General features: G+C 36.6%; 20 protein-coding genes, 1 long non-coding RNA gene and 4 pseudogenes across 24 annotated transcripts; 6 read left to right on the top strand and 19 right to left on the bottom strand.

The window, feature by feature from the left end:
• Window positions 1-19,535: 19,535 nt before the first annotated feature.
• LOC144293263 (olfactory receptor 4C11-like) lies at window positions 19,536-20,450 on the bottom strand. Its single transcript, XM_077864350.1, has one exon. The coding sequence runs from the start codon at window positions 20,448-20,450 to the stop codon at window positions 19,536-19,538; it is 915 nt and encodes a 304-aa protein (XP_077720476.1).
• An 11,421-nt stretch (window positions 20,451-31,871) lies between these two features.
• Window positions 31,872-32,581, top strand: LOC144293160 (solute carrier family 25 member 43 pseudogene; annotated as a pseudogene).
• A 5,701-nt stretch (window positions 32,582-38,282) lies between these two features.
• On the bottom strand, window positions 38,283-39,197 carry LOC144293262 (olfactory receptor 4C11-like). Its single transcript, XM_077864349.1, has one exon. The coding sequence runs from the start codon at window positions 39,195-39,197 to the stop codon at window positions 38,283-38,285; it is 915 nt and encodes a 304-aa protein (XP_077720475.1).
• An 8,416-nt stretch (window positions 39,198-47,613) lies between these two features.
• LOC144293260 (olfactory receptor 4C15-like) lies at window positions 47,614-48,745 on the bottom strand. Its single transcript, XM_077864348.1, has one exon. It carries the CDS (start codon window positions 48,655-48,657, stop codon window positions 47,614-47,616), a length of 1,044 nt encoding a protein of 347 aa, XP_077720474.1. The 5' UTR covers window positions 48,658-48,745.
• A 9,862-nt stretch (window positions 48,746-58,607) lies between these two features.
• Window positions 58,608-59,552, bottom strand: LOC144293259 (olfactory receptor 4C6-like). The gene has a single exon (XM_077864347.1). The coding sequence runs from the start codon at window positions 59,550-59,552 to the stop codon at window positions 58,608-58,610; it is 945 nt and encodes a 314-aa protein (XP_077720473.1).
• Window positions 59,553-68,424: 8,872 nt separating this feature from the next.
• On the bottom strand, window positions 68,425-69,348 carry LOC144293258 (olfactory receptor 4C3D-like). The gene has a single exon (XM_077864346.1). It carries the CDS (start codon window positions 69,346-69,348, stop codon window positions 68,425-68,427), a length of 924 nt encoding a protein of 307 aa, XP_077720472.1.
• Window positions 69,349-75,413: 6,065 nt separating this feature from the next.
• On the bottom strand, window positions 75,414-76,415 carry LOC144293257 (olfactory receptor 4C46-like). Its single transcript, XM_077864345.1, has one exon. The coding sequence runs from the start codon at window positions 76,413-76,415 to the stop codon at window positions 75,483-75,485; it is 933 nt and encodes a 310-aa protein (XP_077720471.1). The 3' UTR covers window positions 75,414-75,482.
• Window positions 76,416-85,206: 8,791 nt separating this feature from the next.
• On the bottom strand, window positions 85,207-86,683 carry LOC144293256 (olfactory receptor 4A15-like). The gene has a single exon (XM_077864344.1). It carries the CDS (start codon window positions 86,667-86,669, stop codon window positions 85,716-85,718), a length of 954 nt encoding a protein of 317 aa, XP_077720470.1. The 5' UTR covers window positions 86,670-86,683; the 3' UTR covers window positions 85,207-85,715.
• Window positions 86,684-91,456: 4,773 nt separating this feature from the next.
• Window positions 91,457-104,614, bottom strand: LOC144293255 (uncharacterized). Its single transcript, XR_013360647.1, has 5 exons — window positions 104,500-104,614; window positions 93,629-93,703; window positions 92,566-92,638; window positions 91,874-91,995; window positions 91,457-91,514 (listed from the first exon to the last, which is right to left on the bottom strand). It is a non-coding gene; the product is annotated as an uncharacterized LOC144293255 (long non-coding RNA).
• On the bottom strand, window positions 99,927-100,874 carry LOC144293254 (olfactory receptor 4A5-like). Its single transcript, XM_077864343.1, has one exon. The coding sequence runs from the start codon at window positions 100,872-100,874 to the stop codon at window positions 99,927-99,929; it is 948 nt and encodes a 315-aa protein (XP_077720469.1).
• Window positions 104,615-113,941: 9,327 nt separating the features above from the next.
• On the bottom strand, window positions 113,942-114,865 carry LOC144293253 (olfactory receptor 4A15-like). Its single transcript, XM_077864342.1, has one exon. It carries the CDS (start codon window positions 114,857-114,859, stop codon window positions 113,942-113,944), a length of 918 nt encoding a protein of 305 aa, XP_077720468.1. The 5' UTR covers window positions 114,860-114,865.
• Window positions 114,866-126,638: 11,773 nt separating this feature from the next.
• On the bottom strand, window positions 126,639-127,571 carry LOC144293252 (olfactory receptor 4A47-like). Its single transcript, XM_077864340.1, has one exon. The coding sequence runs from the start codon at window positions 127,566-127,568 to the stop codon at window positions 126,639-126,641; it is 930 nt and encodes a 309-aa protein (XP_077720466.1). The 5' UTR covers window positions 127,569-127,571.
• A 25,144-nt stretch (window positions 127,572-152,715) lies between these two features.
• On the bottom strand, window positions 152,716-153,639 carry LOC144293251 (olfactory receptor 4A15-like). The gene has a single exon (XM_077864339.1). It carries the CDS (start codon window positions 153,631-153,633, stop codon window positions 152,716-152,718), a length of 918 nt encoding a protein of 305 aa, XP_077720465.1. The 5' UTR covers window positions 153,634-153,639.
• Window positions 153,640-165,923: 12,284 nt separating this feature from the next.
• LOC144293250 (olfactory receptor 4A47-like) lies at window positions 165,924-166,887 on the bottom strand. The gene has a single exon (XM_077864338.1). The coding sequence runs from the start codon at window positions 166,885-166,887 to the stop codon at window positions 165,970-165,972; it is 918 nt and encodes a 305-aa protein (XP_077720464.1). The 3' UTR covers window positions 165,924-165,969.
• Window positions 166,888-175,896: 9,009 nt separating this feature from the next.
• LOC144293247 (olfactory receptor 4A47-like) lies at window positions 175,897-176,956 on the bottom strand. The gene has a single exon (XM_077864337.1). It carries the CDS (start codon window positions 176,824-176,826, stop codon window positions 175,897-175,899), a length of 930 nt encoding a protein of 309 aa, XP_077720463.1. The 5' UTR covers window positions 176,827-176,956.
• Window positions 176,957-184,946: 7,990 nt separating this feature from the next.
• On the top strand, window positions 184,947-212,898 carry LOC144292629 (patr class I histocompatibility antigen, A-2 alpha chain-like). Of its 4 annotated transcripts, XM_077863284.1 has the most exons (8): window positions 184,947-185,278; window positions 185,486-185,758; window positions 185,965-186,240; window positions 186,833-187,108; window positions 187,209-187,322; window positions 187,953-188,000; window positions 188,125-188,166; window positions 188,325-188,698. In XM_077863284.1, the coding sequence occupies exons 1-8, from the start codon at window positions 185,191-185,193 to the stop codon at window positions 188,351-188,353; spliced, it is 1,146 nt and encodes a 381-aa protein (XP_077719410.1). In that variant the 5' UTR covers window positions 184,947-185,190; the 3' UTR covers window positions 188,354-188,698. The 4 variants fall into 4 exon arrangements, with proteins under 4 accessions (XP_077719410.1, XP_077719407.1, XP_077719409.1 ...); XM_077863282.1 differs by lacking the exon at window positions 187,953-188,000 and having other exon boundaries at window positions 184,953-185,278; XM_077863281.1 differs by lacking the exons at window positions 187,953-188,000; window positions 188,125-188,166; window positions 188,325-188,698 and adding an exon at window positions 212,458-212,898.
• On the bottom strand, window positions 195,391-196,329 carry LOC144293246 (olfactory receptor 4A47-like). Its single transcript, XM_077864336.1, has one exon. The coding sequence runs from the start codon at window positions 196,327-196,329 to the stop codon at window positions 195,391-195,393; it is 939 nt and encodes a 312-aa protein (XP_077720462.1).
• A 2,233-nt stretch (window positions 212,899-215,131) lies between the features above and the next one.
• Window positions 215,132-219,341, bottom strand: LOC144293159 (POU domain, class 5, transcription factor 1-like; annotated as a pseudogene).
• Window positions 219,342-221,373: 2,032 nt separating this feature from the next.
• LOC144293245 (olfactory receptor 4A47-like) lies at window positions 221,374-222,303 on the bottom strand (annotated as a pseudogene).
• A 10,495-nt stretch (window positions 222,304-232,798) lies between these two features.
• Window positions 232,799-233,704, bottom strand: LOC144293244 (olfactory receptor 4C12-like). Its single transcript, XM_077864335.1, has one exon. It carries the CDS (start codon window positions 233,702-233,704, stop codon window positions 232,799-232,801), a length of 906 nt encoding a protein of 301 aa, XP_077720461.1.
• A 3,405-nt stretch (window positions 233,705-237,109) lies between these two features.
• Window positions 237,110-239,963, top strand: LOC144293158 (large ribosomal subunit protein P1 pseudogene; annotated as a pseudogene).
• Window positions 239,964-244,465: 4,502 nt separating this feature from the next.
• LOC144292627 (olfactory receptor 4C46-like) lies at window positions 244,466-248,737 on the top strand. The gene is made up of 2 exons (XM_077863279.1): window positions 244,466-245,384; window positions 247,747-248,737. Exon 2 carries the CDS (start codon window positions 247,776-247,778, stop codon window positions 248,703-248,705), a length of 930 nt encoding a protein of 309 aa, XP_077719405.1. The 5' UTR covers window positions 244,466-245,384; window positions 247,747-247,775; the 3' UTR covers window positions 248,706-248,737.
• Window positions 248,738-252,851: 4,114 nt separating this feature from the next.
• On the bottom strand, window positions 252,852-253,742 carry LOC144292628 (olfactory receptor 4C12-like). The gene has a single exon (XM_077863280.1). It carries the CDS (start codon window positions 253,740-253,742, stop codon window positions 252,852-252,854), a length of 891 nt encoding a protein of 296 aa, XP_077719406.1.
• A 19,582-nt stretch (window positions 253,743-273,324) lies between these two features.
• On the top strand, window positions 273,325-274,322 carry LOC144293243 (olfactory receptor 4C5-like). The gene has a single exon (XM_077864334.1). It carries the CDS (start codon window positions 273,390-273,392, stop codon window positions 274,320-274,322), a length of 933 nt encoding a protein of 310 aa, XP_077720460.1. The 5' UTR covers window positions 273,325-273,389.
• Window positions 274,323-285,414: 11,092 nt separating this feature from the next.
• Window positions 285,415-286,344, top strand: LOC144293242 (olfactory receptor 4C45-like). Its single transcript, XM_077864333.1, has one exon. The coding sequence runs from the start codon at window positions 285,415-285,417 to the stop codon at window positions 286,342-286,344; it is 930 nt and encodes a 309-aa protein (XP_077720459.1).
• The last annotated feature ends 2,014 nt before the right edge of the window (window positions 286,345-288,358 follow it).

Genomic DNA, 288,358 nt, shown 5'->3' with positions numbered 1-288,358 from the left:
CAGTATACATCCTTTACTTTTGCTGGCCTTAAACCTTGCAAGTAAGAAACCCACCTGTGTAGGATACTATACCTCTACACCCTTCAGTGTACCCCTCATTCAATAAGAATTGGTCTTGAGACAGTGCTGCATCAGGAACAGTGAAAGGCAAAAACCCTGACACATCAGAATCTTTTCATCACTGAGAGAAATGCTTCTGGATCTTCATGCTTTTCAAAGGTTGAGAGAATTACATAATGGCAACTGCCAGTAATCCAGTGCTGAATGGTGATCGAGATAAAGAACATAGTATAGTTGGCTCTAAAACTTACCATAATTCTTGCACAGAAATAGATGAGATCCAATAGAGAGCCCATAGTTTTGCTCTTGCAATTCCTATTTATTTTGAAGATGAATAATGTGCAATATGTTTGCAACATGTAAACTGTACTTAAAGTACATCTAGTTCGCTTTCCCTTGCAGGATCCATGGGGAGAGAAGATACGACATAGGTAGCCCTAATCTTTCCTAGAGGGTTGGGTTAGACACTTCAATAAGGTCTGTAATTATGAACAGAAAGTTTCTTATATCTACTGTTAGAATTTTCTAGAATATAAATGTATAATTCCCACTATTCTATGATAGAAACATCTCTAAAGCCAGCTCTAGCACCCCAAAACAAATCCTTGGCAGAGCATGTGGCCTAACATTTCTTCTTCCTACACTAGATATATATAGACAATTCATAGAAGTTCAAAAATACCCAGCCTTTGGAAGGATAAGAGCTCTGCCCTTCCCCCCCAATCCCAAAGGATATGCTCTATAAACTACTAAGCTCAGTTACTCCTGGACCACTGAAAACCATGGTGCCAAGTAATCCCAGACAAGGCTGTCAAGAGGCAGATTCTTCCCACAGAGTCCTTCTCCCCTCCAAGACTCTGTAGGGACCCATCTCATTTCTGTTACCAACTGCTCCACTGGTGCCCTAAGGAGAAAGTATTCCTTCAAGTCACACTGAAGTATAGGCTAAAAATTCCCAAAGGCTTTACTTTTTTACTTAAAAATCTTTTACAGATTTTTACTCTGCATCTTTTCTAACAGCACAGAAAGCTCTGAGCACAGGTGCACATTCCAACACATGTGATATGACTGAATTCTAGCTTCATGATCCATGTCTCTGTGAATTTAATCAAGTTTCTTTACTTCTCCCAATTTTCTATTCTAGAAAATGTTACCGTATATATAATAAATACTATCAATATTAATGATATGGATATGATTTAATACAGTGAAACCAAGTAATTAAAATTTCTATAATTTCTATAATATGTGGAAGTTATTAACTCAGTAACTGAAGCCGAAGAGGAAGTGGAAATGAAAATAAAATATTTTTTTGTTTCAAAAGCAACTTAAGTTATAGATTACATACAATAAAATGCACATTTTTTGTTTGAACAATTCTACACATTGCTTAGTGCTCACCATAACAGGTGTATTCTCAATCCCCTTCACCCTATTCACCCATCTGACCACCTCCCCTTTGGCAACCACCTGTTTATTCTCAATATTTAAGATTATGAGTTTTTTTGGTCTCCTTTTTTCTTTTTCATTTGTTTTCTTTCTTAAATATACACCTGAATGAATTCATATGATATTTGTCTTTCTCTGTCTGAGTTATTCACTTAGTATTAGACTCCCAAATTCCATCCAAGTCATTGCAAAAATTATTTTGGTAAGCATCCTATAGTGGAATTACTGATCATATCATATCTATTTTTCATTTTTGAGGAAACTCCATCATGCTTCCACAGTGACTGCACCAGTTTACATTCTCACCAGCAGTGTATAAGGGTTCATTTTATATCAAGTCTTTGCAACATACCTTATTTCTTTTTTTTTTTAATTGTAGCCAATCTGACAGGTATGAGGTGACATCTCATTGTGGTTTTGATTTCCATTTCCCTGATGGTGAATGATGTTGAACATCTTTTGATGTGTTGACTTGTTATTTTTATGTCTTCTTGGAAATATGTCTATTCAGGTCTCTGTCCATTTCTAAGTCAGATTTTAATCTTTGAGGTAGTGAGTTATATTCTTTATATACAACTAACTTCATGTTTTAGGAGTGGGCTATTCCTCCTCCATGTATTTGTGTTCTTTCTAGATTTTTTCTTGTAAGTACTTATAGTTTCATACTACAGTGATCGAAAAAGAAGTTTGCCAGAGGAGGGGGCAAGATGGTGGAAGTGTAGGGTCCCCAAGTCACCTGTCTCCACCAAATTACCTAGATAACTTTGAAATCATCCTGAAAACCTACGAATTCGGCCTGAGATTTAAAGAGAGAACAGCTGGAATGCTACAGTGAGAAGAGTTCACGCTTCTATCAAGGTCGGAAGACGGGAAAAAAATAAAGAAATAAGAAAGCATCAAAGGGGGAGAGCCCCCGAGGAGCAGGGCTAAGGCCACGGCGAGAGCACCCAGGACAGGAAAGCCCAGGCCTGGAGAAGCAGGAGCTTCACCAACCTTCCTGGATGGAAAGGCACTCGCAGGGAGTTGGAGCAGAATCCCAGGGGGGCGGGGATGCCCTCAGGCTCCCAGGGGCACTAACAGAGTACCTGCGACACGGGGAGAGGGCGCCACACCCCGCGGCGGAGCTCCCTAAAGGGCTGCAACCTGCGCCCGGCGAGTCCGGGAGCAACTCCAGGGGCTGGAGCTCCCGGGGCTGCATGGAGGGGGCTGCGCCGGCCTCGAGCCCAGGGCGCTGGGGGACACAGCCCAAGATCTGGCGCTCCCCCTGGGACAGGCAGAAGCCAGGAGGGCACAGGACAGCAAGGACACTCCTGCCGACCCGAGCTGTGCTGATCAGCGGCCCCAGCCCCGGAGCATCCAGGCCCTGCAGACTGAGAGCTGCAGTAATTCCTGTGGGAGCTGACTCCAGGGCTGGAGAGCTGGTGCCGCCACCGTTGTTGTTCCTCCTCCAGGGGCTTCACAGGATAAACAACCCCCACTGAGCCTCACAGCAACTCACAGGATAAGCAGGATAAACAACTCCCATGGAGCCCTACACCAGGCAGGAGGCTGAGTAGCTCCCCCAGGTGCTCACACCTGAGAATCAGAACAGCAGGCCCCTTCCCCTGAAGACCAGCTGGACGGACAGAGGAAAAGCAAGTTATTGATCAAGCAGCACTGGAAAGTTCCAGGGGAAATTGAGGGATTTACAGTACATAGAAACAGAGGATACTTCCAGTTGTTTTTGGTTTCCTTTTGTTCCCCCCTTTTTTCTTTTTTTTTTTTCTTCCTCCTTTTTTTTCTTTTGTCTCTTCTCTTTTTCTCCTTTTTCCAGTACAACTTGTTTTTGGCCACTCTGCACTGAGCAAAATGACTAGAAGGAAAAACTCACCTCAAAAGAAAAAATCAGAAACAGACCTCTCTCCCACAGAGTTACAAAATTTGGATTACAATTCAATGTCAGAAAGCCAATTCAGGAGCACTATTATAAAGCTACTGGTGGCTCTAGATAAAAGCATAAAGGATTCAAGAGACTTCATGACTGCAGAATTTAGATCTAATCAGGCAGAAATTAAAAATCAATTAAATGAGATGCAATCCAAACTGGAGGTCCTAATGACAAGGGTTAACGAGGTAGAATGAGTGAGTAACATTGAAGACAAAATGGTGGCAAGGAGGGAAACTGAGGAAAAAATAGAAAAACAAAAGATCATGAGGATAGATGAAGGGAAATAAGACACAGCATGAGGAAGAAAAATCTACGTTTAATAGGGGTTCCCGAGGATGCCGAAAGGGACAGAGGTGCAGAATATGTATTTGAACAAATCATAGCTGAGAACTTTCCTAACCTGGGAAGGGAAACAGGCTCTCAGATCCAGGAAATAGAGAGATCCCCCCCAGAAAATCAATAAAAACAGCTCAGCACCTCAAACATTTAATAGTGAAATTTGCAAATTCCAAAGATAAAGAGAAGATTCTTAAAGCAGCAAGAGACAAGAAATCTCTAACTTTTATGGGGAGACATTTTAGATTAACAGAAGACCTCTCAACAGAGACCTGGCAGGCCAGAAAGGGCTGGCAGGGTATATTCAGGGTCCTAAATGAGAAAAACCTGCAGCCACGAATACTTTATCCAGCAAGGCTCTCATTCAGAATAGAAGGAGAGATAAAGAGCTTCCAAGATAGGCAGAAACTGAAAGTATATGTGACCACCAAGCCAGCTCTGCAAGAAATTCTGAGGGGGATTCTATAATAGACAGAGGAAGTCCAAGGGAACAACCCACAAAAACAGGGACTGAATAGGTATCGTGATGACACTAAATGCATATCTTTCAATAGTAACTCTGAACGTGATCCCATCAAAAGGCGCAGGGTTTCAGACTGGCTAACAAAGCAAGACCCATCTATTTGCTGTCTACAAGAGACTTATTTTAGACCTAGGGACACCTCTAGCCTGAAAATCAAAGGTTGGAGAACCATTTACCATTCAAATGGTCCTCAAAAGAAAGCAGGGTAACCATCCTTATATCAGATAAATTAAGTTTATCCCAAAGACTGTAGTAAGAGTTGAAGAGGGACACTATATCATACTTAAATGATCTATCCAACAAGAAGACCTAACAATCATCAATATTTATGCCCTGAATGTGGGAGCTGCCAAGTATATCAATCAATTAATAACCAAAGTTAAGACATACTTAGATAGTAATACATTTATACTTGGTGACTTGAATGTTGCGCTTTCTACAATCGACAGTTCTTCTAAGAACAACATCTCCAAAGACACAAGAGCTTTAAATGATACACTGGACCAGATGGATTTCATAGATATATACAGAACTTTGCATCCAAACTCAACTGAATACACATTCTTCTCAAGTACACATGTAACTTCCTCCAGAATAGACCACATACTAGGTCTGAACTGATACCAAAAGATTGGGATCGTCCCCTGCATATTCTCAGACCATAATGCCTTGAAATTAGAACTAAACCACATTAAGAAGTTTGGATGGACTTCAAACACATGGAGGTTAAGGACCATCTTGCTAAAAGATGAAAGGGTCAACCAGGAAGTTAAGAAAGAATTAAAAAGATTCATGGCAACTAATGAGTATGAAGATACAACTATTCAAAATCTTTGGGATACAGCAAAAGCAGTCCTGAGGGGGAAATACATCGCAATACAAGCATCCATCTAAAAACTGGAAAGGAGCCTCGGAGTCCAACGAAAGATGAATGGATAAAGAAGATGTGGTTTATGTATACAATGGAATATTACTCAGCTATTAGAAATGACAAATACCCACCATTTGCTTCAACGTGGATGGAACTGGAGGGTATTATGCTGAGTGAAGTAAGTCAGTTGGAGATGGACAAACATTATATGTTCTCATTCATTTGGGGAATATAAATAAAAGTGAAAGGAAATATAAGAGAAGGGAGAAGAAATGTGTGGGAAATATCAGAAAGGGAGACAGAACGTAAAGACTGCTAACTCTGGGAAACGAACTAGGGGTGGTAGAAGGGGAGGAGGGCGGGGGGTGGGAGTGAATGGGTGACGGGCACTGGGGGTTATTCTGTATGTTAGTAAATTGAACACCAATAAAAAATTAAAAAAAATAAAAAATAAAAAATAAAAACTGGAAAGAAGTCAAATACAAAAGCTAACCTTGCACCTAAAGGAGCAGGACAATAAACAGCAAATAGATCCGACACCCAGCAGTAGGAGAGAGTTAATAAAAATTTGAGCAGAACTGAATGAAATACAGACCAGACGAACTGTGGAACAGATCAACAAAACCAGGAGTTGGTTCTTTGAAATAATTAATAAGATAGACCAACTATTAGGCAGCCCTATTAAAAAGAAAAGAGAAGACTAAAATTTTTTTTTTAATTTTTTTTATTTATTTATGATAGTCACAGAGAGAGAGAGAGGCGCAGAGACACAGGCAGAGGGAGAAGCAGGCTCCATGCACCGGGAGCCCGACGTGGGATTCGATCCCGGGTCTCCAGGATCGCGCCCTGGGCCAAAGGCAGGCGCCAAACCGCTGCGCTACCCAGGGATCCCGAGAAGACTAAAATTAATGAAATCATGAATGAGAAAGGAGAGATCACAACCAATACCAAGGAAATACAAATGATCTTAAAAACTTATTGTGAGCAGCTTTATGCCAATAAATTAGGGAGTCCAGAAGAAATGGACGCATTTCTGGAAAACCACAAACTACCAACACTGGAACAGAGACAAATAGAAAACCTGACCAGGCCAATAACCAGGGAGGATATGAAGCAGTCATCAAAAACCTCCCAAGACACAAGAGTCCAGGGCCAGATGGCTTCCCAGGGGAATTCTATCAAACGTTTAAAGAAGAAACCATACCTATTCTACTAAGGCTGTTCAGAAAGATAGAAAGAGATGGAATACTTCCAGACTCATTCTATGAGGCCAGCATCATCTTAATTCCAAAACCAGACAAAGACCCCACCAAAGAGGAAAATTATAGACGAATATCCCTGATGAACATGTATGCAAAAATTCTCAACAAGATACCAGCCAATAGGATGCAATAATACATTAAGAAGATTATTCTCTATGACCAAGTGGGATTTATCCCCGGGAAGCAACTCATATAGCAATCAATGTGATAGATCATATCAACGAGAGAAAAAAAGAACCATATGATCATCTCAATATACGCAGAGAAAGCATTTGACAAAATACAGCATCCATTCCTGATCAAAACTCTTCGGAGTGTAGGGATAGAGGGAACATTCCTCAGCATCTTAAAATCCATCTATGAAAAGCCCACAGCAAATATCATTCTCAATGGGGAAACACTGGGAGCCTTTCCCCAAAGATCAGGAACAAGACAGGGATGTCCATGCTCACCACTAGTATTCAACATAGTACTAGAAGTCCTAGCCTCAGCACTCAGACAACAAAAAGAAAAAAAAGGCATTCAAATTGGCAAAGAAGAAGTCAAACTCTCCCTCTTCGCTGATGACATGACACTGTACACAGAAAACCCAAAAGATTCCACCCAAATATTGCTAGAACTCATACAGCAATTTGGCAGTGTGGCAGGATACAAAATCAATGCCCAAAAGTCAGTGACATTACTACACACTAACAATGAGACTGAAGAAAGAGAAATTAAGGAGTCAGTCCCATTTACAATTGCACCCAAATGCATAAGATACCTAAGAATAAACCTAACCAAAGAGGTAAAGGATCTATACCCTAAAAACTATAGAACACTTCTGAAAGAAATTGAGGAAGACACAAAGAGATGGAGAAATATCCCATGCTCGTGGATTGGAAGAATTAATACTGTGAAAATGTCAATGTTATCCAGGGCAATTTACACGTTTAATGCAATCCCTATCAAAATACCATGGACTTTCTTCAGAGAGTTAGAACAAACTATTTTAAGATTTGTGTGGAATCAGAAAAGACCCCGAATAGCCAGGGGAATTTTAAAAAAAGAAAACCGGATCAGGGGGCATCACAATGCCAGATTTCAGGCTGTACTACAAAGCTGTGGTCATCAAGACAGTGTGGTATTGGCAAAAATACAGACACATAGATCAATGCAACAGAACAGAGAATCCAGAAGTGGACCCTCAACTTTATGGTCAACTAATATTCAACAAAGCAGGAAAGACTATCCACTGGAAAAAAAAAAAGACAGTCTCTTCAATAAATTGTGCTGGGACTACTGCACATTCATATGCAGAAGAATGAAGATAGACTATTCTCTTACACCATACACAAAGATAAACTCAAAATGGATGAAAGATCTAACTGTGAGACAAGATTACAGCAAATTCCTAAAGGAGAACACTGGCAACACGCTTTTTGAACTCGGCTACAGTAACTTCTTGCAAGATACATCCATGAAGGCAAGAGAAACAAAGGAAAAATGAATTATTGGGACTTCATCAAGATAAGAAAATTTTGCACGGCAAATGAAACAGTAAATAAAATTAAAAGACAACCTGTAGAATGGGAGAAGATATTTGCAAATGACATATCAGATAAAGGACTAGTATCCAAGATCTATAAAGAACTTATTAAACTCAACAGCAAAGAAACAAACAATCAAATCATGAAATGGGCAAAAGACATGAACAGAAATCTCACAGAGGAAGACATAGACATGGCCAACAAGGACATGAGAAAATGCTCCGCATCATTTGCCATCATGGAAATACAAATCAAAACCACAATGAGATACCACCTCACACCAGTGAGAATGGGGAAAATTAACAAGGCAGGAAACAACAAATGTTGGAGAGGATGTGGAGAAAGGGGAACCCTCTTGCACTCTTGGTAGGAATGTGAACTGGTGCAGCCACTCTGGAAAACTGTATGGAAGTTCCTCAAAGAATTAAAAACAGATCTACCCTAGTCCCCGCAATAGCACTGCTGGGTATTTTCCACAAAGATACAGATGCAATGAAACGCTGGGACACCAGCACCCCGATGTTTCTAGCAGCAAAGTCCACAATAGCCAAACTGTGGAAGGAGCCTCGGTGTCCCTCGAAAGATGAATGGGTAAAGAAGATGTGGTTTATGTATACAATGGAACATTACCTAGCCATTAGAAATGACAAATACCCACCATTTGCTTCGACGTGGATGGAACTGGAGGGTAATATGCTGAGTGAAATAAGTCAATCAGAGAAGGACAAACATTTTATGGTCTCATTCATTTGGGGAATATAAAAAATAGTGAAAGGCAGGCACTGGGGGGGCACTTGATGGGATGAGCACTGGGTGTTATTCTGTATGTTGGCAAATTGAACACCAATAAAAAATAAATTTATTATTAAAAAAATAGTGAAAGAGAATAAAGAGGAAAGCAGAAAAATGAGTGGGAAATATCAGAAAGGGAGACAGAACATGAAAGACTCCTAACTCTGGGAAACGAGCTAGGGGTGGTGGAAGGGGAGGTGGGTGCGTGGTGGGGTTGACTGGATTGCAGGCACTGAGGTGGGCACTTGATGGGATGAGCACTATGTTATTCTCCATGTTGGCAATTTGAACACCAATAAAAAATAAATTTTTAAAAAAAGAAGCAAGATGTTGGAACTAGATCAAAACAATAACTATAAAGATACTTGCTAAGCTTGGAAAAAGCACAGGAGACTCTAGAGAATCCCTTTCTGGCATAATAGGATAACTAAAGTCCAAGTCAAAACCAAAATGGCGATTACTGAGATGCAATAAAATGTGGGGTCTGTAATTGCTAGGATAAATGAGACAGAAGAGAAAAACAGTTAATGATGAAGAATACCAAAACTGAGGGGGGGAAAGAGATAAACAACTGCTAGATCACAAGGGGAGAATTTGAGAGTAAAGGGATACCATAAGGTGAAAGAATACAAACATAATTGGAATCCAATAGAAGAGGAAATGCATGAGAAAGCAGGAAATAGGGTATATATGGGCATATTATAACTGGAAACTTCACTAAGTTTGGGAAGGAAACAGGCATTCAAGTCCAGACAGAACAGAGAATCTCCCTCAAAATCAATGAAAGTAGGCCAACACCTCAACATATAACAATGAAGCTTGCAAATTTCTGAGACAAAGAGAAAATCCTGAAAGCAGCTCGGGACAAGAGGTCCTAAACCTATGAGGGTAAAAACACAAGCCTGGCAGCAGTCCTATACACAGAGACCTATCAGGCTAGAAAGGACTGGCATGATATATTCAAGGTGCTAAATGAAGACAGTATGTATCCAAGGATACTATATCCAGCAAGGCTGTCATTCAGAATTGATGGAGAAATAAAGAGCTCCAGAACAAAGAAAAACTAAAAGGATTTGTGATCACTAAACCAACCCGGCAAGAGTGAAAATAGAGCCCAAAAGTAACATAAACCAGACATGAACAGAGACAATATACAGAAATGTCACTTTACAGGTACTACAATGGCACTAAATTCATATCATTCAATAGTCACTCAGAATGTAAATGAGCTAAATGCTCTGATCAAAAGTCACAGGAATCAGATTGTATTAAAAAGCAAGACCAATTTATATGTCACCTACAGGAGACTCATTGTAGAGCCAACAACACTCCAGATCAAAAGTGAGGAGGAAGAGAACCATCTATCATGCTAACGGATATCAAAAAAAGTTAAAATTGGAGTAGAAATCTGTATATCAGACACATTAGATTTTAAACCAAAGACTGTAATAAGAGATGAGGAAAGACATTATATCATAATTTAGAGGTCTATCCAACAAGAAGAACTAACAATTATGAATATTTCACCTCTAATATGGGAGCGCCCAAATATATGAAACAATTAATAACAAAATTAAAGAAACACATTGATAAAAATACAACAATAGTAGAGATCTCTAACTCCACACTCACAACAATTATAGAACATCTAAGCAGAAGATCACCAAGGAAACAAGAGCTTTGATTGAATCACTGGATCAGATGGACTTCACAGACCTGTTCAGAGCATGCCATTCTAAAGCAAGAAACTACATATTCTTTCTGAGTTCACATGGAACATTTTCCAGAATAGATCACATACTCAGCCAAAAGCCAGGTCTCAACTGGTACCCAAAGATTATTCCCTGAACTACTTCTGACCATAATGATTTGAATTTTGAACTCAATAACAAGAGGAAATTTAGAAGGAACGATATTCATCAGGGTTAAAGAGCACATAGTTTACTAAAGAATGAGTGGGCCAACCAGGAATTTAAAGAATTTAAATCTTCATGGTAGCAAATGAAAATGAAAACACAACAGTTCAGAACCTTTGAGATGCAGCAAAGGCAGTCTTAAGAGGGAAACACATAGCAATACAAGCTTTTCTCAAAATGGAAAAGTTGCAAATACATAATCTAACCTTATACCAAAAGAAGCTGGAGAAAGAACAGCAAATAGAGTATAAATTCAGCAGGAGAACAGATTTAAGAACAATTAGAATAGAAATCCATGAAATACAATCAAAGGAACAGTAGAACGGAGATCTCAAAGGATCTCAAAGGAACAGATCAATAAAACTAGTAGCTGAGCTTTGAAAATTAATAAGATCAATAAACCACTAGACTGACATATCAAAAAGAAAAAAGAAAGGATCTGAATTTTTAAAAAATCATAAATGAAAGAGGTGAGATCACAAACAACACCAAATAAATACAAGCAATTCTAAAAGAATATTATGTGCAATTATATGCCAACCAATTAGGCAATCTAGAAGAAATTGAAGAACTCCTAGAAACATATGACCTACCAAAACTGAAACCAAAAGAAAGAGAAAGCCTGAACGGAAACATAATTGGCAAAGGAATTGAAGAAATAATCAAAAACACCTAACAAACTAGAGTTCAAGACCAGGTGACTTCATAGGGGAAATTCTACCAGAAATTTAAAGAAGAATTTATACTTATTCTTTTGAAGCTATATCAAAAATTAGAAATGGAAGGAACTCATCCAAACTCATTGTATGAGGCCACCATTACCTTGATCACAAAACCAGACAAAGACTCCACCAGAAGGAAAGGTAAAAAAACAATATCTCTGAAAAACATGGATGCAAAAATTTTCATCAAAATAGAGCCAATAGGGTCTAAAAAGGTAATTAAAAGAATTAATCGAGAGGTCTGGGTGGCTCAGAGATTAAGCGTCTGCCTTCAGCTCAGGGCTGATCCTGGAGTCCCAGGATCGAGTCCCACATCGGGCTCCCTACATGGATCCTACTTTTCCCTCTACCTGTGTGTCTGCCTCTCTCTCTCTCTCTCTCTCTCCCTCTCTCTCATAAATAAATTTAAAAAATCTTTGAAAAAAAAAAGAATTAATCACCATGACCAAGTGGGATTCATTTCCTGGGCTTCAAGGATGGTTCAACATCTGCAAATCAATCAATGTGATACACTGCATTAATAAAAGAAAGAATGACAAACATATGATCCTCTCAATTTTTGAAGAAAAAGCATTTGACAAAATACAGCATCCTTTCCTGATTAAAACTCTCCACAGTGTAGGGATACAGGGAACTTATCTCAATATCATAGAATCCATATACAAAAAAAAAACCCACAGAAAATATCATTCTCAATGGTCAAGAACACAGCAGGAATGCCCAACTCACCACTGTTGTTCAAAACAGTACAAGACATTTTAACCTCAGCAAGCAGGCAACAAAAAAGAAATAAAAGGCATCCAAATCAGCAATGAAGTCATTAAACTCTCACTCTTCACAGATGATAGGATACTGTATATGTATATACTGTATATACCAAAAGATCCCACTCAAAAATTGCTAGATCAGTAGCAATGTGGCAAGTGTTCAGCAACGTGGCAAGATATAAAATCAATGCACAGAATTAAGTTGCATTTCTATACACTAACAATGAGACTGAAGAAAGTGACATTAAGGAATTAATCGCATTGACAATTGCACCAAAAATCAAAAATACCTATGAGCAAACCTAACCAAAGTGGTAAAGGATCTGACTTTAAAACTATAGAATATTTTATAGAAATTAAAGATGACAGAATTTATTGGAAAAAAGTCTGTGCTCATGATTGGAAGAACAAATATTGCGAAAATGTCTATGCTACCCAGAGCAATCTACACATTCAATGCAATCTCTATCAAAATATAATCAGCAGTTTTCACTGAGCTGGATGAATAATCCTAAATTTGTATGGAACCAGAAAAGACCCCAAGTAGCTAGAGGAAGTTGAAAAAGAAAACCCCAAAGCTGGTGGCATCACAATTCTGGACTTCAAGCTACATTACAAAGCTATAAGCATCAAGAGAATATGATACTGGCACAAAAACAAACACATTGATCAATAGAATAGAGGATCCAAAAATGAACCCCCATCTCTAAGGTCAACTAATCCTCAACAAAGCAGGAAAGAATATCCAATGGAAAATAGTCTCTTCAACAAATGGTGTGGGAAAATTGGACAGCCAAATACAGAAGAATGGAAATGGACCATTTTCTTACAAGAATACAAAAATAACCCAAAAGTTGTTGATAGACCTGTGAGACAAGAATCCATCAAAGTCCTACAGGAGAACATAGGCAGAAAACTTTCGCCTCGGCCATAGCAACTCCTTGCTAGACACAGCTCTAGAGGCAAGGGAAAGAAAAGCAAAAATGAACTATTGGGACTTCATCAAGATAAAGAACTTTTAAACAGCAAAGGAAATAGTCAACAAAATGAAAAGACAACCTACAGAATGGGGAAGGCATTTGCAAATGATGTATCAGGCTAGTTCAAGATCTCTGAAGAACCTATTAAACTCAACATCCCAAAAACAATCGTGTCAAGAAATGGGCAGAAGACATGAACAGACATTTCCCCAAAGACATACAAATGACCAACAGGCACATGAAAAAATGCTCCACATCTCTTGGCATCAGGGAAATACAACTCAAAACCATAATAAGAAACCATCTCACACCCGTCAGAATGGTTAAAATTAACAAGTCAGGAAACAACAAATGTTGGTGAAGATGCAGAGACAGGAGAACCCTCTCACATGCTCTACTAGTGAGTATGCTAGCTGATGCAGCCACTCCGGAAAACAGTATGGAGGTTCCCCAAGAAGTTGAAAATAGAGCTACCCTATGACCCAGATATTGCACTACTAGATATTTATCCCAAAGATACAAATGTAGTGAACCAAAGGAGCACCTGCACCCCAATCGCCCGAATGTGCACAATAGACAAATTGTGGAAAGAGCCAGATGTCCATCCACAGATAAATGGATAAAGATGTGGTGGATAATACAATGGACTATTACTCAGCCTTCAGAAGATTGAAACCTTTTCATTTACCTTGACATGGATGGAATCGGAGGGTGTAGTTAATGTTCAAGAAAATAATTCAGTTAGAGAAAAGAATTAGCATATGGTTTCACTCATATGTGGAATTTAAGAAACAAAACAGAGGATCATGGAAAAGGGAAGGGAAATTTATATAGGAATAGATTAAAGATGACAAACTATGAGAGACTCTTAACTATGTGAAAGAAACAGGGTTCCTGGAGAGGAGGTTGGTGGGGGAATGAGGTAACTGGACTACTGACTTTAAGGAGTGCACATGAGGTGATAAGTACTGGGTATTATAGCAACTGATGAATTCTAAATTCCTCATCTGAAAATAATGATGTACTATATCAGGGCTAAGTAAATTTAAATGAAGTAAAAAGACAAACAGTGATCATTAGACATAATCATTGGAAATAGAGGGCTCTGGTTATTTTATGGATGGTACTTCTTATTGGGTAGGAGGAGAAAGGTTCTATTATCAGGCAACATTTCAGCTGTGTTTGCACTCCGTTGAGCTTTTCTGAGGGAAACTGCTGAAATATATTGATCCATATCTTTGAAGATGATGAGCACCAATAAATAACAAAAATGACCAGGAGGAAACCTCCATGTGAATATTAGTGGGGTGAATATTCTAGAAAGGGAGACTCTAATGCAGCACTCCTGTGGTATATTCAAGGAGCTGTGAAAGACCAGGAATGTAATAGTAGAGAGAGACAAGAAGCAAGATCAGAAATACACACAAGGTCAGGTTATGTAGTGCCAAGACCACTAACCCTCCCTGAAGCCACAAAAAGCATGAATGTTGTCATTGTATCTTAAAAATGACCCAGATTCAATGGTTTTCAGCTACCTCGAATTTCGCTTTCATGCTGCAGAGAGAGGAGTTATGAAAAGAGGTGTGAGAACTTTTGCTGCTAGCTTCTATTTGTTCTTTAAGCTTTGATTGTGGAAGGAAACTTACAAAAGCATTCGAAAATATTTCATGGCAAAGTACTCCTTTTATATTTTACCTTTTTTTTCTATGTACCAATACAGGAAAAAAAATCCGTAACAGTATAGTCTTTCATAAACCCTTAGGATGATCTTTATTTTAGTCTAATCCCATACTATATACACCAGGAAGACCTCAGAATGAGGTCCATATCTTTATATCTGCGTAATATGTAAAGTTTTAGAAATTTGCAAAGGTCAATCAAAGAAGTAGTGTGATACTAGATTAGGTTATGTTTCCTATTCTATTATTGAGAGCTTTGTGTGACTGTGCCATCCTATAATTAATTCTCAGGTAACAGCATGCCTCCATTTCTCATTAAATACATTTTAGCAGACAGGGCCTAGAAATCCTTTACATGTTCTGTTTTCCAGCACAATCCTTGGTTTGCTGATTTCTGTTGCCATGATTTCCTGATAATCAAATTATATTATTAAAACAAAAAGAACTATTTCTGAGATCCCAACATGCGATTTGCTAACATTTAGTCTGAATTATAATTAAACCACAGCAAACTAAAAGTAAAATGAGTTTCTTTACCTGGATCAAAGAATATGTTCCAGAAGCCTAAAGGAAATGTTACATTTAATTCTAAGAGAATTCCTTTTTTTTTTTAATTTATTTTTTATTGGTGTTCAATTTACTAACATACAGAATAACACCCAGTGCCGGTCACCCATTCACTCCCACCCCCCGCCCTCCTCCCCTTCTACCACCCCTAGTTCGTTTCCCAGAGTTAGCAGTCTTTACGTTCTGTCTCCCTTTCTGAAAATTCCCACTCATTTCTTCTCCCTTCCCTTATATTCCCTTTCACTATTATTTATATTCCCCAAATGAATGAGAACATATAATGTTTGTCCTTCTCCGACTGACTTACTTCACTCAGCATAATACCCTCCAGTTCCATCCACGTTGAAGCAAATGGTGGGTATTTGTCATTTCTAATAGCTGAGTAATATTCCATTTTATACATAAACCACATCTTCTTTATCCATTCATCTTTCGTTGGACACCGAGGCTCCTTCCACAGTTTGGCTATCGTGGCCATTGCTGCTATAAACATCGGGGTGCAGGTGTCCCGGCGTTTCATTGCATTTGTATCTTTGGGGTAAATCCATTAAATTCAGGAATTAGATAAGGCCACCTTTTATAGCTGCCATTATTATGTAATCCACTGACTTTTAATGCCAGGTCCTCAACTCCATATACTCCCAGAGATCAGGAAGTAATTAATGAAGCCAAACTGTGCAAAGACATTTAAGAAGGAATTGAAGAAGACCTTTTCCCCCATTGAAATGGAGCAAATCCTGTCCCCAATAAGAGTCTGTCAAGACTAAGCTCTGGTGTGTTGCTGCCTAATGAGGAGCGTATATCTAAATTTGTCCCGTACTATGCTTTTCAAGAGAAATCAGGCAATCATATTTTTATACATTTTAATGATTTTAATATACTGATGACCAATTATATTTATAAAATCTTAAACTAAACAAAAAATTTTGGATTAAACAAATTTAAAGTTTTCAGGTAAATTTAGCCTAGCAGCTTGTCATTTTGGAAATTCTGTGTCAAACAACAAAATAAGAGGAAAAGGAGATGAAGCAGTCAGAGGCAAACATGAAACAACACAAGTCATTATTGGCTGGTGTGTCCATCTAGTAAACCAAACCAATACAAACAACTTGCAGATTATACTATTTATTAAAAGAGTTAAGTCAAAAATTAGCATAATAATAATATTTCCAAATGTAAGTATAATCAACAATTTAAATGAAATAAATCTCGGCCACAATAACAATGAATCATGAGATAACAGAATGGTGAATAGTCTTCCTGAAGAACACTAAACTTCTTCACAAAACACATGCAACAACTGGATTAGGTGAGTTATACAATTTGAGATGGAAGGAGTTCCCCTTTTAAAGTTGTTAATTTTGGGATCCCTTGGTGGTTTAGTGCCTGCTCAGAGCAATATCCTGGAGTCCCTGGATGGAGTCCTGCATCAGGCTCCCTGCATGGAGCCTGCTTCTCCCTCTGCCTGTGTCTGTGCCTCTCTCTCTGTGTGTGTCTCTCATGAATAAATAAATAAAAATCTTAAAAAAATAAAGTTGTTAATTTTTCCCAATTAATTGAAACACTGGGTGAATTTCTAAAAAAAACTTCCTGGAGGTGATTTGCATGGAAACGGAGAAAATGATTCTAAACTCTATGGTTGAATATATAGAAGAGACAACTGAAAAATTTCTGGGGGTTGTGGAGAGGAACCAAGAGCAATATATCATGAAGCTATAGTAATTTTTCAAATCGAGTATGCCCACAGAATAAACAAATATGTTAAGACGATAGAGTATCATGCAACAAATTCAGCTATATATATTTGATAATACAGGATGAGGCTGAAACTATTAACGTGTAAATAGATCATATTATGATAAATGACAATCAATTTGAAAAAAGTCAGAACCTGTATCACAAGGTTAACAAAAAACATTCCCAACAGAAGTTTATTTGTATGGGGGACACTAAAAACATAGAGGAAAATGATGCAGCATAAGGTAAGAATGCATTTTAAATTTAGTTACAGCAGAAATGGGAATTGGGAAATGGGATGCAAGGAAAGTACACTCGCTTCCATTTTTCATAGCTCATAATTATTTTTAATAATATAAAAACAAACTCGATTCAAAGAAAATGTAGTATTTTAAATTTCTGAACATAATGCAGAAGTCACTGGACTTCCCCTTTGCTGAAAGTAACTAGAAGCTGCACAAAATACAGGAAATATCGTTTTCAGTTTTGGATGACTGGCAACATACTCCTCGGACCCCTTAGGGAAGGGAGACAGATCAGGTGAGTGCTAGGACAGCTTCTGGCTGACCAAGAAGTCTCCAACCCCTTGTAGAGGTGAGGGGAACTGCAAATGGCTCCCCTCACCCTTGACATCACAAAACAGTTTTCTAGTAACTCTCTTGGATCTTTTATGAATTCATTTTGTCTTTTTTCCCCCTGACCAATCAAGGATTGATTTTCAGATCTCCTTTCTTTTCAACCCTTCCAATGCTTGGAGTGATTCCTTGTCCCCTTTCCTCATGACTACTACCTCATGTCAATCCCCACCCAATTCTCTTTGAAATCTTCCCCATTGGCAGATACGGTTTAATAATACCAATTTGTTCATGAAAATGTATCTCTTCTGTGAGTACAAATAAAAATTTCTCTAATGTCCTCATTCGTTCTCTGATAAATGTCCTCATTGGGTCTTAAGTATTTAGTCCACCACCACTTCTTATGTAAGAATACTGGGCATCTTTGGTGGCACAGGATAACATTGTGCTTCCATTGGCAGAAACTTTTCACATACTTATGAAGTTCATTGTATTCCTTTCTCATTAGCCCATATCAATTAAAGTAATACTTCCTGGTGCCAATTTGATTGGAATTATAAACTCAGGTACTGAAAGAGCATCACATGATAGTGCTTGATTATGAGATTTTGATGTGGTAGTGGTGGCGGCAGGTGTGTATCATACATATCAGATGGGTGATCTTCAAAGTGAAAACACAAAATTTAAAATATTCTCATATAAAACAAAATACCAAAATTAAATAGCATTAAAACTGACTTTTCAATCATGAGTTCTCCCAAATAATCTGAATTTTGATTTTTCAGGGCTATTAGGAACCAAAAAAAAATCTTTTTTCTGATACTGAACAAACATGTCAGTCAAGGAAGCTACACTAAGTCAATAATATAGAGATATTGGGAAAATTAATTTTTCCCTGCAAATACTCATACATCCAGAAGTGATTTTCAAAATATAAGAAGGGCAAAGCTTCTGCTCTCCAACTTGGACAAAGTTCCCACTTTCCTTTCCCTTTATCTTGGTCTTTGCCTTACATTGTACTCTAGCCTTCCTTTTCCCCTATATGCTCCCTTCTATGTGTTTCCTCCTGCACATTCCTCCTGCTAAACTCCCTCACTGCCTCTTCTTTCTCTCATGTGAAGAGGAATGGAAAGGATTCTCCAAGAGGCACTGATGGACTGATCCCACCTATCCCTGCCAAGTATGGGACTCTCCTTCTGTCATTACTTACAGAACTTTGAGAGGTTTTCCAGTGACAGACCAGGTTTTCACTGAGATTTCCAGCTTTTCTTAGAGGTTGAGGATCCCTCTATGTATATTCCCCAGTGAAGCAACCTTGGGCACAGATTCCGGAGCAGAATTCTCTTAGAATGACTTCTCCAAATCCCAAGTTGTCAAGATAGTCACCTACACTAATTTCCAGTTCCAAACGGATTAGTTCCATGACAACATTCATAGACTAGAATAAAATCTAGCCAAAGAATTGGTGTATGCATATACCCACACATCATTCTCTCACTAGTCAGTACATTTCTTTCTGAAAGCAAATTGGTCCAGGAAGCTAAATTATCATGTGAAGGTGAACAGATGTCAATACCATTCAACTAAGGGCCATGATAATTTCTTCAAAATGGTTATGGGCTATATGTAATCCTATTCTAATGCAATCCTCTCAGAATAAGGAGTCTATATATTTATTCTATTTATTAATTTTAATGCAATTAAATACACAAAACTATGATTAAATCTATTAATTGCTTTTATTTCCCCAAGGATAATATTATATCTCTCCTGTCCATGAAGGAAAAACAAACTGTTAAGGAAATATACATTAGGATCCCTGATTATCATGTATCAACAGAAGTCATACTTTGCTACACCATAACTTTTTCATGGCAATTTTCACTTCTGTATTTCTCAGTGTATAGATCAGAGGGTTCAGCAAGGGTGTCCCAATGGTATAAAACACAGCCACCACCTTGTCTACTGGAAATGTGGTTGCTGGGCGTGTATATATGAATATACATGGGCCAAAAAATAGGACAACCACAATAAAATGGGAGGTGCAGGTCGAAAGGGCTTTTCGCCTTCCTTCTGCACTGTGGTTTCTCAGAGAGTACAAGATGATAACATAGGAGATAAGCAAGATTGTGAAACTCACCGTGCATATGGCTCCACTGTTAGAAACAACTAGCAAATTTATTACATAAGTGTCCATGCAAGCAAGTTTCAACAAGGGCTGCAAGTCACAGAAATAGTGATCAATCACGTTGGGACCACAGAAAGGCAATCTCAAAGCCAGGACAATTTGTGCTGAAGAGTGGATACAGGATCCCACCCAACCCAGAATCACCAGCACACTGCAGACATGTCTGTTCATGATGGTTGTGTAACGCAAGGGCTTACAAATAGCTACATAGCGATCAAAAGCCATCAGGATCAGCACGAAGATTTCCATGCATCCAAAGAAGTGGACTGCAAAGACCTGAGTCATGCACTCATTGTAGGAAATGGTCTTCTGCTGAGAAAGGGCATCCACAATCAACCTGGGAGCTGTGGTTGTAGAAAAGCAGGCATCAGCAAAGGACAGGTAAAATAGGAAGAAGTACATGGGACTCCCAAGGGTCCTGCTTCTTTTAATAGTCACTACAATGAGAAAGTTTCCCAACAGTGTGGCAAGGTAAAACATCAAGAAGACCCCAAATATTGCTTTCTGTTTTCTTGGATCCTGTGTCAAGCCAAACAGAATGAATTCATTCACACTGCTGTTCATTGCCATAGTAGTGTCTATAGGTAAGGTGAACTTGATAAGACCTTAATCTGCAAAAAAGAAGAAAAGAAATGACATTTCAGAGAAATCATTGAGCTGACCTCTGAATTCCTTCTTTTTGCTCCATGTTACCTCTAACTTCCTTTAATCCCTATGAATCTTTGTAAATCTGCAGAAGTCCCAGCCTCTCCCAGATCTCTCCATTGATTCAGAAACTAACCCAATTTGATCAAAGCCTTTGCATTTGGAGAATAAAAAGTCAATATCCTTTAAAATTTTTTATTCCTACCAAGACTGAAAGTGGCAAAACTTGTTCTTTCCTTGGTCAGGTGCCTTAACTGCCTTGAAATTTGGCCTTCATCTGAAAAATTATATCAAAATCTTGCCCTACCTTATCTTGATTTTCCCTTGAATTAAAAAGAAAATTATTTATGCTCACATATACATATACCAAGTTAATTTATTATGCATTTTATCTATATGCTTTGAAATCTGGAAAACAGTATTCCAATATTATTAACCACTCATATTGTTGGAGAAGCCCATCTGAAGAAAATATCTTCATTGAGTTCTCTCATTTTTGGGTCCCTGACATCTTCATTCCTGAGCCTATCAGTATCTTGTTTGAAATATGGTTTACAAAAATCTAAAAAGTCTTTACTTATGTCTCTTGTGCTCAATATCACCTTCACTGATGGTCAGTAGATAACAACGGTCTGAGGAATTTTGAGATTTGTCATAATTGAGGGAAATTGCTGTTTACCCTCTACTATTCTCTTAAATTGAACTCATTGAGCATCTCTGCATATGAATTCAATTTGGTATAAAATTACTAAAGATGTCTATAAACTAAATAGGGTTTTAACTCATATGTTTCTTTTTACCCTGAATTGCCTTGTTTCTAAAAATATCATTTGAAGAAAATTCCACTATTCAATATACTATGTTATGATTTTTCTGTTTCGAATTCTTGTCTGTAGCATCTATACTTTGTCATTGATATCATTGTATATCATTTTGTGTTCTGATTTTGACTTGGAATTATTATAGCAGTTTCTCCCATGCACTATACTTTCCATGGCTTAATTGTTTAATTACTTACTGACATTGTAAAATTTTTCTAAGTGGCATTTATTTAACCGTTTGTCCATCGAGATATTGATGTTGCTTCCAATTTTCACTCACACAAATAACAATTTAGAGCAATTTCTCAAGTATAGTATTGCTGTCACAAGTGCTAGAGATTGTCATTGCTATTGATACTTATTAAAAGGTTTTTCAATAATTTGTGTTCACTTAACTATATTTTTATTGTCAAATAATTCATAATATCATTAATTCTTCAAAGTACACAGCAGAATGAGAGAAGAAAATTGCAATTTGTCTCAAAATTATTGAATCTATAATTGTATTCTCCAGAAATGACTCCTTCTGTTTTTATGTGTCCTTTTACAATATTCTATTAGTATACTCATATATGTGTCCTCTTTTGTACATACAAGTATGGCCAATATTTCAAGGTTGATGATATTCCAAAAAAACTGATGAACATGCAAACACAAGTTATTTTGTGACATTATCTTATTACCTCACTGGGATAATAGTAAATAATTATATTTTATTATGTGCATATACCTTTTTGTCATAAACCACATTTAATAGTTTTATTGCATTTATTAAAAGATTTTTACTTATTTATTCATGAGAGACACAGAAGTAGAGAAGTAGGCAGAGGGAGAAACAGGCTCCATGCAGGGAACCCGAAGTGGGACTCGATCCAGGGTCTCCAGGATCAGGCCCTGGGCAGAGGGCGACGCCAAACCACAGAGCCACCTGGGCTGCCCAGTTTTACTGCAAAATAGCTGATGAACATGCAGACAAACACAAGTTATTTTCTGACATTATCTTATTATCTCACTTGGATAATAGTAAATAATTATATTTTATTATGTGCATATATTTTTATCATAACCCATTTTACAGTTTTACTACATTTTTTCATGAAAAATTGCTTTTCTGTGAATTTTTAAACCTCTGTCAGTTTACATTTTGCAATCTTGATATTATATCTGGGATGGCTATTACTCTAGGAAAACATTACATTTCCTGGCCAGGAACACAGGTGCTAGATTCAGATGTCTTGAGTTCAAATCCTAGTTCCACTATATACCAGCTAGAGAAAGTCATTTTAAATATACTCATGGTATCTCTGTAGATAAAGTGAGAAAAAAAAAACTGGCTCAAAGTAAGTAAGAACTATGTAAGTGCCAACCTCTGCTTCTTTCACTATTATGATTTAGTTTTTCTCCTTTACTGGAACTTTTCCCCTTTTCCTATAGTCCAACCTGCTAATTTTCCCATTTTAATATAGTCTATTTCCAAAACATTTTAAAATTTTACTATCTTACTATCTACTCACATCTCTCATAACCCTACAATAATCTTTTAAGTATTGACTCACAAATATCTGGAGTTATTGTAAAGAATGGGAAAAATATTCCACTGCTCTTAATAGTTTGAGTTTTAAGATAAATATAGTTGAAATCATTCATTATGTAAGGCACACTATCATTGGTATTAGAAGAATACAAAGAGACAAGACATAAGACTACAAATTTCTAAAGAATAGCTTGGGAGTGAAAAATTCAGAATTATGTTAACAGATGAATCATAACTTTAACTGAAGAAAGACATTCTATATTACGTTTCCTGAGGTGCAGATATTCTAAAGCAGAGCAGGGAGGTAGGTTAGCACAGCGATAGTGCTTAGACACCGAAGTCACACAGCCTAGATTTGTACCCCACCCAACTGCCCACTATGGTGAGATATGTAACAAGTCCCTTGATATCTCTGTGCTTCATTTTCTTCACCAGTAAACATAAAAGCAAAGTAATCTACTTTTTAGGGTTTCTATGAAGGCTAAATAATTCAGGATGTACAAAGCATGGGAGATGGAGATCTGTGCACCTGCAATTGCAATAATTGCTTTCATTAGGATTATTAGTATCAATTTTCCATTATGATGATTAATATCAACTTTCAGAGATATTAATCTACCTTGTTAATTTGCCCATAAAACAAATGCACAACTGTTTCACACACTAATGTTCTGAATGGCAGACCTGTCACAACTGATTAGACATAATCACCATAACACCATCATCATTGAGAGGCCAGAGTTAACCCTAGGGTTCATTCTTCGTGTGGTACATTTTATGGATTTGGATAAATGTTAAGGACATGCATCCATCATTATAATATCATACAAAGCATTTCCACTGCCCTAAAAGCAGAATCATTTTAGATTCCCAAAACATAGAAGATAATTCTTTTCATGTAGTGTCTAATATTCATTAAATTCTGAATAAAATCTCTCATACTATTTTTGTTGAAAGAAAACAGCAGATTGAGTGAGATACACATGACTTTGCATTACGAGCATTATTAGTTCATACATACCACAAAATCAGGTTGGTATTTCACAAACATCAGTACTACAAATGGCCAGTCCTAGAATTCATTAGGTGGACGTTCCATGTTTCTAAGCAGAAAGAAAGGACATAATTTCAGATATTCCCTCTTCTCCTCATCCTCTATCCTCTACCTCTTTTAATCGCCTTACTAGAACTTGAAAAGAAATGGAATCTAAAAATATGATGAATCATGAATATGATAAAATGGTTACTATGGTTTTCTAAAGCAATGGCTGAAATATTCACCATGATATTGAAAGCCCTCGAACACAGTACCATAATCTTGCTTACCACATTTCCTTCCATGCCTCTGGGTATGTATGCTCCAGGCATACCTGACACTTGCTGTCCTTCATAAGTATGCCCCCACACCATCACATTCACTAAACTTTCAGTATGTCTTAGTGACAAATACCTTCCTCTGATACAACCTCCACTCTGCATTGCTAACTGTACACACAGTACCAAGTTCAGATGCCATCTCCTCAGCAAAACATCCAAGTTTTGCTGAACACTCTCTTTGCTAATTGCATTTCAATTGTAAAAAAAAAAATCTGTGTGTGTGTGTGTGTGTGTCAGAGAAAGAGTCTGTGTATAGAGAATCAATCCTTAATTATAGCCTTCTTCATTTTTGTTTTAATATCTTTGTTCATCTGATTTTAAATTTCATAAGGTAGGTTCATATTGTTGTATTTTGGGCAAATCAGCCTAGATTGGTAGGCAGTTTAGCAGAGAGAAGTAACAAAGAAACCAGTACCAGAACTCTAGCTTTTGTGCTCCAAGACAACCTCTCCTTCTTGGACACTCCACCCACTACTGCCATGAGAAGCAAAAGACTCCAGCCACTCCAGTGAAGCCAGCATAAAGCTAGAAACCATAAATAGGTAAGCAACAAAACCATGGACACATCCATTACATGTCCTGACTATCAAATGGATGGAAAATTCAGGATAAGTCAAAAGAAGAGACCAGCATTTATAGTTATATTTAAATACAGTTCAAGGCTGAGCAAAGCACCTTGCTAGAGGCAAAAGGGTGCTTCATCCTAGGATTTCACTAGAGTTTACTTCTCATTCCTCCACTCCATAGAACATCCCTTACTCCAACACCAGAAAGAAAATGTAATTCTTACATGACAGTGGGTTTGGGCAGCCAACATTATAGTCATTAATGTCAGAACAGTAGTATCATAGTGCCATAGAATCATGGTAACAACACTATCTATGCATACTGATTGCATGTGGTCAGTATACAGCCTTTCCTTTTCCTGACCTTAAGCCTTGCAAGTAAGAAATCCGCCTGTGTAGGATAATATACCTCTACACCCTTCAATGTACCCCTCATTCAATAAGAATTGGTCTGGAGACAGTGCTGCATCAAAGACAGTGAAAGACAGAAACCCTGACGCATCAGCATCTTCTCATCACTGAGAGAAATATGTTCCTGACACGTCACGCTTCTCAGAGATTGAAAGAATTACATAATGACAACTGCCAGAAATCCAGTGCTGAATGGAAATCAAAAAAGAACATCGTTTAGTTGGGCTTAAAAACTTACCATTTTTCTTGTACAGAAAGAGATGAGATCCAATAGAGATACCATAGTTTTTGCTCTTGCAAATCAGATTTATTTTGAAGATGAATCAATCATGTGCAGTGTGTTTGCAATATGCAATCTATATTTCGAATACATCTACTAGGCTTTCCATTGCAGGATCTATGGGGAGAGAAGACATACCACAGGTTGCCAATATTTCATAGAAGCTTGGACTAGACTCTTCAATAAGTTTTGCAATATCAGCATAAAATTTCTTACTTCTACTGTTAGAACTTTTAGAATATAAAGGAAATATTCCCAGTATAATGTGATGGAAACATTTCTCTAAAGGCAGCTCTAGTACCCCAAAACAATTCCTTGGCAGAGCATATGGATTAAATATTTCTTCTTCCTCCAATGATATTTATAGAGATTTCATAGAAGTTCACAAATATCCAGGCTTTGGAGGGATAAGGGCTGTGACCTTCCAAACCCAACCCCAAAGGATATGCTCTTTAAACTACTTAGCTCAGTCACTCCTGGACCACTGCAAACCATGGCGCTAAGTAATCCCAGACAAGGCTGTCAAGAGGCAGATTCTGTCCACAGAGTCTTTCTCTCCTCCTAGACTCCGAAGGGATCCATCTCATTTCAGTTACCAACTTGCTCCACTGGTGTCCCTGCTCTAAGGACAAAGTATGCCTTTCAAGTCACACTGAAGTATAGACTAAGAGTTCCCAAAGGCTTTAGTCTTACACTGAATCTTTTCTAACAACACACAAAGCTCTGAGCACAGGTACACACTCCAACACATGTGATATGATTGAATTCTAGTTCATGATTTATGTCTCTGTGACTTTAAGAAAGTTTCTTAACCTCTCCCAGTTTCTTATTATAGAAAATGTTACTGTAGAACAATAATTATTATTCATCTAATGATACTGACAAAATATAAATAATTAAAATGAAAATACTAATTAAAATTTCTCTAATACTTTGAAGATGTTAAGTTGTATGTATAGAAAGAAGAAAGTGGAAATGAAAATACTTTTACAGATTTTTTTGTTTTTAAAGCAACTTAAGTTACAGTTTTTGTACAACAAAATGCACATTTTTTTTTGTTTAAACAATTCTACACATTGCTTAGTGCTCACCATGACAGGTGTACTCTCAATCTCCTCCTCCTTTTCATCCACTTGCCCACCTCCCCTTTGGCAACTACCCTTTTGTTCTCTGTATTTAAGTGTATGAGGTTTTTTTTTATTGTCTCCTATTTCTTGATAATTTGCCTTCTTTCTTAAATATGCATATAAGTGAATTCATATGGTATTTGTCTTAGTATGTCTGACTTATCTCACTTAGCTTTAGACTGTCTCAACCCATCCATATTATTGCAAAAATATCTTTGGGTAAACACTCAGTAGTGGAATTACTGAATCATATGGAAATACTATTTTTCATTCTTGAGGAACCTCCATCATGCTTTCCACAGTGGCTGCACCAGTTTACATTTCCACTAGCAGAGTATGAGGGCTCATTTTATTCCACGTCTTTACCAACACTACTTATTTCTTTTAAAAAAATTTTTAGCCATTCTGACAGGTGTGAGGTGATATCCCATTGTGGTTTTGATTTGCAGTTCCCTGATGATGAGTAATATTGAACATCTTTTCATGTGCTCACTTGTTCTTTCTCTGTCTTCTTGGGAAAATGTCTATTCAGTTCCTCTGTCCATTTTTAAGTCAGATTTTTGGTCTTTGTGGTGGTGTCTTATATACATTTTTTATATCTTTTAGATATTAATCCCTTATCATTTTTATCTATCTCCATGTATACTTTTATTTCTTATTTGATTGTTTGGTTGACCTATTCATTGTTTAGGAGCAGGCTATTTTGCCTCCATGTATTTGTGTTCTTTCTAGGTTTCTTTTTGCGAGTACTCCTAGTTTCATACTTCTGTGGTCAAAAAAGGTGTACAATATGATTTCAGTCTTTTTTAATTTGTTAAGTCTTGTTTGTTTCATAGCCTAATATAGGATCTAGTTAAGAAAATGTCCCCTGTACACCTGAAAAAAATGCATCTTCTGCTGAATTGGGATATATTGTTCTGAATATGTTAGGTCCACTTGGTCAAATCTGTCATTCAAAGCTCCTCATTTCTTGTTGATTTTTTGTCTGGAAGATCTATCTATTGATGTAAGTGAGGTGTTAGAATTCCCTACTATTATTGTATTACTGTCAATTTCTTCCTTTGTGTCTGTTAATAGTTGTTTTATGTATTTAGGTACACCCATGTTTGGCGCATAAAGATTTATAACTGTTTTATCCTCTTGTTGAACTCACTTCAGACCTAAAGACACACAGAAATTAAAAAAGAAAGGGATGGAAAAACATTTACAATGCAAAAAGAAGCAAAAAGAAATCTAAGGCAACAATACTAATATCAGACAAAATAGGTGAGTCATGTCGTGTCTCTCCTCTGATCAAAGCTCTCCAGTGGTGCTCCACTTCACTTGATCAAAAGGGAAGTCATGTAATGCAACCTATAAGGCTTTATGGGATCTGGACCCATCGCTTCCTCTCTGATCTTATCTAGTACTCTCTATTTTACCATCTCACTAGCCTCATACCCTACAAGACATTACTGCAGTGTATATCTACATGGCTGACTCGCATATCCCCTCACTCTCTTCAAGTATTTATTCAAATGTGATCTCCCCCATGAAGACTATTCTGACCACCTATTTAAAGCTGCAGACTGGGAAGAGAGTTAAGATGATGAAGTAGTAGGTGGTTTTCATTTTGTCTGGTCCCTGGAAATCAGCTAGATAGCTATCAAATCATTCTAAACACCTGCAAAATCAACCAAGATGTGAGATAAAAATTACTACAATTCTATAAACTGAAAAGCAACTCCTTTTTGCAAAGTATGAGGTGTCAAGATGTGCATCAGAGGCAAACTATGGAAAGATAAACCATGTGGGGATGGAGCCTCCATAAGCCAAGTACTGGAAAGTAATAAAAGTGGTGGAGTGCAAAATCGAACTTTTAGAAGTTTGCCGGAAAGGCACTCAGGAAGTGAATCAGAGTGGAATCCTAGGTGGAACAGTGTAGTCTTAAGGTCCCCATGGTCAGAGAAAGAACGGAAGTGCCGGAGTGTGGCAGAGTTCCCAGGTACTGTAGCAGGAAGGCCAGTTGCAAACAGCGAGCCCAGGAGCCAGCTTTCTGCTCCATGTTGCCAGAAACCATAATCTGCATCATGGTCAGGTGACTGCTCTCCAAGTAGAGGCTCAGGAAGTAGCAGAACCCAGTTGAGATCCTCTTCCTGTCCCAGGAGGGGCAGGGTTGGTGTACACCACCAGGAGTCTGTAAAGTTTGGAGACTTGAAATGAGGCCCTGTGCCTGAGATAAAAATGCCCAGTCACAGGTGGGGTGAACACAGAGTGCAGACTGAAACCAGGGAGACAAGAATGATTTACTGTTTTTCCCTAAGGGTACACTGAAGAGAAGGGAGCATGAACTTTCAGCTTCAGTCCTGAAGATTGAGGGAAGGGGAGCTACCATTTTTATTTTCATCCTTAAAACTTTGGGTAAAGCCTTCAGGGAACAAAAGCCACATAGAGCAATCTGGAGCCTTTCACTCTCAGCCCGGCCCGCTGGCGAGGGCAGTTCAATTCCACCCATAGCAAAGACCTAAGAATCAAAGTAATAGTCTCCTCCCCCAGAAAACCATCCGGAACATGCAGTTAACTCCAAGTCTATAATCACATAGAACTGCAGAACTCCAGTGCAAGGGGAAAATAGTGTGTAGAATTAGTGCATTTTTTCATGATTCTTTAGTTTTTCAATTATTTTTTTCCTCTTCAGCTAATTTCTTATTTTATCAACTCTTTTTTAAGTCTTTTTTAATTTTAATTTTTACAGTTACATTTTATCCCTTCATTGTATATGTATATGTGTGTGGGGGGGTCTCTTTTCTTTATAATTTTGCAATCTGGTTTCTTCTAACAAACAGACCAAAATACACCCAGGATCTAGTGTATTGTACTGTTCAGCTGTTTCATTGTATTCTCCCTCTCTCTCTCTCTCTCTCTCTCTCTCTCCCTCTCCCTCTCCCTCTCCCTCTCCCTCTCCCTCTTTTTTGTTTTTCTTTTTTTGGGGGGAGGGGTGGTGGGTGTTTTTTGTTTTGTCTTGTTTCTGTCTCTTCTGATTTGGTTAGTGTATATTTCTCTGGGGTTGTTGTTGCTATTTCAGTATTTTGTTCTTTTGTTCTATTCCCTGGACAGAATGACAGTATGGAAGAACTCACTCAAAAAAAGAGAACAAGAGGCAGTATTCACTGCCAGGAACCTAATAGGTATGGATAGAAGGAAGATGTTGGAACTAGATTCAGAATAATGATTATAAAGATACTAGCTAGCTAGGCTTGAAAAAAGTATAGAAGACACCAGAGAATCCCTTTCTAGCATAATAAAATAACTAAAATCTAATGAGGTCAAAACCAAAATGGCTACTACTGAGATACAATAAAAAGTGGAGTCTCTAACTGCTAGCATAAATGAGACAGAAGAGAGGATCAATGACACAGAAGACAAAATGAAGGAGAAAAACAAAACTGAGGAAAAAAGAGATAACTACTGGATCACAAGAGGAGAACTTGAGAGAAAAGTGATACCACAAAATGAAACAATGTTTGAATAATTAGGGTCCAGAAGAAGAGGAAAAAGTAAGAGGGAGAGGGGAAGAAGGTATATATGAGCTTATTATAGCTGAAAACTTCTCTAATCTGGGGAAGGAAAAAGGCATTCAACTCCAGAAGGAACAGAGAATCCCCCTCAAAATCAATAAAAATAAGTCAACATCTCAACATATAACACTGAAGCTTGTAAATTTCATAGACAAAGAGAAAATTCTGAAAGCAGCTCAGGGCAAGAAGTCCTTAACCTATGAGGGTAGAAACATAAGACTGGCAGCAGTCCTATCCACAGAGACCTGGCAGGCCAGAAAGGACTGGCATGATAAATTCAGGGTGCTAAATTAGAACAATATGCAGCCTAGGATACTTTACCAGCAAGGCTGTCATTCAGAATAGGTGAGATGAAGAGCTCCAGACAAAGAGAAACTAAAAGAATTTGTGATCACTAAGTCATTCCTGCAAGAAATATTAAAGGGGATCTGGTAAGTGAAGACAGAGCCCAAGACTAACACAGACATAGCGATGATATACAGAAACAACTCGGAGCATGGAGCCTGCTTGTGATTCTCTCCCTCTGCCCCTCTCCACTACCTCTCTAGAAAAAAAATAAAAAAAAATAAAAAAGAAATAAAAAATAAAGAAAAAAGAAAAAAGAAAAAGAAAAAGAAAAAAAGAAAAAAAATTAAAAAAGGAAAGTCAAGTAAGAAAAAGAGATCAGGCATGTTAATAGGAATTTGGGAATTTGGTATTAAATAGGCATATCAGAAAGGGAGACAGAACATGAGAGACTCCTAACTCTGGGAAACGAACCAGGGGTGGTGGAAGGGGAGGTGGGTGAGGGGTGCGGGTGACTGGGTGACAGGCACTGAGGGGGGCACTTGATGGGATGAGCACTGGGTGTTATTCTATATACTGGCAAATTGAACACCAATAAAAAATAAATTTATGAAAAAAATTTAAAAAATAAATAGGCATATGGGAAGCCTCATTGAAGAGAGATTAGAATAATGCCATAAGTAGATGCATACATATTTTAAGCAGAAAAAGCCTGCCAGATATCATCAAGAAATTACACAGAAGCCAGTATGGGTGGAGCCAAGGCAGGAAGTGTGGAAATACCAGAAGAGGCCAAAGGGGCAACAGAAGATCAAATCTTTGTAAGAATTTGATCTTTTCTATGAGCAAAATGGAATCATTGCAGGGTTTTAAGCAGATAAGTGTGCTATGCTGAAAATAGACTTAGCAGAGCAAAAGTGGAATTAGGGACAATTCTGAGTTCATGACTATGGTTTAAGTGAAAGATAATAGTAGTTCAGACTGGGATTGAAGGAGATTTGGTGGGAAAATAGATCACATCCTGCAATATATTTTGAAGGCAAACAATGTTTTTCTAGCAGATTAGTTCAGACAAAGATAGAAGGAGATTTGGTGGGAAAATTGATCACATTCTGCTTATATTTTGATGACAAACAATGTTTTCCCAGCAGGTTAGGTTACCAATTATTTTTTTTTACTTCCATGTTTTGGGCCTGGGAAACTGGAAGGATGGAATTTTCTGGGGAAGGCCACAGGTGTAGTATATTTGATTGCAAGGTCAGTCATTATTGGTCTCCCTGGCCAGGATGGGACCAGCAAGGGTGCTCAGCCTAGTGGTTCTCAGGGAGAGGATCCCAGTGGTTCTGGGGATCTAGAGAGTTCAGGACATAGAAGGGAAGCATGGTGGCATGCCTGCATCTCTTCTCCTGCAGCACCTCCCCTACCACAAATTTGTAGTGCTATTCACAGATGACCTGGGCCATATTTCCCAGTGGAGCTCCATTATGGCTGGGAATCTGGCAGACATGATATTTACCATTGTGATATATCCTATAGACCTCATCAAAAACAGGTTAATTGTGTAGAACATGATGGAATCAACTTACAGAGGGATCCTCTGTGCTTTTTCTACTGTTATCAATAGGAAGGGTTCCTGTCCCATTATCAAGGGGTTTTCTTTACTATTGTAGGTGCTCTTTCTTTCTCTGCTGATTCCCTTCTAGTTTTTTATGAACTTAAATTCTAGACTGGACCGTGAGATTGGCTCTCTCCTCTAGAATTTTGCCAGTGCCTTCTTGGCTACTTAGGTGGCCCAGACCCTCTCCTTTGCCTTCAACATAGTGAAAAGAAAGTTGAAAGCTCAGAACCTGTACCATCCTCACTGTGGAGGAGTAGATGTCCACTTCTCAAGAGCAGACACTGCTTCCCACAGTGAAAGCCCCAGGGGTACTGGACTCTGGAATGGACTGTCAATTTACTGAAGATCCTTCCTTATTTTGGCCTTATGTTTGGCAACTTTGAGTTTTGCAAGAGAATCTGTCTTTACCAAAATTGTTACATTGTGTCTCTTCTGAGCTATAAATTAACTCCAGGGCTGGATCAGAGCTTGAAGCCCCAGGAATTATGGAAATTTATTTTTTTAATTTATTTATTCACAAGAAACACACACAGAGAGAGGCAGAGACACAGGCAGAGGGAGAAGCAGGCTCCATGCAGGGAGCCCGAAGTGGGACTTGATCCCAGATCTCCAGGATCAGGCCTTGGGCTGAAGGTGGCGCTTAACTGCTGAGCCACCCGGGCTGCCTGAATTATAGAAATTTAAAAAGTTCTTTAGGGCTGCCTGGGTATTTCAGTTGGTTAAGTGGCTGACTTTTTATCTCAGTTCAGGTCTTGATCGAAGGGTTGTGAGTTCAAGCTCCTTATTGGGCTCCATGCTGGGGTATGGAGCCAACTGAAAAAAAAAAAAAAAAAGTTTGGGATACCTGGGTGGCTCAGCAGGTTGAGCATCTGCCTTTGGCACAGGGCGTGACTCCAGAATCCTGGGATCGAGTTCCACATTGGGCTCCCTGCATGGAGCCTGCTTCTCCCTCTGCCTGTGTCTCTGCCTCTCTCTCTCTCTCTCTCTGTGTCTCTCATGAATAAATAAATAAAATATTTTTTAAAAGTTATGCAAAACTGAACAACCAAAGTCTAAAGAACCATTTCTTTAAAATCAAATAAAAATGTACTGACTGAGGGGCACCTGGGTGGTTCGGTTTGTTAAATGTCTGCCTTTAGCTCAGGTCATGATCCCTGAGTCCTGGGAATGAACCTTGCATTGGGCTCCCTACTTAGTGTGGTGTCTATATACACCCCCCTCTATCTGCCTATCCCCCCTGCTTGTGCTCTCTCTTTCTCTGTCAAATAAATACATAAAATATTTTTTTAAAAAGGAACACCTGGGTGGCTCAGTGGATGAGTGTCTGCCTTTGGCTCAGGGCATGATTCTGGAGTCCTGGGACTGAGTTTCACATCAGGCTCTCTCCATGGAACCTGCTTTTCCTCCCTCTGCCTATGTCTCTGCCTCTGTCTCTGTGTCTTTTGTGAATATATAAATAAAATCTTTAAAAATAATAAATAAATAAATAAATAAATAAATAAATAAATAAATAATAAATATAAAGTACTGACCGAAGGCATGCTACAATCACAGGTAGATGTAGCCTCATATTGTGTACACATGGAGTGATGAGAGGATATTGTTGTCTGCTGCTCTTGGAAATGTGAAGATTAAGCCATACTATTCCTCTGAGCTCCAAACTGAACACCTGTGCCATGGGAAAGTTTCCCAACGTAACTGTCTCATGATGGCATTTCACCAGATTTGATAGCAAAACATAGCAGTAATGAAATATGTGATTTACACTCTGAATGTAAATGTGCAATTTATACAATACCAAAGAAAGGACATTCCTGTGGCACCTTGAAGCAACAAGTAGTTGAAGACTGAGCAGATACCATGCCACGAACTCAGCCACAGGGTCACAGCTTGCACTAAACTACATCAGCCTAGTTTTGCTCAACTTGACTCAAGACTTCAGTACAATCATTCTGGATTTCATAATCTTTGCTGACTTCTGAAATAGCTAACATTTAAAAGTTATCACTACCATAGTAGAATTATGCTTCTTTATTTAAATGTGAAGCAGCACAGGCTTAGGTGTTTCAGGAATCTTGCTTTTCTGGAAGGCAGTTTTTACCATGATTGTTTAATTATGCCTTCAATGACCTTCTTCCAGGTGAAGTCATGTACAGTTTAAGTGGTCTGAATTCTCTGCATTTTTAACGTGCTTTGCAAGCCTACCCTGAAAATAAATTATCTAGTCAAGTTATTCTCACAAGATGTCCTTGTTGCCTAGAAAGAATCAAATAGAACATTTGACACATATCAAAAACAAAAAATATAACTGAAAAAAACACTTTAGGCTAATCATCTTTACTAGATTTTTTAAAAATCAGATTTCAAATTGTTTCACCTTGAGAACTCTATGTTAAGTTTATATAACTGTCCTTTCAAATAGTGCCTATCTATTTATTTAAAAATTTCTAATATTATTGTTAATTTATACACACACAGGTTTCCAGTATGTTGAAAGTATTTTTCCTTATTAAATTTCTTTTGTGGGGCCCTGAGTGGAACAGTAGTTGAGCATCTGTCTTTGGCTCAGGGCATGATCTCAGGTCCTGGGATCAAGTCTTGCACTGGGATCCCCACAGAGAACCTGCTTCTTCCTCTGCCTGTGTCTCTGCCTTTCTCTTTGTATCTCTCATGAATAAATGAATAAAATCTTAAATATAAATAAATAAACAAACTTAGTTTTGAAGGGGAAAAATCAGTCATTAAATATAAAGATATCTTTTAGATATATAAAGGAAAGTATCAAGCCAGTAGTTGAGTATACAAGTCTGGCATTCAAGTGGGAGGTCTGGGTTGAAAATATAAATGCAGAAGTCATCAGCATAGAGATGGTATTTAAAGCCACAAGACCCCCTTATTTTATTTTACTTTTAATGTAACTTATGAAATGAAATTTTCCTCTGAGCTTTACTGTTCTAAATACATGCATTTTCAGAGAAATCTCAGCTAATCAGAATTTATAGAAAAAGAGAAAAAAGAGCTTCCTGATCATCAATGACCTTCCATAAACACTCCTTTAGCAGAGGTTCCTAAAACTCAAGGTGAAAAGATTTCTCTCCATAATATCATCTCCATTACCACTTCTTTCTCCTCTTCTCTTTCCTTTCCCTCTCTTTCTATAGCAATACTAAACTACAGCAATTAATAGCCAAGCTAAATATGTGGCAAAGGTAGCAAGGCAAGTAGCTTATTGATGCTTTATGTTACCAATCGAGAAATTCCTCCCTCATCATCTACAGGATTTGTACTTTTAAAAAAAAAATTATTTATTTTTTTACACTTTTCATTTAAATTCAATTTGCCAATATATAGCATAACACCCAGTGGTCATCCCATCAAGTTCCCTCCTCAGTGCCCATCACCCAGTTACCCCATCGCCTCACCCACTTCCCTTTCTGCAACCCTTTGTTTGTTTCCAAGAGTTAGAAGTCTCTCATGGTTTGTCTCCCTCTCTAATTTTTCCCACTCAGTTCCCCTCCTTTCCCTTGTGATCCCTTTCTCTATTTCTTATATTCCATGTATGAGTGAAACCATATTATGATTGTCCTCTGATTGACTTATTTCACTCAGCATAATACGTAGTTCCATCCATGTAGAAGCAAATGGTGGGTATTCGTCATTTCTAATGGCTGAGTAATATTCCGTCATATATATAGACCACATTTTCCGTATCCATTCGTCTGTTGAAGGACACCGTGGCTCCTTTCACAGTTTGGATATTATGAACATTGCTGCTATGAACACTGGGATGCAGATGTCCCAGAATTTCACTACATCAGTATCTTTGGGGTAAATATCCAGTAGTACAACTGCTGAGTCCTAGGGTAGCTCTATTTTTTAACTTCTTGAGAAACCTCCACACTGTTTTCCAGAGTAGCTGCGCCAGTTTGCATTCCCACCAACAGTGCAAGAGGGTTCTCCTTTCTCCACATACTCTCCAACATTTGTTGTTTCCTATCTTGTTAATTTTAGCCATTCTCACTGGTGTGAAGAGGTATCTCATTGTGGTTTTGATTTGTATTTCCCTGATCGCAAGTGATATGGCACATTTTTCCATGTGCTAGTTGTCCATGTATATGCTTTCTTTGGAGAAATGTCTGTTAATGTCTTCTGCCCATTTCATAATTGGATTGTTTGTTTCTTGGGTGTTGAGTTTGATAAGTTCTTAATAGATCTTGGACGTTAGCCCTTTATCTGATATGTCGCTAGCAAATATCTTCTCCCATTCTGTGGGTTGTCTTTTAGTTTTGTTGATTGTTTCCTTCGCTGTGCAGAAGCTTTATATCTTAATGAAGTCTCAATAGTTCATTTTTGCTTTTGTTTTCCTTGCCTTCATAGATGTATCTTGCAAGAAGTTGCTGTGCCCAAGTTCATAAAAGCTGTTGCCTGTGTCCTCCTCCAGAATTTTGATGGATTCTTGTCTCACATATAGATCTTTCAACCACTTTGAGTTTATCTTTGTATATGAATGGTGTTGGGAAAATTGGACAGCCACACACAAAAGAGTGAAACTGGACCATTTTCTTACATCATGCACAAAGATATTTATTTATTTTAGAGTGTGAGTGGGGGGAAGGGCAGAGGGAGATAATCTTCAAGCGGACTCCCCTCTGAACATGGAGTCTGACATGGTGCTTGATCTCACAACCCATGAGATCATAATCTGAGCAGAAACCAAGAGTCAGACACTTAACCAACTGAGCTACTCAGGCTCCCCTCTAGGATTTGTGCTTTGAGAGATTTTTCCAGTACAGGAGAGGAGCTTTAAATAAATCTTCCAAACTTTTATCCTCAAGGCGGCATATTTATGCAGTCTCTCAGAGTGGCTTTAGATCATCTGCTACACTTCAGGCTTGTCATCGGATCCGTAGGAAAATATTCTTGATTATATTTATTCTCACAGACTCATTGCCCACTTTCACAGGGACTGGCTGCTGTTGTCCATACTCATTAGTTAACAGTACCTGAACTACAATGTAAATCTAATGAAATACATGAAAAATATAAACCAAAACACCAAAGCGTTTATTCCACTCACTGGTCAATACTTTTCTCTCCAAGGAGGAAAATCTCTAAAAGAAGCCAAATTACCATTCAAGTTTGTTTAATAAAGGTAGAATTCAAGAAGCCATAGCCTGAAACTTTTCTCCAAACCCAGAAGCAAATATGCCATGCTAGGCAACCAAGCAATCTTATCCACTAGTCAGTGAAACATTTCCTTGTGTCTTCCCTTTTGGGATGAAATATTATAACATTAGCTCTGTTCTTTGTCAGTCATTGCTTTTTACATATGTATGATTTTATCAATGAGTGTTGATTTTTATAATATAACTCTCAGAATTGTATAAAATTGTCACCAATTCACCAATCAACAGTTAGGAAAATGCCCATGGACACCATTACAAATATATGTGAATCTAAGAATATGAACAAATAATGACAAATAAATACAATGAACAAAGAAAAAAGATGTTAAAGTATGTAGAAATTATGTAGTAATACAATGAATGTATTTGTTATAACTAGATTTATACTATTTGAATAGAGGTTCATGAGTTATCTCCTTGTATATGTTGAAGAGGCAAAAAAAAAAAGGCCATTTTTTAAAGATGCTACAAAGGGAAGACAAGTACCAAAAAGAAGCTTAATTTGTTGATATGTATGCTCCTATGAGATCATCAGTTTCTTATAGTGACATTGAGCTATTCACTGTTGAGCCAGAAAAGATAAGATCCAAATGTATTACTGTCAAAACTGATCTGTCAAAAGTAGGGGCCAGTTTTCCAACCCAGGTCAGAAACATGGGAAAGAGAAGTGAAAACCAGAATAATGTACAAAGAATGAAGATAAAGCTATAGATACAACAGAATCTGGCTCACAAGCTGCTGTACAGACAGCAGAAGGGAGGAGTGGGCTTATCCTCTCACAGATACTACTGTATTTGATGTTTTGGCACTCTGTGAGATTGACTTAAAATAAGATGGTTCTGTCCTCTGTGACCATTCTGCCTATGTCTCCAAATGTCCTACTGGGAAAGGATTCTATTGTCCACATTGGGATGAAAACATTTTCTCTTATTCCAATTTTATTTAAATTATTACAGAATTAAAAATTGCTGTCCTCTGTGTTTTCCAATCTCAAGTCAGAGTTTGTTGCACCATAGCTTCCTCATGGCATTTTTCACTTCTGCATTTCTCAGCGTGTAAATTAGAGGATTGAGCAAGGGTGTCACAATAGTGTAAAACACAGCCACCATCTTGTCCGCTGGAAATGAAGTTACAGGGCGAGTATATGTGAATATACAAGGAACAAAAAATAAGATGACAACAATAATGTGGGATGTGCAGGTAGAGAGGGCTTTCTTTCTTCCTTCTGCACTCTGGTTATTCAAAGAATGTAAGATGAAAATATAAGAGGTAAGCAGGACCATGAAACTTACTGTGCAGATAGCCCCGCTATTAAAAACTATGAGTAAATTGGTTGCATGAGTGTCCATGCATGAAAGCTTCAACAAAGGTGGCATATCACAGAAATAATGATCAATAACATTAGGTCCACAGAATGGTAACTTCAAAGCCAGGAAAATCTGTGCAGAAGAATGGATACAAGACACCACCCAGGCTAGATTCACCAGTGTACCACAGACACGCCGGCTCATGATAGTTGTATACCTCAGAGGCTTACAAATGGCCACATAGCGATCCAAGGACATGAGGACAAGCACCAAGATCTCCATGCACCCAAAGAAGTGAAATGCAAAAATCTGAGTCATGCACTCATTGTAGGAGATAACTTTCTTCTTAGATACAGAATCTACTATCAACCTAGGAGCAGTGGTTGTTGAGAAGCAGGCATCAGCAAAGGATAAGTAGAAAAGGAAGAAGTACATGGGGCTCCCAAGTGTCTGGCTGTATCTTATGGTTATAACAATCAGTAAATTTGCCAACAGAGTTGCAAGGTATAGAAACACAAAGACCACAAGTACGACTTTCTCCTTTAAAACATCCTGTGTTAACCCAAACAGAATGAACTCATTCACACTGCTATTCAACTCCATCGTTACAGTGAATGTAGAAAAACAGAGCCGAGAAATTATTCACCTGCAGAGAAAATTGGGGAAATAGTAACTTGGTAGTAGTGGTAGACTTGGATTCAGAATTGCGCTTTTATACTTCTATCAACACATAAATCAATGGTTCTCAATTTTTCATGTGTTATAATCACTTAGGAAACTTGGTTTTTTTTTAATGCTGATGTTCATGCTTTAACTATAAGTATTAAGTGAAGATCTTCCTACATGGACCAAGATTTTGAGGTGTAAAAAGAGCTCTCAAGTGATCATGAGCTCTGCCAAGTTCTGAGAATTAATGACTTTGCTATATAATCTTGATCAGGTCACTTTAATGTCTTGAAGCTTTTCCTTCATTTGACAATTATACATTCTTTTTTTAAAAAAGATTTTATTCATTTATTCCTGAGACACACACACACACACACACACACACACACACACACACACAGAGGCAGAGACACAGGCAGAGGGAGAAGCAGGCTCCACGCAAGGAGCCCGACGTCGGACTCAATCCCGGGACTCCAGGATCACGCCATGGGCCAAAGGCAGGGGCCAAACTGCTGAGCCACCCAGGGATTCTCACAGTTAGACATTCTAATAGATACTTTACTAAGTATATACCTATATGTATAATATATATATATGTGTGTGTAAAATGTATATGCAGCTCAATTACTGAAAAATAATATCCTTACATAATTTTAAAACATACACTCTTGGAAACTGTCTCAAAAAAAAACACATTTCTTGGGTGCCTGAGTGGCTCAGTGGTTGAGCATGTGCTTTTGGCCCAAGTCCTGCTCCTGGGGTCCTGGAATCGAAACCCACATCGGGCTCCCTGTGGGGAGCCTGCTTCTCCCTCTGACTAGGTCTCTGTGTCTCTCATGAATAAATAAATAAAATCTTAAAAACACACACATTTCTTGATTTGGACACAGTTTCCACCTATTATTCCTGATCTCTTCAGTATCTTGGTTGGATTATGCTTTAAGAAAAAATTATTTACCCAAATTCAGGTTCATGGTGGCCATAATTTTACCTTCTATTGCTTAAATTTAGGAAATTACTACAATTTATCTGTCCTACAACAACTACAATTATTCTGTCCTACAATATTTTTGTACCTTTGAATATTGACATCAAATGATCTAGAACTTATTTTAGTATGAGTTTTGAGAAACTCTTTCTGATAAATCACCAATCCTTCAATGAATTAATAACAATATCAAATCAGTCACCAATATGTACTAAGTACATATTCATATCTATAATCTATGTAATGGGGCATAAAAATAAGTCCTCAACATCTTTACAACCAAGTTGAAGGGATAACACACTTCTATAGAAGATCATTAACTACGTAAGAATTGCATACAACTCTGTATGATAATAGCAAGTGAATTTTGGTTCCAAAAGTCCAAAAAAAGTCCAAAATTCCTTGATCATGAATTGACTGATAAGTGAAGTTTCAAAAATGAAAAAGAAGTGAAGTAAGGGCTTTAAATGTGTTAAACTGGGATTTCTAATACAGTCCTCTGAAACTCAAGTATTCCATAAGTTTATACTGGCTTTCTCTAAGTAAAACATATATTTCAAAAATTACTAATTCAAATAATCCATTTAGCCCTAATACAGTTATACATCTAAATAAAACTAAAAATTTATTTGCCACCCAGGTAAAATAATATTAGTGCAGTATGATAAACTAGAGATGTTATAACTACAAGCTCTGGTTGGCAGTTCCAATGATCTCTGATAGCTATAGAAAATAAAAGAAATTAATGATTACTTTGTTTTGAAACAGATTCTTGGGGTGCCTGGGTGGCTCAGTTGATTAAGCTTCTGAGTAGGTTTTGGTTCAGGTCCTGGATCTCATGGGTCTTGGGATCAAGCCCCTCAAAGGGCTCCAATCTCAGTAGGGGTCTGGTTGGATATTATCACCCTCTGCCCCTTCCCCATTCATTTTCTCTCTTTCAGATAATAATAATAATAATAATAATAATAATAATAATAAAAAATAATAATAATAAATATCTTTTAAAAACCCACTAGATTCCTAAAAAGGGATGAAAACAAAAGGGAGGGAACTCTTGGCTCTGAAGAGAGGAGCATTTAGGTGAGAAGAATCAGTAAAATATCATAAAGGAAGAAGTATGCATTGCTTCAGGTTATTATAGAGATGATCTCCATAGAAACTACAATCTTATTAAATTAAAAGATTGTAATGCCGGGACACCTGCACCCCGATGTTTATAGCAGCAATGTCCACAATAGCCAAACTGTGGAAAGAGCCTCGGTGTCCATCGAAAGATGAATGGATAAAGAAGATGTAGTTTATGCATAGAATGAAATATTACTCAGCCATTAGAAATGACAAATACCCACCATTTGCTTCAACGTGGATGGAACTGGAGGGTATTATACTGAGTGAAATGAGTCAATCAGAGAAGGACAAACATTATATGTTCTCATTCATTTGGGGAATATAAATAATAGTGAAAGGGAAGAGAAGGGAAGGGAGAAGGAATGGGTAGGAAATATCAGAAAGGAAGACAGAACATAAAGACTCCTAACTCTGGGAAACGAACTAGGGGTGGTGGAAGAGGAGGAGGGCGGGGGGTGGGGGTGACTGGGTGATGGGCACTGAGGGGGGCACTTGACGGGATGAGCACTGGGTGTTATTCTGTATGTTGGCAAATTGAACACCAACAAAAAATAAATTTATTATAAAAAAAGATTGTAACAAAGAAATTTGAGGATGGATAATGGACAGCTATGAAAACCAGGTGATATAGTTCTATTTTTTTTTTTGTTTTTATTTAACTTCAACTAGCCAACTTATAGTACATCATTAGTTTCATCAGTTGCATATAACACCCAGTGGTCCTCACATCACATGCCCTCCTTAATGCCCATCACCCAATTATCCCATCTCCCTGCCTACATCCCTCCAGCAACCCTGTTTGTTTCCTATAGTTAAAAGTCTCTCATGGTTTGTCTTCCTCTCTGATGATTTCCCATTCCCTTCCCCATGATCCTCTATGCTGTTTCATATATTCCACATATGAGTGAAACCATATGGTAATTGTCTTTCTCTGATTGACTTATTTTACTCAGCATAATACCCTCCAGTATTATCTTAAATAAGCAAAAAGATTTGGGAACATTAAGACAAGAAAGTAGCATTTACAAGATGTATGCATTGTGTGAGATCAACACTACCACTCAGAGTTCTATCACTGAATTCAGTCCTCATTTCCTCACACTCCCAGGCTGTCTTATCTCTCTGATTTTGTGGGCCATCATGGTAATAGAGCATGCTTTTCCTCTTCCTTAATCCTTAATTTTTACTTTTACCTGTTGAAATTTTACAGTTCAAAAATTATATTAGTACCTATAGTCTTCCCTTGGTTTTCCCAGGTCAAAAGACTCCTGCCTCTACATTCTATATGAATATGTACTTTATTATATATGTATATATATAATAGGTTATATATATATATATATACACACATTTGAATAAGTCAGTCCTAGATTATATATTATTCTTATTCTATAATCTTATAATTCAAACAATATTCCACTTTTTTGTTATTTCATTTTACCAGCACATTTTCTTGCAAGGTAGGTATGGCCCTTTGTTTTATGTGCAGAGAAATCTATGTGCAGAGTTTCAGCTGTGATACAGAAAGTTTCCACGAGTACCATACAGTCAGGCTAGAACTAAAGTGAGATACTACCAAGACAAATCCTGAGCCATCAGAGAAGGATGCCAACTGATACCTTAATTCCCTGTCCTGACTCCAAAAATCAGGTTCTGCAAACTGCATGGTGAGGTAAAAGGAAAACTAGATACCCAAATGAATAATAGCGAAGAGGAAGACAGGGCAAAGACAGAATATGGTCAAAGCAGGGGAGAGGAGAGAGTGAGCAGACACCAGGGAAAGAACAGTCAGAGGAGAGTGAGCACGGAAAGAACAGTCAGAGGATAAGACACAAAAGACATATAGAGGGAAGTAAGTAAAAAACATTGGAGAGCGTCATTTGATCCAAGTTTTCATCAGAGTTCAGCTTCTTTTTTCCTGACCCACCAAAACCAGACAGAAGTTGCAGTTTTGGGTCATGAGCAAGGAGTTACCAAAGGTCTTAAAAACCCAAGTGTATACAAAGTGCACTCCTATCTTATACCCTATCCTCGAAGCATCACCACTGACCTATAACTTTCAAATTAGGGACCCCCCAAGATAGAAACTTTTGCTAAGTTGGCCTCAATGCCATGGTGCAGTTTATTGCTCCATCCCACCCCTACATTAAGCGGAGATTATTTGAAAGGTAGTAAAGATTGTGCAGAGGGCAGGAAAGGCTTGGGAACCCTAGATCACCTCAATCCTTCATGGGTGGAAATTACTGTCCAATAACTTCATCATATGTTATAAGATACTCTGAGTATAGATTCCATCAGATCAGTCTTGAAGAGGTAAAATGAAGAAATTATTTCAGATAGGCTGAAAAACTTACCTCTTTGTTTAATGAGGAAACAGATGACTTTCAATATAATAAATTTTTTCATATCTTCAACTTCAATTTACTTAGAAGGTGAATCATATGAAGCCTGGATAAAATATGCAAACTATACTTCATTGATATTTATCAATGTTTTTTATCACAAGAGGTTATGTGGTGTAGAAAGTTTATGGAGAAAGCAGACTCTGCATGTGGCCAAACATCACACTTCCTCCCCATAAGCACTAGGTTACACAAAAACAACAAGGTTTAGATTGGAGCAGAGGAGAGGGTCATAAAGAAGAGAAGTTTCTTAATTCAGTTTCTCAGAACTTTATAGATGAAGCTTATTCCTGCATTCTGAGAGAGAAATGCCTCTGAAGCCACCTCTCTTCCCAGAGTTGCTCTTTTGGAAAACATATGAGGTAACTTTTCTTCTAATGGCATTGTATATTTATGGCAATTCCCACACAAGTTTGCATATGCCTAAGGTAGGCTTCTAGCCTCAAGAACTCCAGGAAAACCATTACGCCCAACCCAGTCCCAAAGGATGTCCAATGAGCTACCTCGTTCAGATGGTCCAAGGGCAAACACATGCTTTGGGGCCAATTAGTTAGCTTCAACTCACTGAACTGCAGGTGAAGAAAGTATGTTCACTTCTCTATAGGCTTTGCTTAAGCCCATCTCTTCTAAAAGTTTGGAAATTGTTGACATCAGTTAAAGGATCACATAGATGAAGCGCGTGAGCCCTGGTCCCACCATTATCTGCTATGTGACATTAAGCAAGTTTCACAATTTCCTTAATTTCCAATTTTTCTCTTAGGAAAAGTCAACTGGTAATAATCATTTCTTTCTTTCTCTCTTTGTTTTCTTTATTTCTTTTATATTTTTAGAGAGAAAGAGAGCATATGAGCTGTGGAAAGGAGGGGCACAGGTGGTAGGAGAGAGAGAACTTCAAGCAGGCTTCACACCCAGCATGGAGTCCTACACAGGGCTCAATCTCATGACCCTGAAATCATGACCTGAGCCAAAATCAAGAATCAGAAACTCAACTGACTGAGCCACCCAGGTGCCCCAATTGTTTACTTTTAAGATTAATGTCAGTTCTCCCACTTCGAATATTATCTATGTTTCTAAGTCAATGTAGAGAGAAAGATGGGAAAAAGGACAGGGAAATATTTTTTAATACATATCTTCTGTATTTTATTTTTATTTTTACAGATACATGCCCTTTTGGGGGGACCTGGGTAGCTCTATCAATTAAGCCTCTGACTCTTGATTTTGGCTCAGGTCAGGGTCATAAGATCCAGCCCTGCATCAGGTTCTGCACTCCATAGTATCTCCTTGGGCATCAGCCTCTGCTCCTCCTTCTGCTTGTTCTCTCTTGTCTCTGTCTCAAATAAATAAATATTTTTTAAAAAAGATACATGCCCTTCCACTTGCCAGAGAGAAAGTTGCTTGAGAATGATTATAAGCTATTAAAGATGGTATAGATTGCATTAAAAGTTACTTTTCACATGGCAAATCATGTTACTACCCAGCACTCAGAATCACCTACCAGTTGTGTCACTGTCCACTAGACACTTTCAATGAGGATGAAGTAAACCACATGGGGTACAGGGGAAGGACAGAAAGTGAAAACAGGAATGGAGATAAGATGCTACTACAAAGGATTGCACAATGCTTTGCATTCTTGCTAAAAGGTCTAGTAGTAGCCATCAAGCCCTGAGGTCTGACAGAAATGTCTAAAAGAAAAATCACACCCCCACACATGGCTTTTTACTACAAATGGACTGAAAGAATCCTGAAAAAAAGTTTTCAGTGTGTCACTTAAAGTCTTAGAATCCCAGCTTCCTCATCAATTAAATGGGAATATGAAGACCTACCTTTTAAATTTTCTGTAAACCTTAAAACTTAGGAAAAAGAATGAATCCCTGGCTCAGAAAAAGCACAGAAGAAATATTCATGTGTTTTTATTAATCCTACTTACACATGAGGAATTGAGAACCAGAGAAGTAAAATAACTCACGAAGGTCACACAGCTAATTAGTAACAGAACTGAGCCTAGAATCCACGTCTCTTAAGTATGAGTCTAAATCCCTCTTATGTTCATATGATATGCACAGTAATGTCATAAGATTTCTTGGACTGGGAAACAAGAACAGCCATTGAATGAGCCCCTGTATTAAACTTCCCAGTTAAAAAGCCCTAAATGAATTCCTTATATTTGAAGGAATGATTAAGCTCTCCAGTTCTGGTGGGAAAATTTTGCAGAGGGTAGTTGCCAAGGAGATCCTGAAGTGGCCAAAGGAAGGAAGCTAAGTCAATGATCTCTTGAGCATTCTTCAATATCTAAGTCAACTGACCCTTAGTGCTCATTAACTTTCTTGTAGACCTAAGGACTGGATGATATCTGGGTTCCAGTTCTGTCAAAGCAATGCCAAGATTTCCTGAATGCACTTGACTATGTTCATTCCATCACAAAACTGTGGAAATAGAACAAATACCAACTGAAGTTTGTACTAGTTTGAGCTACCTCTGTTTTCATCTTAGGATGAATCAGGGCCCTGATTTAAACACTGCTCATTTAAATTTGTGTCTTACTAAACTAAGGTAAGTTTTCCAACAAATAATTCAGAAACTCTGGCTAGATAAACCCAACTAACAAAATGCAAATTTGAGGCAATAGGTGATTTTATTGGGATCAGAAATACTTTATAAATAAAAGTCAGATCACTGAGAGAAAGACTTACTCTTGTAGGGAATGGAAGCAGGGATAAAGAGTGAGTAATAAAAAAGTGCATAAAGAACAATGGCTTTATTTTCTATTTGAATACTTATATATTATATTTAGATTTTAGATATGGGGAAATTCACAAGAATGTAGAATTCATTTTAAATATTCTGTGTATGTCAAGAATTATCATTATCATCAAGATCTAATAACAGCAATAACTACATTCTTTTGCTCAACTTGACACTTTAATGTGTTAATGTTAAATATAGATTTAAATGTGAATATGTGATATCTCATTTATTCACTTATTCAACAGATTTATTGAACTCTTATATCAAGCTCTTCTAGACACTAACGTTACATCATGAACCAAAAAGAGAAATAAAAATTTCCTACCTCACCCAGAGCTAGCTTATAGTCCTTGAGAGGACACTGATATAAATAAATAAATACATACATACATACATACATACATACATAAATACATAAATAAATACATAAATAAATACATAAATAACTAAATGTAAATAAATTATATAAGCATGTCAGAAAGTAATAACTTCTTTCCAAGAAAAGTAAATAAAGAATAGATAGGAAAAAAAAAAAGAATAGATGGGAAAGTGGGGTCATGAAATTCAAGGTGTGAGCTGCTGCTTTTCAGAACATGGTGATATGGTACAGGGATACCTATAGCTCAGGTTCTGAGAATGCTCTGAGCTCTTCCACTCCTGAGTCCTGGCTGTTGTCTTCATCAATCATGGAGAACAGTGCCTTATGTATAAGCTTCTTTTCACTTGAAATAGCTTAAGTCTCTGTTTCAAATCTTTAAGATATTTTTGTCATTCCTCTACAAAGGTTTACCAAAGCATGGAATGAGTGGCAAAAGGTCTGATGTGTAATTTCTCTTTTGAAACTTTTTTTATTTTAAAATTTAATTAAGGATAATATCCAACTCTTTTTAATTTACTGTGAAAGTACTGAGTTATGAAATCAGAGTTGATAAAGTGATATAAGTGTGAAAATATTTTTCCTAGCCCCATATTACTGCTTTTTTTTTTTTTGGCATTATATTAGCTCCTATCAAAGAGGCCCGAATACACAAAGGTCTTGTCTAGAAAATTTGGCTTTTTTACTCTTTACAATTTTTTAAACTTTAATGTTTTATTTGTCACTACAAACCATCATTACTCTGCTCCACACTTTCTTTATGGCATTTTTCATTTCCTTATTCCTGAAAGTGTAAATCAAAGGATTGAGTAAAGGAGTTAGAATGGTATAAAATATAGCCACCATTTTGTCAAAGGAGAAAGCAGATGGAGGTCGTGCATACACAAATATGCAAGGGACAAAGAACAAAACCACAATAGCAATGTGAGATCCGCAGGTGGAGAGAGCTTTCCGCTGCCCCTCAGGACTGTGGGTTCTCAGAGAGAGCAAGATGACAACATATGAGACAAGCAACAAAGAGAAGATTATGATGCAGATAGACCCACTGTTGGCGACCACTAAAAGGCCAAAGATGTGAGTGTCAGTGCAGGCAAGCTCCAGTAATGGGTACAAATCACACATGAAGTGATCAATGACATTGGGGCCACAGAAAGGCAGCTGGAAAGTAAAGAGAATTTGTATCATGGAATGCAGAAAACCCCCCATCCAGGCTATGCCCATCAGAATGCTACAGAGCCTCCAGTTCATGATAGTTGTGTAGTGTAAGGGTTTACAGATGGCCACATAGCGGTCATAGGCCATGGCTGTGAGGACAATCACTTCAACCCCAGCAAAGAAGTGCTCAGCAAAGAGTTGAGTCATACAACCTCCAAAAGAGATTGTTTTCCTCTCATAAAGGGAGTCCACAATCATCTTGGGGGCAATGACAGTGGAGAAGCAAGCATCCAGGAAGGACAGAAAAGCCAAGAAGAAGTACATGGGAGACCCCAAGAGTGCTGGGCTGCTGCTGATGGTCACCACAATTAGCAAGTTGCCCCCAACAGTTGCAATGTAGCCAAACAAAAACACAACAAATACTATTTTCTGAACATTAGGATTCTGTGAAAGCCCCAGGAGAACAAACTCAGTTACAAAGCTTTGGTTTTGCATGATTTCCAAGGAAAAGCTCAAAGCTGCCAGAAGGAACATGTAGATTCTACAGTTATAAGAAAGAAAAATTTGTCTCAGACCAGTGTAAAGTGATACAGTAGTAGTCATTAAGAAGTTGGTATGTCCATGTGAAAAATTATCTTCTCTGTTTCTGGCATCACTAACAACACAAAATTCAAAATTTGTTGAAGGTGGTAGTGGGAGGCTAGCAGAATTGATGAGGAGAAAAAGTATTATTAAACACTTGAAAAAATAGCCAGAGCTCCAATAAGGGGGAACGGAGGTATCCACATGTGGAGAAATAGTTTATCTCAATTGCCAACTCTGGTCGCTTAGCAGTGGCTTCCTGGACTGTATTATTGAAAAGGGTTCTGAGGAAAGGAGCCTGACAATGGCATCCTTATGTCCACCTTGAGCACCGAATGGAATCAGGGGGGTCTTGCGTGCCATCCCTGCTAGGAGTCTGACAAATCTGCAAACAGAAGAAGAAATAACATTCAGGTTAATAGGCACTTGCAAATCATGGCTACTCCCCAAATATTTCTTTAAACATCTGAAATGAACTTGGCCTTTAAGATGAGTTCATTCATTCCTTATAAAAGAGAAAGATACGTGGGAAAACTCCTTGTGAACACAGAACAAATATGCATGTATTGAGTTGGGTTTTGTTCTTTTAGTTTTTTTTTTTCCTTTATCATTTTAAAATAAGAACCAAAGTTTAGAAAAAATACCTGTATCAGAATGTTACCATGATGACTAAGTCAAATAAACAAGAAAAACAATTGTTCAGAGCCTAGGGCCCAAGAAACAATCCATGTTAGGTCTTATTCCTATTTTACTGGTAGGAAATTTGTGCATACAAAGATAAGGTTAACAACAGATGCTAGATCTGAGATTTTAATAGAAACTCGGGCTCTAACACCCAAGTCCTTCCCACTGTGTCAACAGAAAGGAACAAGAACTTTCTTTTTCTAGAAAGAATGCAGAGCAGAGTGGCCTTTCAATTCTCTTTCCACCTATAGAGGTTCAAACCTTCTGACCCCCATGTTAGTGTTTAAATGAGGCCCTTTGATGAAGAACACAAACAAATGAGTAAAGAATCAGAGGGTAATGACCCAATTACTTACAGATTCAAATTGGCAACAATCATACAAGTAATGAATTGTAACAGTATGGTGAATATTGCCAGAGTCCTGGGGCGTTATTAATTACGTGTTAATTAATTATATACAGTTGCCCAATCTGATTAAGCACAACTTACCAAGGTATATCTGCTTCTAATGAATATGACTTTATGGTAAATAGGGATACTCATACATAGCCTACCTGCTCATCTCATAGGATTGTGATGTGGGTCAAATTGGAAAATGTGAAAATGTTGCTTAGGATAAGAAGACTTTACCAATTGTAGTTACAATTCTCTCACTTAAAATTCCAGACATCTCACCCACAGAAAGCTTTTCCATGAGTCATCCAGATAATTACTTCAACTTTTGACTTCATTTTCCATAATAAGACACAGCTCCTAAGAATGATTATGTCCCCCCCGGCACATACAGAAGAAATTCATTCATCCAATAACAAATGTGTGTATGTATACATATAACCTATGCTGATTAAACAAGTGAATAAAAGAATAATGGGGATTACTGGGAAAATTAAAAATAAGCTTATTTTTATGAACACCACTTAGAGCTACCCAAAACAGTTTACAGTGCTAAAAAAACTAACAAATATACAACCATGTGTGCTAATATTTATTGTCTCTTACTTTAACCATTTCCATTATGTTTCCAAGGTACTAGACATTACTAAACAGTCCCTGTGAACTTTATATCTGGCTACAAGTTGTCACCAAGAAGACAAGAGTATCAAACAACCCTATAAGGTTGTTTAAAAGTTAAGAATATATGATCCAGCAGTGATCAGTTTATCCTAGGATCAAAGCAGAAAAGAAATGAGGAAGAAAACCAGTTTCAGATTCACACAGACCAGTTCTTTCTACTTAGTTATATTATGTGCTATAAAGAGTCACTTAAAATACTCAAGCTTCTGATTCTACTTCTGCCACTGAGTATAATAAAAATGCCTATTAGTAGGGTTCTTGTGATAATCAGATAAAGCAAGACACATAAAAACAGTTATGCATTTAGAATCACAGGAAAAATTCACAATAAATAGTGAAAACAAGCCCCCAGACCCAATTATTCCTAATACCTTCTTTACCACAACCAAGGCTGATAAGTATCTTTTTATTCACAAAGGTAATTTTTTTAGTTAGTGCAGATATGGCATTAAGTGTACAACACTTTTAAATAACTTTAATAATCCCTAAATAAATTGTTGTGCCCATTTCTTTTTCAGATTGCTTCATTGTATGAAGAAAAAACAAATTTGGGTAAGGAGATAGAAGGGGATGCTTTAAACTTATCTAATAATTACAGAATTCTTAGGCTCTCCACTTCCCTTACCTAGGAGTTTCTAAGAGTAATACCATTTTAAAATTAAAATGCTTCTTATATATAAAATTAAATCAACCTTTTTTCATATAAAAGGAATTTCCACAATTAGTGTTAAAACTTTGACAATGGAGAGTGCACTGTCTTCATAGTTTATGATCACGAGGTTTTTGACTTTAAGTCACTTAAAAGATAGTTGTCCCAACTACAATGTGTCTTAGTGAATTGGATTCTAGAACATTAGAAGGACTATAGTGGAAAAATCAGTGAAATATGAATAAAAACTGATGTTTCATTAAGAGTAATATATTAATGTTCATTTCATAGTTTTGACTTATGATAAAATGTAATGATAATATTTGGAAAACTAAGTGAGGGGATTATAAGAACTCTCTATACTATCTGTTCACATTTTCTGTCAATCTAAAATTACTCCAAAATATGAAGTTAATTAAAAATAATATAATCTTTCATTATATCAGTTTCTGCTGTCAAAAAGTTGGCAATTACAGCTTCATTGCTTACTAGGCTTGTGTCTTTGAAGAAACCACTAAGCCTCAGCATCCTCTCCCATAAAATAGATACAATAACACTTGTTCAAGCTGCTGGTCCACAACAGATAAGACAGTTATTATGAAGGTGTTTTTAATGTATAATTCAAAAGGAAGATGTAAAATATTAATATCAGCATTATTTTTAAGCAGCATCTATACACAAAAAGTAAGCTGGAAATTTTAATCCATCATAAGATAAAATATATGTTTTAACATCATGGTTTTAAAAAATATATTAATTCTAAAATTGCAGTGAAACTGCTTCATTCATGTAATCATTTGAAAAATATTTTTGCAAGTATTTCCAGAATGATAAACATATTTATATTCCTCATAATAGTAACTTCCACCCTAAAAATTATTCTAAAAGTGAAATAGGGTGGTGTAATTTTTCATAATGGAAGATGATGTCATTTATAATAGTGAAAATTTAGAAATATCTAACATAGTCAACAATAGGAGGATACTTCTGTAAATCAGACTACTAAAGATTGATAGCACATGATGCTTTCAGTGAAACACTAATTAATAATGTGAGGACATGAACGGTGAAGCATTTTTACAATATCTGAAATGAGAAAAACAAAAAACTATAATAACTCTGCCCATTTATACATTTTAATATAATTTCAGAATCAAGAAGTGAGCATATAAAAGTAATAGACTTATTTTCAATAAGTATCTAGACATAACTATATGAAATTTGAAATTAAAAACTAAGGTTTTTTTAAGGGTTTATGTATTTATTTGAGAGAGAGCATGAGCAGGAGGGGCAGAGGCAGAGGGAGGGAGAGAGAATCCCAAGCAGACTCAATGCTGAGTGTGGAACCCAAGGCAGGGCTTGATCTCGAACCATTGAGATCACCACCTGAGCCAAAAGCAAGAGTCTGATGCTTAACCCACTGCACCACCCAGACACCCCTAAAAATATGATTTAAAATCCCTAATACCATCATTTTCCATCAATTTAACAGTTCGGAAAAAGATAGGGCTTGAAGACAATTTTATTAACCGTCCAGTAAAATTAATTTGTGTAGGTGGAACTAACATGGTAACATGACATAGATTCTTAAACTAAAAAGGTTAAACTATTATAAACTTTTCATAAATAGGTGTATCATGGGCCCAAACTTTCCCAAAGATTTCCAGGTCTATCCTTTCTTGATAGCCATACTCTTTAACATGCTGGGGGTGCACCAGAGATTGCTCAGGGACCCACATGGCCATAAATTAGACTATGGACCATCTCTTGGGCTGTGATCCTGGGAACTCATCATTCTGAAAATAATAGAAATTCCTGTTTCAACTTTGAAGTATATATTTAAAACTATAAGAGGAATTAATTGTAAGGTCATCATTATAAGTAGTATTTTGTAATTATATTTCAAACAGTAAATGTAAGATACAGTTTTAGGTACCTATATGTGCATATCAGTCATATTTTCATGTATTTTTTAAATACATATAGTTATTGTAAATTAAAAGAATAGTTTAAAACTCAATTCTCAATTATTCTCCCCAAACTCCTAAAATCTACTGTATTTTTGATCCAGGATTAATATTTATTTCAGCAATAAAAATATTTATTCTTTGTCTAATTAAGCATATTCCTTTCCCTATAATCTGGGAAATATGTTCTCTTTAGATTTCAGATCCTTTTCTCTCTTTTCAATATTGCTCTGCTGATTCCCCTAAATGTTTTATACTCTTACTATTTTATACTCTTACTCTTTGTGGAATTAGAAAAAACAAAAATAAAAAACTTTCTCTCTTTCCACCTGTATCCTACCTGGTGGATGCCTGAGCTTTCTTTTCTCCTGTTGTCCAGTTATTTAGCTCACTTTAAGAGAGACAAACTACAACAACTAGCACTAAAGCAGTCAGAGCTTCAGCTATTTAAATATTGAAAGATTCTGAGGCAGAAATCTAATGTTATTTTTTCTATCAAAGGCGCTTAGAGAATAAGTAGATGTATTTAAAATCAGAAGCCTCTGCCCCATGACTTGAATAAGACACTTGCTTACCCTGTGAAATGTATTTCTCTGTGCCATTTTTCAGGCATTTGTTGTAGGACTATAGAGCTCTGTATTAGATATAACTCTGCAAATAGTTAACAGCACTTAAATTTGCCTGCACTTATCTCAGTGTTTCTTACAGCCTCAAAAAAAGTCTACCTTTTAAACTAAAATGTCATATTCTGACAGCCTTAGAGGATGAATGATAAATGAGAACATAATTAGAAAGAATAAATAAAATACAATTAGATGTCTAGGACCAAAATAGGTACTTGTTGCATTAAATAGTCATTTGGATTTAACCTGAAGATGAAAAACTAAAGAAAGTTCTAAATTCATTAGATTTTAAGTAATAGATACTCCTAACCCTCCAAAAACGTTTGCATTCTAACAGCTACTATTTATTGAGCACATATTATATGTCAAGTGCTGTCCTGTGAACATGCATTATTTTGTTTCCAAATCCTTTTAGCTTTTTAATATATAATCTACACTAGAAATGAAGATTTGGGGCCAAAAATGTTATGTAGCCAGCCCAAGTCTACAACAGTTAAGTGATAGACCCACGCTTGCATTAAACTTGGTAGTTTGTACCACAACACCCATACCTTTAAGTACTACATCACACTTTAAAATCCTCTCTGAAAATGCAAAAATATAAATCATAAATCTCACCATTTTTCAGTTTCTTGAAAATTCTGGTGATGACAATTTCCTATGCTGTATGGAGGAAAGTCCATTCAATGGCTGCCCAAAACGTGAAACATGTTTCCAAGTCTTAATTCTACCTGTAAGAGAGAGAGAAAGAGCATCTCTAGCAGATGAGGTAGAGAATGTCCTCCACTGATTTTCAAGCACAATCTTCAGCATTGTCTCAGGGAAAAACAAATAAATAAGTAAAAGTTTCTTCCTTGATTTCCAACTGGAATTTAAAGAAGTTTCTCTGAGAGGTCATGAACCTGTAGAATTGCTTCTCAGTTCTCCTCAGTGTTTGGAAATTTCCAGTAAGTATGATTTTTCAAGACACAGTTATCTGTGGTTTGATTTGTTCAAGTATTTGCAAAACTTTTATGTCTCCAACCAATTAGCTTTTTTTTTTTCTTTTTTTCAAATTCTCCTGGGTTTCCATTGAAGATGCTTTCCATTGCCTTCCTTTTCAGGAATAGAAAATTGTGTGCACTGGGATGGAATACAATATCTCTGTGCAAGATTAGAGCACAATGCCTGTGTCCTTACTAAATACCAAAGCTGGGTTCGGAATAAAGCACACCACCAATCCACAAGGACCTGTAGTATGCTAAGATTAGAGTAGCAACAGGTGCTTGTTAAAGATTAACACATTTTATGAATAATGTGCAAAGATGTGTGGACTAATCCAAACTCTTCTTTTTCCTCCCTGATTACTTAAGCTAAATATGCCATGACTTTAAAACTAAAAATACAACTTTTAGAGATTAAAGGAATTTTTCTCTTTCCATTTTTTTAAAGAGAAGGAATGACAAGTCTGCTTCCTCTGAAGGAAGGTAGACCTGGGATTGAAGCTTGGGAGAAAGTTGGACTTAGCCCATGAGGTCCCTTTAGAGAAAGTCCATACCAAGGAATGTTTTGCTCTATACATTCTTGTATCCTACTGATTTTTATGCCTATTCACATTTGACAAATAGAAGCAGAATTGAAGTGATTTGTCAAAAAAAAAAGTAAATATGCAGAAGCACCTTCACCTGTGGTGTTGGGGGAGGTGCTATTCACCCATACTATTAAGGGACAGGTGTTATTTTCTTTTAATTGATATTTTGTAGAGTTTTCCCAACCAGAAGAACCATCTGACCAGGACCACACTCCTGGAGGAGATGGTCTTTTAAACAAATGACTCAACAGCAGGACTCCAGCAATTAATCCTGGAACCCTGGTTCCTACTTTGAACCACACTTGGTATCTTCTACTTTGTTCCATGCCCTGCTTTGCTTAAACCTTTATTATTTGATCCCATTAGAGGAAATGAGTGGGATAATGCTGAAATAATAGTGTGAAGATAGGATGGGACACATAATATAACAAGCACGTTATTTATGCAAATATAAGATGAAGCTTTAAAAAAAACTTTACAAATCAAAAAAGAAAGAAGACAGACAGGCACAAAGATATGTATGAAATGGAGGGATGGTATATTTACTCTTCCAGAATTGATCCAATAAACCATTCTACCCATAGATTTAAAATTATATCTTCATTATTTATTAAATTACAAAATTCATCCCAAATTTCCAAAGATATATGGGTTAATTTCTGGGCCATTTCTTCTGTCCTTTAGAGTTTTTTTTATTAACAAGTCTACAGCAAAATGTTTACAAGGCAGAGTTTTATGGTAGGCTCTGATATGTAGAAAATTCACTCCCCTGTCTCTATGTCCCTCACATTGTTTTTATTGCCACAACTGTTCAAACATAGCTACACGTACATACAAATTTTAGATTTGGTTGATCGATTTCCACACAAATATGCTTTATCATTCTTTTGGACTGTTATTAATTCATCACAGAAGTTGGTGTCTCTAAAATTGGGGCCTCATCTAAGGTGGGAAGAGCCAGCCAAATATTTTTATCGGACCTCTACCTAGGTAAACTCTCAGGATGAGATATAGTGAATTACTGCTGGAGTTCTAGAATTGCAGGTAGAGAAGAGGTACTTGGTTGCTTATTGTCTGATTAGAGCACAGAAAGATTCATCCCCTAAGCCTCTGTCTTCCTGTCCATATCCAGAACCCATATCTTGTGTTCTCTCCAGAAACATGGTATGTTGGAATAATGCCTCCTGCTTGACATACTGCCCTCCTGGAACCAACATCCTGGGCATAGAACCTGGGATACTTTATAGGTGCAGTGTTTCTAAGGCATCTGGTTGAACCCATGAGTAACATAAAGAGTCAAAGAGCTCCCCAAAGGAGGAAGGATGAGACCCATGGAATCAGGTTCAGGCTGGATTACCCCACCAAAAGGCACTGCCCAAGCCCAGACACTGGAGACTCTAGAAAACTTCACAGAAGATATTTCCAAGTGTGAAGTCAAGAACAGAAGCTTTGCTTACCCAAGTCTAAGAACAGTAAGGTGAAAATATAGTTTCTTCTTATCTATGAACATAAAGAGTTGGTCACGCAGATGACTGAAAGAAAGTATTCCGGGCTGACAGAGTAACCTATATAAAGTCCCTACAGCAAGAACATAACTGGCCAGTAAGAGGAACAGAGAGGTGCCAGAGTAACCAGAGGAGTCATTGGGGGTTTAGTCATAAGTGAGGAGATCCAAATAATAACAGGGCAAATAGCTACTTAATTTTTAGTAATTATAAAGCTTTTAGCTTTTAACCTAAGTAAAATGAAGAGACTTTTCAGAGTATTAAGTAGAAGTGTGGCTATCATCTGACTTAATGAGTTTAAAGAATAGGATATTTCTGAGTACAATGTTGACAACAGAATATTAGAGCAGAGGTTGCCAAGATAAAAGTAAAGAGAGTAGGTATAAGGGAATTGCAATAATTCAGGTAAAAGATGACAGTGGCTTGGAACTACAAAAGGTTTAAAAGTTATTAAAAGTGGTTGAATATGAATATGTACTGAAGGTAGAGCCAACAGAATTTCCTGATAAATTGGAATAGGGTATGAGAAAAAGAGACCAAATATGCCATCAGCTGAGACAGAAAATGTTGTGAGTGGAGTTGGTTTAGAGATAGGGGAAGAATCTACTAGTCATTCAAGTGGAAATGCCATGAAGGAGACTGGATTTCCAGGTCTCAGCCTCAGGAAAGGGGCCTGAGCTGGAGGTAGTAATTTGGGAATTGTGGTCATATAAGTGAGAATATGTCATGGTAGACTGGATTCAATGATGGAGTCCATAAGATGAGAAGTGAGGAAAGACTATTTAATTTAGTGACACAGATGTCATGGTTGACCTTGAAAAGAGCATTTTCAATATTGAGTACTGAAGTATGCCTGAATAGAAAGAGAGAAATGGGAAACAACCATTACAGAATCTCTTAAATTTTGCTACAAAGAAAAGGAAATGAGATCGAGGGAAGATTTTATTTTAAAGAAGAAAGAGATAACAGATTGCTTCTTTTTTTAATAATAAATTTTTTTATTGATGTTCAATTTGCCAACATACAGAATAACACCCAGTGCTCATCCCGTCAAGTGCTCCCCTAAGTGCCCGGCACCCAGTCACCCCCACCCCCCGCCCTCCTTCCCTTCTACCACCCCTACTATGTATTTAATGTGAATTAATATGAGGAACCTATAGAACAGATAAGAGAAGAAATTTGTGAAATTGAACTGACAGATAATAATTTCAGCACAAATGGTAAGAATAGCTCTTATATACATAATAAAAGATGTAGCTTTTGGACCTCCTTTTGATAATAGGAAAATTCCCAAATGCAGTAAAAATATTTAAGTCTAGGAATATCATTATGATCCTTCCAGTTCTTTAATTCTATAATTAAAACAGAAAAATTATCATCCTAAATTTTTTACAGAGAACAATTTATTTATGCTGCAATGGGCTTTATCTTCTTTTTTGATATGAGGCAACATGAAGACATGTCAAATGAATCCAGGAATGAAGAGGTAAAAAGTAACTGAGGGGAATGACCAGGGAAAGTCATCAGTAGAAACTTGTTTAAGGAGGTGGGAGTTGATCTGAAAATGGAAAAAAAAAAAATGAGATGGAACCAGACAAGCAAAATCTCAGAGAAAAAGAAGTCCAGCCCCCAGCAGAGTAAGAACAAAAGCCCTGAGTTATTGCACCTGAATTATTGAAAACCAGGCTTGAATTATTCAGAACACAAGCTTAAAAAAAGGAAAAAGAATATCCAGAGTCTTGTAAGTGATGAAGCACAAAATGTACTGGAGAGGTAGTAAGTAACTTGATTGTAGTATCTTAACCGGATTTTCATATTTAAAAGATGCCATTGGCTGTTGTGTACCCAATGGATTCGAATGAATGGGGCGGGAAAGACCTATTGTCCTTGTAAAAAAATTAGTCCTTAGCATGTGAGCTAGTGATGCCCAGGATCCCTTGTTTCACCAGTTTCCTCACGGCATTTTTCACCTCTGAATTCCTCAGGGTGTAGATCAAGGGATTTAACATGGGTGTAACAATGGTAAAAGACACAGCCATTGCCTTGTCAATGGGGTACGTGGCCACAGGCCGCACATATAGGAAAATGCATGGCACAAAGAACAAGACAACCACGGTGAGGTGGGAGCCACAGGTGGAGAAGGCTTTGCGTCGCCCTTCAGAGCTGCAAGACTTCAGAGAGCAGAGGATGACCATGTAGGAGGTGATGAGGATAAGGAAGATGGTCATACACATCACCCCACTGTTGAGGATGACTAGGATACCCAGGGTGTGGGTGTCCATGCAGGCCAGTTTCAACAAGGGAAACAAATCACACATAAAGTGATCAATAACATTGAGGCCACAGAAGGGTAGTTGATACATGAAGAGAAGCTGTATTGCTGCATGGATAAACCCCCCCACCCAGGCCCCTCCCAGCAGCAGGCAGCACATCCGAGGGCTCATGATGGTCATGTAGTGCAGGGGCTTACAGATGGCCACATAGCGGTCATAGGCCATCACGATGAGAAGGATGATCCCCACACCACCAAAGAAATGCTCTGCAAAGAGCTGGGTCATGCAACCTTCTAAGGAGATGGCAGTGCTCTTGGAGAGGGAGTCCACAATCATCTTGGGAGCAATGACAGAAGAGTAGGTAACATCCAAAAGGGATAAGAAAGTAAGGAAAAAATACATAGGTGATCTCAGACTCTGACTTGTGATCACAGTTACCACAATTACTAGGTTTCCCAAAACCGTGGACACATACATGATTAGAAACACAGCAGAGAGCATTTTCCGCAGCTCTGGGTTCTCTGTAATGCCCAAAAGAATGAATTCAGTCACATTTCTTGGATTCTCCATTTACTACGGGCTGATAAATGCACACTGCTCTGAGCTGGAAAATCTACAAAATAACATTAATTTTAATTAATAATCACTGAGTGTGTGGGACAATTTTTGCACTGTGTCTCATAATCTCTTAACCTACTTTTTTCTCTAGCCACTAATACAGCAACCAGCTGTTAACAGTATAGCCTGACAACAGCTTTATCTTAACTGATCCCTCCAAAAACACGTCTGTTCCCCAGTACATCCCTTATCTTCTGTCTCAATATTTTCTGCTTGAGACACTTAGAAAATCCTACTTCATCATTCTGGAGCATACTAACATCTGGAAATATGAAGGGATTAAGATACTTTTAGGAGATACAGATGCAATGAAATGCTGGGACTCCTGCACCCCAATGTTTATAGCAGCAATGTCCACTATAGCCAAACAGTAGAAGGAGCCTTGGTGTTCATCGAAACACCGAGGATAAAGAAGATGTGGTTTATGTACAATGGAATATTACTCAGCCATTAGAAATGACAAATACCCACCATTTGCTTCAACATGGATGGAACTGGAGGGTATTATGCTGAGTGAAATAAGTCAATCGGAGAAGGACAAACATTATATGGTCTCATTCATTTGGGGAATATAAATAATAGTGAAAGGGAATAGAAGGGAAGGGAGAAGAAATGGGTAGGAAATATCAGAAAGGGAGACAGAACATGAAGACTCCTAACTTTGGGAAATGAATTAGGGGTGGAGGAAGGGGAGGAGGGCGGGGGGTGGGGGTGAATAGGTGACGGGCACTGAGGGGGGCACTTGACGGGATGAGCACTGGGTGTTATTCTGTATGTTGGCAAATGAACACCAATAAAAAATAAATTTATTATTAAAAAATTACACTTTCCAAAAAAAAATAATAAAAAAAGAAAAAAAAGATACTTTTAGGAAATCCTAGATCATTAGTAAGCAGGAGCCAGTGAATAAATGATAACCAACTTAACACAATCTTGGATTAACTTTTCTTTCTTTTCCTGTTTCACACTCCCCATTCACTGCCTCCATTCTGTTTTCCAGAATAAACCACCTACATACAATCCCTTCTCTCACCCTCTGACTTTTGGTAACCTCAAGGTAGATAGCTGACATTCATTTATCACTAGACACAGCCAAGAGTCAAGAACTTAGAACATTTCATATAAATTCTTTCATTTACTTCATATATTTATTGAGCACCTAGAATGAGCTAGTTGAACACTCTATAAGCTAGGTCATATCCCAGGGACTCCCCCACTTATTAAGAATGATGCTTGAATTCGTCCACGGGAAGTAGCATTGAACCATCTACTGGCAAGGTGGGTGCCAGTTCTGCCTCCAGAAATGAAAGTGCTATTGTCAGAGCCTGACTGCTATTCCTCTGGCATCCGGGCGCACATATCCCAATTACCATCTTTCAGCTCTCTCATTTCTACTCCTAGACATTCTTTAACCAAACCCAAGAGCATAGCCATACCTTGGACTTAAGTTCAATGTTGAATCACTGCCTTCAGATCCTCTTTGTAATAATGCCTTCTTTTTCCAGTGATCCTGTGAAATACCTTTGCTGAAAGGCTGTTCATATAAAGTGAGGAATTACATTTCTTCATTTGTCTACTTATTACCTAGACAGTACATATTTCCATTCTATAGCACGTCCAACAGTGTGAGGGATACAGGAAGTACCCTATCCATAAAGAGAGAGACAGAATAAACACTCCTGAAACAATGCATGTACAATATAACTTCCAGAAGGGAATTTATCAGTATGATCTATAGATTTCAAAGAAGATTAAATAAGCTAAGCTTTGACATTATAATTTAGAAGATTTGGGCAGCCCCAGTGGCCCAGCAGTTTAGCGCCTGCCTTCAGCCCAGGGTGTGATCCTGGAGACCCAGAATTGAGTCCCGCGTCTGGCTTCCTGCATGGAGTCTGCTTCTCCCTCTGTCTGTATCTCTGCCTCTCTCTCTCTCTGTGTCTCTCATGAATAAATAAAAAAAAAAGAATTTAGAAAATTCTAAATTTATAATGTAGAAAATAAACAAGAAGGACAAGAGCATGAGCAAGGCATGAAGAAAGGAAAAACATAACACATAGTCAAAATATGTGGGCACATCACTCAAACCTACTTTTCATTCTGGACCTTCTATAGGGATCTAATTAACTGAAAGCTATACATTCTCTTTAAAATTTGGTTGCTTTTTTCAGATTTGTTATATTAAACATCATTAGCTCCTAGCACTACAGTTTAGGTTTTGCTATTTACAATAATAAATATTAAAATGTGATATTAAGTTAAATTATATTTTAAATGTGTATTAAATGTTATACTGCTTGTGATATTTTTGATATCTCATAAAACTTAGTCACAAACACCCCTACTAACCCTAGTTATAAGGGTCTTGAGTAAGTACACCTAACTGGACTGGAGTTGTATTGGGAATAGATAGTAAGATCTATGTAAAATTTCTGATTTTCCACACTACTGTCAGTTCTCACTTCACAGAATACAGGGTACACAGAATAGACCATACAACCTCTCTGTGCCTCAGTTTCATTTTCTATAACATGGGAAGGTAATGTAAGGATTAAATAATTTATAAATGTAAAGGGCTTAGGTCAGCTCTCCATTTTTTTCCTAGAATGAGGAGAAGGATACCAACCATAAACTATTTAAAATAGATCTTCTGCCTTGGGATCATGTGTTTACATACACTTCTAGCAAATGCTTTTAGATTCTATTAGAAGTATACACATGCTTCTACTAAATAGTTTAATTTTTATAAATTATAAAAGTAAGACCATAGCCCTTGGAAAATATTTTGTATGGATAAGAGAGTGATAGAAAGTTTAAAATCAAAGGACCACGCCCAACCATAAGCCCTATTGGACTCTCTATTGACAGTTTAGTGCGTGCTCTTCAAATGTGCATTTGTATGTAGGTATATTGAAGGTATACATTGTTTATGTGTTTTAGTCTATATATGAGTATATAAAATATAATACTATTCTTGAAACTTTAATACTTTGTATAGGCATTATTTGTCACAGTTATAAATTTTCCTACATTTTAATTTCTATAGATTATTCCCTTTTATGATCATACCATAATTCATTAAACCAGTACATTTTTGCTTGACATTTATGTTACTTCTAGCATCTGTCTTATACACAATGATGCAATGAACATCACTTTACAGAAATTTTCACTTACTGGTTTGAATATTTCTGTTGGAGAAATTCCTAGGAATGTCAACACCAAATAAAAAATATGTATATGTTGAACTTTGATCGATTCTGTAACTTTGTTTTCTCAAAATCCTGAAGTATCTTTCATTCTCATTTACAGTATATTAAAGAGTAGGTTTCCCCACAGCCTTACTCAAACTAAATATTATCAATACAGATTATATTAACCAAATGATAAGATATAAAATCATATCTCACTTTAATTTGCATTTAATCATTCATTCATACAATTTCATTGATGACCTAAACAATAAATATATTATTGATCTCCAGATGAACCTAAAGTAAATTTACATAGTAAATTTTACATTGAATAAATTTACATAGTAAATGTAAATTTATGCAATGTAATATCTATGTAGAGATAGTCTATACAAAGATAAATCAAAATAATAATCATAAATTATTTAGAATGTGCTATGTTGCAGATATTTTTATAATATTTGATACATTTTCCCATTTAATTATGATATCTGGCTATAGTTAGACATATTTTATGGCTGAGAAAAAGTATAATAATTAACTTGCTTAAGGGTTTACAGTTAAAAAGTGATAGAACCTAGATTTTAATCCAAGAAGTCAACTTTACAGCTGATACATGTTCTAAGGATATGAATTTATTGTAGAGCCAAATAATTCCTTTGATAAAATCCTGGACCACAAGAAGGTGATAGCAATGTGTTTAGGGATGCCTCTGGGATGTCATTTTTAACAAGCAATCAATACCTCTATGTTCCTGAATATCTATATCCAGAGCATATGCATCATCAATGGAATATGTATCTAATTAATGGCTTTAAAATGATTATTTTTGTCAGTAAGTCTTCTTAATTCATCTTGCTTTCCTTGAGAGATGAATGAAGATGGAATTACCTTTAACAGTACATTTCTGGGTTGGAAATTACTGTACTATTGAAGATACAAAATTTCATGTTCTCTTGAAATGTTTTGGCGGGAGTGGGGGGGGGGAGTCTGGATCCCTGAACAACCTTTCTTGATTTCATGACCACAACCCCAAGCATATCATCAGTATCTCCTTCAGCACCAACACCAATAGCCTGCCATGGACAGAGCTACTCATAAATCACTGTGTGTGTTTATATAAAGAAATGTATTTTTTTAAGAAATGTATTTTTAAATCTAATTCATCTTTACATCAAAAATGAAAGCCAAACATTTGATTATAATTAATTAAAATAGAAAGAAAAACATCTTTCTCAAAGGTGATTAATAGAGAAATCATAGTTAAAAGAACTTGGTACAAGAAGAAAACAGAAGCATATAAAGACACATACATGTGTATGCATGCACACATACACACACACAGAGTTGAATGAAAGAATGGAAACATAAAAATCTCTCTAAAGCCACCTTATACATACCAGCTATTCTTGTTCTTCCCCTTCCTAAAAGCACATCCCCAAAATACAAACACACTCTTATAGTTGCTAATCTCATGACCTGGATTAGGCAGACACTTAAATTTTGATAATTTGAAAAAGAGATTAAAATAAATCTAGCTAAAAAAGTGTTGATAGCTTAAGACTTTCCATCCTGAAGTCCAATTTGTGTATATAGACAAAACACGTGAAGTACTAACACATTTTAATTGTAATTGTGTATGTATATATAGTTACTCAGTTATTTCAACAATTTCAAAAATAGTAGTTCAAATTAATAAGAACATGTTTAATACTCAAGTACTTGTTAAAATCACCTCCAGAACGCAATCTGATGTCATCTTTGTGACCTCCAAAAGCCAGTTACCTGATGGTCCCAGTAAGTAGAAGGCAGAGATTATACAAGGAAATTTTCCAAGATAATAAGGTAATCAAAGTACTGGCCATCTACAAAAGAACTACTTACATAAAATTTCATCTACAAATCATGACTTACTAGAGTTTTAACTTAGCAGATCCCAGCATAGAGGCAAGTAAATCAGGACCCATACTGGGAACAAATCATCTAATTGTTTAATGGAGAGTTATTTTGATAACTATAGTTAGGGCTATAGTTTCTAATGATTTTTAAAGAAATTTTTAAAGCAGATGCTCTTTGTGTCCAAGGACTTAAATAGGAAACAATCCTTGTAGATGGCAGAAGAATTCAAATTTCATCTAAATAGGAAAGATTGGAGGGAAAAAAAAAAAGCCAGTTAGCTATTTACAAAATCATTCCTGGAACTGTGCCCACCATTTGGCTGTATTCTGAACTTAATTCGTAAACGGTTTCCAATCCACATCTTAGAAGAAACACCATTAATAAAATGTTCCCCTTTGGGCAATAGACTTGACCTAAAAGAGGGCAGGATGCCATTTTCAAACGGCACAGAATTTCAAAATATGTAAGCTTGCATCATTCCAACTCCATGCCCTTGAGGTTGCATCTCTACTGACTGAGCAGCTAATCACCATACCAGTGAATTCCTATCCATCCCTGCAGTGATCCGTTTTTCCCAAGGGCACAACTTCATTGGAGCCAGGCCAGGTTGATGCTCCACAAACACACTAGATCCTGGTATTAACCATTCAATTCTCTGCTCCACAAGTAAGCTCTCTTCTTCAATAAGAGAATGACCACACGACAATCCATCTGCCTAATGACATAAAGAAAAGTCAATACCCCAAGGAAGTCCTGGGACAAAATTTTTCTCACTTAGTCTAGTGTCCCCTTCATCTTTTAAGACTATTATTAAAACTGTTACATTAAAGATTAAAAAATATATACTTCAGAGAGAAAAAATAAAGATTCCATACATTCTCACTCTGTAACAATTAGAATTCTCAAATAACATGCTTTCAATTTGGAAATATGTCTGTGGAAATGAGATCATCAAGTGGCTTTTCTCTGACACAAAAAGAATCAAAGAACTACAAGTAGCCTGGGAAGCAGAGGTCAGAGGAGAGCTGAAGGGAAGGAAGTGACCCCCAAAATAAAGGACAGAATGCCTCAAGGACAATCTTCCCAATGAGGCCAATAAACAGTTCTGTTTTGGTATTTTTAAGTCATGCTAGCAAGGAGTACTGTGAAGTGGGAAGAGTAGAGAAGGCAGTGTCTAAAAGACTTCATATTGTTATTTAATCCTTATTCAGTCTCATTTTTTTGTATAAATGGTATAAAGATCTATTTATTCAAATTTATTACATTAAGAGCCTTAAAGTATGTAAAGCACTATCAAAATTTATGCATCCCAGTCTTCAATAAAAGTTAGCTCACTCTCTCACTTAATGCCTGATATTTTCACTGAATTAAAAGTCCATATAAACTGCTTCGTGCTGGGCGTGGAGACTGCTTAAGATTCTCTCCCTTTTAAAGAAAAAAATTCTCTCCCTCATCCTCTGCCTGTCCCATTCCTCACATGCGTGCTTACACTCCTTCTCGCTCTCAAATAAATAAATAAATAAATAAATAAATAAAGTCCATATAAACCAAAATATCCTTGTACAACAGATGCAAACATTATTTATCTTATTAATTTTCAGAGTAAATATACTTACTTCCATGTTGTTTTAAATATCTGAAATAATCAGATGGCATTTGACCTTCATGAGAGAATCTTGATGATGAGATTCTTTAAAAAGAAGTAATCTTAACACTCCTCAAAATTATTCACAAACCAGCAAGACTCCATCTCCTGAGAGCATTAGACCATCTTATGTTTCTCCTTTCAATTCCTATGGCTTCCAAGTTTCCTGTTGACAATTTATAATCTGTGCCTCTTTAACCTTCTCACATCAGATACTCCTAAAACACAATTGTTGTCCCTACCTTCCCTCTTCAAATATTCTCTTTTGTTTTAAGGTAGAAACAACATTTACTCAATACTTTTCCTAACTTTATCCCTTGTCTCATTATCTCCTATCTAACTGTCAAAATAAACCACTCATTATTTAGTCTGGATTCTGTTGAAATGTTTAATTCTCCACCAGCATTTGCAAACCTGATCATTTTTAATAGGTTAAGTGCTGCTATAACATCTCCCAGGCCTAGAATTTGTGAGAAAAGTTTCTGTCCCTTACAATTTAAGACAAACATGATAAGCTGGGATATGCAGTCACCCTCAAGAACAGTAAACCATGCTCTGGTATTACTATATGGTTAAATAAGAAATAGTTCCAGATGACCAGTAAGTTTGAGAAAGGGACATTTGTGAGAAGCAACACAGGTTGGAGTGCTATAATCAGAGAAACTTTGTTCCATAAAGCATTATGTAGTAATGAAGAATGACCTGATCTTTTCCGTGTGCACAGAGGAGCATTATTGCTTAAATATGTTTCTATATGTGAGACAAAGCTACATCAAATTTGACACCGTCTTTCTAGAAGAACACAGTGAATCATTAAGACTGCAGAAAAATTTCTCATCGATAGACATTAATATTTCAGAGAAATGTGTTTTATTTGAAAGAAAGTAGGACTAAGATCTGGAAGACCTGAATTTGAATTTTGTAGCCGAAACTCAGACTTGTGACCTGAGACAAGTAAATGAATAAACCTCTCTCCTCACTAATTTTCTTCTCTGTAAATTGAGGGCAGTAATATATAAATTGCCAATTTTGTACATAGATAAATCAGTAAGGTGAATATGCCTGATAAATAATAAAATGTTCATTTAATATAAATGTATGGGGATCCCTGGGTGGCGCAGCGGTTTGGCGCCTGCCTTTGGCCCAGGGCGCGATCCTCGAGACCCGGGATCGAATCCCGCGTCGGGCTCCCGGTGCATGGAGCCTGCTTCTTCCTCTGCCTGTGTCTCTACCTCTGTGTGTGTGTGTGTGTGTGTGTGACTATCATAAATAAATAAAAAAATTTTTTAAAAATTAATATAAATGTATGCATCACACCTCTGGAGCAAAAGCTTTTGAACCTAGTTGTATGCCTTTTTGTTGAGATCAAATAAAACAATATTTACTGTTGCTGATTCAAATGGCTTAAGTCTTGGTAAGGAAAAAGAAAAGAATTTTCTTTGTAGTTAAATAAAAATAAACCTGTGTCATAAGGATTTTTTTAAATAAGACCAAATTAAGAGTAGTTTCAAAATGTCTGGCTTATTTTTTTGTGTGTGTGCCAAAAAAAAAACCCAAACTACAAATAGGTTATGAATTTTTCCCTTCCTTTTGCAGATGTCCCTCCTTTTTCTCTGATACATTCATAGGGCTAAAATACATCAACAGTATTTCTTCTACTCCCTAACTGTCCCCTCCACATATATCTACCTAAAGATGTCTATTCTCTTGTTTGCTTTACCATAGGTGAAGACGAAAAAGTCCTATGGAAAAAAACAATTTCATCCAAGTAACATATGGATTAAAAATTTAGTAAAGTATCAGTAAGACTCTGGAGAAAAACATTCTAGAATAAGCAAACTAGGGAATTATAGTTGGTTTTCCATTCTTTTCCTCAACCTATGAACATTGAGGCTTTGGTAAAGTACATTAAAACTAGCAAAAGCACCTATCAAAGGCCCTAGCCACTGTTAAGTGCTTAATAAATGTCAGTATATGGGACTTTTTTTTTCGGTAGGTGATCTGCAAAATATCCATTTTCTTTCACACTTTATGACATATAATCTTCCCTATTTATACACATCGTCACTTGCTTGATATTATGAACAGCCTAAATTACTCTCTTCAACAGACTCCTCATGGCATTTTTCACCTCCGAGTTCCTCACTGTGTAAATGATAGGATTTAACATAGGAGTGAGGATTGCAAAGAACACAGTCACCAACTTATCCACAGGGTAGGTGACCACAGGACGCATGTAGGTGAAAATGCAAGGCACAAAAAAGAGTACAACTACAGTAAAGTGGGAGCAACAGGTCGAGAGGGCTTTGTGTCGACCTTCGGAGCCATGGGAGCTCAAGGAACTCAGGATGACTGTGTAGGAGATGAGCAGCATGGAAAAAATGAGCAAGCACATGGCCCCACTGTTGGCCGCTACCACCATTCCCAACCTGTAGGTGTCGCTGCAGGCAAGTTTCAGCAGGGGAAAGAGATCACACATAAAGTGGTCGATGACATTGGGGCCACAGAAGGGTAGGTTGACCATGAAAAGGATCTGCACAGTGGCATGCAGGATCCCCCCTATCCAGGCCACTACCACTAGAAGCTGACAGAGTCCGTGTCGCATGATGGTCATGTAGTGAAGGGGCTTGCAGATGGCCACATAGCGATCATAGGCCATGACAATGAGGAGGATGATCTCGGATCCTCCCAGAAAGTGCTCCACGAAGAGCTGAGTCAAGCAGCCACCCAAGGAGATGGTTCTCCTCTGGTACAGCAGGTCGATGATCATTTTGGGGGTGGTCACAGAGGTGTAGGAGGCATCTATAAAGGACAAGTAAGTGAGAAAGAAATACATGGGAGCTGAAAGTGTGGAGCTGAGGGAGATGGTTAGGACAATGAGCAGATTGGCCAGCACAGTAAATAGAAAAATGAACAAGAAGACCACAAAGAATATTTTCTGCAAGTGTGGATTCTGAGTGAGTCCCAAGAGAATAAATTCAGTCACATTGTTGGGAGGTGTGAAGTGATCCATTCAGGAAGTAACACCCTCTTGGGGCCTGAATTCCCTACAAAGGGATAAAGAGAGATACCTATTACCCATGAAAGGATTGTAGTCTGAATTTCAAAGTACAAAAACAGTCACCATAACTGTGGAGCATGTCCTGGGCACTCCTTGCCTCAACATTTGTTTTCATTCTTCCTTACCTTCCTTCACAGTGCTTTCCATCTCCTCGGAAACCTTGTACCTATCACATGTAAACACCCATAGGGCAACCTGTGGTGTGTAAATTTACTGAGAAAACACTGGACTACCAACACAAGATTGGGATTTTCCTGGTTCCTGCTCTATGTGACTTTGCTAAGTCATGTCAGCATACCATGCTTCTAACCCCTCCTTTGTGTCTGGGAGCTTACTTACTGTTAACTCTCATACGTAATTTGTAAAGTAAGAATTATTCCCTCTTCCAGGAGAATTTACATTTAACCCTCAGCTCTAACTGTGGAAAGTAAGACATGGTCAATAAGGATCTATCATAAGCAGGTGGTTTAAAACAGGAAATGTATAAGCCATTGGGGGCACACCCTCCCTGGTACCTACCATAATATATACATGCTGTTCCTGTGTTTCTTCACTGTGTCTACCACAGTGTCTGACACAATGTCTGCCATGTCTAGTGCCTGTTAGGTAATGAACAAATGCTTGGTGAATTGCCATGCTTCCTGCATCTCCACAGGTAAAAAAACACTCATTTCCCAAGCCCGTAAACCTGAGAAGCCAAACACTCTTGTCCTTTCACTCTGTTTTTACTCTCTAGTTTATGGGAAACATAAATAGACTTCTGAAAAAAGAAAGCTGCATTCTAGTTTAATAGTTTCTGACACGGTTTATAGGATGAGTATGAAAATATTAATTCCTTCTAGGAAACACTATGTTACTGATCATTTCACTTTCAAGATTATTATGGTGTTTGCTAATTAATATTTTTTATTCTTCAACATTCTGTTCCGCATACAGTTTAACATAACCACATTCAGTAAATCGACAGCTTCAGTAGAACAGGATAAAAACTCCTGGATGGATGTTCAATACATAAACATATATCAAGCAAAGGACACCCTTATTTTAAAAGTTTTAAAAATAGAAATTTAATGTGGAGAACAGAAAGAAATAGTCTGTTAGTTAAGATAGATAACGTACTATATATATATATATATATATATGTACACATACATATATACACACAAATACATAAAATCTCTACTTATTATAAGTGCCTAATACAAACCCTTAACCCTGAAACCCTGAACATTTCCTATGTATATAAATGTATGTTTGTCTGCATAAAGTCACAAAAAATGTTCCTGTTTAAATGCCTTTAATAATCCTTTCCCTGGGATCCCTGGGTGGCGCAGCGGTTTGGCGCCTGCCTTTGGCCCGGGGCACGATCCTGGAGACGTGGGATCGAATCCCACGTCGGGCTCCCGGTGCATGGAGCCTGCTTCTCCCTCTGCCTGTGTCTCTGCCTCTCTCTCTCTCTCTGTGACTATCATAAATAAATAAAAATTAAAAAAAATTAAAAAAATAATAATAATCCTTTCCCTAACGCTTTATTACCAGCAGCAGTGCATTTATTCATGAGGTCCCGCCACTCCTTTATGTTTTTCCTATATGCATTCTCATGCTTTCTTTTCCCAACCTCCCATCGCATCCATCACCCACCATTCCTGGTTGCAGGGTATTGCATTACTAGCAGAATGAGGAAATTTGAGGACATACATATTTCCCTTTAAAGGAAGCAAAGAAGAAAATATAAATATATGAAATGTATTCTTCAAGAAAATATTTCTTTTCTTTGCAAAGAGTTTTGTCAATTATCCAAAATGAAAATTTTACTCGTGTGAAAACCAAGTGCAGCAGCTTCATTACATTCACTTATTCTGAGGTGCACTTCCCCAACAGATCCAGAAAAGAGTATAGTGTACATAAGGTAAGAATAAGAATAAGATGTAATTAATGAGTGATTTAGAAATAGCTACAAAGAAATAGAAATTATTTTTCTTTTATTTGACTCCACTATATTCTTTCTAGGCATCGAATCCAAAGAAAACTATTTTTAAAAGAGAAAATTCATTGTGTACAAATATCTTCAACACAATTATTAAGAGCTGTGGAAAATTAGAAACTGCATACAATGTCCAACATTAGAGAAATGGATAAGTAAAATATAGTGCACCTCTTTGGATAATGTGTCATTTTTAACAGAGATGTCTTTAAAAATTGCACAATACCAAAGCAAAGAATATCATGTTGTAATAATAGGTGGGGGAAAATTCGGATGCAAATTTGAATACATAATAGGAGTCTAATTTAAATATATATCAATAAGGAAAAATACCCCCAAAATATTTTTACTTCTAAATTGGCAGTATTTTAGTTGCTTCTGTCTTTTGTGATGCTTGACTTGCTAAAGAGATTTAAACCTCAGATTGGTAGAGTGTGAGAGGTGATTACAGTGATTTGTAAGACCCATTTAAACCTGAGATTCTATAATTATATGATTTTCTGGGAGAAAAAAAATGATCTCACCTATGAACTTGTCTAACACAGCTTCATGCCAGGGTCCCAGGCACCTGTTAGTTCACTGAGGAGTAAGTAAGGCTGTAAGATTGAAAATACCAACTGGCCCAGCTCCGTCAAGTGTCTTTGTTGATTTATAAATGGCACCTTTCTCTTCATCCTCACAGGCACGACCACATACCCTATTTGTAGGCACATTCGGGGAAGTTTATTAGCTGTGACTAATGAGGCCTCAGGGATATGTCACCTTCATTACTAGATTTTGCCAACAACCCAATTATTTCACATAACTTAACTGAACATCAGAGGAGTTTTATAGCATCTATCTTAAATTTTAATTCCTTCTTTTAATCTGAATTTGTATACTTGATAAAAATGAGTTTAATACAGAGTCTGGATATTTGGTATTGTATAAGTTAAATATTTAGGGGGATAACTATCTGATTTTTTTTATTTTTCTTTTCTTTCTTTGATGTTTTTTAATTTTTTTTATTTTTCATTATAATATTCTGTTTCTTTGATTGATCTACCATTCATGGTGAAAATTTCTAAATATTACTTAAAGATGTACATTAAGTGATAGTTATTAACCCTATTATAACATTGGCACTGCACACCGCTAAAGCTTACTGTACTTCTTCAAAGTGGTTGTTTCTTGTGTTAATTCTGAAATTAGATTAACGTGATAATAATGAAAATAATTCCATTCTTGAAATACATTCAGAGATAGTAAAATGCATTTATTTCAGTCATTTAAATTTAATCTCATAATATACCTATGAAATAGAAAAGGACTATGCATCCGTATTCACAATTTATAACAAGGAAATATAAGACAGGAATTGAGAATGCCATTTTCCAGGGCAAAAAAATAAGCCAGGCCTCTAAATCCTGGGCCAGAATCCTTATCCCTAAATTATTGTTTTACAACTAAAGTGTCATGACACTTTTATATGCTGCCACCAACTGTGAGGCATATTCCAATTATCTATTAAAAGAAATAAGTATCAATTTTTGAAATGATTTTTAAACAAATTTAATTCAATTCTGAAATATTCCCATATAAAACCACACTCAGTCATATTCAAACATGCTTTCTTTATTAAGAAGGAAAAGAAATTGTACATAACTCTGCATTGACCCAAGAGAATGTGATCACTGTGAGTAACATGTGTCATGAGGGAAAACAGTTTAAGATGACTAAGACTAACTAATCCTGGTTTGATAGACACTGAGTGTCATAGTGCCATGATGATATTTGTGATGGCAGATGCCAAAGAAAATTTGAATGAGGATCTGAAACTAAAGAGCTATATGAAACATGAATTTTCCTGAAGTGTCATCTGTGAAAATGTCCTCAACTTATCTTTCAACTCTTGAATGAAAGCCAGAGTCAGATAAGAGAATTAAAATGTACTTAAAAGCTCATAATGTCCAGCATCATGGAAGATTGCAACCCAATCACTTTGTCCATTAAGTGGTCATCCAGCCTCTACTTAGCTACAGTGGTTGGTAGAGAAATTGTATTAGAATCCCTGTATCTATTTAGTCTAGCTCCCTAAGGCCTAGAGTACCATGAAATAAAATAAGAACCGAGTTAAATCTAAATCACTGAGGATTGTCTATGAAAGTAATTTTTCAAAGAGAAGTTCCTGGAGCTATATACCAGGACATCTGTTTCCAGAATATAAATCCAAAGACAGAGTGGCTGAAAATCCTAGAAAGACAGCAACACAGAATTTCAAACTAGAAAGGTAAACTGGAATGAAAGAAGAAATTAAATATAGATCATATCACGGTTGGTCAAAAACTAGTTGAGGTATGGTTTGTTTGATGGGTTCATGGACTAATTTCACAAAAATCAGATACCTTGCCAATATGTTCTTTTTATGGGCATTTTCATACATTTCAGTAGGGGAAGGAATATGCTCTCAAATTAGCAGAACTCATATTACCTTAGACCAACCCATAGACCTTTTCAGCCCAGAAGGACATCTTCTAAGTTGTTTACTAGAAATGGAAAAATTGGGGGACATGAGCTGTGGTCTCATAACTCTTCCAATCTTACTTCCTCTAATTGAGATAGAAGTGAATATAACAGTATTTATAATAATAAAATACTGGCATGGGCAGAATCACAGAACTTGGAAATACCTTCTTAATTGACTCAGGTAAACTACTGGTAGAAATGGGAGAGTTGTTTTGTGTCATGGAATGGAATGATGGTACAGTAAGAAATAAGACCATGTCTTCTGATCCTGAAGCTGATGTTTCTACTCTACATTTTTATAAGCATAATATGCTTGTTAAATATTGTTACATCATGGAATCAATTGATTTTTTTCAATAAAATATATGGTACTCATGAGGCGGGAGCCTGGATTTTTCTGTCAAAAGAGGAAGCTTTCAGCATATCTATGACATACATATACATTTGTATTTTGGTAACAGACTTCATTTTTTTTAAACAAACTTTACTTTTGAAAAGAGCCAGAATTGATTCACAATAAGGTGATATAAGTTAACTGTATAGCTGAGCAATACTTTCTCTGTCAACTGTAATGATTCCTGTTTTTTTCATATCCCTTATAAATGATCTTCTAAAGCAATTTCCAAAGAGATTCTAGATTCAAGGAGCTAAAAGTAAAGCCACTTTTAAAAAAAAAAAAGCCACCTTTTTAATAGTAAAATTTTTTCACAAATATGTTTTACTGTGTTTTTGAAAAACACTTGCCTTTGATTGTACTAATAATTGTTATTCTAATGAAGTGTCACACCATACGGCATATAATAAAAAGTATTTTTATAGACCAAACTATAATCAAATACCAGTTTCAGCCCCCTTCTTATTCTCCATCCTGAGCCTTTCTTACTCTCCATCCTGTGAAAAGATCACATCCTGGACTCACGGCTGACTTACATGTTCTAGGATTTAGTTATTTAACCCTTCTTATTTTCACTTTTTTTTTCTGTAAAATAAAAACACTAGAATTCAATTTTATAAGTTGTAAACACATGAAGACACTTCAAAAATTTCACATCAGCTTAAATACAATTAATTTTTATAATTCCTGACAACTTTTATTCAACAGAAGAAATCCAATATGATTTTAAATATTAAGTATATCAAATGTGTGCAAAAGGGTATTGACAAGTATCTTCTTTCTAAATTATATTCCACACTGTCCTATATGCCAGTAGGCAATACAGCTTTCTGAGTACCAACTGCTTATACACAAAAGCCATCATACAACTCTATAATTAGAAAAGCACACTTTTAAGTTTGTTACAAAACAGAAAATGTTCTGATGAAATGCTGCCTTTTTTTTTCTAGTACTCTTTAAAATAATTGAAAGAGCATCAGATTTGGTTTTAGAAAAATCTAGATCTGCACACTAGCTTTGGCATTGGGCTAGTTATTTAATGTTTTTGAATTTCATTTTCCTTCATATGTAAAACAGCAATAATCATAATACCTAACTTGCAGAGGTGTTGCACCCCTGGAGAGGTATGGGAAGGGCAATGAAAAGGTAATAAAATTTTTAAAAATGTAAAGATCACGATAGAAATAAAATCTTTGTATTAAGTCATTTATTATCTGAAATTGCATTCCTGGTTAATAACATTCTCATGGCATTTTTTACCTCTGTATTCCTTACTGTGTAGATGACAGGGTTTAACATGGGGGTAACAAGAGTATAGAATACAGCTATGGCTTTATCCATTGGAAAAGTAGCTACTGGTCGCAGATACATAAAAATACAGGGCACAAAGAACAAGACAACAACTGTGATGTGAGAGCTACAGGTAGAGAGGGCCTTTTTCTTCCCCACAGAACTGTGAGTCTTCAAGGAGCACAGGATGACCACATAGGATATCAATAACATCACAAAGGTGATCACAGAAATTGCTCCACCATTGGCAGCAACCAAGAAACCAACAAAGAAAGTGTCAGTGCAGGCAAGTTGTATCAGGGGGAAAATGTCACACATGAAGTGATCCATGATGTTGGGACCACAGAAGGGGAGCCAGAAAGTAATGAGAATCTGTCCAATGGAGTGGAGAAAACCCACTACCCAACACATCCCCACGAAGAGGCAGCATGTGTGATGGTTCATGATGGTCACATAGTGCAGAGGTCTACAGATGGCCACATAGCGGTCATAGGCCATGACTACAAGGAGGACAATCTCTGAAGCTCCTAAGAAATGTTCTACAAAGAGCTGTGTCATGCAGCCACTAAAGGAAACAGATTTTGAATCAAAGAGCAGATCAGCTAGCATTTTAGGAATTATGGAAGAGGAATAACATGCATCTATCAGAGACAAAAAGGCCAGGAAGAAATACATTGGGGAGTCCAAAGTCTGGCTGCGGATTATAGTAACCACAATGAGCAGGTTGCCTGAGACAGTGACAATGTAGGTGACAAGTAACACCAAAAATAGAATTCTCTGCATCTGAGGATTCTGGGTAAGTCCCATTAGAATGAATACAGTTACATTCATCCTTTCTTCTTTCATTTCAATGCTGATGAAGAATACAAGAATGGAGAATTAACCTGTAAAGACAATTTTCAAGAGCAAGGTGATAAGAACTTTATATTTTGGGTTTTTAGATAAGCCCAAAGCTTTTTAATAGTATAAGCTATTTTTTTCATGGTATGCCAAATGGAAGAAACACGCTTTTTCTATTTTATAAAAAGGTGAATTTTTGAAGCTAAATCATTTCTTACAAGGATGCAAAAAAAATTCTCTTTCAACAAATGGTCTTGGACCCTTTGCTAGAGGACATCCAGACACAGGGAGCTCAACATATAATAAGTCTGATTGCTTCTCAGCCAGTAAGAAATGTTAAAAACTCTTCTTTTTTTTTTTAAAGAAACCTATTTGTACAACTGTTGGTTTGGTTTCACACATGGTTGATACACAGATTAAGTCTAGTTCGTGCTCTTTTCCATTTAAAGTCCTTTAAATAAGTAGCCAGAGTCAGACCTGTCTCTGTTCTCCACTTTATCTCCAGCCCTTGGTTCAGTGTCTGACTCATAATGGTGTTCAGTAAGTATTAAATGAATAAATAAGTTAGAAGACTCCTTACTTCTCCTGTGTTTTCCTTTTTCCAGTTAATTCCAAAAATTACAGTGTTTATTCTCTTACTAAGGGGAAAAAATGGAACATGACTAGACATATTCCTTCTACCCCTTTAGATCTACACTCAAAGTGTCTACCCTGGGCGCTGCTTTCCCTTGTCCACTTCAGCCAGATTTCTTGCCTTCTGGCCAATAGGTGGTACCAGCTGAATGTAAGAAGGCAGGTGAGAAGAAATGGATCTTAGGATAGTTATCGTCCTGGTTCCCTCGGTGGTTTGTCAATCACTGGGTGACTAACTAGCAGAGCTCTTGGGGTTGGACCTTCTGGGTTCCTGTGATCACTCTTTCCCCTTGCTCTCTCAGGTCCAACTGTGGTAATGGCCTTATCATCCCTTATTGGGTTCCCTTAACCCAACCTATAAATTGGTAAGTATACATAATTAAACTCTTTTTAATCTCTCATTTTAGGGGTACCTGGGTAGCTCAGGTCATGATCCCAGGGTCCTAGGATCCAGTCTGGCATCAGGCTCCTCGCAGGGAGTCTGCTTCTCCCTCTGCCTATGTCTCTGCCTCTCCCTGTGTATCTCTCATGAATAAATAAATAAAATCTTAAAAAAAAAAAAAAGCTCTCATTTTAAGTATGTTGTCTCAGGACTCCGATGGACACAGAAAATTTATGTTCTTTCTTTTTCAAAAAATAAAAATAAAAATAAATGAGGAAATAGCTTACCCTTTATATAAGTTTATTTTATTTATAAAGCATCTGTAATTAATGAGGAAACTGGTAAGATTATAATCAGCCTAAAGGAAAATCCAAAATGCCACCCTTACATTATTCAATCAGGGATGTATAATTGATTTACAAATTAAATGCAAAACTGACTTTATCTGTAATGGTCAGGGAAATTAATCAACCTTTCACCAAACAACATTTGCATTTTTATGGACCAGAGTTGTAGTGCTATTATCAGTTTTATACATTTAAAGAGTTGTAAAATAGCTGAAGGCAATAAAAGACATAAATCCCATAGAATCATATAATCCCAGAGAGTGCCATAGATAACACATAGACTTCCACTGAAGATGTCTAGTAATCTTTATGTTACATTTCTGTTTTACACAATATTTTTTGTCAAAAATGAACTTTATTTATTTCATTTTTTATTTAAATTCAATTAGCCAACATATAAGTAGATAATTTCAGATGTAATGTTTAATAATTTATCAGTTGTGTATAACACCCAGTGCTCATCAAATTACAAGCCCTTCTTAATGCCCATCACCCAATTACCCCATCCCCCAACCCACCTCCCCTCCAACAACCCACTGTTTTCTATACTTAAGAGTCTCTCATGGTATTTCTCCCTCTCTGATGACTTCCCATTTAGTTTTCCCTCTCTTACCCTATGTATTTCTTTTAGGGGCACCTGGGTGGCCCAGTGGTTGATCGTCTGCCTTTGGCTCAGGTCGTGATTCCGGGGTCCTGGGATTGAGTCCCACACTGGGCTCCCTGCGTGGAGCCTGCTTCTCCCCCTGGCTATGTCTCTGCTTCTCTCTCTGTGTCTCTCATGAGTAAATAAATAAAACCTTTAAAAAAATGAGCAAGTATAGAAGAAGACTAGTTAGAAGGTTATTGAAATAAGCCAACCAAATTGTGATGGTGATTTGGACCTGGATGGTAGTAGTAGAGGTGAATGTATTATAAAGGGATAAAATTAGATACAGTAGAATTTGATGAGGAATTTAACATAGATTTAAAGAGAGAAAAGAGTAAAAATTACTCCAAAGTGTTTTGGACAACATCATCTAAAGATAGTGTTGTCATTTACTGAGACAATGTCATGTCTAGATGTCACCACTAACACAGGTAACATTTGCTTGTGTGTTTATCAAGTGCCAGACATATTTAATCTTTATATCAACAGTGAGGTCAGACGCTGCTATCATCTTTATTTAACAGATGAAATAATGAAGAATTAGAAAGGGTAAGGAAGCTGTTCAATGTAAGTCAGTAGGCTGTGACTCTGGCCTTACACTGAAATAAAGAGCAAAGATAATTGTATAAAATTCTTTTAACCTCTAAAATTCTTCACTGTTTACTATAAAATGAAGATACACAACTTAAAGGATATCTGTGAGAGCAGAGGCACTACTAGGTCAGTAACTGACACAAAGTAGATACAAAAGGTGACATTTGACTATGACTATTAATATAGTGTTCTTTCTATGAGGTTGTATCTATACCTTCCAAAGCAATGAATTATTTAAAAAAAGAATGTGAATATTTGTCTATTATTTGCATAGTTTTTAACTACATAGCATGAATCTTTCTTTACCAAAGTGACTGCTTGTAAGCTATTTCACACACACACACACACACACACACACTCCTTATGCATTAGATTCATTAGTCTCGGCGTTAAAAGCAGTGTTTGTCACACAATTACAGTTTGAAAGTGAATGTCAAATTCCAACAAAAAGAAATAGATTTCTTGCAAGTGTTGTCATTCACAGATACTCTCCCCTTTGAACTCATTCTTTCCTACCTTTTATCTCAGCACTCTCCCTCCCCACCCCAAAAAAAAAAAAAAAGGATCTCTACTGGTCCCCTGCTCCTCATCCCCTTTTCATGCCTCCAGATTTTGTTTTTCTAGACTTATCTTTTAACCTTTAATGGTATATAATCAAAGAGCAAATAATATTTCTCCCCTTATGATCCCAGAAAGTACTGCTTCAGTCCCTTCTGAAAAAGGACTGGTGAGAATAATCCAGTAAAAGAATAGGTACCAAGAGGGCCAGGAAATGTGAAGAGACTTACCTATGCTTATCAATATTGCAAGTGATAATATGGAAACTAGGATGGCTATATTGTAAGACTCTAACCAGCCTCCTTTTCACAGCCCCTAGGCTGAAAAAATAAAGATCTATAACAGATATTATCACCATAGCTGAGTTAAATTAAGGAAGGAATTTTTTTTTTCTGTGTAAATCTGTGTGGGCCAAAGATAGAGAGAATCCAATCTTTTAAAACTCCAATGTTTTATCTCTCACAAACATGGTTGTTTGGGTGCCTGGCTTACTCTTGCAATTAAATCATCTAAACATTAGCACCTAAACATTAGCATCTAAAAATTACTACCCAAATTTTCATTGATTCACGTTAAGTCCCTAATATGTGGCTTGAAGGGGGTCTACAAGGAGAGATACAAAGACATGAGCCTGCTCTGAAAGAGCTCCTCATCTATGATATGGACAACCAACATTCTAATGAAAAAGAGAGAAAACGTTCAAAGGGTCAGAGAACTGCACTTCAATGTAGACAGGCCATATAACCAAATGTGAATACCCAGGAAGATGGAGCATTGGATCGTGTCATTGTGACTAGTACACAGAGTTAGGCACTTCAAGATTTTGCACTAAAGATTAAGTGAATACTTAAAGTAGGGAATAGAATTCTAAATATCTAATCTTGAAAGAACTGTTTATTTTCTATCACTTCATGAAGCAAAGGAGTATTATTTCTTGTGTAGAGATTAAAATTTTGGAAACAATGAGGTTCCAGTTATTTACTATATTTTATCAAATAAAATCATCTCAACTCTTGGGGAGAGAAATCTTTTGCTTTGATTGCTTTCAAATGTGATATCAGAAGCCACATCTTCAACCAGTAACCATGAGGTTTTCACTAGCCTCTCTCATGCAATAAATAACACATATATAACAACCAAAAGTGCCTCTCCCAGCAGTATTCTCCCTTATTAAGAACCAAACTACATAGGAATCAAAACAAGAAAGGTCTACTACACAATCAATGAATAAAAGCTAAAAGTCATTTCAGTGCATTTAAATAAGGTACCCCGTTTTGCCTTCAGGAATTAAAGAAACATTTCTCCAAAATCTTTCAACTCAAAGAAATACGCTCAGTTACCATAGTGTTAAATGTTATACTCTTATTAGAAAGAGTATAGGTATAAATTGTACCTATAAAGGTATAGGTACAATTATTTAAAATTATTCATAAAAAAATGCAGAAAGTAAATAGAACAAAAGCAGTCTTACTTTATAGGTTTATTGTAATGCTGAAACTATTTTTTTCTTTTTTTACCTATTTGTATTTTATATTTTTTTAATCATGATTATGTGTCATTCTAATTTTAGAGAAGATACTTTTAAAAGAAATTTTAATACTATTTTGAACGTCCCAATAGCTTTTCCTCATCTCTATTTTTATTTTTGTGGTCTCAGAAATATTAAAGTTCTGAGATGGTTAAGGACTAAGGAAATTAAGCTTACTTTTAAGACATGTGAATTATTTGGTAATTATAAAGTTCTGTGTGAAGGTTGGCCATTATTATTATAAGTAATAATCAAAAATTGGTATTGATTTCATATGTGCTTTCATATGTGCTAGGCATTATGGAAAAAATGTAAATTATCTCATTTAATATTTTTTTAGAAAGAGTTATATGTGGTGGAAATGCTCCTCCTTTTACAGAAAGGAAAACTGAGACATGGAAAAGGAAAACTTCGTACCCTAGGATATATAGTTAATGAGGAACAGACCTAAAGATATAATTCAAGTTCATCTGGCCTCAAGTCCTGATTTTTACGTTAGCCCCACATTACCTCCCATGTGAAAACTTACTAAGATAGGTAGTATGATCCTTCATTAACAACCATCTTTCAACAAAGGCTTTAAGAAGACTGATTTTCATTCTAAGTTGTGGAGACATTAACAAATAGATTCAAAAAAACACTTGGGAATTTGAAATATATCAACTTCTTCCTTTGAGAATTCTCTTAGGAGAATTTGGAATTACTATTACCTATTTACTTTGTCAAGTCAGTTAATAACATATTACTGTCCCTTTCCATTTCTAATTTGCTCTACATTCACTATCAAAGGAAGGTATCAAGTACATTATTTATAATCTCTCATATTCAATCTCAGAATAACTCTAAAGAATGAATACATTATTCCCAACTCATAGATAGAAAAACTGAGGCTTAGAATGATTTCTTTTATTTTTCCAGGATGGTGTAACTAGTAAGTGGTAGAATCAAAATGAGTTTCTACTATTTCAGTTCCACAATGTTCTCTGCCTAATTTTAGAGCTCTCCACAATCAAAAGTCCCTAGAAAGTGTTTTCTGTGTGTAACTATAAGAAGAATACTAATCTTGGATTTCATATTATATTCTGAGAGTTTTCTGAAAATTCAAGCACAGAGGGGCTAGAATTTGGTCAGTCAGTAATCTTAGGCATTGGGGATTGAATTAATTATTGAAAAGTACTTAATCCATACTTTTTATTTTCCATGTGAAGAAACTGAGATCCAGGGATGGAAAGAAATATTCCCAAATTACACATTCAGATAGTGACAAATTAAGGATAAAAATTTAGTCTTCTTATAACTCAACCTACTTATCTTTTACCTACATGGCATAGCTGATATTCTCATTTGTTGAGAGTAATTCAAACAAGACATTTTTGGCTTGCCTAATTTATTTCTTTTTCAGGAACCCACTGAATGTCTTTGGATTTATATTGGTTTAATCATCTACAGTAAATGGAACAGAGTTCTCAATTTTAAAAAATTTAGTAGGAGTTACAAAGAGGACACTTTGGAGCTCCAAAACCATATCGGAAACCATAGGAGAAAACACTTGGCATATATACAGAACGAAAAGCCTTAAAAGGAGTGAGCCACAAACAACAAAATAAATCTTGGAATGAAGTGTTTTAACAGAGGGAATGTACAATGGCATCACATATTTCCACAAGGTCTAGAGACCCTCCAATGTCTCTTGCTCAGCACTCTCAAGTCTGATCTAATTTATTTAAGCTTCCATTTTCCACACATATTTAGAATTTGCATTTTATTCCCAAGCCAAACAAGTAAATTAAATGGGAATGTAGTTAAGTCTCACTCCCTGTGTCCATCGAATCTCTTTGGTAGTCCAAGGATATGCTTACTGCTTTTTGCTTACTATTTTGAAGAGGAAAATTAGTTCTAAATAGTTCTACTCAGTCCTTCATTCCATAAAACTATACTCCAGGGACTAATGATCCAAAATGGAAATGTACTCCTAGAGAATACATGTAGTCTGTAGTCTAATAATGGATGCAGAACTGGCCCACTATGATAGCTTTGAGTCAATATTCTTTCACTTTCCATCTGCTTTCTGACCACTAGACCACAGTGGCATTCTGTGCATTGGTTTGCAACATATTTCTAGTATCTCCAGAAATATTTGTGTATTTTTCTTTTTCCAGAGCACAGTTACCCTAGCAAATGGTCTCAGATGCCTTAGAGAAAGATACACACCCCTTAATTTTGGTGGCATCATGGAGTATTTATTCAAAGATTTGTGATGATTCACTCATTTAAAAAGTGCTAGTTTTAGAAATTTTTCATATCTGGTGATTGGATGAGAAGCTACAATCTTCCTGAATTGAATTATGGTAATTCAATTCAAGGCTTTATTCACCAAATCTAGATTATTTATCATCATCATCATCATGAATCTATTTCTACTGTCATAACAAAATACTACAGACTGAGAGGCTTAAACAGACATTGATTTTCCCAAGTCTTGGAGGCTGGAGTCCAAGATCTAGGTCGCAACAGGGTTGGTTTCTAGTGAGGTCTCTGTTCTGGGTTTGTAGATGGTCCACCTTCTCCCACTATACTCATATGGCTTCTCTTCTGTGCACACATTTGAGGGAGTGAACTCTACTGTTCCTTCCTCTCCTTACAAGGACACATCCTATCATATGATCTCCTATCATATTAGGGCCACATCCTCCTTACGATCTCAAGGAATACCAGTTGTTCTAGTCCCCACTGTTCAAGACTTGCAGGCTTAGGTACAAGACATGTGACTGGAGAAACTTCTCAGATGACCTCAGGCTCAGCCAATTGCTGCCTGCAATCTCAGGAGAGACCCTGAACAGAAGTACCTCTCTGAACTGCTCCCAAATTCATTACTCACTGAAACTATCTGAAGCAATAAAGTGATTGCTGGTATTTTCAGCCACTAAATTTTGGGGTGATTTTTTTATGTTACAATAGTAAACTGAAACATTGCAGTAATCTAGGTACTGTATTACTGTTCATGGATCAACTAATTGAACAATATATAAAGCTAAGAAATAGAAGAATAGATATATGGATTTTTTATATATGAAGGTGGAGGTGTTGCAGCATGGTGGGAAATTCAAGGGTTATTCAATAAATGTGCTGGGAACATTTATTCTTAGAATAAAAAGGAAACTATATTTCTACCTCACACCATACCTGAAAATGTATATCCTATATGGGTCAAAGATGTAAATGTAAGAAGCAAAACTTTAACACTTATATATATATATATATCATATATATATATCATATATATATATATCATATATATATCATATATATATAATCAGTATATATATGATATATATATATATATCATATATATATAATCAGTACAAGGAAAGAACTTAAGAAGTATATGCACACATCTTTCATCCTGAATCAGGCTTCTTCATCTCTGCATCACAGCTTAGGTGGTGAATCCTTGATCCCAACAGAGTTCACACCAGTATCCAGGTGTCAGTTCCTTTTATACTGGTAATTTTGAAGCATTTCCACTATATTGGATTCCTTTCTGATTAAAATACCTAGATTACATTTTATTTCTTCATTGAAGAACAAATGAAAATTCATGTCTAGCATTTATTCAATACATGTTAAACAAATGGAAGCATTAATATTGCTAAGTACACTAACGGGATCCAATTATAAATTGAAAGAAGGATGAGGGCAAAAAATACCAATTTCATGTCCAATCCATGTTATGGGTTGACCTCTCAACAAGGTAATGTGTAATGCAAGGGCCTTGAAAAACGATCTTCATAATACAGGAATCAACCTCCAAAACTTCTGTAGAGCAATTGTAAACAGAAATGGTACCTTTGACTTCTCACTTAAGTCAAGAACACAAAGTTTACAGAGAATGAGAAAGGCATTCATATGTAAAACAAAGCACATTCCCAAAAGGTTTAACATTTATTGCAATTTTTAAAAAAGTATACCCAGAGAATAGAATTTGATGTAGGCAGACCATGGGTTCCACTCTGACATGAGTGACTTAAATATGTGTTTCAATTACCAGAAGAGACCATTTGATATAGATGTACACAATGGGTTGAATAATTTAATTTTTCTGTCTAAAACTTAACTCAAATATACAAAATCAACTTATGCTACCATCACAGTATAAAGCTAATAAAGTTCACTTCTCATAGATCTATCCTCAACTATGAATATGTGCAGTGAAATTTCAAATTAATTAATTTGACCAAGATATTTATTTTTATTGTTAGTTAAAGCTTTTTTTTAACAATGTGAATTTTTAATTTTAAAATTTCACTCTGTTGAACTAAAAGAGAATAAGTTCTATATTTTTATGTTCCATGGAGGTACCATACCCCACAAACAAAAACTTGAAATAAAACCAAAAATTGATGCCCATTGAAGAATCTTAACACGACATGATTACATATGTCAGGGATTAAACTCACACAATTCTCTTGCTTTGTAAGGGTTATAACATACTCCAATTCAATAAAGATTAATTTATATAGCTGTTTCAGAATAAATAGGTTTAACTAACCCAAGGAGATAATTTTTGAGATATAATCACTGATAGTGAAAATAGTCTTGATTCTGTAAAAGAGTAGTATCATATTTTGCATGAGCAATACAACTCTCTATCAACTAAGGTCACGTTTTTACTCCAAAGTTTCCACATGGCATTTTTTATTTCTGCATTCCTCAGAGTATAGATTAAGGGGTTCAGCATGGGAGTTATGAATGTTAAAAACACAGTCATGAATTTATCGATGGGAAAGGTAGTATTAGGTCTTGCATACAGGAAGATACAGGGAACAAAGAATAAAATAACCACAGTTATATGGGATGCACAGGTGTAGAAGGCTTTGAGTTTCCCATCTAAACTATGAGTCTTAAGGGAGTATAATATGATCCCATAGGAAACTAGAAGAATGAAGAAAATGGCAGTGCAAATGGCTCCTCCATTAGCTATCATAGAAATTCCAATGAGGTAGGTATTGGTGCAAGCAAGTTTCAATAAGGGATACATATCACACACGAAGTTGTCAATGACATTGGGGCCACAGAAAGGGAGCTGATAAATAAAAAGAAATTGAACCAATGAGTGCAGGAAGCCTCCAGTCCAGGCCCCTAGCAGCATAAGAACACATGTCCTCCGATTCATGATGATTAGATAATGAAGTGGTTTACAGATGGCCACATATCGGTCATAGGCCATCACCACCAGAAGAATGACTTCAGCACCAGCAAATAAGTGATCTAGAAAGACTTGAGTCATACAAGCCTGGAAGGAAATAGTCTTCTTCTCATAGAGCAAGTCTGCAATCATCTTGGGAGCAATGACAGTAGAATAAGTAGCATCTATAAATGACAAATAAGCCAGAAAGAAATACATGGGAGAACCCAGAGACTGGCTGGCCATAATGGTCACCATGATAAGCAAATTACCCACTATTGTCACAATGTAGATGAGTAAGAATGGGATAAACAGAAATTTTTGCCCCTCCAGGTCCTGTGTGAGCCCCAGGAGGACAAACTCTGTCACATTGTTTCTATTTCCCATATGTTCTTTGGAAGGCCTTGAATTCTGGTGTCAGAAGCTGCAAACAAAAGAGCCATAATGAATTTGAGAGGATCACAAGCTTTATGTCAAAAATGGCTACCTGACTCAACAATGTTTGCCCCACAGAGCCTCACACAGGGTGACTTTCTAGAATATGAGAGTTTAGAATCACCAGTCACAGTTTTTGCTTTCATTTCCACAAATTTCTTGCATCAACTACAATGAGGAGACCAATTTTCTATGTGGGAGGTACATTCAAGTGGGCATATCTGTGACATGACCTACCAAACAACAAAGAAGGTCTTTCTCCAGAATCCTGTTCACAATTACTGCAATCTGCATGTTATATGTCATTTATTTTTATCTTGAATGCTTTCTTGGCCTTCTGAGATCCACCATGGAAATAATCTCATCTCTAATAACCTTATTTACATAATAATACCTAGTTCATGGAGCATAAAGTGATAATTTGAATTTAGATAACTGCCTTTCTGAGTTGCTTCACTATGAGCTCCAAATATTGAAAAATAAGTCACCTGCAGAAGTGAGAGAACCAGACATACCATGAATGCCCCTTAAAGGCTTATTAACTTTATTTAATTCAGCTGAATTTTAAGCATGTAAGAAACCAAATGAGATCAGTATATTAAATTCTTCCCACTCAAGAAAGTACAACATAAGCAACATTTTGTTTGAAAATACACACACATAAGCATACAAACTGAACTGAAATTTATTACAAGCTAGATTATTGGGTAGAAAAATGAATAGTGCAAATCTAAGTAAATAGGTACTACATAGACATTTTCCCTACTTTCCAAAACTGTTTAGAATTGATTATTGTTAACCATAGCTCAATTTAGAATGCAATCATAAAGATTTTAGGCAGAATCATGATATCATAGCAAACATTCTATACTAAAAATCTCAAAACATCAATTGATTTTGCTCAATCATCTTGGGAAAATGCATGTTCTTAATTGGAAAGGTTATAATCTTCTCAGATGTTTAAGTTTCTGAATTCTGGTCATTAAAAACTGTATCTTAAAGAATATGCTAGTACTTCGTGGTAGACCAGCTTTACAATACTCAGGGTGAATTAGCATGTGTTAAAGGTTATTTGATTATTAAAGTGATGAATCGACTAGACCAGATATTTTGTTCATACTGTTAGTTCTTGATTATCTGAGTCTATGTGGAATACAAGACATTCCTTCTTACCTAAGGAAAATAAATTATTCATGAAGACTATCAGATGCCATCCAATGCCAACTGTACATGTAATGGGTGCAATTTTGTTTTGGCAGGATTATTTTAAATGTGCTCCATTATAACATCTATATTTGTAGACTATCATTTGTGAAGGAAATGAGATTATTTTATTCTTTATGCTTCTAGACAAGCTAATTTGTACTCAAAATCAGAGGGAGAATATAAACATAGAAGAGAGAAAATAAGAGAAAACAGAAAAGGCAGATAGGAACCGGCGAAAACCATAAATGAACTGAATGACATAAGCTTTGTAATTGATCAAGTTTGGTTTGGGGGAACTAAATTGGAAGTAGAGGAGTTTCAGATTTCCTGAACTTTCAATCCAGAGTTAGACTGGAGAGTGATCCAGCATCAATACAGGACTCACCCTTCAGAAGTTTTATACTTCCAGAAAACCAAATTCTGAACTTTAAGATATCAGAAGAGACTAGCTACTTAAAGGAGTTCCATCTTTGGAGCTTCCAGCAGTTCATTGCATACATAAATATCTTCACTCACAGTTATAAAGCTGTGTCTGCATTTATAATGGCAAATACTCACAATTCATAGGGATTGTGTGAGCATTCAAGAGGTAACTTCCATTAGGAGAATCCAACCCCTTGTCCTGTAGCACTCATTTGTTAATAGCTGTGTTTTCCCTAGCTGTGTTTTCCCATCATCTATTAGATCTGCCCAGAGAGTAAACACATCTTTTTAATAAAGGTACACATATCACCAGAATCGATATGTGTACCTTATGCATTTTAAGGGTTGATAAATATTTGACTATTAAAATGTGCTTATGAACATAATTATTACTTTAGGCTATTGAAAACTAGTGATTTGACTCAAAATGATACAAAACTCTATACTTTACCAATGCAGTATTTTATTAAAAATAAATATATCTGCTTCCAACATTCATGAGATACTTCAAATTTCTTAACACAATCAATGAGAACAAATAAATCATTGAGTAATGATCCAAAAACTTAAATCTATGATAACTATCCCACAATGAGAAGTAACATAAATTAAGATCTACACTATGTGAAGCTCAACATAAAGCAGAAAAACAGCCCATGTCTATTGTATGCAAAGTGTAAGATACTGGGAAAGACTTTCAAATCAGCAAAATACTGGAAATTATGGACTCTGAAATTTTGAGTCTAGTCCAGATCTTTTTGAAAAATATGATCACAATACATATCTGAATATGTTTCTATTTAGCAGTCTATAGTAAAATCTGTTCCCCACATAAGCAAGCATTTCTTTTAATGATCGAGTAGTGACCATAAAAATGATGCAGCAAAAATTTTGAGGTCTTAATAAACACCTAATCTGATCATCCAATTATAAACAAAGATACATATATGGGTACCTGGATGGCTCAGTCAGTGAAACATCCACCTCTGGCTCAGCTTACCATCCAGGGTCCTAGAATCAAGCCTTCTGCCTGACTTCCTGCTAAATGAGCAGATTGCTTCCCCCTCTCCTTCTACCTCTTCTCCTCCTTCTCCCCCTCCATCTTGCTTACCCCCACCCCCGTGCCTACTCACTCCTGCACAGGTGCTTACAGGCACCTGCACTTGCTCTCTTTCTCTCCCTCAAATAAACACATAAAACCTTTTTAAAAATTTTTTAAATGTAAAAAGATACATTTTAAAGAACTATCACGTTTTCCCAAGTCAGTTACTTCATAGTAAAGGAAAAATGCTACCTCTAAAATCTGAATGTGGTTGAATAGACTTTGGGAACAAACACAGAATAATAACAATCAGAGAGAGTTGATTAGCTATCCCATATATAGTCTTTGTGAGTTTTGTTTTGTTTTGTTTCATAATTTTTCTGGGGTGTCCCTTGATGTCCACAGTGTACTTTATCAGAACTCAGGTTCTCCATTCTGGTTTGGCATCTAAGCCTCAGAATCTATACTTACCAACTGTGTGACCTTGGGCAAATTACTCACATCATCTGCATAATGAAACATAATGGCATCTAGCACATAGAGTAGTTTTAAAGATTAAATATGATAATGCAAATAAAACTCTCCAAAAACTGTCTAACAAGTAATAAGCGCTAAATAAATTCAAGATGTTATTTACCATTATTTGTTTTCCCATGTCACTTTAGTGCCACATCTCTATAATTAGTTTTACATGAGCTTCCCCAAAGTCCACTGTCTTCTCTCATAATGCAAAGGAACATTCTCTGAGGGATGGATGGATTGACTGGGTCATTATCATATACAATTACAGAACCCCCCTTTCTTTACCATTTGCATCACTGTGTACAAGTGCTCTGTCTGTGTTTCTCTATATCTCATTCTCCTCTTTGCAATGTATCATTAAATCTAAATTTAATCAAAGGCGTTCTCATTTTATAAATAAGAAGTCAACTGGACGCATAACACAATGCGTCCATGTTAATCACAATATTTTTAAGACCCTAAAAATGAGAAAATATCCATATAATTAACCCATAGACAGAAATAGATACTGGCATTTTATAGATCTCATATCTAATAAAATTCATGATTTTCATTTCCACAAACACTAAAATTCACTTTCTAATAAAGTATAAATACAGGTCAATGAATCTAACAAGTAGCTAAATTTCTCTCACCTCAACTTTCCACATTCGTTTTGAGTTTTCCTTTGTAATAAAGAGTTATTAATTTAAATATCAAACAGTTTTGAGAGGTAAATACACACAATAGGAAGCAGAGATTCAAACTGTCATTTCTACACCAGCATTCATAGGAGCATTATTCACAATAGCCAAAACGTAGAAATAATGGAATATTATTTAGCCTTAGAAAGGACCGCTGAGCCACCCAGGGATCCCCAGAAAGGAAAGAAATTCTGATGCATGCTACAACATGGATAAAGCCTGAAGACACTATGCTAGGTGAATTAGCCAGACATAAAAGGGAAAATATCTTATAGTCTCCCTTTTATAAGGTAAATATAGTCATAAGTAAATAGGCATATTCACAGAGACAGAAAGTACAACAGTGTTTACAAGGGGCCAAGGAAATGAGGAGTTATTGTTTAATGGATGCAGAGTTTCAGTTTGGGATGATGATAAAAGCTCTGGAGATGGACAGTGGTAATGAATACACAATAATGTACTATGTATATATTACGTTAATGAAAAGTAACAACAAAATAAAATGTCTACACAGAGTCAGAACATTTAAAGATACTAGTATAAGGTAACAATTTATAAAGAGCTATAGTAATCCTTACTATTATCTCCAATATATTGATATAAAATAAATAATTGTTGGATTCTTTAAATTTTTTTTTATTGGAAATTCTAATCTAATTATGAGATTCTTTAAATTATATAAAGCAATCTTAAAAAGTTATTTTGATGACCATATATATATCAGGTTGTATTGTAATGTTATGTTGTGTTTTCTTTTTCTCAGTATATAATTAAGTAAATCTAAAATAAAGTGTTGGAGAAATTACTGCCACTGTAATTATTCTAATAATATTTTATACAATAAGGAAAATGCATGTACTTACTATCTTATTTCTGGACCATCTGGCATAAGATATTTTAGATCAAATGGTAAACCTGTTCCTTAAGAAAGATGGATTATTATAAGTTTATTTTGTCCTATTCCTATGACAGGGAAGAGTTTTTTTTAATAATAAATTTATTTTTTATTGGTGTTCAACTTACCAACATACAGAATAACACCCAGTGCTCATCCCGTCAAGTGCCCCCCTCAATGCCTGTCACCCATTCACCCCCACCCCCCGCCCTCCTCCCCTTCCACCACCCCTAGTTTTTTTCCCAGAGTTAGGAGTCTTTATGTTCTGTCTCCCTTTCTGATATTTCCCACACATTTCTTCTCCTTTCCCTTATATTCCCTTTCACTATTATGTATATTCCTCAAATGAATGAGAACATATGAAGAGTTTTTCTGAGTATGTTACCTGGGTTTTCTGTTTCCTCTATGGTCATTTGTTCCAAATCCACACTTCTGCAATTCTATCTCTGGTTCTGGAAGATGACGGCTTAATTGGATGAAGATAACTCAGCATCAACCCCAGTGTGACTGCAGAAAAAATATCAGGACACACTTTGTTACTGCAGCCAGAAATGCTTTGTCACATAACAATTTTTCCCCCTTTGCCTTCACAAAGCATGACCATCTTCAACTTTCATAAACATTTAACAGTTTGGATTATGGAATTATCCAGAGCTCACTTCAAGAATACACAGCTGATATGACTGATGAATTATTGAATTTGAAAGCCATCATTGAATTATGTACCAAAAATCAAATGTAAAATTTCATTATTATATTTAACTAAACAAATTAATTGAATAAACCTTTAATAGCATTTTTAGTTCATAATGCAGAGATCTGGATAATCAAAGAAATGGATATTTTGGATTGTTTGGGATATTTCTGAAAGCATTTACACAACTGTTTTAATCTGATCCATGACCAATAATGTAATGGCTTTCTTTTTAATATATTGACAACAACATTAATCCCCAAGGAGAAATCTCCCAGGTAAGGAAATATATGATGGAGCACTAAATCAAGAATGAACAAATTACTTCACTGAGTTGTTAAAATAGTGTGTCTCCAAGGCTGTTTGTTCAAAATTAAACTCACTGAGGATTCATACTCTCGAGAATGGAGGCCTTCCACATGATCCACGTTTTCAGAGGCTTCTCCTGGCCAATCACTTCAAGAGAATTAAATGGAAAAAAACAGCAATCTAACAGCAGGGAGCATGTCATTTATTAATAGCAAAAATATAATGTTGCAAGAACCAGAATTATTTATTTTCAATTAATCAGCATATATCTGAAATTCTCAAGTTGAAGAGGGCACTGTAGTGAAGTAAAAAGCCTAAGTCTCTGCATATAAAAGACATGCACAATGGCACAATATTATTGGTAATCAAGACACTAAAAGCTTTCATTTAATTTGGAGGAGATAACACCCACATACAAAATTCAAACCCAGAAGTTTTGCCCAAAAGAGGAGAATCTGTCTTAAAAAGAAATACAGAAACAGGTGATCAGGACATCTGATTTGAAAGAGACTATTGTGAAGTAATATAAGAAAAAAAAAAAAAAACTAAATCCAGAACTATTTGACACTTGATATTCAGATGTCTTTTACATAACAATGTCAGGTCTTTAAATCTGAATTTCTGTGTACATCATCTGAAAAATATATTATTTCCTTATTGAGGTTTATTGATATGGAAGTTTTCTATCTCTTTATTGATATTTCCATTTTATTCATGACCTTGACCTTTCCTTTATCTTCCTTTTCTTGGCCTTTGTCATACGTCCTTTACTTCTTTGAGCATCTCTAAAACAGTGTGTTCAAGTCCCGTCCAGTCCTCAGAGATTTTAGAGACAATTTCTATTGGTTTATTTTTTTCCTTTGAATGAGCCGTATTTTCCGGTTTTTTTCCTATGTTTCCAGATTTTATGCTGAAAACTAGACATTTGAATCTAATAATGTAGTAATTCTGGAGATCAGATTCTCCTCCCTTTCCCAGGTTTGCTGTTTTGGGGGTTTCTTTTTGGTTTGGTTTGGTTTTGTTATTATATTGGTTTCTTTTTTTTTACTGTTATAGATTATCTCTGTGCTAAGAAGCAGCCTAAGGTGCAAACTTAAGGGTTTTGGGGTCTTTTCTGAGCCTGTTCCTTCCCCTGACCGTGCATGGTGAAGTCTCCAACTTCCTTAGGATAAGTGATTCCTTTTGAATGTTCTATTCTTCAATATCTGGCTCCTAAAAGAAAAAGAGAGAGAAAGAGAGAAATGAAGAGGGCATGGAGTCACCACCTCTCTTTAATGAAGATATTTTTATTTTGTTTTAATATTTTATTTATTTATTTAAGAGATAGACAAAGAGCACAAGCAGGAGGAGAGGCAGAAAGAGAGAAGAAGACTCCACTGAGTGGGGAGCAGGGAGCCCTAAAATGGGGCTCAATTCCAGGATCCTGAGATCATGACTCAAACTGAAGGCAGATACTAAACCATCTGAGCCACCCAGATGCCTCTAATGAAGAAATTTTTAACTAGAAAATACCACAGGCATTCCTATTGAACCTAAGAATGAGTCTAGATTTCCTTTATTCAGTTATCCCATTTTTCCTATGTTATTACAATAATATAATATGATACAAAATATTAGAAAGAAAAATCATTAAAATATTAGCATCATGTATGTAGCAAATCCAGAATTAACTGAAATCTATCATTTTAAATGAGATAAATCAGTAAAGTGGCTGAATTCAAGATTACACTGATAAATACTTTTAGTAAATAGTAGTCATAATTATTTAGAAAATATAATGTAGAAAGGGTATCTCTCATTAATGCAACCCAAATCACAAAATATATGGAAATCAACTAGAAAAAAAAAGGAAGATCCATATGAGAAAAATATAGATATACTTAAGACCTAAATAAAAACAGAGATTTTTTTCATGTTCCCAGATAGAATGATTCAATGTGATCAAGATAGCAGGGCTTGGGGATCCCTGGATGGCTCAACGGTTTAGTACCTGCCTTCCACTCAGGGTGTGGTCCTGGAGACTCAAGATCAAGTCCCATGTCAAGTCCCACTCAGGCTCCCTGCATGGAGCCTGCTTCTCCCTCTGCCTGTGTCTCTGCCTCTCTCTGTGTGTCTCATGAATAAATAAATAAAATCTTTCAAAAAAAAAAGAAGCTAGTAGAGCTTTTCCAAATTAGTTGGACATTGAATATATTGTCAAACAAAACCTAAATAGGTTTCTTTCTAAGACCTCTGAACTGGATCTAATACTTATGTGGGTAATAATTGTTCAAAACAGAAAATGTTGTTTTTAATAAGAGTATTGGGTGATAGGCTTCTTATCAGACATCAAAATCTACTCACATGACCTAAAATAAAAGATATTGGCTTACAAATAACCAGCCAACCAAAGGAGATACATAGATATTTGGATATATAATAAGCCTGACATATCAGATTAGGGAAATACACTGGACTTTTTTAACATGTTGAAATACTGGATTTAAGGCAACAAAAATCCATTTGAAAAGTATATTTAAATTCTTAAGATATATGTGCATACACACACACACACATATTCTTTTTTTCTCTAAAACTCCCACACATGCAAGCTTATTTATACTCAAAGCTGTAAATATAAATAAACTAGAAGAAAATATTTATGGATTGTTATATGAGCTTGAAATAAAAATGCAGCAATTCTGACAACACTGAAAGAAAAAGTACAACCACTCACACTACCAAAACACTAGGAAAAACTTTTAAGTTTTGCATTATGAAAAAATCGCTTTTAAGTCAATAAAACATTGTGAATATGCCAAATAAATTAAAGTACGTGAAGAGGCACTTCAAAAGAGAAGTGCCAATGGTAAAATACAGTGCTGCTAACAAAATGAATGTAAATTGTTGACTTGCAGTGAGATATAATTTGGCTTATATTATAAAAATTACAAATATTTATAAAATCTAATTTCAGTAGGTATGTGGGAAAAAGCAATAAAAACATAAATAAATTTATCAAAAGAGATATTAAAATTTTATAAAATTTTACCAAATTTTAAGAGCGTTAAAACCTAGATGAGTACAGAGTTGTTATATTCAGAACATGAAGATTCAGTTGTCAGTGACATCAATGCAATTTCAACACAAAAATACCAAAAGCTTTTTAAAAATTCCAATAAAATTAATATACCATATTCTACAGGTTTCTGGTGTACAATATAGCGATTCAACAATTCTATACATTACTCAGCTCACCATGGTAAGTGTATTCTTAATCCCCTTCACCTACTTCACTCATCCACACATGCACCTCCGTGCTGGTAACTATCAGTTTGGTCTCTACTTCTGAGAGTCTGTCTTTTTGTTTGTCTCCTTTTGTTGATTTCTCCATAAATTCCACATATGAATGAAATCATATGGTATTTGTCTTTTCAGGACTCACATCTAGGTCTTTAATCTACTTTGATGAGTTTATTTTGTGTATGGTGTAAAAAAGTGGTCCAGTGTCATTCTTTTGCATGTAGCTATCTAGTTTTCCCAACACAATTTGTTGAAGAGACTGTTTTTTTCTTATTGTATATTCTTCCCTCCTTTGTCAAAGATTAATTGACCATATAATCATGGGTTTATTTCTAGGCTCTCTATTCTACTGATGTGTGTCTATTTTTGTGCCAATACTATACTGTTTCCATTGCAACAGCTTTGTAGTATATCTTAAATTCAAGGATCATGATACCTCCAGTTTTGTTTTTGTTTTTCAACATTGCTTTGGCTATTTGAGGTCTTTTGTGGTTCTCTACAAATTTGGGATTCTTTGCTCCATTGCTATGAAAAAATGTTGGTATTTTGATAGGGATTGCATTAAATCTGTAGATTGCTTTGGGTAGTATTGGCATTTTAACAATATTTGTTCTCACAATGTATAAGCATAGAATGTCTTTCCATTTTTTTGTGTCATCTTGAATTTCTTTTATCAATGTTTTATAGTTTTCAGAATACAGGTCTTTCATCTTTTTGGTTAAGTTTTTTCCTAGGTACTTTATTATTATTGGTGTGATTGTATATGTAATTGTTTTCTTAATTTCTCTCTCTGCTATTTCATTATTAGTATATAAAATACGACATATTTATGTAAAATGATTTTGTGTCCTGTGACCTTACTGAATTCATTTTTCAGTTCTAGAAGCTTTTGGTGGAAATTCTTGAGAATTTCCTATATATAATACCATGTCATCTACAAATAGTGAAAGTTTTACTTCTTCCTTTCCAAATTAGATGCCTTTTATTTCTTTACCTTGTCCAGTTGCTGTGGCTAGGATTTCCGGTATATGTTGAATAAAAGTGGTGAGTGTGGACATCCTTATTTTGTTTCTGATTTTAGGGAAAAAGCTCTCAGTTTGAGTATGATGTTAACTATGGGTTTTCCATATATGGCCTTCATTATGTTAAAGGTATGTTCCCTCTAAACCTCCTTCTTGAGGGCTTTTACCATGGATGGATATTATACTTTATCAAATGTTCTTTCCGTTTCTACTGAAATGATTATATGGTTATCTTTTCTTCTGTTGATGTAATATATCACATTAATTGATTTGTAAATATTGAACCACTCTTGTAATGCAGAAATAAATCCCAATGATCATGGTGAATTATTTTTTTAATGTATTGTTTGATTCAGTTTGCTAATATTTTGTTAAGAATTTTGGCATTTATGTTCATCAGCCAAGTTTGCCTGTAGTTCTCTTTTTTGTGTGTGGTGTCTTTATCTGGTTTTAGTATGAGGGTAATGCTAGCCTCAGAGAATGAATTTGGAAGTTTTCCTTCTTCTTCTATCATTTGGAATAGTTTGAGAAGAATAGGTATTAATTCTTTTAATATTTGGTAAAAAAAATAATAATAAATGTTTGGTAGAACTCACCTATGAAATTATCTGGTTCTGGAATTTGTTGGGATTTTTTTAATTACAGATTCAATTTCATGGCTGGTAATTTGCCTGTTCAAATTTTCTATTTCTTCCTGATTCAATTATGGAAGGTTATTTGTTTCTAGGAATGTAACTATTTCTTCTAGATTGTCCAATTTGTTGGCATATAAATTTTCATAATATTCTCTTATAATCCTGTGTTTTTCTATCATGTTGGTTGCTATTTATGCTCTTTCTTTTCTTTTCTTTTTTTTTTTTTTTTTTTTTTTTTGGTCTTTCATTTCTGATTGTATTTGAATCCTCTCTTCCTCTTTTCTGTTTGATGAGGCTGGCTAGAGGCTTATCAATTTTGTTGATCTTTTCAAAGAATGAGCTCAGGATATATATAGATATATTATTGTTTTTTATTTTTATAGTTAACATATAGTGTTATATTAGTGTCACTGTATTATATACTGATTCAACAATTCTAAATGTTATTACTCAGTGCTCATCATGATAAATGTACTCTTAATCCCCTTCACCCATTCTCTCCAAACACCTTTTCTCTGACAATCTTTATTTTAAATGAGTACCCTCAGTTAAGTTCTTTTTTCAACAATAACATTTTTGCTTGAAGCATATTTCAGAATACATGGTTCTAAAAGATATATATTATCTTTTAGATATATACATATAGATATCACATTCCATCCAGGAAAAATAGAATACACATTTTCTTCAAGTACGTACTGAAGAACGCCCTGGTTAAATCTCATAAATAGAGACATAATATATATTACAAATCTAAAAAAGACTGAATCATACTATATTTCTACTCTAATCTTTATTATTCTACTCTAATCTTTATTATTTCTTCCCTTCTACTGGTCTTGGGTTTTGTTTTTGTCTTTTTTTCTAGCTCTTCTAAGAGACTACAATATTTAAAAGTTAATTGCATATATTACTGCTAACTCTGGGAAACGAACTAGGGGTGGTGGAAGGGGAGAAGGGCGGGGGGGTGGGAGTTAATGGGTGACGGGCACTGGGGGTTATTCTGTATGTTAGTAAATTGAACACCAATAAAAAATAAATTAAAAAAATATGCATGAAAAAAATGCTTAATAAAATTTTAAAATAAAAGTTCTAGAGTTTTTTTAGTTAGAAAATTCTTATAAATCATAGATGATACTCCATGTTACAATGAAAGCAGTTTGATTTTCTTCCTAGTTTTTTTTTTTTTAAGATTTTATTTATTTATTCATGAGAGACACACAGAGAGAGGTAAAAACACAGGCAGAGGGAGAACCGGGCTCCACGCAGGGAGCCGGATGTGGGACTCAATCCGGGGCTCCAGGACCACACCCTGGGCTGAAGGCAGTGGTAAACCACTGAGCCACCCCAGCTGCCCCTTCTTCCTAGTTTACAGTGTTCCAGGATGGACTGCAGACAGAAAAACCTGTTATCGGTATTTTTTGCATGACTGTGAAAAACAAATTTTGTTTAGACCAAAGAAAACATTGCTAAGTCTATAAGTACAAAGTATTTAAATTGAATACAACTTTTGGGAAACATATTGCTATGCAAAATAATGCATTTCTTTTTTTTAATAATGTTTTATTGGTGTTCAATTTGCCAACATATAGAATAACACCCTGTGCTCATCCTCTTTCTTTACCCATATCTTCAGTATCATGAAAACAAAATAAACAGTTCTATCTCTTCTTTGAAGAATTGCAAAAATGTACCTAATAACTAATGGAGGAAAGGATAAAAATATGTTTATAATTTGGATGAGTATGGTTTTCTGCGCTCAGATCGAGAACTAGAATCTGTTTTTATCATTAACTATCCCACACAGTTTCATCCCAACATGTGAAAACATCCAACATCCCATTTAACAAAATTGCTCACTGATAGTGTCTAACCAAACACTATATCATCCTCCATATAAATGTCTTGAACTGCAGAAGCATAAGCACTGACCTGAGGAATTTTAAAGGCAGGATGCACAATGCAGGTACAGAAGGTTGCCACACTGATAGAATAATGAACATTAAAATCTAGAAACCACTCTTTTGGCCCCAGTAACTTATTCTAAGTATTAGCCAAATTGTTTTCTCATTAATTTAGGTGAGAGTAAATTTTCAAAGGTAATTGCTTTTCACATTTTAAACTTAAAAATTCATTTCTAAATACCCATTTTGATATGAGCCAAGAAAAATAAGGCTACAAAGTGAAATTAATTTTATTTTTACTTATAATTGGAAAAATACCTGTGCCTTTTTTTTTAATTTATTTTTTATTGGTGTTCAATTTACTAACATACAGAATAACACCCAGTGCCCGTCACCCATTCACTCCCAACCTGTGCCTTTTATCCACCCTTTTACCTATCAGATTGATTCTTACTTCAAAAGATAATTTATTCTATTTTTTGATGACTTTGTATAAAATAAAAAGAAATATCTCTAGAGAATCCATTGAATTGGCTAAATCCATTGTTAGAATTTTACCTTTTTTCTTGCTTTAGAATTAAAATAAGCGTATTCAGTTTAGGTGACACATTCTTATTCTACCTTTTGTTAAATTTTTACACCAGAATTTTTCCATAGCATTTTTCATCTCTGAATTTCTCAAGGTATATATTAAAGGATTTAACATGGGAGTGATAACTGTATAAACCAGAGTTACAGACTTATCAATGGGCAAGTTAGAAACAGGTCTAACATACATGAAAATGCAGGGAACAAAAAAAAGGACAACCACTGTGGTGTGGGAACTGCAGGTAGACAGGGCTTTGCGCCTCCCTTCTGGACTGTGACTTTTAAGAGAATTTAGAATGACTCCATAGGAGATGAGTAGAAGGATAAAGATGACCATACAGATTGCTCCACCGTTGGCAATCACAGTGAGGCCTATTAAGTAGGTGTCAGTGCAGGCAAGTTCTAATAATGGGTACATGTCACAGATAAAGTGATCAATGACATTGGGGCCACAAAATGGGAGGCTGTACACAAAGAGAAGCTGAACCATAGAGTGCACAAGACCTCCAATCCAGGCCACCACTATCAGCAGGATGCAAACCTGTCGATTCATAACAGTCAGGTAATGCAGTGGCCTACAGATGGCCACATAGCGATCATAGGCCATCATGACCAGAAGGAAGACCTCAGAACCCCCAAAGAAGTGTTCTAGAAAGAGCTGACCCATGCAAGCTGGGAAAGAAATTGTCTTTTTGTCACAGAGTAAGTCTATAATCAATTTGGGTGAAATGACAGTGGAATAAACAGCATCCATTAGTGACAGATAGGCAAGGAAAAAGTACATGGGGGAGCCCAGAGAGGGGCTGCCAAAAACAGTCACTACAATGAGTAGGTTGCCCACCATTGTCACAATGTAGATGAGTAAAATCATGACAAATAATGCTTTCTGCCCCTCAGGATCCTGAGTGAGGCCAAGGAGGACAAATTCTGTCACATTATTATTATTTCCCATGTACGCTTTCTATAAGGCCTGTTTCAAGGTTGAGAGCTGAGAACAGGACCTGTAATGAAATCATGAACATGACCTTAAATATGTCCATTGTTAAGAATACGTCTTCATCATTATATCTTTTTCTACAGCAGTTTACATGCAATAAACATTTAGTGATACCTATTGAGTTCTTCTTCCAAAAAGCCCATTACACTTTCCCTTGACAATTCTATTTCTCTTCAGATGATTTTGTTGGCCTACAAGTAAGAATTTCTTTCTCTAAGTCTTAGTGGATCATTTATAGAAAAGAGCAATCAAAAGCCTAAATCTCATCATATATTTATTATAGCCTTATTTAAAATATGTCAGCCCTTGGCACAGAAGTCAGCAGCCACAAAAAAGGAAAGGATTCCTGCTCTCCAGAAACTTACTTTCTGGTGGTGGCAATAAACTCTACACAAATCAGCATAGAGTCAGTCCTTTGAAGTGGTAATATTTGCAGTGAGTAAGTACCTTTACACTGTGATTTATCTAGCACCAAAAATAGCAGCTTTTCTGGAATAATTCACTTAATACTATGATATTTCACTGTTAGTTGTTCAGACTAGACTTTGACATAATGACTAGACTGAGCTGTACCAAACAACTACAAAATTATTTAGCATATCACTCTCTATCACGGGAGTCTGATTCTCTATTAGCTTTTTAAGAGTTGAGATTTATCACCCTTTAATCTTTGCCTACTGCACAACTCTTAACACATATACACTATTAAAAAAAAAAAACCCACACACACTATCTAGATTTTCAGCAAATATATTTGAATGGAACTGAACTGACTTGCAATTTTTACAAATTGTTACATTAACTTGGTTTTTTTTTTTTTTTTTTTTTCAAAACCCTTGGGGTAAACGACATAGTGAGACAAGAAAAACAGTCCCTGAAAAAAAAGGTAGGGGAAAATAGGGCATGGTTTTATTTATAGTGCTTCTTGGATACCGAGAGTGCTCAAAAATAGAACTTTCGGGTGCCTGGGTGGCTCCGGGAAGCATCTAACTTTAGCTCAGGTCATAATCTCAGGGTCCTTAGATCCAGCCTGGCCACAGAGCTCAGTGCTCAGCAGGGAGTCTGTTTCTCCCTCTCCCTTTGCCCATCACCCTGCTTGTGTTCTATCTCTTTCAAATAAATAAATAAAATCTTAAGAAAAAAAAATAGAACTTCAGTGCCCAGGTTGTAAAAAGCAGCACACTCAGGGGAAAACTCTAAGCCAGGGTGAGAAGGCATGAGCTTGAGTCATCTTCTAACTATAATTACATCCTGTCTCAGTCTGTTTGCTGGAAAATAAAATGATTGAACTAGGTGATCGCAGAATCCTTTCCAGTCGAACTCTCTGCAATACTTTTCATGCAGTCTCGTCTCTTCTATTCTGCTGACATTTTTCTCTTTTTTTTTTCATATTTTTATAATTAAATAAAAATTTCCAAGCTTAACCACTATTCCCTGAAAAATGCTAGCCAGTGGTAAATGGGATTTGATCATTGTAAAGACCAAATAATGACTACAAGTTTCTCATTCAGTGTACCCATTTAAGACCCAAAACATCCTTGGAGAGAGCATAACATGGTAGTGAATAAAAGTGGACTCTGGAGCTGGACTGTCTGTGTTGGAATCCCAGCTCCAACACTTACCATTTAGATGACCTTGGGCAACTTAAACTCTCTGGGACTCAGTTTCATGAATTTTGGAATGAGGATAATAATAGTTTCTACCTCCTAAGCCTGTTGTTTTATTAATAAATAAAGCACCTAGAATATGCCTGGCACTAGGTAAAAGCTCAACAAATTACAGTATTATTAATGTTCTTGAATGTTTCACTGTTAAATTGCATCAGAACAAATCATCTGGATCTTTGTCATTTTGACAAGAATTATAGATAAAGTTCTGGATAAAAGAATATTGCACCTATAACTCATGAACCCCTTTTTGTGCATAGAATAAGGTTGTATGCCTATTTTATTACATATGAGTAGTAATATTTACCTATGAGGAAATGTATCTTGTCGAGATGCAAGCAGAAAGCTGGGGGGGGACAGGTAGAAAATGAAAGAAGTATCAAATCAGGAAGGAGAAATTATGTTTAAGAAATGAATATTCACAGGTAAAAAAAACATTAATGTGATAATTAAGTGATGTTAGTTTTCTTTGAAAAATCATATTCAGAAAGGTCTCCTTTAGTGAGAGAGAGCTAGAAGCCAAATCCTGTGAGCCTTCCAGTGGTCACTGAGGAGGCATTTGAGGAAATCATAACAAGTAAACACAGAGCACATCTCAGTAAAAAAGAAAATTCAAAAAAAAAAAAAAAGAAAATTCAAAAAGAATAAAAGCCCTGATTCCTCAGAAACCCTACATCTAACAGTAAGGACAAAATTAAATGAGAAAAGACTTGTACAGCTACAGATACAAACCCAAACTTTTGGGTTATTCAGTGTTCAGGAGAATTACAGAATTACTAAGTCCCAAATATAGACAAGTTGATTCCATTCCCATAGTTTTTGCAGGGGGTGAGGATAAGTGCAGAAGAAGACTGAGGTTTCCTTAGAAGCCAGGTATGATGAATAGTCCACATGCCTCATTCACATGACTACTCCATTTGGTTCAGGAGTTCTATCACTGTTGAAGCTCTAGATTGACAAAGCCATACCAGTTGAAGAACATAAGGATATAAGGCAGTCTATATCCAGTTATTATTTTTTAATCCTTACTTTCTGAAGGAAAGAGTATCTTATCAATCCTAGTGTTGGATTTTACTAGGATAAATCTATTAGTTAAATTATTCACATGTAGAAATTAAGTATACAAACTATTCTCCACAGTTTAAGTCATCAAAGATTTTATAACTATAAAAACTGACAGCATGTTACAAGGCTTTAATAACTGAAACCACTAAGTTAACATGGCTCTACTTTATTAAAAAATAAATTAAGATCCTACAGTAACAAAAATACTACAGTACTATACAATTACAGTTTTATATCTTAGTGGCCAAAATTTACCCCCCTTAGCATGAGTTTTTTCAGAAATATGCACAAACACGGTTTCTATGATAATTTTAAGATTCACACATAACAGCCTACATCAAGCTTCCAAAACAAAATAGGCTTTTATTCTTTTATATTCTAACACACTTGATATGATATGTGATTTTAAATTTTCTAATTTAATGTCTAACAGTAATTATAAAATTGGCATAATATAAATACTATGTAACTGTAGTAATAGCCCATGAGCCAAGGTTGCTTATCAATCCATTAGTTCATTTTAAACTAAAATAACGTCTGCTTGAGGTTCTCTGCCTCTACTCTTCCCCCTGCTTACACACTCTCCTGTTTTCTCTCTCTCTCAATAAATAAACAAAACTTTTTAAAAAGCATTTAATATTCCACTTTGTTATTTGCAAAATGGACAATAAACATGTCAGGCTATAATACTAAAACCAAACATATTTTATATACACTGGCTAGATTCATTTTTGCCAGCTTAATTCAGACCTCTTCCAATGAAAATATATCATATTTAAGCATTAGCTATACTTAAATAAATAACATGAATTTTTACTGAATATGCCTTGGTTGTTTTAAAGACTTACTTCTTGGGTCTTTTCTCTGGACCTTAAAAATAGTGCTTCTACCACTGTGGATAGCAATAGATACTTCACATATCTATGTGTTACCACAGAACATATAATAATGTGTGGCTGATCAGTCCACCTAGAAATAGTTCCAAATGGTCACACTTTCCACATTTCCATGCAGGCTCCCCATCATCTCAGTCTTTCAGATGAGTGTAGAACTATCCATGTGGATGCCTAAAATACAAAGACACTTAAAACAACACAAATATTAACTGTACAAAGATAGTTGAACATTCTCACTCACTGGGAAAATGTCTTCAGAGAAAGACAAAGCTGCTAATGTTGGGAAAACTATGCAAAAATTGGCCTTACTAGTAGAAATTAGCTTGATCAAGCCCTTATTTACCAATATAAAAACACTCAAATTTTAAAAAATAACCTTAAATTAGTTACTTGAATGAATCTCTTATTAGGCAGTTATGGTGAGGCAACCAAAAAGTATTTTATTCATATATCTGAACATTAACATGTCTCTGTGCCTAACAAAACAAATTGTGAAATTTGCTTCCTGGAAGACCAATGACTAAACTCTTTATCTATTCAGTTATTCATAATGTATCTCTAAGGCTGCTTCCATAATGGAAAGCATTTTTCTACCTTTCCCCAGTTTCATACCAAAGAACTAGGGCCTTCCACATACTTATAAGGGATATATATGAACAGGAAAGCACACCAGAGAAACATCTAGGTGATGAAGAGAAACTCCAGCCTGGGCAGATATTTGAATCCTCAGAAATCTCTTGGGCCATTGTTATCAGGAAAATAATCTTTCCATTTATATATGCAGACACAGCCTATGGCTTTCCACATCATTACTGTATTCAATGAAAGAGAATGTAAGGACATTACACATTAGTTTATGAGAATATTTGGAATAAATTCAAATAAAGTTACCCCTTCTGGACAGTTTTCTTCTCAGAAAAATCCTTAGAGGAAAAAAACTAGGTTCTTGCCAAGAAAGACTAGCAGACAGTCAAACGTGTGAAAAGCCTCTAATTTGAACAGAAAAAATATATATATCAAAAAAATAATAAATTGTGAATTTCATTTAGGAGAACATTTAAGTAAGGCAAGTCTTATCTATACCAAAGTGAAAGGAGAACCAGTCTCAGATTTACTTATGCAATCATGTCTGCAACAAAGGAGGTCCTATCTCTACCTGTTAGCATCTCTAATCAAGAGGCCCTGGGGCTCAGAGGGAGAAGGCCTTAGGATGAGGGAAATTACAGAGGTCAAAGTTGCAATTCATAAAAAGAGAACGAGTCACAGTTATTTAATTCTGTGTTGGAATGGATGCCGTTGACCAAGGCCTGAATCTATGTCAACTGACATCATAATGATTTTCAGTGCATTAATTCAATCCCTTAATTTCAGTCCAGTGTCAACTGAGTAACTGTTTCTACAAGAAACAAATTATTTTCCAACAAAAGCCTGCTTCTATATCAAGTCTCTAAGGGCTTCAACTCACTCATTTTCCAATAGCTTATGATGGGCTCCATTGAGCAACTTGATCTTTACATATGTTTAGCTGTAAATTGTGTCTTCTAGATGATAAGGATCATACATAAAGAGCCATTAAAATACATATTTATGTTAAAAATAAAGCTTTAAAGGCAGCTAAGCTTTTAACTTAAGAAGTTACAAAAAGAGGACTAAATTAAAGACAAAGTAAAGAAAAAAAGAGGAGGTAATGAAGGAAAGATCAAAAATCAATATAATAGAAAACATAAAATAAACTAAAAGGACCAGAAGTTGGCACTTTTATACTACAACTGATAAATTTCTAGCAAAAGTAATCAAGAGAAAATTACCAATATCAGAAATTTAAAAGCAGATAAAATCACAGATATGCTTCAGATTTTAAAAGGACAATAAATGGTTCTTTTTTTTTTTTTACAATAAATGGTTCTTAAGAAAAACATCATTGCAATAAATTTGTTACCTTAAAGTGGGCAAAATAAAGGAAAAAACACAACTGTCTGAAAAAGACTCAAAGATATATAGAAAAGTTAAATACTCATATCTTTCTGAGAAATGAACTGCCTCTTTTTTGTAAACAACATGATTGTATCATAGAAAACTCTAAGGAATCCCACAGGTTACTAGAAATAATAAGTGAATTTAGTGAGTTTTTAGGACACAAGTTCCAAATAAAATATTCAATTACATTTCTACATATCCATAACAATTGAAAAATTACAAAATGTTAATCACCCTTTACATTAGTATCTGAAAAACAAAAACACTTCGGGAAACACAACATTCCTCCACTAAAAATTACAAATATTGCGATGCCTGGGTGAATTAGCGGTTGAACATCTATCTGCCTTTGACTCAGGGCATGATCCTGGGATCTGGGAATCAAGTCCTGCATCAAGCTTGCAAGGAGCCTGCTTCTCCCTCTGTCTATGTCTCTGCCTCTCTCTGTGTATCTGTCAGAATAATTAAATAAAATATTTTTTAAAAAGTAGAGATACTTTCTAAAAAAATGAAATAAAATAAAAATTATAAATATTAACAAAACACAATTTTTAATCACCCCAATAAAGTGATACCTTGTGCTCCAGAACCAGAAAATAAAATATTGTTAATATGCTATGCACTCCAAAATGATCTACAGATTCAATTCAATATACACGAAACTCTCAGCATACCCTTTAAGAGATGTGGACAGTTATATTTCCCAAAAAGAGATACAATATCTTCCATCCCACATGCTGCTCTGCAATATAACTTTGCCATCAAGTGTTCACTTCCCACTAAATGTCATCACCTAGTTCTCCACCACCTCAAACCTGGGCATGCTATATGCCTGTTTTGAGCAATAGAAGATGGTAAAAGTGATACTGTGCTGGTTTTGGAGATAACCTGTAATCATCCTGATTCCTTCCACTTTCTACAACTGAGATCCATGAGCATAATGTAAAAAGTCTGACTATCCTGCTTGTGGTCCTCCATCTAGTGGGAGAGGGACAGGGACCCCTTGGGTTCCTTTCAGTCACCATTTCCAAGATACTTTGAACATGAATGGAGCTGCCCTGGATCCTGCAGTCCCTCAGTTACCAGTTGAATACCACAGAGTGACTTCAGTTCTCGCCACATGAAGCAGGAAAAAATACCCAGCCAACCTCTGCCTGAATCGCTAATTGACAAAATTTTGAGGTAAATTAAAATAGCTGCTGTTTTAAGTCACAAAATTTTGGAGTCATATGCCATGTAGAAAAAGGTAACCAGGCCAAAAAGTGGAACCTGAAAGTGTGGTGTTCCCATAACAAAAAATGTAAAGCATGTGGTGTTGGCTTTACATTTTTGTAAGAGGATGGGAGCTGGTAGGGTGTCAAGGAATCTGTAATTAAAACTTTAAAAGACAGGAGAAATTGTCCTTGGAGGCTGAAGAAAAAGTGATTCATGTTACCAAGCCCATGAAAAGTTTGGCTATCTCTCACCTATAGGAGTGTGGAAAATGGAAGCTATCCCACCCTGAATGTATTCAACTGAGATTTCCAAATAGAGTACTGAAATGCCAGCTGTGTCCTCAGCAGGGCATGATATGTTAAAAGATGGATAAAGAGAAATGAGTTAAAAGAGTAACAAGTTCTCAAGCAGAATTCTGGAGAAACATGAAGGGAGCCAAGACCTGCTGGGTTTAATTATAAAACTGGTTCTCATCCCACACTCTCCAAAGAGCAAAAAGCTCTCAAAGAAAGAAATGACACCAAAATAAATATCATCTCAAAGTAGTAGAAGACTCCAGGGAAATTTAAGGTGTGTCTCATAAAGTCTCTTAACTAGAAAAAAAAATATGTCTAAGACTTAAGGGTGTTATCCCACTGCACAACAACTTCCAGCCCAACCTGAGAGGAACCTGTCTCAAAATATTTGTGGGTGTGGCCCTTGTATAAACCTCAATGAAAATGTAGAAAAAGCTCACAAAATTTTTAAGAGATTTGCACAAAAGAAAACACCATGGTCCTCCTTGTGGATAGGAGTATCTACTTGGTTATGTTGTACACCTCCTAATTGTATATAGGGCATATAGAAGAAACAGCATGTTTCTAGTATACAGAATTTCTTTTCTCATTTCATAACATATAATTCTATTTATTTGTTTATTTGTTTTCCCTGAGTTAATAATATACAATAGATATGTAACGTTGTATTAAGTTTAAGGTGTGCAACATGGTGATCTGATACATCCATATATGGCTAAATTATTCCCACAATAAGGTTAGTTAACACATATATCACCTCACAATTAGAATTTTTACGTGGAGTAAGAACATTTAAGATTCACTCTCTCAGCAATTATTTCTATGTAATACATTATTGTTAACTACTGTACTGTGCTGTATATTAACTCCCCAAAACTTATTCATCTTATAACTAGAATCTGTACCTTTTGACTAACATCTCTCCACCTCCCCAACCCTCTAGGCCCTGGCAACCACATTGTCTTGACTTCTGTAAGTTAAGTTTTTAATTCCACACATGAGATCATAGATTATTGGTTTTTCTCTGCCTGACTTATTTCACTTAGCATATGCCCTCAAAGTCTCTCATGGTGTTGCAATTGGCAGGATCATCTTTTTTTTAATAGTTGAATAATATTCTCTTGTGTATACATATTCCACTTTCTTTTTCTGTTCATCCACTGATGGATGCTTAGGTTGTTTTCATGTATCGGCTATTGTGAATAATACTGCCATAAACATGGGAGTGCAGATATCTCCTCTAGATTCCGATTTCATATTTTGGGATATACCCACAGAAGTGGCATTTATGGATCATATGGTACTTTTATTTTACTTTATTGAGGAATCTCCATACTGCTTTCCATAGTGGCTAAAGAAATTTATACACCCAACAACAATGAACTAGGGGTCCCTTTTATCGGTCCCTTTTATCTACATCCTCTCCAGCACGTTATCTATTAATTTTTTTATAACCCTACCATCCTAACAGGTATGAGGTGATATTTCACTGTGGCTTTGATTTGCATATCCCTGATGACTTAGTAATGTTGAACATCCTTCCATGTTCCTATTGGCCATTTTTATGTCTTCTTTGGAAAATTTCTTTTCAGGTGCTTTGCCAATTTTTTGGCCATTTTTTTGTTTTATTTTGTGCTATTTAGTTGCATAAGTTCCTCGTACATGTTGGATAATAACCTTTATGAGGTATATGACTTGCAAATATTTTCTCCCATTCTGTAGGTATGTTTTTCATTTAGTTCAGAAGTAATCTGGATTTAGAACTTAAGAACCTGAACTTCAAGCTCATGTCAGAGATCTTAACTGACCCAATCCCTTCTCTGTCCTCCCTCTGAAAGTCCTGAACTACCATTTTACAAGTCTGATAAACTCAATGGGGAGACAGGCTACATGGAGAAGAAGAAAGAGCCTAAAGATCCCAGTCTTTTAGATATCCCTGCCAAGGCACAGCTCACACAAGGAAAGTCATCTTAAACACTCCCTGAAAGCCCAGCAATTAGCTGAATACCAGAGAAGGACTTCATGTCCTTACTGCCACATAGGACAGAAGAATTGTTCAGTCAAGTCTTTTGGTACAATTGCAGTCTGAATTTTAACTTGAGATCCTGAATTTCAAGTTCATATCAGGATGGGATGACATTTTAACTGGCATAATTGTTTTGTGTCTTCCCTCTGGAAGTCCTGAACTGCCATTTTGCAAGTCTGACAAACTCATTTGGAGAAGGAGAAGGAGCCAGAAGAGACTAGTCATTCTAGTCTCCCCTGACAAGGCACCATTCATATGACTAAAGTCATCTTACACACTTTCTAATAGCCCAGCAATTAGCTGAATACCAGAGAGGGACCTCAGTCTATGCCACATGGGACAGAAGAATTGTTCAGTCAAGTCCTCCCAAAATTCACATGCAGGCAGATACAGACCTGGGTATGGCAACATATAGCCCTGTGTCTAGACAGATACAGGCCTGTGTGTGATCATATCAAGTACACATACATACACATATGCATTCATATGGGTAGTCAGATACTCACCCATGTGTTGTCAGATACAGACCTCTGTGTCTTCCCATATAGACACTTATGTGAAGTTGGATACAGACCTACAGATCATTGAATATGTACCTATATGTGGTAATACAGAGCTACATGAGGTCAGATATAGATCTCTGTGGTTGAATATATATTTGTGTATTGTCAAATGCAGGCCTATGTACATTCGCATACATACATACGTCCATGCCTTTAAGAATCATGCTAGCAAAAGATACTGAGCCCTTTCTGATCAGCTAATTGAAAATGTGAATCAAATATAAATAAGCCAAGCTCATTTTTAATTAACAAAGCCAAAAGGCAAGATTTATGTTCATTCTATGGAGATAATTAAAAATTTTTACTGAGACATTGATCAAGCACTCACAATACATGTCTCATTCTGGACAAGAAAACAAGATATGAAAACATGCCATTTTCCTAAAAATCAATGTGGCAAGTTATAAAGTTTTAAATATAATTTTATGGGAAGATTTCAAACTTCACAAAATAGTCCCAAAGCTTATCAGGAAAAATAAATATTTAGAAATCACAAGAAACTTGAAAAGGCTGAATGATTAAGGGAGATTATCCCTATGAGGCATAATGCACACTAAAATCCTTGATAACTGACATAGAATGTTAGTAGTAGGGAAATACACCAAAGGAAAAGAAGTAAGAGGAGACACCAAGAGAAGGGGAGGGGAAATGGGCCTCAAATCAAACATACTAGTTGCATAAAATGTAACATATTAAGTAGAAAAATTTTAAATTATTACCAAAATTAATAATAACCTTGGCAGGTCAGTTTTCCTGTTTGAGGAAAACAGGTTTATATATGTTTTCATTACAAACCAAAGTAAATCCTAGATTGTTTTAAAAAGAGAACTTTTTGAGAGTTATTTTTATTTTTTAAAAAGATGTTAAAATTTATAAATTCACTGAAAGTAAATAAAATTTTCCAAGAATGCTGTGATAGAAGAAGTCAATAAGTAAATGAATATTAAAAGATAACATCCCCTAATGTAAGGGAACTTACAGACCAATGAACAGGATTAACCAGGATTTTTATCTCAGAGCTTGAAAACTGTATAAATTTGGAAATTTACTAAATGTCTAAATCCATTTGGGCTGCTATAACAGAATAACATAGACTGAGTGGCTTCAACAACATTTATTTCTCACAGTTCTAGGGTCTGTGAAGTCCAAGATCACAACACTGGCAGATTCCACCTCTGGTGAAAGCATACTTCTTTGTTAACAGATAACTGTCCTTTCACTGTGTCCTCACATGGCAGAAAAGGCAAGTGAATTCTGTAGGTTCCCTTTTTAAAGAAGCACTAGTCCCATTCATAGGACCTCATCACCTAATTATATCCCAAACACCCCACCTCCAAATACCACCATGTCATATGGAAGTTAACTCATGAATTTTGAGAACAAAAAAAATCTATAGCAACATCTGATGACTTAATTATATAACTTCAGGTAAAATAAAATGTTTACTATTATTTAATGAATAGTGTTGTGTTTGAGAAGACTTTGAGATGACAAAAGAAATCTCCAGGTAATAATAACCAGGATAAAAATCAGGATATGAGATGCCTGGGTGGCTCAGTCGGTAAAATGTCTGCCTTCAGCTCAGGTCATGATCTCAAGGTCCTAGGATCAAGTCCCACATCTGGCTCTCTGCTTCTCCCTCTTTCTCTGCCTGTTTGTGCTATCTCTCTCTCTCTCTCTCTCACACATAAATAAATAAATAAATAAATAAATAAATAAATATCTCTTTTGATAAAATCAGAATATAAAATTTCTCATACACTGTGACTACCAGTGAAAAGGCTCCATTCCCCATACCCTGGGCACCCCATGATTTCAGGCTAAATAAAGAAGGCAGAACCATGAATTTCTTTGGCTGCCTGCTTCATACCATATTAGGGACTTCTATTATATAGAAGATTTTCTTCTATTATTTCATATTAGATTTCTACTTCTATTTAGATTTCTATTTCTATTCATATTAGATTAGATTTCATATTAGAGATTTTCTTTCAAGCCACATTCAGAGAGGTTTATGAAAGAAGTATCAGTTAAATAAATCAATATATGTTATTACCTCTTTATTACCTAATAACCTGCATTCTGTTAACACCAGAGGTAAGAAAGGCATGCCATATTATCAGCATGTTTCTTACCAATGATAGCTTCCAAAATATCTGGTTTCCAGTTTTGTATTGTATATGTAAAGTTCATAAATTGTGTATTAAAATAACTCTATAGGTGAAAGGAAGGGCCTAGGCCCCTAAAGGAGGCATGAAACCCTTTAAGCAAAAGAAGAGATAAGGATACTGGAAAATGTTAGAGAAATTATCAGATATCCTAAATTATCAAGGGAGATTAACAGATCATCTCAATAAAAATATAATACCTAATAAAGCCGTTTCACTTGATGAGAAAATAGGATTCCCCACTCAGAAAAAATAAGTAAATTTTACTTATTTATACCTACATCTTTTATTCAGATTTTTCTACACTTAGTTTCCTTATGATTAACAATATAACTTAGAAGCAGCATTCCTCTTCAACATCATGTGCTAAGCAATATGAACAAAATTATAAACTTAAATATCTTGCAGATACAAAATAAAGATATGTACTTCATAATTCTATTTTTTTTTATTTTTATTTATTTATGATAGTCACAGAGAGAGAGAGAGAGGCAGAGACACAGGCAGAGGGAGAAGCAGGCTCCATGCACCGGGAGCCCGACGTGGGATTCGATCCCGGGTCTCCAGGATCGCGCCCTGGGCCAAAGGCAGGCGCCAAACCGCTGCGCCACCCAGGGATCCCAAGATATGTACTTCAAATATTAGTATGGACTGTCTTGTATGGAAGGAGTGAACCAAGTGTTTGTGTGAAATTTTTAAAATTATTTCTCTGAAATATATAATTAAAACAATTAACTTTGAAAAAACATTATGTAAGAGGAAATGTGTGAAAATAGTCCACTCCTTCCATTTTCCATGTGAAAATTGTCCACGGTGAGGCCAATAACATAAGTTTCAGTGCAGGCAAGTTTTAGTAATGGGTACATGTCACAGAAGTACAGGATTACCTATAGCACAACTCTTCATGTAGAAACTAAGTTTATAATTTCAAAGTAGACATTTCATACCCAAAAGCTAAACATCTATTTTCCTAAGAATTTATGAAAATCATATAAGTCTATTTTGATAATTGGAATTACTTACATCTTACATGCTTTCCATCATGTACAAGTTTATTAAACCTGAGGAGAAATCTACTACAAATAAAATAATCCTTTCCTGTAAGGAGTAATTCTTCATTGAAAAAAGGCAACACATTTCTCTTCTGCTTCATTTTCTTCTTCTGGTCCACAACTTTTTCATGGCATTTTTCATCTCTCCATTTCTCAGAGTATAGATTAGGGGGTTTAACATAGGGGTGATAACTGTGTAAAACACAGTCAAGAATTTATCAATGGGTAAGGTAGAAGGAGGTCTCACATACATAAAAATGCAGGGGACAAAGAAGAGGACCACCACTGTAATATGGGACCCACAGGTGGATAAGGCTTTGCGCCTCCCTTCCTGACTAAGAGCCTTCAGGGTGTACAGAATGACTCCGTAGGAGATGAGTAGGACCAAAAAGATAACGACACAGATAGTCCCATCATTGGCAACCACAGTGAGGCCAATAACATAAGTGTCAGTGCAGGCAAGTTTTAGTAATGGGTACATGTCACAGATGAAGTGGTCGATGACATTGGGGCCACAGAAAGGAAGGTTGTAAATGGAGAAAAGTTTAACCACAGCATGCAAAAACCCTCCAAACCAAGCCAACAACAGCAACAGAACACACACTCGTTGATTCATGATCGTCAAATAATGCAAGGGTTTGCAGATGGCCACGTACCGGTCATAGGCCATGACCACCAGGAGTAAAATCTCAGCACCACCAAATAAGTGCCCTATAAAGAGCTGGGACATGCAAGCTTGGAAGGAAATGGTTTTCTTCTCATAGAGTAAGTCTATGATCATATTTGGAGTAACTGTAGTAGAATACACAGCATCCATAAATGATAAGTAACCAAGAAAGAAGTACATAGGGGCATCCAGGCTTGGGCTGACCACCACAGTTACCACAATGAGTAGGTTGCCCACCATTGTCACGATGTAGATGAGCAAGAACACAACAAATAATATTTTCTGACCTTGGATGCTCTGGGTGAGCCCCAAGAGGACAAACTCAGTCACATTGTTCCTGTGTTCCATATGTTCTTTTGCATGTCCTTATTTCAGAGTTCAGACAAAATTAGCTATAAATATAACTATTCCTGCTAACTTCCTGAAATCTTAACACAATCTGTTTATTCATTCAACACATAGGCATTATCATTTCTTATGTCCCGGGACTTTGAGAAATTACAATACAAGACTTGATTAAAACATGTTCCCTACCCTCACCAATCTTGCAGGTTAAGGGAGAGAAAAGTTATTAAAGACATCCTGAGAAAAGGACACATTAACGAACAAATGGGGTGCCACAACCAGCTTTCCACCTGGAAGCTAGTAAAATTGTACATAAAGCAAATTATTCTTATAAAAAATTTTAAATGCATTGTTTTAATGAAAAATTAAAGCAAGACTTATATTTACTTCCCAGGTAATAAAAGAGATGACATTCCAACTTACAGAATTCTCTTATCTAATAAATGAAATTCATATATTTTACAATACTGGAATATCTTAAGGAGCCAAAAAAGAAACCATATCATCAATAAATTAGATGGAAGAAAACATTTACATTTTAGAGGACATACACAGAGTTAATATCAAGATAGACACAGATATCTAAGCAATTAAATAAAAGACAACCAAACCAATGACAACATGAGTGAATCATACAAACAAGCAACTAAAGGATGGCCACCACACATATGCTATGATGCTGAAACTCACCTGTGGACAGAAACATAGGAAATGAAGTAACAGCCTCATTATGAAAGTGTGAATTTGGATTCTTCAAAATCACTCATTCAAGTTATGTGGACGATATGCCATCCTTAAAACTTTCACAGATCGCAAACAATGCTCAGAAAACATACCAATTGAAACCACCATTAGGGATAGAAGTATCTGCCCATTAAAATATCCCTAAACCAGAAAACTAGTTTCTAAAAACTTGACATTAGAGAAAGTAAATTTATTCTGGGTCTTTGTATATGAAAATAGCCAAAAAGAATACTACAGAACTGAGCAATGCCCATGTATTCTGGTTACCATAAAGAATCCCGAACATGGCTGATTCTCAGAACCACACAGCAGAACTTTTAAAAGACTGTGAATTCCCACACCACCAAAAGGTAAAATGTAGAGCCTACTTTGAAATCTTACATCTAATTTCACTTCCTGGAGTACCTGAATACTGAGACAAGCATTCAATACAAGCTCTGGGTTGTAGTCCCTTCTCCTTTCTCTTTTGTACACTGATGCCATCTCTCTGCATGCACACATAGCAAGAAAACACAGGCACCATCACAAAATCTTGAATCGTTTTCATGTGAACAATTCTTTCCATGCTTACAGAAAGTCTCACTTGTTTCAGTCTTTGAAAAAAATTTCCTTTTAAATTATTCAGGCTTTTCAAATTCATTTTTCAAAATGAATGCAAAGGTCCTTAACTTAAACAAATCTAAATCTTAAAGAGATTCAAAATCTTCATGTTGGCAGAATTTGTTCTAATAACAAATGTTGAACCAGCATTTTGATTTTTAAAAAAGTCAACCTTGTGGGAGAGAAAATTATGGATGTTTGAATAAATAAAGATTGTATGGTTTGTTTTTAAAGTCAGTATAAGTCAAATAGTGAAATAGAGTTCACAACAGTCAATTCTCAGTCAATTATTCTGGTCTGTATTCACTAAGCATAATTAAACTTTGGATGCCCTGAATGATGGAGAATAATTTCACATACAGATTTCACCATTTTCTGAGTCCATCCTTTCAATTCCTGAAAAAGCCCATCATGTGAACATTGATCCAAATACTCTCTGAAGTCAAGACAAAGGTCTGTAAACACTTTGTCTGCATGTGAGATACAACATATATTTGTTGAGTCATTCAACAGGTGCATTTCCAAGAGTGATTCTTCCCTAATTAAATTCATTGGGACCTTCATCATAATTTTGATGGTAGACCTACATCTCCAGAGATGCCACCAGGATAATCACTTTGTACAACAGGACTTGCAGAAACATGTCCTCTGGGGGGTTGAGGGGTTAGGCAAGGACATGGAATCCCCAAAGGACAACATAAGATTGAATCACCAAAAGAGAAACGTCCAATGTGGATAGGAATAAAATATGTAAAAAAAAAAAAAAAAAAAAAAAAAAAAAAAAAAACTATCTTCTTTAAAGCATGAATTTCAAAATATCCAAAGCTGTTTCAGTGAGGTTTAAGTGATGTCTGCCCACAGACATCTGAACTGACTTCCAGAAGATCATGAAACAAATTTCAGAACAAGCCATTTAAACCTTGTCTCAAATGTAGGTAAAATAAGCTGTTCCCTAAAGGGAAGAGTCTTGAGTTTGTCACATAGAGGCACATAGGCAAGTTGATAGAACCTGTGTTAGTATGAGAGCGGGAAGGGAGAAAACTCTGTGGGAGGATTCCACTTATTTCAGAGTGTTCAGAGAACATTCGCCAAAATAGACCCTGAACTGGGCCAGAAAACAAGTGACAATGCATTTCAAAGTGTGTAAATCATACAGAACATATGCAATGGAATTCAACAAAAATATAACAGCATTTCCCAATTACTTAAAGGCATGTTTAGAATGAAATTTCTAGCTTTAACTGCAAGTATTAGGACACAAAAGATTATAGTAAGCAAATTAACATTCCATTCTAGAAGCTAAAAATATAAATGCAAAATAAACCCAGAGAATATAGAAGAAAAGTAGTAAATAAAAGACAGAAGTCATTGAAATAGAACTTAATGGAAAATAGAGAAAATACATAAATCCACAAATTGGTTCTTTGAAAGATTCATAAAATTAATGTTCCTTGCAAAAAAAATAAGAGAAAGAATGATAGAATTAAAAATGAAAAGAGGGTCATCAATGCTATCTATTGACCTAAAGAAGATAATAAAAGAATATAGTAAATGAATTGATGACGGTATACTTGCCCATTTAAAAAGAGGATATCTCTCTCTCTCTGAAAGATCCAATTTTCTAAAGAGATGCAGAAAAATAATTAAAACATCGAATAATCTAATAATTTTAGGTAAATGAATTCTTTATAATCCTTTCTGTTTCTAAACAAAATTCTACTCCCACATTACTTTAACAATGATACTATTTCACAATTAATCTAACATAGTACCAATCCTACATAAGCACATTCCAGGGTGGAGGGAAATTAAAATACTTCCTGACTCATTTTATGCACCCAGCATAATGATTATGCCAGATGAACAGGAGCATCACAGTAACAATCATCAGACCAGTCTCTCACAGTAGCAGAGACACAGAATTCTGAATACAATATTAGTTTCTCTTGGATGTTTTCCTTTGGGGTTTTTCTTTATTCTTACTGTTATGCTTTATAAGTCAGTTTTGGAACAGTGCTCAGTATGAGACTAATTACATCCCACAACTGAGGCAAGATCTTCCAAAGTACACAGCCCGTGCCCTGCCCTGTGAATCAGAACCTACCCAGGTGGTCCAGCTGGGAGGGAAAGCACTGTGCCTTGCCCAGAAAGTACCTGGCACTCCTCCCTAATGAATCCAGGTAAATCTCCACCCAGCCTCAGGTGGCTTCCTCATATGCACATACTGTTCCCAAATTTGATGAACAAACAGCAGCTCTCTAGCATGCTGATTCTCTGTCTCTGAGTGTGTGTGTGTGTGTGTGTCTGTCTCTCTTTCTCTCTCCTCTCATTGTCTCAGATATTCTCACTCAATCTCACAAGTTCTCTCTCATATTGTCTCATATATTCTCACACTCCGCCTATGCTCTCCCCCTCTCTCCCTCCCTGTGCTTCTCTTTCCCTCTCCTTTCCTCTCTCTCCCCCTACCCCTTCTCCCTCTTCCCATCCCTCCTCCTCCCTCTCTCTTCCCCTCTCTCTCCCCCTACTTCTCTTTTCTCTCTACACAACACTCCCCTCTCCTTTCCCCTTACTTGCTCACCTCTTCTCTCTCTCCTTCCCTTCCTCCCCTCCCTTCCTTCTCTCTCTTCTCTCTCTATCCCTTTCCTCTCTTTTTCTCTCTGGGTGTGTGTGTGTGTGTGTGTGTGTGCGTGTGTGTGTGTGTGTGTGTGTCACCACCCTCCGAATTCTAGCCCCCTTGGATGGTTTGCTATAGGACTCTCAGTCCATGTCTTCAGTTCAGGGGGTCTGCCAGGATCTTCCTAGATATCTCTGTTTGTGCCACTTTGCGGAAACTTTTGAATGCAAAGCTGGGATAATCTTAAGGATCTAATTCTTTGCTTCCCATTTCCCAGTGATCACTATCAACTCTTTCTGATGTCTAGTCTTGAAAACCAGTTTTTCGTATATTTCTCTGGTTTGTTTGATGCTTTAGACAGAAGGGTAAATCTAGACCCTGGGGCTTCTTCTTGTTCTGAATGAGTACAATGATAATTACATATTTTTAAATTTATCTGTATTGCATGAAAATAGGTCAATGAAAAAATGTAGATCATATTTATACACTCTTAAGCATAATTAATTCTACCATACTTTCCAAAAATGTATTGTTATATTATGAACATAGGTGGATTTTTCCTAATATATAATAAGTAGAAGTCATAAATATAAAAGTGATATCATGCTTAATAATGAAGTGCTAAAAAATACTAATTCCAGGGTGGTTTTAAAATCAGAATTTTCCTCTTCTTTATGTCATAACAGTAATACAATATAAAGTGAGGATAATAATGTACAAGGCTACCTCTGACTCTTGTGCTCCAAGAATAGGAAGTGAAGAAAAGGCATGAATGCTAGCCAAAAACAGAATCAGGGCATCAAGATGGCACAGCTGGTATGATGACCAACTCTTTTTTTTTTAATTTTTTTAAATTTTTATTTATTTATGATAGTCACAGAGAGAGAGAGAGAGAGGCAGAGACATAGGCAGAGGGAGAAGCAGGCTCCATGCACCGGGAGCCTGATGTGGGATTCGATCCCAGGTCTCCAGGATCACGCCCTGGGCCAAAGGCAGGCGCCAAACCGCTGCGCCACCCAGGGATCCCCTGATGACCAACTCTTGATTTCAGCTCAGGTCATGATCTCAAGGTCATGGGATCAATGCCTCACTCAGGCTCTGTGCTCAGTGTGGAGTCTGCTTGGGATTCTCTCACTCTCCCTCTCCCTCTGTCTCTCCCCATACTTCTGCTCTCTAAATAAATAAGTAAATAGATAAATATAATCTTTAAAGCAAAAAAAGCAAAATTATAGGATGAATTCTCCCAACTTTTAACATATGCGTCTGCTTCCACAAGGGGTGAGGAAAGAGGATCATTGTGAATGCCTGCAGGCCTCCTGTCTCTTCTCTGGCCAACATGTCCACCAAAAGTGCTGACACAAAGTTCATGGTACAAACAACTGCCTGTCCTATTTCTACTGTGTTCAGGAGGCCATTTGACTCTTTGGGGGCAAACAACAATTGAAACCAGAGAAAGATGAAACTTGGGTGGTCTAAATTTGAAAAATCCTAGACCCACTACAAACTTCTTATTCAGATTTTGGGATAAACAGGGATGAAATTATGTCAAACCTACCATGTTTTTAAATTTAAAAATTATAAAGAAAAATATAACTCCAAGCATAGCAAAAAAATGAATCATTGGACCACTATTTATTCCATTTATACAAAATAAAGTTGAGAATCTGGGTGAAATGGACAATTATCTAACGAAATAAAATTTACCCAAACTACCAATGCCAGAGAAAGAAAAATCAATGGATTGATGTCTTTGAGAGAAATCAATAAAGTGGAAAAAAAACTCACCACCAAGGAAACACCAGCCCATGATACCTTCACTGGAGAATTCCACCAAAGACCACCCATACAACTGTTGTTAACAATGCTGGCTAGAGTTCGGGAATCGATTCTGCCATTGACACTCTCTCAGGTTGGTGGCTGTGGAGAAGCTACTTAACCCCATGAACCTCTATACAACCATAAAATGGGTCCAATTAGACTATGAATCTCAGAGTGTCATTTAAGGCACAACTGAATAAACACACATAATGTGCTTACAAAAATTCCCAAAACATGATAGACAATAAATGCTAAGTGTAAGTGGTCCTCAAAAAATTTGAAATAAAATACCACCCCAGTGTTTTTTAAACTAAGAAAATACATTATTTTTAAGAGTCTAATTCCTAAGTATCTCCATAAGGCATTCATTCAATTATTTACTGTGTCCAGCACTAATCTAAATGCTAAGGATCCAGCAATGAAATTACATCCTAACGGGAGAATAGATAATGAAATAAAATTTTAAAAGTGAAATGTATAGTATGTCAGTTGGTCAAAAGTGCCATCATTAAGTATGAAAGTAAGTGGTAAGTCTGACAGAGAGATAAGAAATGGCTCAGGGTAGGGATTATTAAAGGATGGTCTAGTGAGGCTTCCTTTATAAACTGATATCAAATCCTAGAATATTATACAAAAAATACCATTTTAGACCATTTCAATTTATGAAAATAAATGCAGAAATGCTACAATAATGATCCTATACAAATAAAATCCTGTAATGTAAATAATCACATTAATAGATTTAAGGAAAAAAATAGGGTAAACATCACAATAACTGCTGGAAAAGACCAGTAAGAGAAAAAAAAATTCCTAACATTTGAAGACTAACTATTGAGTATAACTTATATAAAATTGGTGACATAACAACATCACAAATGGATAATTGAAGTGAATTTAAAACACAATTATCTCACTGTAAATCTGTACTGGAATATATTCCAAAGGCAAAAGAACTACAAATGAATTAAGCAGTATTGACTAGGAATCATGTTTTAGTAATAATGTTATCATTGTTACTTTAAAATTATATAGGTATAATACAGTATGAAACGAATAAGTAATACTGAAATAGATTCATGAATTAAGATTTGGATAACTGGAAATCCTATATGGTAAATAAAGACTGTGAGTGAATGGGTGACGGGCACTGGGGGTTATTCTGTATGTTAGTAAATTGAACACCAATAAAAAATAAATTAAAAAAAACTGTGAGTAATAATATCATTATGAAAAGTCAAATTTTATTATAATTTCCAGTTCTACCCACTGAACCGGTCTTGAACCAAGAAAATCAAATGCCAATATGGAAACAAATGTTCCAGTTATTAAATCATTCATAACTAAAGGGAATCAGGGCTCTTGACAAAAACTTTAATTCCAAGCACATTGCCGACAATGCAAAAGATGAGGCTTGAACATCTTATAGTGTCAGAAAGCAAGGAAATTCTTAAACACTGGAAAAGCCTGATCAAAAGGACAGAGGATATACCTGAAAGGGTTCTCACTAGACTAAGGTGAATTGTTGTGCAATAAAAGTATAAATGAGTACAGTGAATTAAAATATATCCAATAGATGAAATACTAAAGACTTCAGTTACCGCTAGAAACTACTAGGGCACCAAATAATTACTCCAAAATCTGCTAAATAAGTGAAAGAATTAAGAATGCATCTTACCTTTCTTGTATGCACTTTCTTTCAGGGAAAGATTTTAAAAATGAGCAATCTTCCTTTTTAAAGAAAAATACTGGTTAATAAAAGAAGAAATATTAGAATTAGAATAACACCATTTGAAAACTCCTAAAGATATACTGAATGTAAGCAATACATCCAGTCCTTACTGAAATTTTTGGTTTAAGGTTAATGAAGAACTTTACAATGGAGAAGCAAGGCTGACAGAATCTGAACCTACAATTCAAGCTTAGCATCAATATGTGCCTTCTGCTGTGATGTAATAGGAAGTACTCATCACCTATAAAAGCTTTTGTTACAAAAAGCAAAACCTGAAACCATTCAAGCCTTTAGTTCCAGGTATGCTCATCAGAAATACCAAAAGTGAGGAACAATTTAAACAGTACTTGCATTTCGACTGAAACAATTTCAAACTTGTGAATATCCTAGACATGTGACCTAGTATCCCTAGCAAAGCAATAGCTTTAAAATAACCATCAAATGAATTCTAGGATTAAAAGGAGGTTACATCATTCAAATAAAGTGAGGAGAGATTAATACTACAAAATAAAATGACCTAAGAAAATATCAAACAAATGCAAGGTCCAGATTTTTTTAATATGGTGATATGAACTATCAACAGGAAAGAGACCACTCTGAGAAAATGATGTCAACAATTCTATTGATTATAAATGGTCTAAACACAACAAATAAAAGACAAAGATTGTTCGTATTGGTTAAGAAAACAATACACTACTGTATGCTTGCTGTCTAAAAATATTATTTTAAATGTAAATACATAGCTATAGCAAAGTGAAAGGATAGACAACGATATACCATGCAAACCCTGATCAAAACTAAACAGGAGTAAATATATTGATAAAGCAGACTAAAGGAAACTATACATTAGCAGGAATAAAGAGGACCATAACATAATGATAAGGGAGTCAATTTATCAAGAACACAGAAAATGAGAAAGGAGATGGATAGGAATGAAAAGCACTATTAACCACATTAAAATTCATGACAAAACAGCATAATACACATTCTCTTCAAATACATATGTAATATTCAACACTCAGAAGATGAAATATATTAGGATAAAAAAGGATTCTTATGAATTTTCATCATGCATACCATATTCCTTAGCAAAAAAAGAAATTAAATTCAAAATCAGCACCAAAAAAATTCTCTAAAATTTCCTGAATATTTTGAAACTTAAATGGCAAAAACAATATATGCTCTCATACGTGAACACAAAACTTTGCCAAGATCAACTATGTTCTGGACCATTAAAAATATTTTATCATAAATAAATAGATAAAAACAAACTTTAATAAATGCAAAAGTATTCAAGTCATGCATAAAATATTTTTAGATATTAATGGAATTGAGCTAGAATAAAAAATCTATTAGGAAAAATAATCATATACTTAAAAATTAAACAGATATATACCCAAGGGCCAAAGAAGAAGTCCCAAATGAAATTCAAAATATATTTTAAATAATTAAAACCTGAAAAATCATTTCAAATTTTGTGGAATGCAGCTAAAACCATCCTTCCACATAAGTTGCTATTACACAGTCAACACATGTAAATTATTTAGATGTATTCTTTACAAAAGAAGAAACATCACAAATCAATTACCTAAGTACATACCTAAAAACTTGGGGTAGGGAAACAAATTAATTTCAAGCAAAGGATAAGAATGAAAGTAGAATACAAATCAATAGAAATGAGAACAGAAAAAGGATAGAGAAACCACAAATGAAATGAAGAGCTGATTCTTTGAAAAAACTCAAGAAATCTAATAAACTTCCAGCCAGATTGATCTAGAAAAAAAAGAGAACACAAAATTACAAATATCATAAATGAAAAACAGAACGTAATATAAGCCCAAAGACTTTAAGGAATAATAGAGTAATAGCAATGCTTATAAAGGCGAAAACTTAAAGACTTTAAAGATATCCTGCACACTGTAAAATATCAAAAATAAATCATAAGCTAGAGAAATAGTATTTGCACTCAAATGGTAAAAGGAAAAATTATCTTAGTGTTTTATTAAATCATAATAACCACAATGGAAAATAGTAGTCTGCTAAAACAAATAAAACTCATTAATAGAAAATTTCACCAAAAAAAAGAAAAGAAATCATTTTAAGTGTGAATACCCATATTAAATATGTTTACTGAATTTCTATTAATGTAAACAAATGAAACACAGTTTCTTTTTTCTGAAACACAGTTTCTTTATTTGATTATCCAATCATATAAATATTTATCAAGCACAGACTGTTAAGAATGTGCACAAACAGGTATTTTCTAGACTGAGGGTTTAGTGTAGTTAGACCCAAGCTTGTGGATAGTAACTGGGAAATAACTACAAACATCAACATTTAAATACATAAAAAAAATTTTGATCCAACAATTCCTCTTTAAAAACTTAACAAAATTTCAAAAAGATTTCATTGCAGAGTCATGGATCCCAAAAACACTGGAGAAAAAATGACAAGGATTGGAAACATAAATTTTACTTTATCTTCATAAAGAAGCTTTAAGCAATATGAGGAACCTGAGAATGAGTTACATCTATGCAGATTCGTATGGAAAAATCATCAGGAAGCTGAGTGGTGCATGCTAAAGTTACACACAGAGACATAAATACAACACATATATTTTATTAGCAAAAATCACTAAACAATCTTAGAAACTAACAATCTCAATATAATAATTGCATATGGAAGAACTGGGATTCTGGTGAGGGATGGATAATATTTATTCTACACTATTTTCAATTTGTATGGATTCCATTTTTAATATTTATTACAGTCTACTATCCTTTCATTTTTTAAAAAAAGTAAAATACCTCACTAAAAATTTCTTATGTAGTGCAAACAAAATAGAATAAAGATGATAGTCTACATAGCATTTAGAATGTTAACTAGTGCAATAAAAAGATTAAAGATGAAACATGGTAATCTATAGGGCTTGTATCCAAGCTATATAAAGAATTTATAAAATTCAACACCTAAAAAGTCAATAATCTAAATAAAAAATGGGTAGATGAAATTAATGCACATTTCTCCAAAGAAGACACACAGCCAGCCAGCATGAAAAGATGTTCGTCATTATTTACCATCAGGGAAATGCAAATAAAACTAGAATGACATATCACTTCATTGTCACAATGGCTAAATCAACAACAGAAGCAACAACAGGCCTTAGCAAGGATGTGCAGAATTAGGAACACTTGTGTACTGTTGCTGGGAATGCTAATTGGTCCATCCACTCTGGAAAACAGTGTAGAGGTGCCTCAAAGAGTTAAAAATAGAACTAGCTAATAATCTAACAATTGCAGTACTAGATATTTACCCAAAGAATACAAAAACACTAATTTAAAAGGATACATGCATCCCTATGTTTGTAGCAGCATTATTTACAAAACCAAAGTTTGGAAGCAGCCCAAGTGTCCATCAATTAATGAATGGATAAAGAAATGTGTATATATATATATATATATATATATATATATTGCTATATATATAATGCTATATATAATGAATATATATAATATATTATATATAATATACATATAATAAAATATGGCTCAGTCATGAGAACTAGGGAAATCTTGCCATTTTCCATGATATGGATGGAGCTAAAGAGTATAGTGCTAAGCAAGTCAGAGAAAGACAAATATCATATGACTTCACTTGGGTGGAATATAAGAAAAAAATAATAAACCAGCAAAGGGAATAAAGAGAGAGGCATCAAATAAGAGACTCTTAATCATAGAGAACAAACTGATGGTTACAAGAGGAGAAGGGGGGGTGGGTTAATATATGATGGAGATTAAGTAGTGCACTTGTTGTTATGAGCAACAGCTATAAATAGAATTGTTGAATCACTATATTGCACATAGGAAGCTAATAAAACACTACATGTTTAAAAAAACAGGAACTCAAATAAATATAACAATAAGAAGAAGAATATAAGTAATAAAAGTCAATATAGTAATTAATTAGAAGTTAGTGTAACTATAAAAATTTGAACGATTACCATTACATATGAGGGTTAAGACTACACTTATCATCATGACTACTATGTATATATAGTATGGTTAAATGATTACACTGTGCATCTGAAACTACCATAACACTATATATTAATTTTACCTAAATGAAAAAACATAAATAATATTTTTGTAACTTTAAAACTTTCATTGACTGCTTCATTGCATATTATTTGACTCCTACTGCAAATGCATTTACACAAAAAGGACCTTAACATTTGAAGAGATTGGCCCTAATGCTAAATTACTATCTTGATGATGCATTTATTGACTACTTGATATGACATTTCTCCTCCAAAGCTTCTTCATAGCATTTATCATCTCAGAATTTCTCAGGGTGTAGATCAGTGGGTTTAGCATGGGGGTTATGACTGTATAAAACACAGTCAATGATTTGTCAATGGGGAAGGTCTTAGCAGGTCTTGCATACATGAAAATACATGGAATAAAGAAGAAGACCACTACAGTGATATGGGAACCACAGGTCTGGAGGGCTTTCCGCCTCCCCTCTGGACTAAGGTTCTTTAGAGAGTGCAAGATGACACCATAAGAAATGAGCAAGAGCACAAACACAATAGAGCATATCACCCCTCCATTGGCAGCAACTAAGAGGCCAGCAACATACGTTTCAGTACAGACCAGTTTCAGTAAGGGGTACATATCACAGAAAAAATGATCGATGACATTGGGGCCACAGAATGGGAGCCCATAAATAGTGCTCACTTGAATTACTGAATGCAGAAATCCTCCAACCCAGGATACCACAAGCAGCACAACACATACCCATTGCCTCATGATAACCAAATAATGCAAAGGCTTACAGATGGCCACATAGCGGTCATAGGCCATCACCAAAAGAAGAAAGACCTCTGATCCACCAAAAAGGTGATCTATAAAGAGCTGAGTCATACAGGATTGGAAGGATATGGTACTTTTTTGAAAGAAAAACTCTGAAATCAATCTAGGGGAAATGCAAGAGGAATAAATGACATCCATAAAAGATAAGTTAGCAAGAAAAAAGTACATAGGTGAGCCCAGGGTCTTACTGACAGTTACAGTCACCACAATGAGCAGGTTGCCCACCACAGTCAAAATATAGAAGAGCAAGAACATAATAAAAAGGACCTTCTGTTCCTTAGGATCCTGTGTGAGGCCCAGGAGGACAAAGTAAGTTACATTGTTTCTTGGTTCCATCTAGTCTAGATAGGAGCTGACTTCTCATATTAGAAGCAGGTGATCTACAAAACAAGGGGGGAAACCTTTAAATGTATTATAAAATTGCGCTTTTATTAGTTAGTTCAATTAAAAATGTGACAGGAGTACCTGTTTGTGTGAAACATTTCATAGATATGATTCTAAGTTGAATAAGCCATGGTTTACTACACTCAGTGATAGCATACATAATAATCACCAGTGTAATAAGTGCCATTATAAAAACAGTTGTACAATGTGAAGGTGAGGAGAAGGAATATGTCAAATAAACACCAGTCAGAGATTTCCCAGAGGTAGCAATACTTTTCCTGAGTTTTAGAGAAAAAGTGGAAAGAGAAGAAAAGAGGGCAAAGGAATTCCATGAAAAGGTGCACAGTTTTTAATGTCTCAAAAGTGAAGTACTTGAGACCCATTTAAGGAAACTGACATATTCAAATTTAGTGGGTCAAATTAGGAATGGAGGCTCACTGTCCTGGATTGTCTCATTCCTCACTGGGATCTCTTTCTTAGGATCTGTGGTTGAATATGCCGCCTTTTCCTGACCAAGTAATGTGGAAGCATTTCAATGTTGTGTCTCTCTCTTAATTTTTTTTTCTCTCTTAATTTTTAATTTTACTTTATTTTTTAAAAGATTTTCTTTATTTATTCATGAGAGCCTGAGAGAGAGAGAGGCAGAGACACAGGTAGAGGGAGAAGCAGGCTCTCTGCAAGTGCCCAATGTGGGACTCTATCCCTCTATCCAGGACCCCGGGATCACGCCCTGAGCCAAAGCAGATGCTTAACTGCTAAGCCACCCAGGCGTCCCTCTCTCTTAATTTTTAAATTTTCATATGCAACATCTCTAACTCTGGACATCTCCATTTGGATATTAATACAGGACTTATAAAACTATAGTTTCACCTTACAGGAATAGACACAGGTGTTTTCTATCTGGCTCAATGGTACCACCTTCCATGTCACTGCTCAGACAAATATCACTGTGCCCACAGACCTTTCTTGCTCTTGTACCACATATGGATACATTTTAACAAATCTTATTAAACCCCTTTAAAATATATCACAGGGAAGCCTTGGTGGCTCAGCAGTTTAGTGCTGCCTTCAGCCCAGAGCATGATCCTGGAAACCCGGGATCGAGTCCCAAGTCAGGCTCCCTGCATGGAGCCTGCTTCTGCCTCTGCCTGTGTCTCTGCCTCTCTCTGTCTCTCTCTGTGTCTCTCATGAATAAATAAATAAAATCTTTAAAAAAAAAATAAAAAATAAAATATATCACAAATGTGATCATTGCCCTCCCACCACCACTTCTCCAGCCCACTACACCAACTTGCTGCCACATCTCTCCCCTTTCATTCTGGCCTCCATCAATCTGTTCTCCTGAGGCAGCCCAAATGATATGTTTATAAAATCTGATTCTGATCTAATGACCCCAATGTTCACAACACATTTGGTGGATTCAAATCACACACTCACAACATAATGAATCACATTTCATATTAACAATAAGAAGAACTGTAATCCCATTTTATAATTGAACAAACTGAGACTCAGAACATAATATTCATTTTCCCAAGGCCACCCATTTTTAAGTTATTAAATTGGAATGGGAATCTGCTTTATTTCAAAGTAATTTGACTTTTTACATAAAAAAAGTCACACAACTCTGAAGCCTGGTTCCCAACATTTACTGTTAGTCTTACCTTGTGACAGTTTGTCCACAAGCTGAAGGAAGACTTTTTATTCATTCCTGGGACTGAAGTTTTTCTTTCATACAGTATGACAGGAGAAAGCAAAATGCTGCTGAGGGTATATTTATTTCATAGTTATCAGGACATTTTTTTCATGTGGTCTTCTGATTATTCACAAATTGCCTCAGAAATTGCACTGTAGAGACGCCTGGGTGGCTCAGTGGTTGAGCATCTGCCTTCACCTCAGAGCATGGTCCAGGGTTCTGGGACCAAGTCCCACACTGGGCTCCCTGTGAGGAGTCTATTTATACCTCTACTTATGTCTCTGCCTCTCTCTGTGTGTCTATCTTAATTAATTAATCAACTAATTAATTAATTAAAAAAGAAATTGCACTATAGATTATGTAAAATGAATTATATGGTCTACACTGAAAATAAAGCTTTAGTACCTTAGGATAATTTATCTGAAAGATAAGCAACCCAATTTTATATAAGAAGACAGCAGCCAGCCATTTCCTGGAGAGATTATGCTCAATGAACTTCTTTCCTACTAACTTCAAAATAGAAAAATAACATTCACTTGGTTAGTCCTTCTCATTCTATCATGTTGGTATGACCACACCAGTCAATCAGACTTTGAGAGAGACATTCTCATGATTTGGGTGGGGGCGTTGCTTTCATCCTAGTAAAGGCCTCCTAAAAATTCTTCAGGTCTTAAGAAGATATCATCTTCTTCCCAATATGGGAACAAGATCACAAGACATTTCATGACTTCTAAATACTGTATGTCATTAAATCAGAATTTTTAAGTGTTCAAGACTGATTCTTGCTTAATTAAATTCACTGGGATTGTCCACAAAAATTTGGTTAAATATCTATATGTAAAAGTACTATGAAACCAAATCACATAATTAAGGTCTAAATGATGTAACATGTAAGGGAAAAAATAGCTTTAGAACAATTAGGAGATGATTGCCAGTCAAGAACAAAATAAGTAACAGGGAATTTTTTTCCAGTGAAGATTCTTTTATCATGTATTTTCCCACCATTCATAGCAAGTTTTCTGTTCATTTCTTTTAACACTCATCTTCTTATCTGCTTTAAAGTGTGAATTGATGTGTTAAATATTTATTTACCAATGTAGATATAATAACTTCAATTGTTAATTATGGTTTTATAGTAGGGCACCTATTTAATGCCAGGAACCATGCTATGAGTGAGGACACAACAATTAAGAAAATGGGGGAAAAGTCATATCAGGGATCCTTCTCATATGGACTTTATTTCTCATAGAGTCCAACAGAAAATATGAGGACAATTGTATAAAGTAAGTATAGCCCTCTTTACTTGACTATGTAAAAACTAGCCTAGTTAGTAGAAATTAACTTGGCCAAAACTGTTCTTTGTCCTAATTTTTTAAATCTAAAATCAGTTATTTGAATATATCTCTTCTTGGCCAGTACAGTTAGGCAACCAAAAAATCCTTTACTTAAATCATTAGGATAGCATTCATGTCCCTGGACATGAGTCTGTCTCTTGTCTAATAAGACAAAAGTTGGAATTTAACTTCTGGGAAAAAATAAGTGACTGAGCAATCTCTCAGGTAATAGAACCATTTACCTGTTCAGTCATTCAAAATGTATTCCTAAAGTCACTTCTTCCCTAATAGAATGCATGTTTCCACCTTCTCCCAGCTTCATTCCAGAGAATTGGTTCTTCCCACATGTTTGGACAAGCAACTAAGGATATATATGCAAAGGAAAATATACAAGAAAGCATCTAGGTGATGAAGAGAAACTCCAGCCTGCGCAGATATTTGAATTCTCAGAAACCTCTTGGGCCTTTGTATCAGGAAAATAATCCTTCCATTTATATGTGCAGACACAGCCTATGGCTTTCCACATCATTACTGTATTCAATGAAAGAGAATGTAAGGCCACTACACATTAGTTTATTAGAATATTTGGAACAAATTCAAATAAAGTAACCTCTTCTGGACGGTGTTTTCCCCTACAACAATCCCTAGAGAAAAAAGACTAGATTTTTGCCAAGAAAGAGTAGCAAACAGCTGTATTTGCTTTTCTAATTTAAACAGAAAAATAAATAAATAAATTGTGAGTTTCACATCAGAAAATATTTAAGTAAGACGGATTCTATTTAAGCCAAAGTGAAACAAGAACCAGTCTCAGTTTCACTTATCCAATCATGTCCTCAGCAAAGAAGGTCCTATCTGTTAGCATCCCTACTCAAGAGGCCCTGAGGCTCAGAGGCAGAGGCCTTAGGATGAGGGAAGTTACTGAGGTTGAAGTTGCAATTCATAAAAAGATAACAAGTCACAGTTATGTAGTTCTGTGTTGGAGTGGATGCTGTTGACCAAGGCCTGAACCTATGTCAACTGACATCATAATGATTTTCAGTTCATTAATTCAATCCCTTAATTTCAGTCCAGTGTAAATTGAGTAACTGTTTCTACAGGAAACAAATTATTTTCCAACAAGAGCCTGCTTCTACATCAAATCTCTGAGGGCTTCCACTCTTATCGTTTTCCCATTGCTCAGGATGGGCTCCACTGAGCATCTTCATCTGCATGTGTTTGTACGTTGCATTTTCTAGGTCATAAGGATCATAGAATCATTCAATACCTGAGTGAACCAGCTGAAGATCTTTTTTATGTGCTAAACTACACAAAGAATTACTAGTTTTCAGCTTATCTAAATGTATGCATGGGTTTATACTTTTGTTAAAAATAAAACCCTAGAGACGCCTGGGTGGCTCATCCGTTGAGCATCTGCCTTCCGCTCAGGGCATGATCCTGGATTCCCTGGATCGAGTCCTGCATGGGGCTACCTGCATGGAGCCTGCTTCTCCCTCTGCCTGTGTCTCTGACTCTCTCTCATTGTCTCTTGTGAATAAATAAATAAAATCTATTAAAAAATAAAATAAATAAAAACTCTAAAAACACCTAAGCATTATCTTAAGCTAGACAAAGATAATTAAAGTAAGGCCAAAGTAAAACAAAGGATTTAATAAACACATCAAAAAATCAACCCAATAGAAAACATAAAATAGAGTAAATTACTACAGCCAAAAGTTAATATTATTTTACTATAACTGATAAATTTCTAGAAAGAGTGATCAAGAGAAAATTAACAATATTAGTAATTAGAAAATAGATAAAATCAACTGATATTTCATACTTTAAAAGGATATCAAGTGGTTCTTTTGAAAAACATTGTAATAAAATGATACCTTACATAAAATGGGTAAAATAATTTGAAAAACAAAGTACTCCTATATCTCTCCAAGAAATGAACTATCCTTTTTTGTAAACAACAAGAATGTATCATAGAAAACTCTAAAGAATCTAAAGAGATTACCAGAAATGCTAATTGAATTTAGCAAGATTTCAGGACACAAGGTCCAAAGAAATATACGATTGCATTTTTATGTACTAGTATTCATAACAATTGAAAAATTACAAAAAGTTAAACACCTTTTACATTAGTATCTGAAAACAAAAAACTTAGAAAAGTATGAGCAACATCCTTCCATGGATAATTACAAATATTTACAAAACTAAATTTTGTTTTAGTTATTTTTGTGCCAATGAGATATTTTTATTTATTTTCGTTTCTTTCAAGTTTTTATTTCAATTCCAGTGAGTTAACATATACTGTAAATGCTGGTTTCAGGAGTAGAATTTGATGATTCATGACTCACACTTAACACCTATTGCTTATGAAAGTACCCTCCTTAATACTCTTCATCCACTTAGCCCATCCCCACCCACCTATCCACACCATTCCATCAACCCTCAATTTGTTCTTTATAGTTAAAAGGCTCTTCTGGTTTGCCTCCCTCAATTTTCCCTCCTTTCCCTATGTTCACCTGTTTTGTTTCTTAAATTATATGTATGAGTGAAATCATATGGTATTTATTATTCTCAGACTGACTTGTTTCATTTAGCATAATACACTCGAGAATTATCCACGTCATTGCAAAGGCAAGGTTTCATTCATTTTGATGACTAATATTCCACTGTGTGTGTGTGTGTGTGTGTGTGTGTGTGTGTATAAAACAATTCATCCATTCATCATTCAATGAACATTTGAGAAATTTCCATGATTTGTCTATTATCGACGAGGCTGCTACAAACATCAGGGTGCATGTGTCCCTTCATATCAGTATTTTTGTATCATTTGGATAAATAGCTAGTATTTCAATTGCTGGGTCTTAGGAAAGTTCTATTTTTACCTTTTTGAAGACTTCCATACTATAGTACATCCAAACATACTGGAAATTTTCCAGAGTGGCTGCACCAGTTTGCATTCTCTACAGTGTAACAGGGTTCCCTTTTCTCTGAATCCTCAACAACACCTGTTATTTCCTGACTTATTAATCTTAGCCATTCTGACTAGAGTCAGATGGTATCTCATTGTGATTTTGATTTGTATTTCCCTGATGATGAAGGAGGTAGAGCATCTTTTCATGTGTCTGTTAGCCATCTGGATGTCTTCTTTGGAAAAAGGCCTATTCATGCCTTCTACCCATTTCTTCCCTGGATTATTTGACTTTGAAGTGTTAGTTTGATAAGTTCTTTATAGATTTTGGATACTAATCCTTTATCAGATATGTCATATAAAATATCTTATCCCATTGTGTAGGCTACCTTTTAGTTTTGTTAACTGTTTCCTTTTCTGTGTAAAAGCTTGTTACCTTGATGAAGATCCAATAATTCATTTTTGTTTTTATTTCCCTTGCCTGTGGTGATGTGTGTAGTAACAGGCTGCTATGGCCAATGTCAAAGAGGTTGCTTCCTGTTCTCCTCTAGGATTTTGATGATTTCTTGTCTCAAATTTAGTTCCTTCATCCATTTTGAATTTATTTTTGAATATGGTGACAGTATCATACTGTCCTGATGACAATAGCTTTGTTTTTTTTTGTTCTTTTTTTATTTTATTTTTTTTATTTTTTATTGGTGTTCAATTTACTAACATACAGAATAACCCCCAGTGCCCGTCACCCATTCACTCCCACCCCCCGCCCTCCTCCCCTTCCAACACCCCTAGTTCGTTTCCCAGAGTTAGCAGTCTTTACGTTCTGTCTCCCTTTCTGATATTTCCCACACATTTCTTCCCCCTTCCCTTATATTCCCTTTCACTATTATTTATATTCCCCAAATGAATGAGAACATATAATGTTTGTCCTTCTCCGACTGGCTTACTTCACTCAGCATAATACCCTCCAGTTCCATCCACGTTGAAGCAAATGGTGGGTATTTGTCATTTCTAATGGCTGAGTAATATTCCATTGTATACATAAACCACATCTTCTTTATCCATTCATCTTTCGTTGGACACCGAGGCTCCTTCCACAGTTTGGCTATCGTGGCCATTGCTGCTATAAACATCGGGGTGCAGGTGTCCCGGCGTTTCACTCTCACAGAGGAAGACATAGACATGGCCAACATGCGCATGAGAAAATGCTCTGCATCACTTGCCATCAGGGAAATACAAATCAAAACCACAATGAGATACCACCTCACACCAGTGAGAATGGGGAAAATTAACAAGGCAGGAAACAACAAATGTTGGAGAGGATGTGGAGAAAAGGGAACCCTCATACACTGTTGGTGGGAATGTGAACTGGTGCAGCCACTCTGGAAAACTGTGTGGAGGTTCCTCAAAGAGTTAAAAATAGACCTGCCCTACGACCCAGCAATTGCACTGCTGGGGATTTACCCCAATGACAATAGCTTTGTAATAAAGCTTGAAGTCCAGAATTGTAATGCCTCCAGGTCTGCTTTTCTTTTCAAGATTGCTTTGTATATTTGGGGTCTTTTGGGGTTCCATACAAATTTTAGGATTGTTTCTACTAACTCTGTGAAAACTGTTGGTGGTATTATCATAGAGACTGCATCAAATGTGTAGATTGGTATGGATATTACAGATATTTTAACAAATTTATTCTTCCAATCCATGAGCATGGAATGTCTTTCCATTTCATCTGTCATCTTCAATGTCTTTCATCAGTGTTCTATATTTACAAAATATATATATCTATCACACCTTTGCTTGAGCCTATTCCTAAGTATCTTTTAGTTTTTGGTGCAGTTGCAAATAAGATCAATTCTTGATTTCTCTTTCTGCTGCTTCATTACTGATGTATAGAAATGCAACATATTTCTACACATTGATTCACGTTGGTGGAGTCTTTCAGGTTTTCAACACAGAGTATCATGCCATCTGTGAACAGTGAAAGTATCACTTTTTCCTGTTGGAAGGCTTTGGATGCCTTTTATGTCTTTTTGTTGTCTATTGCTGAGACTAAGACTTCCAGTACTGCATTAAATAGTAATAATGAGAGTGGAATCCCTGTCTTGTTCCTGAATGTGGAGGAAAAATGCGCAGTTTTTCCCCATTGAGGATGATATTAGCTGTGGTTCTTTCGTATATTGCCTTTACGATGTTGAAGTATGTTCCCCCATTCCTAGTTCACTGAGGGTTTATATTAAGAACAGATACTGTATTTTGTCAAATGCTTTTTCTGAATCTATTGAGAGATCATATGGTTCTCATTCTTCTTTTATTAAAGTAGTAAATTATGTTGATTGATTTGTGAATGTCAAACCACCCTTATAGGCCAGGAATAAACCCCACTTGATCATGGTGAATAATTCTAATAATGTATTGTTGTATTCAATTTGCTAGTATCTTGTTGAGAATTTTTGCATCCATGTTCATGAGGCATATTGGCTGTAATTCCCCTTTTAAGTGGGGTCTTTTTCTGGGTTTGGATTCAAGGCAATGCTGGCCTCCATAGAATGAACTCTGAAGTTTTCTTTTTTTTTTTCTACTTTTTGAAACAGTTTAAGAGAATGGATATTAACTCTTCTTTAAATGTTTGGTGGAATTCCCCTGAGCAGCCATCTGGCCCTGGACTCTTGTTTATTGGGAGATGTTTCATTACTGATTCAACTTCTTTGCTATGTATGGGTCTGTTCAAATTATCTATTTCTTCCTGTTTCAGTTTTGGTAGTTGCCCTGTTTCTAGGAATTTTTCCATTTCTTCCAGATTCCCTAATTTGTTGGCATATAATTTTTCATGATACTCTCTTATGATTGTTTGTATTTATGTGGTGTTGGTTGTGATCCCTGCATTTCATGCATGATTTTATTTATTTGGATCTTTTATCTTTTGTTTCGTTTTTTTTTTTCTGTTTTTTTTTGTTTTTTTATTTTTATTTTTATTTTTATTTTTTTATTTATAAATTTATTTTTATTGGTGTTCAATTTACCAACATATGGAATAACACCCAATGCTCATCCGATCAAGTGCCCCGCTCAGTGCCCATCACCCAGTCACGCCACCCCCCGCCCACCTCCCTTCCACCACCCCTAGTTCTTTTCCCAGAGTTAGGAGTCTCTCATGTTCTGTCTCCCTTTCTGATTATTTCCCACTCATTTTTCCTCCTTTCCCCTTTATTCCCTTTCACTATTTCTTATATTCCCCAAATGAATGAGACCATATAATGTCTGTCGTTCTCTGATTGACTTATTTCACTCAGCATAATACCCTCCAGTTCCATCCACGTCGAAGCAAATGGTGGGTATTTGTCATTTCTAATGGCTGAGTAATATTCCATTGTATACATAGACCACATCTTCTTTATCCATTCATCTTTCAGTGGACACCGAGGCTCCTTCCACAGTTTGGCTATTGTGGATATTGCTGCTAGAAACATCGGGGTGCAGGTGTCCCAGTGTTTCACTGCATCTGTATCTTTGGGGTAAATCCCCAATAGTGCAATTGCTGGGTCGTAGGGCAGTTCTATTTTTACATCTTTGAAGAACCTCCACACAGTTTCCCAGAGTGGCTGCACCAGTTCACATTCGCACCAAAAGTACAAGAGGGTTACTTTTTCTCCACATCCTCTCCAACATTTGTTGTTTCCCATCTTGTTAATTTTCCCCATTCTCACCGGTGTGAGGTGGTATCTCATGGTGGCTTTGATTTGTATTTCCCTGATGGCCAGTGATGCAGAGCATTTTCTCATGGGGTTGTTGGCCATGTCTATCTCTTCCTCTGTGAGATTTCTGTTCATGTCTTTTGTCCATTTCATGATTGGATTTTTGTTTCTTTGCTGGAGAGTTTAATAAGTTCTTTATAGATCTTGGAAACTAACCCTTTATCTGATACTTCATTTGCAAATATCTTCTCCCATTCTGTAGGTTGTCTTTTAGTTTGTTGACTGTATCCTTTGCTGTGCAAAAGCTTCTTATCTTGATGAAGTCCCAATAGTTCATTTTTGCTTTTGCTTCTTTTGCCTTCGTGGATGTATTTTGCAAGAAGTTACTGTGGCCAAGTTCAAAAAGGGCGTTGCCTGTGTTCTCCTCTAGGATTTTGATGGAATCTTGTCTCACATTTAGATCTTTCATCCATTTTGAGTTTATCTTTGTGTATGGTGCGAGAGAGTGGTCTAGTTTCATTCTTCTGCATGTGGATGTCCAATTTTCCCAGCACCATTTATTGAAGAGACTGTCTTTTTTCTAGTGGATAGTCAATTCCATTTACAATTGCACCCAAAAGCATAAAATACCTAGGAATAAACCTAACCAAAGTGGTTAGTGTCCCAAACTACAGGACACTTCTGAAAGAAATTGAGGAAGACATAAAGAGATGGAAAAATATTCCATGCTCATGGATTGGAAGAATTAATATTGTGAAAATGTCAATGTTACCCAGGGCAATTTACACGTTTAATGCAATCCCTATCAAAATACCATGGACTTTCCTCAGAGAGTTGGAACAAATTATTTTAAGATTTGTGTGGAATCAGAAAAGACCCCAAATAGCCAGGGGGATTTTAAAAAAAGAAAACCATATCTGGGGGCATCACAATGCCAGATTTCAGGTTGTACCACAAAGCTTTGGTCATCAAGACAGTGTGGTACTGGCACAAAAACAGACACATAGATCAATGGAACAGAATTCAGAATCCAGAAGTGGACCCTCAACTTTATGGTCAACTAATATTCGACAAAGGAGGAAAGACTATCCACTGTCTTTTGTTTTGATAAGTGTGGTTAGGGGCTTACCAATCTTATTCATTCTTTCAAAGAACCATCTCCTAGTTTTATTCTCCTGTTTTAATGATTTTGTTGTTGTTGTTGTTTCTGTAACATTTATTTCTCCTATACACGTTCTTATTTCCCTACTTCTGCTGGATTTAGGCTTTATTTACTGTTTTTAATTTATTTCCTTTAGGTGTAATGATTGGTTGTGTTTTTGAGATATTTCTTCCCTCTTGGGGTAGGACTATATTGCTATATACTTCCCTCCTATGACAGCCTTTGCTTCATCCCAAAGGTTTAAAGCATGCTTTTACTTTCATTTGTTTCCATTTATTTTTTATTTCATCTTTAATTTTGTTGACTGTATCCTTTGCTGTGCAAAAGCTTCTTATCTTGATGAAGTCCCTTTAATCTCCTGGTTAGCTGATTCATTCTTTTAATAGGGTATACATTAATCTCCAGGTATTTGTGGTCTTTCCAAATCTTTTCTTGTGGTTGACTTCAAGTTTCATAGGGTTGTGATTAGAAAGTATGCATCATATGATCTCAATAATTTTGTGCCTGTTGAGGCCTGATTTGTGACCCAGTATGTGATCTACTTTGGAGAATGTCCCATGTACACTCAAAAAGAAATGTGTAGAGAGTTGGGACAAGATGACGGAGAAGTAGGGGTCCTCAATTCATCTGGCCCCACCAACTTACCTAGATAAATTTCAAACCATCCTGAAAACCTACAAATCTGACCTGAGATTTAAAGAGAAAACAGCCAGAATGCTAGAGAGAAGGGTTTTCACTTCTAGCAAGGTAGGAAGGCGGGGAAAAAAATAAAAAAGAATCAAGTGGGGAAGGGGCCCCGCCAGGAGCCAGGCTAAGGCTGGAAGGCTAAAGCCTCGGGAACAGGAAAGCCCAGCCCCCAAGAAGCAGGAACTTTAAAAAATCCATGCCAGATTCTTCCTGGATGGAAAGGCGTTTAGCAGGGAAATCGGGCAGGATCGCAGGAAGGACAGAGATGCCTCCAGTCTCCTGTAGTCGCTAAGAGAGGAAGTGTGCCCCAGGGGAGAGCATGCCACAAACTATGGGCTGATCCTGGTAAAGGACTGGAGCAGGCCCGGTGGGGACTCGGGAAAAACTCAGGTGCGGCTTGGAGCAGAGGGGACTGCGCACTGCTGCCTTCGGGAGCCATGGCCCTGGGAGCGCAATTCTGGCAGCATAGGCCCCAGATCCCAGGGCGCCAGGGGACACAGCCCAGGATCCTGCTCTCCACCTGGGATGGGCAGAGACGGGAAGGGCACAGGACAGCGAGGACTCTCCTGCCGCCAGGTGCATCCAAGTTGTTCAGGTCAGCGCTTCCACCCACACCCCCACCCTCCAGGGAGCACCTAGGCCAGTGAGGACTGGGAGCTGCAGTAGTTACTACGGGAGCTGACTCCAGAGCTGGAGACCTGGCCACTGCCAGTGTGTCCAAGAGGATCACCCTCTAAGACCCCTGAAGTAGACTACATTCTCCCTCTACTACACTTTTTCACCACCACCATCTCACAGTCCCCAGCTTTTTTCTTCCCCTACTTTTCTTTCCTTTTTCTGCTTTACTTTTGCTTTTTTCTCTTCTTTTTTTCTCTTTTCTTTCTTCTTCGGGATTCTTGGCCTTATTTTTTTCTACTTTGTTTTAAAATTTGTTTTTCACTTTAGTGGTCCTTTTGTTTTATTTCATTCTGATCTTTGTTTTCAAATTCTGGTCTTGGACTTTGTCAGAATCATTTAGGGTGAAATTTACTTGGTTTCTCATTGATATTCTTGATGCAGCTGGCTGGATGACTGAGCAAAATTACTAGAAGGAACAACTCACCACAAAAGATAGAACCAGAAACAATACTCTCTACCACAGAGTTACAGAATTTGGATTACAATTCGATGTCAGAAAGCCATTTCAGAAGCACAATTATAAAGGTACTGGTGACTCTAGAAAAAAGCATAAAGGATTTAAGAGACTTCATGACTGCAGAATTTAGATCTAATCAGGCCAAAATTAGAAGTCAATTAAATGAGATGCAATCCAAACTGGAGGCCCTAATGACGAGGGTTAATGAGGTGGAAGAAAGAATGAGCAACATAGAAGAAAAGTTGATGGCAAGAAAGGAAGCTGAGGAAAAAAGAGACAAACAATTAAAAAACCATGAGGAAAGGTTAAGGGAAATAAATGATAGCCTCAGAAGGAAAAATTTATGTATAATTGGGGTTCCAGAGAGCACCAAGAAGGACAGAAGGACAGAAAGCATATTTGAACAAATAATAGCTGAGAAATTCCCTAATTTTGGGAGGGAAACAGGCATTCAGATCCAGGAGAAGGAGAGATTCCCCCCTAAAATCAATAAAAACCATTCAACACCTCGACATTTATTTTTTTTAATTTTTATTTATTTATGATAGTCACACAGAGAGAGAGAGAGAGAGAGAGAGGCAGAGACACAGGCAGAGGGAGAAGCAGGCTCCATGCAGGGAGCCCGACCTGGGAGTCGATCAGGGTCTCCAGGATCACGCCCTGGGCCAAAGGCAGGCACCAAACCGCTGCGCCACCCGGGGATCCCAACACCTCGACATTTAATAGTGAAACTTGCAAATTCCAAAGATAAAGAGAAAATACTTAAAGCACCAAGAGACAAGGAATCCCTAACTTATATGAGGAGAAATATTGGATTAACAGCAGACCTCTCCACAGAGACCTGGCAGGCCAAAAAGGGCTGGCAGGATATATTCAGGGTCCTAAATGAGAAGAATGCAGCCAAGAGCACTTTATCCAGCAAGGCTCTCATTCAGAATAGAAGGAGAGATAAAGAGCTTCCAACTTAGGCAGAAACTGAAAGCATATGTAACCACCAAACCTGTTCTGCAAGGAATAGGAAGGGGGCTCTGTAAAAGAAATAGGAAGCCCAAAGAAATACTCCAAAAATAAACAGGGATGAGTAGGTATTATGATGACACGAAATTCATATCTTTCAATAGTAACTCTGAATGTGAATGGCTAAATGATCCCATCAAAAGATAAAGGGTTTCAGACTGGATAAAGAAGCAAGACCCATCTATTTGCTATCTACAAGAGACTCACTTGAGACCTAAGGACACTTACACCCTGAAAATGAAAGATTGGAAAACCATTTACCATTCAAATGGTCTTCAAAAGAAAGCAGGAGTAGCAATCCTCAGATCAGATAAATTGAAGTTTATCCCAAAGACTGTAGTAAGAGATGAAGAGGGACACTGTATCATATTTAAAGGGTCTATCCAAAAAAAAAAAAAGGGTCTATCCAACAAGAAGACCTAACAATCATGAATATATATGCCCCTAATGTGGGAGCTGCCAAGTATATCAAACAATTAATAACCAAAGTTAAGACATGCTTAGATAATAATACAAATAGTAGGAGACTTCAACACAGCACTCTCTGCAAATGACAGATATTCTAAAAACAACATCTCCAAAGAAACAAGAGCTTTAAATGATACACTAGAACAGATGGATTTCACAGATAATTACAGAACTTTACATCCCAATGCAACTGAATACACATTCTTCTCAAGTGCATGTGGAACTTTCTCCAGCATAGACAACATTCTGGGTCACAAATCAGATCTCAACCAATACCAAAAGATTGGGATTGTCCCCTGCATATTTTCAGACCATAATGCTTTGAAACTGGAACCCAATCACAAGAAGAAATTTGGAAAAAAACAAAACACGTGGAGATCAAGGAGCATCCTGCTAAAAGATGAATGGGTCAACCAGGAAATTAAGGAAGATTTCAAAAGGTCATGAAAACTAACGAAAATGAAGATACAACCATTCAAAATCTTTGGGATATAGCAAAAGCAGTCCTAAGAATTAAATACATTGCAATACAAGCATCCCTCAAAAAATTGGAAAAACCTCAAATACACAGGCTGACCTTGCAATTAAGGACCTGGAGAAAGAACAGCAAATAAAACCTACACCAAGCAGAAGAAGAGAGTTAATAAAGATTCGAGCAGAACTCAATGAAATAGAGACCAGAAGAACTATAGAACAGATCAACAAAACCAGGAGTTGGTTCTTTGAAAGAATTAATAAGATAGATAAACCATTAGCCAGCCTTATTAAAAAGAAGAAAGAGAAGACTCAAATTAATAAAATCATGAATTAAAATGGAGAGATCACCACCAATACCAAGGAAATACAAACGATTTTAAAAACGATTTTTAAAACGTGTTATGAGCAGCTATACACCAATAAATCAGGTGATATAGAAGAAATGGACACATTTCTGGAAAACCACAAATTACAAAAACTGGAACAGGAAGAAATAGAAAACCTGAACAGGCCAATAACCAAGGAGGATATTGAAGCAGTCATCAAAAACCTCCCAAGACACAAAAGTCCAGGGCCAGATGGCTTCCCAGGAGAATTCTATCAAACGTTTAAAGAAACCATACCTATTCTACTAAAGCTGTTCCAAAAGATAGAAAGGGATGGAATACTTCCAAACTCATTCAATGAGGCCAGCATCACCTTAATTCCAAAACCAGACAAAGACCCCACCAAAGAGAATTATAGACCAATATCCCTGATGAACATGGATGTAAAAATTCTCAACAAGATACTAGCCAATAGGATCCAACAGTACATTAAGATTATTCACCATGACCAAGTGGGTTTATCCCCGGGATGCAAGGCTGTTTGAACACTAATAAAACAATCAACATGATAGATCAAAATTAGAGGAAAAAAAAGAACCATATGATCCTCTCAATGGATGTAGAGAAAGGATTTGACAAAATACAGCATCCATTCCTGATCAAAACTCTTCAGAGTGTAGGAATAGAGGAAGCATACCTCAGTGTCTTAAAAGCCATCTACAAAAAGCCCACAGCAAATATCATTCTCAATGGGGAACCACTGGGAGCCTTTCCTCTAAGATCAGAAACACGACAGTGATGTCCACTCTCACCACTAGTATTCAGCATAGTACTAGAAGTCCTAGCCTCAGCAATCAGGCAACAAAAAGAAGTAAAAGGCATTCAAATTGGCAAAGAATAAGGAAACTCTCCCTCTTCGCAGATGATATGATACTCTACATAGAAAGCCCAAAAGACTCCACCCCAAGATTGCTAGAACTCATACAGCAATTCAGAAGTATGGCAGGATACAAAATCAATGCCAAAAATCAATGACATTTCTATCCACTAACAATGAGACTGAAGAAAGAGAAATTAAGGAGTCAATCCCATTTACAATTGCAACCAAAAGCATAAGATACCTAGGAATAAACCTAACCAAAGTGGTAAAGAATCTATACCCTACAAACTACAGGACACTTCTGAAATAAATTGAGGAAGACACAAAGAGGTGGAAAAATATTCCATGCTCATGGATTGGAAGAATTAATATTGTGAAAATGTCAATGTCACCCAGGGCAATTTACACATTCAATGCCATCCCTATCAAAATACCATGGACTTTTTCAGAGAGTTGGAATAAATAATTTTAAGATTTGTGTGGAATCAGAAAAGACCCCGAGTTGCCAGGGCAATACTGAAAAAGAAAACCAGAGCGAGTAGCATCACACTGCCAGTTTCAAGTTGTGCTACCAAGCTGTGATCATCAAGACAATGTGGTGCTGGCACAAGAACAGACACATAGATCAATGAAACAGAATAGAGAACCCAGGCAATGGGCCTCAACTCTATGGTTAACTCATATTTGACAAAGCAGGAAAGACTATCTCCATTGGAAAAAGGACAGTCTCTTCAATAAATGGTGTTGGGAAAACTGGACAGCCACGTGCAGAAATATGAAACTAGACCATTCTCTTGCACCATACACAAAGATAAACTCAAAATGGATGAAAGATCTAAATGTGAGACAAGAATCCATCAAAATCCTAGAGGACAACACAGGCAACACCCTTTTTGAACTTGGCCACAGCAACTTCTTGCAAGATACATCTATGAAGGCAAGGGAAACAAAAGCAAAAATGAATTATTGGGACTTCATCAAGATAAAAAGCTTCTGCACAGCAAGAGAAACAGTCAACAAAACTAAAAGACAACCTACAGAATGGGAGAAGATATTTGCAAATGACATATCAGATAAAGAGCTAGTATCCACGATCTATAAAGAACTTATTAAACTCACCAGCAAAGAAATAAACAATCCAATCATGAAATGGGCAAAAGACATGAACAGAAATCTCACAGGGGAAGACATAGACATTGCCAACAAGCACATGGGAAAATGCTCCACATCACTTGCCATCAGGGAAAAACAAATCAAAACCACAATGAGATACTACCTTACACCAGTGATAATGGTGAAAATTAACAAGGCAGGAAACAACAAATGTTGGAGAGGATGTGGAGAAAGGAGAACAATCTTGCACTGTTGGTGGGAATGTGAACTGGTGCAGCCACTCTGGGAAACTGTGTGGAGGTTCCTCAAAGATTTAAAAATAGAACTGCCCTACGACCCAGCAATTGCACTTCTGGGGATATATCCCAAAGATACAGATGCAGTGAAAAACTGAGACACCTGCACTCCAATGTTTATAGCAGCAATGTCCACAGTAGCCAAACTGTGGAAGGAGCCTCGGTGTCCTTTGAAAGATGAATGGATAAAGAAGATGTGGTATATGTATGCAATGGAATATTACTCAGCCATTAGAAACGATGAATACCCACCATTTGCTTCAACGTGGATGGAACTAGAGGGTGTTATGCTGAGTGAAGTGAGTCAGTCGGAGAAGGACAATCATTATATGGTTTTACTCATACTGGGATATAAAAAATAATGAGGGATCCCTGGGTGGCGCAGCGGTTTGGTGCCTGCCTTTGGCCCAGGGCGCGATCCTGGAGACCTGGGATTGAATCCCACGTCGGGCTCCCGGTGCATGGAGCCTGCTTCTCCCTCTGCCTGTGTCTCTGCCTCTCTCTCTCTCACTGTGAGCCTATCATAAAAAAAAAATAATAATAAAAATAAAAAAAATAAAAAAAAATAAAAAATAATGAAAGGAATTATAGGGGAAAGGAGAGAAAATGAGTGGGAAATATCAGAGATACAAGATACAACCAACAGTATATGAGAGACTCCTAACTCTATGATATGAACAAGAGGTATTGGAAGGGGAGGTGGGCAGGGGGATGGGGGTGACTTGGTGATAGGCACTGAGGGGGGCACTTGACGGAATGAGCACTCGTATTATACTATATGTTGGCAAATCGAACTCTAATAAAAAGAAAGAAATGTGTAGTCTGGTGCTTTAGTATAAAAAGTTCTGAATATATCTGTTAAATCTATCTGGTCCAGTGTGTCATTCAAAGTCATTGTTTTCTTGTTGATTTTTTGTTTAGATTATCATTGCTCTAATGTACATTGCTCTAATGGAGTGTTAAAGTCCCCTATTACTATTGTATTGCTATCCATGAGCTTCTTTCTCTTGTTATTAGTTGATTTATATATTTTAGTCTCCTGAGATGGGTGCATAAATATTATAACTGTTAGGTATTCTTATTGGATAGACCTCTTTATTAGGATATAGTGCCATTCATCATCTCTTCTTTTTTTTTTTTTTCTTTTTTTTTTTTTCATCATCTCTTCTTATAGACGTCGGTTTAAAATCTACTTTGCCTGATAGAATTATGGATCCTCTGGCTCTCTTTGACATCCATTAGCATGATAAGTGGTACTCCATCCTCTTATTTTCAATCTACAAGTGTCTTTAGGTCTAAAATGACTCTCCTTTAGGCACCATATAGGTAGGTCTTGTTTTTATCCATTCTGATATCCTGTGTGTGTGTGTGTGTGTGTGTGTGTGTGTGTGTGTGTGTGTTTTATTGGAGCATTTACTTCATGTGGAGTGATTATTGATAGATATGAATTTAGGGCCATTATACTACCCTTAAGGTAGTGTTTCTGGTGATTTTCTCTGTTCCTTTCAAGTGTTTGTTGCTTTTGGTCTCTAATTCCCACTGAAAGAGTCTCCTTTAATATTTCTGGCAAGGCCAGTTTACTGGTTGTGATCTTCCTTAGTTTTTGTTTGTCCTGGAAATTCTTTCACCCCTTCTATCTGATTGATAGCCTTACTTGATAAAGTATTCTTGTCTGCATAATTTTCCCATTCAGCAAGTTGAATAAAACATTCCACAGCCTGAATCCAGTAGATCCCTCACTTATCAGTTAAATAACAAAATGACTTCAGTTCTAGTCTCACGAAGCAGAAAAAACACTCAGCAACCTCTGCTTGGATTTCCAGCCAACAAAATTTTGAGATAAATTAAAATGGCTGTTGTTTTAGGTCACAAAATTTTGGAGTCATATGCCATGTATGAAAAGATAACCAGAGCAAAAAGTGGAAGTTTTCTTTCATAAGAAAAATGTAAAGCATATGGTATTGGCTTTGGCATCAGGAGTGGATGGGAACTGAAAAGGCATTGAAGTGTCCGTTATTAAAGCCTTAAAAGACAGGAGAAATTGTGATTGGAAGCCGAAGAAAAGATGATTCATGCTACCAACTGTTAGAAGAATCCAGCTATCCCTCACCGGTAGTAATATGGAAAACAGGAAATGTCCCATGAACAGATGGATTTAATTGTGATTTCCAAGAAGAACACAGAAAGTGCTAGCTGTTTCCTCAGCAGTGTATGATACGTTGAAGATGAAAAAAAAGAGGTGAGTTAAAAGAGTAACTATTAAGTTCTCAAGCAGAATTTGGGAGCAACATGAAGGAAGCCAAGACCTGCTTGGTCCAAGTATAATACTGGTTCTCATCCCCAGACTCACCAAAGAGCAAAAAGCTCTCAATTAAGAAATGTCACCAAAATAAATATCAACTCAAAATGGTATAGGTAAGACCCTAGTGGAGGCTTCAGGAAGATTTCAGGTGTGTTTCATAAAGTCTCTTAACTAGGAAAAAAATATGCCTAAGAAGATTAAGGGTATTATCCAATGGAACGCAGATTTCCAGCCCTAATCTGAGAAGAGTTAGTCTCAAAATATCTCTGGGTATGGCCCTTGTATAAACTTAAATTAAAACATTTAGAAAGTCAGCAAAATTTTTAAGAAAATTGTAGGAAAAAAAACCAACACAGCATTCCCTTTTAGATAGGAGTATCTGTTTGGTTATATTTTACACCTTCAAATGTATAAGATATATAGAAGAAACAGCATGTTTCTAGTACATAGACTTTCTCAGTTCTTAAAATATAATTTTCTTTTTAAAAAGATTTTATTTATTTATTCATGAGAGACACAGAGAAAGAAAGGCAGACACATAGGCAGAGGCAGAAGCAGGCTCCTCGGAGGAAGTCCAATGGGGACTCAGTCCCTGGACCCAGGATAATACCCTGAGCCCAGGGCAGATCCTCAACTGCTGAGCCACCCAGGCATCCCTCAAATTTTTTAAATTAATTTATTTATGTTTTACCAGCTTAATAAGATACAATATATAACATTGCATAAGTTTAAGGTGTACAAGTTGATGATCTGATATATCCATATATTGCAAAATGATTCTCACAATCAGGTTAATTAACATACATATATCACCTCACAATTAGAATTTTTATGTGGAATGAGAATATTTAAGATTCACTCTCTTAGTGACTATTCCTATATAATACATTGCTGTTAAGTAGTACACCCTGCTGTATGTTAGCTCCCGAGAACTTATTCATCTTGCAACTAGAATCTGTACCTTTTGAAAAACATCTCCCTATCTCTCTCACATCCCAGGGCCTGGCAACCACCATTGTCTTGGCTTCTGTAAACTGAGTTTTTTTAATCCACACAAAAATAAAAGCATTTGTCTGTCTTTGTCTAACATAATGCCCTCAAAGTCTCTCACTTAGCATAATGCCCTAAAAGTCTCTCATGCAGTTGCAAAAGGAGGATCATTGTCACTTTATAGCTGAATAATATTCTCTTGTGTATATATACCACACTTTCTTTTTCTGTTCATCTACTGATCGATGCTTAGATTGTTTCCATGTATTGGCTATTGTGAAAAATACAGCCACGAACATGGGAGTGCACATATCTCCTCAAGATTCTGATTTCATATTCTTGGATATATTCACAGAAGTGGCATTTCTGGATCATATGATAGTTCTCCTTTACTTAGTTGAGGAAAACCCACACTGTTTTCCATAGGGGCTTAAAAAGTTTACATATCCAACAAGAAGAAGCTAGGGATCCCTTTATTCTCCATCCTCTCTAACACATATTATCTCTTAATTTTTTATACCTTCATCCTAGAAGGTATGAGGCAATATCTCATCGTGGCTTTGATTTGCATTTCCCTAATGATTAGTAATGTTGAGCACCTTTTCATGCTCCTATTGGCCATTCAAATGTCTTCTTTGGAAAATGTCTGTTCAGGTCCATTGCTCCTCTTTAAATCATTTTTTGTTATTATTCCCATTTGCTATTTAGTTGTATACAGTCCTCATCCATCTTGGATATTAAACCCTTTTGAGGCATATGACATGCAAATATTTTCCCCATTTCATAGGTTGTCTTTTCTTTTGGTACAATAGCAGTCTGGATTTAAAACTTGAGATCCTGAATTTCAAGTTCATATCAGGATGGGATGACTTCTTAACTGGCATAATTGTTTTGTGTCTTCCCTCTGGAAGTCCTGAACTGCCATTTTGCAAGTCTGACAAACTCACTTGGAGAAGGAGAAGGAGCCAGAATAGACTAGTCATTCTAGTCTCTACTGACAAGGCACCATTCGTATGACTAAAGTCATCTTACACACTTTCTAATAGCCCAGCAATTAGCTGAATACCAGAGAGGGACCTCAGTCTATGCCACATGGGACAGAAGAATTGTTCAGTCAAGTCCTCCCAAAATTCACATGCAGGCAGATACAGACCTGGGTATGGCAACATATAGCCCTGTGTCTAGACAGATACAGGCCTGTGTGTGATCATATCAAGTACACATACATACACATATGCATTCATATGGGTAGTCAGATACTCACCCATGTGTTGTCAGATACAGACCTCTGTGTCTTCCCATATAGACACTTATGTGAAGTTGGATACAGACCTACAGATCATTGAATATGTACCTATATGTGGTAATACAGAGGTAATACATGAGGTCAGATATAGATCTCTGTGGTTGAATACATATTTGTGTATTGTCAAATGCAGGCCTATGTACATTCGCATACAAACATACGTCCATGCCTTTAAGAATCATGCTAGCAAAAGATACTGAGCCCTTTCTGATCAGCTAATTGAAAATGTGAATCAAATATAAATAAGCCAAGCTCATTTTTAAGTAACAAAGCCAAAAGGCAAGATTTATGTTCATTCTATGGAGATAATTAAAAATTTTTACTGAGACATTGATCAAGCACTCACAATACATGTCTCATTCTGGACGAGAAAACAAGATATGAAAACATGCCATTTTCCTAAAAATCAATGTGGCAGGTTATGAAACTCTAAATATAGTTTTATGGAAAGATTTCAAACTTCACAAAATAATCTTAGATGTATCAATAAAAATAAATACATAGACTGCTAACTCTGGGAAACGAACTAGGGGTGGTAGAAGGGGAGGAGGGCGGGGGGTGGGAGTGAATGGGTGACGGGCACTGGGTGTTATTCTGTATGTTAGTAAATTGAACACCAATAAAAAAAAAAAAAAGAAAAAAAAAATAAATAAATAAATATTTAGAAATTGCAAGAAAATTGAAAAGGCTGACTAAGGGAGATTACCCCTACAAGGTAAATGAGCATTAAAATCCTTCAGCACTGACATTGAATGTTAGTGGTAGGGAAAGATGCCAAAGGAAAAGAAGGAAGAGGAGGCAGAAGAGGAGGCAGAAGAGCAGGGGAAATCTGCCTCAAATCAAACACACTAGGTGTATAAAATTTAGCATATTAAATAGAAAATTTTTAAATTATTACCAAAATTACTAATAACCCTGGCAGATCATTTTTCCTGTTTGAGGAAGATAGGCTTAGATATGTCTTCATCACAAACAAAAATAAATCCTAGGTCAGTTGCCTGGGTGGCTTAGTGGTTGAGTGTCTGCCTTTGGCTTGGGGTGTGATTCAGGAGTCCCAGGATCTAATCTCACATGGGGATCTCTGCATAGAGCCTGCTTCTCCCTCTGCCTACATCTCTGCCTCTCTCTCTCTCTGTGTCTCTCATGAATAAATAAACAAAATCTTTTAAAAATTACAAATAAAAATAAAAAATAAGTCCTAGATCATTTCAAAAGAAAACTTTTTAAAGTTATTTTTATTTTATAAAAACATGTTGAAATTTATAAATTCACTAAATTAAAGTAAAAATTTTTCCAAGATGATATGATAGAAAGAATGTGGTGTCATCATTATAGAAAATGATTACAACATAAACAAGGTAAAGATTTTGAGCAAATATCAAAGAAGACTACTGTAAGAAATATACATATTTAATGTAGAAAAAGTTCATTAAAATTAATCAGTAAAAATTCTCCAATAGATCAAGAATATAAGTAACTGACAAAGTTTATGGCATGGATTCTATGTCAGATGTGTGCAATTACAGAGTACAAAGACAATTAAGTAACTTTACCTGACTTAAGGGAACTTACAGACCAATGAACATAGACAATTAACCAGGATTTTTATCTTATCACTTGAAATAACTATACAAATTTGGAAATTAATGAAATGTCCGAGGCCATTTGGGCTGCTATAACGGAATACCACAGACTGATTAGCTTCAACAACAATCACTTATTTCTCACAGCTCTGGGGTCTGGGAAGTCCAAGATCAAGACTTGCAGACTCCACATCTGGTGAGAACCTACTTCCTAGTTCATCCACAACTGTCTTTGCACTGCATCCTCACATGGCAGAAAAATCAAGTAAGGTTGTGAGATTTCTTTTTTAAAGAGACATTAGTTCTACTCAGGAGAGTTCTACTTTCATCACCTAATCATCTCCCAAACACTCCATCTCCAAATACAACATATGATATAAAGTTTAACTCATGAATTTGGGGGAAAACAGATACTCACTCTATAGCAACATCCAAACGTAAATAACTTTTATCATATAATCCTTGATAAAATAAAATATTTACTATTACTTAATGAAAGTGTATGTTTGGAAAGACTTTGAGATGACATAAGAAATTTCCATGTAATAATAATTGGGATAAAAACCGGGATATAAAGTTTCTCATACAGTGTGATTTACCAATGAAAACCCTCTGTTCCCCTTATCCCTGGCACTTCATGATTCCAGACTGAATAAAGAAGGTAGAACCATGCATTTCTTTACTATTTGTTTCCTACCATTTCGGAGACTTAGTATCTTCTCTCAAGCCTCATTCAGAAAGAGAGAGGCCTATGAAAGAGGTCCCTCTCTTTCTGAATGTTATGACCTCTTTATTACCTAATAATATGCATTCCATTAAAGGCAGAGGTAAGAATGGCATGCCATATTGTCAGCATGATTCTTATCAATTATATCAAAAATATCTAATGTCAGGTTCTATATTGGATATATAAAGCTCATGAATTATGGATTATGGTATTTCAAATATGAGGAGCCTAGTTCCCTAAAGAAGGTTATGAAACACTGTAAGTAAAAGAAGAAATGAGGATACTAAAAAATGGCAAAGATATTATCAGACATTCTAAATTATTGGGGAAGATCAATGGATCATCCAATGAAAATATACCATGAAACAAAGCTAACCTACTTGGAAGACAATAGGATTCTGCACTCAAAAAAGTAAGTAAATCTTACTTATTATATCTACGTCTTTTGTTCAGATATTTTTCTATACTTCACTTCTTTATGATTAATATTATAACTTAGAAGCAGCATTTCAATCTCATATTCTAAGCAATATGAACAAAATTATAGACTTAAATATTTTGCAGATACAAAAATAAGAAATATACTTCAAGTATTAATATGGATTGCCTTTGTATGGGAGGAGTGAACCAGGTTATTATGCCCCACTTATTAATTTCCCTCTCTGAAATATATAAGGAGCACTATTAATTCTGAAAAGAATAATTCTGAGAGAGAGAAAAATGTGAAATTGCACTCTAATGAAAAAAAGCACAATATTAACTATAGTATAAGTCACATAAAACACAGTTTCAACAGATACATTTTATACCTAAAAGCTAAACATCTATTTTCCTAAGATTTATGAAAATCTTAAAAGTTTATTTTGATTATTGGAAATACTTACATCTTCAATGCTTTTCATCATGTACAAGTTTATCAAACCTGAGGGGAAATTTACTACAAAAAAATAATCCTTTCCTGGAGGGAGCAACTCTTCATTGAAAAGAGGCGACACATTTCTCTTCTGCTTCATTTTCTTCTTCTGGTCCACAACTTTTTCATGGCATTTTTCATCTCTCCATTTCTCAGAGTATAGATTAGGGGATTTAACATAGGGGTAATAACTGTGTAAAACACAGTCAATGATTTATCAATGGGTAAGGTAGAAGGAGGTCTCACATACATAAAAATGCAGGGGACAAAGAAGAGGACCACCACTGTAATGTGGGAGCCACAGGTGGATAAGGCTTTGCGCCTCCCTTCCTGACTAAGATTCTTCAGGGAGTGGAGAATAACTCCATAGGAGATGAGTAAGACCGTAAAAATGACGACACAGATTGCCCCATCATTAGCAACCACAGTGAGGCCAATAACATAAGTGTCAGTGCAGGCAAGTTTTAGTAATGGGTACATGTCACAGATGAAGTGGTCGATGACATTGGGACCACAGAAAGGAAGGTTGTAAACAAAGAGAAGTTGAACTACAGCATGCAAAAACCCTCCAAACCAAGCCAACAACAGCAACAGAACACACACTCGTTGATTCATGATTGTCAAATAATGCAAGGGTTTGCAGATGGCCACGTAGCGGTCATAGGCCATGACCACCAGGAGTAAAATCTCAGCACCACCAAATAAGTGCCCTATAAAGAGCTGGGACATGCAAGCTTGGAAGGAAATGGTTTTCTTCTCATAGAGTAAGTCTATGATCATATTTGGAGTAACTGTAGTAGAATACACAGCATCCATAAATGATAAGTAACCAAGAAAGAAGTACATAGGGGCATCCAGGCTTGGGCTGACCACCACAGTTACCACAATGAGTAGGTTGCCCACCATTGTCACGATGTAGATGAGCAAGAACACAACAAATAATATTTTCTGACCTTGGATGCTCTGGGTGAGCCCCAAGAGGACAAACTCAGTCACATTGTTCCTGTGTTCCATATGTTCTTTTGCATGTCCTTATTTCAGAGTTCAGACAAAATTAGCTATATAAATATAACTATTCCTGCTAACTTCCTGAAATCTTAACACAATCTGTTTATTCATTCAACACATAGGCATTATCATTTCTTATGTCCCGGGACTTTGAGAAATTACAATACAAGACTTGATTAAAACATGTTCCCTACCCTCACCAATCTTGCAGGTTAAGGGAGAGAAAAGTTATTAAAGACATCCTGAGAAAAGGACACATTAACGAACAAATGGGGTGCCACAACCAGCTTTCCACCTGGAAGCTAGTAAAATTGTACATAAAGCAAATTATTCTTATAAAAAATTTTAAATGTATTGTTTTAATGAAAAATTAAAGCAAGACTTATATTTACTTCCCAGGTAATAAAAGAGATGACATTCCAACTTATAGAATTCTCTTATCTAATAAATGAAATTCATATATTTTACAATATTGGAATATCTTAAGGAGTCAAAAAAGATACCATATCATCAATAAATTAGATGGAAGAAAAAATCTACATTTTAGGGAATATATACAGAGTTAATATCAAGATAGACACAGATATCTAAGCAATTAAATAAAAGACAACCAAACCAATGACAACATGAGTGAATCATATAAACAAGCAACTAAAGGATGGCCACCACACATATGCTATGATGCTGAAACTCACCTGTGGACAGAAACATAGGAAATGAAGTAACAGCCTCATTATGAAAGTGTGAATTTGGATTCTTCAAAATCACTCATTCAAGTTCTGTGGACGATATGCCACCCTTAAAACTTTCACAGATCGCAAACAATACTCAGAAAGCATACCAATTGAAACCACCATTAGGGATAGAAGTATCTGCCCATTAAAATATCCCTAAATCAGAAACTAGTTTCTAAAAACTTGACATTAGAGAAAGTAAATTTATTCTGGGTCTTTGTTTATGAAAATAGCCAAAAAGAATACTACAGAACTGAGCAATGCCCATGTATTCTGGTTACTGTAAAGAATCCCTAACATGGTTGATTCTCAGAACCACACAGCAGAACTTTTAAAAGACTGTGAATTCCCACACCACCAAAAGGTAAAATGTAGAGCCTACTTTGAAATCTTACATCTAATTTCACTTCCTGGATTACCTGAATACTAAGACAAGCATTCAATACAAGCTCTGGGTTGTAGTCCCTTCTCTGTTTTCTTTTGTACACTGATGCCATCTGTCTGCATGAACACGCAGCAAGAAAACACAGGCACCATCATAAAGCTTAAACAGTTTCCATGTGAACAATGCTCTCCATGCTTACAGAAAGTCTCGCTGGTTTCAGTCTTTTAAAAAAAGGTTTCCTTTTAAATTGTTCAGATTTTTCAAAATGAATACAAAAGTCCTGTAACCTAAACAAGTCTAAATCTTCACTCTGAACAGAGATCCAAAATCTTCATTGTTGGTAGAATTTGCCCTAATAACAAACAAATGTTAAATCATCACTTTGAGGTTAAAAAAAAAAAAAAAAGGCAAGTTTGTGGGAGAGAAAATTCTGAATTGTTTAAATAAAGATTGTGTGGTGTATTTTTAATGTTAATATAAGTCAAATAGTGAAACAGCCTTTACAACAGTCGATTCTCAACAAATTATACTGGTCTGTCTTTACAAAGCATAGTTAATCTTAGGATTCCCTGTATGGGGAATAATTTCATAAACATACTTCATTGTGTTGAGTCCTTCATTTCAATTTCTGCACAAGATAGTCATTGAACACTGATCCAAATACTCTCTGAGGTCAAGACAAGGGTCTGTAAAGACTTTATCTGTATTTGAAATACAACACATATTGTTGAGTCATTCAACTGGTACATCTCCAAGAGTGATTCTTCCCTAATTAAATTCACTGGGACCTTCATCATAATTTTGAGAGTAGACCTACATCTCCAGAGATGACAGCAGGAAAATTGCCATGTACAACAGAATTTGAAAAACTTGTCCTCTTAAGGGAAATCACAAAAGACCAACTTGAGTGAATCACCAAAAGAGAAATGTCAACGTGGATGGAACTGGAGGGTATTATGCTGAGTGAAGTAAGTCAGTCAGAGAAGGACAAACATTATATGTTCTCATTCATTTGGGGAATATAAATAATAGTGAAAGGGAATATAAGGGAAGGGAGAAGAAATGTGTGGGAAATATCTGAAAGGGAAACAGAACGTAAAGACTGCTAACTCTGGGAAACGAACTAGGGGTGGTAGAAGGGGAGGAGGGCGGGGGGTGGGAGTGAATGGGTGACGGGCACTGGGGGTTATTCTGTATGTTAGTAAATTGAACACCAATAAAAAATAAATTAAAAAAAAAGAAAGAAAAAAAAAAAGAGAAATGTCCAGCATGGACAGAAATAAAATATGTTTAAAAAAAAAAACTCTCTTCTTTAAAGCATGAATTTCAAAATATTCAAAGCTGATTCAGTTAGGCTTAAGCTATGTCTTTGCATGAAGACACCTGAATTGACTTCCAGAAGACCATGAAACAAATTTCAGAACAAGCCATTTAAAACTTGTCTCAAATGTAGGAGCAGATTGCTCCCCTAAGGGAAGAGTCTTGAGTTTGTCACAAAGGGGCACACAGGCAAGTTGTAAGAAACTGTGTTAAAATGGGAGTGGGGACAGAGAAAAGACTTGGGAAAATTCCACTTATCTCAGAGTGCTCGGGAAACATTCACCAAAATAGACACGGGGCTGGGCCAGAAAACAAGTGCAATGCATTTCAAAGGACTTAAATTATACAGAATATATATAATTAAGTTCAACATAAATATAACAATGGGAAACAATGTTTCCCAATTATTTACAAATTAACAACATAAATTTAATTACCATGGATTAAAGAAGAAATATCAGTGAATAGCTTTTAAAATAAAGTTTCAACATAAAAATAATGAAACATGGTGTGTGTGTGTGTGTTTGTGTGTGTCTATGTGTGTGTGTGTATACGGGATGTAGTTAAAGGAGTGCTTAGAAAGAAATGTATAGCTTTAAATAGAAGTATTAGGAAAAGAGGTATTACAAATAAAGTAAACCTCCATCCTAAGAACCTAATAAAAGGAAAAGCAAAATTTAGCCAGAGAACATTGTAGAATTGAAATAGTAAAAAAAAAGACAAAACTCATGGAAAGAAAAATTAATTGAATAAGAATTAGAATACAAAATAGAATAGAGAAAATATATAAATCCAGGAAGTGATTCTTTCAAAGATTCATAAAACTGAAAAGTTCCTAGCAAAATGGATTAAAAAATGCTAAGAGAAAGTACAAAGAATGAGAATCAAGAATGAAGAGAGTACCATTACTCCAGTCTACTGATCTGAAAATGATAATAAAAGAACATCATAAATGAATCCATAGCAGCATACATGCCATCTAAGAAAGTGGAGCTCTGTTATAAAAGATACAACTCTCTAAAGACACACAGAACAATAGTTAAATACTGGAATAATTTAGGGTGCCTGGTGGCTCAGTGGTGGAGCACATGAGTATTGATCTCAGGGTCGTGAATTTGAGTCCCGCGTTGGGTATAGAGATTATTTTAAAAACTAATAATATTTTTAAACTAGAATAGTCCAATACTGTTAAATAAATTAATTCTTTAAAATATTTCCTTTTTAAAAAAAAATCTTTCCTCTTCCAACATAAAATTTCACTCCCATATAGTTTTTTCACTAATTCTATATAAAAATTAATCAAAACATAGTACCAATCTTACAAAAACATGTTCAAGGATGAAGGGAAATTAAAATACATCCTGACTCATTTTATGCACCTAGCATAACCCTTATGCCAGAATGAAATAAGAGCATCACAAGAATAATCAGACCAATCTATTAAAACCTCCCTATTCACAAACAAAATAGTTTCATACCTAAGAAATCCCAAAGAATCTACAAAAATAGCTACTAGAATTAATTAGTGGGTTAGTAAGGTCATAGGATACATACATGGTCAAAAAATTAATCTTATATCTACAAACTAACAAAAACAACTTGAAAATGAAATTTTTTTAATGTACCATTTAAACTAACTATAAAAATCATGAACTCCTTAGGCATAAAATGCATAAATATATGCTATAATATGCTTAAACTAAAAAATATTGATGAAAAATGTCAAAGGAAAACAAAACATGTGGAGAGATATACCATAGTCAGGAATTAGAAGGCTCATTATTGCTAACATCTCAAATCTCAAAATGATTGAATCTGTAGGTTCCTTGCAATTCTCAACAAAATCCCACTAAGTTTTTGTGTGTGTGTAAAAATACATTGATTCAAAAATTTATATAGAAAGATAAAATAACTATAATAGCCAAAATTAATTTTGAAAAGAACAAGTTCAAGAACTTAAACTACTTGCTTTCTAAACTTAATATACATCAGCCATTAGAAACAATGAATACCCACCATTTGCTTTGATGTCAATAGAACTGGCGGGTGTTATGCTGGGTGAAGTAAGTCAGTCGGAGAAGGACAAACATTATATGGTTTCACTCATATGGGGAATATAAAAAAATAGCAAAAAGGGAATATAGGGGAAAAGAGAGACAATGAGTGGAAAAAATCAGAGAGGGTGACAGAACATGAGAGACCCCTAACTCTGGGAAATGAACAAGAGGTAGTGGAAAGGGAAGTAGGTGGGGTATTGGGGTGACTGGGTAATGGGCATTGAGGGAGGCACTTGACGGGATGAGCACTGGGTGTTATATTATATGTTGGCAAATTAAACTCCAATAAAAAATAACAAAACAATAAAAATAAAAAAATAAACTTAATATAAAGTATTGGAGACAGGGTACATATGTAGATCAATGAAAATGAATGGACTAGAGACAGACCCTTATTATATGACTTACAATAAATGTGTAGAGGCAATTCAATATAGAAATGGTCATCTTTTCGACAAATGGTGCTGAAATAAAAGGATATCTATTTGCAAAACATGAATTTTAATCAATGCCTCTAGCCATAAATAAAAGTTAATCCAAAATGGCTCAAATAGCTAAATGTAAGACCTAAAACTACAAAACTGGGGATGCCTGGGTGGCTCAGTGGTTTAGCACCTGCCTTCAGCCCAGAGTGTGATCCTGGAATCCCGGGATCGAATCCCACATCGGGCTGCCTGCATGGAGCCTGCTTCTCCCTCTGCCTGTGTCTCTGCCTGCCCTCCCATTCTCTGTGTCTCTCATGAGTAAATAAATAAAATCTCAAAATAAAATAAAATAAAATAAAATAAAACTACAAAACTTCTCAGTGAGAACATCAGGAGATCTTTGTGACCTTGAATTAGGCAAAGATTTCCTAGGTATGACAAAAAAAGCATGATCAATTAAAGTAATAATAAATTTGACTCTTTAACACAGAAATTCTGCTCTTTAGAGGATATTTTAAGAAAATGAAAAGATAAGACATAGACTGTGAGAAAACATTTGCAAACTATACACCTGATAAAGAGCTTGTTTTCAAAATAAATAAAGAACTTTCAACTTTCCATAATAATAAACAAGTCAGTATACAATGGTCAAAAGAACTGAACAGACATTTCACCAGAGAGGAAACATAAATGGCAAAAAAGCACATGAAAATTCGCCAACATCATTAGCTATTCAGGAAATGCAAATTAATTTTTATTTATTTATGATAGTCACACAAAGAGAAGGAGAGGCAGAGACACAGGCAGAGGGAGAAGCAGGCTCCATGCACCCGGAGCCCGACATGGGATTCGATCCCGGGTCTCCAGGATCGCGCCCTGGGCCAAAGGCAGGCGCTAAACCGCTGCGCCACCCAGGGATCCCAGGAAATGCAGTTAAAGCCAAATGATATCATTATTGGGACACCTGGGTGGCTCAGCGGTTGAGCATCTGCCTTTGGTTCAGGGCCTGATCCCGGATTCCCAGATCGAGTCCCACATAGGGCTCCTTGCATGGAGCCTGCTTCTCCACCCTCTGCCTGTGTCTCTGTCTCTCATGAATAAATAATAAAATCTTAAAAAAAAAAGTAATCATTACTGACTTATCCAAAGGACAAAATTAAAAACTTGACAATACCAAGTTCTGACAGAGATAGAGAAAACCTAGAAATGTCATTCATTGCTAGTAATATGCTGCACCTTGGAAAACAGTTTAATAATGTTTTATGAAATCATGCATCTATCATAAAACCCATCTCTTCTGCTCCTAGGATTTTATCTAATTTAAATGGGAACTTACATTCATGCAAAAATTTATACATGAATATTTATAGTAGTTGCACTCATAATTCTGAATATCTGGGAACAATCAAAATATCTCTTAATTAAAGAAGGGATACATTTACATTTTACCCAAAACCATAGGATATCTAGGAAAAACCTAACCAAAAGGTAAAGGATCTGTACTTTAAAAATGGCTGAACATTTATGGAAGAAATTGAGACACAAAGAAATGGAAAAATATCCCATGCTCATGAATTAAAAGAATAAATATTGTGAAAATGTCTATGCTAATACAATCTTTACCAAAATACCATGGGCTTTATTCATAAAGCTGGAACAAATAAGCCTAAGATTTGATGGAATCAGAAAAGATCTCAAATAGCCAGAGGAAGGTTGAAAAAGAAAACCACAGCTGGGGGCATCACAATGATTGATTTCAAGTTGTATTACAAAGCTGTAATCATCAAGACTGTATAGCAGTGGCACAAAAATAGGCACATAGATCAATGGAACAGAATAGAGAATCCAGAAATGGGCCCTCAACTCTATGGTCAACTAATATTCGACAAAGCAGGAAAGGCTATCCACTGGGAAAAGGACCGTCTCTTCAATAAATGGTGCTGGGAAAATTGGACATCCACATGCAGAAGAATTAAATTAGACAATTCTCTTACACCAGGCACAAAGATAAACTCAAAATGGTTGAAAGATCTAAATGTGAGACAAGAATCCATCAGAATACTAGAGGAGAACATAGGCAACACCCTTTTTGAACTTGGCCACAACAACTTCTTGCAAGATACATCTATGAAGGCAAGGGAAACAAAAGCAAAGATGAACTATTGGGACTTCATCAAGATAAAAAGTCTACACAGTGAAGGAAACAATCAACAAAACTAAAAGACAACCTACAGAATGGGAGAAGATATTCCCAAATGATGTATCAGATAAAGGGCTAGTTTCCAAGATCTTTAAAGAGCATATCAAACTCAACATCAAAGAAACAAATAATCCAATCATAAAATGGGCAGAGGACAGAAATAGACATTTCTCCAAAGAAGACTTACACTTAGCCAACAAGGACATGAAAAGATGTTCCATATCACTTGTCATCTGGGAAATACAAATCAAAACCACAATAAAATACCACTTCACACCAGTGAGAACGGCTAAAATTAACAAGATAGGAAACAACAAATGTTGGAGAGGATGTGAAGAAAGGAGAGCCCTCTTGCACTGTTGGTGGGAATGTGAACTGGTGCAGCCACTCTGGAAAGTAAGTGTGGAAGTTCCTCAAGAAGTTAAAAATAGAGCTACACTGCAACCCAGCCATTGCACTGGTATTTACCCCAATGATAGAAGTAGTGAAACAGGGATCCCTGGGTGGCGCAGCGGTTTGGCGCCTGCCTTTGGCCCAGGGCGCGATCCTGGAGACCCGGGATCGAATCCCACCTCAGGCTCCCGGTGCATGGAGCCTGCTTCTCCCTCTGCCTGTGTCTCTGGCGCTCTCTCTCTCTCTCTCTCTGACTATCATAAATAAATTAAAAAAAAAAAAGTAGTGAAACACCAGGACACCTGCATCCCAATTTTCACAGCAGTAATGTCCACAATAGCCAAACTGGATGGAGCCATGATGTCCTTCAACAGATGAATAGATAAAGAATATGTGGTTTATATATACAATGGAATATTAATCAGCCATCAGAAGAGAGAGATATCCACCATTTGTTTCAACATGGGTGGAACTGGAGGTTATTATGCTGAGTGAAATAAGTCAATCAGAGGACAATCATCATATGGTTTCACTCATATGTGGAATAGAAGAAATAGTGAAAGGGACCATAAGGGAATGGGGGGAAACTGAGTTGGGAAAAATCAGAGAGGAAGACAAATCATGAGGGACACCCAACTCTGGGAAACAAACTAAGGTTTGCAGAAGGTGAGGTGGGTGGGAGAATAGGGTAACTGGGTGATGAGCATGAAGGAAGGTGCCTGATGAGATGAGATAATGAAAAAAAATTGAAGGGATTAACAAATTCTCATATAACCATAGGATGGAATAGTACTCAGCAATAAAAATAAATGAACTATTGTTAAACACAATATGCATAAATTTCAAATGCATTATAGTAGGAGAAGCCAGATTTAAAATACTACATTTTGGACACTATCTTATATTTAAAAAACCCCAACATCTCCACCAAAAACTGTTAAAATTAATAAACAATCTCAACAAACTTGCAACATACAAAATCAACATACAAAAACCAGTTGTGTTTATACATACTAACAACAAACTACCCAAAAAAGAAATTAAGAAAATAATCTCATTTACAATACCATCAAAAAGAATAAAATATTTAAGATTAAATTTAACTACGTAAATGAAAGATTTGCACCCTTAAAATAATATGACACTAATGAAGGAAATTAAATATACAGACAAAGGGAAAGATATACTATATTCATGGATTGAAAGAATATATGTTAAAATTTCCATGCTATCGAAAGTAATCTACAGATTCAATACAATCCCTTTCAAAACTCCAAAGGCATTTCTCACAGAAATTGAAAAAAAAAATCATAAAATTCATATGAAACCATGAAAGACCCCAAACAGCCAAAAAATCTTGAAAAAGAACAAAGCTAGAGACATCACAAACTACATTTCAAAATTAGAGTAATCAAAAGGGTATTATTGACATAAAAAGAGGTATGAAAAAATAAAAATAAAAATAGGTATGCAGACCAATGGAATAGAATAGAAATCTCAGAAATAATTCTATGTATATGTGGTCAATTTATCTTTGAAAAGGGGGCCAAGAATAAACTACGGAGAAAGGAAAGTCACTTTGTTGTGCTGAGAAAACTGAATATCAATAAGTAAAAGAATGAAATTAGACCTGAGTTATTGTGTGAATGTTTGCATTCCCCAAAATTCATATTTTCAAATCCTAGTGTCCAATGTAATGGTATTATGTGTGCCTTTGGAAGTTTATTAGATCATGAGGTCAGAACCCTCATGAATGAAATAAATACCCTGATAAAAGCAGCATGTTGGTGAGGACATAGAAAAGGTGAAACCCTTCTACACTGTTGGACAGAATGTAAACTGGTGTAACCACTATGAAAAACAGTATGGAAATTCCTGAAATAGTTAAAATAGTTAAAATGATAGGAGTACTCTCCTATCATACAGCAATCATACATCTAGGTATGTATACAAAGGAAATGATATAAGTATCTTGAAGAGATATCTGAATCCTCGTGTTCATTGAAGTGTTATTCACAATAGCCAAAATAGAAAAACAATCTGTCTACTGATGGATGAATGGACCAAAAATGGGACATATATAAGTAATGGAATATTATTCAACCACAAAAACAGAGGAAATTCTGCTTTTTGAGATATGGATGAACCTGGTGGGCATTAAATGAAATAAGCCAGATACAGAAAAGGAAATACTATACGATCTCATTTATATGTGGAAGCTAAAAAAAAAAGTTATATATATAGAAGCAGTGAAGAGAATGATGATTGCCAGGGACTAGGGGTTGGGGGAAATGTTCAAAAACTACAAACTTTCAGTTATAATATGAGTAAGTTTTGAGGATCCAATATACAGCATGGTGGCTCTAGTTAATAATCCTGTATTGTTTACTTGAAATATGCTAAAAGTACATTTTAAGTGATCTTACCATAAAAAAAAGAAAAAGATTATGTGACATAATAGATGTGTTCATTAGCTTGATTGTGCTAACCACTTCACAATGAATACGTGTATCAAATTATCATATGTCACATCTTAAGTATATGCAATTTCAATTAGTCAACTATATCTCAATAAAGCTAGAAGAAAAAAACTTTATCCTGAGGATTCAATTTATAAAAAATTCTGGAAAAGATAGAATTATGGACCAGAATTTGCCAACTCCTAGAAGCTAGAATAAAAGGGACTACAAAGATGCATGGGGAATTATTTTTGGTGATAAAACATTTGTACATCTGTTGTAACAGTGGTTACATAACCACATATACATAATAGTATGTATTTGTCAAAACTTGGAAAACTTAGACTTAAAAGGATGAATGATGCACTGTGAAAATTATATCTTATTTAAAAGTGGAAAAGGACAGATTTTATACATTGAAACAAAAGACATCTGGAAAATACAAGAAGGTAAGATTCTATTGGCAAAACAGCATAAAATAAATTTACTCAAAAAGACTAAATTTACAAAGAAACCTACTAGGTCTATATGAACATCAAAGAAAACTTGTTAGGTGAAAAGACTTACCCAGTTTTTGGATAAGAATTCTCAGTTCTCTAAAGATATTAGCTCTTACTAATTCAAATAATACTGTAAATATTAACTAAACATAGTTTTTACTAGAGTAGCCTATTAAAAGATTTTAAAACATAAATACAAAACAATAGATATAGTTCTGATAAGAAATTACTGGATATGAAAATGTCCCATAAATTAAGTGCAATTACAATATGTCTTAAATGGCATACAAATATTTTAAAAAGTGGAAAATAACAGAGGTCTGAATTGGATCCAAGCATATGCAATATTTTTAATACAAACTTAAGATATCAAAGCAGTGGGGAAAATAAGTACACATTTCTATAAATGCCCACCCAGAAAAATAAATAAAATTTAATCCCTAATTAAGTCTTTACATCAAAGTGTAGATGGATCCAAAATTCAACATAAAATGTAAAACCATGAAACAATTAAACAAATGTTGGAAACATGTGGAAGAATATTTTGTTAACATTGAAATAAGGAAGACTTTCTAAGCAAGATTAGAAAGTCAAAAAATGAATAGATTTAATTATGTATATGTAAAAATATTTCCAAACGGCCAAAAATATTTTGCATGATATAAAAACATCCCAACTTGTTGGCTGGAAAAATAATACACATACAAAGATGAAATGGGATAGCTTCTTTAGTGTATGATGAAATAATAAAAATTCATATGAAAAAGATCAACAATCAAACAAAACAGGTAAAAGTCAATAAAAGATCATGCACAAAAGACAATAATTTTAAACCTGTAAATCAAATTAAATTATATTTGTTAAATTTCAATCAAACAAATGAAATATAATTTCTTTAACAATCAGATGCTCAAATATCATAAATATTCATCAAGCACTGGTTATTGAGAATGTGCACAAATGGGTATTTGTATAAACTGAGGAAAGTAGCACAGTATGGTATAAGCCCATGGATGGCATTTGGACAATTACTGTGAACACTGACAATTTTAAATACATGTACCAATTAATTGAACAGTTCCACTGATAAAAGCTCATATTTAGAAAATTTCAGAAAGACTGCACTGCAGAGCTATTTATCATAGAAAAATATTAAAAAAAAACCATGATGAAAATTGGAAACGCTAATTTTACCATATCTTTATAAAGAAGTTTTGGGCAGTACAAGGAACCTAAGAATGAGTTGTTTCTGTGTATTGGTATAGAAAGATGTTTAGAAGGCTGACTAGTAAATATGAAAGTTATACACAGACACAAAGACACAAACACATATATGAAAATATGATTTTATTCCCAAAGATTATTAATTGAACAGTCTTAGAAACAATAACAAACTTTATATAATGATACTAATAGAAGAACAGGGAGACTCTGGTGAGGGACAAGTAGGATGTTCATTCCACACCATTTCCACTTTGTAAGGATTCTATATTTATATTTATTATTATCTACTATGCTTTCAAATATATTCTAAAAAGTAAAATGTTACACAAAAAATTTAATATGAAAACAAGTTAAAGAGAAGGTAGTCTATATAGCAACAAATATTTTAACAAGGACAGGAATGAAAATACAAGAGGAGAAACTGACCAGAAATAAAAATAAGAATGAGATAAAACTTACAAAAGCAAATGCAGCAATTATGATTTAATGTAACTCTATAAATATTTCATTGACTATTTCTTTGCACATTACTTATTGACTCTGACTAGAAATGCATTTACAGTAAAATAGACTTTAACATTTGAGGAGATTGGCCCTGATGTTAAATTACTTCCTTCATGACGGATGAAGCACTGATTTACTACTTCATGTGACATTTCTCCTCCAGAGCTTCTTTATAGCATTTATCATCTCAGAATTTCTCAGAGTATAGATCAGTGGGTTCAGCATGGGGGTTATGACTGTATAAAACACACTCAGGGATTTGTCAATGGGGAAGGTCTTAGCAGGTCTTACATACATGAAAATACATGGAACAAAGAAGAAGACCACCACAGTGATGTGGGAGCCGCAGGTCTGGAGGGCTTTCCGCTTCCTCTCTGGACTAAAGTTCTTTAGAGAGTGCAAGATGACACCATAAGAAATGAGCAAGAGCACAAACACAATAGTGCAGATCATCCCTCCATTGGCTACAACTAACAGCCCAATGACATGGGTGCTAGTGCAGACCAATTCTAGTAAGGGGTACACGTCACAGGAAAAATGATCAATGACATTGGGACCACAAAATGGGAGCCCATAAATGGTGCTAACTTGAATTATTGAATGAAGAAAACCTCCAATCCAGGATACCACCAGCAGCACAACACACACCCATTGCCTCATGATAACCAAATAATGCAAAGGCTTACAGATGGCCACATAGCGGTCATAGGCCATCACCAGCAGAAGAAAGACCTCTGATCCACCAAAAAGGTGCTCCGTAAATAACTGTGTCATACAAGAATGGAAGGATATGGTATTTTCCCCAAAGAACAAGGTTGAAATCAATCTGGGGGAAATGCAAGAGGAATAAGTGACATCCATAAATGATAGGTTAGCAAGAAACAAGTACATAGGTGAGCCCAGGGTCTTACTGAGAGCTATAGTCAACACAATGAGCAAGTTGCCCACCACTGTCAAAATATAGAAGAGCAAGAACATAACACAAAGGACCTTCTGTTCCTTAGGATCCTGTGTGAGGCCCAAGAGGACAAAGTAAGTTACGTTGTTTCTTGGTTCCATCTAGTCTGGATAGGAGCTGACTTCTCATATAAGAAGCAGGTGATCTACAAAACAAGGGGGGAAACCTTTACATGTATTATTAAATCATGCTTTTATTGACCAATTCAATTAAAAGACTGTAGAAGGAGCACCTGTTTGTGTCACATGTGTAATGGACATTAAGATTCTCAAGTTGAATAGGCCATGGTTTCCAACAATCAGTAATAGTATACATAATAATTATCAATGTAATACGTGTAATTATAAAAAAAAAGTCACACAATGCAAAGGCCAGGGATAGGAAAATATCAACCAAAACAATCAAAGAAAGCTTCCCAAAAGAAGCATACTTCTTGAGTTTTAAAGGAAAAGTGCAAGGACAGAGGGCAAGGAAATTCCATGAAAAAGTATAGAGCTTATAAAGTCACAAAAGTGAAATATTTGACCCTCAAGGTAATCGACATCAAAAGTGAGTAAATTAAACTAGGAATAGAAGGTCACTGACCTGGATTGTCTCTTCCCTCATAAAACCTCTTTCTTAGGATCTTTGGTCAGATATGTCACTTTTCCTGAACAATAAATTCATTCAAAGCACTCCAGAGTTGTCTGTCTTTTAATTTTTAAACTTCATATGCACAACATCTCAACTATGAACATCTCCAAATGGGATATCAGTTCAGTTGTTATGAAACTAAATTTTTAATTTTTCACTGTAAACATAGTGTTCCACAATTCTTAATGGTACCACTTTTCAGGTAATTGCTCAGACAAGAAATATCACCATACCCTCTGTGCCATTCTTGCTCTTGTATCATATATTGATACCTCTAATAAATCTTATTAATCCTCTTTAAAATATATCACAAACTTGAACATTTCCCTCCACCCACCACTTCTCTGGCCCACTGTCTTCTCCTTTTGTTCTGACTTCCATCAGTTTGTTCTCCTGAGGCAGCACAAATGATCCATTTTAAATCTGATTCTGATCTAATCACACCACTGCTCACAACACTACAGTAGATTCCAATCACTCACAATTTAATGAATCACATTTCATATTACAGTAAGAGGAACTGTAAACCTCATTTCACAGTTGAACAAACTGAGGCTCCGAACATTGGATAAATTTTCCCAAGGTCACCCTAAATGATACAACTAGACTTTGAAATAGTTCTTGCATTATCTCAAAGTGATCTTAATTTTTATATGATAAAGCTACTCAGCAATTGCAAAACCTGATTTCCACTATTTACTGTTAGTCTTACCTTAGAAAGGCAAGTCCACAATATGAAGGAACACTTTTGACTATTCATAGGGACCTGAAATTCTTCTGTCATCCAGTTTGACAAGACAGGGCAAAAGCTGCATTATTACTTGAGGATATATTTTATTTCATTCAACTGTCTATCCATTTTCTCCATGGGCGTCTTCTGATTATATAGAATTTACATTTATGTATACTGTAGATTACTTCCTAGGAATTCCATGGTTCACACAGAAAAACAAAAATATACCACATTATGATAATTTATCAAAAAAAAGAGAGCCTATCCTTACATAAGAAGATACCAGCGATTTCCTAGGGAGATTTTTCTCAAGTAACTTCTTTGCTACTAATTTCTGAATAGAAAATACCATTCAGTTGGTTGGTCTTTCTCATTGTATCATGTAGGTTTGACCAGAACACTTGACTTGAAATTTTGATGTGCTTTTCCTTAGGTAATGTTTTAAGCCTAGTAAGGGCTTTCTGAATAGTTTATCAGTTCTTAAGAGAATAGCATCTTCTTCCCTACAAGGTCAAAGAACACTAGACATTTCTTCCTTTCCAGCCACATTTATCATCAAGTCCTAGAATTGGAAAGTTTCCAAGAATCATTCTAACTTAATTGCATTCACTGGGATTTTACAAAAGTTCAAATATACATCTAAATGTAAAGATATACTAGAATAAATCACTTAATGAAGACCTAAAATATATCACATGGAGACAAAAAATAGCTTTACGGTCCTAACAGAACTTTACACTCAGGAATAAAATTTCAGCCCAGTCATTTTGTTCCAATAAAGATTAATTTGTCATTTATTTCCCCACTTACAGTAAATTTTTCTTTCATTTTATTTAATATTCAATATACTCTGCTTAGAAGTGTGGTCACATATGTTAAATATATTTTACACAAATTTAAATGTAATGACTACTCAAGGGTTTTTTTTTTGTCTTTGTTTTTATTCTTTAGTACTTTTTTATTCTTTAATATTTTTATTATATATGGCGCCTATTTAATGCCGGGAAATGTGTTATAATTAAGGATACAGCAATAAGGAAAAAAAATCATATCCTTTCTGCATGGATCCTATATTCTCATAGTAGTGTCAGACAGTAAATAAGGGGACAATTTAGTAAACTAATTATATCCTTCATCAGGGTTATTGATAGAGCAAATAGGGTGTTCAGAGAGATTTCTACTATGGAGAAGGTGATCAAGGAAGACCTTTCTTCAAAGGTGATACTTAAGCTGAGATCCAAAGGATAGAAAGTGGCTACCATCAGAAACACTGGTACAGGTAATAAAAATTAATTAAGTAAAATAATCTCAGAGCTATTTTGAAAAGGAAGGGTGAGCTTAGGCACTCTCATCTTGTGCCTGATAGTAGTGGGAAAGCTTTCCACCTTTCCTTGCTGGGTGTCATGTTAGCTATGCATCTGTCATATGGCCTTTAGAGTGTTGAGGTAAAGTTCTTCTATATCCAATTTTTTTTTGAAAGTTGTTTGCTTCTTCGCTTGTTTTCACAAAAAAATAAAAAATACTGAATCTCTGTACTACCAGTGACAACCCAGAGAGGATTAAGAAAACAATTCCTTTTACTACAGCACAACTAGAACAAAATACTTAAGAATAAACTTAAACAAGGAGGCAACATTTCTACAGTGAAAAATGACAGGGTGTTGCTGAAAGATATTCTAGAAGATATAAATAAATGGAAAGACTTTCTGCAACTGATATAGTTCTTGTTTTTGAGATGTCAGTGCTACCTAAAGTAATCTAAAGATTCAATGCAACTTCTAACAAAATCCAAAAAACTTTTGCAGAAATACCAAAATCCATCCTAAAATTCAGGTGGAAACCCAAGACACTCCAAGCAGTCAAGGTAACCTTGGGGGAAAAAAACAAACAAAAAGTTGGAGGACTTCCTGGTTCTAAAACTACAAAGCTATGGTAATCAAAACAGTGTGATATTGGCATAAAGGTGGACATAACAATGGAATCAAATACAGAGCCCAGAAAAAACCTTTGCTTATGTGCTCAAATGATCTTTGATCGGTGACAAGAGCATTGCTGGGAAAGGACAGGTGGTTTAAAAATGGTGCTGTGAAACTGGATATCCACATGTGAAGGAATGAAACTGAACACTTAACAACATACACCATACACAAAAACGGACTCAAAATAGATCAAAGATCTAAACTACCAACTACAGCTATGAAATTCGTGGAAGAAGACATGAAAGAGAGCTTAATAACTTTGGATTTGGTAATGATTTCTTGAGTAGGACACCAAAAGCATGAGCACAAAAAGAAAACATGCATAAATTATACTTTGTCAAATTTAAGACCTTTGCAAGTCACAGGACACTATTGGCAGAGAGAAAGGGCATCTTACAGATGAGAGAAAATATTTGCAATTGATATATTTGATGAAGTGTTAGTATCCAGAATATATAAAGAATTTCCACATCTCAAAAACACATGCAAAAAAACACCATCCTGGTTTAAAATGAGCAAAGGACCTCACTGGACATTTCTCCAAAGAAGATATGTGAATGCCGTATAAGCACATGAAAAGATTTTCAATGTCACTAATCATTTAGGGAACTGTATCTTAAAATAATGATGCAATACCACTTCACATCCAACAGGACAGCTATGATCACAAAATGTAAAAATAGTAACACACGTAAGACAGTAAACAAATAAAGAAAAACTGTGCTTTGATGATGGGAATGTAAAATGATACAGCTGCCATGGAAAATGTTATGTTACTTCCTAAGAAATTAAGTAAAAAACTATTTTTTGATCCACAATTCCATTTTAGGGTATAACACAAAATAATGGAAATCACAATCTTAGATAATTTATTTTACCCATTTTCATGGTAGTGTAATTCACAATACCTAGAAAGTAGAAGCAGCCAAAATGTGTGCAAATAGATAAATGTATGAATAGAATGAGGTATATGCACACAACAGACTTTTATTCACCTTAAAATGAAGGCAATTCTGACACTTGCTAAAATATGCACTGATCTACAATTCACTATGCTAAGTGAAAGAAGACACTCACAAAAAGACAAACATTGTATGATTCCACAGACATAGGTACTTAAAACAGACAAATTCATAGACAGAAAGAAAACAGAATGGTGGTTGTCTAAGGCCCAGAGAGAGAGAATGGGGAATTATTGTTTAATGAGTGTGGAATTTCAGTTTGGAAGATGAAAAAAACTCTGAGATGGGTGGTGCTGGTACTTGCATAACAAATGTCAATTAACTTAATTAACCATCATGACACTCTGAAACGACTCAGTGCCACTGAACTTTATAATCACAAATGGTTAAAACCATAATTTTTGTTATTTGTGTCTTGCTACAAGTTAAAAAACACATTTAAAAATTAAGTTGACTTCATTAATAGGTGCATGATATCAACCATAAACTACAGCACAATGGCTAGAGTATATGCACTTATCATTGGATTTTCGCACACTTGTTTAGAAAATAGGTACATCATCCCAAATAAAACTAGCAAATTAAAATCTTTGGAGCTGTATCCCAACAATTTGCATTTTACCAGAACTCTAATTCCCATGGTACATTGAACTTTGACAATCAATTTGACAACACATAAATCAAATATGATATATTTACAGTGATAAATAATTTCCTCCCTGGATCTTTCCTCACAGTGGCTTTATATCAAAATAAACATAATTTGGACAAATAGTGTTCATGAGCCTCAGTACCATAGAAATTATCTTCTTTTCTCTTTTCCATTTAAAAGACAAAATTATTTTCTAAAATTATGGATATCTCTTGAAGTTATTTTTACCCTAGAACTTCCTCATGGCATTTTTCACCTCCAAGTTTCTGAGTACACAGGTTTAACAAGGGAATTAGCATGGTATAAAACACAGACCTTGATCAGTGGATAAGGTGGTGAGGTGGTGAACGGGTGCAAATACTTAAGTACGCAGGACATGATATTAAGACCACCACAGTGACATGAAAGACACAGATGGACATGGCTTTGTGTCTATCCTCCCAGCAATAGGTATTCAGGGAGCATAGGATGATCAGTTAGGAGTTCACCAAGGGAAAATTTTAACAAGCTGATGAACTCACTGTTGACAGCAACAAAGAGACCAAGAGTATGAGTGTCCATGCAAATGACTTTCAACCAAGGATTTACATCACACACAAATGGTCTATGACATTGGAGCCACACACAGGCAGCCACACTATGAAGAGGACCTGAGTCTTCTTCTGAGACAAGGACAAAGCCTCTAGCACATGCCACCTGGAAGACGAAGCTGTATCCCTGTCACTTGTGATGATTCCATACTACAAGTCTTTGCAGATGGCCACATGGATACTCAGCAAAGACATAAGTCATGCACTAGCATTTCAGGCGTCATGGATGAAGAACAGCAGATATCTAGAAGAGATGAGCCACATGGGCAGAAAAATGGAAGCAGTACCCAAGGTCATGAAAGATGATTTGTTAAACGAAAAGATCGCTCATGGATAACAGTTCTCAGTACTGGAAACCTTTAAACTCTTCCTAAATTAATATTCTTAAATTGAGTCTTCTAAAAATAATAATTGGCTTTGGTTTTGCAATTAAACCAAGATAAACTTATTTTACCTTCATTGTAAACTTATTTTAATGTTAAACTTATCTTTCTTATCTAAATGTAAACTTACTATTTCATTTTACACTTGATTTGGAAATAGAATATGCAAGACTAGTATACTGAAAGAATAGTAATGAGGGACTGTTAGTCTCATCACATATCAGAAGATGATATATCAAAGCAATCATGTTACAAATCAACTGGGACATGAATAAAGAGATCAATGAAACAGAATTGAGTCCTAAATTAGATACAAATATGTATGAGGGTTTAGAATATAATAGTTAGGATTTTAAGTCAATAGAATAAAAAAAAAGCATGAAACTATTTTTAAAAACCTGAATTTTAGAAAGTAAACTAAAATTCTAATACTCTTTAACTCCTGTGTCTAAATAAATTCCAGATGGACCAAAAGTTTTAATGTATGATACACAACCTCAAAAATGTTTTAAAATTTAAGTACTAACATAAAGTTGAAGAATATTTTTATATGAATGGTCTTTTTAAAAGCAAAAATCATTACATGTTAAATTTAAAAAAACACCTTTTACATGCCAAAAGCATTCTACATACTATATAAATATTAAACATACTGTTAGCCAGAAAGATAATACTTATATATATACAATAATAAAAGGGATCATTTCTTTAGAATGTAACCAATCATAAAAAACCAGTATGTAAAATATCAACGATTGAATGAAGTATGTAAAAGCATTAATAGATGATTCACAGAAAAAGGAATACAAATAATATTAAACATGAAGAGATAAACTCAATGATATGAAAAACATTACAATTTAATCAGATTGTCTTATATTGAACAATTGATTATCTTATTGAACATTTATCAGGTATGGTTTGTTGAGAATGTGGACACAAATACTCTCACAGACTATAAGTAGAAGTGTAGCTACTGGTAAAATCTCAAGGTTGACAATTTGGCAAGAACAATAAATATTGACATTTAATCATTAATTCAAATACATATCTCAACAATTCCACTCCTAGGAGCTCATACTTACACATTATCACAAACATATAATTATTGCAAAATTTTTTGTTATAGAAAAAGGTTAGTAATAACAGGAACAGAAATGGATACATTTCTTTTAGCATATATAAGTAAGTAATATGGAGCACTAAGAGATTTCTAAGGACTGGTATGGAATATCCTCAAGATGTTACAACACTTTTATGTGTAATTTTTTAAAACCAAACAAATAAATAAACAAAAACCAGAAACAGACTCAGACATTTAGAGAACAGATTGGTGGTTGCCAGAGCAGAGGAGGATGGACGGATAGGCATAGTATGTGAAGGAGATGAAAGGAACAAAGTTTCAGTGATAAAATAAATATGTCACAAGAATGAAAAGGACAGCATAGGGAATACAGTAAAAAATGATGTGGCAACTTTGTATGGTAACACATCAAAACTACACTTATCACAATAAGTATCCCTTAATGTACATCATTGTTGTCTGTATTGTATATCTGAAACTAATGTAATATTGTATGACAATTATGCTTCAACTAAAAAATTAAAAATTAAATTATCCTAACTTAAAAGTTTATTTTATTTTACTTTTTATTTTAAAAGATTATTTATTTATTTAAGTTAGAGAAAGCGAGGAAGAGAGAGCACGAGCAGTGGGGAGAGGTAGATAAAGAGGAAGAAGTAAACTCCCCATTGAACAAGGAGCCTGATGCAAGGCTGAATCTCAGGACTCTGGGATCATGACCTGAGCCAAATGCAGATGCTTAACTACCAAAGCCACCCAGGCACACTAAAACTTTATTTTTTAAAAAAAAGAAGTTGCATAATAAAAGCAAACATTTAAATACATGAGAAAAATTCACATACATATATTTAAATCCAAGTGCATTTGTAAAGTTGTTACCTCAAGAGTCTGCAAGAGATTAAAAACTAGCTAAAGGAAGAGGAGTAGAGACCATGCTGAGAGATAAGTAGGTAATTTATTCAACATTTTATCCCATTGTATAAGCTTTGCATTTATTTATTTATTATCCATTACATTTCAATCTTTCTTATAAAAACAAGTATTACACTTTTTATTTTATAACTAAGAACAGAAATTTAATAAATAAAACAGTCTATATACATCATTAAGAATTACAGATAATATAATAAAAAGAATTACCTTATTATTTTAAGATTTTTTTTATGTCTTTATTTGAGAAAAAAGAGACTTGAGGGGAGGAGCAAAAGGAGAGGATCAACTGACTCCACACTAAGCAGGGAGCCTGATCCAAGGCTCTATCCCATGACCCTGAAATCATGACCTGAGGAGAAAACAAGAGTCAGATGCATTAACCCACTGAGCTAGCCAGGTTAAGTTATAAGAATATAACTAAAATAGGGCAGCCCGGGTGGCTCAGCAGTTTGGCGCCGCCTTCAGTCCAGGGCCTGATCCTGGAGACCCGGGATCAAATCCCACATCAGGCTCCCTGCATGGAGCCTGCTTCTCCCTCTGCCTGTGTCTCTGCCTCTCTCTCTTTCTCTCTCTCTCATGAATAAATAAATAAAATCTTTAAAAAAAAAAAAAGAAAAAAAAAGAATATAACTAAAATAATGCTAAGTATCAGAAAAAAACTTTAAAATATAAACTGATTAAAACGTTGTAATCATATAAATATTTCCTCATTAATTCATTGCATATTGTTGATTCTTGCTATAAAGGCATTACACCATTAAATGAAGTACCTACAAGGTATTATGGACCTTACATTCTAGCAGTAAGAGAAAGTATAATTATAGCACAATAATCCAGTTCATTCTTTAATTATAATTAACTTGAGTTATTTTTTTTTAAAAAGGAACTCAGATTCATTTAAGAATATTTCTGGGACACCTGGGCAGCTCAGTGGTTGAGCGTCTGCCTTTGCCTCCGAGTATGATCCCAGAGTCCTAGATTGAGTCCCATATTGGGCTCCCTGCATGGAACCTGCTTCTCCTCCCTCTGCCTATGTCTCTGCCCCTCTCTCTGTATCTCTTGTGAAAAAATAAATAAAATCTTTTTTTAAAAAATGAATATTTCTGTATTCATAGAAAATGGGCCCATGTAAAAGAATTCTGTTCATGGTGGATAATACACTTATCTACTAAAAGATATAACATTTCTCCTCCAGAGCTTCTTCATAGCATTTGTCATCTCAGAATTTCGCAAAGTGTAGATCAACGGGTTCAGCATTGGGGTTATGACTGTAAAAAACACACTCAGGGATTTGTCAATGGGGAAGGTCTTAGCAGGTCTTACATACATGAAAATACATGGAACAAAGAAGAAGACCACCACAGTGATGTGGGAGCCACAGGTCTGGAGGGCTTTCCGCTTCCCCTCTGGACTAAGGTTCTTTAGAGAGTGCAAGATGACACCATAAGAGATGAGTAAGAACGCAAACACAATAGTGCAGATCATCCCTCCATTGGCTACAACTAATAGCCCAATGACATATGTGTCAGTACAGACCAGTTCCAGTAAAGGGTACATTTCACAGATGAAATGATCAACAACATTGGGACCACAAAATGGGAGCCCATAAATGGTGCTAACTTGAATTACTGAATGCAGAAAACCTCCAATCCAGGATACCACCAGCAGCACAACACACACCCATTGCCTCATGATAACCAAATAATGCAAAGGCTTACAGATGGCCACATAGCGGTCATAGGCCATCACCAGCAGAAGAAAGACCTCTGATCCACCAAAAAGGTGCTCTGTAAATAGCTGTGTCATACAAGAATGGAAGGATATGGTATTTTCCCCAAAGAACAAGGTTGAAATCAATCTGGGGGAAATGCAAGAGGAATAAGTGACATCCATAAATGATAGGTTAGCAAGAAACAAGTACATAGGTGAGCCCAGGGTCTTACTGAGAGCTATAGTCAACACAATGAGCAAGTTGCCCACCACTGTCAAAATATAGAAGAGCAAGAACATAACACAAAGGACCTTCTGTTCCTTAGGATCCTGTGTGAGGCCCAAGAGGACAAAGTAAGTTACGTTGTTTCTTGGTTCCATCTAGTCTGGATAGGAGCTGACTTCTCATATTAGAAGCAGGTGATCTACAAAACAAGGGGGGAAACCTTTAAATGCATTGTTAGATCACGCTTTCATTGACCCAATTAAAAGAATGTGGAAGAGATACCCATTTGTGTCAAATGTTTCATAGACGTTATGATTTCCAATTTGAACAAGCCATGGTTTCCTGCACTCAGTGGTAGCATACAAAATAATCATCAATGAAATAGTGCCATTATAAAAATAGTCACACAATCTGAAGGCCACACGGTAGGAATTTATCAACCAAACAGCAATTAAAGAAAGTGTCCCAGAGGAAGCAATGCTTTAGCTGAATTTCAAAGGAAAAGAGAATGACCAGAAGAAAAAGGGGCAAGGGAATTCCATGAAAAAATGTGCACATTTTATAAAAGTGAAATACCTGAGACCCAGTTAGGGTAATTGACATATTCTAAGTGAGTGGATGAAACTGGGAATGGAAGGTTGCTGACCTAGATTGTCTGAAACCTCTTCCTTAGGATCTGTGGTTGGATATGCCCACTTTTCCTGACCAAGAAATCTGGAACCATTCCAATGTTGTGTCTCTCCCTTAATTTTTAAACTTTCAGTATGCAACATCTCCAACTCTGGACATTTCCAATTTGATTATCAGTTCAGTACTTATAAAACTAACTTTTTAATTTTTCTCCATAAACATGGGGGTTTCCCATCTCACTAATTGGTACCACTTTCCACATCATTGACCAGACAAGAAATATTACAGTATCCTTCACACCTCCCTTGCTCTCATATCATTTATCAATACCTTTAACAAATTATATTAACCCCCTTCAAAATATATCACAAACTGGATCATTTCCCTCCCCTCTCCATTTCTGACCCACTGCAGTAACCTTCTGCAGTGTCTCTTCCCTTTCATCTGGCCTCCATCAATTTGTTTTCCTAACACAGCCCAAATGATCCTTTTTAAAATCTGATTCTGATCTAATCACTGCACCGCTCATAATTACAGTGGATTCCAATCATTCACTTACAAATTAATGAATCACATTTTATATTACAGTAAGTGGAACTATAATCCCCTTTTCACATTTGAGCAAACTGAGGCTAGAACATCAAATAAATTTTCCCAAGGTCACCCATTTTTAAGTAATAAAACTAGAATTTGAATCCAAGCTTGCTTTATCTCAAAGTGATCTCACTTTTACATAATAAAGCTACTCATACAATTGCAAAGCCTGGTTTCCACTATTTACTGTTAGTCTTACCATAAGAAAGCGAGTCCATAATCTGAAGGAACACTTTTTACCCATTCACAGCGACCTCAAATTCCTCCACCATTCAGTTTAACAAGAGAGAGCAAAAAACTTCAGCAGTACTTGCGGGTGTATTTTATTTCATTCAACTATCTATTTTCTCCACGGAGTCTTCAGTTATTTGGAAGTTTGCTTTTATTTGCACCGTAGATTATTCCCTAGGAATTCCACTTTCCATACAGAAAAACAAAAATATGTCACGTTAGGATAATTTATCAAAAAGATGGTATACAATGGAATATTACTCAGCTATTAGAAATGACAAATACCCACCATTTGCTTCGACGTGGATGGAACTGGAGGGTATTATGCTGAGTGAAGTAAGTCGGAGAAGCACAAACATTATATGTTCTCATTCATTTGGGGAATATAAATAATAGTGAAAGGGAATATAAGGGAAGGGAGAAGAAATGTGTGGGAAATATCAGAAAGGGAGACAGAACATAAAGACTGCTAACTCTGGGAAACGAACTAGGGGTGGTAGAAGGGGAGGAGGGCGGGGGGTGGGAGTGAGTGGGTGACGGGCACTGGGGGTTATTCTGTATGTTAGTAAATTGAACACCAATAAAAAATAAATTAAAAAAAAAAAAAAGATGGGATCCCTGGGTGGCGCAGCGGTTTGGCGCCTGCCTTTGGCCCAGGGCGTGATCCTGGAGACCTGGGATCGAGTCCCACATCGGGCTCCCGGTGCATGGAGCCTGCTTCTCCCTCTGTCTCTCTCTCTCTCCCTGTCTGTGACTATCATAAATAAATAAATTAAAAAAAAAAAAAAAAAGACAAGTAAGTCTTCACATAAAAAGAGAGCAACTGGCCATTTCCCAGGGAGGTTTTTCTCAAGAAACTTCTTTCCTACTAATTTCTAAATAGAAAAATACCATTTAACTGTTTAGTCATCTTCATTCTGTCCTGTTGGTTTGCTCAGATAAGCTGACTTGATATTTTAGGAGACATTCTTGTGTTTTTCTTCAGATAATGCTTAAAACCTACCTGAATCCTCCTTAAAAAATGTGTATTAGTTGCTAGGAGCATAGCATCTTCTCCCCAGTAGGAACAAAGATCATTGGACATTTTATCCCTTCTAACCGTATTCCTCATTCAGTGCTAGAATTGGAAAGTATCCAAGACTGATTTGTGTTTAATTAAATTCACTGGGACTTTCCACAAAAACTTTTAAAAACATCTCTTAAAAAGATACTAATAGGGCAAATCACATAATTAGCTTCAGAAAGATGTAACATAATAAAAAAAATAGCTTTAGAACTGTTGTGAGACTACTGCTGGTAAAGAATAAAATTTCAGCCCTGTCATGTTGTGTTAGATGAGATTAATTTATCATGTATTTCTCCATTTGTCATAGATAGTTTTTCTTTCCTTTCATTAAACACTCAATTTTTGCTGCCTTGAAGTGTGATTAGATGTTCTAGATATATATTCACAGATTAAGGCATAATAACTATTAATATTAATCTCTTTAATTTGGAGATCCTATTGTCTGCTACGAACTTTGCTATGAATGGGAAGAGAGGAATTAATGAAATTGGGGGGGAAATTATGCAAAAGGTCCTTTCTTGGTGGACCTTATATTCTCATAATGGAGTCAGACAGTAAATAAGGGGAAAATTTAGTAAACTGATTATATCCTTCATCAAAGTTAATGATAGAGCAAATAGGGTTCTCAGGGAGATTTCTACTATGGAGAAGGTGATCAAGGAAGGCCTTTCTTCAAAGGTGATACTTAAGCTGAGATCCAAAGGATAGAAAGTGGCTACCATCAGAAACACTGGTACAGGTAATAAAAATTAATTAAGTAAAATAATCTCAGTTCACTGATGGCTAAACATTTCTCAGGGAGTTTTATTCCAGAGCTATTTTGAAAAGGAAGGGTGAGCTTAGGCACTCTCATCTTGTGCCTGATTGTAGTGGGAAAGCTTTCCACTTTTCCTTGCTGGGTGTCATGTTAGCTATGGATCTGTCATATGGCCTTTAGAGTGTTGAGGTAAAGTCCTTCTGTATCCAATTTGTGTTTTTTTTTTTTTTGAAAGTTGTTTGCTTCTTCGCTTGTTTTCACAAAAAAAATAAAAAATGCTGAATCTCTGTACTACCAATGACAACCCAGAGAGGATTAAGAAAACAATTCCTTTTACTACAGCACAACTAGAACAAAATACTTAAGAATAAACTTAAACAAGGAGGCAACATTTCTACAGTGAAAAATGACAGTGTGTCTGAAAGATATTCTAGAAGACATAAATAAATGGAAAGACTTTCTGCAACTGATATAGTTCTTGTTTTTGAGATGTCAGTGCTACCTAAAGTAATCTAAAGATTCAATGTAACCTCTAACAAAATCCAAAATACTTTTTGCAGAAATACCAAAATCCATCCTAAAATTCAGGTGGAAACCCAAGACACTCCAAGCAGTCAAGGTAACCTTGGGGGAAAAAAACAAACAAAAAGTTGGAGGACTTCCTGGTTCTAAAACTACAAAGCTATGGTAATCAAAACAGTGTGATATTGGCATAAAGGTGGACATAACAATAGAATCAAATACAGAGCCCAGAAAAAAACTTTGCTTATGTGCTCAAATGATCTTTGATCGGTGACAAGAGTATTGCTGGGAAAAGACGGGTGGTTTAAAAACGGTGCTTTGAAACTGGATATCCACATGTGAAGGAATGAAACTGAACACTTAACAACATACACCATACACAAAAACGGACTCAAAATAGATCAAAGATCTAAACTACCAACTAGAACTATGAAATTCGTGGAAGAAGACATGAACGAAAGCTTAATAACTTTGGATTTGGTAATGATTTCTTGAGTAGGACACCAAAAGCACGAGCACAAAAAGAAAACATGCATAAATTATACTTTGTCAAATTTAAGAACTTTGCACGTCACAGGACACTATTGGCAGAGAGAAAAGGCATCTTACAGATGAGAGAAAATATCTGCAATTGATATATTTGATGAAGTGTTAGTATTCAGAACATATAAAGAACTTCCACATCTCAAAAAAAAAAAAGTCTTTGCCTCATTTCATTTTTTTTAATAATAAGTTTATTTTTTTATTGGTGTTCAATTTGCCAACATACAGAATAACACCCAGTGCTCATCCCGTCAAGTGCCCCCCTCAGTGCCCGTCACCCATTCACCCCCACCCCCGCCCTCCTCCCCTTCCACCACCCCTAGTTCGGTTCCCAGAGTTAGGAGTCTTTATGTTCTGTCTCATTTCATGATAGCAGTGTCCTTGTTGCAGCAAGAGCCCCAAGTCAGGCTTCTTGCTCAGCAGGGAGCCTGCTTTTCCCTTTACCTCTGCCTTGCCCAAGCTTGTGCTATCTTGTGCTCTGTCTCTGTCAAATGAATAAAATCTTAAAAAAAAAAAACACCATTCTGATTAAAAATGAGCAAAGGACCTCACCAGACATTTCTCCAGAGAAGCTATGTGAATGCCCTATAAGCACATGAAAAGATATTCAATGTCACTAATCATTTAGGGAAATGTATTTTAAAACCATGATGCAACACCACTTCACATCCAACAAGACAGCTATGATCACAAAATGTAAAAATAGTAACACATGTAGAACAGTGGACAAATCAGAGCAACTGTGTTTTGCTGGTGGGAATGTAAAATGATACAGCTGCTATGGAAAATGTTATGGTACTTCCTAAGAAATTAAGTAAAACTTTATTTTATGATCCATATTCCAATTTGGGATATATACATAAAATAACAGAAATCACAGACTCAGACAGTTACTTCTATGCCCATATTCATGGCAGTATAATTCATGATAGCCAGAAGGTAAAAGCAGCCAACATGTGTACTGACAGATAAATGTATGAACAGAGTGAGGTATATACACACAACAGTTTTGTATTTACCCTAAAAAATGAAGGAAATTCTAACACATGCTAAAATATACATTAACCTACAATTCACTATGCTAAGTGAAAGAAGACAGTCACAAAAATAAAATATTGTATGATCCCACAGACATAGGTACTTAAAATAGACAAATTCATAGATAGAAAGAAAACAGAATGATGGCTGCCTAAAGCCCATAGAAAAGGAATGGGGAAGTAATGTCTGATGAGTGTGGAATTTCAGTTTGGAAGATGAAAAAGCACTTGACATGGATGGTGCTGGTGCTTGCATAACACATGTTAATTAACTTACTTAATGAATATGACAATGCAAAATGACTCAGTGCCACTGATTTATGCACTTACAAATGGATAAAATCATAATTTGGAGTAGCTAGGTTGGCAGCATAGTAGGAAGACCCTAAGCTTCCCTAGTCCATCTAACACAACTAAATAACCTTCAGATTATTCTGAGTACCCAAAAATTTATCTGAGGACTGACAGAACAAACTGCACAACTAGAGGAACGCAATAAGCCACATGGAGGAAGGTAAGAAGTATGATGATGTGCTTTGTGGGGAAAGGGATCCCAGTTCCTGAAGGGGGAGAGCCCCATTTGCAGAGAATGGTGAGAGTGGAGAACACAAGGCTACACACAAGGAGCCATTGGTAGGGATAATAAGAGGGGCTGATTTTTGTAAGTGTTTGCAACCAGTGGGGCTCAAAGACTGGGTTCCCTGGTCTTGGCTAGGACAGAGAGATATGAGGTTGCTGCCTTACTCCTGGAAAAGAGACAGGCCGGTAATCCAGGCAGATAGCACAATCTAAGGATCACTTAAGGGGCATGGGGAGACATCATTTTTACTTTTTGGAGCACATCTTTGAGAGGTAGCATTGCTTCTCTGGGGACAAAAGAGCCAGAAGGCACCATTTCCCTTCTCCACCCATCAGCATAGGAACAGAGACACCTGCTAGGGGTGGTTTAGCTGGACACTGGCTCTTTAAGCTGCTTTGCTCTAAATCGCATGCCCCTGCACTCTAACAAAACTGTCCTTCTGGGTCAAACATGCAAGGGTTCCAACACAGTGAGACCCTACTCCAGAAGACCAGTGTGGGTTTCTGTACACATCATGAAGTTTAGAGTTTTAAATGTCAGCAGGCTTGTCTGGATTAGAGCCCAAGGTGCACTGCACTGCTCTAGACAGGCAAGTAACCAGATGCAGACAGTGTGTGAAATCAGAGACCTAAAAAATACTGGGACACTTGAGGGGAAATTATTTGCTCCTCTGAAACTGCTTTCCTGAGAGCAGCAAGCATGGACTCTACTCTCTGGGGACAAAGGATATTGCTAGTGCTATTTCCCTCCCTTACCCATCAGCATAAACCAGCTTCAAAAAACAGCACATTGCCAAACTGGCTGCCTAACCTGCTTATACCAAGTCCCTCTTCACTGTACCCTGATGGTAATGCTTTTCTTGGGCAAGTGTACCCAAGGACTAGTGCAACAGGTCCCTTTCCCAGAGGACCACCAGAAATCCCTGCATTCACCACACATTCTACTGACCACAGAATTCTTCAAAGCTTCACTTCTAGTGGAAATAGCATCAGGTCTCCTTAATCAAGCAGACCAGAGCATACCTAGTTAAAACTCACTGCATTCTGGCCAAAGACCAAACGATCTCCTCCGGATGCAAACAGAATCTTTGCAGACAATTGACCTGAGTGACAGAGCAGCCAAAACACAGTCAGAGTACATGAAGCACACACCAAAGACATTTTCTGAAGCATCAGACCCTGGACACTATATGACCTCTTCTACATAAAGCCATTACTCTCAGGGACAGGAAACACAATAGACTTCCCTAACACAGAGAAGAAGCAAAGTCCTAGTCAAGATGCCAAAAAAGAGGAATCCATCCCAAAAGAAAGAACAAGGAAAGGTCATGGCCAGGGATATAATCAAAACAGATAAAAGTAATAAGCCTGATGCGGACTTTAAAGCACAATCATAAGGATATTAGCAAGGCTTGGAGAAAAACAGAAAAGACATCAGAGAGACCCTTACTACAAAGATGAGTGAAGAAACTATCAGGATGAAATCAAAAATGCAATAACTGGATGTAATGACTACAAAAATGGAAGATGCAGAGAAATAAATAAATGCTATAGAAGACAATTATGAGCAATACTGAAATTGAAAAAAGAAAGAAAAAATTCTGGATCATGAGAGTAGACAGGGAATTCAGTGACTCAATCATATGTAAAAAACAGTCATATCATATGAGTCCTGGAAGAAGAAGAGAGAAAAAGGAACAGAAGGTTTATTTTAGGAGATTATAGCTGAAAGTTCCCTAATCTAGGGAAGGAAATAGTCAACCAAATTCAGAAGACACAGAGAACTCTCATCTAAATCAACAAAAGCAAGTCAACACCAAGATATTGTAGTTAAATCTGCAAAATATTGAGATAAAGAATAATCCTAACAGCAGCAAGACAAAAGAAGTCTCTAACCTACAAGGGAAGACCAATAAGGTTTTCAACATCTCTCTGGAGAAACATGGTGAGGCAGAGGAGAGCGGGCATGATATATTCAACATGCTGAATGGGGAAAATCTGCAGCCAAGAATACCCTATCCAGCAATGTTATCATTCAAAACAGAAGAAGAGGGATCCCTGGGTAGCTCAGCGGTCTAGCGCCTGCCTTTGACCCAGGGCGTGATCCTGGAGTCCCAGGCAATATTGATAGATATAACCATAGCCCCCACACACAAAATCTTTCTTGGAGGTCCTCACTAACTTGTAGATATCCTGACAACGAAATGTTTGAGAATCACGGACTGCAGCAGTGAGACCATGTGACAAGAGCACTCCCTGCGGGAGAAGAGGGGTCAAGGACAAAGTCATAAATCCCCAGGCCTGTCGCTCAGGGTGTCCGCGCAAAGGCAGTGTCTGGGGCGGGGGAAGCCCTGCTTGGGGAGTCCCCCCCCCACATGCGCTGGTTTCACTTCCTCTCACATCCTGCTTCAGGTCCTTCTGCCGGGATACTCGTGACGCGACTCCGGGTGGCATTCCCATTGCCAGTCGAGTTTCTAGAGAAGCCAATCGGCGTCACCTCACCGTGGCTCAGGGCTGACAGTGTCTCCTCTGCAACTCAGTTGCTGCCTGGAACGCGTGGATGCCTGTCATGCGCCCCCGAACCCTCCTTCTGCTGCTGCTGCTGCTGCTGCTGTCGGGGACCCTGGGCCTGGCCCAGACCAGTGCAGGTGAGCCTGGGGTCCGCAGAGAAAGCGCCGCAGGCGGGGAGCGGGGAGGAAGCCCTACTCCACCCGGGATGGACCCAGGCCCTCACCTCCGCCTCGCCCACACCTCGGCCCCACTCACCTCCCGCCCCTGGCCCCTTCCCCACCGACCAGCCCCTAAGCCCCCGGGACCCCCGCCCGGGAGGAGGCTCAGCCTCTTGGCGCCCGCAGGCTCGCACTCCCTGAGGTTCTTGAACACCGTCGTATCCCGGCCTGGCCACGGGGAGCCCCGCCACTGGGCAGTGGCCTACGTGGACGACACGCCGTTCGAACGGTTCAACAGCGAACGCGAGGGTCGGCGGCCTGAGCCGCTGGTGCGGTGGCTGGAGCAGGAGGGGCCTGAGTACTGGGAAGAGCGCACGCTGAACTCCAGGACCTGCACACAGTTCCTCCGAGGGATGCTGAACGAAGTTTCGCAGGACTACTCCAATCAGAGCAGGACCGGTGAGCCACGGGGGCGGGTCCAGGTCGCCATCCCCGTCTCCGCCCACGGGCCGAGGTCGCCCCGAGTGTCTGGGGCCGAGGGCCACCCCGAGGCTGCGGGACTCACCCGTCCCCGTCCCGGAAAGGGAAGGAGACTCCTGGGGACGCGACTGGGTTTCGTTTTCAGTTGTAGACTTTCGTGCTGACACACCGTGGGGCGGGGCCAGGGTCTCACACCTTCCAGATTATAGCAGGCTGCGACGTGGGACCTGATGGGCGCTTCCTGCGCGGGTACCAGCGTCACGCCTATGACGGCCTGGATTACATCACCCTGAGCGAGGACCTGCGCTCCTGGATCGTGGAGGACCCGGTGGCTCAGATCACTCGGCGCAAGTGGGATGCGGCCAGTGTAGCTGAGAACCGTAAGAACTTCCTGGAGGGCAGGTGCTTGGAGTGGCTCCGCAGACACCTGGAGAATGGGAGGGAGACGCTGCAGCGCGCAGGTACCAGGGGCCTCCCCATCTTCACTCTGCTGGGGCTGGCTTCCCCCAAGGAAGGGAGGGTGGACTCAGTGTCAGAATACTGCCCCCTCCCACAGGTGGGAAGAAAAAGATCCATCTCAACATTCATATTCCCACTACAGAGTAATTCTTCAAAAGAGCTGCTTTCCTCTAGAGGACAACTGAGGAATCCAGTCTCCCTGGAGGCAGGTGGAGACCATCCCTGAAATAACTCATCAGAGTTCTCCTCCATCCTGGAAACCACCTTGTGAACCATGGCTTTCCTTCTCAAGGCCTTGTTCTCCATCGGAGAACATTTTTGGAGGTCTGACTCCAGGTTTTCTGAGTCACTGACCCTCTGCTGCAGTCCAGACCGTTAGTGTGTTCCCCACTCTAGACCTGCACTCTCCTGTCCTGGGATCTTTCCGTGATTCTAAAATGTTATTCCAGACAACCAAGTCTAGGCTGTGTCAGGGTTTTGTGCTTTTTCCTTCTAAACCAATTGTCCTCTCCATCCTCAGCATGGTCACAAGTGCTGCTTTAATGACCCATGAAGGTAACCCAGAGTGTGGATTTTCTGATTCTTCTTCTTCAGACCCCCCCAAAACATCTGTGACCCGCCGTCCCATCTCTGAGCATGAGGTCACCCTGAAGTGCTGGGCTCTGGGCTTCTACCCTGCGGAGATCACCTTGACCTGGCAGCGTGATGGGGAGGACCAGACCCAGGACACAGAGCTTGTGGAGACCAGGCCTGGAGGAGATGGGACCTTCCAGAAGTGGGCAGCTGTGGTGGTGCCTTCTGGAGAGGAGCAGAGATACACATGCCATATTCTGCACAAGAGCCTGCCCAAGCCCATCACCTTGAGATGGGGTAAGGAGGGGTTTGGCATAGACACTCTTCTCAGAGAACAACTGTGAGGTCATGACTCAAGCCTGAGGTCTGGGCCCCTCGCCTTCCCTTCCCTTTCCAGAACCACCTCCTCAGTCCACCATCCCCATAGTGAGCATCATTGCTGGCCTGGTTCTCCTTGTGATCACTGGAGCTATGCTGGTTGGAGTTGTGATATGGAGGAAGAAGCACTCAGGTAGGGAAGGGAGTGGGGGGAATCTGAGTTTTCCTGTCCTACTGGGAGGTTTCAAGCCCAAAGTAGAAGTTTGTCCTGTCTTGTTAATAAGAAGTGCCATCTGGAGTAGCTGGGTGACTCAGTGGTTGAGCATCTGCCTTTGGCACAGGTCACGATCCCGGAGTCCTGGGATCAAGTCCTACATCAGGCTCCCTGCTCAGCACAGAGCCTGCTTCTCTCTCTGCATATGTCTCTGCCTCTCTCTGTATGTCTTTCATGAATACATAAATAAAATCTTTTAAAAAGAGACAGAAAAAGAGGTACCATCCACATACATGTGCTAGCCAGCTGCTAACATTCACTCCTTAGTAAAGACTTGTGCAAATGAAGGACAGATTTTTCACCTTTCTATTCTGGCATTGGGGACCTGAGCCCTAGCAGCTGAAGGTAGGGGGAATTCCCTGATACAGACAGACCTCCGGGAAGACAGTTGGCCCAGTGCCCCTACATATACTTTCTCTGTGGTCTCCGATACAGCCGTGAGTCTTCAGTTAACAGTCCTGGAAACTGCATTTTGGTACAGGACTAGGGTATTCCTTTGGATACCATAGCCTTCTCCTTAGCCTCTGACATGATATTTTCTTCCCACAGGCAGAAAAGGAGGGAGCTACTCACAGGCTGAAAATAAGTATGGAGGGAGTGATCCTTGAGACCCTGGGATAGTATAGATAGGACCCCATGGGGGAACTCAGCCACCCTATATAGCTCCTCCTTTAGTCTCATCTCTTGTGGGTTTTGACCACATCCTGTTGTTCTACCGTAGGCAGTGCTCAGGACTCTCAGATGTCTGTCATGGCTCCTAATGGTGAGACCCTGGAGGGCCTGAAGCCAAGGGGAGTGGTTGGGGCAGAGGGGACATGACTGGGTTATGAGGATTCTTTGAGTGGAACATTATAAGCATGTGGAGATGTCAGCACTTAACATGATTGACCTGAATTTGTTCATGACTATTTTCTTTCACAGAGCAAGCCAGCTGCCTTGTGGGACTCTGAGTGATGCAAGATTTGTTCACACTCCCACTTTTTTGACTTCAAGAGCCCCGGATATCTCCATCTGCTAATGGTGTCTGAAAGTGACTCTGTTCCTATTAGCATAATGTGAGCAGGTGGGGAAATTGGCCCACCTCTACTCATCATGTCCCTTCCCCCAACTGACCTGTGTTCTTTCCCTAATCTGCTTTCCTCTTCCAGCAGAGATGGGACTGGGTCATTACCATCCTTGTCTTTACTTCATATTTGGCTGGGAAGTAATATTTAACTTGTCTTATTCTGTATGTTAGTAAATTGAACACCAATAAAAAAAAATAAATTAAAAAAAAGTTAAAAAAAAAAAGAAAATCTGGATATGACTTTGTTTTTCCTATTCTTGTCATATAAAATTGGCATGGTAATAAAGTAGAAGACTCTTAAAGTTGAGATACGAAATAAATGGAAGCACTGAGAACCTTCCAGAATCTGCCAGATTGCTGTGCTGTCTGTTGTAGGTGGACCAGGAGAGGCTGTGAGGAGCCAAGTGTGGACAAAACCCTGCCTGGTCAGTACTCAGTACATTATGGGCTTTAACATGGTCACTCCCCAGTTGAGTCATCTTTGCTATAGCTGGTCACTTCAGTGGAATTTTGTCACACCAGGACCTGTGATCACAGGGACTCAGACATCACCTGTCTTTATGACTATGGGCATCAAGAGCTTCCTATGACCAGGTCAGCTTGGGCCCCAGCTTGGATCAAGCCCTCAGCCCCCAGCTTTTGGGTGTTCTTTCTCTTTGTTAATATAGAGAATTAGGTCTATTTTTACTCTCGTGTGTAAGTTCTGGTCTTATTTTCTCTGGTGTTCCCCTGTCTGTGATGGTCGCAGGAGTCCTAAGCCTCTCATTGTTTCCACAAGACCCAGTGAACCCTTGCACATAGGAGTCTCTGTGGTATCACAAGATGCATTTTCAGATCATTCATCTCTTCTCCTCCTTCTAGGGCTATTCTGGATTATTCTTTCCATTTTTTCCTCATCTTTTTTAAAAAGGCAGATTCTGGAGTTAGAGAAAAGATCTGACTGTTTCTAATCTTTATTAAATTAGTTAGTTTCTGTCTTCTCTGCTCATCTACCTGCTCCCTACCCATAGATCTAGTGATCTAGTTCTGGTTCCACTTCTAATTCATAGAGTGATAAAGCAGCGTCTAATTTCAATTCACATTTGTCTGGCATACATGACCCATTAGCCTAGGTACAACTTTTTCTGAAGGAGAACTATAATTGTTTCCTGTGCTGTGCAGGGGGGGGGGGTGGTATGGAATAGAGGCAATCAATGGAGGTTATGGGGGGAGATCAGCAATGAGGAGAAAAGCAACACCATGTAACAGCTATGGCCTGAGGATCATCTGGAAGAGAGAGGGGGCAGTATGCTGGTCACTCATTCAACTGATAATTGTCAGACACAGGAACACTATTTTAACATCTAAGACACTTCGGTGGACTAGAAATGGGCTACATTTGCCCACCTTGTGAGGCACATGTTCTGGTAGTAAGGGGCAGAACAAGGGAAGAGTGTATGTTAGAAGTTGGGAAGTGCTTCGAGGAAGGTGACCCAGAGTAAACCTGTGTGGGGACAGGAAATATGGCTACTTTACTATAGCGGTGAGTGTGAGCCCACCAAGAAGGTGACCTCTGAGATATTTGAAGGTCATGAAACAATTGTTTAAGTGGTTATCTGGGGGAAGTCCTCTCAGGCAAGGGAAACTCTAGTGCATATGCACTAGGGCAAGAGCATGTCTTGTGTTCAAGGAAGGGTGAGGAGGCCACTGTAGCTGGAGCAGACAGCAATTGAAATGAAGTCAGATGTTAGGCCTTAACATTAGAAGGGCTTGGAGTTTCCTCTGAGTGAGCTATGGAGTTGTAAGACAGTTTTTTTTTTTTTTTTGTAAGACAGTTTTGAAAGATAATCCATTCAATACAACCTCTCCTTAGAAGCATCTGTTGGCATATTAGAGACCCTTAACTCCAGGAAACAAACTGAGGGGCCCTAGAGGGGCAGTGAATGGGAGGATGGGCAAACTGGGTGATGGGCATTAAGGAGGGCACTGGATTTAATGAGCACTGGGTATTATATGCAACTAAGAAACCACTAAATTCTAGCCCTGAGATTAATAATACAGTGTAAGTTAACTAAATTGAATTTAAATAAAAAATTTAAAAAATAATAACATATATACATTTCATATATTCACTTTGAAATATACTTTAATATTTATATTTCTTGTGCATAATTCACATTTTATATTTATAATTTATAAGATATATATCTATATGTATGTATGTGTGTGTTTCCATATAAACATATAGTTTCAATTAAAACAACTTGGAATCTGTTGTTCAAAACAAGGAGCAAGGAATCCATGACGGTATACTTTCAGAGAACAGAAATTTTTTCCAGTTTTATTGAGAATAATTGACATATAACCTATTGTAAGTTTAAGTGTACAACGTTTTGATCTGATACATTTTTATGCTGCAAAATGATTACCACCATAACATTAGCTAACACCTGCATTGTCTCACATACTTTATTGTTTCTTTCTTTGTGGTGAGAACATTTCAGTTCTATTCTTTTAGCAAGGAGAGTTTTTCTTGTCAAGCTCATACCACTTCTTTAATCTGCCACCTGGCTGTACCCCTTGGGAGAGAAACCTCCCAGCACATTTTGCATTTTTCTTCCTACAAAAAATCATTTAGATTTGTACGTAAAGGAGAGGAATAAAGATGGCAGAGGAGTAGGAGAAGCCTAAGTTTGTCTCGTTCGAGTACAACTGGACAGTTGTCAAATCATGCTGAAAACCTGAGAAATCAAAGATCTAAGAACACAAATGCTGCACCTCTAGGAGTAGAAAGGCAGGAAGGTGCAGAAGCTTGGAAGGCAGGAGGTGCAGAGACTTGAACTCTGTGTGATAAAACTGAGGATATGGGGGAGGAGAATGAGCCTGCTTAAGGAGGCTACTGCAAAGTATTATAAGGAGCAGAGCCCCACACTGACACTTTTAGAAGTCTGCTACAGTGGAGGAAGGGCCTGGCCTAAAGGTAGTGAAGCAGGTGGAATCCCAGGCATGACAACACAGTCTCAGGATCCCCAGGGTCCCAAGAAGAATGAGGGTGCCTGAATGTAGTAGAGTTCCCAGACATAAGAGGGAGGAAGCCAGCATGAGAACAGTCTAGGTGCCAGCATTCTGCTCTGTGTTGCCATATACTGCAAACTGTGGCATGGTCCTAGGACCTCTCTCCTTGGATGAGTCCAGCAAAAGGCAGAAGCATGAGAAATCCTGCCCCTCTCCTGTGAGGAACAGTATGGATCCACCTCAAGGGAGTCCTTAAAATTTGGAGTACTGAAACTCAGTCACAAGCTCAAGATAAAAATGCTCAGTGACAGGCCAGATGGACACAGAGTTGACAAGAAGACAAGAGTGATTAATTGCTTTTCTGTGAGGGCTCATTGGAATGGGAGACCAATGCTTTCAGGTTAGCTCAGAAGCTAGAGAGGGCACAGCAATATAAATCCTACCCATCAGTGCTGAAAGCCTTCAGGGCCCCAAACAGTGCCACCTACTGAAGTCTAGAACTGCTTATACTGAGCCCTGCTTCCCTGTGCCCTGGAGAAGCATTTCCACTAGGGCAGAACCACTTGAGAATCAGTGCAACAGATGCTTTCTCTGGAAAACCAGCACAAACAATTCATTCTCACCAGGTTTTAATCATAGAGGACTACAAAAGCTTCAGCTCTTGAGGAAAGCAATATATAGAATTCTTTATATTTTCATTTAATTTTTAGTATAATTTTTTGTTATTTTCTTATTTTTCCATTGTTTTCTTTTTTCTTTTTTTCTTTTTTATATACCTTATTTTTTTGTTTCCTTTCATATTATTTTATTTTATTGTTTTACTTTCCTTTTGGATTCTTGTGCTTTTAACAAGACCAAAACCCTCCCAGGATCTAGTTTTTTGTTTGATTTTTTAGTTGCTGTTATTGTTTTTGTTCTTTATTTTCTTTTTCATTCATCTTTTATTTTCTAGAAAAAATGACAAGATGGAGACATTTACCCCACAAAAAAGAACAAGAGGCAGTACTCCCTGCCAGGTATTTAATCAATACAGATATAAGTAAGATGAACTACAACTTAAAACAGTGATTATAAAGACACTAGCTGAGCTTGAAAAAAAAAGCATAGAGCACACTAGAGAATCCCTTACTGTAGAAATTAAAGAACTAAAATCTAGTCAGGTCAAAATTAGAAATGTTATTACCAAGATGCAGTCCCAAATGGAGGCCATGAAAAGAAGGATAAATAAACCAAAAGAGTGAATCAGTGATACAAAAGATTAAGTGATGGATAATGAAAAAGCTGAAAAAAAAGAAAGAAAGAAAATAGATCATGAACATAGACATAGGGAACTCAGTCATTCCATAAAGCAAAATAATATCCATATTCTGGAAGTCCCAGAAATGAGAAGCAACAGGAAAAAGAGGTAGAAGATTTATTTAAATGACTTATAGCTGATAACTCCCCTAATCAGGGGAAGGAAATAGGCATCCAACTCCAAGAGGCACTGAGAACTCCCCTCAAAATTATCAAAAATAGTTCAACACCTTGGCAGATTACTGAATCTTGGAAATTACAAAGATAAAGAAAAAATCCTGAAAGTAGATTAAGGTCCTTAACCTACTTTACCTATAAGAGGTCCTTAACCTACAAGGATAGACACATAACGCTGACAGCAGACCTGCAGTAGATCTGTCCACAGAGACCTGGCAGGACAGAAAGGACTGGCATAATATATTCAAGGTGCTAAATGGGGAAATAAAGCCAAGAATTCTTTATCCAGCAAGACTCTCATTTAGAATAGAAGGAGAGATAAAGAGTTTCCAGTACAGACAAAAGCTAAAGAATTTGTGAACACTAAAACAATCCTGTAAGAAATAGTAAAGGGGATCCTTTGAGGGAAGAAAGAGGCCAAAAGTAACAAAGACCAGAAAGGAACAGAGACAATCTACAAGGACAGTAACTTTACAGGCAATAGAATGGCACTAAATTCATATCTTTCAGCAATTACTCTTTTTTTTAGGATTTTTTAAAGATTTATTTATTTATTTATGATAGACACAGAAAGAGAGAGAGAGAGAGAGGCAGAGACACAGGCAGAGGGAGAAGCAGGCTTCATGCTGGGAGCCCGAGTGGGACTCGATCCTGGGACTCCAGGATCGCACCCTGGGCCAAAGGCAGGCGCTAAACCACTGAGCCACCCAGGGATCCCCTCAGCAATTACTCTTAATGTAAGTGGACTAAATGCTCCAATCAAAAGGCATAGGGTATTTGAATGGATTTTTTTTTTAAAAGACTCATCTATATGTCATTTACAAGAGATTAATCTTAGACCCAAAGACATCTCCAGATTCAAAGTGAGGGGTGGAGAACCATTCATCATGATAATGGACATCAAAAGAAAGCTAGAGTAGCCATATTTATATCAGACAAAATAGATTTTAAACCAAAAACTCTAAGAAGAGATGAAGAAGGACATTATATCATAATAAAAGGGTCTATTCAACCAGAATATGTAACAATTGTAAATATTTATGCCCCCAACTTGGGAGCAGCCAAATATATAAACCAATTAATTAAAAATTAAAGAAACTAATTAATAATAGTAAGAGGGGACTTTAACACCCCATTAATGGCAAAGGACATGTCATCTAAGCAGAAGATCAAGGAAACAAGGGCTTTGAATGACACACTGGACCAGATGGACTTCACAGATATGTTGAGAGTGTTCCATCCTAAAGCAGCAGAATATACATTCTTTTTGAGTGCATATGAAACATTGTCCAGAATAGATCCCATACTGGGCCACAAATCAGTTCTCAACCAGTACAAAAAGACTGAGATTATACCATGCATATTTTAAGAAGACAATGCTATGAAACTTGAAGTCAACCACAAGAAGAAATTTGAAAGGACCACAAATACATTGAGGTTAAAAAATACCCTACTAAAGAAGGAATGAGTCAACCAGGAAATTAAAGAAGAATTTTTAAAATTCATGGGAACAACTGAAACTGAAAACACAACAGTTCAAAACATTTGGGATGCAGCAAAAGTGATCCTAAGAGGATGCTTATAGCAATACAGGCCTTCCTCAAGAAGTAAGAAAAGTCTCAAATACACAATCTAACCTTAACCTAAAAGAGCTAGAAAACAATCATTATATGGTTTCACTCATACGGGGAATATAAAAAGTAGTGAAAGGGATTATAGGGGAAAGGAGAGAAAAATGAATGGGAAAAATCAGGGAGGGTGACAAAACATGAGAGACTCCTAACTCTGGGAAATTAACACAAGGGGTAGTGGAAGGGGAGGTGGGTGGGAGGATGGGGTGACTGGGTGTTGGGCACTGAGGGGGGCACTTGATGCATTGGTGTTATACTATGTGTTGGCAAATCAAACTTCAATAAAAAATATACCAAAAATAAAAATGAATAAATAAATAAATAAATAAATAAATAAATAAATAAATAAATAAATAATAAAACCTTCCTTTTTTATAAAAAAGGAAATGCACACATACATAAACAGATCTATATCTTATAAATTAATATAATATAAAAAACGAATTATGCACAATAAATATTAAAGAATGTTTTAAAATAAATACATAAAATAGATAAAAATTGTTTTCTTCCTTTAAATTCCTTATTTAAATTCAATTTAGTTAATATACACTGTATTATTAGTTTCAGAGATAAAATTTAGTGATTCCTTAGTTGCATATGATACGCAGTGCTCGTTCTAAATGAAGTGATCTATAAGACACTATAAACTTCACATTCTATGAGAAAGGGAAAATGTTATTATACCATAATCATCTTGTTTATTCTTTAATTAACTTAAATTCTTGACACAAAAAGAGTCAGATTCATTTTTTAAAGATTTCTACATTCTTAGAAAATGGAATCCAATATAAAATAACTCTCTTCATGGTAAATAATACACTTATCTACTGAAAGATATAGTATTTCTTCTCCATAGCTTCTTCATAGCATTTGTCATCTCAGAATTTCTCAAAGTGTAGATCAACGGGTTCAGCATTGGGGTTATGACTGTATAAAACACACTCAGGGATTTGTCAATGGGGAATGTCTTAGCAGGTCTTGCATACATGAAAATACATGGAACGAAGAAAAAGACCACCACAGTGATGTGGGAGCCACACGTCTGGAGGGCTTTCCGCTTCCCCTCTGGACTAAGGTTCTTTAGAGAGTGCAAGATGATACCATAAGAGATGAGCAAGAATGAAAACACAATAGTGCAGATCATCCCTCCATTGGCTACAACTAACAACCCAATAACATATGTGTCAGTACAGACCAGTTTCAGTAAGGGGTACATGTCACAGAAAAAATGATCGATGACATTGGGCCCACAGAATGGGAGCCCATGAATAGTGCTAAGTTGAATTACTGAGTGCAGAAAACCTCCAACCCAGGATACCACCAGCAGCACAACACACACCCATTGCTTCATGATAACCAAATAATGCAAGGGCTTACAGATGGCCACATAGCGGTCATAGGCCATCACCAGCAGAAGAAATATTTCTGTTCCACCAAAAAGGTGCTCTGTAAAGAGCTGAATCATACAAGAATGGAACGATATGGTATTTTTCGCAAAGAATAAGTCTGAAATCAATCTAGGGGATATAGAAGATGAATAAATGACATCCATAAATGATAAGTTAGCAAGAAACAAGTACATAGGTGAGCCCAGGGTCTTACTGAGAGATATAGTCACCAAAATGAGCAAGTTGCCCACCACAGTCAAAATATAGAAGAGCAAGAATATAACAAAAAGGACCTTCTGTTCCTTTGGATTCTGTGTGAGGCCCAAGAGGACAAAGTAAGTTACATTGTTTCTTAGTTCCATCTTCTGCATAGGAGCTGACTTCTCATATTAGAAGCAGGTGATCTACAAAAGGAGAGGGAAAACCATTAAATGCATTATTAGATCACTCTTCTATTGACTCATTTAATGAAAAGAATGTGGAAGATGGGGTTCTTGGGGCTCAGTCAGTTAACTCTCTCCCTTCAGCTCAGGTCATGATCTTGTGGATCTTGTGGAATCAAGCTCCACATTGGGATCTCTGCTCAGCAGTGAGTCTGCTTCTTCCTCTTCTATTATCTCTCTCTCTCAGTCTCTCTCAAATAAATATAAAATCTAAAAAAATAATAATAAGGCTGTGGAAGGAGTACCTGTTTATGTCACATGTGTAATGGACATTATGATTTCAAAGTTAAATAAGTCATAGTTTCCTATACTCATTGATATCATACATAATAATCATCAATGAAATAACTGCCATTATAAAAACAGTCACACAATGCAAAGAACAGGGGTAGGAATATATTAACCAAAGATAACTCAAAGAAGACTTCCCAAAGGAAGCAATGCTTTAGCTAAGTTTCAAAGGAAAAGAGTAAGGACAAGAAAAGAAGGCAAGGGAATTCCAAATAAAGGTGCACAGTTTATAAAGTCACAAAAGTGAAATACTTGAGAACCATTTAAGGTAACTGACATATTTAAAGTGAGTAGATCAATCTAGGAATGGAAGGCCACTGTCCTGGATTGTCTGTCCCCTCCTGGAGACCTCTTTCTTCTGGTCTTTGGTTGGTTATGACCCCTTTACTTGGCCAATAAATGGGAAAGCACTCCAGCATTGTATCTCTCTGTTAATTTTTAAACTTCATATATACAGCATCTCCAACTGTGGACATCTCCAATTAGAATTCAATTCAGTACTTCTGAAACTGAATTTTTTATTTTCCTCAGAAAATCATAGGTGTTTCCTACCTCACTAAATGGTACCACTTTCCACATCATTGCTCACATAAGAAATACCACAGTATCCTGCATGGCTTTCTTGCTTTCATATGGCATATTGATGCCTTTAACAAATTCTATTAACCTCCTTTAAAATATATCACAAACTGGATCATTTGCCTCCCCCCCCATCACTTATTCTTCCCCACTGCACTAACCCCCTCCCACCCCCTCCCCTTTCATTCTGGCTTCCATCAATTTGTTACCTGAAGCAGACAAATGATCCTTTCTAAATCTGATTCTGATCTATCACTCCACTGCTCACAACTACAGTGGATTCCAATCACACACTCACAACTTAATGAATCACATTTCACCTAACAGTAAAAGAAACTGTAATCCCCGTTTCATAGTTCAAGAAAGTGTGGCTCAGATCATGTAATTAATTTTCCAATGTCACCCATTTTTAAATGATAAAACTAGAATTGGAATCCAAGTTTGGTTTATCTCAAAGTGGTCTAACTTTTACATAATAAAGCTACTCACACAATTGCAAAGCTTGGTTTCCATTATTTTTTGTTAGTCTTATATGTGTCGCATATCCACAATTTGAAGGGACACTTTTTACTCACTCATCAGGACCTGAATCCTTCTGTCATCCAATCTGACAAGAGAGGGTAAAAAGATACATTCCTTGACAATATATTTATTTCCTTCAACTGTCTATTCATTTTATCCAGGGAGTCTTCTGGTTATTTAGTCAGTTGCTTTAACTTGCACTGTAGATTACTTCCTAGGAATTCCAGTTTCCACACAGAAAAAGAAAAAGGTATCACATTAGGATAATTTATTAAAAAGACAAATAAATCTCATCTTACATAAGAAGAGAGCAACTAGCCATTTGCAGGGGGAGATTTTTTTCAAATAACTTCATTCCCACTAATTTATAAAACGAAAAATATCATTCAACTGTTCAGTTGTCCTCATTCTGTCCTGTTAGTTTGCTCAGATAAGCTGACTTGATAATTCAAGAGATATTCTTGTGCTTTTATCGGTAATGCTTTAAACCTAACTGAAACCTCCTAAAAAATATGTATCAGTTGTTAGGAGCATAGAATCTTCTTCCCAATTCGAGCAAAGATCACTGGACATTTTATCCCTTCTAACCACATTCCTCATTAAGTCCTAAAATTGGAAAGTGTCCAAGACTGATTCTTGCTTAATTAAATTCACTGGGACTTTCAACAAAAACTCTGAAAATATCTGGATACAGGATTAGGTCAAATCACATAGTTTGAGCCAAAAAGATGTAACACAAACAAAGTATATAGCATTAGAACCATGATAAGACTAATTCCAGTCAGGAACAAAATTTCAGCCCAGTCATTTTGTGTAAGGGAAGATTAATTTATCATATATTTCCCCACTTGTCATAGTAAGTTTTATTTCCTTTTATTTAATAGACAATTTAAGTGTGGTTAGATATTTTATTTACTTACAGATTTAGACATAGTAACTATTAAATTATTAATTTATTTAACTTGAAGGTCCTGTTTAGCTCCAGGAACCATTCTATGAGGGAGAACATAGCAATTAGTGAAATAGGGGGGAAATTTATGCAAAAGGTCCTTCCAGCATGGGCCTGGTATACTCATAAAAGAGTCAGACAGCAAATAAGGGGACAACTTACTAAACTAATTATAGTGTTCATCAGAGTTAATATTATAACAAACAAGGTACTTAGGAAGAATTCTACTATGGAGAAGACCTTTCTTCAAAGGTGAAGCTTAGGCTGAGATCCAAAGGATAGAAGGTGGCTACCATCAGGAACATTGTTAAAGGCAGTAAAATTAAATAAAGATGCTAAGTAATTTGTTCTCACTCCAATGATGGTATGACCTACATGCAGAAAAATGCTAAAAATTTCCCCACGATTTTTATTACACTGCTATTGTAAAATGGAATGGTGAATGTAGGCACTCTCATCTTATTCCTGATAAGAGTGGGAAAGTTTTCAACCTTTCCCTCTTGAATATCGTATTACCCATATTAAATCTGGCCTTTATATGTTGAAGTCAATTCCTTCTGTATCCAGTTTGTTGAGAAGATTTTTTTTTCATTCTTTAAGTGATTTTTACTTTACATTTCCGTATGTTTACAGAGCATCTAATTTCTTGTGCTATTGGCAAAAGGTATGTGAGAATTCTTTAGTATTTTTGCAACTTCTTTGGAAGTTTAAATTTATTTTTTTAAGATAAATAAGATATGTTATTTTACCTTACTTTGACCCTTCTTCAGTGGACTGTATTTCTTTTCTTTTCTTTCTTTCTTTCTTTTTTTTTTTTGATGCTTATCCTATCCTTTTTATCTCTATCTTTAATTAGCATGCAGCTTTTGGCTTTGAGACATTATAAACAAAAGTACATGTAAGTTTCTTATCAATATATGGAAAAAACATATGAATATAGAATTTCTATATTATTTATACATTATTTTTCCATTTCCATTTATTGAAGTTCTATTTGCCAACATATAGTATAACACCAACTGACTGTTCATCCCTTCAAATGCCCTCCTCAGTGCCCATCACCCAGTTACCCCAACCCCCTGCCCATCCCCCCTTCCGCAACCCTTTGTTCATTTCCCAGTTAGGAGTCTCTCATGGTTTGTCTCCCTGTCTAATTTTTCCCACTCAGTTCCCTTCCTTTCCCTTATAATCTCTTTCACTATTGCTTATATTCCCTATATGAATGAAACCATATGATGATTGTCCTTCTCCAATTGACTTACTTCACTCAGCATAATACCCTCCAGTTCCATTCACGTCAAAGCAAATGGTGGGTATTTGTCATTTCTGATGGCTAATAGTCCATTGTATATATACATACCACATCTTCCTTATCCATTCATCTATCAAAGGACATCAGGGCTCCTTCCACAGCTTGGCTATTGTGGACATTGCTGCTATAAACATTGGGGTGCAGGTAGGTGAACTGTGTTTCTTTATGTAAATTGAAGTTTCTGTTTTGTTTTTTTTTTCTTCTATTTATTTAGTTAGTTAGTTAGTTGTAGGTTTTTATTTAAATTCCCATCAGTTAAAAAAATAAATAAATTCTAGTCAGTTAACATATAGTATAATGTTTGTTGCAGGAATAGAATTTAATGATTCATCGCTTACACACAACATCCAGTGCTCATCACAAGTGCCCCCCTTAATGCCTGTCAGCCATCTAACCCTTCTTCCCCGCACCTCTCCTCCAGCAGCCCTCAGTTTGTTCTAAGATTTTTTTTTTAATTTTTATTTATTTATGATAGTCACAGAGAGAGAGAGAGAGAGGCAGAGACACAGGCAGAGGGAGAAGCAGGCTCCCTGCCGGGAGCCCGACGTGGGATTCGATCCCGGGTCTCCAGGATCACACCCTGGGCCAAAGGCAGGCGCCAAACCGCTGCGCCACCCAGGGATCCCTCTATAAGATTATCTTATGGATTTCCTCCCTCTGTTTTTATCCTATTTTGTTTTTCCTTCCCTTCTCCTATGTTCATCTGTTTTGTTTCTTAAATTTCACATATGAGTGAAATCATATGGTATTGTTATTCCTCAAGCTGACTTATTTCACTTAGCAAAATGCAGGATAGCTCCATTAACATCGTTGCAAAAGGCAAGATTTCATTCTTTCTGATGGCTGAGTAATATTCCTGTGTGTGTGTGTGTGTGTGTGTGTGTGTGTGTGTGTTTATACATACACACACCACCTCTTCTTTATCCATATGTCAGTCAATGGGCATTTGGGCTCTTTCCATAATTTGGCTATTGTTGATAATGTTGCTATCAACATCAGGGTGCAAGTGCCTCTTTGAATCGGTATTTTTGTATCCTTTGGTAAATACCTAGTAGTGCATTTGCTGGGACATAGATTAGTTCACTTTTTAAGTTTCTGAGGAACCTCCATACTGCTATCCAGAGTGGCTGCACGAGTTTGCATTTCCACCGACAGTGTAAGAGGGTTACGCTTTCTCCACATCCTCTCCAACACCTGATGTTTCTTGTGTTGTTCCTTTTAGTCATCCTGACAGATAAGAGATGATTTTTCATCCTGGTTTTGATTTGTATTTTCCTAATGATGAATGATGTCAAACATCTTTTCATGTATCTATTAGACATCTGGATGTCTTCTCCCCATTTCTTAATTGGATTATTTATTTTGGGGGTGCTCAATTTGATAAGTCCTTTATGGATTTTGAATACTAACCCAATATCAGATATGTGAATTACAAATATCTTTTCCATTCCAGGGATTGTCTTTTATATTTGTTGACTGTTTCCTTCACTTGCAGAAACTTTTTATCTTGATGAAGTCCCAATGGTTTTGTTTCATTTTGCTTTTATTTCCCTTGCCTTTGGAGATGTGTCTAACAAGAAGTTGTTGCAGCAATGTCGAAGAGGTTGCTGTCTGTGTTCTTCTTTAGGATTTGATAGATGCCTGTCTCACATTTAGGTCTGTCATTCATTTTGAATTTATTTTTGTGTATGGTGTAAGAAAATTGTCCAGTTTCATTCCTCTGCACGTGGCTGTCCAGATTTCCCAATATCATTTGTTGAAGAGACTATCTCTTTTCCATTACATATTCTTTCCTGCTTTGTTGAAGATTAATTGACCATATAGTAAAGGGTCCATTTCTGGGTTGTCTCTTCTGTGTCATTGATCAAGATGTCTTTTTTGTGCCAGTATTATACTACCTTGATGATTGCAGCTTTACAATATACCTTAAGGTCCGGAATTGTGATGCTTCCACTTTGGTTTTCTTTTAAACATTACTTTGGCCATTTTGGGATCTTTTGTAGTTCCATACAAATCGTAGGATTGTTTATTCCAGCTCTATGAAAAATGCTGGTGGTATTTTGATAGTGATTGCATTGAGTGTGTAGCTTGCTTTGGGTAGAACAGTCATTTTAACAATATTTATCCTTCTAATCCATGAGCATGGAATGTTTTTCCATTTTATTGTGTCATCTTCAGTTTCATTCATAAGTGTTCCATATTTTTCAGAGTAGAGATCTTTTACCTCATTGTTAGTTTTGTCCCTAGGTATCCTATGGATTACGGTGCAATTGGAAACAGGATCAATTCCTTTATTTCTCTTTCTCCTGCTTCATCATTGATATGTAGAAATACAAGAGATTTCTATATGTTCATTTTGTTTATCCTGTAACTTTGTTGAATGTGTGCATCAGTACTAGCAATTTTTTGATGTACTTTTTTTTGGGGGGGTGGGTTATTTATATGTATTTTTTTATTTTTAAGTTCGATTTGCCAACATATAGTCTTTAGGGTTTTCTACAGAGAGTATCATATCATCTATGAATAGAGAGTTTGACTCCTTCTTGCTGATATGGATTCCTTTTATTTCTTTTTGTTGTCTGATTCCTGAGGCTAGGGTTACAAGTACTATGTTAAATAAGAATAGTGAGAGTGGAAATCCATGTCTTGTTCCTGACCATGGAAGAAAAACTCTCAGTTTTTCCATATTGAGCATTATTTTACCTGTGGGTCTTTCCTATATGCCCTTTTTGATGTTGAGGCATGTTTCTTCTATCTCTACCCTCGTGAGGGTTTTTATCAAGAGTGAATTCTTTATTTTGTCAAAAGCTTTTTCTGCATCTATTTAGAAGATCATATATCTCTTGTCCTTTATTTTATTAATGAGGTAGGTAATGTTGTTTGATTTCCAAATACCAAACTAACTTTATAGCCCAGGAATAAACTTGTTGTGGTGAAAAATTCGTTTAATGTACAGTTTGATTTGTTTTCCTTGTATCTTATTAGAATTTTTGTATCCATGTTTCAGGGATATTGATCTGTAATTCTTCCTTTTTAGCGGGGTCTTTGTCTGGTTGTGGAGTCAAGGTAATGCTGGCCTTATAGAATGAGTTAGGAAGTTTTCCTTCCATTTCTATTTTTTGGAAGATTTTGAGAAGAACAGGGACGGGCACTGGGTGTTATTCTGTATGTTAGTAAATTGAACACCAATAAAAAATAAATTAAAAAATAAAAAAAATAAAAAATAAATGATTCATAGAATTCCCCTTGGAACCATCTGGTCCTGGACTCTTACTTTTGGGGAGATTTTTGATTTCTGCTTAAACTTCTTTGCTGGCTATGGGTCTGTTCAAATTTTCTATTTCTTCCTGTTTCAGTTTTGGTGGTTTATATGTTTCTAAGAATTTTTCCATTTCTTCCAGATTGCCAAATTTGGTGGCATATAATTTTCCCTAATATTCTTTTATGCTTGGTTATACTTCTGTGGTGTTGGTTGTGATATATCCTCTTTTACTCATGATTTTATTCATTTTGGTTCTTTCTCTTCTTTTTGATAAGTTAGCAACGTATTTATCAATTTTATTAATTTTTTCAAAGAACCAGCTCCTAATATCATTGGTCTGTTCTACTGGGGCTTGGGGAGGGGGCTGTTTTTTTTTGTTTATATATAATTTATTTCTACTCTAATCTTTCTTATTTCCCTTCTTCTGCTGGCTTGAGGCTTTATTTGCTGTTTCTTTTCTACTTCCTTTAGGTGCAAGCTAAGGTTGCATATTTGAGATTTTTCTTACTTTTGAGTAAGGCCTGTTTTGCTATATACTTCACTCTCCTGACTGCTTTTGCTGCATCCCAAAGATTTTGGATGGCTATGTCTTCATTTTGATTTGCTTCCATGTATTCCTTAAATTTCTAGTTAACCTATTCATTTTCAGTAGGATGTTCTTTAATCTTCGTGCATTACTGTACTTTCCAAATTTTTCCTTGTGGTTGACTTCAAGTTTCATAGCACTGTGGTCAGAAAATAGGCATGGTATGATCTCAATGTTTTTGTAGCTGTTCAGGCCTGATTTGCAACCTAATATGTGATCTATTCTACAGGATGTCCCATGTATACTCAAAAAGAATGTGTATTCTGCTGCTTTAGGATGAAATGTTCTGAACATATCCCTTAAGTCCATGTGGTCCAATGTGTCATTCAAAGCCTTTGTTACCTTCTTGGTTTTCTGCTTACATGATCTGTCCACTGCTGTAAGGTGGGTGTTAAAGTCCCCTATTATTACTATATTGTTATCAATGAGTTTCTTTATTTTCTCATTAATTTTTCACAATGAGAAACTTGCACTCATAACCCAAAGTCAAGACCTGAGCAGAAATCAAGAGTCTGATGCTTAACCAACTGAGCCACTCAGGTACCCGAGGCCACTTTATTATGATATAGTCCCCTTCTTCATCTATTATTACAGTCTGAAGCTTAAAATCTAGTTTATCTGGTATAAGTATGACTACTCCAGCCTTCTACTGATGTCCATTAGCACACGAGATGGTTCTCAGCCCCTCACATTCAATCTGCAGGTGTCTTTAGGTCTAAAATAAGTCTCTCAAGGGGTTAAGATGGTGGAGGAGTAGAGGGACCCTAAGTTTTTCTCATCCCTCGAATTCAACTAGATAGTTATCAAATCTTTCTGAACACCCAAGAAATCAATCAGAGATCTAGGAAAACAAATGTTGTAAGTCTACAAGTAGAAAAGGGACCACTGCTTGGAAAGTACAGGTATAGAGAATTGATCCTTCAATCCCACGTGATAGCTGAGGCTGTGGTGCGGGGGGAACTTGCTTAAGGGGGCTACTGCGAAATATTATGACAAGTGGAGTGCAAACTGAACCTTTTAGAAGTGGGCTACAGTGAGGAATGTGCCAGGACTCAAGGTGCCTAAGTGGTGAACTGGGGAAGAATCCCAGGTGTGACAGCATGGTCTGAGGAACCCCATGGTTGCAAGAAGAATGGTTGGTGCCTGCGTGTGGTAGAATTCCCAGGCATAGGAGTGAGGAGGCTGGCATGGAACAGTGAGTGTAGGTTTCCGCTTTCTGCTCTGTGTTGTAATAAGCTACAACTTCTCTGAGATCATGTGATCACTTTCCTACAAAAGACTGAAGCATGGTCAGACACCCCCGCACCCCAGAAGGAACAGCGCAGGTCCATGCCGCGGAGGTCCATAGCCTTTGAAGTTTGAAACTCCCTTACGTGCCTGAGATAAAAACACTCAGTCACAGGCCAGGTGAACACAGAGTTCTGACAGAAACTGGGATAAAAGAGTGACTAATCGATTCTCTGTGAAGGCTCACTGGAATTGGGGGCAGGAATTTTCAGCTCTGGAGCAAGAGAGAGGGCACAGCCATATTCATCCTGCCCATCAGTGCTGAAATCCTTCAGGGAGAAAGAAGAAATAGACTCTCAATTCTATGGTCAATCTTCAACAAAGCAGGAAGAATATCCAAGGGAGGAAAGACAGTCTTTTCAATAAATGGTGTTGGGGAAATTGGGCCACATACAAAAGAATGAAACTGAACCACTTTCTCACACCATACCCAAAAATAAATTCAAAACGGGTGAAAGACTTAAATGTGAGAAGGAATCTATCAAATCCTAGAGGACAGGGCAGCCCTGGTGGCTAAGTGGTTTAGCACCGCCTTCGGCCCAGGGCCTGATCCTGGAGACCCGGGATCAAGTCCCATGTCAGGCTCCTTGCATGGCGCCTGCTTCTCCCTCTGCCTGTGTCTCTGCTTCTCTCTCTCCTCTCTGTGTATTCTCAGAAATAAATAAATAAAATCTTTAAAAAAAAATCCTAGAGGACATCACAGGCAGCAACCTCTTTGACGTTGGCTGCAGCAACTCCTTGTTAGACACAGCAAGGGAAATAAAAGCAAAAAAAAAATTGCCTCACAACAACAACAACAACAAAATATTGGGAGTTCATCAAAATTGAAAGCTTCTGCAGGTGAAGAAAACAATAAAAAAACTGAAAGGCACTATATGGAATGGGAGATGACATTCACAAGTGATATATCAGATAAAGGACTAGTTCCAAAATCTACAAAGGACTCATCAAATTGAACACCTAAAAAACAAAAAAATTCAGTCACAAAGTGGGCAGAAGACAAATAGACATCTCTCCAAAAAAGACAAACAAATGGTTAACAGACCTATAAAAAATATGCTCAACATCACTCAGCATCAGGGAAATCCAAATTGAAACCACAATAAAACATCATCTCACACTGGTCAAAATGGCTAAAATTAACAACTCATGAAACAACAGATGTTGCTAAGGATGCAGAGAAAGATAACTCTCTTACACTGTTGGTGGGAATGCAAAATGGTGCAGCCAATCTGGAAAACAGTATGAAGGTTCTTCAAAAAGTTAAAGATACAACTACCCTATGACTCAGCAATTGTACTTGTAATACTAGGTATTTCTCCAAAGAATACAGAGTCATTTGAAGTGTTAATGCCCCCCTCCCATGTTTATATAAGCAAGGTCCACAATAGCCAAAATATGGAAAGGGAACAGATGTCCATTAACAGATGAATGGATAAAGAAGATGTGAGTTTTATATATATGCATGATATATATATATATATATATTCCATTATATATATAATGGAATATTACTCAGCCATCAAAAAGAATGAAACGTTGCTATTTGCAGTGATAAGGATGGATCTAGAGGCAAGTATGCTAAGGAAAATATGTCAATCAGAGAAAAACAAATACCACATGATTTCACTCATACGTAGAATTTAAGAAACAAAAGAAATGTACACAGGATAAGAGAAGGAAAAATAAAATAGGATAAAAGCAGAGGGAGGAAAACCATAAGAGACTCTTTTTTTTTTTTAATTTTTATTTATTTATGATAGTCACAGAGAGAGAGAGAGAGGCAGAGACACAGGCAGAGGGAGAAGCAGGCTCCATGCACCGGGAGCCCGACATGGGACTCGATCCCGGGTCTCCAGGATCGCGCCCTGGGCCAAAGGCAGGCGCCAAACCGCTGCGCCACCCAGGGATCCCCATAAGAGACTCTTAACTATAGGAAACTAAGTGGGGGTTGGAGGGGAGGTAGGTGGGGGGATGGGGTAAGTGGGGGATGGGCATTAAGGAGGGCACTTTAAGTAATGAGTGCTGGTTGTTATACACAACTGATGAGTCACTAAATTCTACCCCTGAAACTAATAATACATTATATGTTAACAAAATTGATTTAAATTAAAAAAATTTAAAGTAAAATAAAATGACAAAAATGAGTCTCTTGCAGGAAGCATATAGATAGGTCCTGTTTTGTTTTGTTTTTATAGGTCTTGTTTTTTTAATCCATCCTGGTGCCCTATGTCTTTTGATTGGAGCACTTATTCCATTTACATTTAGAATGATTATGATAGATATATATTGAATGCCACTGTATTACCTGTAAAGTTGGTATTTATGAAGATTTGCTCTGGTTCTTTCTAGTCTTTGTCACTTTCCATCTCTTTCCCACTTAATATTTCTTACAGATCTGATTTAGTGGTAACAAACTGCCTTAGTTTTTGTCTGGGAAACTATGTCTCCTTCTATTATGAATGACATCCTTGTTGGATAAAGTATTCTTGGCCCTATATTTTTCCCATTTGGTATATAGAATATATCATGCCACTCTCTTCCAGCTTGCCAAGTTTCTGTGGACAGACGTGATGTGAACCTGATCAGTCATCCCTTGTAGTTTAGGGATATCTTTTCCCTTGCTGCTTTCAGGAGTCTTTCAATATTTTGCAAATTTGACTGCAATATGTCTTGGTGTTGGCCTGCTTTTGTTGATGTTAACAGGAGTTCACTATGCTGTCTGGATGCGGTGTCTCTTTCCTCCCTAGGATAGGTACATTACCAGCTATGTTGTGCTCAAATAAACCTTCTTACCCTTGTTCTCCCTCTTTTTCTTCTGAGGCTCCTATGAAATGAATGTTATTATGCTTTAGGAAGCCACTGAGTTTCCTAAATCCACATTCATAATCCAATAATTTTCTTTCCCTTTTCTTTTCAGCTTCATTATTTTCCATAATTTAGTCTTCTATATCACCGATTCCTTTCTCTGCTTCCTCATTCTTACGGTCATTACATCCAGCCGGTTTTCCATCTTGGTTGTCCCATGTTTTATTTCAGCCTAACTTTTAGTTTTTAGGTCTTTTATCCCTGAAATAAGAGATATTGGTGTCTCTAGTGACTCCTATGCTTTTCTCAAGCCCAAGTAGTAGCCTTATGATTACTCTTTTAAAATCTAGTTCAGGCATATTACTTATATCTGTTTTGATTGGATCCCTTCCCATGACTCTTCTTATTCTTTCTATGGATTCCTCCATCTTGACATTTCATCTAGGTCTCTGTCTTTTGTGTGCTAGAAAGGCCTGTTATGTTTCCTGCTCCTGAGAGAAATGGTTATCTGAGGAAGAGGTCATATACTGTCAAGAGGCGGGCACGTCAGGAAGTGTTTCTGGTGTAGTCTGTCTGCACTGTGCTATTGTGTTCTGGCTTCTCTTTCCCTCAGGTGAGTCATTTGCAGAGTATGTCCTTGCGTCCACTGGGGAATGTTTGGACCTTGTCTACCATGTGTTGAGTTTGGCTAGGTGTGTTTTGGTCTGCCTATTAAAAGAGGCTAGATCCTTTATCCCCTAGAGCTGGAGCTTTGCAGCACTCTATGGTCATTATATTTGGTGCATGCAGGGGTTTGTGCTGGTCTTTGGTGGGACACTGATGCTGACTCTCAGACACACTTGCCCAGGGGGGAAAAAAGCACCTGCAGAGTACAGGGGGATGGGGCTTGGCGTAAGCAGTGCAAGTGTCCACTGTGAGTACTGTGTTGATGGGTGTGGGTAAAAATGGCATCAACTGGCTCTCTTGTCCCTCGAGAGGGGAATTTGCACCCACCACTGTTCAGGAAGCCCTCACATAAAGAAAAATCTCCCCTCATTTGTCCCAGGCTTCCCTCAGGCCCAGGCCTTTACCCTACATCAGAATTATCTGCCCACCCAGCAGCAGAGTGCTCCTGTGTTTTATCTCAGACATTCTAGCTTGATTTCAAAACTCCAAATGTTAGGAACCTGGCATGGCAGAGTTGTGGTGATCATCTGAGGGAGGGTCTCGCCACACTATGGCTGGTGCCAATTTGTCCCAGAAGGGCAGTTGCATGAATGCACAAGCCCTTGGAGTTTATGGCAAAGCACAGCAAAAAGCCAGCATCGGTTAGCAGGAGTCTTTGCTCCTTTGCTAATGAACTGGGCAGCTCAATGACACTCTTGGGCTCTCTCACTGCTTGTAAAAACTTACAATAATCAGCCCTCCTCATATTTCCTAATAGTGGTTTGGGGAAAGTATGCAAAGCCTTGTGCTCTGTTCTCTCTTTCTCTCCTCCCTCCCTGATCAGGGCTCCCTCCCTTCTACTGGACTGACCATTCTTTTCTCCCCCAGATCACATCACATACTTTCCATGATGTGGCCTCTTTTCTCCTCCTGGTTCTGCATTTTTCTCTCAGTACTCAGAACAATTTCCTTGGTGTCCAGATAATTTGATATTTATCAAGTTGTTTTCAAGGCATCAGGCAAGCATATGCTCCCCATAATGCTCCCCCATATTAGCTCCCTGATAAGTTTTTGGTTTTTATTTTCTTGTTTTGGGTGGTGAGGAGGGAGTTTGAGAGAGAGAGAGAGAGAGAGAGAGAGAAAGTGGTGATCTGTGGAATGGCAAGTGGAGAGGGAAAGAGAGAGAACCTTAAGCAGGCTCTATGCTCAACATGGAGCCCAATGTGGGGCTCGACTCACTACCCTTGAGATCGTGACCTGAGCGGAAATCAAGAATCAGATGCTTAACTGACTGAGCCACCCAGGCACCACAACCCCAAGAGGGTTGTTTTTTCTTAAAGAAAACACATTGAATTTCTGTGTTACCAGTTATAACCCAGAGAGGTTTAAAAAAACAATTCCTTTTACAACAGCATCAAAAGGAAAAGAACACTTAGCAATAAACTTAAAGAGGAGGCAAATGTCTCCTATATTTTAAAACTACACACTGTTGGTAAGAGATATTCTAAAAGACACAAATAAATGGAAAGACTGTAATGAATTGATATGGGTCATGTTATTAAGATGTCAATACTACTTAACATGATCTAAAGATTCAATGCAATCCCTATAAAAAATCTTTAAAAAATTGTTTTTGCAGAAAAAGAAAAATTCATCCTAAAATTCAGGTCAAAACTCAAGTCATTCCAAGTATCCAAAATAACCTTGGGGAAAAAAACAAATAGTTGGACTATATCTAGGTTCTAAAACTTACTACAAAACTATGGTGATCAAAACAGTGTGATATTGTCATAATGACAGCCATAGCAATGGCGCAGAATACAGAGCCTAAAAATAAACCTTTACATAGGTGTCCAAATGATTTTCAGTGAATAACAAGAACATTAATAGACCAGACCAGCGTGTTCAAAAAAAATATGACACTGTGAAACCGAATATCTACAAAGTACTGAAACTGAACCCTTAACATACATCATATATAAAAATAGACTCAAAATGGACCAAAGACCTAAACTACTGACTAGAACTCTGAAAATATTAGGAGAAAAATTCATAACTTTGGATTTGGCAATGAGTTTGGTATGACACCAAAATCACAGGCAAGAAAAATACAGAAGTTATACTTTATCAACTTATGTACTTTGAACATCAAAAGACACTATTGACAGAGAGAAAAGGCTTCCTACAAATGAGACAAAATATCTGCAACTGATACATTTGATAAAGTGTTTAAATCCAGATTATAGGAAGAACTTCTACATCTCAAAAACACACACACAAAATACCATCTTGATTAAAAATGAGCAAAGAACTTCAATAGATATTTCTCCAAAGAAGATATGTGAATGCCCTGTAAGCCCATGAAAAGATGCTCAATGTCACTAATTATTAGAGAAATGCATTTGAAAACCATGATGCAATACTACTTCATATCCAAGCTATGACCATAAAATGCAATAAATAACACATACAAGACGCTGGAGAAATTGGAACAAGTGTGCATTGCTGGTGGGAATGTAAAATTATACAGCTGCTAGGAAAAATGTTATTATACTTCCTAAAAAATTAAGGAAAACATTATTATATGATCCACAATTCCACTTTGGGGTGTATAAAATAATGGAAATCATGGTCTCAAACAGATAGTCCCATACCCACTTTCATCGCAGTATTATTCACAAGAGCTAGAAAGTACAAGTAGCCAAAGTGTGCACTGACAGATAAATGTATGAACAGAATGAGATATATGCACAAAACGGATTTTTATTTACCCTTAAAAATGAAGGAAATTCTGACACCTGCTAAAACATACATTAACCTACAATTCACCATGCCAAGTGAAGTAAGACAGTCACAAAAAGACAAACATTCTATGATTCCACAGACACAGGTACTTAAAATAGCCAAATTCATAGACTGAAAGAAAACAGATTGGTGGTTGTCTAAGGCGCAGAGAGAGGGAATATGGAATTAGTGTTTGATGAGTGTGATATTTCAGTTTGGAAGATGAAAAGGCACTGGACATAGATGGTACTGGTGTTTGCATAACAAACATCAATTTACTTAATTAACCATCATGACAATGTGAAATGACTCAGCAGCACTGAACTACGCATGTAGAAATTTTTGTTATTTGTATCTTACTGCAAGTTGAAAGCTACATTTAAAAATTAAGTTGATTCATTAATAATTACATGATTTCAATATAAACTGCAATGGCTATTTATCATTGGCTTTACAGACACCAGTTTAGAAAGTACATATGTCATCCAACAAGAAAACTGGTAAATTAATCACCAGAGCTCTGTCCTGACACTCTGCATTTTATAAGAACTCTAATTCTCACAGTACATTGAACTTTGACTATCCATTGGACAATAAATTCATAAATCTAAGTGGGATATTTTTACAGTGATAAGTAATTTCCTCCCTGGACCGTTCCTCACAGTACCTAGATGTCAAAATAAGCATACATTGGACAAATAGTGTTCATGTGCCCCTGTACCCCAGAGATTCTTTTCTCTTTTCCATTTAGCAGAAAACTTTATAAAGTTGTGGATATCTGTCAAAGTTACCATTTTTACCTCAGTACTTCCTCATGGCATTTTTCTCTTCCAAATTTCTGAATGTGCAAGTTTTAAGTTTAAGTTCAACAGGAGAGTTACCATGGTATAAGATACAGCCAAAACTTGCTCAGTGGAGAAGATGGTGTTTGGATGCAAATATATAAATATTCAGGACACAATACTAAAACCACCACAGTGACATGTGAGATAAAGGTAAACATGGCTTTGTGTCTGTCTTACAACCTACAGGTCCTCAGGGAGCATATGATGACCAGCTAGGAGACCATCAAGAGGAAAATGTTCACAGGCAGATGAACACACATTTGACAGCAACAAAGAGACCAAGGGTATGAGTGTCCATGCAGATGACTTTCAACCAAGGATTTACATCACACTCAAGTGGTCTATGACATTGGAGCCACACACAGGCAGCCACAATGTGATGAGGACCTGAGTGGTTGCAAGGACAAAGCCTCTAGCACATGCCACCTGAAAGACAAAGCTGTATCCCTGTCACTTGTGATGATTTCATACTACAGGGATTTGCAGATGGCCACATGGGTGCTCAGCAAAGACTTCAGTCATGCACTTCTTGAAAAAGATGGTTTTTCTTACTGCAAAAATGCCAAGCAGCATTTCAGGGGTCATGGATGAAGAGCAACAGATATCTGGAAGGGTTGAGACACACAGGCAGGAAATAGAAGCAGTACCCAAGCTTATGAAAGATAACTTGTTGAATCGAAGATCCACTTATGGATAACAGGTCCCAGTACTCAAAGCAGTAAACTTAAATAAATTGAATCTTAAATCAATCTTCTTAATCTTAAATTGAATCTTCTTTAAAGTAATAACTGACTTTTGTTTGTAACTAAGTTATTTTAAACTTATTTTAACTGACAACTTATTTTAATGCTAAACTTATCTTATCTCAATGTAAACTCATTATTTTAAGTTTGAATTTGAAACATAAATATGCAAGACTAGGCATAAATCTGAAAAAGATCAGAAATGAGAGACTGCTAGCTTCATCACATATCACAATATCTTATATATGAAAGCAATTTTATTGTGTATCAACTGGCACATGAATAGAAATTAATGAAAGAGAACAGAATTATGCTGAGTGAAGTAAGTCAGTCGGAGAAGGACAAACATTATATGTTCTCATTCATTTGGGGAATATAAATAATAGTGAAAGGGAAAATAAGGGAAGGGAGAAGAAATGTGTGGGAAATATCAGAAAGGGAGACAGAACATAAAGACTGCTAACTCTGGGAAACGAACTAGGGGTGGTAGAAGGGGAGGAGGGCGGGGGGTGGGAGTGAATGGGTGACGGGCACTGGGTGTTATTCTGTATGTTAGTAAATTGAACACCAATAAAAAAAAAATAAAAAAAAAATATAAAAAAAAAAAAAAAAAAGAAAGAGAACAGAAACTTAAATGGGATCCAAGTATGTATGGAGCTTTAGAAGATAATAGAATTTCAAGTCAATGGCAAGAAGAAAATTCTGCGACTATTTAAAAAACCTTGAAATTTAGAAAACCAACTAAAAATCCATATATTTTTAATGCCTATATCAAAATAAATTCCAGATGGAGCAAAAGTTTAATAGATACACAACCTCAAAAGTGCTTTAAAATTAAATGATAAAAAAACAGTGAAGAATATTTCAATATTTCAATATGAATGAAGTGGGGAAGTCTTGGTAAGCAAGTCATTAATATTAAATTAATTAGAATGTTGTTTACATGCCAAAAGCATTCTATACAGTATACAAGTACTAAAAACACATCACAAGCTAAAAAACCAACAATTACTTATACAACAGTAGAAGAGATTATTTCTTTAGTATAATCGACTCACTAATATCAGAATGGAAAAGATCAACAATTACATGAAACAGGTAAAAGATGTTAATAGACAATTCACAGAAAAAGAAATATAAATTATACTAAGCATATGAAAAGATACTCAAACTCAATACTATGAGAAAGACTACAATTTATTCAGATTGCCTTATGCCATGAGTATTTATAAGATAGTTGTTGAGTATAGGAACAGAAGTATTCTCATAGAATGTGACAGCAGGATAGCTGTTAGTACAATGTCAAGGATGACGGTTTGGCAACAACTATGAAATTCAACATTTAACTATCTGCACATTGACTCAAATACATGTAACAATTACTCTCTTAGGAACTCATACTTCCACATATTCACAAATATACAATTGTAAAATTCTTTGTCATAAAAAAGTAATAATATAAACAGGAATGAATACATTTATTGTGGTACATAAGTAAGTGAGTAATATGGAGTACAAGAAAAACTAAAGGATCTACATGGATGGTGAGGGATATCTTCAAGATGTCACAAAAGATTTCACTTCCATGTGGAATTTAATCAAGAAACCAAAACAACCAAAGAACAAAACCAGACTCATAAATACAGAGAACAAATTGGCAGCTGCCACAGGGGAGGGAGTAGAGGAATAGGCGAAATAGGTGAAGGGGCTGAAAGGTACAACGTTCTGGGAATAAAATAAATAACTCACAAGAATGAAAAGTACAGCTTAGGGAATATACTCAATAATATTATAGTAACTTTGTATGGTAACAGATTGAAGCTACACTTTTCATGATTAGTATTTCCTAAAGTATTTTTTTTTTTTACTGTGTCCCAGGCTTCTTTATTTAAAAACAAAGTGATAAGTGATGTGAGGATTAAAAACAAGAGCATCCTTGAACTTTACGTTCCCTCCAACCAGTTCCCCCCAAACTCTGTCCCCACACCCGTTGTAGTGCCAAACCCTTTCTACAGTGAATGGAGAACTTTAATCCCAAAGCCCTGGTACTAACCCTAGGTTCTCATTCCCTAGCTCTTCCCCTTCCTCTGCCCCCATCCCTGGGAAGGGCTGGCTCCTCAGTTTGAATGCAAGAGAGAACCCAGAGCGGTGACAGACACAGAGGAAAAGGCTTCACCCTCAGAGAGAGGCACCAAGGAGCCCAAAGTAGTAAAGTGAGGGCCCCCATAGCCTGGGGTACCAGAAAGGGGCCCTGGTGCCAGAGGGAAGGATACTGGTGCTCCTGAGAAAAGAGACCCAGAAACCTCAAAGTCCTCTCCTTGCCATTAGTCACTACTAATTACAGAAATAAGCTTGGACCACATCCTTTACACGCCCAAGCTGCGGGCCTGATCAGAAGCACAGGGGCTTTCCAGCCCTGCAGGAACATGTTCTCCAGGTTACCTCACTCGGTTCTCCATCCTTGTTCACTTCCTCTTTGCAGCCTGCACAAGGATCCTTGCTTTGTTCCTACCTCCCCTGCAGATTTTCATTGTTGTCAGCTTCCACCCACACTTCTGCAGCAGGAGCCACAGCTTACATGTGTTCGAGAAATTGCACTGTTGAGCTTCAAAGGGACAGATGACTGTTTGGGGAAACACATTCCAAAGAGAATCTGCAGGGTGAGCCCCATATCAGCCTGAGTATATCCTAGAGTGATCCACTTCTGCTTCAGAGGCTTGGCAAATTGTTCCAGGTCTTTTTGCAGAGCTTTGCTGTCCTGGAACTCCTTGGGATTTTGCTCCAGTTTTTCCTTATCTGGCTTCACAGATGGATCAGGGCTCTGCCCAGGGAAGGCACCCCCGGAGCTGACTCTCCACCTCGGAACATGGCTCTCCCTTCCACTGAGAGGACTCCAGGCTGCCTTGGGGCACCCATCCCAACCCAAACTGCAGTCCTCAGTATGCTCTCTCCTGCAGAATTCAAAACTTCATCTTCGCATTCTTTACCTCCAAATTTCTGAGTACACAGGTTTATGTTTAACAAAAGAGTTACCATGGATTCTTGGCTTGATCAGTGGAGAAGCTGGTGATTGGATACAAATATATAAACACTCAGGACACAATATAAGGCCACTACAGTGACATGAGAACACAGGCAGATATGGCTTTGGGTCTCCACTCCAAGCTACAGGCCCTCAGGGAGGACATGATGACCAGCTAGGAGACCATCAAGAGGAAAATGTTCACAGGCAGATGAACGCACATTTGACAGCAACAAAGAGACCAAGGGTATGAGTGTCCATGCAGATGGCTTTCAACCAAGGATTTACATCACACACAAATGGTCTATGACATTGGAGCCACACACAGGCAGCCACAATGTGACGAGGACCTGAGTGGTTGCAAGGACAAAGCCTCTAGCACATGCCACCTGAAAGACAAAGCTGTATCCCTGTCCTTCTGATGATTTCATACTACAGGGATTTGCAGATGGCCACATGGGTGCTCAGCAAAAATTTCAGTACTGCACTTCATAAAAGAGATGGTTTCTCTATTGCAAAAATGCCAAGCAGCATTTCAGGGGTCATGGATGAAGAGCAACAGATATCTGGAAGGGTTGAGCCACACAGGCAGAAAATAGAAGCAATACCCAAGCTTATGAAAGATGAGTTGTTGAATGAAAAGATCCGTCCATGGATAACGGTTCTCAGTACTTGAAAGCTGTAAACTTTTCTTAGATTAATCTCCTTAAATTGAATTCTTGAACCTAATAATTGACTTTGTTTTGTAACTAAACCATGTTAAACTTATTTTACTCAACTTATTTTAATGTTAAGATTATTTATCTTATTTGCTAAGTTATTTTTTTACATTTGAATTTGAAACATAAATATGCAAGACTAGGCATAAATCTGAAAAAGAATAGAAATGAGAAATGTTAGTCCCATTACAAATCAAAATGTATTATGTATCAAAACAATGTACTGCATATCAATTGGGCTATGAACAAAGAGGTCAGTAAAACAGAATAGGGGATCCCTGGGTGGCTCAGCGGTTTAGTGCCTGCCTTTGGCCCAGGGCACGATCCTGGAGTCCTGGGATCAAGTCCCAAGTCAGGCTCCTGGCATGGAGCCTGCTTCTCCCTCCTCCTGTGTCTCTGCCTCTCACTCTCTCTCTCTCTATGTCTATCATAAATAAGTAAGTAAATAAATAAATAAATAAATAAATAAATAAATAAATCTTTTAAAAAAATAAATAAAAATTTTAAAAACTATTTAAAAAAATAAAACAGAATAGATTGGAACCAAATATAAATGGAATATATAGTCAGGATTTCAAGTTAAAAGATAACTATGCAACTATAAAAAAACTATGCAACGAAAATTTAGGGGAACAAATAAAATTCAATCCCTACTTAATTCCTATGTCAAAATAAATTTTGAGGCATTTTACATCATATAAAAGAAGTTAAAAATATGACAAGCCAGAAAAATAATGCATATACAATAGTAAAAGGGATCATTTCTTTAGTACATAAATGACTCAAAAATCAGCATTGGAGAGATCAATAATAAATGAAATAAAGTCTTTAATAGTTAATCCACAGGAAAAAAAGTGCAAGTCATGTTAAATTTATGAGAAGATGCTTAAACTCAACTATATTAAAAGGATTTTGAAAAGCTGTGGTCATCAAGACAGTGTGGTACTGGCACAAAAACAGACACATAAATCAATGGAACAGAATAGAGAACCCAGAAGTGGACCCTGAACTTTATGGTCAACTAATATTCGATAAAGGAGGAAAGACTATCCATTGGAAGAAAGACAGTCACTTCAATAAATGGTGCCGGGAAAATTGGACATCCACATGCAGAAGAATGAAACTAGACCACTCTCTTTCACCATACACAAAGATAAACTCAAAATGGATGAAAGATCTAAATGTGAGACAAGATTCCATCAAAATCCTAGAGGAGAACACAGGCAACACCCTTTTTGAACTCGGCTACAGTAACTTCTTGCAAGATACATCCACGAAGGCAAAAGAAACAAAAGCAAAAATGAACTATTGGGACTTCATCAAGATAAGAAGCTTTTGCACAGCAAAGGATACAGTCAACAAAACTAAAAGACAACCTACAGAATGGGAGAAGATATTTGCAAATGATGTATCAGATAAAGGGCTAGTTTCCAAGATCTATAAAGAACTTATTAAACTCACCAGCAAAGAAACAAACAATCCAATAATGAAATGGGTGAGAGACATGAACAGAAATCTCACAGAGGAAGACATAGACATGGCCAACATGCACATGAGAAAATGCTCTGCATCACTTGCCATCAGGGAAATACAAATCAAGACCATGATACCACCTCACACCAGTGAGAATGGGGAATGTTAACAAGGCAGGAAACCACAAATGTTGGAAGGATGCAGAGAAAAGGGAATCTTCTTACACTGTTGGTGGGAAGGTGAACTGGTGCAGCCACTCTGGAAAACTGTGTGGAGGTTCCTCAAAGAGTTAAAAATAGATCTGCCCTAAGACCCAGCAACTGCACTGTTGGGGATTTACCCCAAAGATACAGATGCAATGAAACGCCGGGACACCTGCACCCCGATGTTTCTAGCAGCAATGTCCACATAGCCAAACTGTGGAAGTAGCCTCGGTGTCCACCGAAAGATGAATGGATAAAGAAGATGTGGTTTATGTATGCAATGGAATATTACTCAGCCATTAGAAACGACAAATACCCACCATTTGCTTCAACGTGGATGGAACCGGAGGGTATTATGCTGAGTGAAGTAAGTCAATCGGAGAAGGACAAACATTGTATGTTCTCATTCATTTGGGGAATATAAATAATAGTGAAAGGGAATATAAGGGAAGGGAGAAGAAATGTGTGGGAAATATCAGAAAGGGAGACAGAACATAAAGACTTCTAACTCTGGGAAATGAACTAGGGGTGGTGGAAGAGGAGGAGGGCAAGTGGTGGGGGTGAATGGGTGACGGGCACTGAGGGGGGCACTTGACGGGATGAGCACTGGGTGTTATTCTGTATGTTGGTAAATTGAACACCAATAAAAAATAAATTTATTATAAAAAAAAAGAAAAAAAGGACTTCTATTAAAGTATTAAAATGAAATAAAATAACTTTAATCAGATTGTTCTGTCCCTTAAGTATGCACTGGACACAGTTTGTTGAGTATATGGACAGAATGCATCTCAGACTGTGAGCAGCAGTGTAGCTGTTAGTATTACCTCAAGGATGGCAGTTTGGCAATTACTATGAATATCTGATCTTGACTCAAATACATATAACAAGAACTCCACTCCTCAGAACCCATCTTTGCACATATTCAAAAACATGTATTTATTGCAAAATTGTTTGTCATACAAAAAGGTAAGGAACAATCTGAAGAGAAATGAAGACATTAATTTTAGTATATACTTATAGGGGAGTATTACCTAATATAAGAAAAACTAAGAGATCTATATAAACAGGTATGGAAGGTCTTCAATGTTGCAGATAATTTGACTTTTATGTAGAATCTAAAAAAAAAATAAACAGAAACAAAATAGACTCAAACACAGAGAACAAACTGATGATTACCAGAAGGGAGAGGCTGACAGGACAGGCAAGATAGGTGAAGATGATTAAGAGGTACAGGCTTCCAGTTATAAAATATTTAAGTCAAAAGATATAATGCAACATAAGAAATAAATACTGTAGTAATTACCCTTGGATGGTGACAGATGATGACTACACTTATATGGTGAGCATTCTTATGTCAGGCTATAATTGTCAGAGCACTATCTTGTACATCTGAACCTAAGACAGTACATCAAGTATACTTCAGTTTAAAATGAAAATGAGAGACTCTTAACCCCGGAAAACAAACAAGGGGTAGTGGAAGGGGAAGTGGGCAGGGGGATGGGATGACTGGGTGATGGGCACCGAAGGGGGCACTTGATGGGATGAGCACTGGGTTTTATACTATTTGTTGGCAAATCGAACTCCAATAAATATATACATATACATATATATATACACATTATGTGTGCATGTATATATATAGAGAGACAGAGAGAGAAAATAAAAACATAAAAACAATCATAAAATTAAAAGTGTATTTTAAAGAGGTATTGCATGAGCAATAAGAAGGGTGCGTGATGTAATGAGTATAATATGGAACTGATGAATAACTGAACTCTACATCTGAAAGTAATGATATACTATATGTTAATTAATGGAATTTAAATAAAATAAGATAAAACATTTTTTAAATGTTGCATAGTAAAAGCAAACATTTACATACACGGAAAAAAAACACATTTGTATATTTAAATGCACATGTATTTGTAAGATTGTTATCTGATACAAGTCTTCAGAAACCAATCAAGTGACTGCTCCCAGGGAAGAAGACTAGAGACCATGAGAGATAAGCAGGAAAATTATGCTACATCTTATCCTATTTTTTTAAAGATTTAATTTGTTTATTCATGAGAGACACAGAGAGAGAGACTGAGAGGGAGAGAGGCAGAGACACAGGAAGAGGGAGAAGCAGGTTCCATGCAGGGACCCCGACGTGGACTGGATCCCAGGTCTCCAGGATCACACCCTGGGCTGAAGGCAGCACTAAACCACCAAGCCACCTGGGCTGCCCTACATCTTATCCTATTTTGTAAGGTTTTCATTTTTGCTATAATTACCTATTACACATCAACTTTTCTTATATAAGACAATCAAAACTTAACAAGGAAGACATTCTATACATGTTTGAATATTTTAAATAGTATAATAAAAATGATGAAATGACAAGAATCTAATTAAAAATAATACCAAATTTCAGGAAAAAAACTGAAAGATAAATACATAAATTGATGACAGTTTAGTGTAATCATACAAAAATTTCCTAAATCATCACCTATTATTGAATCCTTGCTGTAAAAACATTACATCATTCTAAGTGAAGTGATACACAAGACTTTAAAGACATTATATCCTAGCAGGGAGGAAACCTTATTATAGTACAATCATCTAGTCCATACTTTAATTATAATTACCAGAAATTCTTTAAAGAAAGTAAATTCAGAATCAATTTAAGAAGACTTCTGCATTCTGGGGCACCTGGGTGCCTCAATCAGTTAATCATCCAACTCTTGGTTTTGGTTCAGGTCATGATCTCCCGGCTCGGGGATTTAGTCCCATGTCAGGCTCTGTGCTTAATGCAGAGTCTGCTTCAGATTCTGTCTCTCTCGCTCTCACTCATTCTCTTTTAAATAAATAAAACCTTTTAAAAGAAGAAGAAGAAGACTTCTGCATTCTAAGGAAATGAACCCTAATGCCAAATGACTCATTCATGGTGGCAGATGTGCTCATTTGCTGCAAGATATGATACTTCTGCTCCAGAGCTTCTTCATAGCATTTGCCATCTCAGAATTTCTCAGAGTGTAGATCAGTGGGTTCAGCATGGGGGTTATGACTGTGTAAAACACACTCAGGGATTTGTCAGGGGGGAAGGTCTTAGCAGGTCTTAAATACATGAAAATACATGGAACAAAGAAGAAGACCACCACAGTGACATGGGAACCACAGGTCTGGAGGGCTTTCCGCCTCCCCTCTGAACTAAGGTTCTTTAGAGAGTGCAAGATGACACCATAAGAGATGAGCACGAGCACAAGCACAATAGTGCAGATCATCCTTCCATTGGCAGCAACTAAGATGCCAATGACATGGGTGTCAGTACAGACCAGTTTCAGTAAGGGGTACATATCACAGAAAAAATGATCGATGACATTGGGGCCACAGAATGGGAGCCTCTAAATAGTGCTAACTTTAATTACTGAATGCAGAAAACGTCCAACCCAGGATATCACCAGCAGCACAACACATACTCATTGCCTCATGATAACCAAATAATGCAAGGGCTTACAGATGGCCACATAGCGGTCATAGGCCATCACCAGCAGAAGAAAGACCTCTGATCCACCAAAAAAGTGCTCTGTAAACAGCTGGATCATACAAGATTGGAAGGATATGATATTTTCCCCAAAGAACAAATTTGAAAGCAGTTCAGGAGAAATAGAAGAGGAATAAATGACGTCCATAAATGATAAGCTGGCAAGAAAAAAGTACATAGGTGAGCCCAGGGTCTTACTGAAAGAAACAGTCACCACAATGAGTAGGTTGTCCACCATGGTCAAAATATAGAAGAGCAAGAATATAACAAAAAGGACCTTCTGTTCCTTTGGATTCTGTGTGAGGCCCAAGAGGACAAAGTCAGTAACATTGTTCTTTGGTTCCATTTCCTTGGCTCTTTCTATTCCTTATAGGTCCTGACCTTTGTTATTAGAAACAATTTATCTTTAAAACAAAGAAAAAACTTTTAAGTATATTATAAGCTTAATTTTTATTTATTCAATAAAAAGTGTGCATGCAAAATCTATTTCTATCAAACCTATCATAATTGATATCACTTAGTTAAATACAATGTGGTTTCTTCCTCTCATTGATTTCATATATAGGGAGTCGGACCATTATAGATCAATTTAATAAATGTCACTACAAGTATATTCATGTAGACTATGGATTCCATGTGCCTTAACACATAAATCAACTTGTGATCTGGGAAGGCTTCCCAGAGAAAGCAGTACTTTAGTTGAGTTTTAAAGGAGAAGTGAGAGAACAAGATGGAAAGGAAATTTCTTGAAAGACACACAATGTATAAAGTCCTACACAAAGTGTAATTCCTAAATGAAGAATCTCTCAAGGTAATTTACATATTCAAAGTGGGAGAACAATTTATGAATGGCTTTCTGTATACATCTACCTAATTGACATTTCCAAATAGATATCAATTAAGTATTTAGTAAGATAAGTTTTTAATTTTCCACAATAAATCTATTCCTTCCTAAATGATCTCCATGTCATTATATGGTACAAAGTATTTTAATGAGAGGAAATGGTAACACTGCAAGAACAACATCTATTATTTATCATGCATAACTCTATATCATGTGCTATTTCCACACTTACATAGGCATTTTATATGTATATATATATGTATATATATATGTATATATGTATACATATATACATCTATATCTATACATATGCACAGCTATATAGATCACAGTTAATGTACACTTTATCTTTACAGTAGCAAGCACTGCTATCCCCATTTTATAGTTGAAAAAACAGGCTTAGAATACTTAAGTTCTCAAAGTCATATACCCTTCAGTGACAGAGATGGGATTGAAAACTAACTTTGAACAAATAATTGAATCATATTTACAACAGAAATAAGCAGTAGTGTTTTTTCCTCTGTACATATGTAAAATTTGCTTATAGTTTTAGAGTAGTATTTACTGTGTTACACTGCAGATCATTAGTTAACATGTCTTCTCTGCTAGGTTGTCTATAACTCTATCATCTATGCCAGGGATTTATATTTTATTTTAATTGTATTTAAAAACATTTATATATTAAATGTTAATATGTGATACATACATAATTTTGGTAAACTTGCTTTTATATTTCTACTTTTCTTCTTCTTCTTTCTTCTTCTTCTTCTTCTTCTTATTCTTATTCTTATTCTTAGTCTTCTTTTTTAAGTATCCTAACCTAAGAGGACTCTCTAATATCCAATTCTGGTTACGCGTTTAGACATTTAACATTTTTAATTATTATGGCAATTTTTTCAATTATGTATTCTCAATTCTTTACAATTCTGCATGCAAATAAAGCAGCTTATGAGTCAAAAAAAAAAAAAACTAACTTTGATTGACTTCAAGGCTCCCGTGAGTCTGAAGGACTTTTCAATGTTCAATTCCCATAAGCTCAAGTTTGTAAGAATTTTCTGCATAATAAAATAATTCACACAATTGAAAATCTCCACCATTAACTCTTATAGGCTTACCTTTTGAAAGCTTGCTTACAGTCAGCAGGAGGACTTTTAAACTAACTCATAAAGACCTGGAAATGCCTCTCCCATCCAGTATGACCAATGAGGTCAAAAAGCTGCATTAGTCCTTAAGGATATATTTTACTTCACATGACCAGATGTGTGCTTTTTTTGCAGAGTCCTCTAAGTACTTCAGAAAATTGTTATTACTTGGTTGTAGATCTACTTAAAAGGAAATCCATGATGCAAATAGAAAACCAAAATTTTTCCACATTAGGCTAATTTATTGAGGCAGGCAAATCTATTGGCATAAGAAGTCAAAGTCAGCAACAAGCTCTTTTAAAAGGAAAATTGTTCTCCAAAAACTAAATTCTTTTCTAGTAACTCAAAAAAAGAAAAATAATAATTCCCATTTTGGGGCCATCTTATTCTGTTTGTATGGCAAAATTAGTTATACTGAGATCTAGAGAGGACATTCTTGAAATGTTCTGAAAGAATAGTAACAGTGCTGAAGAGAATAGCATCTTCTCCCCAGTAAAAGCAAAGATCACGGGCCATTTTTTGCCTTCCAACCAGATATATTATCAAGTCATGCACTGGGAGTATGTCAAGACTGACTCTTGCTTTATTCTATTAACTTTGACTTTTCCACCAAATTTTAAAATTTTTAAAGAACATCTAGATGTAAATATTCTTTTAGATCTATCACATTATGGACAGGTCAGATGAGAAGCACTGGTGAACTATACAGTCCCAGAGTACAAACTCACCAGAAGACTTAAATTTTATCATAGAACTCCAGAACACTGGCCCTGTTATATCACTAAAGACAAGAACAGGTGGATAATGTACTAAGAAAGAGAAATTCTAAGGAAAAATTGAAAAGAAATGCTAGAGATCAAAAACACTGACAGAATTCAAGAAAGCCTTTGACAAGCATTAATAGACTGGACACAGCCTCAGGACATGGCAATAGAAATTTCCAAAACTGAAAATCAAAGAGAAAAAAGCCTGAAAAATAAAATTAGACAAATAAACAAACTAGAACAGAATATGCAAAACAGTGGGACAACTACCAAACAGGTAACATACATGTAATGGGAATACTAGAAAAAAGTGAAAATAACAGAGGCAAGATTTTAAGCAATAATGACTGAGAATTGCTCCCCAAATTAATGTTGAACACAAGTTTCTGGAAGCTCAGGTAATACTTCATAAGATAAATGCCTAACAAAAAAAAAAAAAAAACAGATAGAAGTATGTCATATTTAAGCTTCAGAAAATCAAAGGTAAAATTTTAAATCTTGAAAGAAACCAAAGAAAAAGTATTTTACCTATAGGAGAGTGTCTGACATTAAGCCCTTTGATTGTACTGTAAGTGCTTGCTTGACATTAAGTTTTTGATTGACAAAACATCCATTTCAAAAGCATCTATCATGAATAAACATATTACCAGCTATATGACACAGCTACTAGCAAAGCAACCAGGTTAGGAATTAAGACACCTCCACTCATGAAGTTTCCTCTTTCAGAAAGCCCTGGATGACTTCAACAACTGACCAGTTTAGTGACCCTGCTTATCCTTTTCTGTGCCTTACTTCTCACTCTCATGCTTTAAATGAGCCATAAATAGTGAACCCATGAAACCCTGCATAGGCCCCCACTGCCATCAGACCCTAATAAAGGCATAGCCCCAGGTCTGTACTCTTGCTCCCTTTAACTGCAAACTGAGATGTGGCCCTCAGATATGCTGTTTACCCTCTAAGACTAGTGCATAGAAAATCTTGTACCTTGAAGCTCCCTGATCATTTTTACTGCAGTCAAGTGTATCCTGAAATCCTAGTAAGAACCACAAGAACCAGTCCAGCCACAACACTGGCCTCAGTGGGGAATAGTCTGTGGGGACTTACTACAAGTAATACAAGCCCAGGTGAGTGCCACAGGCATTCCTAGACAATCACATCACTATCACTAGACTGGGACCACCACCACGAGAAGCAGAAGAAAGAATTAGATCCAACTTCTCAGAAACCATGCAAGAAAGAAGTGAATGGAGTATTTAAATGCTGAGAGAAATGAAAAGAAAAAAAATCCACCAAGTTAAGTTCCTGAGCTGTATGTAATTATCCTTCAAAATTGAAGAAGAAAAATCGAACTCATAGAATCAGAAAGTAGAACAGTGGTTGCCAGGAGGTTGGGATAAGGAAAGACGGAGATGTTGACCAAAAACTACAAACTTCCAGCTGAATATGAGTAAGTCCTGAGTCCCTTTCTGATATTTCCCACACATTTCTTCTCCCTTCCCTTATTTTCCCTTTCACTATTATTTATATTCCCCAAATGAATGAGAACATATAATGTTTGTCCTTCTCCGACTGACTTACTTCACTCAGCATAATACCCTCCAGTTCCATCCACGTTGAAGCAAATGGTGGGTATTTGTCATTTCTAATAGCTGAGTAATATTCCATTGTATACATAAACCACATCTTCTTTATCCATTCATCTTTCGTTGGACACCGAGGCTCCTTCCACAGTTTGGCTATCGTGGCCATTGCTGCTAGAAACATCGGGGTGCAGGTGTCCCGGCGTTTCATTGCATTTGTATCTTTGGGGTAAATCCCCAACAGTGCAATTGCTGGGTCGTAGGGCAGGCATATTTTTAACTGTTTGAGGAACCTCCACACAGTTTTCCAGAGTGGCTGCACCAGTTCTAATAATCAGTATGGTGACATAGTTAACAATATTGTGTTATATATTTGAGAGTAAATTTTAAATGTTCTCCCCCAAAAAATGTAATTATGTGAAGGGATGAATGTTTTAACTTACCTTATTGTGGTAATAATTTCAACATATATGTATGACAAATCACATTGTACACATTAAACTTATATTATGTGCCAATTATACTTTAATCAAGATGAGAAGGAAAAAAATCTATGCCTAGATGTTTCTAGCAACTTTATTCATAATTGTCAAAACATGAAAACAACCAAGACACTCTTTGGTGGGTGAGTGGATAAATAAAGCTGTGGTACAGACAGAAAATAAAGACTATTTGGCACTAAAAGGTTGACCTATCAAGTCAGGAAGGGACATGGGAGAAATTTAAATGTGTATTACTAAGTGAAAGAACGCAATCTCAAAAGGCTACATATTATATGATTCCAACTATGTGCAATTGTGTCAAAGGAAAAATGATGCAGACAGTGAAAAGATCAGTAACTGCCAGGAGTTAGGGGAGAGAGAAGGATGAACAGGCAGTGCACAGAATATTTTAAGGCAGTGAAACTACTTTGCATGATACTACAATGGTGGCTATATGGCACTATACATTTGCCCAAACCCATAGAATGTACAGCACCAGAGGTGAACTCTAATGTAAATTATGTAAGTTATTAGGGCTTTGTGTGATAATGTTTCATAGGTTCATCAGTTGTAACAAATATACACAGTCTTGTGAGAGGTCCATATGGGATAAATTTGCATGTGTAGGGACAAGGATTATACAGGAACTCTCTGTAGTTCTTGCTCAAATAGCCAGAATCTGAAAACTTCTCTAAAAGTAAAGTTTATTAAATTTTTTAAGGTGACATGTGTCCAGGAAGAGGAAGCACACAGATGCATGTGGATAAGCTGAATATCCTGGAGGCCTGCATTAAGAGCCAAGATCCAACTAGATGGAGATCTGAGGTAAGATGAAATGAGCGTACCCTTTTAAACCTAGACAACTGTGGATTTTAAACAGAATTTCAAATGTGTTGGAGAGAGGTGACTAGGATTAATTCGCCTTCTTACCTACAATAGCATAACTTTGAGAACATTATTTTAAATATCCCTCAGCCTCATTTTTTAGCTCTAAGAGAATAATGTGCACTTCAAGAAATCATGATGATTGAATGATATAATGTATGCAAAGTGCCTGATACACATAGTACACAATACATTTTGGGGTGCTTTTTTAAGAAGATGAGAGTCACTAAACCAAGACAAGCATTTTTGTTTATTATTGAGAAAATTTTCCTTCTAATAAACATTTCAAAATTAAGCTAGAAGAGGTATTTGGGAAGTGCTACTGCATCATACCCTACAGTATGCTAATGCCACAAGGTGAAAGACAGTGCTGTCCATTGCGTTTCTACTTTAGCACTAACCACAACTATTAGCACAGCAGGTATAAATGATATGAATAACTATGGTATCAACAATTTTCCTGCCCTCAGCTTCCTTGTGGTCATTTATTTCTGCTTCTTCTCCTAGATCTAGGATAGAGACTGGGATACTCTTAAACTCTGTGGAAATAAAAAACTATCTATGGGATAAATGAAACCCATTTTGTGAGCTCCCATCCCCAATTGTGCACATCCGAGTGTGTGGCTGCCCCAAAATCTCTTAAAACCATCCCACACATGTTAGTTTCCAAGGTATGTATCCACTATTCCAACATAAAATCCAAAGAATCTCCTTTCCTTGTTTCCCTGCAACAAAGGTGCAGACATGTGATGGGTTCCGTCAACCAAGAGTCTGTGTGCAAGTCTTGGAGCAGAAGTCAGTTATCTGGGGATAGGTAGTTCCAGAGCAGCTTTGAGGTCAGGAATGTGGTGGCACCACTGCAGTCTAGTCAGGGCAGGATGATCCTGATTAGAGCAGAGGCAGCATCTCCCTTGCATGCCAGTCCAGTCAGGTATGCTTCTGCAAGCTCTTCCTGATAGCTTAGCCTTCAATCTGTGATTCCCACTCTTCCAAATATCTTTAAAATATTTAATTGCATATCAAATATCCCTTCTACTGAGACTATCTACAGAGATGCTGGATCATCAGCTAAGAACCCCAGATGATATATTCAACTGACCTAAAATTCTCCATTTCAATTTATCACCAAGAATGGAAAGTCATCAACTTCAGGAGCTTCCAGTTAACAAGGGTCTCTTTTAAAAATGCATTTATTCTAAGAAGGTTAAGTGGAAATGATGTCCTTTTATTCAGTAAGTCTGTATGAAGCATTTACCGTGTGCCAAGTCTACTCTAAGTGCTGGCAATACAGTAGGGCGTAAAATAGCCAAAACACCTACTTTTCGTGAAGCTTGCATTCTAATTGGAAGAGACAGAGAATAAACAAGTAAATCAGATAATCAGATGGCAAAGGTGCTATAGAGAAATTGTGAGTACTGTGACAGAATAACTCAGGGAGATAGAGGATGGCTTTACATGGTGATGGTGGTTAAAGACCTCTAAGGAGGTGGCCATTGTGTTGCAGACTGAGTGAGGACAACAATCCAAGCAATAGGAAGGCCTAGAGGAAGAGCATTTGGGGAATAAAGGACTAGTTCAAAGGCCTATAGGCAAAAGTGAAACCATTGCAGCTGAAGTTAGTGGGTAAGGGAGAGAATGAATATAACAGGGTCAAAGAGATGTGCTTGAGTGGGACAACTATACAGAGATGTGCAATTTAAGCAAATGCTTTCACATGGGAAAAAATTTGTGGAAATTAAAGAAGCCATGAAGAGGCAAAGTGGAGATGAATGTCATTGGCTACACCAAGTCCACCAAAGAAAACACCTGCCAGAAAGCACATACAGGTTCTGGGGAAAGACGGTTGCTTGAGTCCAGATGTTTTATTTCACTTCATCTGACTTTAATTAGAGCTGAATTAATTGTAAGGTTAAGGTTGCTTGGTGATATCCGAGTCAGAAGGGAGTAGTTAATGACACTCACCCATATCAGATAAAAATCCCCTTCCCATGTACAGAAACTCCTCTCTAGTGGTTTTACTCATGGCCTTTCAGCTCTCTGCTCTCATACCTGGACACAGATAAACGCTATAAATTCTTGCTTTGAGGTCTTCCTTGAACACAAAACCTAGAGCGGCCCCTTGTCTTTAGAGTTACTATAACATTGACTACATCCTTAAATTTTTAATCACTTGAATGTAACTTTTTTCATATATATATTAACTTATTTATTGTCTATCTCCCTACAAAGTGCTATGTGATCTGTCTCTATTATGAAGTATACCATAGTGTTTAGGAGCACCGGTTCTAAACTGCATCTCAGGCATTTTCTAGCGTGACCTACAGTAAATTATTTAAATTTTCCATACTTCAGTTCTTCTAGAAAGAAATAATAATAACATTATTTCATAGAGATCTTAGGGGATTAAACAGTAACTTGCCTTTGTAGCAGCAAATGTAAGAAGTAGGAACCACTTTTACTACAATTACTAATTATTGTAATACAGTTTTTTTTTATCACAGAAAGTGTCTCAAATTTTGGCGTTTTCTTTCACCTAATTGTAACTTCAGAGACACTCACATTTTAAGGTGAATTTTGTAGAGAGTGAATCTCATCCATCTTGTATTAATTTTTAGGGCTTTACTCTCAGAATTTGGAAAGTGTCTCATGGCCTTGTAATAGAGATATCTACCTAGAGTTGAATAACATGTATAAATCAGAGTGTTTTTTTTTAAAGTCAGACATAAATAGAATACAAATGAACAATTGACGGAGCAACAAAGACAATGACGTTTATTAGATACCCACTAAGTGACAAGCATTGTCCTGGATATTTGGCATGCAGTGTCTCATCTAATGCTTAAAACTACCATACGAAAAAATGTATTACCATTTCACTGTCCATGGGAGCTCAGATTAAAATAAGACCCTCAGGGATGCCTGGGTGGCTCAGTGGTTAAGGGCTCTGCCTTCGACTCAGGGAGTGATCCTGAAGCCCTGGGATCAAGTCCCACATTGGGCTCCCTGCATGGAGCCTGCTTCTCCCCTGCCTATGTCTCTGCCTCTCTCGCTCTGTGTCTCTCATGAATAGATAAATATAATCTTTAAAAATAAATAAATAAATAAAATAAGATCCTCAGAGTTGATGAAATTCACACAATATTACATAAACTTAATCAGAATTCAATACTAATTCCGTTTACTCCATAACTCAAATCTTTCCACATCACCCAAAACTGCCACTAACACTAACTTCCAGAGGCTGAATAATATCATAAATTCAATAAGGCTCTTACCTAAAGTTCAAGGAAAAGGTTATCTGACATAGTATTGATCATATAAGGAACTAGCTGTCTTTTTCACCTAAGGAGGCAGGGACCAACAACCATAGAGGTGTTGACCCAAACATAATGAGGACCCTGCTAGTTCAAAAAGAGATATAAGCAAAAATCTGTCCATATTAAGAGTTAGTCTAGCACTGTTTTTTTTTTATTCTTTTAAATATACTTTTATAATGTTTACTACATGCCAGGAACTTTCATAAGCATTTAGCATTTTGAAACTCATTTACATAGCCCAAATATATTATGAAATTTGTATTATTATTACCATTTTTACAGATAAAGAAAAACATTGTAGAAGGATAAAATAATTTCCCCAGGTTGCATTCAAACTCAGGAAATCTGACTCCAGATCTACTTTCACCACACCACCTCCTCTAAACAAGTAACTCACTTAATTCTGTTTACATTCTGGTTGCCTATTTTTGTTGATTTCAGGTTCATAATAAAATGACTTTTTGGCCCTTCAATTAAGACTTGTCAGAAGAAAATCATACCAAAAAATGGGCCAGCCCCAAGGCCTAGGAAGCATGAGGCTAACAGAAAAGAGAAAAACAGGAGAATGTGAGAATGTAATGGTCAAGAGTGTTGGGAAACATTCCAGACACCAAGAATTTTACAAGGCCAGTGAGTATAGAATATTATTCTTCAAAGAAGGTAGAAAGATACTACGTATTATCCATTCCAATGCTCAAAAACTGGATTAAGTGGTTCTGCAATATTATAGAGACTCCAGTAATAAATTTCATAATAGCTAACAGCCTTTGAGAATTTATTGGTAATAAAAGATTTATAAAAATTATGTATTAATCTTAATAATATCTCTATCACTCACCTTTAACTCAAAGATACTGTAGTTTCCTAAAGTTCACAATGAATGTGGTAAAACTAAGTTTTGATCTCAGAACTATCTCACTTAGAGACTATTCTCTTAATGATTAGAATACACTAAACTCATTCCTACAAATGTGCATATAAAAAAATGCTACATAATATCTCCTTCACACAGCAAAATCATGACAATAATATTCTCAATGTAAATGACTGTTATTGCAATAACAATAAATTTTAGTCCAAGTAACCTAGCAAGGATAGTAGGTCTTTCCTTTGGAAGCAAGAGAGGAAAAGAGAGAATCAGACTAGATATAACAAAAGATTAAAAAGTATAGGAAGTGAAGTTAAAGAATAGAGAAATCCTTTTCTACCTTCACAGAATACTACATTTTTGTTTTGCCATTGCAAAGGTAGTGAGCTTGCACTGCATGACTTATGAGAGTTGAGTTTCATGATGCTCATAGCATAGCAATTTCTATGAAATATTCTTCCCAGGAAATGCTCTAACAAAGTGATCTTATAATAAGGTAAAGATGCAAACATAGTCTATAGCATTATTGCTCAAAGTGTATGCATAGATCACCTGCTTAGACATATCTACGTAATTTCTTTAAAATGAAAATATGCTAATCCAAGAACAGTCCCCCAATGAGTTAGAATCTCTGGAGTCTATATCCTGGAAATGTGTGTTTTAACAAGAATTCCAACTAATGTTTGCCTTTCTCCAATTGACTTATTCCAACTGATTCTGAAAGTAATCAAAGTTTGACAACTAAATGGGCAATAAATAAATCTGAATGTCATAGTTTTAAATGATTAATAAATCCTGCCTGGGTCTTTCCTCAGAAAACTTACATGCCAACATCAACATACTTTTACATATAATGTTCACTTGGCCCTGAACCATTGAAATTATATTATCTTCTCTTTGCCATTTAAAAGATAAGGTCATTTTATGCTATTGTGATTATTTCTCCATTGAAGTCACCTTTAGATCCAGAGCTTCTTTATAGCATTTTTCACCTCTGCATTTCTCAAGGTGTAGATTAAAGGGTTTAACATAGGAGTTATCATGGTGTAAAACACAGCCACAGCTTTATCAATGGAAAAGGTGATCGCTGGACGCAAATACACAAATATACAGGGCACAAAGAATAAAATGACCACAGTGATGTGAGAGACACAGGTAGAGAGGGCTTTACGTCTCCCCTCCAAGCTGTAGGTCCCTAGGGAGTGCAAAATGACCATGTAGGAGACCACCAAAAGGAGAAAGTTTAACAAACAGATGAACCCACTATTGGCAGCAACAAAGAGACCAAGGGTATGAGTGTCCATGCAGACAAGTTTTAACAAAGGGTTTAAGTCACACATGAAATGATCTATAACATTGGGCCCACAGAAAGGCAGCCAGACTGTGAAGAAGATCTGAATGGTTGCATGGACAAAGCCTCCAGCCCAGGCCACGCCCACAAGGAGGCTACAGATCTGTTGACTCATGATGGTTGTGTAGCGCAAGGGTTTGCAGATGGCCACATAGCGATCATAGGCCATTACTGTAAGGAGGATTATCTCAGCAGCACCAAAAAAATGCTCAGCAAAGACCTGAGTCATACATCCCCTAAAAGAGATTATTTTTCTCATAGTAAGAGTGTCAGCAAGCATTTTAGGGGTCATGGAGGAAGAACAGCAGCCATCTATAAGGGACAAGTAAGACAGGAAGAAGTACATGGGGGTTTCCAGGGCCTTGCTGGTGCTGATGGTGATCATGATAAGCAAATTGCCTGCCAAAGTGACCAAGTAGACAATTAAAAACACAACAAATGAAAATTTCTGAAGTTCCACATTTTGAGTCAAGCCCAGGAGGATGAATTCCGTCACATTATTCATCTTCTCCATCAAATCCGTTCAAGTGACAAGTGACATCCCTGAAAAGAAAGTCACACTCATCCTCAATAATGACACTTTCACCTAATGAATATTCATGGCATGCCTTATTTTTTCTAGTTTTGCAGAAGGTGAAAACAAGCCCCAAACCCTATTGACTGTTTCATATTTTGTATTCTCGTAAGTGACAATGTAGGTGCTATTGTTTTTGTTTTTTATAATTTTCTGATTTTTTTGAGAGAGAGAGAGAGAGAGAGAAGGAAAGAGAACACAAGTTAGGGAGAGGGGCAGAAGGAGATGGGGTGGCAGAGAATCTTAAGCAAGCTCGACACCCAGTACAGGCTCAATCCCATGACCCTGAAATCGTCCCTAAGCTGAAATCAAGAGGCTTAATCTACTGAGCCACCCAGGCATCCCTTGTTTTAATTTTCTACAACAAAAGTGTGCAACATTTAAAATCAGAAAAAAAAAATGCCATGCATCAATTTGGAAGAGCCAATCAATGATATAGCCATGGATGTGGCAGATTCACAAACCCAAAGATTTGTGTATTTTACCTCCAAAGTGGCTGGACATGTTTACTAGTGAAAAATCCATTTTTTTCTAAATGAGGTCATGCAAAATACTCAAAGATATATAAAGATTCTTTCACAAGCCATACTTTTTCGTACTTTACCTGTCTGGTAGCTTCTCAGCTTCCTCAAGACTTAAAATAGTATTGCTACTTCCTTCCAATCTCACTGAAGTTTGCAAATCGCCCTAAAGGCTTGTGCCACATTGTCTGGTACTCATATCTCATTCTTCAACAGGGTGCATCCCTGAAGGCAAAAATGTGCCTTAATGCATTGTAATCATTCATTCTTGTATTCCCAGTGATGGCCAAAAGTAAACAGTCATAAAGCATCACTGAGAGGGAGAAGAAAAAAAGAGGCAAAAGAAAGAGGGAGGAAAATATAAGGAAAAAGAGCAAAGAGAAGTGAGCTTAAAATTCAAAGACTTAGCTTAAAATCTGGGATACACCACTTATTAACTACATAGCATCAATTTATTTGATCTCTCTGGGATTCAATGTTTTCATCTGTTAAAGTGGGGAATAAATATATCTGTATTTAGGAGTGTCATGAAGATCAAATCATTTTAAATTTACTATTGTTGTTGTTAATATGATTTTACTGTTCTCACAAGAGTATCACCAAAAAAAATCTTTCAAAATTGTCTCTGACCATCTCCAAAAGGCAAAGATGCTAAAAATATAAGCTAACCAAGTGAGAAGAAACAGGAGAAAAAGAAAAAGTAATAAATGGCAAAAAAAAGTCATCAGATTTAAGAAAAAAATTTGAAAGCAAGTGATTAAAAGACTCTTTAATATAAATATTAAGCTATTTAATTTGCTTGCTTTGTTTCTGGAATTTATCCTCTATTCATTAATTGATTTGTTGAAGACGTATTCTAAATACAAAATAACATACTCCTTCCGAATTTAACTCTATGACCAAGCATGGATTTTTCCAGGAATCAGGAAACAATATAAACCTTGTTCATTATTCAAATAAATGCTTTGTACAGTGTTGTGTCTTACTAGTTTTATAACCCTATTCAATTTTGCATCCACAGTGATGACCAACATTAGGTATTAGAAAGTATTTGAACACTAGGGTATAAGAAATAGGTCAGAGGAGCATGAGGGGAAGGGAGGGAAAACTAATGGGAAGTCATCAGAAAGGGAGACAAATCATGAGAGACTCAAATATAGGAAACAAACTGAGGGTTTCTGGAGGGGAGGTAGGAGGGTGGATGGGATAACTGTGTGATGGACATTAAGGAAGGTCTGTGATGTGATAAGTACTAGGTGTTATAGGCAACTGATGAATTATTGAACACTACATCTGCAACTAATAATGTACTATAAGTTGGCTTACTGAATTTAAATTTTTAAAAGGCGGGGGAAGCATTTGAGAGAGAGCAACAAAGGAGATGTAGAGACAGAACAAAGGGAGAAAGGGAGAAAGAAAAAGGAGAAAAGGTAAAACCAAAAAGGAAAAGAGAAAAAAAGTCAAGGGAGGGGGATGAAAACACTACACACTAAAGTAATCTCAGACTTTAGTAAGTGTATTGTAATATTTCCAACATGTGCTGCATCTGAAATCTGAACTTTTATCAAATTTACTTGCTGATTATAGTCCTCCAGGTCAACATCAGAGAAAAATGCTGACAAATCAAGAAGTCATAGGTTGTCCTTACAAACACACTGGTCAGAAAAAAAAAGTTGCTTTTGCCTACCTTGGTGCTGAGGGTTATAAACTACAGTCTTGTCAACAGTTGGTCCTTTGCAGCTTCAGTAATACTTAACTCCATTAGGGTTATCTTCAATTCAAGGTATATGAAACCCAAGTCATAGTCATTTAATTTATGTAAATTTACTGTTCAAAGAAAAGAATCAAAATGTTTCCAGAAATCAAAAAGAAGAAAATTATGCTCTTCTTACATACACACCCTCCCTATATCTTGTATGTCTGGGACTTCTCACCGTGGCATGATTTGTTCAGATAAGAAACTATTCCCGATAGTAGACACATTCACTTTGTATTTAAAAGGAATTTGAGTTGGGAGGAATGGGGAGGAGCTTCAGCAGATTAGCACATTTCTACTTCTGTGGGATTCACATCAATCTATAGGTTTTTAAGTTTTTTGTGCAGATGTTGTTGTGAGACACTTGATACAAGCCCTAAGCACATGGAGCCAGAAAAGTAAACTCAATTACCAAAACATCAGCAGTTGACTAAGACTCTCTGAGATGAGGAATCCCTTGAAGCCAATTCTGAGCCTTTTTTCAGAGCATTTATGCTTAGTGCTGAGATACGTACTTTGGTCCTTGGGGTGCACTGCTTTCTCCCATCATTTCACTAGCTCCCCATGTCCAGGCACAGACATAGTCAAGAAGAGGTGCTGCCTTTATGGTTCACTCTGCCAAGGAATCCTCACAGTCCTACTTCTCAACTCCTTCAATTCTCACGAGAAAGGCATCAGTTTTATTTAAATGGTGACTCACCTCTATGCTATTCCCCCAAAGGAAGAGTAGTTAATTTTAGGAGTCTTTGCCAAAGTGGTAGCCAAATGCTTCTCTCTTCCTCCTATAGTCCCTCTGACTAGAGAAGGACTTTTTTGACAAGGGTTAGAATTGACCTCCAGGAATAGGATAATTATTCCTAGTTAGAACCTTAGATTATTTGTTTCTTTTTTTCCCCAATAAATGTTCATGGAACATCTAAAATATACCAGGCACAGTGTTGTTCAATAATAACAACAGTAACTAGTGAGTGCTATATGCCAAGCCCTGTATTAAACACAATATGTGATGTACACCTTGTGATGGGCACTATTATTAATTTTTATTCTACAAATGAGGAAACTGGCACTATGAATATAGGTAATTTACCCAAGATCAGAAGCTGAGTAGTGACAGAACTAAAATTTATTTATTCATTCTTTTAAAGATGTATTTATTTTTTTAGAGACGTCCAGAGAGCATGCATGAGGGGGAGGAGGGGCAGAAGAAGTGGGAGAGAGAGAACCCTGAAGCAGACTCCCCACTGACCATGGAGCCCAACATGGGGCTCAATCCCAGGACCCCAAGATCATGACCTGAGCTGAAATCAGGAGTTAGATGCTTAACTGACCGAGCCACACAGGCAACCCATAAAACTAAACTTTAAATACATATTTACCCCCACAGCCCAGATAGTTTCTCTGCCCTCATATGAAAGAATTCAACTATTAAAAAAAAAGAAGAGACAGCGGTGAGCATTATAAAAAAAAAAAAGAACACAGTGCCATAATAGGAACATGCCTTAAACTAGTGTGAAGATGGAATTCTTGGAGACAAAGTAATGTTGAAGTTGAACCTACAAAAACATTACCCAAGGTCCAATGGCATTTGTGGTTTTATTCTGTTAGAGTTAAGACCAATCAATTGTACTTTTCCAATCATATATTCAAGTTGACTACAAGTTTCATTGCCACTATCAATTACCTGAAAATTACTTTAGTAGAAGAGTTAAAATGCATGAAGCAGCTGAAAAACCCCAGTTGTAACCAGCTTCTTGAAAGGAGGAATAATTAAAAATCCGATACATTACTATAGGGATATAAAATGGTCTAGAGCTCATCCGCCACCCAGTCATCCCCACAACCCCTGGCCTCCTCCCCTTCCACCAACCCTAGTTCATTTGTCAGAGTTAGGAGTCTTCATGTTCTGTCTCCCTTTCTGATACTTCCTATTCTGTATGTTGGCAAATTGAACACCAATAAAAAATAAATTTATTATTAAAAAATAAAATAAGGGGATCCCTGGGTGGCGCAGCGGTTTGGCGCCTGCCTTTGGCCCAGGGCGCGATCCTGGAGACCCGGGATCAAATCCCACGTCAGGCTCCTGGTGCATGGAGCCTGCTTCTCCCTCTGCCTAGTCTCTGCCTCTCTCTCTCTCTCTTTCTCTCTGTGTGTGACTATCATAAATAAAAAATAAATAAATAAAAGAAAAAAATAAAAAATAAAAAAAAATAAAAAAATAAAATAAATAAAATAAAATGGTCTAGAGATGAGGAAAAACAGTTGGTGATTCTCAAAAAGTTATTTGTGTATATAAAATATCCAGAATCAACAAATCTATAGAAATGGAAAACAGGTTAGTGGCTGGCTAAGGGGCTAGGGAAGGGGAGAACTAGAAATGGACTATGTAACTGGTATAGGGTGATAAAAAATGTTGTGAAATTAGGTAGTTGTCATGATTACACGGGTAGAAAAATAAGAGGAAATTAATCAGAAAGTAGAAGATAGGAAATCATAAGGATAAGAACAAAAATTGATGAAACAAAAAATGAAAAACAATAGAAAAAATCGATGAAATGAAAAGCTGGTTCTTTGAAAAGCTTAAATAAAATTGACAAAACTTTAGCTAGAATAACAAAGAGGAAGGGAGAGGGAAAGAGGAAGAGTAAGAAAGGATAAGAGAGAAAAAAGAGGCAAATCACTCATATCAAGACTAAAACATGGGGTGTCTGGTGGCTCCATCAGTTAAGCATCCAACTCTTGATTTTGGCTCAGGTTATGATCTCAGGGTTGTGAGATTGTGCCTGGGGTTGGGATCCACACTGGGCATGGAGCCTGCTTCAGATTTGCTCTCCCCTCTTCCTCAGCCCTCTCCCACCACCACTCATATGCAAGTGTACTCTCTCTCCTCTCTCTCTCTCTAAAAAAAGGAAAGAATAAAAGATAATAGAGCATTATATATTCTGCAGACATTAACAGGATACTAGGAAATATTATGACAAACTAATGCCAATACATTTGACAACTAAAAACGGAAATATTATGACAAACTAATGCCAATACATTTGACAACTAAAAACCAATTATTTTGAAAAGTATTATAAGATCTGACTGAAAAAGAAATAGAAAACCAAAATAGTCCTATATCAGTTAAAGAAATAGAATTTGTGGTTAAAATCCTTCTCAAAATAGGGGATCCCTGGGTGGCGCAGCAGTTTGGCACCTGCCTTTGGCCCAGGGCGCGATCCTGGGGACCCGGGATCGAATCCCACATCGGGCTCCCGGTGCATGGAGCCTGCTTCTCCCTCGGCCTGTGTCTCTGCCTCTCTCTCTCTCTCTCTGTGACTATCATAAATAAATAAAAATTGAAAAAAAATATTTAAAAAAAAATCCTTCTCAAAATAACTCCAGTCCCAATGGCTTCAGTTTTAATTATACATTTTTTTTCAAATTCCATATATTTTAAAAATAAGGAATGCTGCTTTTGCTTAGCTACTGCCAAGAGTTTCAGTCCTCAGAAGAAGGTAAGTCTACATTGGGGTGAGGCCCTAACTTCACCCAGCAACTAGAACCAACCCCAGCAAGGCCCACCCGCAACTCGCCCACACTATCACCTTGGTTTCAGACCTCACCTGCATCTACTCAGCCTACATCACAAGAAGGTGAATGTTAAGGAGGAAAATATCAATGCCATCATTAAAGCAGTCAGTGTAAATGTTCGACTTTTCTGGCCAGATTTGTTTGTAAAGGCCCTGGCCAATGGCAACATCAGGAGCCTCACCTACAACACAGGGGCTGGTGAACTTGCCCAGCAGTTCCTGCTACAACAGCAGGAGGTCTTGCTCCATCTGCCATCACTGCCCCAGATGAGGAGAAGAAAGTGGAAACAGACAAAGAAGAATCTGAGGAGAGTGATGATAACATGAGTTTTGGTCTTTTTGACTAACCCTCTTTTGTGACATGTTCAATTAAAAAAAATGACTGACTGAATAAATATGTAAGGAAATAAAACTAATCCTATACAAACTCTTTCAAAACATAGAGGAGAAAACACTATGCAGCTCATTATTTGACCCTGCATTGCCTAAATTACAAATGACATTACAAGAACATGTGCAAAAGACTTTTAACAAATTTGAGTAAATCTAATCAGTAATTTCTAAAAATCATAATGCACCAAAATCATACCCAGATTGTCCTAAGAATAAAGGTTGGTTTAACATTCGAATATCACTCAAAATAAGTCACTATAGAATAAAGGAGAACTACATGATCATGTCAAAAGATGCCTAAAAATGGATAAATTTCAACCCAGATTTAAGGTTTCTTTTAGAAGTTAGTAAGTGAACAATAGAAAATTATTTGTTCAAACTGATAAAAATCATCTTCATAAAATCTATAGATGTCATCATATTAATGATGTATACTCCTCTTGATCTTGAAGATGGATAGGGATATACAATCTTACTATTATATATTGTACTCTAGGTCCTCATCATTGAAACAAGAAAAAAAGAAATAAAACACATAGAGACTTGAAATGAAAAAGTAAAATTGTAAAAATTTTTTGCAGACGGCATAATTGTGTACAGAGAAAATGTCAAGTGTGCTAAAATAAATGATTTACCCAATCAGTGAATTTGGCATAGCCATAGTTTATGTCAATATTAAAACATCAACTATACTTCTGCGAAAAACATTAAACAATTAGAAATTGAAATTATAACCAATATTTAAGAAATGAAATATTAGGTTTACATTTTTTACATTTACATAATAAAAATATTACGGTGACATATAGGTAATATTTATTCAACAGGTGTATGAAACCATATAATGTTTGTCCTTCTGCCATTGACTTATTTCACTCAACATAATACCCTCCAGTTCCATCCACGTCGAAGCAAATGGTGGGTATTTGTCATTTCTAATGGCTGAATAATATTCCATTGTATACATAGACCACATCTTCTTTATCCATTCATCTTTCGATGGACACTGAGGCTCCTTCCACAGTTTGGCTATTGTGGACATTACTGCTATAAACATCGGGGTGCAGGTGTCCCGGCATTTCATTGCATCTGTATCTTGGGTAAATCCCCAGCAGTGCAATTGCATTATATGGTCTCATTCATTTGGGGAAATTAAAGAATAATGAAAGGGAATAAGGGGAAAGGAGAAAAAATGAGTGGGAAATATCAGGGAGGGAGACAGAACATGAGAGACCCCTATTTCTGGGAAACAAACAAGGTTGGTGGAAGGGGAGGTGGGCGGGGGATGAGGGTGACTGGGTGACAGGCACTGAGGGGGGCACTTGATGGGATGAGCAGTGGGTGTTATTCAATATGTTGGTAAATTGAACACCAATAAAAAATAAATTTATAAAAAAACAAATACAGAAAGCTAGGTAATTCTCAGTCTATAAAATAATTACTGTAAGTAAATTTTTGTTTTTGAAATTTAGTAGTCGAGCATGTTGAAAGTCATAACAAATAGAGTGTTATCTAAGAGAAGAAAAAATTTGGTTTCATGCCTTTCTATAAAACTGATCTTCTATATCTATAACTTAAAAAAACAGGTATATGAAAAGTAGAAAATATTGCAAAGAATATTTAATACATAAAGGGAGATGTGTACATGTGATGGACTAGAAAACCCAATATTTTTACCGTATCATTTGTAAATTTTCAATGTGATTTCCATAAAAACCCCAACAGGATTATTGGAGAAATCAATAAATCTGTTCTAAATTTATTTTAAAAATGTATAAATTTTAAAGTGTCTATAATAGCAAATCACTCTCAAAAAAAGAACACATTTGAGGAACTTATTTGACATCTAATTTCAAGGTTTATTCTTAAGGTCCTGGAATCAATATTGTGTCCTAATTGGCATAAAGACAAACAGATAGATATGTCCAGAAACATAACAGAATGTTCATAAATAAACTCAAATGTATTTTTTTACAAAGATAGCAAAGTATTTTAATGGTTAAAGAATAGACTTTTATTTTATTTTTTATATTTTTTATTTAAATTCAATCAGCCAACATATAGTTAGTTCATCATTAGTTTCAGACATAGACTTCAGTAATTCATCAGTTCTATATAACACCTGGTACTCATCATATCACATGACCTCCTTAATGCCAGTCACCCAATTACCACATCCTCCTACCCACCTCCCCTACAACAACCCTCAGTTGTTTGCTATACTTAAGAGTCTCTCATGGTTTGTCTCTCTCTCTGATTTCTTTCTATTCCATTTTCCCTCCCTTCCCCTATGATTCTCTGCATTGTTTCTTATATTCCACATGAATGGTAAGTATTAATCCTTTCTGATGGCTGAGTAATATTACATTATATATGTAATGTGTAAACACATTTTGCATCTATATAAAACACATCTTTGTCCATTCATTTGTCGATGGACATCTCAGCTCTTTCCAGCTATTGTGGACATTGATGCTATAAACATTAAGGTGCAGGTGCACCTTTGGATCTTTACATTTGTACCTTTGGAGTAAATACCTAGTAGTACAATGGCTGGATCATAGGGTAGTTCTATTTTCAACTTCTTGAGGAACCTCTATACTGTTTCCAGAGTGGCTGCACCAGCCTGCATTCCCACCAACAGTGTAAGATGTTTCCCCTTTATCCACATCCTCACCATTTGTTTTTTCCTATCTTAATTTTAGCCATTCTGACTGGTGTGAGATGGTAGGTATCTCATTGTGGTTTTGATTTGTCATCTCCTGATGACAAGTGATGTGGAGAATTTTTCATGTGTCTGTTGGCCATTTGTATGTCTTCTTTGGGGAAATGTCTGTTCATGTCTTCTGCCCATTTCTTGACTGGATTGTTTGTCTTTTGGATGTTTAGTTTGATAAAGTCTTTATAGGTTTTGGATACTAAAAAAGGTTTTCCTTTATGTGTTATGTCATTTGCAAATATCTTCTCCCATTCTATAAGTTGCCTTTAGATTTGTTGACTGTTTCCTTTGTTGTGCAGAAGCTTTTTAGCTTGATGAAGTCCAAATAGTTCATTTTTGGTTTTGTTTCCATTGTTTTTGGAGATGTTTCTAGCAAGAAGTTCCTGCAGCTGAGATCAAAGAGGTTGCCACCTCTGTTTTCCTCTACAATTTTGATGGGTTCTTGTCTCACATGTAGATCTTTCATCCATTTTCAATTCATTTTTGTCTGGTTTCATTCTACATGTGACTGTCCAATTATCCAAACACCACTTGTTGAAAAGACTGTCTTTTCTCCATTGGATACTCTTTCCTGCTTTGTCAAAGATGAGATGACCATAGAGTTGAGAGTCCATTTCTGGGTTCTCTATTCTGTTCCACTGACATAAGTGCCTATTTTTGTGCCAGTACATACGGTCTTGATGATCACAGCTTTGTAATATGGCTTGAAATCTGACATTGAGATGCACCAGTTTTAGTTTTCTTCTTCAAGATTCCTCTGGCTCAGGGACCTCAGGGTCTTTTTTGATTCCATACAAATCTTAGGATTACTTTTTCCAGTTTTGTGAAAAATGTCAATGGTATTCTGATAGGGATTGCATTGAATGCGTAGATTGCTCTGGGTAGCACAGACATTTTAACATTAACTATTCTTCCAATCCATGAGCATGGAAGGTTTTTCTATTCCTTTGTGTCTTCTTCATTTCTTCCATAAGTGTTCTATAGTTTTTAGAGTACAGATCCTTTACTCCTTTGGTTAGGTTTATTCCTACATATCTTATGATTTTGGTGCAATTATAAATGGGATTGATTCCTTAATTTCTCTTTCTTCTGTCTCATTGTTAGTGTATAGAAATGCAACTTATTTCAGTGCATTGATTTTTATATCCAGCCACTTTGCTGAATTGTGGTATGAGTTTTAGTAATTTTGGGGTGGAGTCTTTGGGTTTTCCACAAAAAGCATCATGTCTTCTGTGAAGAGAGAGAGTTTGGCTCCTTCTTTATCAATTTGAATGCCTTTTGTTTCTTTTTGTTTTCTGATTGCTGGGGCTAGGACTTCTAGTATTATATTGAACAACAGTGGTGAGTGGGCATTCCTGTCATGTTTCTGACCATAGAGGAAAAGTTCTTTTTCCTGAGTGATAAAATGTTAAATTGCTTGGTTGTGGTGATTATTTCACAATGTATACTTATGTTAACATATCAAGTTATACATCTTAAATTCACACAACTTTATTTGTTCATGATATTTCAATAAGCCAAAGAAAAAAGAGGTCCAAGAACTATAAAATGGCTGTCCATTTGCTTTATGCCCTCACTGCTCTAGCTCTTAAGGAATCATTAGTGGGTTCCTAAAAAGATTTAATATTGATTATTAAGGAGAAACTCCTCTGTGACATCAGCCTACAGGGGAACTACATCACAGTTCCACTGGAATTATGGCATCCTTCTATTTACATAGAATCTGGCTTGCTTGCTTTCTTTGTAATTTTATTTATTTATTCATGAGAGACACATAGAGAGAGGCAGAGACATAGGCAGAGGGAGACGTAGGCTCCCTGCAGGGAGCCTGATGCAAGACTCTTCATCCAAGGGTCCCAGGATCATGACCTGAGCCAAAGGCAGATGCTCAATCCCTGAGCCATTCGAGTGCCCTGGCATTTAGTTTTCTGAACAACCCAGGACACAGAGAGGAAGGAGACTCACAGGCTTAGGTTCCAAGTGTAGGAAATACAATTCTCCACCTAAGAATGAGTGTTTGTCAACACGTCTCCTTAGAATACTGTTTCTAAGACAAAGCCTTTCCATCAAAGGAGATAATTAATTCCTGGGAGAGGAAACAAGAGCTCCAAGACAAGGTCCCTGAACATTGATGCAAACCTCTTTAAATATCTTTACAGAGAAAAGTTAAAATGTTTCTGTTCACCTCTCCAGAGCAAGATTCATCATGAGCAGAATGAACCACCTGAATGTAATTTTTCCACACTGTCTGCCTCTTGCTCCACAGGACCAAAGCCATAAATAGATTATTTCTCTGTAGTGTTTCGAGTGAATCCATTCTAAATTCAAAACCAGAAAACACATTTCAAATAGATTTTCTGTGAAAAAGTTTTGAGGTGTTAGGCTCAATGGAAAGATTTGGACTCATAAGAGTACTCTTTTATTTTAGTAGACTCATTGAGGAATAATGATATACTCCCCAAAATTGCACATATCTAATGTATACAGTTTCTTAATAACTGTTGAATTGATAGCGAATTATCTGAATAGGCCCTTCCCAAGTGTGATATATTTTTCATATTGAAAATTACTTATTACAAGTAGAGGTCAGTTTGAAGATGGGACTGTTGCTGAATATTCCCGGCAAACATCACTAAGATCATCCAAGACAGCTAAGGTAAGTTTTTCAATAGTGCTGATACTTTATTAAAGAGTGTTACTTCCCACATATATTACTCATTATTTTTCAACACCTTCCAAACATAGTAATAGAATAATTTATCCTTATCCCAATTCTTCAAAAGATGATTTATGAATATTATTAGCTAATATGACACTTAAAAAATTGGGGGCTCATTAAGAAAATGGTAGGACCCTGCTTTCTGACATTAGGCACCATGCTTTGACCATAAGACACCTCCTAATAATGAAGAAAAATCATAAGAATGAAAACACATTTTTATTACATTACAAACTCACAAATATGAAAATTAAATCAAAAAGATCAGCAGCTGTTTGTCCAAGCACAAACATGGAGAACAGATCCTGGGATTAACTTCTATGTATGACACAAGTCTCTATTGTTTCTTTGAGTGTAAAATTGGTGGTGATCCTTCCTAAACTCATTGCATAGTTAAATGTTTCTGTGGTATTATTACCCAAACTGTCAATTCTTCCTATCTCATAGGGGCAATCACAGTCATAAAATTAAATGAAAGTCCTTTGTGTGTCCCAAACAGTGTGGTCAATGTTTCAAATAATTGGGATAACCTGTGAGGTGGATATTATTATTCTTCCTTTATAGATGAGGAAACAAGGATGTAAGGTACTAAGGTAATGCACCCCAGATAAAATAAATTGCAAATGGAAGAACAAGGATTGTACTCTGGTCTTTCTGATTTTCAAACCAATACAATTAACCATGGGGATAACTGGTTTTTATATTTTGCAGAAGAGTGTAGCAGCCCAATTTTTAGAGGAAGATACAGTAAGAAAGACTTAGTACTTGGGGAGAGATCAAGAAAAAAGGGTTGTTCAATGAAAGAGTACCACATTTTTAAGATTTGTGAGCTCCTATATGCCATTGTGTGTGCTGTGTGTCTGCGGATGAAACTGCTGCACATAAGCTTGCCTCTAAAGTTCTATTAAAGTAGGGATCCCTGGGTGGCGCAGTGGTTTGGCGCCTGCCTTTGGCCCAGGGCGTGATCCTGGAGACCCGGCATCAAATCCCACGTCGGGCTCCAGGTGCATGGAGCATGCTTCTCCCTCTGCCTGTGTCTCTGCCTCTCTCTCTTTCTCTCTCTCTCTCTCTCTCTCTGTGGCTATCATAAATAAATAAAATAAATAAATAAAGTTCTATTAAAGTAATTACAAGTATCATGGTCATATCAAAAAGAGATGACTAATTCAACTTGTTGTTTCTTGTAAAGTAACAATATAGGGCATGGATTAAAAATTTGGAGGGCCAACAATTAACAAGTATAACCATAAGTATAACCTGACCTTTCTTTGCTCCAGCCTTTATTAGCTGCTCAGTCATCTTAAGCAAGATTCTTAACTTCTTCTCTATGCTTCTATTCCCTAATGTGTAAAATAGGGATTAAAATGAGCCATCCTGTAGGTTTGTAGTGAGGCTTACCTAACCAAATATCTGCAAAAACACTTAAAGCACACTAAGTGTTCAGTTAGCTTTGGTTAATATTGCCATCATTGTTATAATTATTAACATTTATCTCTGAGATTGTTTCCTCATCTGCAAAATGAACGATATTAATACCAACCACACATGTCATCATATGAAAAAGGACCATGTACACAAAGTACTTGCTACATACCATGCACACAGCAATCAATTGTTCAAAAGTATATTTCTAGCTATTTTAAAGTCATTGGACTTAGGAAACATGCATTATGATTATGTGTAAGTAGCTCTTGTATCCATCCAATTCATTCCCATCACCATGCCCTGTTACTTTTTATTCAACTACTATGAATTGTCTGCCTCTGCGATTCCTGTGTCTTCCTTCCACCCCCTAAATGAACCTCAAATCATTTCAGGCAAAGCACACAAAGATCTTTACGAGAATAAAATCCAAGCTTCCTCCCTTCACAGTCTTCTTTATCCTACCACTCATGTTCTCAGTTACCTTCCATGGTTCTCCATTTCCGAGATGTTAAAGAGAAAAGTCTGAGGTTCTGTGTTTGGAGACTACATCCATCTACTACCACACCTCAGGTTTGGCTACCGTGGTGTGTATAATCTACTACTTCAATTTAGACTCTTGGTCACCTGGGATGACTATATGTACACATGTAGTCTCTGCCTGTGTTTCCAAAAGCTCCATATGCCCATAATCTTAACAAAGACTTCAACTGAGAGGCAATCTGAATAATTTTCAAGCACCCATAATCTGTATTTCCAACACATACACAACCTCAAAAGAATTCACAGTTCAATAGAATCCATAAATGTATTATATATTAGAATGGAAAGTTTAGCAAATTCAGGGTTGCATTAATAAAAATTATTTTCTCTTTAGGCAATATAATTAACTATCAGGTGAAGCGCATGGAGATTAGGAACAATGTGACAGAGTTTGTTCTACTGGGGCTTACAGAGAATCCAAAGATGCAGAAAATTGTATTTGTTGTGTTTTTTGTCATCTACACCATCACTGTGGTAGGTAATATGCTCATTGTGATCACCATCACTGCCAGCCCATTGTTGGGATCCCCCATGTACCTTTTCCTGGCCTCTCTCTCCTTTATTGATGCCTGCTACTCCTCTGTCAATACTCCCAAACTGATCATAGATTCGCTCCATGAAAAGAAGACTACCCTATACAATGGATGCATGACCCAAATATTTGGAGAACATTTTTTTGGAGGTGCTGAAGGCATCCTGCTTACTGTGATGGCCTATGACCGTTATGTGGCTATCTGCAAGCCACTGCACTACACAACCATCATGAATCGGCGAGTGTGTGGCCTGTTAATGGGAGTGGTGTGGGTTGGAGGCTTTCTTCATGCAACTATACAGATCCTCTTCATTTTCCAATTACCCTTCTGTGATCCAAATGTCATAGATCATTTTATGTGTGATCTGAATCCTTTGATCAATCTTGCCTGCACTGATACCCACACTTTAGGGCTCTTCGTTGCTGCCAACAGTGGATTCATCTGTCTGTTAATCTTCCTCCTCTTAATGGTCTCCTATGTGGTCATTCTATGCTCCCTCTGGAATCACAACTTGGAGGCAAAGCGCAAAGCCCTCTCCACCTGTGTCTCCCACATCACAGTGGTTGTCCTATTCTTTGTGCCCTGCATATTTGTGTACATGAGACCCGCAGCTACGTTATCCATTAATAAGGCAGTTGCAGTGTTCCACACTATTATAACTCCCATGTTAAACCCCTTAATCTATACCTTGAGAAATGCCCAAATGAAGAATGCTATTAGGAAATTATGTAGTAAGAAAGCTATTTCAGGTGACAAATAAATGTGCCTGGGGCTCAACATTGATTCAATGGAAACAAAGGCCAAAATGACATTTTGGATGATTTCCACAAGGAATGCCTAAGGGAGGGAGAAATAAATTAACCACTATGAATCATAAATTCTGTATTGAGAGTAGCACCAATGGATGCAAGAAAAGAGAAAACATAACCCAGGACGACTTTGCATATTCAGAAAACTCTACCAAATTGGGGTTTAGTTTTACTAGCTTCAACCATATATACGGATTCATAGGCTTTCCTTCTAATAACAACTTAAAGAAAGAATTTATTGCTATCCAAGGAGGTAGGCCCTGCTATCATCACTGATTATAGAAACTGATAGAAAGGGGAAACGGGTGAGGAAACAGAGAAAAGGAAAGATACCGATATATTGGAAAGCCAGTAATAATCAGAACTGGCTGATTTCCCAGATCATGTTCTTAAATGCTGTTAAATGCCAGGCAAATATACTAGTTCATTATCTACAACAAAAGCCTAATAGTTTTTCAGGAATAACTGCTTGTTTTCACATATCACAATTGATTGTACATGTTGCCTATAACACTATGGCATGTAACTGTTTAGGGCTATAAAAGATTTAGCCATTTAACATCTAAAGGGGTAGGTGAAGATTAGGCCAGGCTTCCAAGTTCTGTTGTAGGTTCAGAACCATTTTTTATTGCTAATATCAGCCATCTTACACTGTTACCCTATCAGAAAGAGTAATGACTCAAAGAATATTTTGATTTCAGACAGAAAATTCTATTTATTAAATATACAGTCATACTCTCTAAAGTACTTGTCTACTACGTAACAATAGCCTCTACAAGGTAACATGATGTCTGGTGCACAATACATATTGAGTGAATGAATGAATGAATGAAAAGTATAAAGGAAGATGAATAAATTCAAAAATAAAGAGCACGAAAGTAGTACTGGAAGCTAGGGAATTCTTTCCCACCTTTATCTGATTCAACTCTAAGGAGAATTCTGGCTAGGGCTCTCAGGGGAACTACAATTTGTTTTTATTCCTGCTTATACTAAGGATGGAAAATAAATTAAAACTATAATTCTCAATATATAAGCAGATAGTTTACCTTGATATTCTCCCACCTTCGGTGACATTTTAGTATCTTATGAATGTGGCCTGCTTATGTTACGATTTTTTGTTAATCAGCTTACTTTCTTAAAGATTTTATTCATTCATGAGAGACAGAGAGAGAGAGAGAGAGAGAGAGAGGCAGAGACACAGGCAGAGCTGAAGCGGGCTCCCTGTGGGGAGCCCCATGGGGGATGCAATCCCAGGACCTTGGAATCACAGCCTGAGCCAAAGGCAGATGCTCAAACACTGAGCGACCCAGGTGTCCCAATCAGTTTAGTTTTTGGTACCACATCATTATTAAAATATGTGGCTCTTTCTAAACACAAGTCTCAGGATAAAATATCCCATTCGTTCTTTTGTCCTTCCTTAATTTATCAACAAATATTTTTGAGCCCAAGAAATGTATCAGGCATGTTTATAGCTGCTGGGGCTTCAGTGGTAAATAAAAAGAGAACCAGATTCTCCCTTCACAGACCTTAGAATCCATTGAAAGATTCCCAGGAGGAAGTTTTACAAGTGTTACGAATGTAAGAGAGTGGAGTCATGAGGTGCTATGAAACTACATTGGAGAGACACATAGGATCAGAAGATTCCTGGATGAAATAACATAACAAACAGAACCCAGTGGTGGAAATAAGTCAATTGGCAGAGTGTCCTGGAAGATGGAATATGTAAAAAAGGCCAGGAGGTAACAAAGAGTACGGAGGAAACCTAGTCAATTCAATATGGCTAACCAATTCAAAAACATTGAAAGTTTGTTTTTAATCCAGGGAGTGGTATAGTTAGATTTGAGTTTCAGAATGATAACTCTGGCTACAGGGTGGGAAATGGATTGAAGGGGATAAGACTAGCAAAGGAGAGTAGTTAGAGGTTGCAGTGATGATTGGGATGTGAAAGTTTGGAGGCCTACACTCTGGTAGTGTAAGAACTTTGAGTATATAGATGGCAATTAAAGCCATAAAAGTATCAGATATCAGTTATGGAAAGTGTGATTTGGTCAACTATGGGTGGTCTTCAGTGGTCTATCAAGTAGCCATTTTGACATTTTTAGAAAGAAAAAAAGCAAAAAAAATATCCAAAACTCAAACTATAAAAGTGTCAATTTGTCTATTATTATAAATCCAGTAGGATACCAAATTTATAAAACAAAAAAAAAGGCTATGAAAGAAATTTTAAAAATCAGATTGGCATCAGAATTTTTGTTAGCAAAAGTAGAAATTAGGATCTAATGAAAAAAATCTTTAATGTTCTCAAGGAAAAAAGCTATAACCAGTAATTCTGTATCATGCAATATAGGATTCAAATATGAAAATAAAATTCATTTTCAGACATGCAAAGACTCAGAAATTTTATTGGTCAAAAATTAAACCTCAGCAAAACTGAATTCAAGGCATTCAATACCATGCGCCATGACCAAGGGGGATTAGCCCCATGATGCTAGATTTGAGTTTAAAATATGCAAATAAATTTGATATTGATATTTTTATTTTTATTTTATTTTTATTGGCTAGACATGTTTAATAAGCCAATAATGTGACAATATCATGAAGAATCAAAAATCATGACATGTAAATAATGGTTATAGTAACTGAAAATATTTAATCTAGAGAAGAAAAGACTTGAGAAACACATGATAGCTATTTTTATATATACTTTAAAGGGCAATCACAGGGAAAAAGGACTAGATTTCCTATTTACATGGTGAAATTTATAGAAGCATACTCTTTGACTTGATATAAAGGAAGATTTTTTTATTTTTTTATTTTTAAATATGTAGTCTTTTTTTAAAGATTATACTTATTTATTTATTCATGAGATATATATATAGAGAGAGAGAGAGGCAGAGACACAGGCAGAGGGAGGAGCAGGCTCCATGCAGAGTGTGTACTTGAGGGAAGAGGCTGGAAAGACATCTAGTCATATTGACACTGCCACCTCCATGGATGACTTCCCAATGAGTTTCAGTGGCACTTCTGCAGACAGGTTCCAGGGAATCTCACAGGCACCCAGAAATCAGGTTCTCAGTTCAGTCGACCTGCACCATAATTGGGGCGTTTTCCACCAGCCTTGGTCCAACTGCAGCCTTGAGGGTTGTTTCCTGCTTGCCAGTCGAGGCCACAGTCCTCTGTTTACCTGCCTCAGACAACCAGTGACCCAGTGGGATGTTCCCACCTTACTAGTCCCTTTTTTGCCTGTCAGTCTCTCTCCATCTACCATGAACTAGTTCTGGCCCAAGACAAGCTAGTGAACTTCACCATCCAATGGGCAACAACTACTCCTCCAAAAGATGAATCCCTGCCTTGGGGAAGGATTCCACCTTCTAAACATGTTCCTTTCTATGATATTCATCTCTCCGTCCCAGGGCGTTCTTTGGAGTAATCATTAGCCATTTCCAGTTAATGCTCTGCTATAACAAACAATTGTATGTAAACATCCCCTTTTCAAATTACTGTGTTATCTGTCTCCTATATGAGCCCTGAGTGGTATAGTACCTAATACACCTATAGGCCTTATAGGCATTTGATAAATACTATCTCTTTTTACTGTATAATAAAAATTTAATAAACAAGAAAATTCACAAAAGAAAGAGGTTATATTGATACCAGAGCCAAAAATAAAGGAACATCATTAAACCTGTTATTCTCAATAATCAGTAGTAATCAACATCTCACTGTTACATAAGATTATTTTAATACCTATCCAATAAGATTATTTTAATACCTATCCAATATTCTAGATTCATGTGTTCTAGCTTCTAAAGATATTTGAGATTTTCAAGTAATAGGTAAGTATTTATGGATTAAAAAGCAGTAAGTTGTAATGACAAGAGTATGGGATAAGAGACAGGAAGTTTGGATTCCAGCTCAAGCCCTAGTTCTGTGCTTAAGTGGTTATCTGCTGATGTTATTCAGCTCCTTGTTAGAGTTGATGTCTTCATCTGTAGATCAAGAGGCTTGCACTAGATTACTTCTATTACTTCTAGATGTGGTGCTCAAAGGTTCTGCTTATTCATTATCTGAAGTCACTTTTTTTCTCCAGAGCTTCCTCATAGCATTTTTTTTACCTCAACATTTCTGAGGGTGTAGATTAAGGGATTTAACATAGGGACCACCATAGTGTAAAAGACAGCAACAGCTTTATCAATGGGCAGAGTGGTCACTGGACGCAGATACACAAATATGCAGGGCACAAAGAACAAGACAACCACTGTAATGTGAGAGACACAGGTGGAAAGTGCTTTGCGCCTCCCCTCCAAGCTATAGTTCTTTAGGGAGTACAGGATGACCACATAGGACACCACCAATAGGAGGAAGTTTAAAAGGCAGATGAAACCACTGTTGACAGCAACAAAGAGACCAAGGGTATGAGTGTCCATGCAAACAAGTTTCAACAAAGGGTACAAGTCACACATGAAATGATCTATGACATTAGGGCCACAGAAGGGCAGCCAGACTGTGAAGAGGATCTGAATGGTTGCATGGAGAAATCCTCCAGTCCAGGCCACGCCCAGCAGGAGAATGCACAGCCTATGGTTCATGACAGTAGTATAGTGAAGAGGTTTGCAGATGGCCACATAGCGATCATAGGCCATCACTGTCAGCAAGATGATCTCTGTAGCACCAAAAATGTGTTCTGCATAGACTTGAGCCATACAGCCACTAAAGGAGATAATTTTCTTTTCATGAAGGGAGTCCACAATCAGCTTAGGAGCTGAAGAGGAAGAATAAATTGTGTCTATCACGGAAAGATGAGTCAGAAAGAAGTACATGGGGGAGTTCAGAGCCTGGCTGGTGGTAATGGTAACCACAATGAGCAAGTTGCCTGAGAGTGTTACCATGTACAGAATCAAAAATCCCAGAAATACTATATTCTGCATTGTGGGGTTCTGTGTAAGACCTATTAAAATAAATTCAGTCACATTTCTTTTATTTTCCATCTATGTGATATAGGTGATTAAAACTCCAGGGAGGAATGCTTTACCTTTAAAAAATGAAAGAAAGGGGGATCCCTGGGTGGCGCAGCGGTTTGGCGCCTGCCTTTGGCCCGGGGCGTGATCCTGGAGACCCGGGATCGAATCCCACATCGGGCTACCGGTGCATGGAGCCTGCTTCTCCCTCTGCCTGTGTCTCTGCCTCTCTGTCTCTCTCTGTGTGACTATCATGAATAAATAAATAAAATCTTTAAAAAAAAAAAAAAAAATGAAAGAAAGAAAAAAGGAACCATAAAATCATGAAACAGTCCAAAACTCTGGCCTTTAACAGTACTCTAGCAATCTCACAGATGATTCCTTCCTTTTCTAAAACTCTGAAGGAATAGGTACTTCAAAACTTCTCTTAGTGGACACTCAATTAAACTTCAATATAGTATTTAAATATAGTATTCAAAGCTAAGTTTTGCCGCTTTTTCCTGGACCTCAGATTGCTTTATTCTCTGTATCTCAATGTACTCTTAAATGCCAAAGGCAGTGAAGTGTAAGATAAACTGTCCCTGTTACACATGGGCAAGGTACAGAATGAGGAATATGGAAAGAACACCTCTTCCAGATGATCCCACAAATTCTTCACTGAGAAGCTCGCCTTAGAGTTCCAAGGCCCAAGATAGTGGTCTCCATTCTGGAAGCCCAATGCATCAGAGAATCTTTCCAGGGACAAGAACCCTTAAGAAGAAAATTGAGCACACTTCTAATAGCCAACTCTTCTCTAGAGGAGATGGCCTTTGGGAGAACCAAAAATCAACTAATGTGTTTTTATAGCTTCTTGAAGGTCCAGGCTAAAAATGGAGTTTCATGGTCAAAATCAGACAGAAAACCCCAACTTTGACTAATTAATTGTCATTATTTCATTTATCATTTCTTTCTTATCAATCTTGAAGTAAATTAAGTATATTTTTAAATGATTGTCTATTACAATTTTCATCTGTCTCATACCATATAGAAACAAACATACAAGCAGAATAACTTGGTCTTATGTCAAAATTGATGTATTTAATATCCGCTATTAATAGACAGACTCAAGCACAGGATCAGTTTCTTTTCTTGTCATAGTCCAAAGACCAGTAGTGTAACTATTACCACTCAAACCCTCTAATTCCCACTTTTTTGGATAAATGAGAACTACAGAAAGGTGTTGATCTAGCAGGATGACCCTGATCTTCCATAAAATAACCCTCAGACTGCAATTGAAAGTAAGGACTGAAGCTGACAAACTTCTTCCAAGCACAGAAATCTTTGTTGTTTAAATTCCATATACTCAAATATTCCAAAACGGAAACTTTTGTTTTATCTCTGTTTTACCCCATTCTTAATAGCAGGCAGAGATTTGTTTTTATACTATGTAGTTCCTACAATAATAGTTCATTTTTTGAGAGTTGATCATGTGCTAGGCATTATACTAAGTACTTCACATGCATTATTTCACTTAATCTTCAAATAGTGCTATACATGGTACACTGTTATCTATATTTTAAGTAAAATGAACCTCTAGTTAAGTGGAGATAAATGACTTGTTGAAAGTGATAAGGATTTTTTAAAAAGAAACAACTGTTTTTAAACCCCGAATGCCTGTCTCTAGCTCTTCAGCACTAAGTGCCTCTCCAGTACAGATACAGTTTACTTCTGAGAATCAGCCAAAGTCAGAGTTTGGACAAGTGGGTTGGTACCGAAAGCCACCACCTGTGACCATATAAAATCCATGAAAGTTCTTTTGCTAAGCTATTAAATGTAGAGTCAGATGTTAATGAGTTCAAGGAGGCATAGAACACTAAAATTGATATACGTTAAAAATGCACCAGTACTTTGCATTTTATCAACATATATGCTCCTAAAAGATGAGGATGCTGAGGTCCAGAGAAACAAAGTCCAAGAAAACACAGCTAATTGATTAGTATCAGACCACAAGAAAAAGTCTTCTAATGCTCAATACAATGATTTTTTTTTCTCCATCTTGCCTCCTTAAGATGAATGTTTCCAAGGAAAAACCACTGTAAGGTGACAAAAAGAATTAACCTTCATCTCTTATCTTTAGTAATACCTATCTTGAATCCATAAGAAAATGGGCTAAGTCCAAGTTAAGAATGCAAAAATTCCATCATATTGTTGAGACTACATCCACTATATAAGAAATAAGGTCTTACCTAAGTTAGAACAAAATCCAAGAAAGTTTAACAGTCAGAATAGCAAGTGTCCCTGAGCCTGGAGTTTAGTTTAGTTTCCCAATTGCAGCAGGAGGTACATTCTTTTGTGTAGATTTTATATATTAACCCATTCTCCTTATGGTTCTCAGTTTTAGGGCTTAAGATTTCCCTTAAGAAATAGAATCCAAATGTTGTCCTTCTCTTCTCTCCCATGCTGACCTATCTTGACCACAGTGAAAGTCATACACCCTATATTGGCTTCATCTTAAATTTCCCTTTCTGTCTTTTTCAGTTGCCTCTCATCTCTCCTTCTATCACTAGAACAAATTCCCCCCACCACCGCCTCTTTCACTAGAAATTATGAAAATCAGAGCACTGCTTCAAGAATATGAGTGACCATACAAAAGCCAATCTCCATCTCTCCAAACCATCATATCATATGCCCTATCACTGACAGAAACTCTTCAGGGACCATCTAGCTTCAATCTGCTGCCCTGCTGCACTGTCTCCAGGTTCAAGAATCCATAAAATGTGAAATTATTCCTGATACATTATATATATATATATATATATATATATATATATATATATAAAATACACATACAGTGAGGAGAACAAATATTTCTGCAAAACATCCTATATCATCCCAAAGTGGTTCCCCATAAAATATCGAAAATAATATTTCAATGATTTTCATTATAAACCCTTTAAGGGAAAATGGAAATATAAGAAACTGGATTAAAAATCAGCAGTTCTAGTTAACTTACCATGGTTACCTCTGTTGTTAGGGAGAATGCTCAATGTATTTAAGAAAAAGAAATAACCATTATATACCGTTGTACAAATTTCATGGTATGTACATGTATATTTCTCAATTCCCCACTGACTAGACAATGGCGTTTTCAAAATTCCAATGCCTTGGAAATTCAAGTCAAAGAAGAAGAAAATATTGAATTTGAATTTGGAATCCAAAGTCCTTAGGTACTAAGGAGAATCTTCTGATCTTCAACACCTAGTTCTATGGCTATAGAAAAAAAAGACACAAATATTTCTATCACTTAATACCCCCCTCTTATTCTACCCTTAAAATAAGAAAACAGTTTCTTCTTGAACCATCACGTTTAGAGATGATACTGAGAACATCAAGGCTTTCTATCTAAGGCTTTGCTCTCTCAGGAATTAATTATAGATGTTTTTTCTTTTAAGATTTTGCTTTAGAAATAGATATTTGGGAGAATCTGTCTATGAACAACACATCTTCACCTGAATGGCTCTTTTTCCTGAACGTTAAGTTCATGTATTAACAGCCTACATTCCTGGTCTATAAATTGTGTTGTAAAGCACTCCTCCTCCAAGCCCTTGAGTATTACAAAATGGAGCATGAAGGATGCTAAAAGCTGTAAAAATAACATGGGGTTTCATTCAGATCACATATCCCTGAGGAAATATCCTCCCTGGCTGAGGTCATTAGAGGAGGTTGAGATACTAATCCAATCTATTGACTGTACTATAAACAAACACGTAAGAACCTTGGGACTTAATATATTTTCAGGCAGAGTGAGATCTAGAGTTGGAGACCAAATTAAGGTAAAAATCCTTGTCCAATTTGTCTGATGTAGAAATCTAAAAAAAAAAAAAAAAAAGATTTGTATACCTTTTCAATTACTTTTTTTTTTTTAGAAGTGTAGGAGTTCCACTTGCCACCTGAAAATAGAAACCTTACCTAGGCAAACAGATTTCTTCAAATTTCTTCACACATAGTATTCTCAGGACAGTGGAGATGAGAACAGCCAAATATGTTCTGCAATCTTGCAAATGTGTACTGTACAGCCTGAAAGAAAGGATAATGTTAAAATCACTTATTGTGAGAATTGAAGCAGCTGCTATATTTAAATGTATGGCTAGGCAGTTGATAGCAGACTGGGAAAAATGTAATATCTATCCTTACTGAGCATTATGTCCTTCTTCCCTTAATTTGGTGTAGTACATTGATTTTCCTATCTTGAACCAACGTTGCATTCCTGGATCAATCCCACTTGCCCTTGGTATATAACCCTTCTTATAGACTACTGGATTCAATTTAGTAGTATTTTGTTGAGGATCTTTGTATGCTTACATAAGAGATCTTGGTTATAGTTTTCTAGTGATAGTATGGTCTAGTTTTGATATTAGGGCAATACTGGTCTTATTGAATATGTTCCCTCCTCTCTTATATGTTGGAAGAGTTTGTGAAGGACTGGTGTTAATTCTTCCCTAAACGATAAAATTCACTTCAAGGTGAAGCCATCTTGGAGTGAGTTTTTCTTTGTGGCAAGGCTTACTACTAATCCAATCTATTTGTTATAAGTATATTCAGTTTATTCATTTATCTTGAGTTACTAGTTTGTGACTTCGAATTTGTTCATTTCATCTAATCTATATAAGTTGTTGGTATAGAACTGTTCATAGGATCTACTTATATTTTTTTATTTTTGTAAAGCTGATAATAATGTCCTAGCTTTTATTTCTGATTTTAGTTATTTGAGTCTGAACTCCCTTTTTTTTTTAAGTCAGTCTAGCTAAAGGTTTGTCATTTTGGTGATCTTGTCAAAGAATCCACTTTTGGTTTGATTGTTTTTCTGTTGTCTATTCTTTACTTCATTTTTTTTCTGTTCTAACATTTATTTATTTCTTTTTGTTTGTTTTGGTTTTAGTTTGTTCTTCTTTTCAAGTGTCTTAAGGGGGAACGTTAAACTATTTGAAGACTTCTATTTCTTATTCTTTTTATTTTTATTATATATATATTTTTATTGTAGTTCAATTGCCAACATATAGCATAACACCAGTGCTCATCCCGTCAAGTGCCCCCCTCAGTGCCCGTCACCCAGATCACGACAAATACCAAGGAAATACAAATGATGTTGAAAACCCCCCACCCACCTCCCTTTCCACCACCCATTGTTTGCCTCCCAGAGTTAGGAGTCTGTCATATTCTATCACCCTCTCTGATATTTCCCACTCATTTTCTCTCCTTTCCCCTTTATTCCCTTTCACTATTTTTATATTCCCCAAATGAATAAGACCATATAATGTTTGTCCTTCTCCGATTGACTTACTTCACTCAGCATAATACCCTACAGTTCCATCCATGTTGAAGCAAATGGTGGGTATTTGTCATTTCTAATGGCTAAGTTTTATTCCATTGTATACATAGACCACATCTTCTTTATCCATTCATATTTTGATGGACACCGTGGCTTCTTCCACAGTTTGGCTATTATGGACATTGCTGCTATAAACATTGGGGTGCAGGTGTCCCAGTGTTTCACTGCATCTGTATCTTTCTACAAATGACAGATCTAAGCACAACATCTCCAAAAAAACAAGAGCTTTAAATGATACACTGGACCAGATGGATATCACAGATATTTACAGAACTTTACATCCAAAAGCAACTGAATACACATACTTCTCAAGTGCACATAGAACGTTCTCCAGAATAGACCACATACTGGGTCAGAAATCAGTTCTTAATCAATACCAAAAGATTGGGATTGTCCCCTGCATATTTTCAGACCATAATGCTTTAAAACTAGAACTCAATCACAAGAAATTTGGAAGAAATTCAAACACATGGAGGTTAAAGACCATCCTGCTAAAAGATGAAAGGGTCAACCAAGAAATTAGAGAAGAATTTAAAAGATTCATGGAAACTAATGAGAATGAAGATACAACCATTCAAAATCTTTGGGATACAGCAAAAGCAGTCCTGAAAGGGAAATATATCGCAATACAACCATCCCTCAAAAAACTGGAAAGAACTCCAGTACACAAGCTAACCTTGCACCTAAAGGAACTGAGAAAGAACAGCAAATAAAACCTAAACCCAGCAGGAGAGAGTTAATAAAGATTGGAGCAGAACTCAATGAAATAGAGACCAGAAGAATTGTAGAACAGATCAACAAAACCAGGAGTTGGTTCTTTGAAAGAATTAATAAGATAGATAAACCATTAGCCAGTCTTATTAAAAACAAAAGAGAAAAGGCTCAAATTAATAAAATCACGAATGAAAAAGGAGAGATCACCACCAATACCAAGGAAATACAAATGATTTTATTTTTTTTTTACAAATGATTTTAAAAACATATTACGAGCATCTATACTCCAATAAATTGCGCAATCTAGAAGAAATGGACATATTTCTGGAAAACCACAAACTACCAAAACTGGAACAAGAAGAAATAGAAAACCTGAACAGGCCGATGACCAGGGAGGAAATTGAAGCAGTCATCCAAAACGTCCCAAGAAACAAAAGTCCGGGGCCTGATGGCTTCCCAGGGGAATTCTATCAAATGCTTACAGAAGACACAGGGCAGCCCAGGTGGCTCAGCTGTTTAACGCCACCTTCAGCCCAGGGCCTGATCCTGGAGACCTGGGATGGAATCCCACATCAGGCTCCCTGCATGGAGCCTGCTTCTCCCTCTGCTTGTGTCTCTGCCTCTCTCTCTCTCTGTGTGTCTCTCATGAATAAATAAATGACATCTTAAAAAAAATAAAGAAAGAAGAAACAATATCTATTCTATTAAAGCTGTTCGGAAAGATGAAAGGATGGAATACTTTCAAACTCGATCTATGAGGCCAGCATCACCTTAATTCCAAAACCAGACAAAGACCCCACCAAAAAGAAAAATTATAGACCAATATCCCTGATGAACACAGATGCAAAAATTCTCAACAATATACTAGCCAATAGGATCCAACAGTACATTAAGAAGATTATTCATCATGACCAAGTGGGATTAATCCCTGGGATGCAAGGCTGGTTCAACACTCGTAAAGCAATCAATGTGATTGATCATATCAACAAGAGGAAAAACAAGAACCATATGATCCTCTCAATAGATTCAGAGAAAGCGTTTGGCAAAATACAACATCCATTCCTGATCAAAACTCTTCAGAATGTAGGGATAGAGGGAACATTCCTCAGCATCTTAAGAACAATCTATGAAAAGCCCACAGCAAATATCATTCTCTATGGGGAAACACTGGGAGCCTTTCCCCTAAGATCAGGAACATGACAGAGATGTCCACTCTCACCACTACTATTCAACATAGTACTAGAAGTCCTAGCCTCAGCAATCAGGCAACAAAAAGAAATAAAAGGCATTCAAATTGGCAGAGAAGGGATCCCTGGGTGGCGCAGCGGTTTGGCGCCTGCCTTTGGCCCAGGGCGCGATCCTGGAGACCCAGGATCGAATCCCACATCGGGCTCCCAGTGCATGGAGCCTGCTTCTCCCTCTGCCTGAGTCTCTGCCTCTCTCTCTCTCTCTCTCTCTCTCTGTGACTATCATAAATAAATAAAAATTAAAAAAAAAACAAATTGGCAGAGAAGACGTCAAACTCTCCCTCTTTGCAGATGACATGATACTGTACATAGAAAACCCAAAAGACTCTACCCCAAGATTGGTAGAACTCATACAGCAATTTGGCAGTGTGGCAGGATACAAAATCAATGCCCAGAAATCAATGGCAGTTATATACATTAACAATGAGACTGAAGAAAGAGAAATTAAGGAGTCAATCCCATTTACAATTGCACCCAAAAGCATAAGATACCTAGGATAAACCTAACCAAAGAGGTAAAGGGTCTATACCCTAAAAACTACAGAACACTTCTGAAGAAATTGAGGAAGACACAAAGAGATGGAAAAATATTCCATGCTCATGGATTGGAAGAATTAATATTGTGAAAATGTCAATGTTACCCAGGACAATTTACACATTTAATGCAATCCCTATCAAAATACCATGGACTTTCTTCAGAGTGTTGGAACAAATAATCTTAAGATTTGTGTGGAATCAAAAATAAATAAATAAAAAAATTTGTGTGGAATCAGAAAAGACCCTAAATAGCCAGGGGAATATTAAAAAAGAAAAACAGATTCGGGGGCATCACAATGCCAGATTTCAGGTTGTACTACAAAGCTGTGATCATCAAGGCAGTGTGGTACTGGCACAAAAACAGACACAGAGATCAATGAAACAGAATGTAGTATCCAGAAGTGAACGCTCAACTTTGTGGTCAACTATTATTCGACAGAGCAGTATAGACTATCCACTGGAAAAAGGACAGTCTCTTCAATAAATGGTGCTTGGAAAATTGGACAGCCATGTGCAGAATGAAACTAGACCATCCTCTGACACCATATACAAAGATAAATTCAAAATGGATGAAAGATCTAAATGTGAGATAAGAATCCATCAAAATCCTAGAGGAGAACACAGGCAACACCCTTTTTGAACTTGGCCACAGCAACATCTTGCAAGATACATCTATAAAGGCAAGGGAAACAAAAGAAAAAATGAATTATTGGAACATAAGATAAAAAGCTTCTACATAGCAAAAGACTCAAACTCAAAATGGATGAAAGATATAAGGTCTTTTAACTGAATCATTTTACCTTCTTGCCTGAGGTATTCATGGGTAAAAATAGAAAATGTGTTGCTAACCTGTTTCTAACTCCTGACTTCCTAGTCCATCCTCTGACCTCAATCAATATCTCCTTTCTACATATTCTCAACTATCTTTTAAAATTAATCTCATAAAAAAAATAAAATAAAATAAATAAAAATAAAATAAAAATAAAATTAATCTCATAACGCTTTCAACAATAAATTATATAGAAGAATAAGCCTAGTAATACTTCAGTGACCACTAGTATTGACCCATTCAACAGCAAATAAGAATTCTGCAAACACAGCAGACTGCTAGTGATCGAATTCCTACAAAAGTCTTTCAGTATTTACTTCTAGGCCAAGTACTCTTTCATGCATTATCCAGTTATTTTAAATGTTTTTTACAAATTAATTGAGTCATTTCATACAGTTTTAATTTCTCTAAGGCCAAATTCATTTCTTCTTTGCTCAATCCAATTCCATAGGGATTATAACAACTGTGGGCTTCAAATCAACATCTCAAAATATTTTTTCATCAATGAACTTACACATCCTTTGTTCCACCAAAAAGCCATGTCAGGAGGATTACTGTTCCACACACCATAAAGCAAGTGAAGTTGCAGGATCATTCTTTTTTCCTTCCCAACAAATCTCCATGCACCACATGTTCCCAGTGACTGGAAGAGTGACTAGAGTCATTGTTTACTAAATTCTGGATTCCCTTGGTTTGTGGATATCATCATATTCCAGATATCAAAGTACAGAAGTACTGGCTTCCAAGTGTCATTGTGTAACACTATCTATCTGCCATCTCTTCCCTAATAGGATCAACACAGTCTCTTTCCTTTATCTTTTCAATCCCAACCAGTTGAACCACAGGGAAGATAAAATTGACAGAAATATCAGTAGTATCAGGCCATTACAAAATAATAAAGGCCAAACTGTGAAATAACATCCTGCCATAAATTAAGCTTACCTTAATGTTCCCATAAAAACCACCTCTTGGCCTTGGCCCTCTAGCACTCCTGGCTACTAGAATTCATAACCATCAGATTACACAGTGATTAAAATAGCCAGTATGTTTTCCTGCATAAGGTACAAGTCTGCAAGTCTTCTCCCATCAAAAGTGATAGGTATGATATTCCATTATAGCAAATATCCACTTTGTCCCCTCATTATTGCTTCATTATTCCAAGCCAACTTCTAGCCATAGTCTATCTCCTGCAAGATATCCCTCTAGTGTCCCTGTTTGGGGAAATAAATCTTTCTTATCATGATACACTTCTATGAACATTATTTTGGACGGATTCAGTACCCCCAAACTCAGCAACTAAGATCCTTGCAGATTATAAAGAAAAGGTGGTTATTAAGTAACAGTGCTAATTAAATCACCAGATATTTTGTTACCATTGGACATGGATGGGTTTGTGCAGTTTGGGAAAAAGATATCACCAAAAAATACTGCATGCTCCTATGAGATTATCAATTGGGTATGTTCCATCCCAAATACTGTTCCATCTGGTATGTCATAGCAATTTCCATAAATATCTTTTACATAACTCCAAAGGAGAGAAGTCAGACATACTGGGCCATTAAAACAAACCCAGGTTGGCCTCCCTCAAGTCTGTCTGAGTTTCATTTCTGCTTTCCTTAAACACATTCTTTCCACTTCCACATTTTGTATATTCAAAGGATCAAATCAAGCTCTGTCATACCTGGAAGTCAGCAAGATTCTACTTCCCATCATATCAGTCAGCTTAGCAACTTATCATATCCATCTGTGGCCACATGGAGTGTTTCTTATTCAACCTTATATCTCCTATGTGATTAATTGGTAGTGCTTCTCAGGTCAACTGAAAAATGAGCACATGGTATATATAGCCTATAAACCCCAAGCCAAACTCTAACTGTCCATAAATTGGGTTATCAATGTGTAACCTCACTTCTTTTCTCCAAATGATCAAGTTGAAGTTTTTAGGTACAGCCTGAAAATCAGGGTAAGTCCCCTACCATGAAGAAAACAAGTCTGCAGGTTTTTCTAGAGTCAGTCTTTCCTCATTGACATATGACAGAGGTGGTAAGAATACTCTCTTGTTCCAAAGTGGTCTCTTGAAAATAGCATGATTGCATTCTGCTCTGGAATCATGAGCCACTTATAAATGCTTCTGTCTGTTTCTATTTATTACTACTTTTGGCCCACAATCTCTCCCTGTCATCAGATTTTCTAGATCAACTATACTATTTTTTCCACAGGGCTGACTAGAACGGCAGTTATGTTAACACCTCTTTGGGTACACACCCAGGCAGATTGTCTAAGCTCTGATAGGAAAAGAATCACAGGACTGACCTTGCCACTTGGTAATGGAGCTACATTTACAGTTATCCCTAAATTGGCTACAGGAGATGAAGTTATGATCTTCCTTAAAATAGCTTAGGAAAACATATTTCCAATTTTAATTGCAAAGATATTGTGTCTCGGGCATCAATATTAGCTTCCTTCAGTACACATAAGTTTAAACACATAATAATCTGCACTAGGTCAGGCAATACAACAGAAAAATGTTGTGAAATGGTGAAAATGTAAAATTGTGGAATTGTATCATTGTTCATCTCATTTTATGCTACTAACCCTAAAAATATTTCTAGGGGAGTCATCAACAGAAAAGATTTCACAAGTTTGCCTGTTTGAAAGGACTCATAAGCCCCACAAAACATACTTGCATAATGCTTTTGTTTAAAGACCAATGATACTGTGAAGCAAGCATCTGGCAAACACTGAAGGTCCAAGAGATATCCAAACAATCTCTCAAAAGTCCTCGTTCACACAGACAAGCAAGCGTCATCTTCAGTTGAACCACCAAGACCAGCATGAGAGAAATCTTAGCTTCAGGAGAACTCAAGGCATAAGTTTACAATGAGGTGTTTATGTCCCTCTGGTCAAGCCAGTTATACCAACTAAAAGCCATCAGGAAAAAATGATTCTTGGAGTCATCAGGGAAGTTTGGGACCAAAAATCCTACTGGTCTTATTCTAGCCAAGGGTCAAAGATCTGCATAACCAGAAATAAGAACAGACTTTCCTGTTGAGTAGTAAAATAACTTTCTTACACAGTCCACCCTCTGATTCTTGGTCAAGATTAAATCACTCATAATCATTCCTTCTCCTGCATGTTTTGCACCATTGATAGAACAGGCAAAAAAAAATCCACAAGTTCCAAAGTGCTAATAACTTGTGTCATCAAATAGGGAATGGGTATTGTTTTAAAGAAACATTTCAGTTAACCAAATATTCCACCACAAACTTGTTCACCATCATGCACAAGTTTAAAAAACTATTTTATCTCCTCCCACTACTGAAATTAAGATTTTATGAAAAGTATCAATATATTGATTTAGTATAACAATTGACTCATTGTTAACTAATTCTAGTCCCTCCTCTAACCAGATTTCACTGTATGGACATCATGGGGAAAAGTTAATTCAATTTCCCAATACATTTGATCATATCAGTATTATAGATTTTGTTAAAATAAAATTAATCCTACCAGTTACACCAGTATTAAACAAAATAACAGGTACATTATCATTAACTGATTGGCTCCCTTTCTAGCAGCAATTACTTCTCACTATTAAATTAATTTTCACTGGGATCCTTCATTTGATATAACCCAGGGTTCTCCTCATCTTTTGGTCATTCAATGACCCTTTTGCAGTCTGCATTGCCAGTCCATTGACTACTGCCCAAGCCTCAGAAAAGCCATACCATATCACGATAGCAATAATCTAGTTCTTCTGGTGCTACAAGGAACACCGCTCTTAACCCACTGAGTGGATTTAGTTTCCTTTTCAATTAATCAGCCTTTACACAGCTGCTTTCCAGACTGAGTGATGGCTCTCCAAACTCAAGCCATCATCTATAAACCATACTGTTTATTAGGCATCCCCCAAAAATTGATCATAAGGAAGGACCCATTTAGCAATGAAGTTAGGTAACTCCTCAGAAGGAGCTAATGTAGGGCTCAAAGGCAACATAGCCACTTGTTCATGTATTCAATAGGTTCCCCCTTTTGCAAGTTCTCTACTTACATTTCAATTTAATAAAAGAAATATTCTGTTCATTTCTCTACCTACTAGAATGATTATCTAATATAATCTGGGACTTATGGATATTTCAGATCTCCAAATAATGTTATATCCTTCTGTAAAAAAGCAAGGCAGTTTCAAATAAAGTCCAATAACAAGCAAGCAATCACCTTGCAAACAGTGTGCACCCTTTGGCTGTTTAAGGCAATTTTCAGTTCACATGCCCACTGATGCACCTCTAGGTGGCAATTCCAGCATCCTTTACAGAAGGCATTCTTCAGAGAAGAGAAATTTTTCTCATGATTCTCTTTTTAGGAACAGAGAAGCAACACCCAGAAAAAGTTCCATAGTTTCTATCTTGTTGCATTGGCCAGAATTGTGTCACATGCCCACCTTTAAACTGATCACTGGAAAAGAGGAGAAAATCACCTTAATTGCCTTAGGCTAATCCAGATTCACAACTCTGGCCTGGGAATGGACCACACTTTACCCCAAACACCTGGCCACCTAAACCAGAAGAAATGGAGTTTTGTTACAAAGAAAGAAGCTGCAAAATAGCCACTCTGTGGTGCCTCCGCTGCACACTCCTCAGATCTGTAATCAAACTCTCTGCCCCTCCCCCACCCTCTCTCTTAGCTCTACCCCACTAGCATTTAAACATGATCAAGTTTCTCCTATGCTGAAAAATATTCACCCTCAATCTCATATCCCATTCACTGACTAATTTAATTCTGATAACAACTCCATGACATAATATTCTCTATTTTGCAGAAAAGGAAACCAAGCTATGGAGAAGATGAATAACTTAGCCAAGATCACACAGCTTGGCCAGGATTCAATAAATAATAGCCAATAGTATCACAGTTGTATAAAATGCAAACATTTCTCTCAATTTATTTCAGAAAAATATTTCCCAAGTATTTTCTATGCATAACACACTCATTGGACGATATTATATTCAGTCTCTCAGTGTTCTTCCCAACAAACCAAATCTATTTAGGGCTGTTTTAGAGGCTCTACTAAGTGAAGTAACATATACAGAATCTTGTAAATAGAAGAACCAAGTATCACACCCAGGCTTATGGCTTTGGTGCATTATTTCTCTAGGACCCTACCACATCTCATTCATGTAGAGGATGTCCTTGGTCCTAACATCTGCTCAGTCATTCTTCTATTCTACAGGCATCAGAAAATTCCCAGAAACAAAACTTCCAAGATAATGTCTAGGCATATCTCCCATATTGGAGCCAAAAGCAGGAAAGGAAGATTAAAAATGTTTTTCTCTCTGTGGCTCTCCTCATGTCACTGCTACACATGGGATCTGTCTGAGGAATGTGTCCTGCCAGCCACTGGTGGTAGAACCAGGGCCTCTAAATAACCCACCAGGGTCTAGATCAGCACCCCCACACCCATCATTCCTAGTACATGAGACACATCACAGAATCAGTGTCTAACTGCTACAACAGCATAATTGCTACAGTTCAGGCTTAGAATTAGATTCTTGTATTTAAATACAAGCTCTACTAAAAAAAAAAAAGTGGGAAATATCAGAAAGGGAGACAGAACATGAAGACTCCTAACTCTGGGAAACGAACTAGGGGTGGTGGAAGGGGAGGAGCGTGGGGGGTGGGGGTGAATGGGTGACGGGCACTGAGGGGGGCACTTGACGGGATGAGCACTGGGTGTTATTCTGTATGTTGGCAAATTGAACACCAATAAAAAATAAATTTATTATTAAAAATAAATAAATAAATAAATAAATAAATAAATAAATACAAGCTCTACCAAAGATTAGCTTTTCTGATCTTGACCAAATAATGCTCACGTGAGCATCAACTTCTTCACACATAAAATATAATTACTAATATCTTCTTTATGGGGTTTATGTGAGAATTATATGAAATACCATACTTGGCATAAATTTATTATTTGTCAGTTCTCATTGTGTCCACATTTCCTTTATTCCTACAACCTTTTCAAGGACTCCCAAATTCCCTGTCAGATTTTTAGTGATGACAAGGTCAAATATTCATAGCAAGATTTTGGAATTATACTGACTTATGAATCAGTATTTGATACTTTAAAACTTTCTTCTCTCCTTTCTGTATGTAGCCAGATTCTAGCAACCATAAGAGTAAGAAGATAAGTTATATCTATATAGCTTGTTAAAACAGAAAAATTAGGGATTGCAAGCACCATACTATATATTTATTATATTATATTATATTTTTATATATATTATATTATATTATATTATATTATATTATATTATTATATTAGTTGGGGCAATTCTTGCCAGAGACCCAAACTGGTCATACCATGAGCTTTAATGTTCTGCACAGAAAATGGCAGACAGCAGTGTGCCTTTGCTCAATGCCAGGCACAATTCCAGCACTTCACATGCATTATCTCGTAAAACCTCACAACAGTCCTATGACGGGTACCATTATCACCCACTTTTTTATAGATGTGGGAACTTGGGTAAAAAGAGGCTGAAGAACAAAGTCACACAGTTAGCAAATAGAAGATACAGCAAAACATTTTCTTTTCAGCATGATTCAGATTTTTATTATTAAGAGCACTTTCTCTAGCCTACATGTGTCCATCCTTGGGGCATTAGCAATAGAATAGCAGTTTTTCACTGGTTTAGATACTATCATGTGTTATCTGCTCAATCCCCACCCCACTTCCAGACCTCTGTGAGATAGGTAGTATTAAGGCTATTTTATAGACTCTCACTGACTCATGCATCCATACTCTCATGACTAGAATATTCTGTGCCATGTGTCCCATACTCTAAGATCATTTTCTAGACACAGTCATAGAGGGGCTGCTAACCCAACCCAACTGGTTCTCTCCTATCCCTTTGGTCACAGATGCCATAGCAACAAGAGAGAAATCATGAATTGGTGTGGCTACCATCTTGATTGAAGTTGCTAATTCTAATCCTTTGGGAGCTGAGAGGACAGAGCCTCCTTAACTCCTTGCACTTGAGTAATACCTATTTAAATACTTCCCTGAAACCACACAGGAAAATATTGATAAAGATAGACCCAGCTGACCACATAAAAATAACCAGCCACACATCACGGAAGCTGTTTTGTTCTGAGTTTCCAATACAGTTGGATCCAGATTTCCAAGACCAAAGGAGGTATCTCTGACTGAGCATAGTCTTACTAAGAAAAAGGCTTAAAGAGCTAACTTCAGCTAACTTTCCTGCTACTCCAAGGCATCTTTCATTTGTTGCTGATAGGATGGTGCTTGCAATCCCTAATTTTTCTGTTTTAACAAAGTTTACTATTATCAAGGCTTTAGATCAAGTGGCCTTTATAATATTCCTCATCTAGTCACCAAAAAAGTACTGGCAAATAGGCAGTAAGCTGGCTTGGAAAGAGATGTCCCCCCAATGGTTAGATTTTTTTTCCCTCTATATGGTATGAAGTCTAACACTTTGGAAGCTAGGTAAAGAAATTTATGATCTGAGCTGAGATGTTCATGTGTCACATTCAGAGGAAGGTACGACCCTAGGAAGCAAACCTAAACCTAGCCAATGAACTCAGAATTATTTAGGAAGTTTCTCTCTGCAATCATTTTCAAGTCACAAAGTGAATAAGAGAAATATTATACCTAACATAAAAATGAATGAACTTGCAAAGAAGCCACTAGGAATGGGTCAGTGATTGCTACCTCCATGTCAAGTGTGCTCCAAATTAAGATACCTGTTCTGGAATGAATCTGTTACTTTTTTCTCAAATGCATTCATGCAGGTAGGTACAACCTGTAATTTTTTAATTAATATTCTGTTCTCCAGGTGATACTAGGGTCCTCCATTTTAAGGTGAGTTAGATTTAAATATCAGTATCTACTGTCACAAATAAGGTCTATTAAGAAAAGCAGTCACTCAGGATATTATGAACCCAAAAAGAGACTAAGAAAATATTTCTTTTACTAACTTGTTCCACTGATTATAAAAGTAATCTATTCTCCTTGTAGAAAATTTAGATTAAAAAAATTTAAAGAATATAAAAATTGCCCTTAACTTATAATTCAAGTAAGCACTATTAGTCTTTGCAAGGGACTTTTTTCAGACACTTTTCTATGTATATATGTCATTTGGAACAATTTAGATCATAATATATAAACTGTTTCATATCCTGTAGTTTCCACTCAATATGATTTTGGAAGGATCTTTCCACACTATTAACTTTTCTTGTAAATAACTTCAATGTCCACCTGATATTTCATCACTATAATTGCTCAGTTATTCATCTCTATGCAGAAATTTGGATTATGTTTAATTATTATTTAAAAAATACAAAATACTACCTGTATGCATAATTTTTGTCCATATTTTTTAACTAGAATAGATTCCCAAGCGTAAGGAGTTCTGGACATTACCATTTATAAAGCCCTTATTACATAGAGTCAAGTTTCTTTCCCAAATATTTTATATCAACACACAGCTGCCAGCACTGCATAATATAACTGTCATAAATTTTTGCCAACTTGCCAGTTAAAAGCATCTCACTGTTTTTATATGGTACTTCTTTGATGACTTGTGAAATAGAGAATTTTTAGGTGTCTATTACTTTAACCTGAGAGTGATATTTTTATTAGCTTTGCCCTTGTTTTCATAATGGTATAAGTAGACCTTTTTAGTAAAAAAAAAAAAATTCTATAATAATGGTTACTTGTTATACTTGTTGTATTTTTCCAGTTGCTCTAGATCTTTATGTAACTGAATCCATTGTCCTGTATCTCATACCAGTGCATTTTGCTTAACATACTCTTCCCCATTCAGAGATTATATATTTATTTCTTTGTGTTCTGTTTTTGAATGAATCTATATTTTATTTGAACGTTTAATACACTTTATTCTTTTTGTTCTCTCTTTTACCTCTTTTTTTTGGGGGTGATGTCATGAAGATTTATTCTATTTTGAAAAATACCTATCCAGATGTTGAAAAATGTTTTATGAACTACACATATCCTTTTAAATATTCTTTAAAAATAAGGTACTTTTGTAATATGATCACACTTGCTTCTTATTAAGCTTATTTCATTATCAGTTGTATTTGTGCATAGTTATTTGTACTTTTGAAATATTAAAAAAACTTTTGAATGGATTTATCAAATCTAGTATTTTTATGATATACTGATTTCTGCATTCAATCTTTTTTCTGGATATAACTGGCTGTTTTCTAACTTCTTCAATACTTCATTTATTTTATCTTCATGTATGTTCTCCCTTAATATTATGTCAATCAAATATTTCAAGGATAAGAATAATTATATGTGAAGTCTTTTCATTTTTATTCTTCTTTCAAGAATTTGGAGTGTGTAAGAAAGCTATGTTTTACCCTTGGGATAAAACTTTGGTCTATGTAGGAATGATATTCTTCAATCCCCCTGTGCTATTTGTTATTTTTCCTATTTTATATGTGAGAAAGTTTAGACGCAGTAAGACTAAGTTCTGTACATATCATTGCATGACTGCTAAGCAGCGAAAACAGAATGAAGAAGCAGTCTATCTGACTGTAAAGAACATCCAACAAATTATATGCTCTTGCTTCCTTGTCTTTAAAAAATGTGTTTTCTAAATACATCCAGAGTTTCTCCTAGCCTTCCTTAAACTGAGTTTTTATATGCCAAATACCCTTGAAAACTACATAAAACAAATTCTCCCCACAGGGAATTCTAAAGTTTCTAATAAATCTGGAGAATTTTGCATTGAATCATGTTCTTTCATCCTCTTCAGGATATTCTCCCTTTTTCTTGTTTGATGATGTTCTTAGACAATTCTGTTTAAATGTGGTGTAAGCTCACCAATCTAACTGCCAGATAATCTCAGTGGAACCTCAAACATACACTCAGTTTTTTCTGAAATGTGACTACTTTATTCTTTTTTTTTTTTTTTTTTTTTTTTTTATTGGTGTTCAATTTACTAACATACAGAATAACACCCAGTGCCCGTCACCCATTCACTCCCACCCCCCGCCCTCCTCCCCTTCTACCACCCCTAGTTCGTTTCCCAGAGTTAGCAGTCTTTATGTTCTGTCTCCCTTTCTGATATTTCCCACACATTTCTTCTCCCTTCCCTTATTTTCCCTTTCACTATTATTTATATTCCCCAAATGAATGAGAACATATAATGTTTGTCCTTCTCCGACTGACTTACTTCACTCAGCATAATACCCTCCAGTTCCATCCACGTTGAAGCAAATGGTGGGTATTTGTCATTTCTAAAAGCTGAGTAATATTCCATTGTATACATAAACCACATCTTCTTTATCCATTCATCTTTCGTTGGACACCGAGGCTCCTTCCACAGTTTGGCTATCGTGGCCATTGCTGCTAGAAACATCGGGGTGCAGGTGTATTCTTAATTTCAAATTGGAGTTGCCTGATATTTTATAGTCACCCTGAAACAAGTTACAAGCAACAAGAATAACAAATTGCTGCTTAGCCTCAGCAGCACAGGTGACAAGAGAAGAGACCCAGGGCAGTAGCTTCTCATGAATTCAAGCCTCTGCTCCTCCTTACAGGTCCTCCTTTCATTCCAGTTTTCATATGGGAGAAAATACAATCGCAATTGTTCAGAGAATATCCACCAGTGCGCAATTACAGGAAGGAGCGTTCAATTGTAAAACTGTATTTATGTCTATGGATGAGTGTATGTGAATGTGTGTGTGCATATGTCTACGTATCTGTATCTGTCAGAGGCTAAAGAGGCTATGTGTTCATTATATGACCAGTAATAAGGCCCAACTTTATTTATGTATGAATTTATCTGCTTGGGGTTTCCATAAGTTTCACAAAAAACAATCCTGACAGAAATCATTTGCTGGATCAAAATGTGCCTGCAACAATTGCAATCCCTGTGCTGTTTGCAGATAAATCAATTATCCAGATGCCAAAGTGGGTTCACAGAACAAATGAACAACGTGACGGAATTCATCCTGCTTGGCCTGACGCAGAACCCAGATGTGCAGAAACTCTTGTTTGCTGTGTTTATAGTCATCTACTTTCTCACTGTGGCAGGCAACTTACTCATTGTCGTGACAATCAGCACCAGCAGAGCCCTGGGCTCCCCCATGTATTTTTTTCTGTCTTTCCTGTCCTTCATAGATAGCTGCTGCTCTTCAACTATGGCTCCCAAAATGATATTTGACTTACTTGCTAAAAAGAAAACTATCTCCTTCAGTGGGTGCATGACTCAGCTCTTTGCAGAACATTTCTTTGGGGGAGTTGAGATTATCCTGCTCACAGTGATGGCCTATGACCGCTACGTGGCTATCTGCAAGCCCCTACACTACATGATCACAATGAACAGGCAAATGTGTGCCAACTTGGTGGCCGTGGCCTGGGCTGGGGGATTTCTTCATGCTCTGATTCAAATTCTTTTTATAGTCTGGTTGCCCTTCTGCGGCCCCAATGTCATTGACCATTTCATCTGTGATCTTTTTCCTCTGCTAAAACTCTCCTGCACTGATACTCACATCTTTGGACTTTTTGTCGCCGCCAACAGTGGGCTGATGTGTCTGCTCATTTTTTCTATTCTTGTCACCTCCTATGTCCTCATCCTTTACTCTCTAAGAACTCACAGTACTGAAGGACAGCGTAAGGCTCTCTCTACCTGTGCCTCCCATGTTACAGTAGTTGTCCTATTCTTTGTACCCTGTATATTCGTGTACCTTAGGCCCATGGTCACCTTCCCCATCGACAAAGCAGTGGCTGTGTTTTATACTATGATAACACCCATGTTAAATCCTTTAATCTATACCCTCAGAAACTCAGAAGTGAAAAATGCCATGAGGAAGCTCTGGAGCCACAAAGTAATCTTGGGTAATAACAATTCATGTGACTAGAAAAGAAAAAAAAGACAAACGTCATTCATATTTTAAGAACAAGTATGACTAACAGAAAGATCAATGGTCTTCAGGTCAAAATATGTGAGTTTAAGTATATTTTGCTTCCCTTGCTTTCTGTAATCTTTTTTTATTTGAATTCAATTAGTCAACATATGGCACATTATTAGTTTCAGATGTAGAGTTCAATAATTCATTAGTTGTGTATACCACCCATTGCTCATCATATCACATGCCCTCCTTAATGTCCATCCCCCAATTACCATATCCCCCATCCACCTCCCCTTCATCAACTCTCACTTTATTTCCTATACTTAAGAGTCTCTCATTGTTTTTCTCCCTCTCTGATGACTTCCCATTCAGTTTTCCCTCCCTTCCCCTATAATCCTGTGCACTATTTCTTATATTCCACATATGAGTGAAACTATATGATAATTGTCTTTCTCTGATTGACTTATTTCACTCAGCATAGTACCCTCTAGTTCCAGCCACATCAATGCAAATGGTAGGTATTCATTTTTTCTGAGGGCTGAATAATATTACATCATCTTTATCCATCCATATGTCAAAGGACATCTTGGCTCCTTCCATAGTTTGGCTATTATGGACATTGCTGCTATGAACACTGGGATGCAGGTGTCCCATTATTTCACTACATCTGTATATTTGGGAAAAATACTCTTGTGTAATTGGTGGGTCCTAGGTAGCTCTGTTCTTAACTTCTTGGAGAACCTCCATCCAGTTTTCCAGAGTGGCTGTACCAGCTTGCATTCCTACCAACAATGTAAGAGGGTTCCCTTTCTCCATATCCTCATTAACATTTGTGGTTATTTTAGCCATTCTAACTGCTGTAAAGTGGTATCCCATTGTGGGTTTGATTTGTATTTCCCTGATGACACATGATCTTGACCATTTCTGTAATCTTTGATGGTTCATCTTTCATACCAGTAATTGATTAAATAATCATTTAAGAGACTAAAGTCTCTTCCAATTAGAAACCCCTCTGTATTTACAAGTTGTTGATCAAAAGGCATTGCTTATCAGCATAAAGTGTCACAATATATGGAAAATCTCTCCGCTTAAGAAACAATTCTCTGTAAAGCTTTGGGTATAGATTATATAACCAATAGGACAATTAAAATATTTAAGGTAAAGACATAATGGTGGGACACCTGGGTGCCTCAGTGGTTGAGCATCTGCCTTTGGCTCAGGTTGTGATTCCAGGGTCCTGGGATCAAGTCCCGCATTGGGCTCCCCACAGGAAGCCTGCTTCTCCCTCTGCCTATGTCTCTGCCTCTCTCTCTGTCTCTCATGAATAAATAAATAAAATCTTTTTTTAAAAAGGCATAATTATTATGTGTTTTACTGAAAATTCATAGCTTTAATCCCAACTATGTAGTCAAAGTAGATTTATTATGCTGAGAAATAAAGATCAAACAAAAATGAATTTGTTTTGAAAAATGAGAGAGGATTAATCCCAAAATAAATGCTGCCTTGTTGCACGATTACAGGGGCACCATTTACACGGTAATCTGGGCTCTTCCTAGAATAAATTATTTTCTCTGCTTAAAGACAAAAAAATGATATGAAATTCTTCTAGATATAGCTATAGAACAATCTCACACATGATTCCCCAGAAAGATAATTTTCGGTCAAAGACACACTTCATCTTGATGAAGTCTCAGTGATTCATTTTTGCTTTTGTTTCTCTGGCCGTCATGGATGTATCTTGCAAGAAGTTGTTGTGGCCAAGTTCAAAAAGGGTGCTTCCGCACAGCAAAATAAACACTCAACAAAACTAAAAGATAACCCACAGAATGGGAGAAGATATTTGTAAATGACCCATCAGATAAAGGACCAGTGTCCAAGATCTCTAAAGAACTTATTCTACTCTACAGCAAAGAAACCAACAATCCAATCATGAAATGGGCAAAAGACATGAACAGAAAAGTCACAGAGAAAGACATAGACATGGCCAACAAGCACATGAGACAATGCTCCACATCACTGGCCATCAGGGAAACACAACTCAAAAGCACAATGAGATACCATCTCACACCAGTGAGAATGGTGAACATTAAGAAGACAGGAAACAACAAATTTTGGAGATGATGTGGAGAAAGGGGAACCCTGCTGCGCTGTTGGTGGGAATGTGAACTGGTGCAGCCACTCTGGAAAACTGTGTGGAGCTTCCTCAAAGAGTTCAAAATAGAGCTGCCGTGCGACCCAGCAATTCCACTGCTGGGGATTTACCCCAAAGATACAGATGCAGTGAAATGCCGGGCCACCTGCACCCTGATGATTATAGCGGCAATGTCCACAATAGCCACACTGTGAAAGGAGCCTTGTTGCCCATCGACAGATGAATGGATAAAGAAGATGTGTTCTACCTATGTAATGGAGTATTACTCAACCAATAGAAATGACAAATACCCACTATTTGCTTCAACGTGGAGGGACCTAGAGGGTATTATGTTGAGTGAAATAAGTCAATGGGAGAAGGACAAACATTATATGGTCTCATTCATTTGGAGAATATAAAAATTAGTGAAAGGAAATAAAGGGAAAGGAGAGAAAATGAGTGAAAATATCGGTGAGGGTGACAAAATATGAGAGACACCTAACTCTGGAAAATGAACAAGGGGTAGTGGAAGAGGAAGTGGGTAGGGGTTTGGGATGACTGGGTGATTAGAAGTGAGGGGGGCACTTAGTGGGATGAGCACTGGGTGTTATGCTATATGACAGCAAACTAAACTCCAATAAAAAAATCTTTAAAAAAGAAAGACACACTTCACCTCTGAAATAGCTGTTATATAGATTTCTGCCTCAACTAATAGGAACAAAAGTATCTGGTACAAAAGAGAGCGTTAATGATAATTGAGTAATCAAAACAAAAAGTCTACACATTCAAATTTGAATGCCAACCTTTAGACCAATTACAGACCAATTTAGACCAATTACAGACAAAACAAAGAGAGAAAATCATGAAAGCATATCAATACTAAACAATCAACAAAATACAAAGGAAGGCAGTAAGAAAGGAAAAGAGGGACGGAAGAACTACAAGACACACAGAAAACAAAATAGCAAGAGTAAGTCCTTACATATGAATAATTATTTTATATGTAAATGAGTTAACTCCTCAATCAAAAGACACAATGACTAAATGGATTTTTTTTTAATATGACTATATGCTGTCTACAAGAGACTCACTTAAGATTTAAGGGCACACATTGTCTTCAAGTGAAGTGATGAAAAAAAGATATTTCATGCAGTGGCAACTGAAAGAGGGCAAGGACTATACTTAGGTCAGACAAAATAGACTCTAAAACAAAAAATGTCATAAATAAGGACTTTATATAACTATAAAAGGGTCAGTTTACCAGGAAGATGCATTATAAATATTTATGCACCCAGCATCAGAATACCTAAATATATCAAGCAAATATTAAAGGATCTAATGGGAGAAATAGACAACAACACAATAATAGTAAGAGATTTAAATACTCCACTTTCAATGATGGTTAGAACATATACACAGAAAATCAGTAAGAACACAATGGACTTGAACAACAGTGTTGACCAAATGGACCTAACAGACATATATAGAACAGTCCACCCAATAGCAGTGGAATATATATTCATCTCAAGTGCACATGGAAGATTATGCAAGATAGATCATATGGTAGGTCACAAAACAAGTCTTGAAAAACTTAAGAAGATTAAAATCATACAAAGTATCTTTTCTGAACACGATGAAATGAAACTAGAAATCAAAAACAGAAGGAAAACTGAAAAATCACAAATACATGGAAATTAAATAACACATTATTGTACTATCTATGGGTCAAAGAAGAACCAAAAGGGGAATTAGAAACATTTCAAAATAGGGGATCCCTGGGTGGCTCAGCAGTTTGGTGCCCGCCTTGTCCCAGGGCATGATCCTGGAGTCCTGGGATCTAGTCCCACATCAAGCTTCCTGCATGGAGCCTGCTTCTCCCTCTGCCTGTGTTTCTGCCTCTCTCTCTGTGTGTCTCTTATGAATAAATAAATAAAATATTTTTTAAAAAGAAACATTTCAAGACAAAAATTTTAAACTGTACACCAAAACCTATGGGATGCAATACTAGAAGAGAAATTTATAACAATTAATACCTACATTTAAAAAGGAGATCTCAAGTAACCTAAGAGTATACCTTAAGAAATCAGAAAAGTACTAACAAAAAAGAAAAAAAAGAAAAAAGAAATAAAAGAACTAACTCCAAAGTTGCAGGGGAAGGAGTGAATGAGATTACAGCAGAAATAAATGAAATAGACTAGAAAAACAATATAAAAAATCAATGAAACTAAGAGTTGTTTTTTAAAGTAAAACAAAACTGACAAACTTTAGCTAGACTGAGAAAATATCAGAAATGAAAGACTCATGCCACAGAAATAAAAGGATTATAAGAAATTATTATAATTATATGGTAATAAATTGCATAACCTGGAAGAAATATATAAATATAAATATACAATTTACCAAATCTGAAGCATGAAGAAATAGAAAATCTGAAAAAAACAATAATGAGCAAGAAAATGGAATCCATACTGAGAAACCTCCCAAGAAAGAAAAACCCCACACCAGAAGCTTCACGGGTGAAATCTAAAATTTAAAGGATAAATGCCAATTCTTCTCAAATACTTCTAAAAATCTGAAAAGGAAAAAACACTTCTAAACTTGCTTTATAAGTCCAGAATTACTGTTACCAAAAAAAAGAATTAAAAATTTAGAAATAAAATGAACTAAAAAGTTTGAAGATTTGTAAACTGAAAATGACAAAACATTTATGAAAGAAAGTAAAAACAAACAAAAAAAAGGCCAAAAAATGGAAAGACATCCTGTGTTCATGAATTGTAAGAGTCAATGCTGTCAAAATACTCATACTATCCAAAGTGATCTAGAGTCAGTACAATCCCAATGAAAATCTGAATGGAATTTTTCACAGAAATGAAAAAACAATCCTGGGGCACCTGGGTGGTTCAGAAGTTGAGCATCCAACTCTTGGTTCCAGCTTACATCATGATCTCAGGATCATGAGATCAAACCCCAAGCCAGAGTCTGATCTCAATAGGGAGTCTGCTTGAGATCTCCTCTCCTTCTGCCCCTTCCTCCATTCACTCATGCCCTCACTCTTTCTAAAATAAATAAATAAATCTTAAAAAAAGAAAAAAACAACCTTAAATTCATATGGAACTACAAATTACCCCAAATAGTCAAAGCAACCTTAAGAAAGAACAAAGCGGGGATCCGTGGGTGGCTCAGTGGTTTAGCGCCTGCCTTCAGCCCAGGGCATCATCCTGGAGACCCCAGATCAAGTCCCACGTCGGGCTCCCTGCATGGAGCCTGCTTCTCCCTCTGTCTGTGTCTCTGCCTCTCTGTGTGTGTGTGTCTCTCATGAATAAATAAATAAAAATATTTAAAAAAAAAAAAAGAAAGAACAAAGCTAGAAGCATCACACTTCCTGATTTCAAACTATATTACAAAGCTATAGTAATTAAAACAGTATGGTACCAGCATAAAGATAGACATATAGACCAATACAACCGAATAGAGAACCCACAAGTAAAACCATGCATATACATATAGTCAACTATGTTTGACAGGGGTGGCAAGAATACACAATGGGAAAAGAATAATTTTTTCAACAAATGGTACTGGTGAAAACTGGATATACACATGCAAAAGAACGAAATTGAACCCTTATACCTTCACAAAAAATCAACTTAAAATGTACTTAAAATGTAAGGTCTGAAACTATAAAACTCTTAGAAGAAAACATAGCAGAAAATCTTCATCACATGGGAATGGACTACAATTTCATGGATATGACACCAAAAGAACAGACAACAAAAGCAAAAACAGACAAACAGGACTACATCATACTGAAAATCTTCTGTACAACAAAGGAATAATTAACAGACTGAAAAGACAACATATAAATGGGAAAAATATTTGCAAACATATATTTAATATGGGGTTAGCATCCAAAATGTACAAAGAACTCATACAACTCAATAGCAAAAATAGACCAATTTAAAAATAAGCAAAAGAGGGACACTTGAGTGGCTCAGTGGTTGAGTGTCTGCCTTTGGCTCAGGTCATGATCCGAGGATCCTGGGGATTGAATCCCATATCAGGCTTCCCACAAGGAGCCTGCTTCTCCCTCTGCCTATGTCTCTGCATGTCTCTCATGAATAAACAAAAATAAAAGCTTTTTAAAAAATAGACAAAAGATTTGAATAGGCATTAGCACAAAGAAAATATGCAAATGGCCAACAAGTAAATGAAAATGTGCTTAACATTACTAATTATCAGGGAAATACAAAACGAAACCACAATGATATGTCATTTCACATCTGTTAAAATGGCCATTATCGATAAGACAAGAGAGAGTATTAGTAAGAATGTGGAGAAAGGGAACGCTTGTTCACTGATGGTATGAATGTAAATTTGTACAGTCACTTTGGAAAACAGTATGGAGGTTCCTCAAAAAATTAAAAACACCATATGATCCAACAATCCCACTTCTGGGTATAATCCAAAAATACTGAAATCAGGATCTCAAAGAATTCTTTGCACTCCTATGTTCATTTCAGCATTATTCACAATAGCTAAGCTGTGGAAACAACCTAAATGTCCATCAACAGATGCATGACTTAAAAAAAAAAAAAGAAACATAGTATAAAGATATAGATACAGATGATATAGATATACGGAATACTTTTCAGCCTTAAAAAGGAAGGAAACTCTCTCTTTGTGACAATATGGATGAAACTTGTGGGAATTATTCTAAGTAAAATAAGCCCATGATAGAAAAAACAGTGCATAATTCCACTAATATGAAATATTTAAAATAGTCCCACTCATAGAAGCAGAAATAAATGTTTTCCGGAATCTAGGGGAAGGGAGAAATGAGCAATGATTGTTTAAAGGATATGGATTTTTAGTGTGGAAAAAAGAAAAGTTCTAGAGATGGTTGTTGGAGATGTTTGCACAACAATGTGAATGTACTTAATGCCACTTAACTGTACACTTAAAGATAGTTAAAATGGAAAAAAATTTTATTATGTGTATTTTACCACAATTAAAAGAAAAACAAGGGAGAGGGACAGCCATAAGTGAGCAAAATGTTAATTGCTGGGGACAGAGCTGAAGGCACTGTTTCTCATTCTGGTTCTGGAATTCGGGACTGTATCAGTTTCATTAAAGGTAAAGGTTGATTTTTTTAAAGATGAGTCTGTGCAGGATTTCAGCCAGCTCTTCAATCCCTCACAAGTGGAGGGAGAAAAGATTGTAGTGGAGCCTCCTTTCTATAGTGTTTCCATCCTCTACCTCTGAATGTCCATATATAATGTTTAGCTATGATTTTTCTCAATAGCTACCATGTGGAACCATTCCTCTTTACTGTAGATCTCCATAATTCCTTTTGTGTGAGATAAAGAGAAAAGCTATATTCCCCTCAACAATCATGAGACCCTTCCATCTAGACACACGCCACCCAAAAGGAAATTGATAGATATATGTTTCATAAATTACCCAATCTTTGGTAGCTGAGAATTTTGCCATCTGAGTCTCCTTGTCAGCCACTAAAAGTCACAGTTTCCCAGGGTAACATGGCACATAACCTTAAAAACTGGCATTTCTATTCTCAGGACAACTATATTAGTTAGAACAATCATATTTTCAGAGAGAAATCCATTCTCTGAACTCTGACCTATGCCTAAAACCACCCCCGATCCTGTACCAGGCTCACCAATGTCAAAATGATCAACAAAGCCCTATCATGAAGCTTTCCAAGTTATCTGACCAAAATCTCACCCTAAACTACAGCCAGAGATACCTGTTTAACCAAGGCACAACTGCATTTCTAAAATTGGCCTCCTAATGATGCTGCTGGGTGCCAAGTAGGAGAAAATGAAAGACTATAGCAGTTGCTTCCAGCAAAGATTCCAACAGGACCAATTACTAATCCTCTGAGGACTTGAGAGATCAATGCATTACCAAATCCCATACTTAGTGAAAGTCTATTTAAATACTTCTCTTAAGTCAATGAAGAAAGAATTATTGGATATTTAAGTAAATGACAGAAGCAGCATAGATAGATAGATGATATATAGATAGATAGATAGATAGATAGATAGATAGATAGATAGATAGATGATAGATGGATATACCAACAAGCTTAAAATTTATATGGGAGACACTGCTTCCAAGCTTAGTGGTTTAAAAGCAGGAATAAAAAGAATTTTCTCCCTACTGCTCATGAACTTGTTGGGAAACATAAATTTTGCAGGATTTGAAAAAAAAATTCAATCAAGTGGATCCAATGCACCTATACATTTTATAGTTCCATATACTAGCTTTTTCTGACTTGAAGATTTTTCTTTGTTCCCATTATTTTTACTTTAGATTAAATATAGTTCTGAGATCTGAAAAAAATATGTGTATTTTGATGATGTGCTTATACTTTCATAGAAGGCCAGGAAAGTGAGTAGAAATTAAATCCTAGAGCTATTGAAGTTTCCTAACATAAAAAGCTCATTTTTGTGGATAAGTTCAGACTAATAATGGGAACCAAAATAAACTAAAATGACCAAGACTGGAAGAGTTGTCTAATAGAGAATTCCAGTGTCCCACTTGTTAGTTCACAGAGTGTATTTTCAGCTGTGGAGCTATGCCCTCAGGAGAAGAAAATAACTGGGTATGGTCTAAAAATAGTGGAATCCACAATCAACTAGATCCAGGTTGGTAATAACTAAACCTTTTCCCTCAAATTATAAGCAGATCAACTTAATTTAGCCATGTATTTTCACCATATAGTTTTTATAGCTATGTTCTGTGAATTGAATGTAATGTTTTTCCCTAAAAATGAATTTGAACATGATGACATGAAAATACAAGTAGAAAATGTAATCTATAATGCTGCAACGCAAGATGCTGTTGAGAACCACTAATGTCACTTTTTTAACATTGTAGTTAACATGTATGTAGAAGTGGATTGCTTGGGTAGGTTTCTATATGTGATAAGTTGAAATTGTTTCCCCTTTTCGTGACCTTCATGTTGCCACAGTAAAGTTAGAATTCATGAATTAAATCTATTAATAATGATTAAGCACATACTTGCCACCTATAGGAGCCATGAGAAGAGAAGAAACAACTAAAGAGACTGAGTTTTCTGGAAAACAAAAGATATCTTTCCTTATCTTCATTGAAGGTGAGAGGTCATGATGCTGACTTCTGTGCCCTGAAAGTTTTGAGGAAAAAATATGTGGTTGTATTTTTTGGCAGGGATTGGGGAAGGAGAAATAAAGGGGGAGAAGGAATAAAATATCCCATGATCATTTGTAACATGTACTCCCTATTTAAAATCCAAGCACAGATCATTCAAAAAAGAATATATTCTTGTATATGTTCAATTTTTTCACCAATTGACAATTAAAACTTCAAGTTCATCTTAACTGATTAAACTTATGTCAAAGAAAAAATTGTATTTATCTTAGTACTTCTGTCTCAATAGTAGGAAATTCAGGGAAACCTCATGACTCATTTAATTCCATTTGTAAAATTGACTAAAATTATTTATCTATTCTAGAGCATTATTCTATATGTGATGAAAGAACAATTGCACAGATAATATTACTCAGCCATTAGAAACAACAAATACCCACCATTTGTTTCGACGTAGATGGAACTGGAGGGTATTATGCTGAGTGAAATAAGTCAATCCGAGAAGGACAAACATTATATGGTCTCATTCATTTAGGGAATATAGAAAATAGTGAAAGGGAATAAATGGGAAAGGAGAAAAAATGAGTGGGAAATATCAGAAAGGGAGACAGAACATGAGAGACTCCTAACTCTGGGAAACGAACAAGGGGTGGTAGAAAGGGAGGTGGGCGGGGGGTGGGGATGACTTGGGTGACTGGCAATGAGGGGGCATTTGATGGGATGAGCACTTGGTGTTATTCTATATGTTGGCAAATTGAACACCAATAATAAATAAATAAATAAATAAATAAATAAATAATTCATTGAAGAAATATTGAGGACTTTCAGGGATCTTTGTATCACTTACACATCTGCATGTAAAGATGTGGGAGAGTGAGTATGTAATAGCCATGTTTAGCCAGATACAACATCCAGGGCTGCCAAGTGAATGCAGCTAAGAGAGCTGTTATATAGTTCCTTGGCATTCTGAAGGGGAAACACTCCATCAGCAACTCTGTCTCTCTGTGTGTATGTGCATTCGTTTGACAGAAAGGAATCACAGCTCAAAGAACAATGCTTGTATAGACATAGTAAGGATGGCACTTCCTATCTGATATACAGTTGACTTTTTAAAGAATGTTGTGTCATATACCTATATTCATGCCAATGAGCAAATATAATTTCAAAATAATTGCCATTGATGAAATCTGTCCCAAAAACAATGAGAGAAAGCCATCTGTAAGGTTTCAGAGCCAGAGTCTGGAAGTCAATCATAAGTCAACATTCATAATAACACGTTGCTTTTATTCTAGAGTTTATGACATATTGTCACTATTTAATGTATGTATGTGAATAAGAGAAATTTAACCTTTTGACTCTTTTTACAACTATCTCCAAAGCAGAGGTGATGGAAGGTGTGGTCCATCAATCCCAGACACCAGGACCAAAGAAGTGATGGAAGATTTTCGTGTTGAATTAAAAATACTAGTCAAAAGTCATTATGTGGTTTCACTCATATAGGGAATATAAGACATAGTGAAGGGATTATAGGGGAAAGGAAGGAAAGTGAGTGGGAAAAACTAGAGAGGGTGACAAAACATGACAAAACCCTGGGAAACGAACAAGGGAAAGTGGAAGGGGAGGTGGGCAGGGCGATGGGGTGACCAGGTGACAGGCACTGAGGAGGGCACTTGATGGGATGGACACTGGTTGCTATACTATATGTTGACAAATCAAACTTCAATAAAAAAAATACATATAAATAAATATATCATTTTTTTTAAAAAAAGAAATCTATGATCTTTCCAGATGGACCATGTGCTCATAACCCAAGCTGACTCCATGGAAAGGATGAACAATGTAACAGAATTTGTTCTGCTGGGCCTGACCCAGAATCCAGAACTGCAGAAATTCTTATTTGCTGTATTTTTAATCACCTACTTGATCACACTGGCAGGTAACCTACTCATCTCGGTCACCATCTTCATCAGCCCAGCTCTGGGTTCTCCCATGTACTTTTTTCTATCCTATTTGTCCATCATAGATGGCTTCTACTCTTCTTCCATAGCACCTAAAATGATCTTTGACTTAATCTCTGAGCGGAACACCATATCCTTCAATGGCTGCATGACTCAACTCTTTGCTGAACATTTCTTTGCTGGTGCTGAGATCATTTTATTAATTGCCATGGCTTATGACCGCTATGTAGCCATCTGTAAGCCATTGCATTACATGACCATTATGAGCCGACCTGTCTGTGGTTTCTTGGTAGGAATGGCTGGAATTTTAGGCTTTGTTCATGGAGGGATCCAGGTTTTGTTCATGATCCAGTTACCATTCTGTGGCCCCAATGTTATTGACCATTTTATGTGTGATTTAATACCTTTCCTGGAGCTAACGTGTGCAGACACTCACACTTTGGGGCCCCTGATTTCTGCCAACAGTGGATCACTATGTTTGCTCATTTTTTCTATGCTGGTTGCTTCTTACATTGTCATCCTGCCCTCCCTGAGGACTCATAGCTCTGAAGGGCGTCGCAAAGCCCTGTCTACCTGTGCTTCTCATGTCACTGTTGTCATCTTATTCTTTGTACCTTGTTCATTCCTGTACCTGAGACCCACGACCTCCTTCCCTGCTGACAAAGCTGTGACTGTGTTTTGTACCCTAGTAACTCCTATGTTGAATCCTTTAATCTATACCCTCAGAAATTCAGAAGTAAAAAATGTCATGAAGAAACTCTGGGGACAAATAATGAAAACTGGTGATAAATGAATATTATGATTAGAGTATTTACATTAAAAATCTAGTAATAATTAACAGATATTTATTCTCTTTATTAGTTGATTAAACTTGGGGCAATCAATATCCTATCTGGGTCAGTATTCTTCAGGAATACTTATATTATGGGCAGGGTCAATGTACCCATTAAAAAGCACAGTACACACAGTGCCTAGAGCCCGCAATAACTTTTGGAGCCCTTGAAATGGTTTAATTTCTTTTAAAATATGAAGAGAAAATAAATATAAGCTAAACCCCACTTGGAGTATAGTCATCTTTATGCTAACACAGTCATAAAATATAATTTTTCATATTATTTATGGAGGAAAAGGATTCATAAAGACGAAAGGAGCAAAGGGCCACAAAAGTCATAATGCTGTCCTGATTGTGGGTATGAAACAGATCAGCAGCAATATTATTGAACACACTTTATATCCAGCACTACAGCTAGAATTAAATGTTATTTTAAAAGAGGAAAAGCAACTATACATGCAAAAAGGTATAGAACACCAGGGAGTCTTCAAGAAGTACTTTCATCCAAATACATTTTTTCTTAACTTCTTAAATTTGAAAGGATAGATGTTATAGATGTTCCTGCACAGCAACAATAAAAAAAAACTTTTTATTTGTCACAGTCCTAAGAAGAGAACACTTGCATACAAAAGTATCTTTTAAAAATTACATCACCACCATTCCCTGTAGTATACAATTGTCTACAGAAAGAATTAGAGGCAGAATGGGCTGATGCAAAAGAAATACAATTGATCAAGTCTGCAGAGTTAAGGCAGAAAATATCTGTATGTTAAAGTCATGTTTTAGATGTGGACAAAGGAAGATTCTGAACAGCCGGGGCAGGAAATCACCAGTAGTGTCACAAAACTGAACAATGACCACAGATCTGGATTACAGAAAAGAATTCATAACCTGTACATAATGAAATTCTAGGAGGGATTCAGAAATAGTCAGATGCTTTGAAGTTAGAGATTAAGAGCTTTGGACAAAATAGGCCTTTTCATCTTGTCTCCTACATAAATTAGCTTTGTGAATGTAAGCAAATTGCTTCATCTCTCTACAGACTTAACCAATAAAATTAAAATAGCATTACCCACTCTCTTAAGTTGTAAGAATTAGATGACTTAGATTGAAAAAATGAATCTGCTAAAAATTAGTGAAATTGCTCAGACATGGTTACAGCCTTCACAGATGTCAAGCACAGAAAGTGTGCCAGGGACTATAGCTGCTGACAAGAGGAGGCCAAGAACACTGCCACTGTCATTCATGAACCATCATCACAGAAGGACCAAACATCTGTGCCAGCCCCACTTCACTTCAAAATAAGTCACATGCTTATGAGTAAGGATAGTATAGAAGAGAGTTATCTCAGCAAGGAAGCTAATGGAACCTGGGAGCAGATCTCTGGACACTAAAGCTAGCCCACCAACAACTCCCTATTCTGGGATAAAATGCCCTTAACACCGCTACAGTAACAAATGGGGAAGCTGGATAGAGCAAGTGTGAGATGTTTGAGCAGAACTTATTTCAAAAGCTCTCACTAATGATGGATCCCACTCTGGTGCTCTGGAAGGAGAAGGGAGAACCCAATGCCAGGGACCAACAGACACATCTCTGTACAGAGCTTGTGATTCCTGAGGTAGAGCTCAGAAGCATGTCTTCAGAAAGTGATTTCACAACCAGGGACTTGAATATCATATGATGCTAACATTTCTCATGTTCTCAGGACTTCATATCAGGTTAGATCTCATTCCATATGAAGGCCTTTTAAAAATAAATGTTTTGCCATAATAAACAAACAGATAGTTAACAGATAAAATAACACCTGACAGAGGTGGTTGTGGGGGGAAGAGTGAAATAGGTAAAGGAGATTAAAAAGTTCAAGCTTTGTTATAAATAAATCAATCAAGGGAATGAAAAGCACAGCATAAGGAATATAATCAATAATATTGTAATATTGTTGTATGGTGACAGATGGGTGACTACATTTATCTTG

The sequence above is a fragment of the Canis aureus genome, chromosome 21 (genome assembly GCF_053574225.1).
Source record: "Canis aureus isolate CA01 chromosome 21, VMU_Caureus_v.1.0, whole genome shotgun sequence".
Taxonomy (NCBI): Eukaryota; Metazoa; Chordata; class Mammalia; order Carnivora; family Canidae; genus Canis; species Canis aureus.
Note: the sequence above shows the minus strand (reverse complement) of the source record. Positions and strands in the feature narration are given on the sequence as shown.

Bases quoted from the DNA above. Each gene is read 5' to 3' on its own strand.
- LOC144293246 (XM_077864336.1), bottom strand. From the start codon at position 196,329: ATGCAGAAGATGGAACTAAGAAACAATGTAACTTACTTTGTCCTCTTG.
- LOC144293251 (XM_077864339.1), bottom strand. From the start codon at position 153,633: ATGGAACACAGGAACAATGTGACTGAGTTTGTCCTCTTGGGGCTCACC.
- LOC144293263 (XM_077864350.1), bottom strand. From the start codon at position 20,450: ATGGCAATGAACAGCAGTGTGAATGAATTCATTCTGTTTGGCTTGACA.
- LOC144293257 (XM_077864345.1), bottom strand. From the start codon at position 76,415: ATGAAAGAAGAAAGGATGAATGTAACTGTATTCATTCTAATGGGACTT.
- LOC144292628 (XM_077863280.1), bottom strand. From the start codon at position 253,742: ATGGAAAATAAAAGAAATGTGACTGAATTTATTTTAATAGGTCTTACA.
- LOC144293259 (XM_077864347.1), bottom strand. From the start codon at position 59,552: ATGGAGAATCCAAGAAATGTGACTGAATTCATTCTTTTGGGCATTACA.
- LOC144293244 (XM_077864335.1), bottom strand. From the start codon at position 233,704: ATGGAGAAGATGAATAATGTGACGGAATTCATCCTCCTGGGCTTGACT.
- LOC144292627 (XM_077863279.1), top strand. From the start codon at position 247,776: ATGGAGATTAGGAACAATGTGACAGAGTTTGTTCTACTGGGGCTTACA.
- LOC144293242 (XM_077864333.1), top strand. From the start codon at position 285,415: ATGGAAAGGATGAACAATGTAACAGAATTTGTTCTGCTGGGCCTGACC.
- LOC144293253 (XM_077864342.1), bottom strand. From the start codon at position 114,859: ATGGAACACAGGAACAATGTGACTGAGTTTGTCCTCTTGGGGCTCACC.
- LOC144293262 (XM_077864349.1), bottom strand. From the start codon at position 39,197: ATGGAGTTGAATAGCAGTGTGAATGAGTTCATTCTGTTTGGGTTAACA.
- LOC144293260 (XM_077864348.1), bottom strand. From the start codon at position 48,657: ATGACTACTACTGTATCACTTTACACTGGTCTGAGACAAATTTTTCTT.
- LOC144293243 (XM_077864334.1), top strand. From the start codon at position 273,390: ATGAACAACGTGACGGAATTCATCCTGCTTGGCCTGACGCAGAACCCA.
- LOC144293247 (XM_077864337.1), bottom strand. From the start codon at position 176,826: ATGGAACCAAGAAACAACGTAACTTACTTTGTCCTCTTGGGCCTCACA.
- LOC144293258 (XM_077864346.1), bottom strand. From the start codon at position 69,348: ATGGATCACTTCACACCTCCCAACAATGTGACTGAATTTATTCTCTTG.
- LOC144293250 (XM_077864338.1), bottom strand. From the start codon at position 166,887: ATGGAACCAAGAAACAACGTAACTTACTTTGTCCTCTTGGGCCTCACA.
- LOC144292629 (XM_077863284.1), top strand. From the start codon at position 185,191: ATGCCTGTCATGCGCCCCCGAACCCTCCTTCTGCTGCTGCTGCTGCTG. The intron at 185,759-185,964 runs GTGAGCCACGGG...GGGCGGGGCCAG, and splicing joins CTCCAATCAGAGCAGGACCG to GGTCTCACACCTTCCAGATT. The intron at 187,323-187,952 runs GTAGGGAAGGGA...TTCTTCCCACAG, and splicing joins ATGGAGGAAGAAGCACTCAG to GCAGAAAAGGAGGGAGCTAC.
- LOC144293252 (XM_077864340.1), bottom strand. From the start codon at position 127,568: ATGGAACCAAGAAACAATGTAACTTACTTTGTCCTCCTGGGCCTCACA.
- LOC144293256 (XM_077864344.1), bottom strand. From the start codon at position 86,669: ATGGGAAATAGAAACAATGTGACAGAGTTTGTCCTCCTGGGGCTCACA.
- LOC144293254 (XM_077864343.1), bottom strand. From the start codon at position 100,874: ATGGGAAATAATAATAATGTGACAGAATTTGTCCTCCTTGGCCTCACT.